At 45.6% G+C, this 288,358-nt stretch overlaps 2 protein-coding genes and 1 pseudogene across 9 annotated transcripts; all 3 read right to left on the bottom strand.

Annotated features, from left to right (window-relative positions):
* Nucleotides 1-34,991: 34,991 nt before the first annotated feature.
* Nucleotides 34,992-79,319, bottom strand: RASSF2 (Ras association domain family member 2). Its single transcript, XM_031656023.1, has 12 exons — nucleotides 79,216-79,319; nucleotides 56,323-56,413; nucleotides 52,934-53,009; nucleotides 50,773-50,924; nucleotides 47,609-47,665; nucleotides 46,180-46,186; nucleotides 45,863-46,096; nucleotides 45,009-45,110; nucleotides 43,651-43,702; nucleotides 43,056-43,177; nucleotides 41,153-41,250; nucleotides 34,992-39,337 (listed from the first exon to the last, which is right to left on the bottom strand). The coding sequence occupies exons 2-12, from the start codon at nucleotides 56,379-56,381 to the stop codon at nucleotides 39,268-39,270; spliced, it is 1,029 nt and encodes a 342-aa protein (XP_031511883.1). The 5' UTR covers nucleotides 56,382-56,413; nucleotides 79,216-79,319; the 3' UTR covers nucleotides 34,992-39,267.
* Nucleotides 79,320-107,245: 27,926 nt separating this feature from the next.
* On the bottom strand, nucleotides 107,246-255,149 carry SLC23A2 (solute carrier family 23 member 2). 8 transcript variants are annotated; one of them, XM_031656582.1, is made up of 18 exons: nucleotides 255,039-255,149; nucleotides 227,148-227,274; nucleotides 186,882-187,141; nucleotides 168,012-168,110; nucleotides 158,735-158,851; nucleotides 155,837-155,994; nucleotides 142,036-142,124; nucleotides 140,970-141,040; nucleotides 139,864-140,045; nucleotides 129,723-129,843; nucleotides 129,078-129,234; nucleotides 125,113-125,260; nucleotides 122,950-123,055; nucleotides 118,051-118,180; nucleotides 117,232-117,369; nucleotides 114,117-114,212; nucleotides 111,791-112,057; nucleotides 107,246-111,385 (listed from the first exon to the last, which is right to left on the bottom strand). In XM_031656582.1, exons 3-17 carry the CDS (start codon nucleotides 186,987-186,989, stop codon nucleotides 111,825-111,827), a joined length of 1,953 nt encoding a protein of 650 aa, XP_031512442.1. In that variant the 5' UTR covers nucleotides 186,990-187,141; nucleotides 227,148-227,274; nucleotides 255,039-255,149; the 3' UTR covers nucleotides 107,246-111,385; nucleotides 111,791-111,824. The 8 variants fall into 8 exon arrangements, with proteins under 8 accessions (XP_031512442.1, XP_017800463.1, XP_009214777.1 ...); XM_017944974.3 differs by having other exon boundaries at nucleotides 107,246-112,057; XM_009216513.4 differs by having other exon boundaries at nucleotides 107,246-112,057; nucleotides 227,148-227,270; nucleotides 255,039-255,134.
* An 11,954-nt stretch (nucleotides 255,150-267,103) lies between these two features.
* On the bottom strand, nucleotides 267,104-268,217 carry LOC110740526 (annotated as a pseudogene).
* Nucleotides 268,218-288,358: the final 20,141 nt, after the last annotated feature.

The following is a 288,358-nucleotide window of genomic DNA, read 5'->3' as shown; positions in this document are numbered from 1 at the left end:
CTGGGAATACAGGCATGAGCCACCGCACCAGGTCGAGGTCACCTCTTTACTCCAAGCTGCTAAGGAACGAAGACTGGGAAGCCAGGGGAGCCGTTCTTGGTCCTGGTCCTGGGAGCGAGAGAGGTCCCTGAGCCACTCCAGAGTGCACAGCTGGGATCTGCTCAGGACAGGGCAGGAGGCTGCATGGGAGCAGAGCAGAGGCTCAGATGGCGGAGGGGGGGTCACAGCACCCCTTTTGGTGGAGAGTTACCCCAACACATGTAGCTCCCACTAAGGAGCACCCCTGCCTCTGTCAGGGGGCTATAGAGGAAATTCCTGGAGCAGGGTCAGGCCCCCAGAGGAACCCAAGTCCCTCTAACTCTAGATTCTACGAGCAGACAAGATGGAGACATTGACTGATTCCGTCTAATGAGTTTAAAAGGAGCAGCCAGACCTTGAGGAGGCTACACAAAGGGAGAGAGGGCCTGAGCAGGGCCGACGCGGTCCCTCTGAGGTTAGTGTCTTGTTGTTGGATGTCCCTGTTGATGCTGATGAGGGTGAGGCAGGGGGGCCCTGGAAGATGGGGCGGCCCTCAGAAAGCAGGTCCGGAAGAACCCCGGACAGGTCTGCTTCATGAGGGCAAGCTCAGGGTCTCAGGGTGTGGTCACTGCCTTGTCCACCCGGGAGCTCCAGGAGCAGACACACGGAAGCCCCCTTTCCTGCTCCAGGTCTTTATTAAATTACATGATCTCACCTGTCCCTGCCCATCCTTTTATGCACTTGACTCTCTTACTGACTTTGCAATGATTTTAATGCAGAGTTTAAAAAGAAAAACAGGCTGGGCATGGTGGCTCATGCCTGTAATCCCAGCACTAAGGGAGGCTGAAGTGGCCAGATCACTAGAGGTCGGGAGTTCAAGACCAGCCTGGCCAACATGGCGAAACCCCATCTCTACCAAAAATACAAAAATTAGCTAGGCATTGTGGCACATGCCTATAATCCCAGCTACTCAGGAGGCTGAGGCAGGAGAATCACTGGAACCCAGGGAGTGGAGGTTGCAGTGAACTGAGATCGTGCCACTGTACTCCTGCCTGGGCAACAGAGTGAGACCCTGTCTCAAAAAACAAAAAACAAAAAACGGAAAAATAGAAAATTAATTAATTAATTAAAATTTAAAAAGAAAAATGAAGACACAAATTAAAATATTTAACAACTGCAGGTGCTAATTATGACTTTCAAAGTTTCAAAAATAGCAGCTAGCATTTACCGAGTGCTTAGTATGTGCCAGGCCCTGTTCTAAGGGTCAACATGTATCTTGCTTAATCCTCACAACAACCCTCTCCCTATCAGGCGGACCCTATTAAAATTATCCCCATTTGCCAGAAGGGGAGACTGAGGTTTGGTGACCTACTCTTACCCACCATATCTTGTTGCCTTCCTAAAATAAATTTTAGTGTTTTTATAATTTCCATCCATAAGGTTGGAAGATCTTTTCTTGCAGCTGAAGTCTTTAACTAAAGATCGTGGCCCTTGTATCGGAGTGGGGAGGAGAAGGCAAGTCCCTCTGCTTCTGCCTCTCCCCACTCTGCACCCAAAGCAAGACCACATGGAGATGGCGTTCCTGGTCCCAGGGGCCCACTGGAAGGTTTGGAAATCCTGGAGTCTGCAATCACGTTTTCTACGTATTGGTCATGACGCCAGTCCTGCTGCCTGCTCAGTCCCCAAGTTGTCCTATTTACCACATCCTTTCAGGAAGAGAACATCTAGGGCACCTTCTCCTCTCAATGAGGCACTGCAGGTTCCTATGAGACCTCAGCCACGCCTGGCTAAGGAGAGGACCCAGCTGCCCCTGCTGAAAAGCGCTCACTGCTGCTCTGGGGGAGGCTCCTTCTCTGGGCGTCTTCCTCAGATGCTGAATGATCAAGTGGGATCTGGGGCTGCCCGGAGTCCCCTCCCCTGACCTTCACCAGTCAGGAGTCTGGGAGGAACGGCTCATTCAGATATGCACCCAGCATGGATTCTCCCTCCACCCACTGACAGAAAAGGCTACTGGAGCCCGAAAATCCTGCAGAGTTTAATTAGCAACCTTCAGAGACAGGCTGTCAGCTCCAGTCCTAGGTAGAGACCCATGGGAAAGGGTGTTAGGTCAACCCAAAGATAGACAACAATGACCACAGCAGTTCTGTCATCATAGCCACGTTTTGGAAACAAGGCGAAGCCCATCAACAGCGGACTAAATGCATAATTTGTGGCATAGACACTCAACGAAACACTCCACAGGAAGAAAAAGGAGTGAACGGCTGCCCCATGCAATAGCACGGATGAGCCCACACACAATGCCGAAGAAGCCAGACACAAGGGCATGCGGTGTATGATTTCTATAGGAGGTTGAATAGCATCTCCCCAAAGCTCACATCCACCTAGAATCTCAGAATGGGACTGTACTTGGAAGTGGGGTCTTTGCAGATGTAACTAAATTAAGATGAGGCCACGCTGGATTAGAGTGTGTCCTGAATCTAATGACTGGGGTTCTTATAACAAGAGGAGAGGACACAGAGAATGAGGCCATGTGATAATGGAGACAGACATTGGAGAATGATTTCACTACAAGTCAAGATACACCCAGGACTGCCAGGAGCCACCAGTAGCTAGGAGGAGGCAAGAAAGGATCCTCCCCTACACCCTTCAGAGGCAGCCAGCCCTGCTGACCCCTTGATTTCAGACTTCCAGACTCCAGAATTCTGACAGCATCAGTTTCTGTCGCTTTAAACCACATGCTTTGTGGCCATATGTTACAGCGGCCCCAGAAAAACAAAATTTCAATAAATGAAATTCAAGAGAAGGCAGATCTAACCCGTAGAGATGGAAGCTCATATACTGGTAGGGGATGTCCTCATCTAGGAAGAGAAACCAGGAAGCCTTCAAGGGTGTTCAAAATGCATCCTGTTCCAAGTGGTAGCTACCTAGTCATAGACACATGGAAAATTTCACTGAATTATACATTTAAAATGTGTGCACTTCCTTGCATGGAAGTGATACTTCCGATAAAAATTTAAAAAGCAAAAAGCAGGTTATTCTGTTGCAACTACAAACTACTTTGCTCTTCTTTCTTGCTTGCTTACTTGCTTGCTTGCTTGCTTACTTTCTCTTTTGTAGAAATGGGATCTCACTATGTTGCCCAAGTGGGTCTCAAACTCCTGGCTTCAAGCAACCTGCCTGCCTCAGCCTCCCAAAGTGCTGGGATTACAGGTGTGAGCCACTGCCCCCAGCCACTCTTTGTTCATCCTTGAAAGAAATCTCCGTGATGCTCAACTTGTTCTTGTCACTCAAAATGCCCGTCCCCTGCCCTCTATCACTACGAGTAGAAACTGAAGATCTCTAGCAGCACTTTTCCAAGATTGGGTTTTCCCCAGGAGCAGAGCCCGAGACAAGGATTTGAATGTAAGGGCTTTGCGTGGGAGCACATGGGGAGGGGAGAAGGGAGATGGGAAGTGTGGGGAGGAGCACTGTGCCACCATGGGGACCCGCTCCAGAGAAAGAACTCAGGCAGAGAGAGGCAGGAGCCTCTGCAGTGGCCTCCAGGCTGAGCTGAGGCCATATGGGCCAGGACCTTTGTCTCTAGATACAGGCCCGGGAAAGGCAAGACCTTTCTTGCCTTTCCAGGCAAGAAAGAGGGCTGGCCTTGAGCTCTGCCCTCTTGTTTGGGGGACCAAAGAACCAGGGATGCAGTACACTGAGAAATTCAAGGGCTTGGACTTTCCTCCCCTTTCTTAGCACACAGCGTCCTTCTCCATATGGACACAGGGAAACCTCACCCCCAAAGGCAGCACAACTGCCAACACCTTTCCATGAGAGCAAAGCAAAGTGACTTCAGCAGAAACATCAGGTGAGGATGAAGATTGTCCAGAGGAAGCTGGCCCCAGGCTCTCCAGGGCTCCATTGTTCTCTGCATGTCTCAGAGCTGTCCAGGGCATGGAGCAGGCAGCTGAAGGAAGCTTTGGCTCCGGGTTTTGTCCTCTCTTCCTGCTGGTGGGAAGAATGGGAGCTGGCAGGAAAGGAAACCGACTGAACAAAGAGACAAAGGAAAATCAGAGGCCCCCTGGAGAGATGTTACAGCTGGCCTCAGAGCTCATTGTGTCAGAGTGGGGTAAACAAGCCATTCCCGGGAATATACCTAAAAACTGCAAGAGACTCCCATGCCCATCACCATCAAACCAGGCGCTAGCTCGAGAATTTGACTTCCCAGATCTCAAAGGGGACTTAAAACTTTGGGTGCAAAAGACAAGATTTTTTTTTCCCATTTGCTTTAAAACTCTTGTTGAAAAGCAAATGTTAAGTCTGGGGACTCATGTGTTAACCAAGAAAGAGGTTTCTTAAGTGCATCAGTCACCATCCAGAGCTGGGAGCAAAACCAAGCTTGCAAGTTGGGGCCGGGAATACGTAGACAAGGACTTGGAAAGGTTTATGCCATGAGCCTACACACGAGAGGGACTCAGGGGCCTTGAGCATCCAGGTATCCAAGCTCTGGTGCCACAGTATTGGGGGCCATTGCTCAGAACTGAAAGCCTTTCAATGGCAAACCACACCACCATTCAGATACCTGAGGCACTCCTCTGGGGCATGGCCGTGACAGAGACTGGCAGGCCCCAGAACACTTTGCTCCTCTCATCAGCTGCGCGTGACTTTGAGAAAGTCACTTATCCTCGTGGTGTCTCTGTTTCCTGATCTATAAGGTAGAGATCGTGACCTGCTTCACCGAGTTGTTGTGAGAATGCCAAGTGCTTAGTGCAGTGCTTAGAACATAGTAAGTGCTCCACAATATGAGTTACTGCAACTGATGCAGTCTGTGTGCTCACAGTCGAATGCCACATGCCCACCCACCATCTACCTTCCTTTCTCTCCTCTAGATTTCCAGGGATGGTTTTTTGGGGGAAAGGAATTGGTACTGATGGTAGTTTTCCATCACGCTCCAAACCAGAAATCTTGAGATCCTATGATATCCACTCAAAAATGCATTATTAATCCAGTTCTCAGCAACCTCCACTCACTACCATCATCTTTCATCTGGATGTCTGCGACAGCCTCCTAACTGATATTCCTGTTTCCATTCACAGGAACAGAAATAATCTATTAAAAATCTAAAATCTGACTCACCCTCTCTCCTTAAAACTTTTTTAAAAACTTCCCATTGTACCTAAATAGAATCCAAACTCTTGTACCGGCTTCAAAAGCCCTGTGCCTTTCTACAAGGTCACTAGACCCCTATTTCCCTGACAAACTCTGTTTCAGCCATGTGGTTTCTCTATCAGTTCCTGAAACACAACAAGTTCCTTCCAGCCTCAGGACCTTTGTCTGTTTCCACTCCCTTCCCTTCGTTATGTGACAAGCTCCTTCTCAAACGTCAGATCTCAGCCTAAGTGTCAGCTCTTCACCAGGCCTCCCCAGGCCATTCTCTCTAAAGTAGGTTCCTTCTGCTGCTGCATCATTATCTGTTTCCACTTTGCCCTTCTCTTCCTGTATCAGTCAGCTATTGCTGTGTAACAAGCCACCTCAAAACTCCATGGTTAAAAACAACAGGCATTTATTATCACTCACTACTGCAGGTTGCCTGGGGTTCAGCTGGGCACCTGTGGTCCTCATGGAAGGGCTGTGGGTCATGGAGGGCATTTCCATTCCACATGTCTCTCATCCTCCTGCTGGAATGAGACTGGGCACATTTTTCTCACAGTAATAGCAGAGGAACAATAGAGCAGGCAGAAAGATGTGAGCTCTCTCAAGGCCTAGGCTCAAAACAGACACAATATCCTTTCGACCACATTTTACGGGCCAAAGCACATCCTTGTGATCAAGCACAAACTCCTTTGAGAAAGTCAAAGGGGAAATGCCCTCCATCCATAGTGAGGCCAGGCAGGCCTGTGTCCACAGGGAGGAGGGATAAAACATGAGGGCAGTCATTCCACTGCCACGATTTGTGATTCATGATGAATATTTTTGTTTCTCCACCCTCCACTAGAATGAGCAAGCAGGAAGCTTGTCTATCTTGTGTACCTTTCCCTGGTATCCACTGCACCTAGAACAGTACCTGACATGTGACAGATGCTCAACAAGTCCCTTTTTATACTTTTGTTTTGCTTTCTTTGTTTGTTTGTTTGAGACAGGGTCTCACTCTTTTACTCAGGCTGGAGTGCAGTGCCGCAAACACGGCTTACTGCATCCTTGAACTCCTGGGCTCAAGCAGTCCTCTTACCTCCTCCTCTCAAACTGCTGGGATTACAGGCATGAGTCAACATGGTCGGGGCCCTTTATTACACATTGAATGAACTCCTAGACTGGAAGCCCATGTGTTACTTCTAGATGACAATTGTACTATAAAGCCATCATGACAACAATTGGCTTTTCAGATATGGCTTTTTAATTTTTTTATTATTATTATTGTTATTATTATTATTATTTTAGCTCTGTTGCCCAAGCTGGAGTGCAGTGGTGTGATCTTGGCTCCCTGCAACCTCTGCCTCCCAAGCTCAAGTGATTCCCGTGCCTCAGTCTCCCAAGTAGCTGGGATTACAGGTACACACCACCACACACAGCTAATTTTTGTATTTTTAGTAGAGATAGGGTTTCACCATGTTGGCCAGGCTGGTCTCAAATTTCTGACCTCAGGTTATCCACCCACCTTGGCCTCCCAAAGTACTGGGATTACAGGCATGAACCAGTGTACCCGGCCTCAGATACGGCTTTTGTTGAATATGGACTCAGATACAAACTTTTGCTTAACAATGGAGTCTTTTATTAATCAACAGGCAACTTCATACCTACTTGTTGGCAATTGTTTGGACATGGTCCTAAGGACTACAACAGCCACCTCCTGATCCAGAGCAGAAGAAAAAGCCCGCGGACATGGCCCTGACTGGGTCAAGGACCATGCAAGGCATTCTCTACCCTGGACACAATAGAACTGATGAAATTCAGAGCAGGATCCAGCTCCAAATTCCCCTCATCCCAAACCTGCTTATTCTTCAAGGGGGTGGGGGCTGCAGAAGGTAGCCAGTGGCCAAGGTGCAAAGGTTGTTGGGGGTCCCTCTTTATACCGCCAAGAAGAATGGGGCAGACAGGAAAGCAGCTGGGAACTGGCTTTGGAGTGAAGAAGCCTGGTTTGGCCAATGAGCACCCATGTAACTTTGGACATGGCTGTTGACCTCTGAAGTCCTTACCAACCCAAAGAGCAGTAGAGTAATCAAAGGAGAGGAGCAGAAGGAAGCCCACACCTGTGCTGAGGCTCACTGGTCCTCATCCAGGTACAGAAGCAGTGTTCTCCAAACTTTTCAGATTGGACACCCACTCAGTGAGCATTCTTAATATGTGCTGATGCTTATTTATAACATTACATACATGTATTTTTAAATATCATTCATTTTAATGGTTCATCTTCTCACCCTCTTGCACTTGTGTTACAGGATTATCTTGATCTATATTTTTTGCAGTCATGCTTAAGCCTCTTAGGATTTTTGTGACAGTTTTAGTCTAAGTAAAACTGAAAAAAATACTGAAAAAGTAATCATTTCTGCCACCTGTATGGTCCCCACTAAGGCACTTCTCTAAATTATTTTAAATGCATTTAGATCAGGGGCAATAGCTCACACCTGCAATCCCAATACTTTGGGACACTGAGGCAGGAGGATCACCTGAGCCCAGGAGTTCAAGGCTGAGCCCAGGAGTTCAAGGCTGGAGTAAACTATGATCACTCCACTGCGCTCCATCCTGAGTGACAGAGAGAGACCCTGTCTCTCAAAATAAAAATAAAAATACATGCATTTAAATTTTTTATTTTTTATTTTTATTTTTCCATAAGTTATTTGGGTATTGGGGTACAAGTGGTGTTTGGTTACATGAGTAAGGCTTTTAGTGGTGATTAGTGAGATTTTGGCGCACCCATCACCTGAGCAGCATACACTGCACCATATTTGTAGTCTTTTATCCCTTGCCCACCTCCCACTCTTCCACCCAAGTCCCCAGAGTGCATCATATTATTCTTTTGCCTTTTTGTCCTCACAGCTTAGCTCCCACACATCAGTGAGAACATACGATGTTTGGTTTTCCATTCCTGAGTCACATCACTCCAATAGTCTCCAATCTCATCCAGGTCACTGCAAATGCTGTTAGTTCATTCCTTCTTATGGCTACGTAGTAGTCCATTGTGTATATATACATATATCACAGTTTCTTTATCCACTCATTGATTAATAGGCATTTGGGTTGGTTCCACGATTTTGCAATTGTGAATTGTGCTGCTTTAAATATAAATATATGTATACAAGTATCTTTTTCTAATAATACAAATTGCTTTTCCTCTGGGTAGATACCCAGTAGTGGGATTGCTGGATCAAAAGGTAGTTCTACTTTTAGCTCTTTAAGGAATCTCCACATTGTTTTCCATAGTGGCTGTACTAGTTTACACTCCCACCAGCAGTGCAGAAGTGTTCCCTGATTGCTGCATCCACACCAACACCTGGTTTTTGATTTTTTGATTATGGCCATTCTTGCAGGAGTAAGGTGGTCTTGCTCTGTGGTTTTGATTTGCATTTCCCTGATCATTAGTGATGCTGAGCATTTTCTCATATGTTTGTTGTCCATTTGTATATCTTCTTTTGAGAACTGTCTATTCAAGTCCTTGGCCCACTCTTTGGTGGGATTGTTTTCTTGTTTGTTTGTTTGTTTGTTTCTTACTGATTTGTTTAAGTTCATTGCAGATTCTGGATATTAGCCCTTTGTCAGATGTAGAGATTGTGAAGGTTTTTCCCACTCTGTGGGTTGTCTGTTTACTCTGCTGACTGTTGTTTTTGCCGTGCAAAAGCTCTTTAGTTTAGTTAGGTCCCAGCTATTTATCTTTGTTTTTATTGCATTTGCTTTTGGGTTCTTGTTCATGAAATACTTGCGCGAACCAGTGTCTAGAAGGAGTTTTCCAATGTTATCTTCTAGAATTTTTATAGTTTCAGGTTTTAGGTTTAAGTCCTTAATCCATCTTGAGTTGATTTTTGTATAAAGTGAGAGATGAGGATCCAGTTTCATTCTCCTACAAGTGGCTTGCCAATTATCCCAGCACCATTTGTTGAAAAGGGTGTCCTTTCCCCACTGCATGTTTTTGTTTGCTTTGTGGACGATCAGTTGGTGTAAGTATTTGGGTTTATTTCTGGGTTCTTTATTCTATTCTATTGGTCTATGTGCCATTTTTATACCAGTACCACGCTGTTTTGATGACTATGGCCTTATAAGTATAGTTTGAAATCAGGTAGTGTGATGCTTCCAGATTTGTTCTTTTTGCTTAGTCTTACTTTGGCTATGCGTGCTCTTTTTTGGTTCCATATGAATTTTAGAATTGTTTTTTCTAATTCTGTGAAGAATGATGGTGGTATTTGATGGGGATTGAGTTAAATTTGTAGATTGCTTTTGGCAGTATGGTCATTTTTACAATAGTGATTCTATCCATCTATGAGCATGGAATGTGTTTCCATTTGTTTGTGTCATCTATGATTTCTCTCAGCAGAGTTTTGTAGTTTTCCTTGTAGAGGTCTTTCGAGTCCTTTGTTAGGTATATTCCTAAGGTTTTTTGTTTGTTTGTTTGTTTGTTTTGTAGCTATTGTAAAAGGGGTCGGGTTCTTGATTTGATTATCTGCTTGTTCGCTGTTGATGTATAGAAGGGCTACTGATTTGTATACATTAATCTTGTATCTGGAAACCTTGCTGAATTATTTTATCAGTTCTAGGAGCTTTCTGGAGGAGTCCTTAGGGTTTTCAAGGTAAACAATCATATCATCAGCAAATAGTGACAGTTTGAGTTCCTCTTTACCAGTTTGGATGCCCTTTATTTCCTTCCTTCCTTCCTTCCTTCCTTCCTTCTTTCCTTTCTTCCTTCCTTCCTTCCTTCTTTCTTTCCTTCTTTCTTTCTTTCTTTCTTTCTTTTTTCCTCTGAGACGGAGTTTTCACTCTTGTTGCCCAGGCTGGAGTGCAGTGGCGCAATCTCAGCTCACTGCAACCTCCGCCTCCTGGGTTCAAGTGATTCTCCTGCCTCAGCCTCCCAAGTAACTGTGATTACAGGGGCCTGCCACCACGCCCAGCTAATTTTTGTATTTTTAGTAGAGACAGGGTTTCACTATGTTGGCCAGGCTGGTCTCAAACTCCTGACCTCAGGTAAATTGACCACCTCAGTCTCCTAAAAGGCTGGGATTACAGGCGTGAGTCACCACGCCCGGCCTGGATGCCCTTTATTTCTTTCCCTTGTCTGACTGCTCTGGCTAGGATTTCCAGTACTGTTGAAGAGAAGTGGTGAGAGTGGGCATCCTTGTCTTGTTCCAGTTCTCAGAGGGAATGCTTTCAACTTTTCCCCATTCAGTATTATGTTGCTTGTGGGTTTGTCATAGATGGCTTTATGACATTAAGGTATGTCCCTTGTATGCCAATTTTCCTGAGAGTTTTAATCATAAAGTGATGCTGGATTTTGTAGAATGCTTTGTCTGCATCTATAGAGATGATCATGTGATTTTTGTTTTTAATTCTGTTTATGTGGTTATCATACGTATTGACTTGCGTATGTTAAACCATTCCTGCATCCCTGGTATGAAACTCACTTGATTAGGGTGTATTATCTTTTTGATATGTTGTTGGATTCAGCTAGCTCATACTTTGTTAAGGATTTTAGCATCTATGTTCATCAAGGATATTGGTCTATAGTTTTCTTTTTTGGTTATGTCCTTTCCTGGTTTTGGTATTAGGGTGATGCTGGCTTTATAGAATGAATTAGGGAGGGTTCCTTCTTTCTCTATCTTGTGGAATCCTTTGAATGTCTGGTAGAATTCTGCCATGAATCCATCTGGTCCTGGACTTTTTGTTGTTGGTAATTTTTTAGTTACCATTTCAATCTTGCTGCGTGTTATTGGTCTGTTCAGAGTATCTAACTCTTCCTGATTTAAGCTAGGAGGGTTGTATTTTTCCAGGAATTTATCCATCTTTTCTAGGTTTTCTAGTTTATGTGCATAAAGGTGTTCATAGTAGCCTTGAATGATCTTTTGTATTTCAGTGGTGTCAGTTGTAATATCTCCTGTTTTGTGTCTTAGTGAGGTTATTTGGATTTTCTCTCTTATTTTCTTGCTTAATCTTGTTAACAGTCTATCAGTTTTATTTATCTTTTCAAAGAACCACTTTTTGTTTCATTTATCTTTTGTATTTTTTGTTTGTTTGTTTCAATTTCATTTAGTTCTGCTCTGATCTTGGTTATTTTCTTTCTTCTGCTGGGTTTGGGTTTGGTTTGTTCTTGTTTCTCTAGCTCCTTGAGTTGTGACCTTAGATTTTCTGTGCTCTGTCAGTCTTTTTTATGTAGGCACTTAGGGCTATGAACTTTCCTCTTAGCACTGCCTTCGCTGTCTCCCAGAGATTTTGATAGGTTGTGTCGTTATTGTCATTCAGTTTGACGAATTTTGAAATTTCCATCTTGATTTAGCTTTTGATCCAATGCTCATTCAGGAGCAGGTTATTTAATTTCCATGTATTTACATAGTTTTGAAGGTTCCTTTTGGAGTTGACGTCCAGTTTTATTCCACTTGTGGTCTGAGAAAATGCTTGATATAATTTCAATTTTCTTAAATATATTGAGGCTCATTTTATGGCCTATGATATGGTCTATCTTGGAGAAAGTTCCATGCACTGTTGAATAGAATGTGTATTCTGCAGTTGTTGCATGAAATGTTCTGTATATGTCTTTTAAGTCCATTTGTTTCAAGGTATAGTTTAAATCCATTGTTTGTTTGTTGACTTTCTCTCTTGATGACCAGTCTAGTGCTTCAGTAGAGTATTGAAGTCCCCCACTGTTGTTATGTTGCTGTCTATTTCATTTCTTAGGTCTATTAGTAATTGTTTTATAAATTTGGGAGCTCCAGTGTTCGGTGCATATGTGTTTAGGATTGTGATATTTTCCTGTTGGACAAGATCTTTTACCATTATGTAATGTCCCTCTTTGTCACTTTTATTTATTTAGTTATTTATAGACGGAGTTTCACTCTGTTGCCCAGGCTGGCGTGCAGTGGCGCAATCTCGGCTCACTGCAAGCTTCACCTCCCGGGTTCACGCCATTCTCCTGCCTCAGCCTCCCGAGTAGCTGGAACTACAGGCGCCCACCACCACGCCCGGCTAATTTTTTGTTTTTTTAGTAGAGACAGGGTTTCACCATGTTAGCCAGGATGGTCTCAATCTCCTGACCTCGTGATCCACCTGCCTCAGCCTCCCAAAGTGCTGGGATTACAGGCGTGAGCCACCATGCCCGTCCTCTTTGTCACTTTTAACCACTGTTGCTTTAAATTTTGTCTTGTCTGATATAAGAATAGCTACCCCTGCTTGCTTTTGGTGTCCATTTGCATGAAATGTCTTTTTCCACCCCTTTACTTTAAGTTTATGTGAGTCCTTATGTGTTAGGTGAGTCTCCTGAAGGCAGCAGACGGTTGGTGAGGTGTTTTGTTTGTTTGTTTGTTTGTTTGTTTTTTGATACAGTCTCACTCTGTCACCCAGGCTGGAGTACAGTGGTGCAATCTTGGCTCACTGCAACCTCTGCCTCCGGGGTTCAAGCAATTCTCGTGTCTCAGCCTCCCAAGTAGCTGGGACTGCAGGTCTGCAGGTGCATGCAACCATGCCTGGCTAATTTTTTTTTTTTTTTTAGTAGAGATAAGGTTTTACCATATTGGTCAGGCTGGTCTTGAATTCCTGACCTCAGGTGATCCACCCACCTCAGCCTCCCAAAGTGCTGGGATTACAGGCATGGGCCACTGCACTGGGCCAGTTGGTGAGTTTTTATCCATTCTGCAGTTCTGTATCTTTTAAGCGGAGCATTCAATGTCGGTATTGAAATGAGAGGGACTGTTGCTTTCATCGTGCCCTTTGTTGCCTGTGTACTTTGGTTTTTGGTTTTGCTTTTTAACTTATATTTCTGTTTTATAGGTCCTATGTGATTTACGCTTTAAACAGGTTCTGTTTTGATGTGTTTCCAGCATTTGTTTCAAGATTTAGAGCTCCTTTTAGCAGTTGTTGTCATGGTGGTTTGGTAATGGCAAATTTTCTCAGCATTTGTTTGTCTGAAAACGATTGTATCTTTCCTTCATATATGATGCTTAGTTTCACTGGATACAAAATTCTTGGCTGGTAATCGTTTTGTTTGAGGAGGCTGAAGATAGGGTCCCAATCCCTTCTAGTCTGTAGAGTTTCTGCTAAGAAATCTGCTGTTAATCTGATAGGTTTTCCTTTATAAGTTACCTGGTGCTTCTGTCTCACAGCTCTTGAGATTCTTTCCTTCCTCTTGACTTTGGATAACCTGATGACAATGTGGCTAGGTAAAGATATTTTAGCGATGAATTTCCCGGGTGTTCTTTGAGCTTCTTGTATTGGGATATCTAGGTCCCTCACAAGGCTGGGGAATTTTTCCTCGATTATTCTCCCAAATATATTTTCCAGGCTTTTAGAGTTCTCTTCTTCCTCAGTACACCGATTATTCTTAGGTTTAGTCGTTTAACATAATCCCAGACTTCTTGGAGGCTTTTTTCTTATTCTTTCTCTTTGTCTTTGTTAGATTGGGTTAATTCAAAGACCTTGTCCTTGAGCTCTGAATTTCTTTCTTCTATTTGTTCAATTCTGTTGCTGAGACTTTACAGAACATTTTGCATTTCTAACAGTGTGTCCAAAGTTTGCTAAATTTTTTATTGTTTTTTCTTTAAGCTACCTATTTCCATGAATATTTCTCCCTCCACTTCTTGTATCATTTTTTGGATTTCCTTGCTTTGGGTCTCACCTTTCTCTGGTCCCTCCCTGATTAGCTTAATAACTAACCTCCTGAATTCTTTTTCAAGTAAATCAGGAGTTTTTTCTTGGTTTGGATCTATTGCTGGTAAACTAGTGTGATTTTCGGGGGTTGTTGAAGAGACTTGTTTTGTCATATTACCAGAGTTGGTTTTCTGGTTCCGTCTCATTTGGGTAGGCGCTGTCAGAGGGAAGGTCTAGGGCTGAAGGCTGTTGTTCAGATTATTTTATCCCACGGGCTGTTCCCTTAATGTAGTTCTCTCTCCCTTTTCCTATGGATGTGGCTTCCTGTGAGCCGAACTGCAGTGATTGTTGTCTCTCTTCTGGGTCTGCCACCCAGTGAGTCTACCCAGCTGTGGGCTGGTACTGGGGGTTGTATACAGAGTCCTGCGATGTGAACTGTCTGTGGGTCTCTAGCCTTGGATACCAGCACCTGTTCCGGTGGAGGTGGAAGTGGCAGAGGGTGCAATGGACTTCCTGAGGGTCCTTAGCTTTGGTGGCTTAATGCTCTATGTTTGTGTTGGTTGGCCTCCTGCCAGGAGGTGGCGCTTTCCAGAAAGCATCAGCTGTAGTAGCATGGAGAGGAACCAGTGTTGGGTGGGTCTCTAGTACTCCCAAGATTATATGCCCTTTGTCTTCCACCCAGGGTAGATAGGGAAGGACCATCTGATAGGGGTGGGGTTAGGCGTGTCTGAGCTCAGACTCTCCTAGGGTGGGTCTTGCTGTGGCTGCTGTCGGGGTTGGAGGTGAGATTCGCAGGTCACTGGAGTTGTGTACCTAGGAGGATTATGGCTGCCTCTGCTGAATCCTGCAGGTTGTCAGGGAAGTGGGGGAAAGCCAGCAGTCACAGGCCTCGCCCAGCTCCCATGCAAACTAAAGGGCCTGTCTCACTCCCACCGTGCCCCCACCAACAGCTCGGAATCTGTTTTCAGGCTGCAGGTGACAGGCTTGAAAACTTGCCCGAGGCTTTACACCTCCCAGCTGGGAGACAAAAGGGCTTTAGTTCTTCCCCTGCCTGTGAAGTCTGCAGGCTGCATTCTGACCAGGTTTCTTGCCCCGTTCAAATTGTTACAAAGTTCAGCTGGGGAATTCCTTCTCCCAGTGGAGTTTTATCCTCTGCTCCTCTAGCCACCCTCCCGATGGATCCCTGTTGTGCCAGGCAGGAATGGGCTGCTTGGGGACCCAGCGAGCTCCCAGGGCCTTTCTGCTACTTCCTGTACCCCTGTCTTTGCTCGGCTCTCTAACTTGACTCATCTCCAGGTAAAGTCAGAAACTTCCCCCGCCAAACAGAACTTCAACTTCTCCACTGGGGGTGTGTGTTCAGGAGAAGTCTCCCTTTCCCACTTCCTCAGTTGGGGTGCTCACAGTATTTGGGGTGTCTCCCAGGCCCTGCAGGAGCACCCTGCTTCCTTCAGAGGGTCTGTGGGTCTTCTTGGGAGTGCTGGTTTGTTCTTGCAGTGGATCTGGAGCTAAAATTCAGTGTAAGCCCCCACATGCTGCTCTGTCCGGAGCTGCAATCTAGTCCTGCCTCCAGTTCCGCCATGATCCCTTCTAAGCTGCACGTAAATGTTTTAAAGATGTTTAATCCCTGCAGCAGTCCCATGAGATGAATACTAATATTATGTCCATTAAGCAGATGAAGAAATGGAGGCGGGCAGAGAGTATCCAGGGTCTCACCGCAGGAGAGACAGGATTGGAACCTGAGAAGTCTGGTTCAAAAGGCATCAAAACACACCAGGAATGTGTCAAAAGCTTTAGGTACCAAACTACTGAGCCCAGGAAAGGTGCCTCGTGATGCGGGGCTGACACACGAACCAAGTAAAGACACCAAGACCAAATGTCACTATTTTTAAGATTTAAAAATGTGAATTATATCAAGATAGAAGTTATAGTCTTTTTCCTCCTCATTTTGGCGCCACTGCTAGGAGAGCAGGGGAGCGGGCGTTGCACCGCGTCTGGACCACGAGGGGGCGCGCGGACACCACCCACCCCGTAGGGCAAGGCTACCTTCCTAGCCGCCTGGCCGCTCGAAGACCCGCAGGGACACGTCTTCTGCAGAGCTGGTCCTCGGGAGCCCTCCAGTCCACCCAAGTCTTTCCTAGCCCCAAATCCTTCCCAGGGGCATCCTCGGGACAGGCAAACCTGCTGCGATATTCAGCTGATATAGGAGGTGGAACCCTCCTATAGTCACAGAGACAGAAAGTGCCCCGAGGGCGTCGCTCCCGTCCTCGCGGAGATGGTCTCTGAATGCCTGTCTGTCTTGATGACTATGGGGACACCTGTCGGGGGTTCTGCTAGACAGAAAGGTGCAGGGCGCCCCTCACGCGTGCAAACTCTAGCTCTCACACCCAGACGTGCTCCCAACATTCCAAAGGCGCCAAAAACGACGTTTGGCTTTTCCACCGCGCCTCCTGACCCGGGCGGTGACTCCGAGGTGGCGCTCTCAGGGTGGGCGCCACGGAGAGGAAAGCCTCTGGCATCCTCATCCTCAGGGCCAGAGGGACTAGGGGTGCCCTCCACCCCGAGTCACCTGCGTCTTGAATTCCGTCCCTCCACGGAGAGGGCAATGCCTAAGCCCACGGAAGTTGGGTCAGGGGCAGCATTGGAAGTCAGAGACTGCAATGCTCACGTAAATGCAAAAGACGGTTCCTTCCTTCAGTGCCAGTAAGAAGGGTGTCTTGAACCTGAGGAATACAGCCTTGAGCAAGACAGAGAGGTCCCTGCTTTCCGGGGAGACAAACAACAAACAGATGAATAAGCACGACACTGTCCTGACGAGCTAAGTGACATCAATGAAACAAGGTAAGATAATAAGAAGAGGCTGGAAAAGGCTTAGCTGTGATTTTGCTTTCTGCAGTTTGAGTTGCCCATGTTCAACCGAGGTTCAAAAATATTAAATGGAAATTTTCAGAAATAAACAATCCTAAGTTTAAATTGCATGCCATTTTGAGCAGCGTGATGAAATCTTGCGCCATCTCTTGCAGTCCTGTCCCTTTGTTCAGCCTGTCCACATTGCACGTGCTCCAGGCCCGTTAGTTACTTAGTAGCCGTCTCAGTTTTTCAGATGATGTCGAGGTGTGGCAGTGTTTGTGTTCAAAGTCACCCTTATTTTACTTAACAATAGCTCCAAAGCACAAGCATAGTGATGCTGGCTATTTGTATATACCAAAGAGAAGTTGCAAGGTGCTTTCTTTAAGGGAAAAAGTGAAAGTTGTGGACTTAATCAGCAACCTGAGCTGAGGTTGCTAAGATCTAGGATAACAAGGAAGCTTCGATTCATGAAATTCTGAAGATGGAAAAAAGAAATATGTGCTAGTTTTGCTGTCACATCTCGGACTGCAAAGTAATGGCCATGGTGCATGATAAGAGCTTAGTTAAGATGGAAAAGGCGTTAATTTTGTGGATAAAAATGTGAAGAGAAATGTGTTCTGATTGATGGCAATAAGGATCAGTATTATCCATGGTCCCAGGTATGCACTGGAGGTGTTGGAATGTATCCTCCGTGGATAAGGGGAGACTATTGTATCCTTGATTGGGGTATTGCTACACGGATGAATACATTTGGCCAAGCTCTCCAAACTGGACACTTAAGATAGGTGTGTTTCATTGTACACACATTTTTCAACAAAAATATTTTCTATATATTAAGAAGAATAGCTGAGAAAGGAAGACATTAACTAGGGTGATCAGGATGGTCTCTTTGCAAAGGGGACATTTGAACTGAGACCTGAAAAGTGAGAATGAACTAGGAGTTAGCCATGCCAGGATCTTGTCTCTTCCTGCCAAGATGCTGCAGGCAGAGGAAACGCTGCATTGGAAGGGCCCATGGTGAGAATGCAATGAGAGCATGGAGAGGCCATTGTGAGCAAAGGGAGCAGGAGGGCAGGTCCGAGAGAGGAGGTTGAGACCGTAGCCAGGGGCTGCAGATGAGGGACTTGAAGTCTGTGTAGGAGGTCTAAGTTCATTCTAAGTGCAATTGGAAGTCACTGGGGGACCACATAGAGGAAAGATACAGGTCCCCAACCCGATCAGCCTTGGGACCACCTCCAGGCAGAGTCTAAAGAAGGATAGCCAGGCACGGTGGCTCACAACTATAATCCCAGCATTTTGGGAGGCTTAGGCAGGCAGATTGCTTGAGCTCAGGAGTTCAAGACCAGCCTGGGCAACATGGTGAAGCCCCATCTCTACAAAAAATACAAAAATTAGCTGGGCGTAGGTACGCCTGTAGTCCCAACTAATCAGGTGGCTGAGGCAGGAGGATAGCCTGAGCCCAGGAGGTTGAGGCTGCAGTGAACTGACGTTCTGCCACTTCACTCCAGCCTATACAACAGAGCAAGACCCTGTCTCAAAAAGGAGAAAAAAATAAATAAATAAACTATAGCCTAAATTCCAAATACCAAATACCAGAGACCAAAATTATCGGCTTTGCTAAGGGAACATCTCAATGTTTGAAACTTCATTGCATTTTTCTTTGTTTGTAGAGACAGGGTCTCACTATGTTGCCCAGGCTGGCCTCAAACTCCCAGGCTCAAGCAATACTCCCACCCCAGGCTCTTGAGTAGCTGGTGCTACAGGCAGGCACCACTGCTCTCAGCTTACTGGGTTGTGTAACAGGTCGTTCTCTGTACTAGTTTGTTGTGGTTACAAAGCCACTAAATGGCTTACGTTTGTATTTATTTTCTATTCCATACTTCTCTTCCCGATGTTTTTCCTCTCAAAACCCCTTCCTTTAAAAAATAAATCTGTTGCAGATGTGGGGAAAAAAAAAAAAAAGAGCCAGAAGGAAAGGGACAAAGCCGAGTGCTATCAGCAGGAAGGGCATTGCCCAGCCACTGGCCTGAATTCTGTGAATATCCCCTCCTCGGGGTCCACAGGATGGGCCTAAGGAGGTCTGGCGTTCCAGGGAACAGACACCTGGTTGGTCCACACAGGGAAAACTAGGGGTTTCTGTAATGTCAGTAGGTGGCTGAAAACTCCTAAGAGTGTCTGCAAAATGCCTTCCCTCATTCTTTCTATCTGGCAGGTGCCTTGGAGTTGACAGCCACGTGCTCAGAGGATAACGAAGCAAACCAACCCAAAGTCAACCCCAAACACCCAATGGTCTGAGCTCCCTAGAGCAGGAAAAGTCAAGTTGAATATCTCAGATGGGGCCATCAGAGAATGGAGATGACCTCATCCACAGTGGGACAAACTGGAGCAAATCACTTGGGTGGAAAGCAAGGAAATAGAGGGGCAATTCAGCAAGTCTCTCAGGCTTCTACAGAGGAGGGTTTGGCCTTCCAGATTCCCAAAGGGCTCCTCTCCTGAGATGAAAACACTCTTTCTTGTCTCTCTCTGCCTGGGATCTTAATTGTTTCCAGTGTCAAATAAAGGACTGAGGAAAGAACCAAAGCTTCCCCAGTTCACTAACTGCTCTGGGATTTACCCAGAATTTTGACAGCATTGAGATTTGGAGTTGGCTTAGAAGAAGAGAAGAGGGGAAGTGGAGGTGCTGAGAGCTGGTCTGGAGTTAGCCCTGCTTCAGCCACATTCACTTCCCTTTGTCTCTCGTGACTGGGCAATGCAGTAGACTTCCCATGTTTGTGTCTTCTTGTGTATTAAACAGGGTTATCTGACTGATTGAGGGCATTTCTTTTTTTTTTCCAACCTCACTTTTTCCAAACTAGTTCAGATCTTCCAGAGTGTGATAGACTGAAAAATATCCCCCAAAAATATCAGGTCCTAATCCCTGGAACCTATGAATATTGTCTTATATGGGAAAAGGGTCTTTGCAAATAGGGTTAAGTCAAGAATCTTGAGAGAGGAAGGTTATTTTTAATTATTAATATTTAGGTGGACCTTAAATAAATTCCAAGAATGTCATCTGGAGTGGAAGAAAACGGTATTTCTTTTTAGAATGTCCAGGAAATTAAAAGATGATGAAATGCCAAAACAAGTTCACAAAAGTGTAGAATAGTTTAAATGCTGATTTAAACTATTGTAATATCCACTTGCCATGCCTGTGCACATATGCCTCTAATAGCCATCAACCTTGTCGCTTGGTCTTCAGGGTTTTTTGGCCACCAGAGCCTGCTCTGCTTGTGTACACTGCAGATGTCTCAGGCAATTAATGCCTCTCCAGCACCCAAGAGCAGCCCTCAACCAATGCCTAATGGAAGTTGGTATATAAATACCCCAGCTCCCTCACCCCTAGGTGGAAAAACTCTGAGGTACCTTCTACATTGGCTCCAAGAGGTCTCCGCTGGGACTGAACTCCAGTTGCCCACCATCAGAACTTATTTAATGACATACCCTCATAAGCTTCCTTCCCCTCCCTATTGGACTTCCCCACTCCACTTCCATTGTTTTCTAGAATCAAGTCCCAAACAAACTACGAGCCCTCAAATCCTGGGTTTTTTTTCGTTTGTTTGTTTTGTTTTGTTTTTTGAGATGGAGTCTCACTCTCTCACCCCAGCTGGAGTGCAATGGCACCATCTCAGCTCACTGCAACCTCTGCCTCCCAGGTTCAAGCGATTCTCCTGCCTCAGCCTCCTGAGTAGCTGGGACTACAGGTGCGCACCACCACTCCTGGCTAATTTTTTGTATTTTTAGTAAAGACGGGGTTTCATCATATTGGCCAGGCTGGTGTCGAACTCCTGACCTTGTGATCTGCCCATCTTGGCCTCCCAAAGTTCTAGGATTACAGGCATGAGTCACCACGTCCGGCCCCATTCCTGGTTTTAATGTCTGCTTCCGAAGGAGCCCAAACTAAGACCCTATTGCATCTCATTTAGTGAGAATGTCAAAAGCATGCATTAAAGGCCCTTCATGAATTTGGACCTGAGTCAAATGGCCCTCCTGGCCCTCTCATATAAGGAGGCAACTGGGGCAGAGTTGGGAAAGCTGACCCAAGTCAGGGTGTAGTTTCAGTGGCTTGAAGGTGATGGACTGCATAGATGTGTGTGAAAATGACCATGCGGGCCTGTGGGACAATTGTGCAGCCAAATGCCTGTAAGACCTTGAGGCAGGCGTGCTCCCCTGCTGGCACTTCAGGAGAGAAGTGCTGCCTCCCCACCTTCCAGGCCCCAGGGACATCCAGGGTGTTCTGCTGAGGTGGAAGGGTTGTGGCCTATTAGACAAGGGCATGCACCTCACCTGCAGTGGCTGGAATGATGGAGATGCAGGAGGAATGAACTTTATCTCAGGGAGGGGGCAAACCCAGGTTCCACAACCAGTACCTGCCCCAAATGTCAAGCCCCAAGCCAAACCCTTGTGATTAAAGAAACCTTCAACAAATCTTGTAAGGCCAGCAGCTTCCCTTCATTTGTTTTTGGATGGGGAAACACATGTGTTTTCTTCTATAATCTTCTAAACATATAGACTTCTAAAGTCTACTTTTTTTTTTTTTTGAGACAGTCTCACTCTGTTGCCCAGGCAGGAGTGCAGTGGCACGATCTTGGCTCTCTATAACCTCTGCCTTTCAAGCGATTCCCCTGCCATAGTCTCCTGAGTAGCTGGGACTATAGGCATGTGTCACTGCACCTGGATAGTGTTTGTATTTTTAGTAGAGATGGGGTTTTGCCATGTTGGCCAGGCTGGTCTCAAACTCCTGACCTCGAGGAATCAGCCTGCCTCAGCCTCCCAAAGTGCTGGGATTACAGGCATGAGCCACCGCGCCCAGCATAAAGTCTTAATAACCTTGAACTATAGAGCACAAGGATACAGGCATGGCCTGGGAGACCAGTTTAACTTTAGTCAGATTGAGTTAACTAGAGTAGGGATAACAAGTGGTGGCCTACAAGCCAATCCAAGTGACACTCTTTTCCTGTCTAGCATAGTGTTTTTAAAACCCAGAGATTCTGATAATTATCTGGGTTTCTGGATTTTCTTGAAAAATCAGGAATTCCTGAATCCTGTGGGGCTTTCACTTCTACAGGGCTGCATTGCCTGAGAAGTCAGAATTTGCAATCCTGCTAGTAGCAGAAAGTCAGTCCAAAAGAGGAAGGTGTGGTTTGCAGGAAAGAGGAAATAAAGATAGGGAGAGAGAGTGTGTGTGTGCTGCACGAACCCCAGGAGATGACGAAGACAGACCCCTGCTGACAACCAGCACCAGGCTGAGAGTCACCCCCAGGAGACAGGTGCTCAAGGACATACAATGGATAGAATGCTGGGGGAGACTGAACGTATGAGAGGTTTAGAGAACTTGGAACAAGTATGAGGCTGAATTCATGAAAAATACATTGAAAACATAAGCAAAGAAAGGACAATTTTTAACTTCAAGGAAAACACAAAGTTGTGCTAAAAATGGAAAAGTAAGCCCAATTCAGTACACATTCGGCTTTCCAGAGCATGTTTATACAGTTATACAACATAAAGGCTGGATGCACGCTAACCAAAAATTATGATTGGCAGGATGGAGACCCAAGAATCAGGGAGGGAGGTAGAGAAAGATAAGGCCCCAGATGAACAAATCAGGAAGAGAAACACCAACATGCTACTTACAGATAAGGTGGCAAGTACCAAAGAATCAGCTAGAAGAACTTAAGGCCATGGGAAGGAAGGGGAGGTAGAGTGTGGAAGGAGCAAGAGACAGCTGGTTTTATTTGACTTTCTTAACCATGTTCATGTCTATCATTGAAGAAAAGACAAACTTTTGAAAAAAGTTAATTGATCACAGGTAAAGCCACCACCCCCAACCCCCATCCTTGCCTCACGATAACCCTTAACAATTATATCCTTCCAATCTTTATATATATAAAGACCATTGGGGTTTAGAGTCATTTAAAGCAAATTTGAATTTTTAAGGGTCCTTAGGGAGATATAAGGCTTGAGATCTGGCCGGGTGCAGTGGCTTATGCCTGTAATCCCAACACTTTGGGAGGCTGAGGCGGGTGGATCATCTGAGGTCAGGAGTTCAAGACCAGCCTGGCCAACATGGTGAAACCCCGTCTCTACTAAAAATACAAAAAATTAGCCAGGCATGGTGGCAGACAACAGTAATCCCAGCTACTCGGGAGGCTGAGGCAGGAGAATCATTTGAACCTGGGAGGTGGACATCTCAGTGAGCTGCGATCACACCATTGCACTCCAGCCTGGGCAACAAGAGTGAAACTCCATCTAAAAAAAAGGGGGGTGGGGGGCTTAAGATCTCTTAGAGTCTATTGAGATCTATCTACCTATGTATTAATATATGTAAGGAATATATATATATATAAAGATTAACTTTTGTGTGTATATGATACATAAATAGTATCATCCTGTATGTATCTTTCACCAACTATCTATTTTCACTTAACATTATATCTTGTCATCCGCTTTTAGCTAGTGAAATTGGTGTGGTGATAGGTCTGTAGGCTTTAATATCCGTCCTCTACAAATTCTGAATACAGAAATTATTACACAGACCCATCTTTATTACCAGGACTTGAATCTCATTTATGTAGTCCATTGAAACTAAAATGTTATCTTTCAATATGTCCCCCCAAGAAAGATAGTATTATGGATCTTGAATTTTCTGGGAGATGCATTTTTGGAGCATCCTCCTTGAGGGTATAAAGCAGTTTAAGTCATTATCCCTCAGCATAATTCATGTATAACATCCCACATGAATTCTTATTCTTTAAGTAGCTACTCTTGGGACTCTTTCCCTCTCTTTTTCAACATGTTGAATGTCACACTGGCCTGAAGAGCAACTTTACTGCTGCCGGAGTAATTTATATTTCATCTCATAAAGCCCCAAATCTGCATTATTTTTTACCTCAATTCAGGGTGAATTTTGGTGATTAAAATGAGAAAAACATGGCTCGTGGTCCTCAAATGGATTTTTGGATCCCAGTTCAAAAGTGGAATAAATTTATTTTAGAAATGTGAGTTCATATTAATTTATAATAGCATCCTCAGGTGATGGGCATGCACATGGGTTGAGGGTAGGGAGTGCTGTGGTGAAGAGTCTGATGATGTTCATCAGGAGTATCAGAGTTAGCCTCACAGTTGAGTATCTTTTTCTTTTTTTAGACGGAGTCTCACTCTGTCACCCAGGCTGGAGTGCAGTGGTGCGATCTCGGCTCACTGCAAGTTCCGCCTCCCGGGTTCACGCCATTCTCCTGACTCAGCCTCCCGAGTAGCTGGGACTACAGGCACCCACCACCACACCCGGCTAATTTTCTGTATTTTTAGTAGAGACGGGGTTTCACCGTGTTAGCCAGGATGGTCTTGATCTCCTGACCTCATGATCCGTCCGCCTTGGCCTCCCGAAGTGCTGGGATTACAGGCGTGAGCCACCACGCCCGGCCACAGTTGAGTATCTTAATAATGTTTTATTATTATTTAGGGTTTAGGGTTTAAGATTGGAGTTATTAGAGTTTAGAGCCCTTGGGATCAAAGTTACATTTGAAAACAAGAAAATCTCAGGGTAATCTCTGTCACTCTTCTTATATCATTTGGATTATTAGGGTGAAGGTATCTGATCATTAAGAAGAGAGATGTAAGGTTCAGGTTCTGGTCAGGGTGTATGTGGTTCTGCTCCAACTTCTTCACAGCGTTTAGAGCTCAGGATCATTGGTTTATGGTAATTAGGCTTTTGGGGTTGTCATTGTCAAGGGGTTCAGGGTCAAGCATCCATTAATTTATCATCATTTGGAATTTGGGGTCTTCTGGTGCAACATCAACAGGATCCCTAAGGCAGGGTTAAAGTCCAAGTATACAAGCAGAGCTCCGCTCTTTGGGTAACAGATGAGTTATTGAGGTATGGGATAATGAGGGTCAGGACAGGTCACTGATGAGGTGTCTGCTCCATTGCCTGTTAGGGTTTAGGATTGTTGAGTCATTAATGTCAAGGGCCTTGGAGTTAGCATTGATGTTGTTGAGGCTGAGAAGGTTGGGCTCATTAGACTTGGGTTCCTTTGAAACTATTTAAGGTCACTTTGGGTTTAGGATAATTTTGGATCAATTAGAATAGTTTAGAATACTTGGGGTATTTTAGGTGCAATTATGATTTCTTGGATCTTTTAGAGTCTTTTGGACTGTTGGGGTGTAGAGTCATTTCAAACACATTTAAATTTTTAAGGGCCCTTAGGGAGGTATAAGGCTTAAGATCTCTTAGAGTCTATTGAGATACTTAGGGTCATTTAGAGTTGTTTGGGTTAGTTTAGGGTCATGTGAGATAATCTGGGGCTTAAGGTTTTAAGCATCATTTAAGAAACTTTAGCATGTTTAGAGTTGTTTAGGATTTAGGATTGTCTGGGATCTCTGAGGGTGTTTTAGAATTTAGGGTAGTTTTAATTGACTTAAGATCCTTTGGGTTTATATAACTTCTAGCTTTGCTATTCCAAGTGTGGCCTGTGGATCAGCAGCATCCACATCCCCTGGGAGTTGGTAGAAAGGCAGTGTCTCAAACTGCGCCCCAGGTCTGCTAAATCTGAGTCAACGTTCTAACAAGATCCTCTCCAGAATCACAAAACTTGCATATTCAAGTTCTGTGGTAGTTTACAGGCATCTGAGGCCACTTCCAGATATTAGGTTTGTAAGGTTGTTAGACACATTACCATAGGGTCATTTAAATGACTGAGCTCTTTAGAGTGCTTAGACTCTAAAAATATCCTGAAATTATTCATTCAGGGTATTTTATGCATTTAGAGTTAGGATTATTTAGGGTTCAAACGTCTTGAAAGTCTTATAGAGATTTTTAAGGTTTAGGTTCTATTTTGATTGCTTAGAGCTTTTTGCAGGTGGTTTATGTTTCTTAGAACCATTTATAGTCATGAAGATTATTTAGCAGTTAAAGTTGTTTTGAGTAATTTATACCTCTTCAGAATCCCTAAGAGTGTCTGAAGTCTTATACCACTTGGGGTAGTTTAGGATCACAAAGGACTTAGGACAATTTGAGGTGATTTCAACAGCTTGGGATCATATAAGGTCATTTTAAGAAGGATTACACTTGTTAGTGAGTTTGGTTCAGGACTTAGAGGCTGTTAGCATTGGCACACTTGGTGTTTGAGGTCTTGGTGTTTATGGTACGTTTGGATATTTATTCGTTCATTACACAAATATTATCAAGGTGTGGTAAATCAAAGAAAATGACCGAGATGGGTCTCAATCATTTTAAGAGGTTTATTTGTCAAGGTTAAGGACACAACCAGGAAAAGAATACAGAAGCTCAGGAAAAATCTGTGGTCCTTTCTTTTTCCAAAGAGCATCTGGAGACCTCAATATTTAAAGGGAAAAAAAGCAACTATTGTGGGAAAAAGGAAGGGACTTTAAAAAAGGGTGGGCAATAAGAAAGGCAAGCAGTAGTATTCTTTTGAGTCTTCTTCTGTCAGCATTCACTGAATACACATTATACATGTGAGAAAGGGGTAGAAGGATAGTCACTTATGTATTCGTCTGGTGCTCAGTGAATCGGCATTTTTACATAAGATAAAACAAACATAGGGCAGAGGAAGCAGTTATGCATTTGTCTCAGGTGAACAGAGAGATGACTTTTCGTTCTGTCCTTTGTCCTGTACATGTGAAGATCAGGGTGAAGTTCAACAGAACTGTTTTAAGGTAAAGATCTTGAGACCCGCAAGGAATTTCCTTGTGGGCACATTGTGAGAGAAGTATGTAGCTCTTTTTATCTTTGTAGCTATCTTTTTCTGAACAAAATGGGAAGCAGGTTTGCATGACCCATTTCCTAACTTGACTTTTCCCTTTGGCTTAGTGAGTTGGGGGTCCTGAGGTTTATTTTCCTTTCACAGTGTCTACCAAGGATCAGGTGCTGCTCTAGGTGGTTGGGATGTCTTCACAGAGCTTAGGTTCTAGTGGAGGAGATACATAAATCAACAAATACATTCAGACTGCAAGAAGCACTTTGAAGAGAGTGGAAGCAGAGGATAGCTGGCAGGAGGGCAGCTGATTTGGATGTTCGGGGAAGGTCTTGCTAGGAAGGAAGAGTTGATCTGAGATCTGAATCAAAAAGGAGGCAAGTATGTGATGGGCTGGGGAGAAGAGTAACCCAAAAAGCCCAAGTGGCAAGTGCAAGTCCCAGAAGCAGGACAGGTCTGGACATGCTTGAAGGGCAGCAAGGCCAGTGTAGCTGGTCCCAAGAAGAGGCCTGAGGTAGACCATGTAGGTCTGAAACTGACCCAGTTGTCCCATAGAGCTGATGTTTATGGTTTCTTTGAATAAACAGAGAAATTGATCCCCCCAGTCTTAAAACCTGAGAAAATGACACTTGTCTTATCTGAGTTCCTTTCTCAGGAAACCAACTATCAGGCCTTCTAGATAGCATCAAGGATCTGACACTCACCAGATCATTGCATCTGGACAATGAGAGGCGAGACCCCCCTTACCCATCATGGTTGCCTAAGTGACCACCTGCTTCTGGTTGACCAACTCCTCTTGCTTATTCCTTGCTAATTCCTGTTTTCCCACACATGGTTACATTTCTTTCCTGCTATATAAACTTCTAATTTTAGTCCCTCAGGGAGATGGATTTGAGACTGATCTTCCATCTTCTCAGCTGCAGCACCTGATTAAAGACTTCTTCCTTGGCAAGGCTCATTGTCTCAGTGATTGGCTTTCTGGGAGGCAAGCAGTAGGACATAGACTGAACCTCTGGTTCAGTAGCAGGTCCAGGTAGGCTAGATAATGACTTGGGATTTTTTTAAAAAAGGTTTACAGTCATTTAGGTCACTGAATATCATTTGGGTTCTTTGTTTTTAAAGTTGGCTCATTCAAGGTTTAGGAACCTCTAGGGATGTCAGGAGCCACCAAAGGTCATTTAGAATATTTTGTGGCTATTTAGGATCTTTTACTATTATTTATGATTTTTGAGGTTCATTTGGGATGATTTAGGGTTATTTTTGTCAAGGATTTGGTTTTAAAGTTTTTAGGTTTACAGTTGGTAGGACCCTGGCTGGTCATGTAGCATTTGCTGTCATTTAGAACTTTTTATTATATCTTGACTTCATTAAGGTTATTTAGGATCTTTTTCAATTATTACAGCATTTAAATTTTTTTCTAGAGTTTATGGTCACTAAAAGTTATTTTGCATCTTTTAGGGTCCTCTGGGATCATCTAGGGTTTATTAATAGCATTAGGAATCTTACTGTCATTTTATTGCTTGTCATTTTAATTGTCTACCACCTTTAAATGTTTTACAGGGGACCATGTTTCATTGTTAAGGATTATTTGGACTCATTTAGGATCTTTTAAGGTTTGTGAAGTGGTCCTCAAATTCAGTGCATACAGGAATCAGGGAGGAGGTTAGTGTATTAGCCTATTTTCATGCTGCTGATGAAGACATAATCGAGACTGGATAATTTACAAAAGAAAGAGGTTTAATTGGACTTACAGTTTTATATGTCTGGGGAAGCCTCACAATCATGGTGGAAGGCAAGGTGGAGCAAGCCAAGTCTTACATGGATGGCAGCAGGCAAAGAGAGCTTGCACAGGGGAGCTCCTCTTTTTAAAACCATCAGATTTCATGAGACATTCAATATCAAGAGAACAGCATGGGAAAGACTTGCCCCCATGATTCAATTACCCACCCTCCACCCCACCTATCATAACAAGTTAGGATTCAAGATGAGATTTGGGTGGGGACACAGCCAAACCATATCAGTTAGTAAGAAAAAGGCAGTGTTAAAATTTCTGCTGCCAACGCCACAGCCCAGAATTGAACCACAATCTCTTGGTGTGGAATACAGACATCAGTGTTCTAAAAAACTCCCTGGGTGATTGCAGTGTTCCCCTTAGGCTCGTTTAGAACAGTGAGTGCACCAGAAACATCAGCATCACCTGAGAACTTTATTAGAGACGCAGATTCTCTGCCCTACTCCATCTGCTGAATCAGGAACTCTGGTGTTGGGGCCTGGCAGTCTGCATTTTAACAGGAACCCTCATTGATTCTGATGCTTCCTAGAGGTCAACCCCACTAGCATGAAGTTTACAGGGCTCTTCAGGGTGGGGGAGTTCTAAGGGCATTTTTTTTAGGGTAGGGGAGTTCTAAGGGCATTTTAAGAACCTCAGAGTCATTTGGGTTATTTTAGGGTTGTTTATTGTCTACTTAGTGTGTGTATCCTGAGAAGGTACCAGTAGGCACCTGAGTGAACAATTTTTAAATTCAGTTTATTTGATAATCATCTGAGTCAGCCCAGAAATTATGCTTACTGCCAATGTCCTGGCCTCTATGGGAATGAAGATCAGAGCAGCTCCTGAGCTCCTAGCTCAGGCCTCAGGTGCATGGGGTGGGCAGGGTGGGCTAGGGGAGTGGGGGGTGTCCCATGTGCCCAGGCAGGGCAAGGCACACATTTATCCAGAAGACACCAAGCAAAGGGCTTGATTTGTGAATCAGGCACTGCATCTGGTACCCAATTCCTAATCAAGAGAACTTCAGAATGTAAAAAACTGAAAGTGGAACTGTCTGACAGCACATTCTGGCTAACTTCAGGTTTCCAGGATTTATGGTGTGTATTTTTCTCTCCTTTTGAAAACTTGTGTGTGTCCAATTTCTGAAAGGAGAATTGAGAGTACAGTTTGAAAGTGCATTTGGTATCCAGGGTGACTGATCCTAAACACAAGGAATTTCCCAATTCCTCACATGGGGTCTCCGTCCTCAGGCTCCTGCGTACTTAAGATGGCATGATTGGTGGCTGGTTTTCTCAAAGGCCCTAGAACTATTGGTGCAATCCTTCCATTTTGTGTGTGTATTACATATGTGTGTGTTTACATTACATATATATACACATGTATATATGTGTGTGTGTATATATATGATATTTCATATACGGGATTGCATTTCCATTGCATCATGGGCCTCTTATTCTTCTAGGAATTCTGAAGTCTAGCGTTTGGAAAAACTGACCCTACCAGGGACACAAAGGCCTGGCTGGCTTTAATCTTCTGGCCATTGTTTTGTTGTTGTGCTTGTTTTGTTTTGCATGTGTTTACACGTTTTTGGATTCTCAATATTTTTGGAGTTACTAAGCAGGAAATTTTAATTTTAAAGCCAATGTAATAGAAGCACTAAGAAAATCTAATGGCACCACCCCAACATTTTTTCATAGGCCTTTACATGTAGGCCTGCAATCATATTAAACATACTATTTTATTTACTTTACATAACAATATTTTCCAGGTTTCTACATAAACTATTATGTAATTTCATTCCGAGTCTCACTCTGTCGCCCAGGCTGGAGTGCAGTGGCACAATCTTGGCTCACGGCAGCCTCCGCCTCCCAGTTCAAGCGATTCTCCTGCTTCAGCCTCCTGAGTAGCTGGGATTGCAGGCACCCACTACCACACCTGGCTAATTTTTGTATTTTTGGTAGAGACGGGGTTTCACCAAGTTGGCCAGGCTGGTCTCAATCTCCTGACCTCAGGTGATCTGTCCGCCTCGGCCTCCCAAAGTGCTAAGATTACAGGTGTGAGCCACCACATCCGGCCTTCTACATAAACTTGATAATTATACTTCCAGTAGCAGAATAATATTCATGCTTATGTTTTTTATTTTACCTATACCATTATCACAAAGAAGGAGGAAAGCAAGGAAAAAAATGTACTTGGCTTTTTATTAGGATTACTCGAATGTATAGATAATTTGGGGGAGATCTGCTAAATTTTCAATCCATAAATGAGATATATCTTTCCATTTTTAAATTTTATTTTTAATCTTTTATTAGATTATACACCTAGAAATACATAGAAATAAATGTTTATATAGTTTCCTTGTTTTAGCAACCTTGCAAAATTCATTTCATATTTCTAATAATTTATCTCTAGATTATTATAACCAACTCGAATTCAACTTTTGTTGGTTTCTTTTAATGGGTCATAGATGTTATAATTTGCTTTTTTGCTTAGTGATTTTTGTGACAACTTGTGTTATAGTCAACATTTGGCTAAGGAATTTTAACGATTGAAGTTGAACACTACATTAAGAAATGGGAAAGATTCCCTTATTCCCCTCGCAGGGCCTGAGACAGAGACTGTGGCTCGCTTCTTCAGTGCCCTGCTGCTCAAACCTCTAGGGGAGCATACAGACGGGCAGCTGTGGGGCTCCGACCCTACCCCAGTGTCTAGGGGGTGAATGCAGCTCCTGAAGCCCCAGTGGGCGTGTGTTACAGGGTGCTCTTTTAGTTTAACCGTCCATAAGCGGCTTGTGTTAACCAACTCAGTTAGACCCTCTACCTTGTCGCAGGGACAGAGGGCTTTCTGTATCCCAGGGTTCTTGCCTTGGTGTACCGGAAGAATCGGATCACACGTGAGCTTGGAGAATGAGTGCAAAGTTTTATTGTGTCGAAGTAGCTTTCAGCAGATGGGGAGCGCCAGAAGGGAGATGATTTTCACCTAGAGTCAGGCCACTCGGTCCCCTGGGCTCTCCTCCAACTGCCCCAGCCAAACTCCATGCCCTTCTGCCAGTTAGTGGCCTGCCGTCATGCCAGTGCCCGCTGATGCTCTCCTCTCCATGTCCAGCCCCCCATGTGTTCCTCCGCTGATGTGCTCCTCTCGACCTTCAGCAGCTTCTGTCCCTGCCTTGCTAGGGTCCCGGGTTTTTATAGGCATAGGATGGGGGCATGGCAGGCCAGGGTGGTCCTGGGAAATGCAACATTTGGACAGGAAAGCAAAAATGCCTGTCCTCACCTAGGTCCGTGGGGGTAGAGCCCTAGCTAGGGACCACGCCCTCCTCTACCCAGCACTTCACTTCCCCACTTCTGTGTCATTTAAAGGGACCACGCTCTTCCCTTCCCTCTTCCCTTCCCAGCACGTCCCTATCAGTTAAGATCTTTCCTTGGGATCATTTTGGAATCAAGGCTCTTTGTAGTCCCAGACATTCAATATTCACAATGTGTGGGAGTTCTAAGTAGTTTGTTCCCAAAATTATACCCTAGACATCGCTGAGGCATAATTACTTTCCATCAGCAAGATATACCCATGCTGTCATATTCCCTCTGTCCTAGTGTTTGGCACCAACTACCCTCTCAGAACCCCTGAGTTGTCCCAGGGAAGGATGTTGTAAGATACCCCAATCTTGGTGCTGTTGACACCATAGATGACTCTGCAGGTGAGGGTAGGTGGCATCAAGGGCAGCTTAGAGGGGCTTAGTGACTATCAGGGGACATTCAAAGTCATGAATTATTGAGTTGTGGAAATTCCTTATGTATTTTGAATGTTAACCCCTTATCAGATACATGGTTTGCAAATATTTTCTTCCATTTTCCAGGTTGTCTTTTCATTTCATTGTTTCCTTCGCTGTGTAGAAGCTTTTTAGTTTGACATAGTCCCACTTGTTTATTCTTGCCTTTTTTTTTTCTTTGAGATAGTGTATCGCTCTGTCACCCAGACTGGAGTGCATGTGATTTCAGCCCACCGCAACCTCAGCCTTCTGGGCTCAAGCGATCCTCCTACCTCAGCCTCCCAAGTAACTGGGACTACAGGTGCATGCCACCATGTCCAGCTAATTTTGGGGAGTATTTTTTGTAGAGATGGGGTTTTGCCGTGTTGCCCAGGCTGATCTCAACTCCTGTGCTCAAGCAATCCACCCACCTTAACCTTCCAAAATGCTAGGATTACAGGCATGAGCCACCACACTTGGCCTAGTTTTGCTTTTGTTGCCTGTGCTTTTGGTGTCATGTCCTAAAAATCAGGCAACAAATGCTCAGTTTCAAGGTAAGTTCTAGGGATCTAATATATAGTGCTGTGACTGTAGTTAACAGTACTGTATTGTTTACTTGTAATTCACTAAGAAAGTAGATCTTTGACATTTTGGGCTGGAAGAAGAAAAAAACAGTAGATCTGAAGTGTCCTGACATTGCACGCGCGCGCACACACACACACACACACAATGGCAACTGTGTGATGATGGATGTGTTAATGTGATGTGGTAATCGTTTCACAATGTATATGTACAACAATCATCAGGTTGTACACCTTGAATATATGTCATTTTAGTCAATTATACCACAATAAAACTGAAAAATAAATACTTTTTAAATGAAAAAATAATATTCATGTTTATGGCTTATGAATTAGTAAGTCCAGGCTTAAAACTCCAATAAGAAAAATGTGTCTTGCTCTAATGCAAGAACAATTAAATCAGGGTTAATTGTTCTGATATATAAAAATCACTGATATATAAAAATCCATATTATATTCTGCATTATGCCAAAACACATGTTTAGATTTCAGTTTTTCCTAAAGTTTAAACCTAACACTTAAATTCCAACTTATGGCTGCTGCTTACAGACTTCTCATCAAAATTATAATAAGCTGCTCTTTGGCCACCTCATAGGGTGATCATATCTATCATCCATCCTGGATCATTTTGAGAGTAAAGGGGGATGCTGTTAATAATTACATACAACCACAGAATAAAGTGGAAGTGTCCCAAGCAAACCAGGACTTACGGTCTCTACCAGTGGGGCTACCTACCATTTGAAAACTTTTAAAGTTAACTTATATACTTATAAAGCATATACTTACAATTTATCACTTAGATAAAGTTAACTTACTTATATAACATAATACTTAAACTGTAAGTCACAATTTCTATTTTGCATTATTTCTTCTTTTCTTCTTTCTGCCCCCATATGATCCACAGAAAATTTTGCATGGTTTTAAACTGAAAATAGTAATGTTAATTTTACTCAAGTTCAATTTTCAGCAGTGTTTTCTTGCATTTAAACATTTCAGCAACCTATTCAAATGTCTTCAAAACTTGACAGAGAAGTCTTGTACTCACAGCAAACTTCATTCAGTAATAACTTCATTACCTAAAATAGATAATACCAAATTACTTCATAAAATCTGTTTCCATAAAACAAGCCAAGAACTGCCAGCACCTTTGGCAGAAGGCTATTAGAATTTTTTTGGTTATTTTAGGCACTGTAACTCCTACAAGGCTTACTGCCTTTGGGGGGGTCGTGGTTGGACCCCATATGAGCCATTTATCTTCAGTCTATATCACCTACATCTACATGATGCACTGTACAAAAGTCTCACTACTGTGGAAGGGTTAACTGCCTGCTCATCTGTTTCCCCCAACTTAAATGCAGCAACTGAAAAGCTCTCTTTGAATTAAAAACTCTAAATATGGGAAATCGAAACCACACTCAAAGGGAACTGTGACTTATCCACACTTTCTTTCTGTCTCTCTCTCTCGCTCCTTCCCCATCTCTCTCTCTCATACTTATATATGCATTGTTTACAGAAGCATCATTAAAAATCTGGTCTTGGTTGTTACCTTCTTCTAGAGGCCAAATTATGATGGTCACTATTTATGCTCCATGGCCGGGTTTCTTAGGAAGACAACTGTCAAATCTCATATTAAACTTTATGAACCAATGAAATTATTTCTCTGTATTAGGGTTCTCCAAAGATGCGTGTGTGTGTGTGTGTGTGTGTGTGTGTAGAGAGAGAGAGAGAGAGGTGCGGATGTGGGGAGACAAAGCTTAAGGAATTGGTTCACATAATTCATCTTGTAACTCAAGTCCAAAGGCAGTCTTGAGGCAGAATTCCTTCTTCTCTGGGATCTCAGTCTTTTTTCTTAAAGCCTTCAACTGATTGGGTGAGGCCCACCCACATTATGGAGGGCAGACTGCTCAAAGTCTACTGATTTGAATATTAATCTCAACTTTAAAAAAACAAATTCACAGTAACACCTAGACGAGTGTTTGACAAAATATCTGGGCTCCATGGCCTAGCCAAGTTGACATATAAAATTAGGTATCATACCTTCCCCATACCTTACGGTGAAACTTGAGTCCTAGTCTGAAAATCTTACACTTGGGGACCCATGGGGGGGATGCTTCCTACAGAAGCAAGCCCAGGTGCCCAACCCCTGCAGGGTGGCTTAGCTATTTTACAGGTGAGAAAACCGAGTCCTAGAGAAAGGATCATTGAGTTGGTCCCAGGGTCCAAGAGCTGGCGGTGGAGCCAGAGCGGAAATCCAGCATCACTGAGTAGAAGTTCCAAGCTCTTTCTTCTGCAGCTCCTGGGTCTCCAGAGTCCTCGTCTGGGAGCTCCTAAGATGACCTTCTCATTTCACTTCTTATTTGGGACATAACAGCCAGGCCCAAGCATGTTCAAACCATAAACTCAGGGAAGAAAATTAACTTATCTGGTGGGTGCTCCTTTCTGTTCCTGTCACCCACCTTGCAACCACCTTCTCACAACACAGAGCTCATGCACCCAGTAGTCACACACAGACCCATCCACGGGGCACATCTCTTTGAAAAGTGCTTTATTTCAGTAAGATCTAAGTCAGGTGCATTAAAACATATCAAAACGTTACAAAAATGTATGGCTCCCTACTGAGGCCTTGTCAGATTATGTTAGAAGAGTAAATGCATCAGTGTATAAGTTCAGAACCAAACGTTGAACCAAGTCATGTACCATCGCTGAAAGGCAAGTTATAATTAAGAAAAGAATACTTCACCAGGCTGAAACAATTCGGAAAACCCTTCAGAAACACGAGCAATTACACACCAGAAACATCAGCCTGGAAACAGGTCTGTGATCTGCAGGGAAGACTCCAAAGGTAAACGGAGGGTTTCCCATCATAGCCTGTGCATCTTGTGCTCAGTTGAATACAGTTAGAACACAAGGGGCCCTTAAACACCCTCCTTGGGATAGGGCAAAGCTTTCTATTACATCTGGAAGAAGGGGTGCCACATTCATTCTTATTTTTACATCTCTAGGAAATCATATCTCATTTCGTCTGAGTGAAGCAAGACTTTGTGCAAAACGATTGAAGTGGAAACGTGAAAATGTGTGCTGCTGTATCAGGGACGCTCATGGTGATCTCCTGTCTCCTATCTCGTTCTCCACGTCATGGTTTGGCCGCTGTAAGACACTGAAATTGCCTTGTTCATGTAGAAATCTCTCTCTTGGCTGGGCTTTGTGGCTCACGCCTGTAATCCCAGCACTTTTGGAGACCTAGGCGGGTGGATCACGAGGTCAGGAGTTCAAGATCAGCCTGGCCAAGATGGTGAAACCCCATCTGTACTAAAACCACACAAAAAAATTAGCTGAGCGTGGTGGCGGCTCCCTGTAATCCCAGCTACTTAGGAGGCTGAGACAGGAGAATCGCTTGAACCCTGGAGGCGGATGTTGCAGTGAGCTGAGATCGCGTTACTGCACTCCAGCCTGGGCAACAGAGCGAGACTCCGTCTCAAAAAAACAAAAGAGAAATCTCTCTCGGCGATGTATTTACGACACCACATTCTCTGTGCTACAGAGCTTTGACATAAAACGTGGTTTTTGGTTGTTTTGTTGTTGGTGGTGGTTTCTTTAAAGAGAATTCCCTTTTCTTAAGAGAGCTTCTTGCTCTTCTGTGGCCAATTTCTCTCTCCACCCTCCTGACACTTTGAAATAACCACTCAACTCCACAGAATTCTCATTGAGACTTTTTTGCATGGAGAACAGATTTCTTTGGCGGGGGGGCATTATATGCCACCAATATTAGGATAAAATGTCTTTACCTAGAGGTTTCTGGGAGAGAGTACTGTTTTCTTTTGGTGAGGGAAGAGAGGATGGTGAAAATATTTTTCCTTGAAGCATCAGCATGTCTCAGATCAAAATCCTGACCCGAGGCCTCAGCATTTTTCTTGCAGATGGGTGGCTAATATCCTGAAATCCTCTTGCTTCAACTCAACTCCAAGTTGAAGTCCATCCAGCCTGGAGACCAATGTGCACATTCTTCACCAACACGTACAGGCAAGACTATCTTTTGTGCTTTTCAGCCTCTCCCCAAGATAACCCCCTTGCCATTTAAGTCATCACCTTCCCTCTCATGTGATCACAGAGAATGTGACCTTGTGCTTAATTCCACCATCCCAGCCAGATGGGCTCAGGTTTTTCCTTCACTTGATCACCTTGTAACATAAGCCCCTGCCGGGGGGGGTGGGGGGGGGGGGGGGGGGGGGGGGGGGGGGGGGGAGCCAGATGCAGCTAAACTGCTTTTCACAAGTTGGGGAAAAAAAAAAAAACCCAACCCAATAAATTGGTCTTTTGTTCTTTACGCAATTTCAGGGTCATTGCACACAATTACGTAAACTCCCACAAATCGGTTGAAAAGTTCAAAACTGCAAGAGCATGTGATACCAGTGAGAAAATCTGCTCCACACTGTGGCAAAGCGTCTCTTTTTCAACTGCTGCTATTTCAAAGAACCTGTCCAAAATTTCTGATCAGGTTCTTAGGATGTGAGAAATGACCTCTAAACAGGGCAGGACAAAATGGAAAAGTGTGGTCTGCATTACGTGGAAGTGTGTTGTGTAAAATGGGATCTCCTCTCACTTCCACCTCCTGACCTCCCATCTTTAAAAAGGTGAGTCTGCCTTAGTATTGCTCCCTTGGAAAGTGATCTGGCCAACTGGACATGTTGCAGTATTTCCACATTTAACACTATCGTAGTGCTAGTGCAAATCAAAGAGAACTCTTAAAAGCCAGAAATCGCTGTCCAACAAGAGCCAGTGGTTAGTAGTTTGCCTTGTGGAAATTCTCCCAAGTCCTCCAGGGAGAATTACTGGGGCCAACTGAGGCTTTGAACATTCAAAATAAGAATTACCAGAAGAGAAGTTCCCCATATCATTTTCTCAAATGCAAGATTCAGGTGTTTGCATTCACAGAACTGTTCTTTCCCAGCTGTAACAAAGGAAGGCTCTCCCGGTGCCCACTCCTTGTCTTCTTACCCCAATTCTGTGCAGTTTGCAGAAGCCCTTCTGGGTTTCCACTCCATGCCCCACAGGACTGGTGCTGCTGTCCCTATGGAGGAAGGAGACTTGCTATAAAACCCCCGGCAAAATGCCAGGGGCAGCGTGCCATCTTTTTGCAGTCTACATTGAGACCACAGCTGTGAGCCTCCTAAGGAAGCCATAGGTATGAATGGGGGGCAGGAGGGTGCCCGGGCCAGAAACATCTCCACCAAAAAGGCCCAACTTTGGGCACCAACCAGGGACTGTCCTTTCCTCAACTGCCCAGCTCTGCAAACCTTCCGTGGAGAGAAGGTGGAGAAGAGACGGGCAGTGTCTCTACCTCAGCTAGACTCAGAGACGCCCACTCTTAGGAGCTGCTGGTGTTGCTTGGTCAATCTCCACAGCCAGGCACCCAGGTCCAAGCATCTGTCTCCCTCCTCAGACTGTATCAGCTGCACTGATGCCCAGCTGTCTGGCAAGCTTCCTGATGGGAGTCCCAGGGCACAGACCGTTCTTGCCCTTTCCCCCTCATTGGGGTTGGCTCTAAAGATCACCTAGGTGGCTGCTCAGAGAAGCTGAGGAGAAGTTCCATCCTCCCCATGCACCTTCACCAGGTGGCCTAAAGAGCTTTCCTGAACCCCACACTCAGCAGCAAGATGAGGCTTCATTCTTGGAATGCATCTCCACACACAAGGTGAGGGCAAGTTGCAAGAACCCAGAGATTAGAAAGAATGAAGTCTTGACTGCAAACATGGCCCCAGCTTCAAGTGCAGGAAGACCCTTGATGACGTGAAGATGGGCTGGGCTCAAGGCACCTGTCATTTCTGCAGGTAGCCTTGACACTTCCCTTCAACCTGGAACTTCCTGGCCACCAGGCCACCAGGCCCTGGACACACTAGCTGGTCAGCACTGTGTGCACACCAGCGAGATCTTTGTTTCTTGAGACCTTTCCTTCCACTCAAGGAAGCGCCGGAGAGATGGGTTGTCAGCTGGGTACAGAGAAACACACAGGATCCTCTCTGTCTCCTAAAGGTAGCCATGGAGGCAGGGATGGAGGCAGAATCCACTCTTCACAGGTTTCCACAGAGAACGTCACATATGTCTTTGTCATTTAAAACAATCAAGGTTTCCAGTGTAAAAATATGTGGGCTTATTGCATCTACCCTATGGATGGTTTATCTTTTTCTTTCCATCAGACTTGCCGCAAGTTATGTGGCTGTTATTTTGTTAATTTCCAAGGCTCTCACATTCACTGATCCTTCTAGACATACAGGGAGAGTTTCTACCAACATATAAACAACCCAAATGGTGAACCTGGAGAACCCTCTTCCCTTTCTAAACACAGGCAGACACGTGGCTGCTCCCTGGCACTTGAGAGGAGAAATCTTTCCTTCAACCTAAATACCACTCAGATCAGTGGCTCCTCTGATTTCCCTGCCCACGAGCTGCACATTCGCCAGGCTCAGGCTCTTGTGCTGGTTGCCTGGAATTTAATTACATGTGAAAGTATCAGGTAGGCACATGGACACGTACCATGCGTGCGCACACATGTACACACACACATTTTGGGTCCTCCTTATAACTAAAATCAAAAGTCCTTGTGAGTGGAAGAAAGGAGGGCAGGGGTCCAGGGATGGGGAGCTGTCTGCTGACTTCTACATCCAGCTCCAGGTAACAAATGATGGCTTGGCCGGAGCTGGGAAGGTTTGTGTCTAGATGTTTCCATGGAAAGAAAGTGCCCAGCTTCCTGGGGGTTTTATGGCAATGGCGGCTCCTGGGGTGCCCGGATCCCCTCGTTCTCGTGGCTCAGATGGTTGCTGGGGTCTCGGCTATCTCCTCCAGCCTCTGCCGAATCATTAACCGGAGCACGGTGTACCTGGAGACAAGAAACAAGCTCAGGTGGAGAGCAGCCAGCAACACACCCCTCCCCAGGACCTTCCCGGCCACCTGGGTAACACCACGGTCACACCAGGTAACAGTGCGGTCAAGCGCCCTGCTCCTTCGCTTCCATTACTGACCCCTCTTTAGCTACTTTGTTGCTTATGTTCATTCCTACAACACGATGAGAGGCAATAAAGAGGCCAAATCCAAATTAGATTATTTTACTATGGGTAGAACATCTGGCCAAAAAAAATCAAAAAGGTAAAAAAAAAAAACAACAGCAATAATAAGCATACTACAAATTCTGTGTGTTTGCTTACTGTGTCCAAGACACTATGCATAGTACTTCATATGCACAGTAGCTCATGAACCCTCACCGAGGCTAGATAATATAAAATTGCTAACAGTTGACCCTCTTGGGGATCCTACAAAAATGGCAACCTTAGAACCTGCGTTTTGCAGAAGAGGCCATAGCAGCTACTAGGCATGGAGGTCCGTGGCTTGGGGGAAGTTCAGTTTTCCCACGACTTCCCTGAGCTGTGGCACTGCAGCTATAGGAGTGGGCACTATTGTGCAGGGATAAATGGACATATTCCTTATGTTCGGGACTTTGTGGTACACAGAAAAATCTGTTTTTAAAGTTTAGGACATAGTTGACTGAGCATGGTGGCTCATGCCTGTAATCCCAACACTTTGAGAGGCCGAGGCAGGTGGATCACTTGAGGTCAGGAGTTCAAAACCAGCCTGGCCAACTTGGCAAAACCCCGTCTCTACTAAAAATGCAAAAAAAAAGTAGCTAGATGTGGTGGTGCGTGCCTGTAATCCCAGCTACTGCGGAGGCTGAGGTGGGAGAATCACTTGAGTCTGGGAGGTGGAAGTTGCAGTGAGCCGAGATCGCGTCACTGCACTGCAGCCTGAGCAACAGAGCAAGACGCCATGACAAAAAAAAAAAAAAAACCCAAAACTTTAGGACATAGTAAGTGTTCAGTGTGTTATCAGACTAGTTATGATCATCGATACAGCAGATCCAGCCGTGGCTTTATTCTCCATTGGCAAAAATGAATCATTTATTCCACCATAGCGATGAAAGGCAGTCTCTTCTATGACTAAACATAGCAAAAAAAATCACAAAATCCTTCCCAGAAAGAAGCTTTATTTTTCAATCCAAATGCAATTTCCAGAAGATAAATGTTACAAAGGGAGAAAACGGGAGAAGGATTTTAGAGGCCAGTAGCTCAGGCTACATCCACTGCTAAGACAGCCTTCCTGAAATCCCTGGAACCTCTGGGTCTTGGTTAGCACTCCTTGCCCTCACCCCTTCAGGCAAGGGGTGGTAACACTAGCCCCAGGGACTGCACTATGCCTTGAGGTTACCCTAGACTCTGCCCAAGTCTTTGTAAATAGTCCCTTCTTCAAACACCCCTCAAAGACCCTCATCGGAGTCTCCTGCTGGGAGCCTGATCATATACTTAAGAAACCAGCGTACAGTCACCTCCCCTATTTCTGAATCTAGACCCCAAAGAAATTTTAAACCAACACCTTCTTTTCAGAGTCTTTCCATAAGAGGGAGGACAAGAGACACTTTGATGTCCCACATCAAAATGAGAAGCTGACACAAGAAGTAGACGAACACACTTAACTATCACGTCCCCACTTGAAATCCAGGTTTGTCAATGGGCAGCCCCCCAAAGAAAGCCCAGAGACCCAGGCCCATGCAGCAGCTCAGCACAGTCCTTGCGAGGACCCAGCAGGGGCCCCTCTGTTGAGGCCCCGGGAGAAGTGCACCCAGCACCCCAGAGGCCACGCTTACTTGCGCATCAGCTTCTTTACTTCACGATCTTCTTCCTCCTGGAGCTTCTGAATGAAGCTTTTAAGTACCGGCATCTCGAACTTTATATACTGGGCCACCTGGGGAGAAAGAAGCAAGTCTGGGTGAATGCCCTTCCCAGCATTACTCCAATTCCTTTCAGGGTTGTCCTCATACAAGGCACAAAGTCTTGGCACAAAGTCTTGGAAAATCTATTTTTTTCAGAAACCCAGGATTTCCTTAAAGGCAGGAGCCAAGCCTCATTCCTCACCAGGCTGGGAAGGAGTCTGCGACAATCACTTCACTTACATGACACCAGCTCAAAACTTTTCATTTTTCATGTCATGCATTCAATTCATGATGAGGTGACGCCAAACACAGAAAAGCACTTTCTCTTGATACAGCGATGCAGAGAAAGAACTGAACCCGTTATGTCTAATAAACCCCTTTGTTCTCCCCTAAGAGAATGGAAGAAATCAGGGTTCAGAATGATGATTTGGGTCTCAAGGTTCAAACAAGCATCCAAATAAGAACTTGCTTTGGAGAGGCTGTGGGTGGCTCTGGGGTGAGTTAAAGTTTAAAAACGGCGCCAGGCATCGTGGTCCATGCCTGTAATCCCAACACTTTGGGAGGCTGAGGCAGGCGGATCACTTGAGGTCAAGAGTTCAAGACCAGCTGGCCGACATGGTGAAACCCCATCTCTACTAAAAATACAAAAATTAGCCAGGCATGGTGATGCACACCTGTGGTCCCAGCTACTCAGGAGTCTGAGGCAGGAAAATTGCTTGAACCACGGAGGTGCCACTGCATTCAAGCCTGGGCAACAGAGCAAGACTCTGTCCCCCCCACAAAAAAAAAAAAGTTAAAAAATGGCTTCCCTTTCCCCACCAGAATCCCCACCCTGCTCTATCAACTCTTCTCCCTGGGAGAAGTGTATTTCTCCACAATTTTAATGTTGAGCTTGTCCATGTGACTGGCTTTGGCCAGTGGAATGTGTGTGGACATGACACACCAAATCTGAGTGCAGGCTTCAAATATGCTTACATGATTTGGCCTGGTTTCTCATGCTCCACCATCTGCCATGAGGAGCACAGCCATGAGCAGTAAGTACTGCCCCAACAGCCTGGGCCTCTGGGTGAGTCACACAATGCAGACTTGAACTCAGCCCACACTTAGAGTAGAGCCATTGCTACTAGACCATAGAATCACGGGGAAAAAGTAAATGTTTGCTGTTGTAAGCTACTAAGATTTGGAGATGTTTGTTACTGTAGCAAAAGCTGACTATTACATGGCTTACTTCTTGTATTATTTTTTTGTGACAGGGTCTTGCTGTATCTATCACCCAGGCTGAAGTGCAGTGGTGCCATCACAGGTCACTGCAGCCTAAACCTCTTGTGCTCAAGTGATCCTCCCACCTCAGCCTCCCAAGTAGTTGGGACCACATGCACACACCACCATGCCCAGTTACTTAAAACTTTTTTTTTTTTGTAGAGACAGAGTCTCACTTTGTTGCCTAGACTGGTCTCAAATCACTGGCCTCAAGCAATCCTCCTGCAGCGACCTCCCAAAGTGTTAGGATTACAGGAGTGAGCCACCGCAACCAGCCAACTGCTAACTTCCTAGCATTGCTAAAAGAGTGTTTGCAGACACTTCCCATCCCTCTGACAGTACCCTAGGAAGGCTCAAGCAATTTAGTCCTTCTATGGAAATCACTTTGTGCCTGGGCATTCCTCCAGCAACTCCCTCAGGGCATACCTTCAACCTGGCTTCAAGAGAACCTGGCACTGAAGAAGTAAAAGGGGGCATGGTCATTGGTCAAAAAAGTCATTCTATACCCCAGTTACAGGTGATCCAAGCAAATCCCCACCCTCCTGAGGACAGACCACCTGACCCAAAGGGAACTCACATCATAGGTGACTTCCTCCACCTGGTCCTTCTCCATTAGGAACACTTTGGAGACCTGCTCACATGGGCCCTGGAGGATTCGGGCAATCAGCGGGTAATCGGTGGCCTTCAGCTTCTGTTTCTCTGCAACCACACACAACCAGGAGCAGCCCTGAGTTTGGCCAGAGGCCTTTCTCACATTAAGTAGTGGTCAATGCAGGGGTCCAAATGGACTAGGCACCTTAGGAGATGCACCATATAAGTCAGGAGACTGATTTATAAATGAACTATTCCATCGGTATTGTGAAAAGCAACCTCCTCCCACTCCCCACCCCTCAACAGTACCACCATGCCTCCAACCCCTTGGAGGAACTGGGTTTATCTGTCTCTTGAGAAAATCTAGTTCCTGTTTTAATAGACAGGTTTAGAATTTGTTTACTGGCCATATAAGGCAATCCCTAGTGGACTCCCACAGCAAGCCCATCAGCCTTGAAGGCAAACAACATTTGGAAGTTTCCGAAACCCAAACAACAAGCAAAGGAGGCAGAGGTATTTTTTTAACTTGCTATTTTGAGTTAATTAGAAGTTTGAAAGTACACTGTGGTCTTCAGACTTACCACCACTCGTATGCACCACGTACAAGGCAAACTCCTCTGCTGAATTCTCAATCTGAAGCAGGAGCAAAAGATACTTGTTGAAAGTATCTATTTAAACATCCCAACTTCGAGGCTTTTCCTCTTCTTTAACAATGCAAAGCTAAGTCGATTTTAGGCTGTTTTGAGGGGAGAGCTATTTATCTACAGCTCTCGGAATTGATGAGAAGATCGAGAAGGTAGATGACTTTATCAATAATATAGTCATGTGCTTAACCACAAGGATGCATTCTGAGAAATGCATCACTAGGCAATTTCATTGTTGTGCAAACATCATAGAGTGTACTTACAGAAACCTAGATGGCATAGCCTACTACACACCTAGGCCATGTGGTATAGCTATTGCTCCTGGACTACAAACCTATACAGCATGTTCCTGTACTCAATGCTGTAGGCACTTGTAACACAGTGGTAAGCATTTGTGGATTTAAACATATCTAAACACAGAAAAGGTACCATAAAAATAGGATTATAATCTCGTGGGACCACTGTCTTATATGTGGTGTGTCATTGACCAAATTGGTCGTTCCACACAACTAGGATGGATAATAGCTATCATCTATCGCAATGTGCTAGGCATAGTTCTACAAATGTTAACGGTTTCATCCCATCTAATGTTCACGACAATACTGTAGCGAAGTCCCGTTATCTTCATTTTATGATGACGAAGCAGAGGCAGGGGCAGGTTAAGTAACTTGCCCAATTCATCCAACTAGCGTGTGCTCAATGGAGATTTGAACCCAGAGCCTGTGTTCTTAGGTTGTTAGGCTACACTGGCTTCCATTAAAAGTAAGAATACCTGGTCTGCAAAAGATCTCTGGTCTCCAAGAGATTGTGGAAAACACAGAGCAAAAGAACTTTAAAAGCACTCCTGCACTATAATTTGCACAAAGTGTCATATTTCAAAGTAGGTTTCCCAACTGTGTCCCAGAAGTCAATCTTCGCACTGAGCCCAAAACCAGTCAGCAGGCCCCAGGGTCCTTCTAAAGTAGACCATAAAGGATTTGAGGGTTGATGCTTCTCAAACTTCGGTAGGCATCCAAATCCCCTGCAGGCTTGTTAGACGATGTCCCTGGCCTACCCCTCAAAATTTCTGATTTAGTGGGTCTGGGGTGGGGCCTGAGAATCTGAATTTCTAATGAGCACCCAGGTGATGCTGATGCTGTGGACTTTGTCTTGGATCACGAGGATCTAAAGAACCCAAGCCCTCTGCTCAGCATCCTGCAAACCACACAACTTCCATAACTCCTTGCACAACCACTCTAGGGGCCTGAGGCACACCTGTGACCCCCATCTGTGGCCAGCCAGCAATGGGAACTTGCCTTAAATTTGTTGAGCAGCAGCTTCAGGACCTGTGGGGTGGTCATGGTGCTGTTGATGCGGACGTTGGTGACAGAGCCATAGGCTGGCGTGAACACAGACGTCTGTCAATAGAAGGATCCAGCTCAGGGTGGGAGTGGGAACGAGGACCCAGTGCTAAAATCCAGGTGCGGTACAGGGCACAGTGACAATGATACTCAAAATGTACTTCCTGAGAGACCCCAGCAGCCTGGCGAGCAGCAGGCTTTGTAGACAAAGCAACCCTCGGGGTTTGCAATAATTCAGTTCATGCTCCACCCTCAAAAAGACCCTTCCGCTGGGACTCCAGCACAAGGCTGTCTCTGACCGCTCTCCCACCGTGCGCTTGCTTCCTGGGGTAGGATTTGAACAAAGCGGGAAGAAAGGAGGGATCAGCAAGCTCGGGTGGGGTGGGCGGTGCACTGACACCCCAGGTCTGAGACCTGCAGCTCTGCTTCAGCTCCGGGAAAAGTCAGACCATACACCAGTTGGGGGCACAGTGTGCGGGAGAGGGTAACACGTGGATTTTCTTGGGAGAGACTGATGAGCTGTGTTTATGGGGTCTTCAAGGCTACAGCAGGGACTGCTTTGTACAGCTCCACTGAATTCACCCACCACCTTAAGGGGGACCCACAGAAGGACTTTGAGCCTTCTGACCTGGGGTCCCTCAGCCCTCAGGAAGCCAGCAGGGCTTGCAGCCCACCCACAACCCAAAGACTAAACAGCAGCAAACACTTGGCTTCCCAGGCACCACACCACCCACCATATGGCTATAGCCCTGAGGTGGCGTCTACCCAGGAAGAGGTCTTCCCCCCTCCCCATCCCCCGTCCACCTTACCTTATGGTTGTAGAAATGGCCGTTGATGGAGAAGCGGTGGCGTCTGATTCGCCGCTGGTCACTAGGCGTCCTCACATTGCCACGGCGACGCACCCCAACATCACTGCGTGTGCGCATCAGCTGTGGGGTGTCCTCCTGCAGGGGCTTCAGGCCCCTGGTGTCTGAGAGAGGAGAGGGAAATGAACTCTGTCTGGACCTGCGACATGGCACATGGTCCCCACTTTGTGCCCAGTGCTACAGCACCCACTGTCTCCAAAAATATATATTTTATACAAATAGTATTTTCTGTGGGGGGAAAAACATAATGCAGAATTTACAGAGAAGCTATACGGTGATAAGTTCAGAGCACAGACTTCCAAGCCAGACTCCCTGGGTTCAAGTCTCAGCTCCACGATTGCCATATATCAGTAACCTCTCTGTGCCTCGGTGTTTTTATATATAAAATAGGGATAATAGTAACACCCACCTCAGAGGGTTTAAATGAGTTAATATGCATAAAGCACTTAGAATAGTGCCTGGCACAGAATAAACGTGACATAAGGGCTAACAAGATACTGCAAACGAACTCTGACACATGCTACACACGGATGAATCTTGATGACATTACGCTAAGTGCAACAAGCCAATTACAAAACAGCAAATATGGAATGATTCCACGTATATGAGGTGCTTAGAGTGTACCTCATATAAGTGTATCTCATATAATTGAGGTACACTCTAAGTATATTCTAGGTACATTCAAAATTACAGAGAGAGCAGAATGGTGGTTGCCAGGGGCTAGAGAGAGAAGGATATAGGGAGTTATTGGAGTTTAATGGGTACAGAGTTTGTTTCACAAGATGGAAAGAGTTTTGGAGATGGATGATGGTGATGGTTGCGCAACATTATGAGTGTACTTAATACCACTGAACCGTACCACTTAAAATGGTTATGATGGTAAATCTTATGCTATGTATGTCTTACCACAATAAAAAAAATTAGAAAAAAGAATGCTTAATAGAACATATATCTAAAAATATATGGGGTTCCCATGGCATATTTCTATCCTTGTATGTGTATAAATATAAAATATTGACATTAATCACAAGTAGGTTAATTTGCTCTTATTAAAATATATTTAATCCATGTAATATAAAAAAGATTTTGCAAACTGACAATATCTATGAAAATTAAAAATGCACATGACCTTAGAAATTCCACTTGAAAGAATTCTACATGCTGACAAATGTGTGACATGAACACAAGTATAAGGCCACTGACTGCAAACTTATTTGTCATAGCAGAGGCTGAAAATGACTTAAATGTCTACCAATAGGGAGTGATCACATAAATTATCCTTTTTCCATACAATGAAATAATGCAGAGCTGTACAAGATCTATCACAGCGAAGTTCTTTACACAATTGGTCCATAGCTGGAAGCAAATTCCACCAGCATGAAACTGATAAAAACTGGGATCTGCACAATGCTTCCACTTGTATAACTAGGGGAAGAAAAGAAACTGCATCCGACCAGGCATGGTGGCTCATGCCTATAATCCCACACTTTGGGAGGCTGAGGCGGGCAGATCACTTGAGGCCAGGAGTTCAAGACCAGCCTGGTCAACACGGCAAAAACCCATCACCACTAAAAATGCAAAAATTAGCTGGGCACGGTGATGCATGTCTTTAATCCCAGCTACTCAGGAGGCTGAGGTGGGAGGATCACTTGAGCATCCCATGGAAGGCAGAGCCAAGATTGCAGCTACATGCACTGCAGTCCTCCTGGGTGAGTTCTCGAGGGAGAAGATGTTCTTTTCCAGCATCTGCAGCAACACAAGCATCCAATTCATCAAGCCCAGGATGGAGAATACCAAGGAGAGAAACCCATGTGCTGCCCGCACTGCTTCTAAGCATGTATGGGTTCTATAGCTTATTTGGAAAACTCTAATAATGGCCATTTGTTTTGCAGGGTAAGATTCCAGTTCAGACTCATTGCTGTTGAAGAAATAACTCATAATTGATTCTGGCATTTAAAAGGAATGGAAAGTAAGAGGTTGGCCACCACAAGGGCAGGGGCAGCTTTGGAAGGGGCACTGACAGTGTTCTCAGGGTTGCAAGGACGGAGTCCTCATCCAAGCTAAAGAAAGGGTTACAAGTAGGCAGTCCAAGCTGAGACCCTGGTTTGCCATCATAACCGGCAAATAACTTCTCAAAACCAAAAAGGACAAAGGGAGCAGCTCATAAAAACATCTAAAATCAACAGAGGATTTGGCTGTAAAGGAGAATCATATTTGACCAATTAGGACCAACCCCATGGTGAGAAGAGCATGGGCTCCCTGGGACCCAGTAGAGAGAAACCTCATGTTCTGGGGAGGATCGTTTTGAGGAAGGACAATTAAGATGGAAAATCTGAAAGAACTTCCTATTGTAATTTAACTCATATACTTCTGAGCCACAGAATGGGCCTGGTCAGAGCTTCTGGGGAATGGTGAACACTTGGGACCCAGAGCAGCCAGTCCCACTCCCTGATTTAAAGCCCTCATTCTTGCTGAAACAGGAACTGGTCTCAGCATCCTTTTTTTCTTTTTCCTTTTTTTTTTTTTTTGGTGGGGCAGGGGGACGGAGTCTTGCTCTGTCACCCAGGCCGGAGTGCAGTGGTGCGATCTTGGCTCACAGCAATCTCTGCCTCCCAGGTTCAAGTGATTGTCCTGCCTCAGCCTCCTAAGTAGCTGAGATTATAGCCGGTTGCCACTGTGCCTGGCTTTTTTTTTTTTTTTTTTTTTTTGGTAGAGACAGGGTTTCACCATGTTGCCCACGCTGGTCTTGAATTCCTGAGCTCGTGATCTGCCCGCCTCAGCCTCCCAAAGTGCTGGGATTATAGGCGTTAGCCACTGTGCCCAGCCTCAGGATCCTTCTTAAGACAGTAGTCTAGGCATTCACTATATTATAGCTGACATCTAAAAGACATCATTTACCATTCCTGAAAATTCTACCAAAGTATTTTGCAGGTTTCAAGAGTCAACCAAGACCAGCTTGAGGCCACAGAGAAGGGAGAAGAAGCAGGCAGAGTGAAGGACCCCTTAGCAGCCCAAACCAAAGGCCACAGGGTCAAACGAAATCTTAAAAATCATCTCACTTAGGGAATAGAATAGTGTGGGGGTCAGGGTCAGGCTGTGAAATGGGCTTGGCCATTGGAAATCAAATACAGAGATAATATAGTATAGTATAACAAATACAGTACAGTGTAACAAATACAGCTGGGCATGGTGGCTCACACCTGTAATCCCAGCACTTTGGGAGGTCAAGGTGGGAGGACTGCCTGAGGCCAGAAGTTTGAGACCAACCTGGGCAACATAGTGAGACACCATTTCTACAAAAAATACGAAAATTATCCAGGTAGGGCCAGGAACGGTGGCTCACGCCTGTGGTCCCAGAACTTTGGGAGGTCAAGGAGGGTGGATAACTTGAGATCACGAGTTCAAGACCAGCCTGGCCAACATGATGAAACCCCCTCTCTACCAAAAAATACAAAAAATGACTGGGTTTGGTGGTGGGCACCTGTAATCCCAGCTACTCAGGGGGCTGAGGCACAAATCACTTGAACCCGAGAGGCAGAGGTTGTAGTGAGCTGAGATCGCACCACTGCACTCCAGCCTGGGCAACAGAAAAAAAAAAAAGGTGATGGGGGGTGCACCTGTAGTCCCAGCTGCTGGGGAGCCTGAGGTGGGAGGATCACTTGAGCCTAGGAGGTTGAGGCTGCAGTGAGCTGTGATTAAGCCACTGTACTCCAGCCTGGGAAACACAGCGAGACCTTGTCTCAAACAAAACAAAACAAAAATGCGGTGATAATGCTGAAAAGCAGAGCATGAAACCAGCAAAGTTAGATGAAACCAAAGAACGTTAACCAGACATCCTAGCGCCTATGGGGTAGGCAACAATTTTCCTCCTTAAATCCCCTTGGAAAGAAACCAGACCGGCCCCAGGGTTTGGCCACATACTAGGTTTCTCTCAATAGTAGAGAAACATAGATTTGGATGTGGAGTTTAGCAAAATGTTCAATGTGACCAACAGAGAGGGCTTGGTTCTCATTTAAACCAGAAAAAAAAAGGTCACTGTGGTTTTGGCTGAGAGGCGAGCACACTCCACCCAGGCTGGGGCCGAAGGCAGTCAGCATCAGCAGGTTTCAGGATGGAGCCAGGCTAGTCACTTGATCCTAAAACTCAAGTCGCAGAAAGACAATGAAGAAGGCACGCCTTGCTAGAGGCATCTGGCGGTGCATTCCGCGGCTTATTCAGCCATGGAGGATAAGGAGGGATGGACTAGGTCTTCCCAGCCCTTCCGGTGGGGACTTGGACTACCCACCATCACACCACACCCTGGCTCCCCGAGTGGTCTGCAGAGAGCAGACCCCTGGCTGATCTCGCTTAGCTGACTCTGACAGAGCCTGACATTCCTTTTCCTCTTCCAGGTTCCCCCAAGATTCAGAGAGCTTTGGTCAGAAGGTTCAAGTCGTAAATGCCTTGGAGCGGGGCCATTCTATGAGGAGTGGTCCTAGTCGGGAGGATGCTGGGGCATGGGGCGCTATGTTAGAAATCTGCAGACTGGGCCTCACTAGCCACTAGCAACTCCACTCAGAGACTCCTGAGTTCTCCCTGAGGGAGGACTCTGTGACTCAGCAGCTCTCCTCCTATGACTCAGCAGCTCCCTCCTGTGACCTCATCGGTGATTGCAGTGACAGGAAGGGGGTCCAATCACAACCATGCCTGCCCCTTGTTCCTCATTCCAAGGCCAAGGCAGGTGGGCAGTAGAGGTGGCAGGAGGAAGAGCCAGGGTCAGGGCTGGCTGGAAGAAGGCAGCATTTATCTGCTTGAGAACACACAGAACCCCCAGGCATCCCGGTCATCTCCCCGCACCATCTCTCCTCACTCACCCCTGAGCCCCCAGGTTACAGCCGGAGTGCCAGGAGGAGGAGGACGGAGGGGGCCGAATGCGCTCATTGTCATCCTGCATCTGCAGGCGAATGGGCCGGCGCAGGCCCCAGGAGATGTTCAGGAGTCCCTCCACGATGAACTCATCTTCTTCCTGCCCACAAAGCAATCAGAGTGGTGAGCCTGGAAAAGCCCCCACAGACGCCAAGACCATGCTGAGGTACAAATGACACATTCTTCATATGTCCTAGCTGGGTGCCCCAGATTCTATTCACAGGATAGGGGTAGCTGCCATGTTCACACCCCAGCTCTGAGATACTTTCTAAGGTAAACTACCCTAGATCCTGAAGCGGACCTCACAGGTCAGCACAAAAGTTGCTGTGAAATTCAAATATATAGGTGCAAATTATAAAAGCATTGTTTTTCTTTTTATCCTAACGACTTTTAAAGAAAGCAGAATACATCTCCTAAAATAAGTGGAGATTAGCCTTGCTAACAGAAGCAAGAACTGGAGTTAGCTACGTCCCATCCCCTACTATGGAAAATGGTGTCTCTGTAGCTATAACATATGTTTAGCAACCCAACCTGGTGGTTGAAGGAAATTTAAAGCAACATTTGCCGAAGTTTATTCTACAGAACACCACCTCCTCTAGCAGATGAACTGTTGTCTTTAAAAGGGTGTCAAGTGATCATGAGCTGGGAGAGGCTGTGCTAATCAGATTTCCAAACAGCAGAACGTCCCAGGTTCTGTAATCAACTAACGGGCTAAATGACAACTCTGCAACAGGTGAATAAATCTTGCAGGAGTCCCCAGTTTATTCTCAAAGGTTGCTGACTAATTAGACGTTAAATGTAAAACCATTCTAAAGGCATTTATATGTTCTATCCCAAAGACTTGGGACTCGCTTATGACTATGAAATCCTTTAATCATGGAGCACTTTTAATCATTTATTCGATAGGACATAACCCAGGAAAGTTATTTAAGAACTAAAATCTTGCATGGCCCAGTTGCTAATGAGTAAAAGCTTGAAGGGCAATCCCGAAAAGAATCAGTTCTCCTCCCTCCAGTCTCAGAAGAACCTTTTTGAAGCCATGTTTTATGGGCTGATCAAGTGGTAGATCTGGGTCATGAGCCACATCTTCAGGACAAGCCCCATAGGTGAAAATGACATCAGCCCAATGAGGCCCAACATCATCCTCAAAGAGGGAGGAAGGAATAAAAGAGGGAAGGAGAGAAATGAAACAATTTTAGGGCACTTAGGAGTCCCAGGGAGGAAGGCTTTATGTAAACACTGGCAATTTACATGGCCTTCCCCTGGTCAAGGTGGGCATCATTACTTTACACAGCTATAGGTCAAAATTTAACCCAAAACAGGATTTTATCTAAGTGGGGTGGTTTGAGGGACAGAATAGGCCACTACATCCCACATACTGTCCCCAAGCAACCTGCCCTAGCAGCTGAAATTCCACCATCTGTTATCTGTTTCTATGGATTAAATCTCCACAGCCTGATAACCTGAAAATGTGTTTCAAAGGGCATTACACATATGGACCTTTTTATCAGTCACGAGTGCTTGGGTATAAAGTACCCTACCAGACTCCTTTATAACTCATCATCTATCTGATAACAGGCTTTAGAGAAACGGATACAGGATGAGGAAGCTCGGTTTCGGGATGGGAACCAGATGAATAACAAAAGCAAACTAGGATGACCAGGTCTGGGGATGGGCCAAGTGCTACCATCGAGAGCTTATGTGCTTTGCCCAGGTCACTGCAGCGACAGGACTTGGGCCCAAATGTTTAAACACAGAGGACTGGGTGGGGTTCCCAAATTACCTAATGAGAGGACGTCTGCTTGGGAGCCACCTGGAAAGGTCATTTCATGAAAGCTCCCTCTGGAGAATCTCCCCCATGAGACTGCGCTAGCCCAGCCACACTTCTACAGGAATGTCTCTGGAACACATCTCTGAAACATTCACCCTTTTTACAACAAAACTGGGCCTGGAGTCTTCTTCCAAAGAACCCCAAGGACCCTCACTAGCATCCTAAACGAGAAGCAGGAGAGGCAGGGATCTCTCAGAACCTCAGGGACCTTCAGATCCAGGACACATGGGGACAAGGTCTGGACTAGCCAATCAGGGCCTTCCCTGGAGACTCCTCACCTCCCGGTGCCGGAGCTGTAAATTCTGGCCTTCATAGTACAAGTTGTAGGTCTTCAGATGCAAGAGAAGTTCATTTCTTAGGGGGAAAATATAAGAGGTAAAACATGATCAGCTGAAGCCACTTATAATGCAGTTGTTCCCTCTTTCTCTCACCTCTCACCTGGCCTTCAGTCACCACACTTTGGTGTTTGTCCACATGTACGTACACACACGTGCACATGCGCACAGAGTTCTGCTGCCACCACCCCATAACCATGTTCCCCCAGGATCAAAGTCAAGAGTGAGCACCACCCCAGAACAATGCTGAATGTAAAGAGCAATTCCAGGACACCAAGGCAGGCCTCGTCTGCTGACAATACTCCCAAACTCAAGCCGAATGAGCAGATGTTAATAAGCCATGGATTCACTGAGGCAAGCACTTCAGAGCCCACAGACAGCCATTCTCCTGCCTGGCTGTGGCCTCTTCTCCCTCAAGCACGCTGTGTGTGAGAAAAGGACAATAATGACAGGCCTTCGTAAGACTCGGAAGCTGGCCAGGCGCGGTGGGCTCACGCCTGTAATTCCAGCACTTTGAGAGGCCAAGACCAGCAGATCACTTGAGGTCAGGAGTTCGAGACCAGCCTGGCCAACATGGTGCAAACTCATCTCTAATAAAAATACAAAAAATCAGCCAGGCATGGTGGTGCATGCCTGTAATCCCAGCTACTCAGGAGGCTGAGGCAGGAGAATCACCTGAACCTCGGAGGCAGAGGTTGCTGTGAGCTGAGATCATGCCACTGCACTCCAGCCTGGGCGACAGAGTGAAACTCTGTCTCAGAAAAAAAATAAAAGACTCAGAAGTTTCCAGGCTGTTCAGAAGCAAAATGGGACAGGTTTGAGCCACACTAACTTATGCTTCATAGACATGACCTTATCATGTGTTTAAAAACTTGTGGCCAGGAGCAGTGGCTCACGCCTGTAATCCCAGCACTTTGGGAGGCTGAGATGGGCTGACTGCCTGAGGTCAGGAATTCGAGACCAGTCTGGCCAACATGGTGAAACCCTGTTTCTACTAAAAATACAAAAAAAGAAGAAAAATTAGCCAGGCATGGTGGCGTGCACCTGTAATCCCAGCTACTCGGGAGGCTGAGGCAGGGGAATTGCTTGAACAAGGGAGGTAGAGGTTGCAGTGAACCGAGATCGTGCACACTGCACTCTAGCCTGGGCAACAGAGTGAGACTCCATCTCAAAAAAAAAAAAAATTGCAAACCCCCATCAGCGTCAGAATGGGTGAATAAAAGGAAGCAATAGCTACACAATGGAAAACTCTCAGCGAAGAGAATGTGAATGAACTACACGCATGTGTGTAACTCATGGGAATTACAGGATCTGTGCTTTTCTTGTGTCTAGCTTCTTTCACAAAAAAGCACAGATCATATTCCATTGATATAAAGTTCAAAATGGAGTGTTAGAATTCAGGATAGTGGTTCACCTTGGGGAGTAGTGACAAGAAGTGGGCATGAGGTGGCTTCTGGGCCCTGGCAATAATTTTTCAGTTCATAAAAATTTAAAAAATAAAAAATAAAAATCCTTAGACACTCCCGCTCTGAAGCCCAGTAATGGACCTCCTTAGCCATCAAGTTTTCCAAGTGGCTGCCCTGAGAGTACACAGCTCTACTGCACGTGGCCAGAGAGGAGATTTCACCCACTTTGTGATCAGGGAAATCCCTCATCAACCCTGAGAATGCACGAGTCAAGTTCCATCTGAAAGTGCGTGTTTTGCACTCCACGTGGGATGAGAGTGGAGAGAGGTGGAGTGGGCCACTGCGTGCTTTTGTCTAGTCTCAAGTAAGGGGTGACAGAGTTCAGTCTCTCTGAACCCAACCATTCAGTGGAGAGATTTTGGACCATGCCAGGAGTTAAAACCCACTGGAAATGCCAAGAAACTCCTGACAAGTTAAACCTAGATAAATGAACGTGGTTCTATGCAAGCTGAAATGAATTCGTGGAAAATGTGATTCCAAATAACCTAAGACGAAAGGCTGTTTGGTACTTTTGAACACACAGATCTGAACCGGGATAGAAAATCACTGGTTGGTAGAAGTCCCTGGGGAAATCTGTCCATAAAGAGGTAAGAATGGTCAGATGTTACAAAACATGTGTCAAGTGTGTCTAAGGGCTTCAAACAATTTGATCTCAGATAAATTAAATATTTCATTAAGAGAGAGAAATTCTAGCTGGGCATGGTGGCTCACGCCTGTAATCCCAGCACTTTGGGAGGCTGAGGCGGGTGGATCACTTGAGGTCAGGAGTTCAAGACCAGCCCGGCCAACATGGTGAAACCCCGTCTCTACTAAAAATTAAAAAATTAGCTGGGTGTGGCGGCGCATGCCTGTAATCCCAGCTACTCAGGAGGCTGAGGCAGGAGAATCACTTGAACTCAGGAGGCAGAGGTTGCCGTGAACTGAGATGACGCCACTGCACTCCAGCCTAGGTGAGGAGGGAGATCCCTTCTAAAAAAAAAAAAAAAAAAAAAGATAAAGAAATCCCTATGCTGGACATGAAAATACGTCTTCGAACTTCCAATTCAAGGGTCTATTTTGGCTCAAGCCCAGTCACATTAGCAAAAAGCCTGAGCTCCAGAGACTTCAGTGCATAGAAAGCAATTAAATTGTCCCCTTCTATTCAGAGGGCACCTGTGCCAAATTCAGCAAGAACCAGAGAAGCCCAGGGACACATTACCCCAGCCAGGACTCCCCAGGAACACCACAGACAGGATGGGGAGCAGTGTCTGAGTCCGTTCTGGCTGCCGGACCATAGACTGGGTGGCTTCTAAACAACAGAAATTCATTTCTTACAGCTCTGGTGGCCAGGAAGTCCAAGGTTAAGGTAGAGTCAGTGTCTGGTGACAGCCCTATCCTCACAGACAGTGCCTTCTCACAGCGTCCTCACACCGTGGAGGAAAAACAAGCTCCCTTGGCCTTCTATAAGGGTACTTAGATCTAATCACATCCCAGAGGCTCCACCTCTTATACCAGCACCTTGGGGTGAAGTTTCCACATAGGAATTTGGGGGAGACACAAACATTCAGAAGATAGCAAACTGCCACCAGCCAACTGCTCCTCCTGGAAGCCTTCCAAGACACATCTTTTGAGCCCTCAAAGGTACTGCGTCTTGACATCCCCTTTACTTCACCTCCAGGCCAGGCTCTGGGGGCATGTTTTTATCTATAGCAGCCGCTCTGATGCTCTCACAAGTCCAAGTTCAGCCGCTTGACTCCTTCCCACACACAGGAGCCCCGCCAGTCTGATACACAGGGGAGTCCCCTGTGCCAGCGGCTGCGGTCCACCCACAACATCCCAGCGTGGGACTGGTCACTGGGGACAAAACTCGCTAGCAAAACGTCTTACTTGGAAATGTATTTATCTTGTCCACACGGGACTAGGGACGTTTGGTGACTGTAGTCCATTCTTCCTTTCTCTTTTCATCGGAAGGAGAGGCCTATATTTGGAAGGAGAAGACAGGTTAAAATCAGGATGTGTCCTTGGGAACTCAGCAGAACCTGGGGTGGGGAGTGGGCACAAAATTGGACGCCATGGCTCTCCATTCCTTCCCACCCAGATCCACAGCTAACACTGACCCAAGGCTGTGAGAGGCAACACTGCTGGCTGCTGCCTTGGCTTACCACAGCCCCTGAGAATAAACATCCAAAGGAAAGACGACAACCCCTGGACAATCCAAGCACGAATGCCCCAGCCACAGAGCACACTGACACCCACGTTGGCTCCAAGGATGACTGATGAGTCCTCCTCTCTGAAGAGACCATCACAACACAGAATAGAGAGTTATCTCAGGGACAGCCCGATTCTACTGAGGTCTACTGAGGATGGGTAAACCACCTAAAAATGCCCAAATATAGCCGAGTGTGAGAAATCACAGTATGTGTCTACAGACACCACTAAAATATGACAATGTGAAAGACAATTTAATTATAACTATACATTACAAAAACACAGGTAACAAAACTATGGGTCCAATTTTGTTTAAAATCTATGTAAGTATAAAATATGCATATACATACACACATTTACATGTATAAATATTTATTCAGATAGGTATATATATATATGTCAGGATTTCTCCACCTTGGCACTATTACCATTTGTTTTGTTTTGTTTTGTTTTTTGACAAGGAGTCTTGCTCTCTTCGCCCAGGCTGGAGTGCAGTAGTGTGATCTCAGCTCAGTGCAACCTCCATCTCCCAGGTTCTGCTGCCTCAGCCTCCCAAGTAGCTGGGACTACGGGTGCCCACCATCACACTTGGCTAATTTTTTGTATTTTTAGTAGAGAGAGGGGTTTCACCATGTTGGCCAGGCTGGTCTCAAACTCCTGACCTCAGGTGATCCACCTGCCATGGCCTCCCAAAGTGCTGGGATTACAGGCATGAGCCACCACACCCAGCAGCACTATTACCATTATTTCTATTTGTAGAGATGGGATGTCACTTTGTCACCTGGGCTGGGAGTGCAGTGGCATGATCATAGCTCACTGCAGCCTCAAATTCCTGGGCTCCATCGATCCCCCTGTCTCAGCCTCCCGAGTAGCTGGGACTACAGGTGTGCCCCACCGCCCCTGGCCTGGGACTGTTCTTTGGCGTGGGACTGTCCTGTGCATCGCAGATGTTTAGCAGCATCTCTGGCTTCTACTCACTAGATGCCCAGCAGCACTACCCCAGTGATGACGACCAAAACTATTGCCAGATACTACTAAGTGCCCTCAGGGGCAAAATCACATTACTCACAACAGCCCAAAGGTGGAAGCCACCCAAGTGTCCACTGATGGATGAGCAGATAAGCAAAATGGGATATATGCATCCAGTGGATCATTATTCAGCCTTAAAAAGGAAGGAAATGCTGGCACATGCTAGAACATGGGTGAACCTTGAAGACATTATAACAGGCCACACCCAAAAAGAAAAATACTGTATGATTCCACTTTTATGAGGTACCTAGAGTAGACAAAATCAGAGACTGATTTTATAGAATAGTGATGCTTCAAAACATAGAACGGTGGTTGCCAGGGGCTGGGAGGAAGGGGAAATGGAGAGTTTCTTAATGGGAACAGAGTGTGCAAGAGGAAGAGAGCTCTGGAGATAGATGGCGGTGATGGTTCTACAACATGTGAAGGTACTTAATGCCACTGAACTGGACACTTTAAAATGGTTAAGATGGTAAACTTTATGTGTATTTTACCACTATATACATATATATGTGTGTGTGTGTACATATATATATACATATTTATTTATTTATTTATTTATTTTTGAGACAGAGACTCACTCTGTCACCCAGGCTGGAGTGCAGTGGCATAATCTCAGCTCACTGCATCCTCGACCTCCCCAGGCTCGAGTGATCCTCCCACCTCAGCCTCCCAAGTAGCTGGGACTAAAGGCATGTGCCACGATGCCCAACTAGTTTCTTGAATTTTAGTAGAGACGGGGTATTGCCATGTTGCCCAGGCTGGTCTTGAACTCCTGGACTCAAACAACCTGCTCACCTCGGCCTCCCAAAGTGCTAGGATTACAGGTGTGAGCCACTGCACCCACTCCACAATATATGTTTTAAGTGGAAGAGGGAGGCATGGGAACCAGTATTACAGTGACACCATGTGAGAAGGATTCAACCTTCTGGAAGAAGGATCCATGACCCAAGGGACACAGACAGCCTCTAGAAGCCGGAAAAGCAAGAAAATGGACTTGTCCTAGAGTCTCCAGAAAAGAACACATCCCTGTTGATACCTTGATGTTAGCCCAGTGAGATTCATGTCAGACTTTTGAACTACAGAACTGTGAGATAATCAGTTAGTGTTGGCCAAGCGTGGTGGCTCCTGCCTATGACTGCAATACTTCATGAAGCCAAGGCAGGAGGAGTTCGAGACCAACCTGGGCAACGGCAGGAGACCCCATCTTTACAAAAAAAAATTTTTAATTAGCTGGATGTGGTGGCACACACCTGTAGTCCTATAGCTACTTGGGAGTCTAAGGTAGGAGGATTGCTTCAGCCCAGGAGCTCAGGGCTGCAGTGAGCTATGATCACACCACTGTACTCCAGCCTGGGCAACAGAGTAAGACCTTGTCTCTTAAAAAAAAAATAATAATAATAAAATAAGGCCAGGCGCAGTGGCTTACACCTGTAATCTCAGCACTTCAGGAAGCCAAGGAGGAAGGATCGCTTGAGTCCAGGAGTTCAAGACCAGCCTGGGCAACATGGTTAGCCAGATGTGGTAGCGTGCACCTCTGGTCCCAGCTACTAGGGAGGCTGAGGCAGGAGGATAAACTGAGCCCAGGAGGTCAAGGCTGCAGTGAGCCACAATCACGCCACTGCACTCTAGCCTGGTCAACAGAGTAAGCCCATCTCAAAATTAATTAATTAAATAATAAAATAAAATAAAAATGAATTAGTGTTCTTTTAAGCCACTAAGTTTTGGTAAATTGTTACTGCAAGTTACCATGGGCTGATTCCATTCAGAAAACTTAGACCTGGCTGGGCGCAATGGCTCACACCTGTAATCCCAGCACTTTGGGAGGCCGAGGAGGGCAGATCATGAGGTCAGGAGATCGAGACCATCCTGGCTAACATGGTAAAACCCCGACTCTACTAAAAATACAAAAAATTAGCCGGGTGTGGTGGTAGGCGCCTGTAGTCCCAGCTACCCAGGAGGTTGAGGCAGGAGAATGGCGTAAACCCGGGAGGCAGAGCTTGCAGTGAGCCGAGATCATGCCACTGCACTCCAGCCTGGGCGACAGAGCAAGACTCCATCTCAAAAAAAAAGAAAACTCGGACCCTACCAGTGTACCCAAAAGTGGTACCCTGAGAACACAATTGGTCTCTCTAAATTTTAAATTTTATGTTTTTTTTTTTTACTTTTCCAAAAAAGAAGAAGAATCTGATCATGAAAACCAGAGTGCACATGTAATGCAGAAAAAGGAAAGTCAAGCTAGTGAGAAAGACTTTTTTTTCTTTTTTTTTTTAGACGGAGTCTAGCTCTGTCACCCAGGCTGGAGTGCAGTGGCACGATCTCAGCTCACTGCAAACTCTGCCTCCCAGGTTCTAGCGATTCTCCTGCCTCAGCCTCCCAAGTGGCTGGGATTACAGGTACGTGACACCAAGCTCAGCTAATTTTTTGTATTTTTGGTGGAGATGGGGTTTCACCATGTTGGCAAGGCTGGTCTCGAACTCCTAACCTCAAGTGATCTGCCCGCCTCAGCCTCCCAAAGTGCTGAGATTACAGGCGTGAGCCACCACACCAGCCAAAGCTTTTCTTTTTTAAGTGACAATTACCCATAACTAGTCAGTGCCCCTTTTTGTAAAAAGGTGCCGCTTCTATACATGTGTAAATTTATACATTCAACAAGCATTTATTGTGTGTCTACAACGTGCCAAGCGTCGTGCTCGCGACGGTGGCTCAGCAGCCAAGGAAACCTGTAATCCCAGCACTGGTACATGGTGCAGGAGGAGCGGGATGTGTGGGGGCAGAGGGCTCTGTCAAGGGAGGGTGAGTGCTATGGTAGCAAACAGGAAGGACACCTACGGATAAGGGTGGTATCCTGGGGGACTCTCTGGAGGAAGAGACCTCTAAACTGAGACCTCAGTGTCGGCAAAGATGAGAGGCAAGTGGGTCCAGGCAGAAAGAGCAGGCAACTCGGAACTGTGCGAGATGGGGTGGCACGAGCAGAACCCCAACCTGGAGAGGAGTCTGGACTTCATCTGGTGGGCAATGCTGGGCCGTGTGTATGTGGAGGATGAAGAATGGCCCCCAGAGACACCTGGGTCCCAACCTGGAGCCTGTAAATATTACCTTATATGGTAACAGGGACTCTGCAGATGTGATTAAATGAAGGATCTTGAAATGAAGAGACTATCCTGGATTATCGGGGGGGCCTTAAATGTAACCACCAGTGTCCTTATAAGAGGGAGGCTCTGCCCCAGCAGAGAGAAGGCGACATGACAACTGCAGCGGAGGGAGAAATCTGAAGACACTGCACTGTGGACAAAGACGGAGAAAGGGGCCATGAACCTTGAAGGCAGCTCACAAGCCGGGAAAGGCAAGGACACGGATTTGCCCCAGAGCCCCTGGTGCGAGTAAAGCCCTACCACCGGCTCAGTTTTGGCCCAGAGAAACTGACTTCAAACTTCTGGACTCCAGAATATGAGTATTACATTTCTGTTGTTTCAAACCACCAAGACCGTAGTCATTTTTCTCGGCAGCAAGAGGAAAACCAGGGGAATTCCGAGGGCAGGGATGCGATCTGATGCGCATTTTAGAAAGGTCACCCACCCAGCGCCTTGCTTTGTGGAGAAATAATCCGGGAGAAGAGCGGCCAGGGGACCAGTTGCCAGGCTGGAGCCCGAGTTGGAAAGACAGACTCTAGAGAGTTCGAAGAGGAAGAGGAAAGTCGTGATGTGGAAAGCACACCCTCTTGTGCTGCCGGTGTGCCGGGTGTGCTGCAGGATGAAACGTGGGGTGACAGGCAGAGTCCTGGTGATACACGGGCTGCTGGCGAGGACGCAATGTAGGCAGAGGTGCCACCTTCACAGTCGCTGATGTGAGGACCGAGACTGAGTTTCAGGCAGGCCCATGGAAACTTCCAGTGCAGATAACCAGAAGTACAGCAGGCCTGGGACACCAGAGAGCAATTCCTGGCACGTGAGGTCAAGGGAGAGGATGAAGTCATCAAGAAAGAACAGAAGGGGCGAAGCGGGCAGGGCTGAGGGCAGGGTTCTGATTAACCCAGTGGATCAGCATGGCCAGAGGAAGGAGTCCCTGGAGAAAGAGGGAAAACAGGATACATGGTACCAAGGAAGCCCAGGAAACCAAGGAAGCCTAGGGGCCTTGAGAAGGAGGCCAAGGTCAGCAGAGCCAGGAGCTGGTGGTTGGAGTCCAAGGAAGGGGAATCCTGAGTAGCCTCTGTTAAACCACACAAAGGTCATGGGGGATCTCAGCCAGGCTGATGGCACAGCCTGGTTGGAGTGGAAATCAGGTGAGCAGCGCCTGCTGTCAGCAGCCCTTCTCACTCTCAACACTGGAGTCTTTCTTCAGCCAGAGGAAATGTTATTCTATCTTTCTTTGATTATTTCCCCTCTTCCTCCCACTCTTGGTTCTTTTTTGAGACAGTGTCTGGTTCTGTCAGCCAGGCTGGGGTACAGTGGAGCCATCATAGCTCACTGCAGCCTCAAACTCCTGGCCTCAAGCGATCCTCCCACCTCAGCCTCCTGAAGGGACTGCAGGCATGAGCCACCACACCCAGATAATTTTTTCTTAATTTTTCTTTTATAGAGATAGGGTCTTGTTATGTTAACCAAGCTGGTCTTGAACTCCTGGCCACAAGTGATTCTCCCACCTCAGCCTCCCAAAGTGCTGGGATTACAGTGAACCACTACACCCGGTCCATTCTTGGTTCTTCTGCGATCTCTTCTCTAGCACTATGCATCCATCCATGCCAGCAGCTACCCTCTATCTCCTTATTTTTCTCAGAATTCTCCAGCTAATCTAATTCGCCAACTGAATTTTCTCCAGGACTCTTTCTTTCTTTGCCTCCAACATAACCTATCATTTGGTCATTTAGTTCTGCATCTATCCTGCTCTTAAGACAATTATTTTTGATACCATGTCTTCTTAAATCCACTGAGAATACCAGTTAGAGAATTTGATTCTTAAACCTATTTGGTTGTGCAGAAAAAAATACAGCAACAAAACAATAAACATAGAGAAATAGACCCAAATATATCTGGGAACATGGATTGTAAGTAGCAGTTCTAAATAGCAGGGGAAAGGTAGCTTAATTTTTAAAAATATCACTAGAGAATTGGCTGGCCTTTGGAAGGGGGAAGACAGGGAAACGAAATCACTACCTTACTCCTTCCACCAAAAGAAATAATTGAATAAAAAAATTAAGCACTAAAAACTAAAATGCTGAAGACATTGATACCAATCTGTGAAAATTTTCGACTTCTGTTTAGAAAAAAGAGTACGCTATACAAAGACAAAAAGGCAAATTAAAAACTGGGGGAAAATATTTACAAAACATATGGTAAAGGGCTAATGTCCTTAATACATAAAGGGCTTTAATAAATCAGTAAGAAAAAGGTCCTATGCTCATGTATAAAATGGGAAAAGGACATGCACAATAGTTCATGGAAAACTCAATACAAGTAATTAATAAATCCGTGAAACGGTGTTCAACTTCCCTCATGTCCCTCCTTTTTACTTACCAGATTGGTACAAATCAGTCTGATGGCCCCAACTGTGGGAATTTTCTAGGGCTCAGCCACTCTCTACCTGTTGGGTGATCTCACGAAAGCCACAGCTATAACTCCGACCTATGGGCTCATGTTGCCCCATCTTTGTCTATGGCCTGACTTCTCCCCACCTTTTTTCTTACTTTTACATTTCTTGGGAAAAGAGTGTTAAGAAAATATTTACGTAGGCTACCCCATAGTTGAACTGAAATTATAGGTAGGTGACTCTAGGACCCAGTTCCTCTTTTGCCCACCTTAGGGCATCTGCAGCTTTCTTCACAAACTTTCCAACCACCCTCACAAAGCACTGGCTCCCTGCAGCCAGCTAAAGAAACTAAGCTACATTCACATCCACCTTAGGGCAAACAGCAGCAGCAGCACTAACAGAGGACCGGAAATTCACAGTTAATTCTGATATTCCTTAAACAGAGCATTGTTCTCACACAAGGAAGGTCAGAGGAAGAAGCTTGGTGGAACAGGAATGTGGACTCAATTGGATTCAACTGGACACTTCCTCTGAGGGTGTCTGCCAGTATCTGTGGCCTTGGAGACAGGGATTCGTTCAGCTGACTGGTTGCAACGCTTCTGCCTCCCCTGTTATTATCCAGAATTTATGGTGCTCTCCTGGGCTCCAAAACGCCTTGTAAGAACCATTTACGATCATCACTTCCCACAGTGCCTTGGGAATACAGACTAATGGTTGTTATGTCTTATAGGAGGGAAACTGAGGCAAGGAGGAATGAGGGACTTCCCACATCAGCCAGCATCTAGGCACAGAACCAAAATACCTCATAGTCTACCACACAGAGAAAGGAGAAGAGGGGCAGAAAGGGGACAAGAAAGAAGAGGCGGAATTTACACAAATCCTTTTTTTTTTTGAGACAGGGTCTCATTCTGTCACCCAGGCTGGAATGCAGTGGCATAATCACAGCTCACTGCAGCCTTGATCTCTTGGGCTCAAGTGATTCTGTCACCTCAGTTTCCTGAGTAGCTGGGACCACAGGTGCACGCCACCATACCTAGCTAATTTTTTATTTTTTGTGGAGATGGAGACTCGCTATGTTGCTCAGGCTGGTTTCAAACTCCTGGCCTCAAGTGATCCTCCTGTTTTGGCTTCCCACAGTGCTGTGATTAAAGGTACGAGCCACCTCTCCTGGCTCAAAAATCATTTTTAATATCGAGCTGGTCTTTGGAAGTCAAAAACATATTTAAATCTACTGAACTTCCTCTATGAACATAGTTACTTACCCCCTCTAGAATTATAAATCAGTACTTCTTTTTAGAAACAACACTTTAGAAAATAAAGCATATATTGAATGTCTACTGACCACAAAGCATGTCTACTAAAATAGCTAGAGATGTGAGCTTGCCTCATTGAGACATGAGCCTCCCAGGTTCCAGTCATGCTGGAACCCTGTTGGGGCTACCAACCAGTCAGTTTTCCCTCTGGCACTGGCTTCATGCTTCAGCAGAATGTTCCAGATTCTCCTCAGCTCCATTAAATGCCTGGGCAATGCATTCTGCTTGTCAGTGGAATTCAGCTGGTTACGTGGAGACCCATTCATGACTTCCTGACTGCCTGAAAGACAACTTGTGGGTAAGACCTTCCCTAAGACCCAAGAGCACGTCTTTACAAAGGGAAGGTCTTAGCAGGACAAAGGGAAGGTCCTCCGGCCGTTTAATATGATGACATCCCAGTCACAGAGAACTTTCTGAGCCTACTTTTTATGCTCTGTGACTGTGCCCATGCACCCCCTCAGACCCAGATTCACATGTTCTAGCCTCAACCCTCATCAAAACTTACCTCCCCCTATAAACGAACCCTGAGGCCCCTGGACAACGTAGGGACAGGCACTCCCACTTCGGCCTGCCCTTCAGCACAGCACGTACCCCACACAGAAGTCACCTGCTGGTGTTTCTGTCCCACCGTGGGCCTGGAGCTTCCTTTCTGGTCCCCAGCCCCCAGCTCTCAGCCTGGGCCTCTCTCCCGCACCTGGGTTACCGTGATTACTGCTTCCAGGAAGGGGATGGGATCAGCAGTCTGTCCAGGGACACTAACCTGCTACCTTAGGCCAGGGGATTCCAAGAAACCGAGCCTGAGAGAAAGCTTTGGCATGTGATTTATTGTGCAGGTGTTTTCAGGAGAAACCGGTAAGGGAGTTGGGGAGGCAGGACGGGGGCAGCGGGAGGAGCTAGGAATGAGGTGGGTTCAGCTGGAGCCCAGCCACAGCTGATCCCTTGGGGAGCTCTGTGGTGTGAAGGGCCCCCAGAGTTGTCCTACTTGGAGGCGGGCAGGTGGCGCTTCTAGACCACTGCGTGTCCATTACTGGCAGAGAGCCAGCCCCTAGGCATTTCCCTGCAAGAGCAATTCTCAGGAAACGTGTGCAGCTAAGACCCAGCACCGTCAACACGCACAGCATGCCACAGATTAAGGGGGCCTGGGTGGTACAGCAGCATCCATTACACCTGCTCCATATCGAGATTGAAGCAACTACTGGGTCTCTCACTGTCCCCCACTCACTCTCCAGTTGGGAGGAAACAGCTGCCCACTCAGGACCAGCCTGGTGCTGGAGCCTAGGCTGCAGGAACAGGGTCAGCATCGCCCAAGCTCTGGACCAGCTGAAGCCTGCAGCAATTGCACGAAGCATCCTTTCCCTGCCTTCCCGCAGACCCCACTCGCAGGTGTTTCCAGCCTCCCACACCAGGCCTCCTCAAGAATAAATGCAGGGCTGGCCAAGCCCTTGAAATTCACAGGCTCAGCTTCCTGAGAGGAGAGCACACACCAAGTCCTCAAGACGCTCTCGGAGGTGGGAGAGGCATCTGGAGCTCCCAACAAAGACAGTAGAATCCCCTCTGCTGTTAGGTCTTGCTTCCTCCAAACACTCCATGGTCAGGATCCCGGAGAATGTGCCACCTTTCCTTGGTCTCAGAGCATCCCCAGGACCCTGGCTCACCCTACATGGTTTCACTTCCAGCCTGGAGACCCAGCACCTCTCATTTATGAATTGGAAAGTCCTCCAAGGGAGGGGCAGCCCTGGCAGGAAAGTCCAGGGTGAGAGAGGGGAAGAGCTCCCTTTGGTGGTCACTTTTGCTTCTTGTTTTCTGAATTGTCTTCCTGGTTGTAGAGCAGGGGCCAGGCCCCAACCACCCCCCTCTCAGCTCCCAGTGGGGGTAAGGGAGGGAGAGCAACAGTTGTTCTATAGGATCCAGGCAGCCCCAGTCTCTGAGACAGGCTTGGGGAGGAGAGGGCTTTCCATGGAGAATTCCCGGGGTGGCAAACCCCACAGAGCCACCACCTGACCAGCAGGAGGGCTGGGCACTTGCCAAAGCCTTGACTGAAACCAAGGATGGGGGGCAGTGGGAAGAGGTGGCTTACAGACACCTGACATCGCAGGGATTCTGACTCTGGGTGCTCATTAAACTCCCAGAGCAGGGGCAGGGAGGGAGAAGAGAAAGGGGTTGCTTTAAAAATCCTGATGTCAGCGAGGGCATGGTGGCTACTGCCTGTAATTGCAGCACTTCGGGAGACTATGGCACAAGGATGGCTTGGGGCCAGGAGTTCAAGATCAACCTGGGCAACATAGTGAGACCCCATCTCTACAAAAAATTAAAAAATAAAAAATTAGCCAGGCACAGTTAATGCCTGTGGTCCTAGCAACTCAGGAGGTGCACCCCTGTAGTCCTAGCTACTCAGGAGGTTGAGGTGGGAGGATCGCTTGAGCACAGGAGTTCGAGGTTGCAGTGGGCTATGATGGTACCACTGCACTCCAGTCTGGGTGATGGAGTGAACCCCTGTCTTTAAAAAATAAAATAAAATAAAATCCTGACATCCAGATTGCAGCCCAGATCAATCACATCAGACTCTAGGGGAGGGGCCCAGGCAGAAGCATTTTCAAAGCCTCCCCAGGTCATGCCAGTGTACATCCAGGGCTGAGCACCACTGTGGAACCTGTAGAGAAAGAACTGTGTAGACTGAGGACATCACCATAAGTATTTCAAAGCAGCCCTTCAAGAAAGGAAGGGGTGGAATTTTCTAAAAACAAACTGAGTTGGGTATTTAGCACCATCTCCCTGCTACTAATATTTCCAAGGAGAAAGGGGACAGTGTAGAGCGTCCCGCAGGGTCCATGTGTGCAGGCACTGAGCTGATGCAAAGGGCTCCTTCTTGCAAGCCAGGGCACCATGTCACAGATGCCGGACCCCAGCCCCAGGCCCCAGGTCTGATGCAAAGGAAACGCTCACTGGGGGCCTATAGCTTCCCCTTTTGGGGCCTGTGCACGCCTCTTCTCTGAGCCCTGCCCCTCCCTCTGAGGACACCCTGGATCTCCTGGGTTGGAGAAGAAAGTTGCTGGACACAGTGCTTTCCACTACAGTGTTAAAGACCAACTGGCCAGGTCTCCTGAGGGAATCTGCTTTGTAACCAAGCAATGGCAGAGGAGATAGTGCTGATCCCTCTGCACTTCAGACCCCTCGTAGTGGGGCAGGAAGCGGTGTGGATGGCAAACAGGAAACCCCAGCCCCATTGCACCACATGAGGAAGGAGACTTGAGCTGCAGGCTGGGGCCCTGCCAAGACCTAGGGATGGTAAGAGATGCCAGATCATGCTTCCCAAACCCAAGCCTGTCCTGGGCATGGGCAAAATGCGGGCTGCCTCAGAAGGAAATGGCACACTCTGCCTTCTGCCTTCCTGCATTATGGAACAGAAGCCCCATCACTGCTTGGACTCTTTTAACCCCTACACCAACCTCATTAAGAAAGAAACTTTATTATCCTCATTTTGCAGCTGAACAGTTGAGGTACAAAGAAGCTATGCCACTTGCCCCAAGACACACAGCTAGGAAGGGGCGGAGCTGAGGCTCAAATCCAGGGCGGTGCAGCTGCCAAGCGGAACCCAACAATAGACTACAACTTCTCTTGAGGCGGTAAGGAAGAAAGTGCTTTCAGCCAAAAATCAGTCAACCCAACTGTATTCTGGAGGAGTGGTTCTCCCACTTGAGTGTGTATTGGAATCCCTCCGAGGGCTTGTTAAAATACAGATTGCAGGTCCCTTTGTCCCAGTTTCTGTTTCAGTAATTCTGGGGTGGGGTCTGAGAAGGTGCAGTCCTAATAAGCACCCGGGGCTGCTGCTGCTGCTGGTAGCTGGCTCTAGGTGCTTTATCTTAGTCCCTCCAAGAACCTCATGGGAAAGGCTTCACTTTAGCCATTTTACAGATGAGAAACAGAAGGTCCCAGAGGTTAGGTGGCTTGTCCCAGGTGGCAGAGCCGACACGAAGCCCAGTGCTCTCCTATGGCTCTCTGGCTGAGCGCTGGATCTGAGAGGCTCACTATGGAGCAGCAGGAGCAGGTTGGCTCCAGTTACCAGCCCACAGCAGGCTGGGGGGTCCTGGGGATGGGAGGTGAGTGAGTGACCAGCCTAGAGGACAAGCTGTGGAAAAAGCAGACGCTGCAGGGGCCAGGGAGAGAGGCCCAGAGCCACAGGTCCAGGACGTGGGTACTTGCAGTCACAGAGCCATCGACTCTCAGTCCCGTATCACACACTGGGTGGGACACTGAGGGGACAATGCACTACCCCTCCCACTCACAGGCCCCACAGACCATCCCCACCCCATTCCCAGAAAAGCCTCGATGCTTGGTAAATGACAGGTACAGGCCCTTCCTGGCAAGCTACCCCACTCCCATCCCCGGACCTGCCCCTGCCTGGCCCACCGACACAGGAGGAACTGAGACGCACCAAGAGCCATGCTGGGGTTTCTTCAAGCAGGTCAGCCTACGAAGCCCCGGCTCTTCCACCACCAACTGCGGCCCAGCCCAGCCCTCCCTGCCCAAGCCTGGGTTCCCAGACGCGACTGCGGGAGATGGGAGGAAGCAGTCCTGGGACTCCTGCCGGAAAGGCCTGCCTCCAGCTCCACACCAGTGGGCAGGTGGCCAGGTGAGTGACCCAGAAGGCCACCACTGGGCCCACCCAGACAATGGCCTCGCAGGCCAGAGGAGCAGCCACATGTTTACAGGGAAGCCCCACCGGCGTCCACAAGTGCCTGACCTTTAGGATGGATGTTGTAGAAGGAAACTCAGAGCCCTTAGCCTCTAATCAGAGAGCCAGGGCGCTGAAGCAGGACAAAAAAGGAAGCATAGAGGAAGCACAGACTCCAGAAAGAAGCAGCTGTGTGTGCGTGGGTGTGAGCATCGCTCCTGGTGTGTGAGTGAGAGTCCAGTGTGTGGATGGAGGGTGTGGTTGGGGGGATGGTGTATTGCTCTGTGTGTGTGTGTGTGTGTGTGTGTGTGTGTGTGTATGGAGCGTATGGTTGGAGGGTGGTGTATTGCTGTGTATGTGTGTATGTGTGTGTCCACATGCATGGTGTGCATGCTTGGTATGTGTAGAACTAGACTCTGGCTCAGAGAAACTAAAGACCTAGAATGCTAACCAGCCAAGACAGCCTCTCGTGGGTTCCAATTCAACCAAGTGACAAATTCCTTGTGGCTGTGAAACCCAAGGGGAGAGTGGGAAGTTGGCGGAGACAACACTGGCCCCAATAAAGCAAATAAGACGAGATACTCCCTGGCCTGCATTTCTCAAAGCCAAGCCAGTTTATAGGGTAGTTTTAATGTCTACCTGGGGAAGAACAAGGTAAGCTTTCCTCCCGTCCAGTAACTACAGGATTTAAGGGAGGCCACCCTGCAGAGAGCGCCCGAGGCCTGTGTCCCCAAGTGCTCCTGCTGGCCTATCTGAGGGTTCTTCTCCCAGCTTTGCAGAGAGAGAGACAGACTGATCCAAGCAGGTAAGGAGGGGCTGGCTCCGGGTCCCCTGTTTCCTACAAGTTCAGATGTCTTTGGTAGCCACACTTCCTGTTTACTGCGTGGTTTCCAAGTCACAGGCCACTCAGACTCATCTCTGACTTCACATCCCCTTCCTCAAGGGAACCCCAGCATTCTTCCTTTTTTGGTGCTATAGGCTGAGACTCTGAGCTCTGTGTGCAGCGATCTTGGGGTTTCCTCTACTCGCCACCTGGGGACAGGACTGAAAACCCAAAAGCTAAGATCGCTGGCCTCCACCCCCAGACCCCAGCAGGTTCCTTGGACTTGAAAAGCAGTGAGTGGGAAGAGCAAAGGAAGTGCTGGGTGTGTCCAGAGCCCTCCGGTGTGGTGGGGGCAGCAGTCACTGCGGCGCATCTGACATCCCCCCTCCTTTAACCTCGAGTTAACGCACCCAGCAACATGTGTGGGGAAATTCCCCGCTCACAGCAAATCTCAAACCCCTCCTAGTGCCAGGAGAAATGGCACATTGGGGGGTTTCCAGACCATTTCCAGGGGAAGTTTGCCACAGTAGCACATTCACACCTTCCTCTGTCTACCCTGGGCACAGCTGACCGGCCCTAAAGGAAAGTCAGCCCCATGTAAAGCAGAACTGCTCCTCCACACGGCCTGCAGAGGCGGCTCTATCAAACCTCTGTACACCCCCACGACTGCCTAAGATTCAAAGGGCAGCTGCCCACTAGGCCGGGCCAGGTGAAGAGACCGTGAGTGCTCTCCCAGGCTCACGCTCTTACCAACTCACTGGAGGAGCCGCGGGCACTTCAGGGAACTCACCTAACAAGGAACTCACAGCATTTGCCTCAGAGCAAATGTCCCAGAGAAAAGCCACCTGACCCACTCCCGTGACCCCTGAATACAGTCATGTGACCTGGTTTCCCAGTTCTGGGTCCCGCAGTTTCCTGAGCTGACCTGCGGGCACACTCTGCCTCACCAGCCCCCCACTCCATGGCACCATGGCCCCGACTGTACACAAAAGAGCCATCCTTGCCCCAAATGTCTGTGTGATCAGCTGTAAGGCCCTACATGGCACTTTAGGAAGGGGCACTGATTATCTGAGGCTACCACCCATCTCCCCAGAGTACCTGAGGCCTCGTGGACCCCACCAAAGCCTCCTGCATCCCATGCCATGCTATGGACAAAACATTCAACAGCCAGCCCTACAGCCGCTGGGATGGGTGTTTAACAGGGCAGGGGTTTGGCACACACAAAGGATGCTTGAAATAGAAAGGCAGAGACCCTCCTTCTCGAGCTTCAAGGAAGCTAGTCTCCACACAACTCCACTTCTACCTGGTTTGAATCTCTCTCTCTCTGCATGGCAGCTGCTCCATCAAAGTCACGGCGAATCATGAGCCCACCCTTCCAAACCCATCACCACACAGAAAACCCTGAGATTCAGCAGCAGGGGGTCTGGGCCCCATGGGCCAGCTGCCAGTAGCCAGCAAGTCACGCTGTGGTCAGCTCCCAAGCCAGTGATGCTGCACACCTGCATCCTGGCCACTTTCGTCCTGTGAGGCTGAGATGGAGGCAGCACCCTGACACTGCCCGGGCCGGGAAGGATAGTCAGGACCACATGACCCAGCTTGAGATGGAATCACCAGGGGCCAAATACCACAACTGTCTGCCAGGGCTTCCCTTTCCTTTCTATTACATAAGTAAAATAAACATTTTTTTGATTTATTTTTAAAATATAGGTCAGGTTCCATGGCTCACACCTGTGATCCCAGCAATTTGGGAGGCCGAGACAGGAGCATCGCTTGCATGCAGGAGTTCAAGACCAGCTTGGGCAACATGGCAAAATCTTGTCTCTACAAAAAATAAAAAATTAGCTGGGTGTGGTGGCATGCACCTGTAGTCCCAGCTACTTGGGAGGCTGAGGTGAGGTGGCAGGATGACTTGAGCCCGGGAGGTGGAGGCTGCAGACAGCCATGACTGTACCAGTGCACTCTAGTAAGGGCAACAGAGTAAGACCCTGTCTCAAAAACAAAAATGAAAAATATATATAGATAAATGAAAAGATTAATATCCACAAAAGGACAAATACTGTTTGATCCCATTTATATGAGGTAGCTAGAAGAGGCAAATTCATAAAGACAGTAAGTAGACTAGAAGCTGCCAGGAGCTGGAAGGAGATAGGAATGAGGGGGTTATTGTTTAATGGGTACGGAGTTTCTGTTTGGAATGACAAAAAAGTTCTGGACATGGATAATGGTGATGGGTTGTACAACATTGTGAATATAGTTAATGCCACTAATTTGAACACTTAGAAATGGTTAAAAGTGTAAATTTTATGGTATGCATATTTTACTACAATAAAAAATAAAAATAAACTATTACATATGAAAAAAGATGAAGATTGAATATCCCAAAACTCCACCACCCAGAGATAATCACTATTAACATTTTACCATACATCCTTCCAGATGCTAATATAAATGGGTGATACAGTTTGTAAAAATAGCACACAGTCTGGTAACCTGCTTCTTAAAAATATATCATATTCTGGTGGCTCACACCTGTAATGCCAGCACTTTGGGAGACCAAGGCAGGTGGATCACCTGAGATCAGGAGTTCAAAACCAGCCTGGCCAACATGGTGAAATCCCATCTCTACTAAAAATACAAAAAATTAGCCGGGCGTGGTGGTGCACCTGTAATCCCAGCTACTCGGGAGGCTGAGGCAGGAGAATTGCTTGAACCTGGGAGGCGGAGATTGCAGTGAGCTGAGATCACACCATTGCACTCCAGCCTGGGCAACAAGAGTGAAACTTCGTCTCAAAAAATATATATATCATATTCTTCCATGTTAATAGCTACACACCTACAGCCTATGTTTTTGTAGCCACATGGTATTCCAAAGTATAGATATGCCATGGTTAACTAATGTATGACTGTTGAGCATTTGGTCTCCATTTGTCACTATGGAGTGTTGTCATTATTATAAATAATGCTGCGAGGGACATCCCCCTATACATACTTTTCTGCATTTATCCAATTACATCCCTGGGGGAAGAATTCCTAGGGGTGGAACTGCTGAGTCAGGGACTTGTTTGGGAGGGTTGTCAACAGAGCATTAAGAGTAAAATTACACCAAGATGTTGAATTCTGTCACAGAAAGTTCTCTTTCTCCACACAGACTTTTCTCCAGACCTCCTTCCAAAAAGAGCCAGGTATTAAACATTTACCAGCACATCACTGGTCATAACCTAGGAATGCAAACCGTGAGCAGACTCCACTCGGGTGTCTATAATGTTGCATAGTGATTCAGAAAGGAAGGGACCGTCCATTCCGTAAGAAACCAGTCCCTCCCCCCCACCTCTCCAGTCCTCCTCTGGAGACACACCATGCTGCAGCCCTGAGGTGAAACTGATATACAAGACAAGCAGGATTATACTGGGTTAATGTCCACTGAATTCCCAGCAGGAAGGACTCTAGGAAGGGCCAGTGCCGGGTGTCTCATGGTGGGTGCCACATATGTAGTCCACACAAAAGGTTTTTTGTCATTAAAGGTTTTTAAAGGTTTTGTTCTTGTATAGACAGAAGGACAAGGCAATGACTCTTCTGAAAGAGGTCAAGGGTTAGAAGGGACACGTGGAATCATTTAATCCCTTGCCTTGGAGATGGGGAAACTGAGAGTCGGAAAGTCTCACAGCATAAATATTTCAATAATCATTAGCCAGACGCAGTGGCTCATGCCTGTAATCACAGCATTTTGGGAGGCTGAGACGGGTGGATCACTTGAGGTCAGGAGTTCAAGACCAGCCCGGCCAACGTGGTGAAACCCTGTATCTACTAAAAATACAAAAATTAGCTGGGCGTGGTGGCATGCACCTGTAGTCCCAGCTACTTGGGAGGCTGAGGCAGGAGAATCGCTTGAACTCAGGATGTAGAGGTTGCAGTGAGCCAAGATCATGCCACTGCATTTCAGCCTGGGCAACAGAGTGAGACTCCATCTCAAAAAAACAATAATAATTATAATCATTAAATGTACCCCAGAAGTATCTCACATGCGGGTGAGGTTCAACCGGTTCAGGGCAGCGCTTGAACATATGCCATGTCTTGGATGCCTAGTACAAATCTTATCCTCCCCTTCCCATGTACAGAATTGGAAATTGAAATCACTGAGGTCACATGCTGACTTAGTCATGGCCAGATGTGTGCTGGGGCCAGCTCCTACTGGCTCTCAGGTGCCAGTGACGCACAACTCTTCCCAACTGAGTGTTCACTGACACCAGGTTGGTAGAGTGAAGTCAGCCCTAGTGGGAATATTTATTTATATCATATAAATTGGAAAGCACCACAAAGCAGGGCTTCCCCCAAAACCCTTACCAAGAGCCAGGTGTTAAATATTTACCAGCACATCACTGGTCACAACCTAGGAATGCACACCATGTGCAGGTGACTTCAGCTTCCTCACCTAACCTAAGAGCAGCCTCTCTCTCCAAGCATTGTAACTCTCTATGTTCCACCATAATACACACTCCCAAATCCATCATAGCCTGCTTCTAGCCGGCAAATGGTTTTCTACACGCTTGCTATGTGCCAGGCTGAGCACATATGATAGCTCATTTGACCCTCACAATATTGCTGTGAGATAGTTATTATAATTTCCATCTTACGGTTGGGGAAACTGAGTCTTTTCTTTTCTTTCTTTTCTTTTTCTTTTTTTTTTTTTTTGAGAGGAAGTTTTGTTCTTGTTGCCGAGGCTGGAGCACAATGGCAAGATCTCAGCTCACTGCAACCCCTGCCTCCCAGGTTCAAGTGATTCTCCTGCCTCAGCCTCCTGAGCAGCTGGAATGACAGGCGCCCGCCACCATGCCCGGCTAATTTTTGTATTTTCAGTAGAGATGAGGTTTCACCATGTTGGTCAGGCTGGTCTTGAACTCCCGACCTCAGGTGATCCACCCTCCTCAGCCTCCCAAAGTACTGGGATTACAGGTGTGAGCCACCGTGCCCGGCCTGAAACTGAAACTTTTAATGACTTTTAACTATAGGTTAAAACCTGTCTTAGATTGGTTTCACCCAAAAGTAGATCGTGAAACAAGAATTCAAGTTCAAGTACAAAGGGAGTGGTAAAGTGAGATGAGGAAGTGAGTGAGCTAACACTATGAGCAGTCGGGATTCAGTCCTGCAAGGGAACTCTTAGAGACAGCACAGAACATGCCCCAAACTTATCCCAACAGAGAGGCGAGGAAGCTGGAGTATTTGCACACCTTCTCCCATCAGTCATTGGTTGAGACCAGTGGAACATGGGCAGGAGGCTGACAGCATCTATTACATTATCCAGTATCCCACAGCTAGGAAATGGTAAGATGCGATTCAAACTCCAAATCCAATACTCTTTTCATGACATTTATAAAAATGAGCATTTCACTGAATGCCAATGACGGTTAAAGCACAATGCTGATGAAGTAAATCTACTTTGCCAAATCACTTTGGGTCGACATGTTCAAAGAAAGCACAGGTATTTCTCTGCCAATTTTCACCAATTGAAGGAATAGGAAAAGCCCTTGGAAGTCACTTTGCCTGTTCCACAGGAATGGATGAGCGGGTCTCTCTCTGGTACCACCACAGCTGCCTTGAGCAGCAGTTCCCCAGCCCCAAGCCGTCACCCCAAACAGCTGCATCAACCTGTAATGACAGGCTTTAGAGTCTGCCATCTCAGAAATGATAAAAAATGACCCACTGGCTGCCCAGCCCAAGTCAGAGGATGTGCCACCCTCCTTCCCTGGTGCTTCCTGTCCCATTCCCAACCCCCACCTCACACGGCCACGTGGTCCACGGGAACCCACAAGAGGCCAAATAAATGAAACCAGCAGGGAGACCTGTGGGGGCTCACTCCACCTTGAGGACATTTATACATTCTTCTGGGCCAGGCACAGTGGCTCACACCTGTAATCCTACAGGTGTAGGCTGTGGAGGCTGAGGCAGGAGGATGGCTTGAGCCCAGGTGTTTGAGACCAGCCTGGGTAACATAGCGAGACTTCATCACTATTAAAGAAATAAAATAAAAACGTAACTGGGTATGGTGACCTATGCCTGGGGTCTCAGCTACTCAAGAGGCTGAGGTGGGAGGATTGTTTGGGCCCGGGAGATTGAGGCTGCAGTAAGCCATTATTGCACCACTGCACTCCAGCCTGCGCAACAGAGACCCCATGTCAAAAAAATAGATAATAAATACAAATAAAAAATAAAAATTCTTCTTGTAGACAGGGAGGTATTGAAATAGGACAGTGTGTCATTGGAGTAAACAACTGAACCACATTGTGAAGAGTATTAGGGAGGTAGCAGGAGGGAATTGCTACTCTCGCTTTATAAACCCAGCTGTGGCAGCTCTCAGCTACTACAGATTGAAGATAGACGCTGAACATCTTGTTCCATTCCAAGCACACTGCTGAGACCTGCTCTGTTTCTCGCTCTGGGGGAGATGAGTCCTGGGACTACTCATGGGGTCACTCAGTCCATCTCCCAGCCTCTCTGTGAGACTCTCTGGCAACCTGACCCTGCCTCTCTGTCCCCACCTCCCACTCAGTAAGGACACTTCCTGCCAAAATATCCTGAAGAGGTCTGAAAGCAATAATCAGGCGCAGGTTCTTTTGTGCTTTGATGACAAGTCCCTTCTCTGGCAAGCAATGTCATCCAGCCCTCTGAGACAGCAGATGCACACCCTGGGCACCTCTCCAGCCAAGTCGCTCAGCCATTCCTAAGCAGCTCACGCATGGAACGCAGACATGAAGCCTGACTCCGGGGCACCAGGAAATAGACCAAGAAGTAAAAGCAAAACCAATAGCAACTGGGATGTCTCAGGTGGGTCAGAGCATCCAAAGGATTGAAAACAAGGCATAGGGTTGTCCACCACACCAACTGACTCCTAAGATGACACAAACTGGCGAGAAGACCTGAACCTCCAAACAGAAGCCATGTAGAGACGCAGAGAGGTAGGCTGTGGAGCACCAGGGACAGAGTGAGGCCACGCTCGGGAAAGTGGGGATGATGCTGGCTGGAGATACAGCAGATGCGGGTACAGCCCCAGTTGGCCAGATGTGGAGGGCACACAGTCCCCTTCCCCTGGAGGAAGGCATGAAAAGGGACTTCAGATCCCTGGTCTCCTCTCAGCCAGGCTTCTCAAAGGGGCCATCATGATTCCAACCCAATTTCAACAGCATAAAAATGAGGGGAGTGGAGCACTTGGGATATGTCTAGGCTGCACCCCAAGGCTTACCATGTGTCTCCCCGATATTCCACCTCTGCTCTTCCATCTGCTGAAGGAGGAGCGGAACTCGCCTTCCAGCCTCCCCAGCAGAGGGACTCCCAAGCTGTACCAGTCCACACTGCAGGTGCCCAGGCAGGCTGTACACTATGCCTCCACCTTCTCCCAGGGGAAGAACTCCCACTCTTTCCAAAACTACCCCCTCTCCAAGCTCAGCCATCATTTGAGGCCCTCTTCTACCCCTGTGAGGCCTGCTGGACTGCCACAGCCCCTAGGCATCAGGCTGACCTGTCCAGAGGAGAAAACGCAGCTGCTGCCCACACCCAATGCCCCCACGCAAGAGTCTCTGATCCCAAATGGCCACCACCCAGGTAGATGCCACACTGTGTCCCTGGGACACTACATTTGAACACGAGTGTTTTGGGTTTTTTGAAAATTGACTCTCCTCAAACAACCCGATACATCTTTGCCATGTGAAATTTCTTTAATTCTTCAGACCACCTGCAGAAAAAGTGCCTAGTAAGTAAATGTGGATGTATTAGTAAAATAAGCCTAGCTGCAGATTCCTCATCCAGATGTTCCTGAAAGAAGGCCCCTGGCTGTGTCTTCCCGGCTGTTTAAAAGAATCATTGTTTCTAATTCTTTCCTCCCATTGTACTGAGATCAACTGTGGCAGGAACTGGGTCCCCCTCCAGGATAAATTGTTGTTTGTCAGCTGATTGGTTCATACATTCATTCATCATTTACAAGGTACTTACTATAACCCCAGCCTGCCCTAGACACAGCCTCTGCTCTCCCGAAAAACACGTTCTAGGCGCCAGGATTCCAGATACCTGGGAAATAGAGTGCACGCAGTGATGAGAGGCCTCGTGCTCGGCTTCTCCTGTCACTGAGGCGCAGAGGTGCTGTGGACAGCCCGGACCCACGCAGCGCCCCAGAGGTGAAACAGAACCCTCAGTCTCCCAGTGAGGCCACTGGCACTCTCAGCTGTCCCCAGAACTCTCCGACTTGAGCTGAATGTAAAGTAAGCGCTGGAAATGCAGAAGTAGCCGGGGCCGCCCACGGCACCTGCCTCACTTGGGGCGAGAGAAGACGCCAGGCTGAGGTCCCCAGCGACCTCAGGCACCAGCTCCGAAGGAGGGCGGGGAGACCGCAAAGGGGAAGTGCCCGGAGGCCAAGGGCCCCCGCTCACCCTGTGCCCTTCTGAAGCTCGCTGCCTCCCCGAGCCGGGGACTAGGACCCGCCTCGGGGAAATCTGCCTAGAAGACGGCGGCGGATTGGGGTCGGGCACTCTCTGGGTCTGTCAGGGCCTCCGGAACCCTGCACCTGCCACGCCGCCCCACCTCGCCAGGAAGTCTCAGAGACCCCGGGGATGGGGTGGGAGCACCTTCCCATTGTGGGCTCGAAAAGAAGTAAGGACACCCCCAGGGGTCCGAGAAGCCTCTTTTCTCGGAGGCTTTCCAAGCTCCAAGCCACAACTTTCTTCAGATGCAAGGCAGGCCGGCTGGGGCTGTGCGCCTACACGGCCCCGCAGGGGCGAGGAGGGGGAGTCGGCGCGCCCCGGGAGCTCCGCGGCTGGGGGAAGAAAGAGGAGACAAGAAGCAGGCGAGGACTAAGGGGCTGACCCAGCCGGGATAGGGACCATCGTGGAAAAACTTTGGCGAGGTGGGGGGACGCGGAAAGAGAGTGGCCCGCGCCCTGCACCTTGCGCCCGGCATCCCGCGCCAGTGCCTAGCTCCCAGTGCCCCGCGCCCCGCGCCTTGCCTGCACCCCGGGCCAGCTGCATCGCGCCCGCGCCGCGGGAACCGTGGAGTTGAAAAGTGGGGTCGCCTCGGCCAGGGCTCAAATCCAGCCAGGCTGGGCAGGGCTCAAATCCAGCCAGGCTGGGCAGGCTGTGGCCGCGCGATTGGGGACCGGGTGCCCCGCCCTCCTCGCTCCCCTCCTCTTTCCTCTCCCTCCCTCCCGCCCCTTGGCCTTTTTCAGCCCCTACCGGGTCTGCTAGTCCGCTGTCCCCTCTTTTCTCTCGATCTTCATATCACTCCACACCCCTTCGCCTTGCCTTCGCCTTTCTTCCTCCCCTTGTCTCCCGCCCCCTCCTCTTCTCCCCTCCCCTCTAGGGGCGGAGCTTCTCCCCTCCCTCCCAGACAATGCTGTGGCTGCGTCCCCTTCCCCGCCAGCTCGTCCAGGCTCCCGCCGCCAGCGATTCTTCCGGGCTGGGGGTGGGGAGGGGGTGGGAGTGCAGGGTTGGGGAGGATGAGCTGGCTCCCCTCACCTCATTGCTGCTGCCCTCTCCAAGAGGGATGGAGACTTGGCCCAAGCTGCTTGGTTCACCCGGCGCTGTGACAGCCACTCCCAGGGAACAAACACGCTGCCCCACCAAGCCCACCTCCAGCGGCCCGGGTTCCCCAGGCAGAGGCTATGGGATTTTTTTTTTTTTTTCTAACACCCCAGCTTATTCCCAAAAGAGTTTGAGCCGGACAGGGGCTAAACAGGCCCCTTCGACTTGGCGGGCCGGCCAGACGTGACAGCAATGCCAAGGAGGCCAAGTTTCTTTGTCCATTTCTCACCTCCTCCTTTTCCATCCCTGGACCTCCTGGCGCCCCCAGCACACAGTAGGCCCTTGAGCAGCCCGGCTGCAGGTTCCCTATCTGTTCAGAGCTCTCCCCCTCACGTGCCTACCCCCAACCCTGCAGTGTCTACTGACCAAAGGGAAAGGGAGCCTCAGGCCAACCCCCAAGGTACAACCAGCCCAGCTCATCCAGCCTGGAAGCCAAGCATTCTTTGCTAAATTCATTGTTTGGATCTTGGAATGTGTCTCCCTTAGAAACAATGTTATAAATGGTGATCTGCTTCCCAGGCCAACCACAAAAGTCTGTTGAACCCAAAATGCAGCTGTAGGGTGGTGCTGAGAACTGTGTCAGCTACCCTGAAAAAGGAGGCCACTGATCAGCTTTATTTGTAGAAAAAAATATGTATATATCTTCTGGTTCTTTCTTCTTGAGCTATAAACACTATAAATTAAATAAGTTAAAGCTCTCCCATTAAGTTTCCCCATCTGGACCCACTACTCTGTTAGTTAAGCTTCTTTCCTTTGCAGGTAATAGAAATAACCTTAGGGGAATGCATTTGCAGATGCAGTAGTTTCTATATAATCTCATCTAATCTCAGTGTCAGAACTGCATGGAGAGCTCAGTATAAGAAGCAAATCCAGAGCCTAAAGGGCTTCCAGTAACAAGAAAGTCTTCCCTGAGGGGTTCTTTCTTCTCCTTCATCACAGACTGGCCCTCCCTGCACCCCAGACACTTGGTGAAGGGTGGCCATGACTTCTATCACTGGGGCTTGGAGCTCTGCTGTTCAGGAAATCAGACAGATGCTGCTAGAATCCCTTATTCTCTAATCTCCCAAAAGAGCAGCTCACCCTCCTGTGACGGTGGGGCTAGGGATGAGCTCAGGTTGTCCAAACTGGGCTGCCAGAAATCCTGAACCTAGGCCCTATTTAAAGCTAAACCCATTACTTTTGTTTTTGTTTTGTTTTGTAATTTTGAGATGGGGTCTCACTCTGTCACCCAGGCTGGAGTGCAGTGGCATGATCATAGCTCACTGCAGCCTCAATCTCCTGGGCTCAAGAGACCCTCCTGCCTCAGCCTCCCGAGTAGCTGGAACTACAGGCATGTGCCACCATGCCCAGCTAATTTTTCTATCTTTTGTAGAGATGGGGTCTCACTATGTTGCCCAGGCTAGTCTTAAACTCCTGGCCTCAAGCAATCCTCCCCCTCAGCCTTCCAAAGTGCTAGGATTACAAGCATAAGCCATCTTGCCAAGCCGTGAACACATTTGTCTCTACTTAGATTCTCCATCTTAGTGAATAAATTGATTGATTGATGGATTCATTCGTGCATGACAACAGAAAACGTGTTTCCATTCATCAATTTCTGCCTACCAAAGCCACAGGAGAGAAAGGAATAGCCCTTCATCCTTCATCCTTCAAGGCAGAATTGAGCAACACATTTGAACAGGGATAATATTTTGCATATATTAAACTAATAATTAAAGTCTACCCTTAAACCATATTTTCTTTTTTTTCCCTTGTTTTCTTTTTTTTTTTTTAGATGCAGTTTTGCTTTTGTTGCCCAGGCTGGAGTGCAATGGCGTGATCTTTGTGCACCACAACCTCCTCCTCCCAGGTTCAAGATTCTCCTGCCTCAGCCTCCTGAGTAGCTGGGATTACAGGCATGTACCACCATGCCCGGCTAATTTTTTGTATTACTTTTAGAGACAGAGTTTCACCATGTTAGCCAGGCTGGCCCGGAACTCCTGACCTTGTGATCCACCCACCTCGGCCTCCTAAAGTGTTGGGATTACAGGCATGAGCCACCGCACCCAACCAGACCATGTTTTCTTATAGGTTTCTACCACCAGAGGACAGACCAAGAGGCTCATGGCCCAGGAAGCAACAGGTGAGCATTGTCTAGAATTGTCTAAAATTCTCCAATAGAAACACAACTTGTGGCTGGGTGTGGTGGCTCATGCCTGTAATCCCAGCACTTTGGGAGGCAGAGACGGACAGATCACAAGGTCAGGAGATGGAGACCATCCTGGCTAACACGGTGAAACCCCGTCTCTACTAAAAATACAAAAAATTAGCCGGGCGTGGTGGCAGGCGCCTGTAGTCCCAGCTACTCGGGAGGCTGAGGCAGGAGAATGGCGTGAACCTGGGAGGCGGAGCTTGCAGTGAGCTGAGATAGCGCTACTGCACTCCAACCTGGGCGACAGAGCGAGACTCCGTCTCAAAACAAAAAAAAAAAATCAGTTCCTCGGGGGTATTCGCCATGTTGCAAGTGTTCAATAACCACAGGCTACCAGCTTGGGACAGCACAGGTTTACAGAACAAGGAGGCCACTGATGAGTTTGGAGTCTCAAAGCTAAGTGCCTTTTTTCCTCAGCAAAACAGTAGTGGGAATGACAAGCATGGCCAGAGAAAGAAAAAGGAGCTTCTACATTTCTTTGTCTCCCCCTATAACAACTGGAGAGGCAGATCTTGCTACTAGATCAGAGTTCTCCTGTGTGGCTTGGGAAAAGGAGGCTGGCTATGCAGAGAACTGAGAGGCCCAAAGCCCACTCCTCAGTTTCCAGTGGATTCTGGGAAAAGGGACGAAGACAGAAAGTCCTGGATGCTGCATCTCCCTGATTTATGACCTTTGACCTTAAAGCAGAGGTATGTGGGTGGGTTAAGTGGAGTTCTGGGGATAGAATCAAGGATTACAGGCCAGATGCAGTGGCTCACGTCTGTAATCCCAACACTTTGGGAGGCCAAGGCAAGAGAATCACCTGAGGTCAGGAGTTCAAGACCAGCCTGGCCAACATGGTGAAACCCCATTTCTAATAAAATTACAAAAATTAGCCGGGCGTGGTGGTGGGCATCTGTAATCCCAGCTACTGAGGAGGCTGAGGTGGGAGAATTGCTTGAACCTGGCAGGCAGAGGTTGCAGTGAGCGGAGATGGCACCATTGCACTCCAGCCTGGGCGACAGGAGCAAAACTCTGTCTAAAAAAAAAAAAAATGAACACACCGACTGCCCACTCGCTTCTCCTCCAACCTAGACAGCTTCATACCGGTCAGCTCAGTGGAGCACCACGACTACACAGAGGGAGGGCGTGGGTTCAGCTTCCTGGGGTCACCCACAATCCCAGTGTGGCGTAGATGTGATGCCAAAGTTCCTACCTGCTCCCAAGGACCAGGGGCTTCAGAAGGAAGCTGAGTTGTGTGAGCCACAGGTGTTTTAACAGGGCCTATCTTAGTTTGAACTCCCTCAAGAGCAGAGCCTGAGACAAGGACTTGGGTGCAGATCATTTACTGAGGAGGACCCAGAAAGCAGGAGGGAGGGAGGGAGGAAGTGGAGAGTGGGGAAGGTGCATTATTGGACAGGTTACTGCTGTGGGCAACTGGGACTTGACTTCTCTGGGAACCGTCTAAGGAACTGTGTAGAACGCACCTCAGAATTATCTCATTAAAGGCCGGGGGTTGGGGCATTCATCTGCTGACTCCTCTCATTCTCCACTAGTTGAGCTCACCTCCTCTTACCTCCTGGTTTGTGAGGACTTATTTGGCCTAAAAGAAACATCTGAGGCAGAAAAACAGGAGTCAGCCGGGCGCGGTGGCTCACGCCTGTAATCCCAGCACTTTGGAAGGCCGAGGCGGGCAGATCACCAGAGGTCAGGCGTTCAAGACCAGCCTGGCCAACATAGTGAAACCCCATTTCTACTAAAAATACAAAAATTAGCCAGGCATGGTGGCGCATGCCTGTAAGCTACTCGGCAGGCTGCGGCAGGAGAATTGCTCGAACCTGGGAGGCGGGGAGTTGCAGTAGCAGTAAGCCGAGATCACACCACTGTACTCCAGTCTGAGCAACAGAACAAAAATCCATCACAAGAGAAAAAAAAGAAAAAAGAGAAACAGTAGCCATTGTCCCTTAAGGTGGAACGAGTTCCTGATCGTGGAGCCGTCCGCCACTGCTCTACTGGGATGAGACATAGGCAGAAGGGATGCGACACAGAACACACAAATCCTCTGCTCTAAGCCCTAGGATGAAGAGGGGCAGGGAGACTAAATCAGGGGCTGCCTAAATCAGGGGCTGGCAGGAGGACATAATGGAGACCCAGAGGGTGCATCAGCGAAGGCAGAGTGAAGATCAGGGAGCAGAGATCTGAAAGAGCCTGGAGCACCCAGACCCTGAACTGCACACGCTGCAGGCGTCAGCAGTAGATGCCAGCCCAGTACTCAGGAATGGGAGCAGCATGTCCAGCATTCTGCTGTCAAGGGAGGGTCCAGAGCAGGCCATCTGCAGTGGGGCCCAGGGAGGACCCAGAGGCCTCCCTGTGATCCTGAGTACCAGCCTCACTTGCCACCATGAGAGTAAGGTACAACTTCTCCCAAAGATGCATCTTAGAAAGAGCTGGGCAGGAAGGAAGAACTCTGAGAGAGTGTTTACATAAGAAGACCAGAGGGACTGTTTAGATTATTGCATAAGACTTCATTTACCAGACTAATATTCAGATATTTTTTCCCTCTGCTATCCAGGAGGTAAGAATTTACAGAGGAAGATCCAATGAGATATAGAGAAATAAGGAAGCCTAAGTGAGGTCTACCCCTGGGCTGCCGCCACCTCTTCACATATCTGGTGCACCAGCATGGCATGCCGGTTGGATATCTGCTTGACAGGCAAAAAAAGACCCTCTTGGGAGAGAATTTGCATTCTAAGGAAAGAAGAAAACAAGTGGTAACAAGGCTTGAGTTGACAGAAGGTTAATGAGATTGTCACTCAACTCTGCTCCCAATCTGGTCCCTTGGACACACAGTAGGGGGCTCCTGGAAGGAAGAAGAGGTTTTAGGTTACAATTGAAGGGGATGTTTTGTAAACGTCCAGGTACTCTGAGACCCAAGAAACTTAACGGGCCAACCCTCCACTGTTCAGCTTCTCTATTTCAAGAGCTTGTTATGTTGACAACACGACCTAGAAAGAGACAGCTTGATTGCCAAAATGGTCACAACTACTGGCTCCCAGCACACATGCTGTTTGCAATATGACTCTGCAGTTCCTCCAATAAGGAAGTAGAGTCTATATCTCCACCTTGAATTTGGGCAGACAGTGTGGCTTGCTTTGGCCAATAGAAGGAGGCAGAAGTCATGTTGTGCCTTTTCAGAGCCTGGGCCTCAAGAAGCCTTGCATTCTCCCACTCTCTCTATTGGAACATTACCTCTACCATTGAACAAGCCTAAGCTAGCTGGCTGGAGGATGAGAGACCACATGGCCCAGAGCCAAGTGGGCCTGGTTATCCCAGCCAAAGCCCCAGGCATGTGAAAGAGCCCAACCAAGATCTGTCAAGTCCCATACCCAAATCCAGAGCTGACCACCAACGCATGAGGGAACCCAGCTGAGTCTAGCCCAAATAGCCAGCTGATAAAAAGCATAAACAAAACAGATGGTTGTCACTTTAAGCCACTAAGGTTTGGCGTAGTTTGTTTTATAGCAATAGTGAACTGTTAAAGAACTTAACAGGATCCTGCAGTCAAGGCTGACATGACCAGGGTATTGAGCAGATACAACTCTGAAGTCCCCTGGATTTGCTAATGAGCTTGCGCGAGTTACCTCTAGGAATTTGTCCCCACTGCCAGCCCTGTGCCCCTGCCCTTGCCCCCCACCACCAAAGCAGCATAAGAGGTATTTTCTTTTTTTTTGAGAGGGAGTCTCACTTTGTCACCTAGGCTGGAGTGCAGTGGCGCGATCTTGGCTCACTGCAAGCTCCACCTCCCGGATTCACACCATTCTCCTGCTTTAGCCTCCCGAGTAGCTGGGACTACAGGTGCCTGCCACCACGCCCGGCTAATTTTTTTTTATATTTTTAGTAGAGACGGGGTTTCACCATGTTACCCAGGATGGTCTTGATCTCCTGACCTCATGATCTGCCCTCCTCGACCTCCCAAAGTGCTGGGATTACAGGCGTGAGCCACCGTGCCCAGCCTATAAGAGGTATTTTCAAATGGTTTAAGTCTGAGTGAGTTGGTGACATTTAGATTTATGGCTTTTAATGTGACTCCATTTGTTCTCGTAAACTTGAGAGACCAAGGGAAATTTGAGTAACAAAGATTTTGTCACTGAACTCTACAAGTTTATCTTTCATGGGGCAGGACTATCTTAATTAAAAGAGTTCATTTTATCCACCACTAAGAAATTTCCATAGCATTTAAAATATTTGTATGACACAGTGTCTGGATCCATCCTTGCAGATGGGAGAGTGGATTGAAGCTCTCGCTCAGCTGATATCTAAGAAGGCTCATGTGCCCATGTCTCGGGCCCCAGACAGGAGACCTGTCTTACTAGGCTTTCCCTCTTCAGTTAAAACATGAACAGGTGCTGGTAAGAGAAAAAACAAAAAGAAAAGGACCTACAGTGCATAATCTAAACTTATTCATTTCCACCTTTTGTCTCTTTTCACAAAAAGTGTTTGATAGACAGCCTCAAGGCTAAACTCTCTCTTGGCCACCTTCCTGCTAAACAAAGTGCTTATAAACAATTTGGTAACTGAACCATGTTTCAAATTAGGTGGGATATGTCATATAATTTTCCTAGGAATCCATTCAAGTTTTTTTAACCCCAGGGTTACATTCCACCAAAGCTCCCCTTCCATTTTTGGAAGGAAATACCAATTACTTGGTGGGAAAAATGTTACCCCATCAATACAAATTGCATACACATTCAAAATTACAGATATTTATATATATATATATATATATATATAACCATGGTGAACTATACAGTCTGTGTTTGGCATAGGAAAGGCCAAACTACCACCACACCCACCACACATACACACAACTCTATTGTTCAGAGCTTTCCAATAAGCCAGAAAGAGACTTCTTGCTAACATTTGAGAAAGACTTTGTCTTGGATAGATGATCATTGGGACCAAGAATTTTCTCATGAATTCAGTAACTTAATGAAAAAAAATTATCTGTAAACAATTACTCCAAGAAAAGTTACAGGCCAGGCGCAGTGACTCACACCTGTCATCCCAGCACCTTGGGAGGCCAAAGCACATAGATCATTTGAGACCAGAAATTTGAGACCAGCCTGGGCAACATGGCAAAAACCTGTCTCTACAAAAAAAAATTTTTTAATTAGCTGGGCATGGTGGCGCTTGCCTGTACCACTTGGGAGGCTGAGGTGGGAGGATCACTTGAGTCCAAGTGGTCAAGGCTGCAGTGAGCCAGATGATGCCACTGCACCTGCACTCCAGTCTGGGCAACAAAGCGAGAGCCTGTCCAAAAAAAAAAAAAAAAAAGAAAGCAAGAAAGCAAGAAAGAAAGCAAGCACGAAAGACTGAAAGAAGAGAAAGAAACGAAAAAAAAAGAGAAATTACAAGTATACCAGAAAAGAATTACAAGACAAGGGAAAGAAGAGAAATATAAGCTACCAGGACTCAGGAAAAAAGTGAAAGAGAAGAATAAAACTATCACAGAAATGAAAGACCCAATGAAGGAGCAAAACGCTATGAAAATTAAGCTAGAAGCCTGGAAAGTACATTTCGGAAAAATGAATGCAGTAACATGGAGAATAACCGTGAATTTTAAGATGAGAAGAAATAATAGCTATGGAACAAATACAGAAGAAAGTCAACATATGAACATTTGAATTGGCATTCAAATATATACATTAAAAAAACTTCCCTAAACTGAAAATGTGAATTTATAGATTGAAAGACAATACTATATTCTGGGAAAATGGATATAGTTTTTTCTAAACTATACCCAATGTATGTTTACACCCAAATGTATGTTCTTTGAGATATGAGAATGGGGATTTTTGTCCTTTTTTGTTTATTGCTGTTTTCCCAATGCTTAAAATAATGCCTGGCATCTAGGAGCCCCCAGTGAACATTCACTAAATGAATTGCTAAAGGAACAGATTAACTAATACCAATATATCCTATTAATATTGCCCTAATTCAAAGATAAAGAGTTTTTGGTTACTCAGTAGAAAGATCAGATCATCCAACAAAAAATAACACCATGTCTTTGCTATTGTGAATAGTCCCATCAGGGCCAAGTGTGGTAGCTCACACTTGTAATATCAGCACTCTGGGAGGCCAAGACTGGAGGATCACTTGAACCCAGGAGTTCGTGACCAGCCTGAGCAACATAGTGAGACCCTGAATCTGCAAAACAATTAAAAAGTTTGAGAAAACAGTGCTGTGATGAACATATACACCATGGAATACTACACAGCCATAAAAAAACAAGATCTTGTCCTTTGCAGCAACACGGATGGAGCTGTAGGCAATTATCCTAAGTGAACTAATATAGTAACAGAAAATCATATACTGCATGTTCTCACTTAAGTGGGAGCTAAACATTGAGTACTGGTGCCTACTTGAGGGTGGAGTGTGGGAGGGAGATGAGGATTGTAAATAGTTCCTATCAGGTACAATGCTTATTATCTGGATAATGAAATAATCTGTATACCAAACCCCTGTGACACTCAATCTACCCATCTAACAAACCTACACGTGCACCCCCGAACTTAAAGCTAAAAAAATCAGATTGACTATAAACATCAGCATAGCAAGATTCAAAGCTAGAATACAATGAAACAATCTTGTGCCACATATGCTTCTATGGTGTCCTCAGAGAAAGAAAACATGATTCAGGAACTTCATATCAACCCAAACTGTAGTCCAAATATAGAACATGCACATATTTTCAAAACTACAAAAATTCAGCTACCTTGAAGAAAATACAAAAAGACCAAGTTTAGTAAACAAATGAGACACAGAAGCAAAAACACCAGTAGTGAGCACTGAATACATTTATGTTTCGGGATTACAATTAAAACAACTATTGGAACTATGGTTGCGAAACAAAACGAATGTTATAAACCATTATAAAGCAGAAACTGTAAAAACCAATGAAGGTAAGAATGTGTTAAGTATCTTGATTTTCTCATTTTTTTTGTAGTTGAAGGCCACGAAAAGATATGTTTAAAGTCTGTAGCCCAGCTATTAGAGATACAAATAAGTGTGAAGTTATACAAGAATCCTCTAGAGAGAGGCTGTTGGCCAGGGGTAGCGTCTGCTTCTTTGGTGGTCTTGGAGCTTGGGCAGTGTTGATGTCATTTAGTGTGTGGGGACCAAAGATAATGAGCAAACTGCAAAATGCTTGACTGTCTTGAACAAAGACGATTTTTCTCATACAAACACTCAGTGTCCCTATGGAGCAGTAAAGCAGTAGAACTAATAATAGCAATAACCAGTCCAAACTGAATGGAGGAGAGAAAAGAGACGATTTGGGAGAAAGGGGTTTTGTCATTACTCTTGGTGAAGTCAGTTGATTGCATCCTAAGAAATGTAGGATTAAATAAATTATATACAAATATGAATGTTCTTTTGTACTATTTGACTTCCTTTTGTTCCATGTGCATATATTAACTCGTCAAAAAAAAAAAATAGTTAAGCCAAGGCAAGAGGATTGCTTAAGGCCAGGACTTTGAGATCAGCCTGGGCAACATAGAGAGACCCCATCTCTACAAAAATTAAAAAAATAAAAAATTAGCCAAACATGGTGGCTTGCACCTGTCATCCCAGCTACTCAAGAGGCTGAGGTAGGAGGCTCACTTGAGCCTGAAAGGTGTACACTTCAGTGAGCTGGAATTGCACCACTGTACTCCAGCCTGGGTGACAGAGTGAGATCCCGGCTTGAAAAAAAGGGTTAAAAGGTAAAGATCCTAGGGGCAGGGAAGAGGGTCAGGGGGAAGGCAGGTAGGGAGAGGTGAGCTGAGGAAGCAAGTCATTTTGATGCTGGAGGGGATGGATCCTGAGAAAGTGTCCTGCATGCTACCTTCTCTCTAGGGTTATATCTAGAAGGATGGGAGTGGACAATAAGACCCTCAGATTTCATACGAGTTTGGGATCTGAAGGTAGAGACCTGCCCCACTTCCCATCAGTCATCTGCTGTAACGTGGTACCCATAGCATAGGGCTGTCCAGGCATCTTTGGCAGCAGAGGGACCTAAGTAGACCCAGAGAGCTTCTAGGGCTGGCAGGATGTTATAGGAGAGCGGCTAACATTTCCCATAACCCTGAGAAGGGCATGGAAGTCAGATGGGAGAAAGTTGGGGACCTGAGGGCACCTCATGGTTGGAACAAGGGGACCATGAGTCTTGCCAGGGACCACATGGAAGCTCAAACATCTTGGGAGTAGCCACGGAGGAAGAATGCTGTGCCCAGAACCATGATAACACCCATGTTCCATCAGCCCACCACCACCGAAACAGACGAGACCCTGGTGAGAAGGTAGGAATGGGTCTGCAGAAAGGAACATTTCAGAATTAAGTGAATTTTAACCTAAAATGACCACATTTCTCAGAAATTGACCAGCATGATTTTTGCTGCCAGCCAAATGGAGGTTCAAAGTAGAGATTAAATTTTTTTTCTTTTTTCTTTTTTTTTTTTTTTGAGACGGAGTCTTGCTCTGTCACCCAGACTGGAGTGCAGTGGCATGATCTCGGCTCATGCAACCTCCACCTTCTGGGTTTAAGCTATTCTCCTGCCTCAGCCTCCTGAGTAGCTGGGACTACAGGCGCCCACCACCATGCTCACCTAATTTTTGTACTTTTAGTAAAGACGGGGTTTCACCGTGTTGGCCAGGATGGTCTCGATCTCCTGACCTTGTGATTCGCCCCCCTCGGCCTCCCAACGTGCTGGGATTACAGGCGTGAGCCACTGCGCCCCACCTAAATTATATATTTTTTAAAAGTTTCAGGTGCTCTGTGTGGAGGTTAAAGGTGGACACCGGGGATGTAACGCAGTCACCACACAGAAGCCCCTAGGAAGACAGGACTCATTGTCTTGAGGGGAGGCCTCTCAAAGGGAGTAACAACTGGGTCAGGTCTTAAGGGTGAGATGGGAATGGACATTTTAGGCAGAGGCAGCAGCACGTTCAAAGCCGTGAGGGAGCCTGGCTCAACCAGAGAACAGCGTGTGGTCCAGTGTGACTGGAACAGAAGGTGGGAGGTGAAAGGCGTTTCATGTTCCACTTATGCAGCCAGGAAACAAAATCAAGACAAGTCAAGTTCCCTGATTCCTGTGGTGTTTCAGGGACACAACTCACCTTCCCCTATGTGTGTACTTGGTCCAAACTGTAGGGCCAGACGGGGAGCCAACGCCACCTCTCATGGTGATGCAGAGCCGGCTGAGAGGAGCCAGCTGGGAGAAGTTTCTTGGAGGACAGACATGCTTCCTGGGCCAAGAAATCTCAGGAAGAAGCCAGGGAGGGGAGGGCTGGAGACAGCACAGCCAGCAAGACTGGTCCATTGACCCGTTCCAGCCTGTCATGAGATGCCTGAGACGCTGACCCTCCGCCCAGAGCTGGCCAAATCTCTGCAGAGGCAAAGCCAACTCCCAGGGCTTTACCACTTTGAGACCTTGACCGCCCATCCTTCCTGCCCCTGGCCCAGCCCACCCTCTTCCATGCACAGAGATGAACATTCAGCATGTTCTCTCCCACACTTGACCTAATCGCTTTGCTATGGAGACTTCCCCGACCCAGCAAGCCGCCCCACGCCTTCCTGCTGTGCTCTGATTGAGAACAGGCCCAAGCTATCCAGGCCTTCCAACAAGCTTAACCTCTTCCTCCCCAGACTCAGGCAACCAGGGAACGTGGGGAGGAGAGCCTTGAAGCAGCTAAGTGACTCAACAGAGAATGTGATTACGATATCCAGTCAATTGGCTCTTGTTCTGAAGGAATGATGACACCGTACCCAGGCAAGCAGGGAGGAGACAGACATAAGATGAGATGGGAGAGGCCACATCATGCCTTGTATCGCAGGCCATGATGAGGAGCTGGGGGTTTGTTCCTATTGCAGTAGGATGCCCTTGAATCACGGATTTATTATAGGAGTTAGACCTTATGTCCTTGTGGGAAAAGCTGGTGAGGTAAAACCTGTAAGGATTACTTGAAGATCAGAAAGATGTCACAGGGGAAATGATGGGAAAAAATCGATGGAAGGCTGTTCTTTGTGTGTAGTGGTAAACCTGGGTCAGCCAGGGCAGGCTACAAAGAAAAGCTTGACACAAAGTGGGAGAAAGCAAACATGAATGGAGACCCAGGAAGCCACAGCAAAATCCATGAGGACAAATTGGAACCTGGCTGTCTTTCATACATCCAGGATGACCTACGGAAGACATCTGTGGGTTGGGCGCAGGTGGCTGACGCCTGTAATCCCAACACTTTGGGAGAGCGAGGCAGAAGGATTGCTTGAGCCCAAATGTTCAAGACCAGCCTGGTCAACACGGAGAAACCCAATCTTTACAAAAAATACAAAAAATTAGCCAGGCATGGTGGTGCGTGCCTGTAGTTCCACCTACTCAGGAGGCTGAGAAGTGAGAAGATTGTTTGAGCCCAAGAGGTCGAGGCTGCAGTGAGCTGTGATTGTGCCACTGCACTCCAGCCTGGACAACAAAGTGAGACCCTGTATCCAAAAAATTTTAAAAATTTAAAAACCCTCAGAGCTGCACATGTAGGAGGTCTAGTGTGAGGAACAGGAGCTATCGGTCTGACTGACCTCAGGCAGATGAGGCCACGGGGATGGGGACAGAGGCAGCTGTAGTGGCATCTAAAGCCTGCACCCATCTTCCAAATGTAACAGCTGCTGCTGCTGTCTGTCTCTTTCCAAATCTTGCACAAGTTACTCCTGTGGCCAACCCTGACCTGGACTCACCAAGGGGAGGGAATTCTGGGAGATATGACTCCAGCTTAACTTGGTTGACACAGTACAAGCTACTGCAGAGTCCAAAACAGAGATGGAGTATAGAATAAATTGAGAGCTTTCTGTAATTCTAGTTTTGTTTAGTGTTACAAACACACTTGTATAAACTTAGCATTGTTTCTGAGTGTGGCATAGGATTTCTTTCTTCCCAATTTTTTTTTTACATTTCTTCCTTTACTTGATAAGTGTGTTTGTCTTCTGTTTTTCTTCTTGAGATCTACACACTTAAACCCTTTAATGACTAGACTGTTAGAAGTGCTTGATCTTAAAAAATTGATCTTTAAAAAAATTACAATGGGATGCCATTGAAATCATTTAAACTAGGAAAAGATGCAATCGAATTTACAATAAAAATGTCACAGTGGCTGCTGTTTATACAATGGAGTGGCAAGGGGCAAAATTAAAACATGCAAACTGGTTAAGAGATTACTATGGAAGTTAAGAAACAAAACTGTGGTCATTTGGACTACAGGGGTATATCAGTCAGCTATTGCCACAATATTGCTGTGTAACAAACGAGCCCCTTAAAACAATGATAATTGGTAGGGAGCAGTTGGGATAGCTCTATTTCCTGCTGCAGCTCTGCCCTGTACGTCTGTCATTCTCCAGGGCCCAGGGGCTAGCCAGCACGTGTTCTCTTGATGATGTCTGAGGTGCAAGACAGCAAGCCCTGCCACACAAGCACATTTCAAGTCTTTGTGACATCTCATTGGCTGTAGTAAGTCAACATGGCCAAGCCCAAGGTCAAGGCATATGGAAGAACATACCACCTCTAGTGGGAGGGGCTGCAAAGTCACATGGCAAAGAATATGGACTCCGGGTGAGTGAAGAACTGAGAAAAGTGATGCCATCTACTACTGGGGTGACAGTGGATGTGCAGAGACAAGGATAGACTCTGGAAGTGGTTGCAAGAAAAACCCACGACATGTGGTGATAAATTGAGTATGGAAAATGACAGAAAAGAAGAAATCACTCTGACAGCCAGGCTTCAAGAGAGGCTGATGGGGCTGGAAGAGAAGCATCTTTGGTGGAGAGGGAAGGCAGTCTTCCAGTTTGAAAGGCATCCCATGGTGGCTTCAGGTGAGCAGAGGGCCCTACATTCTGGAACTTGGAAACAAGGTCCAGGTAAAGGTTTAGAATAGTCACTGGCTTCTCAAAGCCTACAAAGTGCTTTGTGAAGTATTTGCTTGTGGCAATAACTTGTGACACCACAGGAGATCTGCCCTCTTTTCCCCAGCCCCACAACCTGACACAGACCTCTGAAGACACCAGACCCCATGTGATTAAGTTCAAGGGGCATCATGCTGCCGGGTGGGAAGACGATTCTCACTCAGGATCAGAGAGGCTGAAAGGAGATAAACTGCATTTGGGTGGAGAGAGGGTTTTTGCTATTTCATTTTGAGAAAATTATTTTTAGAAGTTTCACAGTAATGTGCAACTTCTTCTTATCTCCACTCTTAGGAGGAGACATCTGTGAAATTCAGTGTAATTGTGGTGTGTGTCATAGTTCCTTCAAATGCAGACACTGAGACACAGACTCGAGTACAAGTTGTAGAGCTGGAAGGTGCATGGTGGGGAAGTGAAGGACCCCCCACATGGGGTGTGTGGAGCAGGTTACCATCGTGGGACACTGGGAGCGCCCAGTCCCACGAGAACTCTGGGAAAGTGTAGAGCATGGTTCTGCTACCCTACTTGAGGGAATAAAGAGCTGACACTGATCCCTTCAATTATGAATTGAAGGCTGCCCTGTGGGCATTATCCCCTGGCAGTTCCTGTGTTGTTCAAAATGTTCCCATGAGCAGTTTCAGTCAGGTGAGTGCTAAGAGGAGGTGGATGGACACTACCAGCATCTCCCATAGTGGGGAAAGAGGTCATCCTGTCCATCACACGGAGAGCATGAAAAGGTACCCTCCACCCTGCAACGTGGCCAGGGCCACAGGTGTTGGGAGGAGGGACGATAGTGATCACTTCCAGAGTTTCTGGGAGCCATGGGTTCTCCCTGGGATGGCCTGATGGATAGGTACCTTAAGAGAGCATTCCAGGGATGCACATGGATTGTTCACCTAGGGTGGGATTGACAGGGGGGTGAAATGTGACTTCAGTTCTGGGGGAAGTGCCCCACTCAAGAATGCAGGTTCTTTGGCTATTCCAGATGAGAGAGGCAGCGTAAGTGGCCCTGAGGTGAGAGAAAAGGTCACCTGGACATCAGTAGCCACATAATTACTGATGTGTGTGTTCCTGCCTCTCCCACTTCTGGGGTACACCTGCCTTCGGTTGAGCAAACTCCCATGATGCCCAAGCCTTAAGCAGAGGAAAAGTAAGATGTACAGATACTTGTCAGTGTTGGAAACTGTCCTCTGCAGTTGCAGGGGAATGCAGGTGGGCCAGGGGGATAGAGAACAGGAATCTGAATGCACAGTCAGACAGGGTCATGGAACACCCTGCCCCCAGACACCATACCATGGCGCCATGCTCTATGGGGCTGGTGTGCCTAGAGTGAGGGGGAGGAAATTAGTGGGTGGGGTGTGGCAGTGGAACTGTACCCAACAGATCCTGATTGGGACTGGAAGCCCCCTACCAAAATGCCTATGCTGGAGAACACCAACGGAAAATTCTAATGAATTCTCAACATCAAGAGAACAATCATAAAACAAATGTTTCATTTTTGAAACATTAAATTTGTGCTTCTGCTACCTTGGATGAGAATACGAACCATGGCCATGGGGAGAGTGGGCAGCCTGAACAGGAAAAAGACCTGAGGTAGGGTCTGCTAGTTGGGGGTGGGAGCTTCCCTTTAAAACCTTTTGTAACTTCCCCCACCTGTAGGATTATGTCCTGAAGGTTCATTACAGCTGATGTCTTAATTTGGCTTCACCCAACAGCAGCCCCTGCATATTATCTATTGCTACAGAACAAATTACCGCAAAAGTTTGCAGCTTAAAACAATAATAAACACTCATACAGTTATTGTGGGTTATGGATTTGGGAGCAGCTCAGCTGAGTGGTTCAGGCTCAAGGGCTCTCACTGGGTTGTCATCAGGATGTCAACTGGAGCTGCAATCATCTGAAGGCTTGACTGGGGCCGGTGAATCCACTTCTAAGATGGCTCAGGCATGTGGCTGTTGTCAGAGGGCCGTGGTTCTGTCCCTTGATAGGCATGCTTGCATGTATCCATGGCATGACTCAAAGGAACAAGGTGGAGATTTGTAAAGTCTTTTATGACCCAGCCTTGGAAGACACACATCATGGCTACTGTAGTCTATTCCTTAGAAGCAGTCACTAAATCTGCCCATACTTAAGGGGAGGGAAATTAGCTCCATCTATTGAAGGGAGGAGTGTCAAAGAATTTATGAATATATTTTGAAATCACCACACCTTGAGATAAGAATTTGGGTGCACATAGTTTATTTGGGAGGTAATCCTAGGAAGCCCCAATAAGGGAGTGGGGAAGTGAAACAGTGGAGGGAGGAAGACCCATCAGTGGTGCGATAATGAGCAGGATCCCCCTGTGGGTAACTGCAGCTCAATCCTGTAGGTCTTCTGAGATACTGCGTGGAACATTCCTCTGAATCATCCTATCAGAGGATAGAAGGCTGGGGCATTTTCCCACTAAGTCCCGCCTTGCATTGTTGAGATTAAGTTCCTGCCTCCCTCATTTCCAGGATATACCTGCCGTCAGTTGAGGAAATTCCCATGATACCCAAATCTTAAGCAGAGGAAAAGCAAGATGTACAGATGCTTGAGGCAGGAAGCTGTCAGTGTGCTGGAAACTGTCCTCCTTTGCAGCTGCAGGGGAATGCAGGGCCAGAGGTATAGAGAACAGGGAGAGAACATCATCTGCTGCGGCCTACAAGGCAGCCCATTAGCCAGCCCTTGCTGGAGGCTCCATTTTCATTACTTACTTCTCTCTGGTTCACACTGTATGCACCAACAAGGCTGAAGCACTTGTTGCTCCCTGCACCAGCTCTGCTGTTTTACGCTTCCTTGACTTTGCTCAGTCAGCTGTCAGACCCCAGCATGAGCAAAAAATTAGAAGAGTTTCTAGAAAGAGTTGAGAACAGCACCAAAAAAAAATTTCTGGAACTAAAAAATTTAGTTTTATCATGAATATTTACATACACACAGTAAAACATAATAGACCTCCATATGCCATCAGCCAGATTTAACAGCCATAAAGATTTTGCCACACATGCTTCATCAACTTCTTGTCTTCTCTAAGTATTTTTTCCCATTAACCTTTAAAACTGTGATAAAATGCACATAAATTTTCCATCTTAACCATTTTTAAGTTGATAGTTCAGTGGTATGAAATACATTCATAATGCTGTCATCACTATCCATTTCTAGAACTCTTTAATATTGTAAAACTGAAACTCTGTCCCCATTAAACAATAACTCTCGGCGGGGTGTGGTGGCTCACGCTTGTAATCCCAGCACTTTGGGAGGTCAAGGTGGGCAGATCACAAGGTCAGGAGTTTGAGACTAGCCTGGCCAACATAGTGAAACTCCATCTCTACTAAAAATACAAAAATTAGCTGGGTGTGCTGGCGGGTGCCTGTAATCCCAGCTACTTGGGAGGCTGAGGCAGGAGAATCACTTGAACCTGGGAGGCGGAGGTTGCAGTGAGCTGAGATCGCACCACCGCACTCCAGCCTGGGAGACAGAGCAAGACTCTGTCTCAAAAAACAAAACAAAACAAAACAAAACAAAAACAACAACAACAAATAACTCTCCATCTCCCCCTTGCTCCCATCCCCTAGCAACCGCCATTCTACTTTCTATGATTTTTACTACTCTAAGTACCTCATATAATTGGAATTATATCATATTTGTCTTTTTGCGACTGGCTTGTTTCACTTAGCGTAATGCCCTCAAGGTACAACGCAGATAAATGTACTATAGGTCAGAATTTCCTCTCTTTTTAAGGTTGAGTGGTTATCCATTGTATATTTATACAACAATTCGCTTATCCATTCATCCACAGGTTGAATGGATTTGCTTATTCATTCAACCCATGAACACTTAGGTTGCTTCCATTTTTTTTAACTTGTGAATAATGCTGTTGTAAACATCAGTGCACAAATATCTTTGGGACCCTGCTTTCAGCTCTTTTGGGTATGTACCCAGAAATGAGATTGCTGAATCATATAGTATTTTTTTTTTTTTTTTTGAGACAGTCTTGCTCTGTCACCCGGGCTGGAGTGCAGTGGCACGATCTCAGCTCACTGCAACCCCCGCCTCCCAGGTTTAAGCGATACTGCTGCTCAGCCTCCTGAGTAGTTGGGATTACAGGTGCCCGCCACCACGCCCAGCTAATTTTTGTATTTTTAGTAGAGATGCGGTTTCACCATGTTGGCCAGGCTGGTCTCGAACTCCTGACCTTGTGATTCACCTGCCTCAGCTTCCCAAATCATATGGTAATTCTATCACTATTGTTTTGAGGAACTACCATACTGTTTTTCATAGTGATATACCATTTTATATTCTCACCAACCGAGCACAAGGATTCCAATGTCTCCACATCCTCGCCAACATTTATTATTAATATTTTCCATTTTTTTTACGGTAGCCATCCTAATGCGCATAAAATGACATCTCATTATTGTTTTGATTTGTAATTCCCCAATTTTGATTTGAGTTTTGTAGTTCCCCAGTTTTGATTTGAGTTTTGATTGTTTTGATTTGTAGTTCCCCAATGACATCTCATTATTGTTTTGATTTGTAGATGTACTGGGGTTGGACATCTTTTCATTGTTTATTGGTCAATTGTATATTGTATTGTATTCTTTGAAGAAATGTCTATTCAAGTCCTTTGCTCATATTTGAATTGCGTTGTTTTTGTTGTTGTTGAGTTACTAGGGGTTTTCTAAATGTTCTGGATAGTAATCCCTTATCAGATATATGATTTGCAAATATTTTCTCCCATTCTGTGGGTTGGCTGTTTACTCTGATGATATTATCTTTTGATGCACAATTAAAAAATTTTTTATATAGCCCAATTTTGTGATGAAGATTTTGCCCTATGCTTTCTTTTACAAGTTTTATAGTTTCAGATCTTACATGTAGTTCTTTGGTCCATAATGAATTAATTTTTGTATATGGTGTTTGCTAAGGGTTCAACTTATTATTTTGCATATGGATATCTAGTTTTTCAGCATCATTTGATGAAAAGATGGTCTTTTCTCCTAATAAATGGTCAAAATAAAAACCATTTGACTGGCCTGGCGTGGTGATTCACGCCTGTAATCTCAGCACTTTGGGAGACTGAGGCGCGTGGATCCCCTTGAGGTCAGGAGTTCCAGACCAGCCTGGCCAACATGGTGAAACCCCATCTATACTAAAAATACAAAAATTAGCTGGGCGTGGTGGTGGGTGCCTGTAATCCCAGCTACTTGGGAGACTGAGGCAGGAGAATAGCTTGAACCTGGGAGGCAGAGGTTGCAGTGAGTCAAGATTATGCCACTGCACTCCAGCCTGGGCGACAGAGCAAGACTCCGTCTCGGGAAAACAAAAACAAAAACAACCATTTGACCATATGTGTGAGGGTTTATTTCTGGGCTCTCTATTCTATAGCATTGGTCTATCTGTCTCTATGACAGCACCACACTGTTTTGATTACTGTAGCTTCGTTCAACTATGTATTTTAAAGCACATTTCGGACACCATGTCATATCACCCCTACATATTTCAATGCACGTCTCTTAAAAATATGCATGTGCTCTCCTCTAACTACAGTTTGACACATGCTTTATCTATCTACCTTTTTTTTTTTTTTCTTTTTGAGACCGAGTCTGCCTCTGTCGCCCAGGCTAGAGTGCAGTGGCATGATCTCGGCTCACTGCAACTTCCACCTCCCAGGTTCAATTAATTATCCTGCCTCAGCCTCCCAAGTAGCTGGGATTACCACGCCTGGCTAATTTTTGTGTTTTTAGTAGAGACGGGGTTTCGCCATGTTGGCCAAGCTAGTCTTGAACTCCTGACCTCAAGTGATCTGCCCGCCTCGGCCTCCCAAAGTGCTGAGATTACAGGCATGAGCCACTGTGCCCAGCCTTTTTTTTTTCCGCTCCGTTTGCAGCAGTGGCGAGATCTCGGCTCACTGCAAGCTCCGCCTCCCAGATTCACGCCATTCTCCTGCCTCAGCCTCCTGAGTAGCTGGGACTACAGGCGCCCACCACCACTCCCGGCTAATTTTTTTGTATTTTTAGTAGAGACGGGGTTTCACCATGTTAGCCAGGATGGTCTCCATCTCCTGACCTCGTGATCCACCCACTTCCGCCTCCCAAAGTGCTGGAATTACAGGCGTGAGGCACCGCACCTGGCCTGGGCCCAGGCTTTTAAAGAGAATTCTTTAAGCACAATTATCAAAATGTAATTTTTTTTATGGCACAGGATCCCGCATACAAATGTAACTTTTAAATTAAAATATTTGGTTGATGAATTAAAGGAAAGGATGGCCAACACAGGAAGCTAACAGACAGTGGAATAACAAGTACTGATTTTTAAAAATAAATAAATAAATAAAACAGCAAACTAAGAATCTTTTCTACTAGACTAAGATATCACTGACATGTCAGAGTAAAAAAAGTTATGGACATGAGAAACATCAAAATGTACTGTACCTTAGAATGAAATACCTCAGAAAAGAACTCTGTCTAAAAACAAATGACTCAGACTGGACATGGTGGCTCATGCTATAATCCCAGCACTTTGGGATGCAAAGGCGGGTGGATTGCCTAAGAACAGGACTTCAAGACGAGCCTGGGGAGCATGGCAAAACCTCGTCTCTATACAACATATTAATATGAAAATTAGCTGGGTGTGGTGGTATATGCCGGTAGTCCCAGCCATTTGGGAGGCTAAGGTAAGAGGATCCCTTGAACCTGGGAGTTCAAGACTGCAGTGAGCTATGATAATGCAACTGCACTCCAGCCTGGGTGACAGAGCAAGACCTGTCTCAAGAAAAGGAAGGAAGGAAGGAAGGAAGGGAGGGAGGGGAGGGGGGGAGGGGGGGGGGGGGGAGGGGGGAGGGAGGAGGGGAGGAGGGGAGGGGGAAGGGGAGGGAAAGGGAGGGGAGAGGGGGAAGGGGGAGGGGAAAATACCCAAAAGACTCAAAACAGAGATATCAAGTTGAGACAGAGTAAAGAAAAGAGGAAACAGTGGTGAGCAATGGACCTTTCAAAACACACAGTGAAATCTAACAGAATAATACTCTGTATAAAATTGCATAGTATAAGCACACAGTAAGAATTTATAGATAGAAGACAGAACACGTGAGAAATTCAAATAATCAGCTCAAATGAAGAGTATTACCTTATCTCTGCAAAATTTAGGAGTTATGCCACACATGATGGCTCACGCCTGTAATCCTAGCACTTTGGGAGGTCAAGGCAGGCGGATTGCTTGAGCCCAGGAGTTTGAGACCAGCCTGGGCAATATGGTGAAACCCCACCTTTACAAAAGATGCAAAAATTAGCGGGATGTGATGGTGCACGCCTGTCGGCCCAGTAACAGGAATGCCGAGGTGGGAGGATCACCTGAGCCTGGGAGGCTGAGGACTATTTGCCAAGATTCAGTATGGATTTGCCTTATTGTAACAGAGACAGATAGATAGATTAGTGGAACAACCAATCACGAATATAAATTCCAGAAGCATAAAATGTAAAATATTAAATGATAAAGATCAAGAATGAAGTATCGGACTACACATAAAACCTAGGGATGGAGAAATTATCTAAACCAAAACAGGAAACCCACTTGCTCTGCGGATCCAGATAGTTAACTAAGCATTTATAAAAGTTTTTTATGTATTATGGATATTCAAATCTGTATCTGTATTGCAAATATTTTTTCCCAAATTTATTTGTGTGTGGACTTTTCTTTAATAATTTCTTGCCAAGAAATAGCAATAGACAAATAAATTTGGGAAATAAATATTTGCAATACAGATGAAGAGTTAAATACCCATAATACACAAATAACTCTTACAAAATAAAAGATAACCTAAAAGACAAATGGCAGATGACTTGTGCAGCAAACCACCATGGCACATTGTTACCTATGTAACAAATCTGCACGTCCTGCACCTGTACCCATGAACTTAAAATCAAAGTTGAAGGAAAAAAAAAGAAAAAGAAAAAGAAAAATGGTAAAGAATATGAATAGAAAATCCATAGAAGGGCAAATTGAAATGGCTGAGAAATAGAAAAGAACTACTTGAACACATTAGCGATCAAGGAAACACAGCTTCAAGGAGATACCACTTAAGGTACCATGAAATATGTTATATTTATTAGACTGACAAAATTTAAAAGATAACAGCATTATTGACAGAGATGAAGGAGTGAGGAATCAGGTAAGGTACTTTCATACTTTCTGGTGGAAATGTAAATTATTATAGTCTTTTGGAAAGCAATCTGGTCACAACATCCCTCAAAATTTAAAATACCCAGCCCGGCGTGGTGGCTCACGCCTATAATCCCAGCACTTTGGGAGGCCGAGGCGGGTGGATCACCTGAGGTCAGGAGTTCAAGACCAGCCTGGCCAATATGGTGAAACCCCGTCTCTTTAAAAATACAAAAATTAGCTAAGCATGGTGGCTTGTACCTGTAATCCCAGCTACTTGGGAGGCTGAGGCAGGAGAATCACTTGAGCCTGGGAGACGGAGGTTGCAGTGAGCTGAGATTACGCCATTGTACTCCAGCCTGGGTGACAGAGCAAGATTCCATAAAAAAAAAAAAAAAATTAAAAATACCCATACTATTTAGCCCAGCAATACTACTCCTGGGAATGTATTTTATCATTTGTTTAAACCTGGATAAAACAATGTTTGTTATAGCTATATGTGATGGCTAAAAACTAGGAATATGGATATCTCTCAACTTTGAATAAGCTATGGTGAATCCACAGCAAAGAATATTGTGAAATCATCATGAAAATTAATTAGAGTGATACTAGCTAAATTGTAGGGATTTCCACAAGATACTGCTCAGTAAACAATGCAAGATGCAGAAAAGTGTGTACGAGAGCAAACAATGACAAAACATGAAGGAATATATATGTGTGTAGTGTATATGTGTGCGTACATGTAGAATAGCTAGCTAGCTGGATGTTGACAAGGCGATGATCATGGAGAAATGTGTGAATGATACCAAGCCTATTGCTCACATGGAGCAAGGCAGGAGGATGGGCAGAAGGAGAGCGGGATGGTAGAGGAGAAGCAAACAGAAGAGATGAAAAAAAAAGCTGTACTAAAAAGGAACCCATGTGCATAAGATCTTGGTTATGTTAAATTGTATCTTGATACATAAAATATTAGATCTGTATCTTCCCATTGGTAGAAATGCCCACACTATATTGTCAAGTGAAAAAAGCAAGTGGCAGTGTAGTATGCTTCTATGTATAAGTGATACAAATTGGGATTTTTAGGCTCACAGTGCCTCAAAGGGGTTGGAAGGTTTGAGCAGCAATGGAGGAAGTCTTCTTGTCGTTTTGCTGGGGGACGTGTCTGGAGACAACATTGGTCCATTTAACGCAAGGGCTGCCCTGGTGTGTGTGTAGGTTGGGGGAGGTGTGGGCGTGGTCACTGTAGACTTCTGGGTACAGCTCAGAGGCAGATGGGTAAATCCCACCATCTGAGTCATTCCTCCAGTCTGAACCTGTGGTTCCAAGTCTGTTTTTTCCCCCAAGGATGGAAGGTTCTGGAAGACTTTGTCTACTAAGCCATGTCATTTGTTAGGCAAAACCTTTCCCATCCTGGACAAAAGGTAGCAAGACATATGAGGTGGCTTCAACACTCTCATATTTATACTGAGATATATTTGGCTGCAAATGTTATTTTAATGTCAAGCACAATCTGAGGAAGTACAAGTTTTCATATTGGTTTCAGAGAAGTACAGAGGATTTCTCATTTCTTGTGATACAGATTGAGGGTCCTCTATTTAAAATGTGTGGGACCAGAAATGTTTTAGATTTTGGATTTTTTTCAGATTTTGGAATATTTGCATTGTACTTACTGGTTAAGCATCCCTAATCTGAAAATCTGAAATCCCAAATCTGATATGCTTGGTCTCAATGGTCTCTCATGCTCATGCTTTGAGCATGTCATCAGCGCTCAAAATGTTTCAGACTTTGGAGCATTTCAGGTTTTGAATTTTTGGATTAGGGATACTCAACCTGTATCAGCAAATACGGGCATGTGTTGACTAACAACAGGGATATGTTTTGAGAAATGTGTTGTTAGGTGGTTTTGTTGAGTGAACATCATAGAGTGTCCTTACACAAACTTAGATAGTATAGCCTATTACACACCTAGGCTACAGACCTACACAGCATGTTACTGTACTGAATACTGCAGGCCAGGGGTCCTCAACCCCTGGGCCGCAGACTGGTACCAGCCCACGGCCTGTTAGGACTAGGCCACATAACAGGTGAGTGGCAGGCAGGGGAGCGTTACTGCCTGAGCTCCGCCCCCTGTCAGATCAGCAGTACATTAGATTCTCATAGAAGCGTGAACCCTATTGTGAACTGCGCATGCGAGGGATCTAGGCTGTGGCTCCTTATGAGAATCTAACTAATGTCTGATGATCTGAAGTGGAGCAGTTTCATCCTGAAACCATCCATCCCCTCACCCCCCAAATCCACGGAAAAAATTGTCTTCCACGAAACTGGTCCCTGTTGCCAAAAAGGCTGGGGACTGCTGCAGTAGGCAATTGTAACACAATGGGAAGTATGTTTCTATTTAATTTTTTTTTTTTTTTTAAGACAGGGTCTTGCTTTGTCACCCAGGCAGGACTGTAGTGGCGGGATCTTGGCTCACTGCAGCCTCAACCTCCCAGACTCAGGTGATCCTCCCACCTCAGCCTCCCGAATAGCTGGGACCACAGGCATGCACCACCATGCCCAGATAATTTTTCAATTTTTTGTAGAGATCAGTTGTTTTTTGCTTTTCCTCACATATCACAGACTTTTGTAAAATATTTTTAAAAACAAACTATGGAGTTAAAGATAACGTTGGGCATGGTTGCTCATGTCTGTAATCTCAGCACTTTGGGAGGCTGAAGTGGGCAGATCACTTGGGCTAAGGAGTTCAAGACCAGCCTGTGCAACATAGAGAAACCCTATCTCTACCGAAAAAAAAAAAAAAAAAAAGCCAGGCATGGTGGCATGTGCCTGTAGTCCCAGCTACCAGGGAGACTGAGGTGAGAGGATCACCAGAGCCCAGGTCAAGGCTGCAGTGAGCTGAGACTGTGCCACTGCACTCCAGCCTAGGCAATGGAGTAAGAACCTATCTCAAAAAAAAAAAAAAAAAGCAAAAAATAAGCCCAGGTATTTTAGTATTACAGTCAGCACGCATAAAATGACTGTGAACTTGCTTAGAAACTTTTATAAAGTTGCTAAGACTCCATTTCTGAACATATCTTGTGGCAATCTTTAACAATCCCAGACCACACTTTGGAACACCAGTGTCATAAACAGGACATATCAGGATTTGTTTGACATTTAATCTGACAATCATTTAACTAATGAGTCTGATTCATTTATAGTTATTGGTACATTTGGGCCTGTTTCTAGATCTCACATCTATATGTCCTCTTTCCAACACCATAGTGACAGGGCCTCCAATTACATTGTGATATTATGGATATTTCTTTTTTCTTTCCTGTGGTCCTGGCTAATTTCCAGTGATCAGGCTTACCAAGATATTTATTGTTCACCTTCCCTTCAGTTATCTCCTACAGCACTTCCTAGGTTTGTTTCTCTTTAAGTAGGGTGTCCAATCTTTTGGCTTCCCTAGGCCACACTGGAATAACTGTCTTGGACCTCACATGAAATACACTAACATCAGCTGATGAGCTCAAAAAAAAAAAAAAAATCGGCCAGGCATGGTAGCTCACGCCTGTAATGCCAGCACCTTGGGAGGCTGAGGCGGGTGGATCACCTGAGGTCAGGAGTTTGAGACCAGCCTGACCAACATGGTGAAACCCCATCTCTACTAAATATAAAAAATTAGTCAGGTGTGGTGGTGCATGCCTGTAATCCCAGCTACTTGGGAGGCTGAGGCAGGAGAATCGCTTGAACCCGGGAGACAGAGGTTGCAGTGAGACAACATTGTGCCATTGCACTCCAGCCTGGGCAGCAAGAGCAAAACTCCATCTCAAGGAAAAAAAAAAAAAAAAGAATCGCAAAAAATCTCAGTGTTTTAAGAAAGTTTACAAATTTGTGTTGGGCAGCTTTCAAAGCCATCCTGGGCAGCATGTGGCCTGCGGCCTGTGGGTTGGACAAGCTTGCTCTAAGTGAAAAAACACATCTAATCACCTCTGGACCCATCATTATACCCCACCAGAGAGCGAGCCTGTGTATGGAATGGAGCTGCTCTCAGTACCCCCAAACTCAGCATTTCCTGACCTAGTCTGAATACTCAGCCTCAAAGTGAGCATGGCTGGTGAGACCCTCTCTTTGGTCACCACTCCCAAAATGTCTTCCACCTCCAGATGTGTTACTGTAATAACAGACTCAGAATTTCGCCCCCAAAGCCCAAAATGGGCGCACTCTCTTTTTGAGGTCTCTGAGACTTTACTTCCTCCTTCCACATCCTCGCAAGAGTCCTGCCCACATCTCTGGTTCTCTGGGAACGAGGACTGATTGTCCCTTTCCTGTAGCTTTCATTGATCAGTCTGCCAGGCACCTGACAATGATAACGCTCATGAACTTGTTGAATTGAATTTCTTATCAGTTGATTTCCTCCCCTAGGTGATGACTTTTAATTAATTACCATCGGCTTTCTGTACCTGAGGCTTCCGTATCCTTGGATTCAACCGAGGATTGAAAATAAAAAGCAATAAAAAATAACACAATAAAAATGTAAATATAGAAACAATACAGTATAACAACTATTACATAGCCTCTATATTGTATTTGATATTATAAGTCATCTAGAGATGATTTAAAGAATACAGGAAGATATGCATAGGTTATATCCAAACACTATACCATTTTATTTTTTTGAGACAGTCTCACTCTGTCATCCAGCCTGGGGTACAGTGGTACGATCATGGCTCACTGCAGCCTCGAGCTCCTGGGCTCAAGCAATCCTCCCACCTCAGCCTCCCAAGTAGCTGGGACCACAAGTGTGCACCACCATGTGTGCCTAAGCATTTTGAGAGACAGGGGAGTCTCACTATGTTGCCAAGGCTGGTCTCGAACTCCTGGGCTCAAGCGATTCTCCCGCCTTGGCCTTTCTTTTTTTTTTTTTTTTTTTTGAGAGGGAGTCTCGCTCTGCTCACTGCAAGCTCCGCCTCCCCAGGTTCACACCATTCTCCTGCCTCAGCCTCCCGAGTAGCTGGGACTACAGGCGCCCGCCACCTCGCCCGGCTAGTTTTTTGTATTTTTTAGTAGAGACCGGGTTTCACCGGGTTAGCCAGGATGGTCTCGATCTCCTGACCTCGTGATCCGCCCGTCTCGGCCTCCCAAAGTGCTGGGATTACAGGCTTGAGCCATCGCACCTGGCCTCCGCCTTGGCCTTTCAAAGTGCTGAGATTACAGGGGTGAGCCGCCGTGCCTGACTTACTATGCCATTTTATATCAGGGATTTGAGTAGCCTCGGATTTTGGTATCTGAGGAAGTCCCAGAACCAATCCCCTATAGATTCTGAGGGACGACTCTTTTCTTGAGTAGCCCAAGAAGGAGGCACGTGGAGAGCAAAACTGTGTCCAGGAGAGCTTTTATTTGTACGGAACAGTTTTAAAAATACAGAATAAAATAGCTTTATCTCTACTATTATTCACAACATCTGGTCCAAATATTACATATTTTTAAAATACTTAAACGTTTAATGAAGCCATGTTAGAAAAACAATATGAAAATTCTTTTTAAAAACTCCATAAAAGAATTACACATCTCAAAAAACAACCCCACCCCAAATACCCTCGATATGCAAAATAAAAATAAAAAAAACAAAACCCCAGAAAGGTATACATAGCCAAAGTCAGTCACAAAAACTCAAGGAAAATATAGGCATCCCCACTGTTTTAAGAACAGTCAGAAATGTATTAAGGTGTCAAATGAAGACTGTTACTAACGAACAGAAAAGGAGAGTCATTTGAACTGTCAGTAAGATGGCAACATGGGGAAGGGTGTCCTAACTGCCTGGAAACACGCACAGCAATGCTAAGGACGTGGGAGGGTAGAGTGACGCTGAAAACACAGTCAACACCAACCAGAAAGGATGGGAATGTCTGTGAGACTGCTGAAAAGAGACCCCAACGCTGGCAAAATCAGGTGGCCCTTCTTGCACTACTCAGGTTCTGACTGCAGGAGGGGCAGAGGGTGGTCGATGTCCTAGTCCCTGTGTCTAAAAAAGTAATGAGGGGACAGAGTACAACAGGCAGCACGTAAGTCCCTGGGCTCTTTTCTAAAGCCAAGGGGAGGCTCCCTGGAGAAGCGAGCTTTGTGAATGCTCAGGCCCGGAGCCGCACACGAACGCGGCGTGCAGCAGGTGTGGCTGGGCGTGCACAGCTGGCGTCCAGCGACAGCCATGCCAGGCCTGTGCCTGTAGCGAGTGTACACCCCATGCATGGCCACCCCCAGGATGCTACTTCTTCTCTGGCCAGATGGGTTCTGGAATGAGGCTTCTGCTGTCGCTCCATATTCACCTTCAATCTGGCCTGGCCGCTCCCATGGCATCCGTATTACTGAAGATGAGACTTGCCAACTTTAAGTTGCTAGTACCAGTATTTCAGCAGGGACATGAATGAAAGAAATAACAACTTAGCTCATGGTCATAAAATATACGTATGGGAAATAAAGTATACACACATACTAGAGATTCATCAATGGAGAAATTCTATCATCACATGACATTGTCATGAAAATTATATCATTCCCTCCCTGGAAAACTGTGACTATTATCCTGGGTAGAAATGTCATTTTGCTATATGGAAATACTGCAATATTCATGCATAAACCAAGTTGTCATCATGAAAGTCAGTATTCTACAGTATAAAGCAAAACCTGTGTGTGAATTTGTTACCATGAAAACGGGAAACCATCAGGACCTATGATGCTTCATTCTGGCTTGCCTTGATCAGTCCCAAGAAACTAAAAGTTAGCATTTGAAATCCTCTTACAGATTCTGAAAGTAAATGTATCAGTGAATCTACATTTAACTCCCTAATGAGAATGAAAATTGCTTACAAAGACTAGAGTCACTTCCCATTATTCTGTGAAGCAGGGGTGGGGGTTCCCCATCCCCCACTGTGAATATGGCATCACCTCCTGTCCGTATTCACACTGTCTACGTTTCATGTTGGGATCACCCACACAAATGCTTTCTTTTAGGGACCAGGCAGGTGACCTGGGAAGGTGGTGAGGAGGTGGTCTCTGTGGAAACTGGAGACTAACTGGCCTGCAAGAACATTCACGTCCAAAATATTTTAGAACACTCTACAGGCAAAACAAAGTATGGGGTGGTAGCTCAAAGCCCCAGCAATGCAGGCCGATGATGTGAATGGGAAGTGTCATGACGCAGACTGCGGATGGCCACCGTGTCCCCCGATATCTCCCCTTCAGGTGTGTGCTTAAACCCAAGAAGCAGATGAATACGTTCTTTTTCTTTCAATTACAAACTTTCATTCTGTAGCATATTTTCCAGCAGGAGAACCACTTCCTAAAATGGTGTGTGGGTGTGTGTGTGTGTGTGTGTGTGTGTGTTACATGTTCGAGTTTATTAGTCATTAGGGGACTCCAATCACTCAAGGCTGTGCACAAAGTACCAGATTCAGCAGGAGTATCCAGTCAGGCTGCCCTCTTTGCTCCCTACCTCCTATCCCCTTAACCCTCCTCGGACAGAATATCGGGTTGGCCCCAGTGGAATAAGAAGAACAGGAAACTCTCATTCCAACAGGAGTTGAAAGTGTAGAGCTTCCTTCCCCGTGTGAAGGCCCACAGAGGGCACCCCACACATTAGCGGAGTTGAAGCCTCCTGATAAAACCCGGCCCAAGGAGGGGCTTCAGAAGGGAGTGGGTTTCTGGATGGCTAGAGCACACACCTTGAGTGTTATACAGTGGAAGACGCCCAGTCAAGCCGAAGAGAAGGTGCCCCTGGATCACCAATGGCTTTCAGGCTTTTATTTGGATATTTGGTCTTTCTGCTCACCTGCAGAGCTAGAAGATTGCAAATCTCTGGGATGTTTAGCAGTTTACCCCATTTTTCAGAGCAGAGAAACTGGAGATATTGAGCAAAATCCAAACAGAAGGAACTGAGAGCAACTCAGTGCAGGAGGGCTGCCAGCCTCAAGGGCGTCCCAAGGCAAGAGGGATGGAAACCATGAGCCAGTGTGCTTCTAATGTATGCATCAAAGACACATTTAAGAAAACGTACAAAATTAGATGTAATTTAGCATCTAAGTTCTTTACTTAATCTGCAGCAAGGTTTTGGCAAAATAATGCAGTGGCTCCAAGGTGTTCTTGCCAGAATAAACCTTGAAGCCCCAAACTTCCAGGAGTGAAGGGGGCTACAGTGACATGGCAATGCCGCGAAGACAGCGCCGCCGCACTGGAGAGCTGAGCCAGCCTGCGGCCGAGGGGGACAGGAATGCACCGTGTGGACACCAGGCTGCCAAGAACCATGCTCTGCCGCTGGTGACAGGAGACAGGCACCCACGCAGCTGACCAAAGCTCGACCAGGCCAACGGCCACTGAAGATGCGGCCACCTCATGAAGCGGGGGCACTGCTTCATATCTCAGGCTTTTTCCTTCTCTGAAAAACTTCAAACCAAACCAACAGGAGTCATTTCTCAGGAAGGATTTAGTGTTATTAATTAGAACTCTCTTAAGTGAGATGGAGCCTGTTGGCTGCTTTTATCATCACCTTTGGCCACGACCCTCACCTGTAAAATCAAGATCTAATGGACATGCAACATGGCAACCCACAGGAAGTCTCCTTAAGCCACGATTGCCAAAAGCGACTTTCAACAGAAGCCCTGGAAAGTGGGACCAGCTGGCCGACAGACCGTTCCACGTGGCGGCTCTGCATGTTACCTGCCCCAGCTTCCCTTCTTCACAAAACAAATTCACGTGTAACTTGACCCATGGTTTCTGGGCTCTGGTCCAGTAGTCAGTTTTGATAAATAGATTAGGCATTACAGTATTTACACTTTCATGGTATCAAGCAATACAAAACACAACCACAACAATGGTTACTGGCCTTCAAAAGCCGTTACAACAAGCTTCCCTGATGGCATCCACAGCTTTACAAATGCTGGTTCTTTTCTTGATGGAGGGAAGAGTGGGGTGGGGGACAAGGAATAGAGATGCAAGGAAAAAGGGTCACATGGAAAACACTGATTTCCAAAATCTGCTATAGTCAATAACATTAAATAGGAATAAAACCTTGTAATTATAGACGCGCGCGACAATAACATCCACATGACGGCAGAGCCAAGACGCCCATCAGCTTGTGTGACTGGTGCCTTGGGTGGCACTCTACACTCATCACACCGGCCAACAGTGATAAATGCCAGAGAGGGTGTCTCGGCCACTGGTGAAGTGAAAAGAGGCCAGTGTGCACATGCTGGCCTGGTCAGGGCCAGGGTGGCCAAGAGAAGGCGCAGCCGAGAATCAGATATTGGCTTCAGGGTCCTTTCCTTTTCCCTCCAATGCCCCAAACAGATGTTCATTCAACATCTGTGCAGGGCTTACCCATGGCCTGACCTGGGCACAGGGCAGCCACGCCACTGTTTTCAGGTCAGCAGCCTCCTCCTCCAGATCAGCGACAACAGAATCATGCTGGGCCAGTCAGTCGTGACAGTGCGAGGATACTGGTGCCCCTTGGTCAGAGGAGGTCTCTGTGGGCACAGACGAGGATCAAATGACAAGGAAGCAGGTCCAGGGGCTTCGGAGAGAGAGAGAGAAAGCCCTTGGACTGGACCCTGGAGGTGGCTTACAGGAAAGCCAGCCCCGGGCAGTGGAAGGGAACTGAAGCAAGGAATTGCTGCAGATTTTAAATGCCCACTCCCAAGGGAGGACTGGAACTTCAAACTTAGTGACCACGGCCAGCAATGGACACTCAAAGGGCAAGGGGTCAAGGGCTTAAATAAGGAGATAGGTGAGACACCGTATCAGGCACTATCACCCCCGCAGAAGAAAAGTGATTCGCAGTCTGTCTTAGCTCTGGGGCGCAGAATGTAAATGTAGATATACAAACATGTATTTTACTTCTTGTTACCCAGCAAGGAACTACAGATACATGCCTCACTGCGGCCGGGCCACAGGGCACAGCAAAGGCTATCCCGTGGCCTGAGAGTCTTCGTCTGAACTCCGGCTGTTGTCGCTCTTCCTGAGGCCTTTCCACGTGTAGCCCACGAAGGTTGGACTGATGGGTAAGTAGCTGAAGCATCTGTATTTTTTTATAATGTTCATGCCAAATGGCAAATTGTACGACTCCATGCCGTCCAGTGATTTGTTCCCTTTGCCCACGCCCTTCTTCCATTTCCGGATTCCTCTTTCCTCTGGAGTACCTGTCACACACATCAAAAGAGAAAACAAAGGAATGCTTCGTTTAGCAGCTCTACTGAGAATGAAACTGTCGTTACACACACACACACACACACACACACACACACACACGGTCCTACAGATCAAACCTGCCCAGGTGACAGCAAAGAACACCTGCGGAGTTCAAGGTGCTCAGCTATCCAGTGCCCAAACCAGAAGTGTAAGAAGCACTAACCCCTCCATGTCCCTCATTCAAGCAATCACCTAATGGTCTTCCGACCTCCCTGTTCTTCTGTGTGACCCATATTCTCAATTATCACTGTTAGAGTCCAGCCCAGGCCATGTTATTGCTTTCCTGGTTCATTCTATTGGTCTCCCAACTGGTTACCTAGTCTTCCGGCTCAGCACCTCCTGCCCTAAGTCTGTTCAAAAACTACCTCTCTAGGCCAGGTGTGGTGGCTCACACCTGTAATCCGAGCACTTTGGGAGGCTGAGGTGAGAGGATCACATGAGGCCAGGAGTTTGGACCAGCCTAGCCAACATGGTGAAACCCCGTCCCTACTCAAAATACAAAAATTAGCTAGGCGTGGTGGTGCACGCCTGTAATCTTAACTACTCAGGAGGCTGAGACAGGAGAATCGCTTGAACCTGAGAGGCAGAGATGCAGTGAGCTGAGATCATGCCATTGCACTCTAGCCTGGACAACAGAGCAAGACTCTGTCTTAAAAACAAAACAAAACAAACAACAACAACAAAACACACAAAAAAACTCTCTAAAATGTAAATCTGAGTAAAAAAAAAACCCTCTTTAAAATGCAAATCTGAGTTTGCAAAACAGGGCTAAGTCTTTCTTGTATCACACAATGCCTTCATCAACCAGTCACTGCACACTCACCCCCCATCCAGACAGACCCACACTTCATGCTGCTTTGCTCTATTTTAGTGTGTCTGGTGCTGTGGGGGACACACAGGTCATGTATCTGTCGTGCTTCCGTGGGGATGAATATCCACCCCACGGAAGTGGACACTCCTGGCCACTCTGCACCCTGACAGATGGGTCAGGGAGAAAGCTCTGAGCACACAGGGCTCAGCAAGGAAGCTCATGATTTTTTTTTATATCTAAGCTCTGCTCTCTCATTAGTATTTCAGAAATAAAGCTGACTTTAATTGCCATCAGCCTGACTATTGCACCCCTCTCTCAACTCCCTCTGGCTTAGGAGAGAAAGAGGGTAGTCGTTATGGACTCTCTTAAATCCAGTGCCTTCCATCTATTCATGTGTGTGATTCCTTCTGCCTTGGTTTCCCCAGCAATCTCTTGATTGAGGTTATGTTTTGGAGATTTTTATTTTTATTTGTTGTTTCAAGCGGAAAATGTCAACAAAACCTTCAAGCCTAAGAATAAGTATCACCCTTCCTTGAAGGCAGGGAAATCTGCCAGTATGTCCATGGCAGCACTTTACAGTGGTCCACAGCAGCCACCTCCAAGGCAGGACCCACATAACATCCTCGTCTGTCACCCCAAGCTCAGCACAGATGTATCCATAAACAGGGATCATGGGTACTGGAGAGGCAGCTGCTTCCAGGCATCTCTTGTCAATGATCTTAGACCCCTGATCTCAGCCTTTGCCCATGGTCTTCTACTGCCTTTTGGTTTTAGTTGGTTGGAAGCCCACCTTAGTAACAACTCATTTAAAGGACAGTCTCCCCAGGTAGAAGTGCTGCAGGCTGTGCCCACCTCTCTCAGATCAGACAAAAGCCACACTGCAGGGCCTCTGGCACAGGCTGTGCAGGGGGGCAGGAACCTGGCCTGTGCCCATCCCACTGCCATCTCACCACACGCAGCAAACTCACCTGCTGTCTCCCAAAAGTCCTTCAGGAGAAACAAAATTAATCAGTTTATTTAGCAAAAAACTGATCCATACACAGAGGCTAGGAGTGCCATCGCAACTGTTTTAGAAAACAGTTATAATTAGTGATGGCTTTGAACTCACTGACTCTTCCCGTTTTCCATTTCTATTTGGCAAAAAAGTAACATATATGTTTTTTTTAAAAAAAAAAGTGTGTTTGATATATACCACATACCTGGGATGGTGTTATCCAGGATAAAAGCCACACAGCCCCCTACAAACATAGCAGTTGTGAGAAGGACGTTCAAGACTTGATCGATTCCTGTTATCCCTAGAAAGAGAACACAGCCATAGAGGTCAGTGCCATGGCAGCGGTGAGCCTGCCCTTGACTTGGGAAGGGGCAATGATGTGGGAAGAACTCCGCCAATCAAAGCAGTAAAGGAAAGTGTAAATTTCTTAGTTGTGCACGTGTAGATGAATTTTTGCTGGTAATGTTTTAAACTACGATGAACACTTTCAACAACAATCCAAAGGTATCTTCATAAGAAGAATTCCCAACAGTGGTGCATAGAAGGTGAATCTAAGAGTGGCGTTCACCCTACAACGAACTGTGAAGCCACAGGGGTGTAGTTGGTGGATTAAAAAAATTCAAAATAAAAAGAAAATGGTAGTCATAAGGCTGAGAAAAAAATTACAAAGTGAATAATAAGATGACAAAAATATTTCTGGTACGTACAATCATACAAGACTTTTCAGTATCCTGGGTTACCAGTTAGTGCTCAGCTGCTTTTAATCAGGAGCAACTGGATTTATAAAGATGTGCTCCCCGTTTTAGCCAGGATGATCTTGATCTCCTGACCTCGTGATCCGCCCGTCTCGGCCTCCCAAAGTGCTGGGATTACAGGCTTGAGCCACCGCGCCCAGCCAAAAAAAAAAAAAACTAGCCGGGCGAGGTGGCGGGCGCCTGTAGTCCCAGCTACTCAGGAGGCTGAGGCAAGAGAATGGCGTGAACGCTCTGTCGCCGAGGCCGGAGCTTGCAGTGAGCTGCAGATCTCGGCTCACTGCAAGCTCCACCTCCCGGGTTCACGCCATTCTCCTGCCTCAGCCTCCCCAGTAGCTGGGACTACAGGTGCGCACCACTGTGCCCGGCTAATTTTTTTTTTATTTTTAGTAGAGACAGGGTTTCACCATGTTAGCCACGATGGTCTCGATCTCCTGACCTCGTGATCTGCCTGCCTCGGCCTCCCAAAGTGCTGGGATTACAGGCGTGAGCCACCGTGCCTGGCCCCGAGTATGACATATTAAATGTAAAAAGCAGCAAGAATCTCGTTTATCCACACAGTTTCCACATTGAAGACAGAATGATCCTCAACAGAAAATCATAGGCACTGGTGAGGATGTGGAGAAACAGGAACCCTCCTACATGGCTAATAGGAGAGTAAAATGGTGCAGCCGCCATGAAAATGTTTGGTGGTTCCTCAAAAGGTTAAAAATAGAATTACCACATGACCCAACAATTATTCCACTCTTAGGTATATACCCAGGAAAAATGAAAACAAATACTCAAATATGGCCCATATTGATTATTTGTGAATTACGTGTTTGTGAAATTGCCTATACACTAAAATTTATTTGTAAACCCAAAATGAATACCCTTGGTGCCTTCATGGGTATACAGAGCCGTGAAAAATCTGAGCCACGCCACACACATTCCTGGCTGATGTCAAACAAGGTGACGCTCTGCCTTGTTCTGGTCTCATCCCGTAAACAAGAGTCCTTTTTGCAGACTATGTAGTGCCATGTCTGTCATACCGTGTGCTTTCCGTTGGTGATCTCACTGTTTAAAATGTCCACCAAGTGGTGTGAAGTGCTCCCTGATGTTCCTACACATTAGGTGGCTGTGGTGTATGTTACAGAAGATCTATCCAGACAGGAGCTGTGGCATTGCTGGCTGTGTTTCCCCAGCAATGGTTCAACATTTGCTAATACTGCCTGTGGCAACTCTACGGAACATAACTTCATGAATAATGATAACTGACTGTACTTGCACATCAATATTCACAATAGCCAAAGGCCAGAGACAACCCAAATGTCCATCAGTGGGTGAATGGATAAACAAATTATGGTATATACACACGGTAGAATATTATCTAGTCATAAAAAAGGAATGAGGCCATGCACAGTGGCTCACGCCTGTAATCCCAACACTTTGGGAGGCCGAGGCAGGTGGATCACTTGAGGTCAGGAGCTCGAGACTAGCCTGGCCAACATGGTAAAACCCCATCTCTACTAAAAATACAAAAATTAGCTGGGTGTGGTGGTGGGTGCCTATTATTCCAGCTGCTTGGGAGGCTGAGGCATGAGAATCGCTTGAACCCAGGAGGTGGAGGTTGCAGTGAGCTGAGATCACGCCCAGGCCTGCACTCCAGCCTGAGCAACAAAGTGAGACTCCATCTCAAAAAAAGGAATGAAGTACTGCTACATGCTACATGGATGAATCTTGAAAACATGCTAAGTGAAGGAAGCCAGACATAAAAAGCCACATATTATGACTATACCTAGAATAGACTGTGAATCCATAGAAAGAGAAAGCATACTGGTGGCTGCCGGGGGATGGGAGCAGGGGGTGATGGGGATTTACTGCTTAATGAGTTTGAGGTTTTATTTTGGGGTGATGAAATGTTTTGGAAACTGGACAGAGGTGATGGCTATACAACACTGTACTAGATGCCACTGAACTGCTTGAAGTAGTTAATTTTGTTATGTGAATTTCACCCACAAAAAATATCTGTATAAACAAACGCTCCTCAATTCCGCACTGGCTAAGATATTACCAGTAGCAATGGCTGTGTCTTGAGATGGTTCCTCCTTTCTACATTCTTCACGACATTGCAGTATTAAAACAAAAGGAGGAGTTAAAAAGGTTAATCTTGAATGCACAAGCCACGTGATTTTGCTCTGAGGATTTAATAGGATGGATATAAAATTGTAGAATAACGTGTTCAAAGTCTATGAAGTTGAGTTTCAAAAAAAATATCTTAATGGAGCATTAGTCTATTAAGATAGACTAATGAAATCAAAAGGATTTAGAGAGAGGTGTTGTCTCAAAGGAGAGGGTCCCAGTGAAAGAGAGACCTCAGAATCCATGACTGTCACGTGTACACGCCAGTGGGAAGCCCACAGGGCTTCCAGGTAACTGCCGAAAAGTGAGCTTCAAGAGAGATCCACAGATGCATCTGCACCACAGTTCCTGGAGGCCCAAAGTCCTCTCCAATGGGCAAAGAGCTGCGTGTGGACTGGTGGCTGTGGTTCCAGCTCCCACTCCAAGATGTAAAGCCCATTTCCTTACCTGTGACCAGAGGGTTCTGTCTTAGGTAACTTGGAAGGACGAGCCCAAAGAAGATCGAAAATCCAAGCACAAAGAGGTTCCGGGAAGAATTTAAATCAATGAACTGCAGGTTAGAGAGGCCAACAGCTGTGATCATTCCTGGAGAAAAACAAACCAGACCACAAGCTCTAGCACCACTGCAGCGCAGATAGCCCACTGCTCAGGGCAGGTGAGGGCAGGCTCCCTGGCACCCCTTCTCTGTCCAGCAAAAACCAATGAGACCAGTGCAGGGACAGCAAGGGGGATGTGTGGGGTCAGACTGAGCAAAATGACCCTCAGCCTAAGCACTATTTAGGCTTATATAGGAGCATAAACACCACATGGCATTTTGTTTGTCAAATAGAAAACTAAGGACATTGGTTCCCTCTCTACACACACATTATGATTAAACAAGGAGACCTACCCAGATATCTGGTGCATGTCTCTGGTTATTACAGCGAAATGGCGCAGAGATCAAATCCAGAGTCCCACTGTAAAAATGGTCAGTTTTAAGTGGCCCATTCAGAGGGATGGTATTTGAGTTAAACTGGCCAGAAATACTAAAGAGATTAAATTTAATCTAAATGTTCACAGCACAATTACATCTTACTGTTGGTTCCATCTTTAATATAACTTCAACTCAGAGAGTGATAAAATTTTTCATTTTTTGAAGGCATATCCTTTGTATTTTAAAACAGAAATTTATCATTACCTTCTTACTGAAGGGAGTCAGCAAAAACACCATGATCCCTATTAAAAATTTGGAAAAGTAAAGCAAAAAGCCAGAGAGGGGAGTCTTACCAAAGAGCGTGCAGAACAGGGCTCCCAGCACAGGATCTGGAAGGGACGCAAAGAGGGCACTGAACTTCCCGATCATGCCCAGGGCGAGCATGAGGGCTGCTCCACACTGTATCACGCGGCGGCTGCCGACCTGCAGGACACACGGGAGACCGGGAAACAGGGACTGATCTCCATGCAAAATCACCAGGAGTCACTAGAGAACACAGACCGGAGATACCCATGGCCTGGCTCGCTACCTTCCCCTCCTCCTCAGCCCACTCTTCTCACCTCCACTATGGGGACCCTGAGGGTCGCCCTCTGCATCTCCACGCCTTGGTGACACTCCCTGCACTCAAGCCCCCGGGCTCTACCGCCCTGGCACAGTCATGGGTTGGGATGGCCCTCTGTGTCTCAAATGCAAAGGCCACAGTTTTCCCTGCCTATCGCCTGGGTTGCCGGCACCATACGTCACCAAGGCGATTTTCCCTGAAGCGCTTCAGCCTCAATGCCAACTTCCCCACACCGGAAATCAGACCAAACCCCCAGACATGTCTGGAACCTCCTCTCCTCATGGCGCCCTTCCTGTGAGAGGTGGAAAAGAGAAGGGGCTACAGGTGAGGACATCTGGAGCCTGACTGCGGGCTCTTCTTCCAGCCCGCGTTTAACTGTATGGTCGGGCAGACCCATATCCTCTAGAGTCTCAGGATCTTCATCTCAGTCATGCACAAGCCTCGTGGTTTTGTTTTGAGGATTAAACAGGACCTTCATAAAACTGCCTGAATGGTAGCTGGCACGCAATAAGCCACCTGAGAGCCGCCCACATGGGCCTGCTGCCTCTGGCCTTTCCTGCACCCACTCCATGCTGCCACAGGGTGATCTTTCTAACACATGGAATTGGGGAGGTTGGTCCCCTGCTTGCATCCTCTGGTACTCACGAAATAAAGTCCACTTCTGAGGCTCTTTCCAAGCAAGCCAGGCAGGCCTTGGCCTGTCTACCTGGACACCCTTTCCTGTGGCCCCCTCCTAGCCAGATCCCAGACGCATCGTTTTAAACATCACCCAAATGCTCCTCTGAAAAGCATCCTGACTCCAGGACTATTCCCCCATTACAGGCTCCCACAGCACCACGTAGGGTGTATCTGCTACTCCTGATCTCTGCCTCCCAGCAGCTTCTGTCTAGCCTGCTGTCACCCGGACAGTGGGAGGTGGCGCTGGCATCGGGCTCAAGAATCCTGCACTGTGGGCCCCTATTCTGTGCTGCCTCTTCCAGGAAAACACCCTAAGAATGTAAAACTGGGTAAAACAGGTTCTAGAGTGTTTGGGGGAGTGTCCACAGGATTTATGTATGACCCCAGTGAGGAGAAGGGGGTTGCTTACATTTTAATTAAATAAAATAAGACGAAATTTTAAATGCAATTCCTCACGCACACTGGCCACATCTAAGTGCCCACCAGGCACACGTGGCTGGTGCAGCTGTGTGTGACATGGTGACCACTGCACAGAACTCTCAAAGGACCAGGGTCAGCCGGTTAAGCCTGATCAGAGCCTGATCTGAGGCTGTGCACATGAGAGACAGCCGCCCAGCTGGACTCAGTCACTGTCCCATTATCCCAACGTGAGACTCCCCACACCACAGAAGGCAGGCAAGCAATGGAAAAGATCACTCAAACTGACAAATCAAGCAAAAGTGACTTGTGCTTGCCTGTTACTATGTAATAAGGAAGGCTTTCATTTACTAACGGCCCCAACTTCAGCAAACATTTTTGAGGAACTATGTAATTATTTGATCAAGCTTGTGACTTGTTAGACTGGGGCAGGTGAATGCAAAGATGAGTAAGTCACAAGCTTGATCAAATAATCTCACTGCTGTGCTGTTCCTGCTGTTGGGGGAGCCCAGCAACAGGGAAGAGAACATCTGAAGAGTAGGGGAGGGTTGTTGGAGATGGTCCTGAGGGGTGAGTAAGAGTTCGCTAGTGGAAGAGCATCCAGCCAGAGGAAAGAGCCTATGCAAAGACTCCCGGCAGGCCAGGCAGGCCTGTTAGGTATGAGGGGCCAAACTGGCCCCAGGGATACCTGAAACTAAATCTGACACGAAAGTGACATCTGGAAGACTGATCTGCCTTTGACGCTGTCAAAAATATATGCAGCAACTAAGCCATTCTTCTGTTTAGTGAATACTGACCAAGTACCTATTATGTTTTACTCTAACTACCAGAGGAGATAGAGCTCTAAAATCTCAGCCCTCATGGTACTTCCCCAGGACCTTTGTGTCCCCTCTCACAGAGTCCATTCCCTGGAATCTCCTTGGCACCTCCCTCCTGAACTGTGGCTCTGCCTCTAGGACCTTGGAAAAATAGATCCTGGGTTTCTGGTCTTCAACGGTGGTGCAAAATGCAGCAAGGAGAAATGACCTTCCTCTGGACACCACCAAAGAGATGACAGTCAGCGAGATACTACTTGCTCTGTTCCTAGAAATAAACTAAGGGCTAAATAGCGATAATGAAAATTAATGATAATGATGGACTTTGCTGGTCCAGGTAGGGAGGCCCTCAGGTACCATCATTCCTTCATGCAATATAGATATTTATGAAGCACCCACTCTGCCAGGCTACTGTTCTAGGCACTTGGGATACATCAGCTCATTAAAAAGTGTTGGCAAGGTAACTTGTCAGAGTAAGCTAGCACCCTTCAAATTTTAATAAAAAGAATGATTTCCCAAACTACTTTGGTGGTCACATTACATGATGATGTGTTTTAAAGGGGTGCAGAAAGAGGAGGCTTGTTAAACCTTCTTCCCCTAAGAGTGCCTTCATCTACAACAATTTTACTCCCACAGTTGTCCCTAGGGATCCTTGAATTAGTTCCAGGACCGCCACTCTCCCCGCCTCAGATACCTACAACCACAGATGCTCAACTCCCTGATATAAAATGGTGTAGTATTTGCATGTAGTCTACATACATCCTCCCATATACTTTATTTTTTCATTTTTTATTTTTTTGAGTCAGAGTTTCACTCTGTCACCCAGGGTGGAGCGCAATGGCACAATCTCGGCTCACTGCAACCTCTGTCTTCTGGGTTCAAGTGATTCTCCTGCCTCAGCTTCCCAAGTGGCTGGGCTTACAGGCACCAGGCACCATGCCTGGCTAATTTTTGTGTTTTTAGTGGAGACAGGGGTTCTATATGTTGGCCAGGCTGGTCTCAAACTCCTGACCTCAGGTGATCTGCCCACCTTGGTCTCCCAAAGTGCTGGGATTACAGGTGTGAGCCACTGCACCCAGCCAACATCCTCCCATATACTTTAAATCATCTCGACATTACTTACAATCCTTAATACAATGTAATTGTTCTGTAAATCGTTGTCAGACTGCATTGTTCAGAGAATAATGACAACAAAAAGTCTGTACATGCTCATGCAGAACAGTACAGAAACAAACAATATTAGTTCAGAAGCAATATTTTTGACTTGAAGTTGGTAGAACCCACAGATACAGAGGGTTGGCTATCTTATTTGGGATTAGTTATATGCCTGCAAGCTCATGGCAGCAAACTGGCTAAAGACTGGCATGGCTTAGGCCCCATTCTGTGCTCATGAGATCATTCCCTCATCTCCCCGTGCTCAGCACTGGCGTCTCACCATGGGCAGCAATAGGACTCCCAGGACGATGCTGGAGCAAGTGCCCCTCAGACAGCCTTTCCTCGCATCCCCCATACCAGGAGCAACAGGCAGATGGGGCCATTGGCACACCTGAGGCTGAGCTCTGGCAGGGTCCTGCCAACTTGGGGAAACCAACAAACAAACCAGGCATGTGCGTGCATGCCCGGCGGCTCCCTGTCACCTGGATTTGCAATCAAGATTAATCAAACTTAGTATCTGATTCTCTTTATCTGATTATAGAATCTTACATGGCAAGGGAGAGTTCTTTCGAAATCCACTCCCTCCTCCCAGTTTGACAGAGGTCAACCAGTTCTAGAAGGTTTCTGGGCTCACCCCAAGTCCTCGGTGAGGGAGACCTGCGAGACGGAGGCCATCGAGGACAGTGAACCAATTTTCATGGTCTTAGTTTCACAACGTACAATGGCCAATGGTGGGTCATCTCTTAATTTAAAACTAGTGACACCTCCCAGTTGAGATCCCATTTCTCCTTTTGCCCAGCCCCCCATGGTCTATTCTCATCACTGCAGTCAAAGCCATCCTTAAAAAAAAAAAAAAAAAAAATCAGACCAAGCTGCTCCCTGCAGCACCCCCTTCCACTTAGGCAGTCTGTGACTGCCTACCTACCTGCCTGCCTGTGTAACCTGGTCCTCAATTACCTGGCAGACCCCACCTGCTCTGACTCCCTGAGCCGCACTGGCCTCCTTGCTGATCTTCTACTCCCAGGATAGGGCTCTGCCCTGGCCACACCCCGGCCTGGAAGGCTCTTCCCCAGGTTATCTGCAGGCTCCCTCCCTCCACTCTTCAGGTCACCTGATCACCCTATTTAACTCCTAATCCCCCTCTCCCCAAGCTTCCTGTCCCATGTTTCCCCCGGTGCTTGTCACTGGCTGACATACTGCATCATTTATGGACTTAGTATGCTGACTGTTGGTTGTCTGTCTTCCCTTGCTAGAATGTAAACTCCACTTTTTAATTCACTGATGTATCCCAAGTGCCTCGAACAGTGGCCTGGCAGAGTCGGTGCTTTATAAATATCTACACTGCGTGATGCAGTGACAGCACGGAGTGCCTCCCTACCTGGACCAGCAAGAGAGGAGAGACTTCCAAACAGGCATTATACACTTAAAGAAAAAAAAAGGAGATGGAGAGAAATAATTTTTTAGAATCAGAGGCCCACTCATTTGGAACTTGCAGTGGCCAGACCGATCAATGAAATGGATGAATGTTTAGAAGCCCAATCATTTAATTAGAAAAATCTGTGTACCTTTGTAATTCCCAAAACTCCAATGTTGGGACTGGATGAAGTAGAGCCATTCCCAGTACCAAATATGCCATCAAGAACACAGGAGAGGCCTTCCACGAAAATTCCCCTAAAATGTAAAGAAATGGAGGAAAGAAAAACATTCATTCAATGGGATAATGCATTCATTCTGAAACAGCCTCTAAACATCTGCAATCCAAAAATGTGGTCCAGAGCCTGCAGCTTCCACATCTCCTGGGAGAGGGATTAAAAATACAATCTCAGACACCACCCCAGACCTGCTGAAGCAGAAAAGAATCCCCTTTTTTTTTTTTTTTTTAAAGAGTATCTCTGTCACCTAGGCTGGAATGCAGTGACGCAACCTCGGCTCACTACAATCTCCACCTCCTGGGTTCAAGAGATTCTCCTGCCTCCCAAGTAGCTGGGATTACAGGTTTGCACCACCACGCCTGGCTAATTTTTGTATTTTTAGTAGAGACGGGGTTTCACCATGTTGGCCAGGCTGGTCTGGAATTCCTGACCTCAGGGTGATCCGCCTGCCTCAGCCTCCCAAAGTGTTGGGATTACAGGCGTGAGCCACCGCGCCCGGCCAGAATCTGCATTTTAATAGAACCCCCAAAGCTCATTCCATTTTGAGAAGTATCCCTCTAAATCACACGTTAGATTCGAGTGTTTTTAAAATCACTGCAAATGAAAGCAAAGGATTTTAGCCAGAAAATAAAGCCATCAAGACAAACATGGGCCATCTATGGAAATAAAACATTGATGTGATCCTTTACTGTTAAAATCCAGTCTCATCAGGAAGGAAATGTTTTATAATTTCACAAATACTGACACTTTTAAACATATTGATATACAGGTATTTAATCATATGCAGCAGCTCCACTAGAGAAAGATGTGGACATTAGGACTGAAAACCCTCTAACAGAGCCAAGGCCCAGTCCATTGATCTCATCACACACAGTCCCTTCTGGGGTGGCAGAGCTGACTGGAGAACAGAAGAGGATTTGGGCTGTTTTCTTTTCTCTGCAGACTCCTCAGGGGCAATTATCTAACAACTCCCAAAAGCTAAAGACCAAATGTTTTGAGATCATAAACCCCATAGTTCATAAACCCTAGATCCCCCAGATTTCATTCATTTCTGCTATCTCTGTCCCTATTTATATAAACTGTAACCAAGCATAGATTACACAGTGCTTACCCTTGGGGACAGTTGGAATGTATCTAATTGACAGACTTGGAGCAGTTACTACTGCCTGCTGCTAAGGTTTCCACTACAGGGGAGAGAAAATGATATCCTTTTGCTTTCTGTCTGTCTGATTGTGGCAGCCAAGATTGGGTGGGGAAACACAGGGGGAAAAAACAGGTAATTTTTGCAACATAGAAATAGCGCTGTATAGCCAAGTATGGTGGTGCACACCTGCAGTCTCAGCTACTCAGGGTGCTGAGGGGGGAGGATTGCTTGAGCCCAGGAGTTCGAGCATGTGGTGCATTATGACTGTGCCTGTGAACAGCCACTGCACTGCAGCCTGGGCAACAGAGTGAGACCCTGGGTCTTTTTTAATTAAAAACAAAAAGAAACAAAAAAAAAAAAACCTGTAAACAGTGAAGAGCTTGTTTTGCTCGCAAGAAAAATTTCAGTTTGTGTAAAAAAAAAAAAAAAGAACAGTTGGAAAAGCAAGATAACAGAAAATCAAAGTAGCACTCGCTCTCTCTGTGTGTGTGTGTGTTATATATATATATACACACGTATATATGTAATACATATATACACACACACACACACACATATATATATACACACATAGAGCTACACTGATTTTACCTATCTGTCTCTCCAAATGACACACACACACACACACACAGAGCAAAGAACAAGTATGGTGCTTGGCGTGTGGTTTTTGAATTTAAGGCTTACAGTGGTTTCGCAGAGAGTGTGTTATTTGATGTCACTGCAGTTAAGGAAGGGTAGGAATTCTGTTCCACGTCATGGACGAGGAAGATGAAAGTGAACAAGGGCAATGATGTGTCAAACAGTCATGAGAGTCCTGCTGCTTGGCTGGGCTGTGCTGAAACTCTTGGTTTTGTCTTCAAGGTAATCTGAACCTAACAACAAAGAAACAAGGTGCTGGGACCAATCAGGAACTCGTCTTCTCAGGAACATACCTGTTTATTGCGTGGATGGGGGGTGGTGGGGCACAGGACAGCCGTGCACAGGCGTAGTAGTCACCAATAGACTCGATGATGCTGGCGACCACCGCGCTGAGCATGCCGATGACACCAGCCGCAGACACGGTGGGCAGTCCCCACTGAACTGTGGGAGGAAAACAACCATGAATGCTCCTAGAGAAGCAGGCCAAAGTGACCAGGACCAGTTAACCAAAGTCCTTCTGAATGCTGCAAGACTCTACAAAATTCACTCAGATTCTCGAGCTGGTGGAAACTGTTCATTTTAAAATCTTAAGCACCAGAGGCCTGGGACAGTTGCTAAGTTAGATGAAGAGGGCCATAATGAAGACTGATCCACACTGTGTCTTTAATTAAAAGAAGACATCGTGACTGGGCGCGGCGGCTCATGCCTGTAATCCCAGCACTCTGGGAGGCCAAGGCAGGCAGATCACGAGGTCAGGAGTTCGAGATCAGCCTGGCCAACATGGTGAAATCCCATCTCTACTAAAAATACAAAAATTAGCCAGGTGAGGTGGCGCGTGCCTGTAATCCCAACTATTAGGGAGGCTGAGGCAGGAGAATCACTTAAACCCAGGAGGCAGAGGTTGCAGTGAGCCAACACTGCGCCACTGCACTCCAGCCTGGGTGATAGAGCAAGACTCCATCTCAAAAAAAAAAAATAAAAACAAAAACAGGAAGAACGCTGGGCTGGAAGAGGCTGTAACTTCTCTTTCCTGCTTCCAAGCCACACTCGGCATCTACTAAATAACAACTGAAAGTGGCCTGCCGTGTTGGGAAATTTGCATGAGGGATTTACAACCCTGCTGCACAGAGCAGGGTACAAAGCAGCAGTGGCCTTCCCCAGGGGAGAGCATCAAGTGAAAACGCAGTGAGAAATCACCAGCTAAATTTAAATCCCAACAGTAAAACATCCATAATGTATGGGTAGTCCTTCTCTACTATAATACCAGAACCTTATTTTAAAATCATAAACCAAGTTATGGCAAATTAAATAGTTTCAGAAAGCAAAGTGAGGCATTTACTTAATCGCTCATTAGGTATGTTTTTCTTTACAAGTATATTTATTTGGACTTGAAAGCCATAGATCTTATTTAATAAAAACAGCATGGGTCTCTTTCAGTGTGAGAATGAATAGATTCCTTTGATAAAGGAGTAGCCCTTCTTTACTTGAAGCATTAGTTATAATACACCCACTGAGGAGAAAGCACAGTGGAAAAAGAACGATGGCTAAAACATGGTCTCTCACGCAGGAACCAACAATGTAGCTGGGGGCACACGACACTCCAAAAGATCTGCGGAGAGGGCCATGGCTCAACTTCAAAAGTGGATGCAAGCTGAGCTGGGTCACAAGGAGCACCAGTGAGGAGGTCAGGAAAAGGCAAAGTGAGGCCCTGGCCAGGGAAGGATCTGAGGAGGAGGTGGGAATGGAGGTGCCCCTCCAGGGATGGGGAGGGTCTGGGGGGTGGGGTTTGAAAGAAGGTGTTCTGGTGGATGCAAAGCTCTCATGCAGAGCATGGGACAGGAGGCAAGTTCGGGAAGGGTTCCAAAAGCCATCTAAGCCATCTCAGGGGTTTGGCCTGTGTTGTAGGTAGCCTAGAGCAACCACTGGATTGGGAAGAGAAAGGATACAAAGTCAGATGTGCAGAATAAGCCTGGAGTGTGGTTAAGGGCAGAACTGCTCCTGCCTCGGGCTGGTTCACCTGTGGGAGCAGCCAGGCGATGCAGAGGCGGCCCTTGGTCAGGGGTACAAAGTACACAGGTTGATGGACGGGGCTCGACACACCCTATGCCACCAGCAAGAGGCCTGCTCAACATATCAGCTCTAGGTTAATTTGGAATGGATTTTCCTTGTTCAGAGGCCTTTGATACCAAGCAACATTTTGCTTTTTCTAAATTATCTTTTATACTGTTATGTTATTGTTGTAGCATTCTGGTTTCAGTTTAGTGTCTTGATTTTGAGGGGGGATTCTTATTTTGATTTTTTTTCCTTTGGATCTATATCTATATATATATTTTTTTCTTAAAGACCCTGTTGACTTCCAGCCTTCTATCTTGAATCTGTTATTTCATATCTCCTTTTACCAAGAAACTTCCATTTAGTTTGTTACTTGACAGCAGGGCTTCTCAACCTCAGCACTGTTGACATTTTGCTCCAGGTATCTATATTACATTAACGATGAGTCCAGATTATGCCTAGTGTACTAAACACTGAAAAGTACGGCTCAGGTATTCGAAAGCCTCTCTCCGGATTGAGACAAAGCACTGGAGAGCACTACATATGTACAGAGTAGTACGACTATATCCCTAGGTGTGGCTTTCTAGCTAGTGGAGCTCTGGTACCGCACCAGCCCTCGGCAGGCCAGGAGCCCTACGTGCTCGCTCATGGCCAGCACAACCTCAGATGCTCTAAGTTTTGCCTTCCTGTGCAGGGCCCCTTGGGTCCTAGTGAACTCCCTCTGGCCCCAGCACCTGTACAGCTGCCTTTCCTGGACAGTCCAGCTTGTGCTCCCACTGGCACCCACCTTGGGAGTTGCCCACACAAGCAGAAGACCACCGTGTAAGTGTTGTGGGTGCTTCTACCTACCCTCCACCCCCGCCTCCCCCCACTCCTTGCCCTGACTGCCTCATCAACTAATTGTAATTTCATTTTATCTCAGACTATAGGTATGTTTATGAACCATGCACATTCTTTCTTGGAGAAAGAACAGGTCTGTATAAGTGCATACTTAAACCATACCATCTGATGAGAAAGTTATTTTAGAAAGATAAATTTTTTTTTTTTTTTTTTTGAGACAGTCTTGCTCTATCTCCCAGGCTGAAGTGCAGTGGTGCGATCTCGACTCACTACAACCTCCACCTCCCAGATTCAAGCGATTCTCCCGCCTCAGCCTCCCAAGTAGCTGGAATTACGGGCACCCGCCATCATGCCTGGCTGATTTTTGTAGAGATGGGGTTTCACCATGTTGGCCAGGCTGGTCTTGAACTCCTGACCTCAGGTGATCCTCCCGCCTCGGCCTCCCAAAGTGCTGGTGTTACAGGCATGAGCCACCGTGTCCCGCCTGAAAGACGAAACTTTTTAAAGCTTTCCTAAGTGTATTAAGAACAAAAAGAACAGCCAACACTCATCATTTAACATGCTCAGAGCAGTCCTCTTTGACCCAACCTTAAAATTCTTGGCTTCTCTCTTTTTCTCCTTGCCATTATAAAAAATGAAAGTAAGATGGTTAAACAGGGAAAGAAGTGGGCTGAACCTGACTAAGCTCAGGCCCCAATTCTAATAAAAACCCAAACGCTGGGACTAGAGTCTTCACAATGGAACCAAGTGGGTAACAACCACTGGGATCACCTAGACGGGGCTAGCTACCAGTCCAGGTGACACCCCAGCTAGGGAATGCATTCACACCCCCAAGAGTTACACAACACTCAGATTAAGATGCAGCTTTTGGCCACTAGTGACTATCAACTTACCTCTACAGCTGTGGCCAAATTTAAAAGATTATGGCTGCCCATTAAGAGATTATATAAATTCCATCGTGCTTGAGCAGGTTGCTTGCTAATCCCCAGGCTGTTCCCACTCACGTCTTTCCACTTTGGCAGCTCTGGGACCAAGCAGCTCTATACTTGCCTATCTAAACAGCTGCCCTCAAATCCTGGCCACCAGAGCCTCAACCTGGCAAGAGACACCTTGTCCCGGATTTCATCCTAGCAGATCCAAAAGAGACAGCTAGCTAATCTGAGAAGGGAGCCAGTCAGTCTCTGTGTGTTGGCTTCTGCTCTCTGGGGACAGGGCCTCCCTTACTTGCTGTCTAATCCTCTCCTGACCAGAATGGCAAGACCCTCAGGACACATTCTGGGACAAAGAAGGCTGTTCTGCCAACTTCCAACCCCTCTCGGTTGGGCCCTCCTGGGCTCCTGACCCCTCTGGCCATCAGAATACTTACATGGGTACGGAACCTTAAACCACGGGGCTACCAGCAGCACGCCCTGCCTGGCATCCGTGCGAGCGTAGAAGCCATACTTCGTGCTGTCGGGAGGGAAGACGTCTGTCACCGTGAAGATGAAGCAGAGCAGCCAGGATACCAGGATGGCCAGGATGATCTGGAGTGGTCAAGGGGAAGCTCTGTCAGGCCAGGAGGGCTCACAGGTGTTGGCAAAAAACACCCCTTCCCGCGGTCTGAACATCACACCCCAGAGCCCACCACAGTCAGCACTCTGCAGACGTATTCTTCCTTGAATGGAATCTCACTGAGAGAGCAGTTTCATTCAGGTGAATTTATCTTACCCCTTCCAAAGTCTGGCTAGTAAAACAAAAATGGACATCGTGCCTGCAGAGGCCACGTGGAGTCGAATCTCACTCAGTCCCAAGGACAGTGTCCCCTTCCTGTGGCACTGCTAAAAGGATGTGCTCTCATTTCACAATCAGAACCTTTAAGTCTATGATGATTTGAGTGGTCATTAGTACCCTGATATCACTGCACAGACATGATCCCCCAAGGGGGGCCTGCTTAAAACCCTCCCTTCCCTTAATCATCTTACGTATTATCCAAAGGCAAAAATATCAGCGGGGGAAGAAGCCAGCTACTCACGGGGAACATTTTGAACAGCTGTAACTTGTATGCAGTCCATCCTTTCTTGGATTTATAAATCGGGAGAGGAAATTTAACATTTCTGGCATATTGAGAAAACAGTAATACTAGGAATATTGTCCTGAGGAGAGAAAGAAAACAAGGTAGGTCAAAGGCTGTTATGTCTCTGTTGTAAAATAACACTCGAAGCTTCTATGGCAAAACTGACATAGTGTTCAATTCATTTACCTAGAAAGCTGCTAGTCCTCTGAACTACTATTTGAGAAACAGTACATCTATTGGAACGTACATCTTTTTGAAACACTACTTTGGGGGAAGATGTTACAACTAACTTGCCTAGCATTTCTTGATACTGAAATGAAATTCTGAGGTAAATGCCTTAGGACAGCTTTTCCTAACTAGAATAAGAGAACCCAAAGAATGTATACATTGATGGGAAAAGCTTACACTATGGAAGGGGAAAGGATGCCAGATACAACATAAACTGTAAGATTCAAACTACGAATTAACTACAAAGCAAACCAAGAAACTACTGCATGTACACACAAACAGGTAAGAAGGACATGATCCAAAATTCTCCCAGGGATTTGCTTTGAGTAGTTACATGATTTGCAACTAGTTTTCCCACTTTTCTGTATTTTCCAATTTACTTACAGCATGCATAAATTACTTTTAAAAGAGCAAAAAGTGAAGCTTCACTGTTTAAGAAAACTAGACACAGTAGAATTCAGTATTAATAACATTCCTGAGAGGCTTTTGTGTGCCAGACACTACACTAATGTCTTTCTGTGCATCATCTCAACCTTATGGGGTGGATTCTATGATCGTCTCCTTTTCACAGAGACAAAGCCAGAGGTCAAGACCACACAGCTAGGGTTGCAGCATTGGGGGGCCAGGAATCTAGCTCTGTGGCTTGAACTGAACTCTTTCCTTTTGGCACCCTGGTCACAGGGCAGGGAGGCTGGGCTGCGAGAAGTCCCTCTCCTTGAGCCTCACGGTCCTGACTGAACTGTACTAAGTGCTACGGGAGGCAGCGACAGGCGCCGACTCCTCCACAGCAGGACCACGGCACTTCCTGACACACCAGTCCGTGACATCGGTCTGGTGTCCCATGGAGCTGGCAGATTTGGGGCCACTTCCCATTCCCCAGGTGGATTTACTCATCATCAAAACAAAACTGGTGCCCAACAATGCGTCTAAGCCTCCACGTGGTCTCGCTCCTTCACTTAAGACCTGAGGTAGAGCTGGCAGGAAGAGTAGGTTCTCAGTCAAAGCTAAGCTTAATTGTTCCTGGGCACAGTTCCAACTGCTGAGATGGCATCATTAGCTCCATCGACAGCCGGTCAAGTGTGACTCCACTGTCACATTCCTAATGAGGTGTGGATGGCATCCCGGCTGGAGAACAGGTGTGTGTTGCTCCACGGGTCTCCCCGCCTACTAAGGCACTTCAGTGAACTGGTGATCCATCGGGAGTCTCCGCCAGTACCAGTTCAAGGTTGAAAACGCACACAGTGCCCACGTGATTTCAATTCCTCCAGGATAGTGAAGTTTAACACAAAAGAATATGGTAACAAGGGATACTAAAACTGGAATATTTTAAACTTAGACCTACATATAATTTTCATGTTAGGAAAAAAAAATGCTACCTATTTGTTTCAGAGTGAATATGAGGAGATCCGAAGATGCCCCAAGTCTGCTATTTTCGTCATCATTATTTCAGGCAACACACCTGCACATTTAAGAGGGGACTGAGACCACACAGAATTTGAGGAGGGACACTCAGATCTCAGGCCCAAATCAGCAACTCAAATTTAGAAAGCAGATTAGGCAGTGGATGAACATGACTATTTCTTTCAGCTCTAAAACCTGTCTACTTTGAGTTTATTTTTAGTCTCAAATACACCTGGGGGCGGGCACCCTGTGACAGAGGCAGCGGCTTCGAGATGCAGACCTGCCCATGTCCACACATCTTAACTGAGCAAAGGGATGAAGCGTTTCAGCCTCAGCTCTCAGGATGGGCTGCTGTCTACTCCACTGGGTGCTTTTCACCTCATGTTTACCTTTGCTAACTTTTACTTTAAAATGTTATGCAAGTAATGCACACTACATTGTAGAAAAAATTTAAAAGACAGGTAAGCAGAAAAAAAAAAAAAACAAAACCCTGAAGATCATCCATAATCCCCCTTGAGTGATAAAACCACATAATATTGTGGTCTATCTGTTCTGAATGGCCTTCATTCCCTGGATATTTGCTAGGTGCTGGAGGAAGACACATTGTCATCTTCCTTGTCCCCAGATATGAACAGGTTATTATCTGAGCCAAACTGGCATCAAGTTTTATGCAGCTTCCTGACCTGCCTCACGACTATTTGCTTTTCCACCTCATCAGACAGAGATTTGCATTAGCACCTTAGTGACTGCTTTAGTATTCTGTTTTATGGACATACCACAGCTTGTTTAACAATTCCCACACTGTATGACATCGGAAGCAACATAAACAGCTTTAATTGAAAAACTGTATCATCATTGCTTCTAATACTCAGTCTTTACACATTGAAGTATATATTTCAACAATTTTTTTTGTAGCAGCAAAAATTTAAGCTACATGCATGAGCATCAATTGAGAAATGGTTGAATAAATTATAGACCATATTAAACACTGTGCAGATTTAGAAAGAAAGACATCAGTGTAAACATGCTGTCTAGGAGAAGTAAACCCAACAAATTACTGGGGTAAAAGCAAATAAAATTATGTTGAAGCTGTATATATGCTAGTTTGTGCTTATTTGCATAAAAATAAAAAATATGTAAGGATAAAAACAAACTTTTTTGCTAGTTAACAATCATGAGATTTTTTTGAGACATAGAGTAGGAGGTGACTATTTTACTTTAGATTTCTGTGCTCAATCACTGTTAAATTTCAAATACCTAGAATGTAACTGAATTGGAGGGGGATGAAAAACAGTGGGCTATAGATAAAAGTATACTGTTTTGAAGTGCCTGGGATTGACAGATGGCGGTTCATTAAACTAATGTCTTCACTTCTGGATAGGTTTGAAATTTTCCATAAGAAAAGTCAATTTTTAAAAAAAGTTTTAAAATGCAGGTCCGCCGGGCGCGGTGGCTCAAGCCTGTAATCCCAGCACTTTGGGAGGCCGAGACGGGCGGATCACGAGGTCAGGAGATCGAGACCATCCTGGCGAACACGGTGAAACCCCGTCTCTACTAAAAAATACAAAAAACTAGCCGGGCGCGGTGGCGGGCGCTTGTAGTCCCAGCTACTCGGGAAGGCTGAGGCAGGAGAATGGCGTAAACCCGGGAGGCGGAGCTTGCAGTGAGCTGAGAACCGGCCACTGCACTCCAGCCTGGGCTACAGAGCGAGACTCCGTCTCAAAAAAAATAAATAAATAAAAATAAAAATAAAATGCAGGTCCTACCAAGGACATACGCACTGTGCCAGAAACAGCAGTCACTGACCGGCCACACTAACCTCCCCTGAGACTCTGTCTCTAAACCCCATCTGTATTGGAGTGACTTAGTTTGTACCACTCATTCACTCTCAATTCCAACAGAATCATGTAGGTAATACACATTTTAATAAATTGGGAGCATAAACCTTTTTCACACATTAATGAGCTAGGTGTAGTTCCTTTTTTGCTAAATGGCTTACTCCTATCACACTCCTCATCCATTACTCCACTGGGATTCTCTCACTTTTTTTTTTTTTTTTTTTTTGAGACAGTCTCGCTCTGTCGCCCAGGCTGGAGTGCAGTGGCCGGATCTCAGCTCACTGCACGCTCTGCCTCCCGGGTTCATGCCATTCTCCTGCCTCAGCCTCCTGAGTAGCTGGGTCTACAGGCGCCCGCCACATCCCCCGGCTAGTTTTTTGGGTTTTTTTTAGTTGAGATGGGGTTTCACCGTGTTAGCCAGGATGGTCTCAATCTCCTGACCTCGTGATCCACCCGTCTCGGCCTCCCAAAGTGCTGGGATTACACGCTGGAGCCACTGCACCCAGCCTCTCTCACTTTTAACCAGTAGAACTCTTTACAAGTTAGGGATGTTAGCCTTTCTTGTGACATTTTTTTTTTTTTTTTTTTTTTTTTTGAGACGGAGTCTCGCTCTGTCGCCCAGGCTGGAGTGCAGTGGCCTGATCTCAGCTCACTGCAAGCTCCGCCTCCCGGGTTCACGCCATTCTCCTGCCTCAGCCTCCCGAGTAGCTGGGACTACAGGCGCCCGCCACCTCGCCCGGCTAGTTTTTTGTATTTTTTAGTAGAGACGGGGTTTCACCGTGTTAGCCAGGATGGTCTCGATCTCCTGACCTCGTGATCCGCCCGTCTCGGCCTCCCAAAGTGCTGGGATTACAGGCTTGAGCCACCGCGCCCGGCCGTCTTGTGACATTTTTATGAGTATTTTCCCAGCTTTTTTTTGAGACAGAGTCTCATTCTGTCGCCCAGGCTGGAGTGCAGTGGCACAATCTCAGCTCACTGCAATCTTCACCTCCTGGGTTCAAGTGCAATCTCAGCTCACTGCAACCTCCACCTCCTGGATTCAAGTGATTCATGTGCCTCAGCTTCCGAGTAGCTGAGATTATAGGTGCCTGCCACTACACCTGGCTCATTTTGTATTTTTAGTAGAGACGGAGTTTCACCATGTTGGCCAGGCTGGTTGAGAACTCCTGAGCTCAAGTGATCTGCCCACCTCAGCCTCCCAAAGCGCTGGGATTACAAGTGTGAGCCACCATACCAGACTTGTTTTTAATTCAGTGCTTTTTGATGTTTTAAATGTGTCAGTAGTGAAATCTTTCTTTCTCTCTCTTTTCAGTATCTGCTTTAAGAAAGATCTTTCCTCCCTTAGGATTAAATACTTATTTAGGTTTTCTTCTAGCACTTTTATGGTTATTTTATATATTTAAGTCTTTAGTTCAACTGAAATATAATTTGATATAAATTAGGAGTCTAACTTTTTCCCAAAAATAGTTTTTCCTACACAATTTGTCCATTCCCTACTGGTTTCAAATATGACCGTCATCTATACTAAATACTTATTTTTCTTTGATTCTGTTCTTCTTACTCTGCTCTACCGATGTCTATCCCTGTCCCAGGACCACCATATTATTTATGAAGCTGTGGAATGTATTTAATTCCTCTACAGGCAAGTCACCATCCCCTCTCCTCTCTGATCTTTTTGGTATGGATCCACATTATTTTACTTTCTTGTTTTATACATTGACTAGCACATCTAGAATAACTTTAAATGATACCAGTGATAATAAACAAGCTTATTTAATTTCCTGATTTGAATATTTCATCATTCAAGTATGAGGCATTTTTATCTTATGCATAAAGATCCTTCTATACAGCCGGGTGTGGTGGCTCACACCTGTAATCCCAGCACTTTGGGAGGCTGAGGTGCGTGAATCACCTGAGGTCAGAAGTTTGAGACCAGCCTGGCCAACATGGTGAAACCCCATCTCTACTAAAAAGACAAACAATTAGCTGGGAGTGGTGGCAGATGTCTGTAATCCCAGCGACTTGGGAGGCTGAGGCAGGAGCATTGCTGGAACCTGGGAAGTGGAGGTTGCGGTAAGCCGAGATTGCCCTATTGCACTCCAGCCTGGGCAACAAGAGTGAAACGCTGTCTCAAAAAAAAAAATTCCTTCTGTTCTCACATTGCTAAGTTTGCAGCAAGGACGTAGGTTGAATTTTACAAATAAAATTTAGGGGAGGGGACTATTACCATAGTTTTTATCAATAAGAGCTTATTAATAAAATCTACCCTGTAGTCCCAGGTACTCTTGGGAGGCTGACGAATAAGAATCGCCTGAACTCAGGAGTCAGAGGCCGCAGTGAGCTGAGATCGTGACACTGCACTCCAGCCTGGGTGATGAAGTGAGACCCTGTCTCAAAATTAAAAAAAATAAAATAAAACCTACCATGCAGCCATGATCGATTTCAACACACTTTAATATTTGACCATCTGTGAATTCTTGAAATGACACATTATGCCTTGTTCTTTCATTGTGTTATCCATAGCAGCATCTTCCCAAACATGCTCTAAGGAATAGTCTACCAAGATATGCTTATAGATGTTGGCATTAAAAAACAAATGAAGGGTGGACAGGCTGGACACTAAGGCCCTTTTCTGAAGGTGAATAGAGTCTTTTGCACATTTGCATTTTAAAGATCGGAAGGAGCCTTACAGTAGAGAATGATGCGGAACTTGAGCATGCTACATTTGAACTCAGGGCTCGTTGCTTAGAATGTGCCGCAATACATCCATCGGCTCAGGATCTGTTTGTTTTTAACACAACCCCAGGAAAGAAAACGATGGTCCATGGCTCTCCTTTTGTATTAGTTCAGTCAGAATTTGCTGCTAAGATTGGCTGGGGAGTTTCCCTCCTTTCACAGAGCTCTGGAACAGTTTAAACGGTGCATATATTCTCTCCTCCTTGAAGACTGAAAGAACTCATTGTCTAACCATCTGGACCCAGGGCTTCTTTTAGGAATCAGAATCCTTCAACAACTATCTTGGTTGCTCTTGTGGTCATGGGTTTACGGGGCTTCCTGAGCCTTCCTTCATTAGCTCACAACCTGCTCACTGAGCGCCAGCTCAGCCATGGGAGGGGCAGGTGCTGGGGGTGCCAAGGTGACCCGCCCAGCACATAGGCCCTGCCCTCACAGAGCTGACAGCCCAAGGCCACAGAAGAGCTCTTAGAAACTGAAAAAACACCAGAGCGTAAATGACAGTCTTGGCAGAAGGAATAAGAGATAAAGCAAAAGATAATTCTCGCGAATAGAGAAAAAAGACAAAGAGATAGAAAACAGGAGAAGAAAGAGGAAGAGTCCAGGAGGCTTCAAGAAGAGGTTACAGAAAGAGACAAGTAAGGGTGGAGTGGAGAAAGGCATCTAAATAATTCAAGATCATGTCCCACCTCTGCATGCCTGGGTGCCCAGAGCAAAGGGGCTCCAGGTATCCAGGCCAAGAGATGCAAACACACCCACCAAGGGCAGCACGTGAGGCTCCACACATTGGAACAGTAAGAAGACCCCAAAGCTTCCAGAATTCTAGCTTGTGTCTAACTGATGTTTCAAAAGGAGGGGACAGAGGAGGACCCCTGGGAGACATGAGGGAGAAGTTGGGGACAGTGAGGAATCAACGGCCGAGGGCGAGGCTCGCAGAGGGTGGCGGCAGTGAAGGCCTGGAAAAGAGAGCAGGTTTAGAACTTGTTCTGGAGGAGGAAGGGCAGGACGGGCTGTGTGAGGGATGAGGGGAAAGGAAGACTCAAGAGCAGATAGACATTTCTGGCTGAAGCAACTGAGAGCACGGTTGTGCCATTTACCGAAAGGAGGAAGGCAGAAGAAACTGGTTTTGGGGGTTGGAAAGGAGTCAAAAGTCTGGGGCTTTTTTCATTTACAGTTGAAGATGTCTTGTGTAACAGCAAGTGGAGAGGACAAGCTGAGGGCTGGCTCTGTAAATCTGGAGTTCACAGGTCTGAACTACAGGTTTCCGCGGAAATATTCACCTTCAAAGAAATGCGATCTCCTCGGGGGAAGTGCATGGAGTTAGAAGGGGCCAGGATCAAGTTTGGAGGCACCCCCATACTTACAGTGAGGAGGAGTCAATTTTGGTTACTTAGGCTTTTCTGAAAACCACTATTTTCTTACTTTTTGTTTTAATTTGGGAGGAGGTAAGTTTAGCTCCCTCTGACGGGATCTGTGGCAGATCTACGTGCACAGGCATCCTCTTATCCTGCTTAGCTTCGCCAGAAGTTTGTCAACATCAGGTTTTTTTCCCCCTCAAGAGACCAGCTTTCAGATTTACCACTTCTATCTGTTTCACATTTTCTGTATCTTTATTAATTCATTCCCCCTGCTTTTACTAGGTTCATTTTTTTGTCCTGTTTTCTTAGCTAGTGAAATTCTTCATGTGCTGTATCTGCTTTAAAGGTTGTGAATTTTCTTGAGAACACCTCTGGCTACTAAGTGTGACTGGTGCTGTTCTTGCCATCATTTCCTAAACTATCAGTAATTAACTGCAAAGTTTCAATTTCCCCTCTGAGAGTGATTTTTAACACTTTTTTTTTTTAAGCTGCTAAGTGCTTTGTGGGTTTTGTTCATCCTTTTGTTATTGGTTTCAAATTTTACTGTACTATACCTACTATTTATCCGTTTTGGCATTAATTACATTTTGCTGAAAGAATATTCTTACACGCCATCTTCCCACCTCTGCTGGTGTGAAGAATGTTTTGACCAACCTTTGGAGAAATGAGAATATTAAGAACAATTTTGGGCCGGGCACAGTGGCTCACGCCTGTAATACCAGCACTTTGGGAGGCCCAGGTGGGCAGATCGCTTGAGGTCAGGAGTTTGAGACCATCCTGGCCAACACGGTGAAACCCTGTGTCTACTAAAAATACAAAAACTAGCTGGGCGTGGTAGTGGGTGCTTGTAATCCCAGCTACTTGGGAGGCTGAGGCAGGAGAATTGTTTAAACTTGGGAGGCAGAGATTGCAGTGAGCCAAGATCACACCATTGCACTCCAGCCTGGGCACTGGAGCAAGACTGCATCTCAAAAAAGGAACAGTTTTGGGAAAGCATGATGATGGGTATTCATGCTCAGGTGTGAGATGTGCCTCCTTCAAACCTTGTTTAAAGAAAAAAACTTGGTATTTTCACACACTTTAATTGTAAAGTGTAGAAAACAATTCTGCTATGGTTCACTTTTATTTGTACATCATGTTCTAATACACAGAACAGGATTGAGTAGGATGGGTTCAGGCCCATTTCCAACACTTGGGTTTTGAAACCCACATTGGCCACTTAACTCACCGTATGACTCTGGGCCAATAACATTACATTGTGGTGCTCAGTGTCCTCTGCTATTAAATGGGATAACACTAGGATGTACCTTATCTGATACTATATACAAGTGTTATATAAAGGACTGATGCGTAGTAAAAGATCAATAAATACCACCTGTTATTAAATTTAACTGCAGAATATTTCACAAAACAAATGAAAAATCCTCTTACGTGATGACTTATTTTGTTTTAGGAATTTTACTGGCTGGTTAAATTCCAGAGTAATGGAACCATATACCCACACATAATCAATTCTTAAACATGCTCTGCAGACACACAGAGAATGTGGACTCTGTGTTACAAAGAGTTCTGTGGCTCTAATCATCAGTAATATTATCAAACTCCCCTGTGACTTCATTAACACAAAATGTTAACTTTACTTAAAGGGCAAGGGACATCTTTAATGGATGTGACATTCTATACAAAAGGACAGGCACTGACTAGCAGGACCCCAGCAGAAACCATGTCCCTCTCCCAACCACCCACCCGTCAGGAGTGCAGAGCTCAGTGTGGCGTGGGGAGAAGAGCCACATCATCAATGCCAACAGACCTTTCCCGCAACTTCTCTGGAAATACTCCAGACTCCTGCCACTCTGAATATTTTTGAGTCTCATGATATAAAAATTTGGCTTCTCGGCCGGGAGCGGTGGCTCACGCCTGTAATCCCAGCACTTTGGGAGGCCAAGGCGGGCAGATCACGAGGTCAGGAGATCGAGAACATCCTGGCTAACATGGTGAAACCTCGTCTCTACTAAAAAAAAAAAAAAAAAAAAAAAAAAAATCAGCCGGGTGTTGTGGCATGTGCCTGTAGTCTCAGCTACTCAGGAGGGCGAGACAGAAGAATCGCTTGAACCCGGGAGGTGGAGGTTGCAGTGAGCCGAGATTGTGCCATTGCACTCCAGTTTGGGTGACAGAGGAAGACTCGGTCTCAAAAAAAAAAAAAAAATGGCTTCTCAGTATGTCACCATGCACATGAGACTTGGCAAGACCTCAAAAGTCAAAAACAAATGGTGCCAACACCTTACCCCATTACCAAAGCTTAAAACCTTACAACCCACACTATTCATACGGCTGCTAAGTCTGTCTCTGTAATACCTCAACTGTATGTCACTTCCCAAACTCTGGGTCAAAAACCCTTTGACTATTCCCTAGCTTGAAGCAAATAAAGTTGAAACTGTCAGACCATTCTTACTATTGGAAAACACTATCTCCTGAAGTCTACGTGAATGTTCCTAAAGGCTGCCCTGCAGTGGTGGGACGAGGAGAGATGTTTCCACTTACAGCATGGCAATGCCCCAGTGCTTCCCGGCTCTCTCCCCCGCTGCCTGGAAACCAGAGAGGCCAATGAGGGCCACCGTGGGTGTAATGGTCAAGGGACCGATGTACTTCAGCAGAGCCCCAGGCAGGCCTAGGAGGCCGATGACTACTTCTATCAGTGAGGACATGATGATGGCCCCCTGGATCTGCAACAAGAGATGGCACAGACATGAGAGTCAGCTGCTTGTACATTGCACGCTCAGAATGTCACCTACAACCACAACTGATAATTCTGCAAGGCAGTAAGTTATTACATCATCTAACTTGGGAGAGACAGCTGGAAAATCCCCCAGGACCTGACAAGAAACTTCAGTGGGCGCTAACTGGGGCCTGCATTCCTGAGGCAGGTGTATTACAGAAATGGGTCCTGGACACACGGCCCACATGCCTTTTCCACTGCTAAATGATGCAGGCAAAAATTTGTAATTCCCATTTAAGAAACACAACATTTAAAGACCAGCCTTAGAGGAACACTACAGCATAGACTCTCAGCTTTAAAGAGTGAGCCCCCAGGACATCGACAAGACAGTGTTGTTGACAGAAATTCTAAAGGGATGTTTTTAGTGTGCAGAATGGCCACATCTGTGCTCATTCTGAACTGATGGCGAATTATCTCACAGCTTTTGGAAAACATTAATACACTGTCAGCCGTACTTCATGTCTGCTTCTGTTCAATTGCACTTTGGCAGACAAATATCTTTAGCTCTTTCAATGAACACAGGCAGACGCTGAGGTCAGGGTGAACAATTCTATCTGTCGATGATGAGCCTCTGTAGCTCTGTCCAGGGAGCTACCAACCTCAGCTAGTTGTGCTGGCGGGTGTGAGTGGACAGGTCTGTGGGTGTGCAGGAGGGAGGAAACCATTCCTTCTGGGTGCCCAAAGCATTTCCATATGCTTGATTCTAGAGTGTTGCTTAACTACATTTACTTTAACGAGAGAAATAAACGTATCAGTAATTGAAAAAGAAAAGAAGGGCTCAGTAAAAGTAACTGCTATTTCCTGGGTCAACCAACATTGAAGCTGAGAAGAAACATGAAGAAGCCAAAGGCAGACAACGCTTGTCTTTTACCTCTCGGATCCGGGGATACCAGATGTGTTCCGTGTGCAACAGCTCTGCCGTTCCATTGACAACTGAAACATCTTGAAAACAAAAACAAAGTTTTTCTTGGAGTGACACTGATGTCTCACATGACATACTCATTTTACCTTTTAAGAAGAATTTTCTGCCTGTTTTTACTGTATCTATGTCAATCCCCATCCCTAAAATTCAACCTCTAACAGTACAGCTTATCTTACTGAAAGGTGGATCCTCAAATGCTAATTTAACCAAATGAATTCATCGACTGAGAGCTCCCCAAATTGTCAAAAGCTAACTGAAGTGGTGATACACGTTACTAGCACCAGCCTCACACAAAAAAAACCAACCTTTGCACACAGCTCACTGAAATGCCCGACAGCAAGGCTGCTGGACTGAGGTTTGAAAAACTTAGATAAAACAGAGGGCCTTTTCCAGTTCCCAGATCAAATCAGTGGTCACAAAGTAACTCCTAGGAGCAAGGAAGGAAATGAAGGCTGGAAAACTTTGCTCCTAGAAGGTCAAAATGTAATTGTATTTTTGAGAGTACAGGTCTGACTCTGATTTTCTCAAATTCCCTATCTTTTCCTGACCTTATCGGGTTCCTTAAGGATCTTTGCAATCACTAAGGAAGGGGAATGAAAGTCATTTGCAGCAAACCACAGTAGCCAGATCCTTAAAAGCAAAGACGTTTCAGAGAAGGGATGCTGACGCAGCAAAGAGAGTGATTACTGGTGGGTCATAAAATCCACTGAAAGAGAGAGGCAGAAAAATAGCACAAATATTTTTCTATTCCGTTCCCATATTTGTCAATTTCATTAACAGAGAAATGAGGTCAATTCTGATCCTTTCTTGCTCTAGGGTTAGGGATGAACAAGTGGATAGAAAGAGAGAGACAGACACGGTCCACAGATGGAGCATTCTAAGCTGTTTGTGGGTTTGTGTGCTTTGTCCCTAATTCCAGAAAGGATTTAGCGCTGCTGAGGGCAGCATGTCCAGGCCTCCCTTTACACCTGCATTAAGGGACCCCAATGACATATGTGGAAATAACTGCAATTACCTGTGGTGTTACATTTCCATTTATCTAAAGACAGGATGGCTCGAGCAGGGGCCAAAAATGCAAAAGCACTGGCCTGAAACAGGGGTAACCTAAAAGAAACGAGACCAAAACCATGATCACGGCATCGGGAACTACCGAGGTAGTTCACTATTTGACAGCTTAACAGTCTTTTCCATAGACATACAGCACATGAGTAAATGCAGGCACACCTAGAAGAAAAAGCCCCAGTCTGCAAAGGTCTCCTGTGCCATACAGCCACAGCCAGTGGCTTCTTCATCCTCCCCATTGCCACTCTCCTCCCACCCAGGCAGCTCCAGGGTGGGCCCCGTGGTCAGTGCCAACATCCCAACACCGGCCCCTGCCATCACCACCTTTCCTCTTGCAGGTGGGGGACTGCAGGCATTTGAGGTTCCCTCTTCCCTGCTGAGCTTATAAACTCCTTTTTAAACATCAGTGTATTTCTGCTTTTTTACCTCCCTCCTCCTCCCTTTAAAATTATTATTGGTTATCATAGGAAAAAATTTCCCTCCGTTGTTTCAATTTGTGAATCAAAAATTGCCCTAATCACCGATTACAGATAAGTCATAATAGTGATCTAGATCTACAGAGCTGTAAGTTACAACGTGATAGCAGACATAATAAATATTCTGCTTAATCATAAAAATACTTAAAGGTATTCGAACATATTTTAAAGGGCCCAGAAAACTTGCAGAATCTCCATTAAATTTGCTGCCCACATCCTCAAACTAAATGCAGAGATCCTCAAATGACATGATTTGATTATATTTTAGATATTTCACATTGACTTCACGAACACTTAAGCTATTCAAAAAGACTACCATTTTTTAATGAAAATGTACAGCATTTCAGCTAAGTCACATTAAAGTGGCTTTATGGGTTAGCATCGGAACTTAATCACTATTTTAAATATAATTTTGAGGGTAAAATATTAAACTGGCTCTTCCTGTTTGCAGGGCTGGGAACTCTCACACATCCAAATCCTGAAAGGCCCCAGGGAGCCTAGTCAGTGGCCTTGCCAGTGACACAGGGACCCAGCATCCTTCCCTTTGAGCAGTCTGGCAGCAAGTCCTACCCACAGTGAAACAGGAACTGGGCTGAGAAATCCAACTGGCTCTGGCTAAAGAACAAGCAGTCTCGCTGCAAGTCCAGAGCCCAGCACACACCATTCTGAGCCAGGGAGGTCAAGACGTCCTTGTTACAGATGCTCTCCTGGCTGTTTAATCATGCAATGACATCAATCCAGAGTATGCAGGGTGCTGGCTTTAAGGCACAGAGGCAGGCTACACCACACAAACCGGATGCATTGCTGATGGCCACTCCCATAGGCATGCCCTTCAATAACCATCCAGTTATAATTACCTGCCAGAGGGGCCCAGAGGATAGCAGAAGTGAAGGACACCCGAAGTGGGAATGTATGTCAAAGGGAAAACACTGTTTGACTTCTAAGTATTCCATAAGCACAAATTTTCAGGACTGTACTGAAAGGACAACATATAATTAGGGATGGATGCTGTATGGAATGGTCCAAATGCCATTTGGTTTACTATGGTTTCCGACTTCAACCAATGCATCCTAGGGCAGTGGAATACAAATGGTGAACTGCGTTTAGAGATTTTATCCTTAGGAATGTGGCCATCACACATCACACTGCATTGGTGATTCACTGGAAATGGCAAAAGGAAAGACTGGATCTGGCTTCCACTCTTCAGTCAGACCTCAGCCTGAACCTGACCTTGGCATCTGACCTGGCCACCTTTCGGGGTGGGCATTTGATGGCTTAACTAGGACTAAAGGTCCCGAGAGCGCTGCTGCAAAGACACTCGCTCATTTGCGAGCTGCTGGGACCCTGGGCTCCCCTGAAATAGATGACGATAGAAAAAGTCTCCCGAGACAATCTGGAAAGGGCTGCTCATGCCAGCATTACGTGTTCATATCTAGCCAGGCAACATCGCCTGACACAAGCTGTTAAGACGCCAGCACTAAGTGTGGGCTCTGTCACTGGCTTGACTGAAACATTCTCGGGGAAAGTTGCAACAAGAGCATATGAACACATTAAACAAACGAGAGCTTCCCTAGATCACAATTAACAAAGCCAATTTTCCAAGAAAACGACTGAAGGTGATAACAGTGACTTTTTTAGGTGCTTGCCCAGTGTGAAGCTGGTCAATTCTCAGCTCTTCTCTCTGCACCCAGAGTACGGCCCCTATGACCACGTAAACCTCAGGCACCCAGGTGGGTCTCCCCAGGCCAAGAAGACTGCCTGCTCTTTTATTTTGTACTAAAGACTGGAAAGGAAATACATTAAACTGTGCTTTTCTTTACACCAGGGGCTGCCAAACCAGCTAGTGGGCCAAATCTGGGGTGCTACCTGTTTTGTAAGTAAAGCTGTACTAGAATAGAGGACAGTCATTTATTTACTCATGGTCAACGGCCACTTTCACGCGGTCATGGTGGAGCTCAGCACATTAACAGAGGCACGCAAGGCCTAGGCTATTTACTGTTGGCCTTCTACAAAAGAAGTTTTTCTGACCTGTCTACAGGGAAAATATATCTTAAATATGTGAAGAGGCAGTGGGTTTCTGCAGCTGGAAATTCTCACAGTTAATAGTGGCCACTAGACATTAGTTTAAAAAACAAAATCCTGAGCAGACCAGCAATTGTGACATGATGAGATCCCATGTCAGGCTCCAGCCTCAGGACAGCAAGAGAACCTAAGCAACTCCCCCACAGTCCTTACATTATTCAAAACCCTGCCAGAGCCCCGCCATGTCCAGCTTGGTGCCCAGGTAACCTAAACCCCACTCCCAGCCTGGTATCTCTCATCAGCTCCTTCATACGAGTTCAGTTTTCATTTGTCATTTAAGGCACAGAGAAAATATCACCTCCTCCAGTAAATATTCCAGGATCTCCTTTGAATCTGTAATGTGTTCCCCTACAACTTAGGGCTTTTTGTCAAGATTTTTGCAAGTCACCTCCCAAGTTACCAGGAAGCTGCTTCAGGGTTCTCTGGGAGTGCTGGTTAAAGGTGGAGATTTCTGCGTCTTGTCCTGGTTAGCCAGATTCAGGGGTGGGTGGCACCAAATCTGCATTTTCAACAATGCCTTCTAGGGGTGGCTGAGACTGACAACCCCTGTGCCAGGTAAAGGGATTTACCATTTTGTCACTTTATAAACGATTCTTGGGTATCTGCTTCACACTAGCACAATTATAAGCAGATACGATGACGGAAAACACTTCCTGAGCCCTTCTGTTTCTGATGCGTGAAGACACTAACCACGGTCACATATGAGGGGCAGTGATGTGATGGTGTGAAATGCTGTGGAACTCTGCAGGTGCAGTTGCTTGAGCGAGTCTTAAAGCACGAGAAGTGCTTCGCCATGTGTGTGAGGGTTTCAGGTATTCCGGGCAGAGAGAGGGGAGGTGCAAAACAAGAGCCACAGGACGGACCCAGGAACCCTCAGAGGACTGCAGATTCTCCACTTGGGCGAAAGCACAGGGAGCTCATAAGGTCAGTGGGGACCAAATGACAGATGCCCTGTGTTCTTCCTGCAGCAAGAGGAAAACGAGTGAAGGACCTGCTCTGAAAGGACCACTGTAGGAGAACTGGGAGAGGTGACCTTAACCCTGAAGCTATTCTCAGTCTTGAAGGAACCAAGCCACTGAGGATATCCCAACAGGCTGTGGCATGGCTCTGTGTGTCGTCTTTGCTTTTTAATTCCCTTTGGCATTCGCTCGAATGACGAGCCAGCCTGAATCAGATCTCCACATGCGCCCAGCCTCTATCTGCTCCCTTCCTTGGGCTGCTGCCATCTGTGCTGGTGCACTTCCCATGAGCTGTCCTGCCCACCTCAACTTTGAGGTAGGCATCCTGATAGTAGGAAGTGGATTGGCTTCACCCACCGTCTTGACCCACCATGTATCCTCAGCACCAATGAATACTTAATGAAATGAAGGGGCTATTTACAAATATTCTCAGAAAGGAATTCTATTAAACTAAAAATAAGAGGTTGTCTTTCTGGCAAGTTGATTTTGACTGCAAATTTGGAAGAGTGGTGATTAGATTAAAAGCGCTCAGAGCTGGGGATGAAATGTGCACGGGTTTTCATGATTCACCCAGATAAGCCTCCAGTCGCCAGGCAGCTTGCAGTCCTCCTATGGTGCCATCAGATAAAGCTTAAAAGCCAATGGTTCCTATGGGAAGCACCATGAAGGTACAAAATGTATCTGCCCAGAACTAAACTGTTAATGAAACTGAATAAAACAAAAACAAAATTCACCAATGCACAGCATATATACTCTGTGCCTGGCTTCTTAATCTATAAGACAACCACCAAAATTGGTACAAAACTTTGCATTGTCAAAGGAACACTCAAGAGTCTAAACTGCAGGAAAATTTTTTGAAAAATAATCCCTAAGAGATGTAACAGGTTTGGCTTTGACGAGCTATAGGTTCATTATTGAATCTATCACTAGGAGTGTGTGTAAAAAGTACTCTTAAAGAAAAGCAAGGCCAGGCATGGTGGCTCATGCCTGTAATCCCAGCACTTTGGGAGGCCAAGGCAGGAGGATCACCTGAGGTCAGGAGTTCGAGACCAGCCTGGCCAACATAGAGAAACCCCATATCTACTAAAAACACAAAAATCAGCCAGGCATGGTGGCAGGTACCTATATCCCAGCCACTTGGGAGGCTGAGGCAGAAGAATCGCTTAAACACGGAAGGTGGAGGTTGCAGTGAGCCTAGATCACGCCACTGCACTCCAGCCTGGGCAACAGAGCGAGACCCCATCTCAAAAAGAAAAGAAAGACACAGTGTGTCAAAGAAAACTTTTTCTTAATTGATGACATGTTCTATCATTTACTGTATCTATCCATCCATCCATCCATCCATCCATCCATCCATCCATCCACTGACCTGCTGGAAAGTAGCCTGCACTGTCCTATCTATTCATGGTGATGGTGATGTGATTGCACACATCGGTATAAGCTCATCTAACTGCACAGCTTAAGGGTGAATTCTACCGCATATCTATTGCCCCTCAATAGAGGTGACATTTTTTTTTTTTTTTTTGAGACGGAGTCTCACGCTGTCGCCTAGGCTGGAGTGCAGTGGCGCGATCTCGGCTCACTGCAAGCTCCGCCTCCTGGGTTCACGCCATTCTCCTGCCTCAGCCTCCTGAGTAGCTGGGACTACAGGCGCCCGCCACCGCGCCCGGCTAATTTTTTGTATTTTTAGTAGAGACAGGGTTTCACTGTGGTCTCGATCTCCTGACCTTGTGATCCGCCCGCCTCGGCCTCCCAAAGTGCTGGGATTACAGGCGTGAGCCACCGCGCCCGGCCTTAGAGGTGACATTTTAAAAAACTCTATCAGTCTATCAAGTGTTTTCAGGGGGTGGGACTTAGTGGGGTGGGGGCAGCAGAGGCAAGGAGATGACGAGATATTCCTTAAAACACCAGAGTCATGCCAAATATTGAAAAAACTCTCCAAATTTAAAACAGGAAAAGAGCTTTCATCCTTATTTGGTGATAAGTACTGTTCACTCCTGTGTAGAGCTGCTTTTGCCAGGGCAGTCACCTGCCTAAAAAGGAATAATGGGGGTTAGAGGAGGGAAGGTGGTGGAAGCAGAAGGCCATGAGGAGAAGGATGAACAATTCAGAGCCTGGGGAAGTGTTTGGGACAAGAAGGACCTGACAGTCGAAAAAGAAAGGTTGTAGAGAACCAAATTCATTAAACTTACATGTAACAAGAGGACTCAATCAGACTCCTAGGCCCTTGAAACATCACAAATACCAGCTAACAGAGCAAGGGGGGAGTAACTGAAGGGAGACCACCCAGAAAAGCTAGAGTTGCAGGGACAAAAGCAAGTAGACCCGCCCTAGAGAACAAGCTCGGCTGAGGCAAGACGGTCTCAAGCCTCAGGAGGGGCTGGATCAAATGCCCTTACAGTTTTCTGATGGCCTCTGACACAGATTCCAGGGTCAGTGGGGCCCACCCTGGCCGGGGACACTGGCAGTGTGGCCAACCCCAAGCCCTGCTGCACTCATCAGGTCTGCGTTGCTCCAAGAGGCTGCCCAGCCCTTGTTCGCTGCACACCCACTACAGTACCTGCCTCCTTCCCTCCCAGTGGAGAAAACTAAGATAAATAGAGTCAGCCACTGAGTGTGGACAGGTACCAGGCATCATCTCACTTGATGCTCGCTAACAATCTTCCTTTTGAGACAGGGTATCGCTCTGTCACTCAGGCTGGAGTGTAGTGGCGCAAATTACAGTTCACTGCAGCCTTGACCTCCTGGACTTAAGCAATCCTCCCACCTCAGCCTCCCGAGTAGCTGGGACCACAGGTGTGCACCACCACACCTGGCTAAATTTTTTTATGTTTCTGTAGAGACAAGGTCTCCTTATGTTGCCCAGGTTGGTCTTGAACTTCGGGGCTCAAATAATCCTCCCACCTAGGCCTCCCAAAGTGCTGGGATTGCAGGCATAAGCCATGGTGTCCCGCTCACTAACAATCTTATGGTTAGTTTACCATTGAGGAAACAGGGCTTGCAGAGACTTATCTGGGGAGAGTTTGTCCAAAGTTGCATGACTACTGAATGATGGAAAGGGAGCCCAGCTGCCTCTGCGTCCAAGGACTCAGTACAGCTGGCAGGGAAGACAGGGCAGAGACCCTCAGCCAAGGTCATCGCCTCTGCATTCTCACTGGTCTACCTTATCTCGGCTCACTGCAACCTCTGTCTCTTGGGTTCAAGCAATTGTTCTTGCCTCAGCCTCCCGAGTATCTGGGATATAGGCACCCGCTACCATGCCCAGCTAATTTCTGTATTTTTAGTAGAGACAGAGTTTCACCATGTTGGCCAGGCTGGTCTCAAACTCCCGACCTCAGGTGATCCACCCGCCTCAGCCTCCCAAAGTGCTGGGATTACAGGCATGAGCCACCGCACCCAGTCCGGTCTCCCTTATTAATGTACAATTTTAAATTCTTTTTTAGTTAAATGAATGGTAAAAATTTTTTATTTGGGCACAAAACCCTATAATGTGCCATTATGTGCCTGCCTGCTTGACATGACAGAATACAAAGGATTTGAGATCACCTACACAGTAATTTTGGCAACAATGTTTACCCTAAATCAATCATGCCTCCAGCCCCATCTTCTGGTTGACAACAAATGAAAGGGATTGTGGGACAAATCAAACAATGTGACAGGGACACAATCAAGACAAAAATCAGACACTCACGAGACACCAGGTCTGGAATCTTTTAAAAAAGATGATGATGTGGGGAGGAAAAAGGTGGAGACAGCAAAGAGACACAACAAACAAAGGCACCACACGAAGGTGACTGGTTTAGAGAGGGAATAACTGGGAAAGGTATTTTACGAACAACTGGGAAGTTAAATACGAACTGCATATGAGATGATGAAACAGAATGATTGTTAATGTTGTTAGGTGTGACAAATGGTCTCCTGCGATACACAAGAGACACCCTCATTGCTAGGAGAGTATGTAGGGGTGAGCCCTCATGCTGTCTGCATCTTTACTTCTTTTTTTTTTTTTTAGACAGGATCTTGCTCTGTCTCCCAGGCTGGAATGCAATGGCTTGATCGTGGCTCAGTGAAGCCTCATCTCCTGGGCTCAAGTGACCCTCCCACCTCAGGCTCTTGAGTAGCTGGGACCACAGGTGCACGCCATCACACCCAGCTAATTATTTTTATTATTTGTAGAGACAAAGTCTCACTATGTTGTCCACCAGGCTGGTCTCAAACTCCTGGGCTCCAGCAATCCTCCCGCCTCAAACTCCCAAAGTGCTGGGATTACAGCCCTGAACCGTCTTGCCCAGCCTGTAACTTTACTTTCAAGTGGCTCAAAAATAAAAAAAAAAAAAAAATTACACTTGTACCCCAACATACATATACAGAAAAAGAAGCGGGGTCTCCCCTGCCCCAATCTAATCACCGCATCCCTCCGTGCTTCTAAGTTTCATAAACAATCATGAGTTTGAAGCCCCCAGATTTAAGACCTTAAAGTCTCCTGGAGCCACCCCTTGTACTCAGTGAGCACATATCATAGACAAGGTTCCATTACAGGCCCCAGGAACCTGACAGGATGGAAGACACAGGAACTCTCTCTCCTTAGGGCAATCTGGTTAGAGGCCAGGTTCCTAAACCAGCTACAATGACTCTCTTGGCCAAACCCTACCGTATCTCAGCACATGAATGTGCTGTGTGCCTACAGCAGGCCTGAGAGTGGCCAGGAGGGGGTCCTCTGAGAGGGACATCCTATCCTTCATTTTGCTGGAGAGGCCAGAGTGATGCCTCTAAGAAGGGCCTGGAGTGAAAGGCTGAGGGTGGCCCCTCAGACACCGTAAGACTCCTTCCACCAGCCTGTGGGCAAGTCAGTGTGGTGACAGCGGGGCAGGGTCTTGGAGGGCCCTAGAGACACCAAAGGTCAGGGGTGGGAACTCTGGGAAGCTCAGAGGTGCCACAAAAGAATGACGGCTGCAGGCTGGTTAGGGGACTCTCGAAATGCTGCCCTCATTTCTCTGGATTTTAAAGGCTTTGTACTAATTCCCAGAACAAAGGTTAACTGGAATTGACATCACAGACCAACCAAAATGAGAACTGTTGAATCCTCGCTCAGGGTAACTCGGTAATGAAGACCTCCTTGATGCAAAGCTCAAGGGATCAAGGTCAAAGAAGAGGAGGGAGGAGGAAAAGCTAGGGAGGAAGAGGGAGAGGGAGAGGGAGAGGGAGAGGGAGAGGGAATGCCATGAGCAAGGGCCACGAGGAAGCCGCCTTTCCCTAAGCAAAGGCTTGGAAAGCACCAAAGCCTCCTAAAGGCCTCGACAACTGGGGCTAAGGCCCACAACCTCCAGTGCAAAAAGACAACGGCCCCTGGAGGAAAAGGAAAACTTTCATGCCAGGGGAGATGTGCGGTGAAGAAGAAGGGTCTGCAGCCCGCACAACTCAGACATGCTTCATGTGGTCTCAGTCAGTCAGCCTTGGGAAATGTGCCCCCATGCTGTGGCATCTACGGTCGGCCTTCTGGGCTTGAGTAAGGTCTGCAAAGACACACATCTGTTTCACCTTCACGGGTTTCCCATCAACTCTGGTCATTTTTATAGAATGAAACAGGTTTCCAGGATAGCATTCCACACAGATCAAGAGCCCATGCGAAACGAGGGGGATGACTTGACCACAGCACCTCATTCCTTCCTGTACTCTAGACGCTTCTGCAGAATAGAGGGCCCGCCCCTGAAGGGCACAGGCCATGATTTGTCCTCAGGCTTCCTTCACCCACAACATCCAGCGCGACAGAAATACCGGGTACTCAGCAAGAGGCAGTCAAATGCACAAAGCTGGATACAGAACTGAAACACAACAGGGGAACGACCGGAGCTGGAGAAGTCTGAGACTGTGTCTTAGAAATCACGAAAGCTGGACATGAAAAATTTTTCCTTCTGCTCTAAGCCTAAGGAAATGAGTGGTGAGCTTCTCCAAAAACAAAAACACAATGCACAAAAGCCCACAGAGGCCATCTGCCATCCTTCCAGCGGTGCTGCTGGGAGGCAGGCCCACACTCCCAGCTGCGTCTGCCTTTCCTCTCCACCTCGCTCCCTGCTCACAGCCTCTCTACCCCAGCTGCTCTATCTATTTCTTCCATCCTTTTCTGAACAGAAAATAAACACAGAAGTCTAAAAGAAATGATAATTCACAGCCTATGATGGATCTATCTAAGCAACTAGCAGAACTAAAAGTCTAAAATACGAGTTCACATTTTTGTATGCAAAAACTCCCAAAAACTATTTTAAGAAACAAAATAATCTACAACAACACAATAGATTCATTAAAATAGGGCAAAATATATCATTCCCAGGACACCTGAGGGAGAAGCCTCCTTTCATTTTCACAAAGGAAACAGGGCTGGAGGGGTCACTTGTCCAAGGTCATAACGCCACATGCTGTAAACATCTCTCTATCCTCAGAAGTGTAGGTTTGATACCCAAGGGGTTAGAATTCCACAAAAGTATCCCAAAATCTGACTTTCACTTGCAATGGCCATGCGTCCAGCTCTGGCAGCATTGATCTTGGTGAGCACCCCTAGAACAGACGCTGTCCTGAGTGAGATCTGGGTGTCCAAGTACCAGAGGGGGCCTCACCCTACTGAGGTCTGGCTGCCAACTTTGCTCTGCTGGATGGGAACAGGGCATATGCTCAAGGAGTAGTTGGCCATTTGGGGATTTCTGCTCTTCCCTCACTAACCCCACAGGAAACCTGACGCGAGGCTGTGAGAGGTGGTACAGCTGACAAGGTAGCCTGGCCTCTTCTGGCCTAGTGCAAAGATGGGAAGAGGACGGGTGGAGGAGTCTGGGTTCCAGCAGGAAGGGATGGAGGGTGGAGAGACATGGGGTGGAGAAAAGAGGAGACACACGAACATGGGGTGCAGCAAACATGCCCCCCATGGTGACTGGCCAGTCAAGGGGGAAAATAGCAGCTTGTCTCATTGCCTCAGTGCCCCTTCGCTGTCTCAGACACACAGCCCCCTGCATAGCAAGCCCCCAAGTGTGCTAAGGACCCACGCAGAAGAAGGTCTGCAAACACGGTCTGAGGCCGTGCAGAGCAGGAGCTCCCACCTGAGCCCACCTGCTGGTCGGAGAGGAAGCAAGGGGTGCAGGCAACACACAGAAGGCTCAGAAGACTCACAGCAAGAGCCCCCTCAGCCTGGAGGGCCCGAGCCGCCCGCAAGGTGCCAGCAGGGGCGCTCCCCTCCCCCATCCCAAAGGCTCTCTCTAAGCCACTCCGCTAGAAAGATTCTTTAATCAGGACACATGAAGCACATTCCATTCCGTGCTGCTTCTCTTTCCAGCTAAGGATTCAAAGCAGGAAGGGACCCCCAGAACGAGAAAGAGTGAGACTGGGGGATGAGTTCAGCCCCAGCACAGTCACCTTCCTACCCCACACCCCTGACGCTTGCCTGGGCCCCGTCACCTTTCTCATGGATGTCACTGATCCCCTGGGATGGTCCTCACCCCCTACACTTGGTTAAGTAACATCCTTCAAGGCACAGCCCCAGAGGGTGTGTCCCCTGCTAACAAGGCCATTGAATGCTCCCTGTGCCTGTTGATAAGTCCCAAGCTCCGGCCTCTGTGTGCTTGGTCAGGGGGATCATGCCAGGCTGTGACTTCCTGCCTTTGCCCCTGCTGGGATGGAAGTTGCTCCCTCAGCCTTCCCGGGCAGAGCCCTTGGAGCCTCCAGGGTCTGTCTCAAACCCCACCTCCTCCAGGACTCACACCAAGTCCCCTAGAGGATGCACTGCATCTCCCTGATGGTGCTGCCATTTGTGCTACAGGCCATGTGCGTCAATGTCACCATTGCTCCCCACGACAGCCAGGTCCCGCACCTGCTACACAGACCAGTCACTGAATATCTGCAGGGCTGAGCCAGTATTCTTTCGTTTTGTCCAGGTTAAGAGGACGAGTACCACCCACACCCTGACAACCACAGAAAACCCCTATCATAAGCCCAACACCCCACCAAAGTCCCCAGCACACCCTCACCTGCCCAGCAGCACACAGTTGCTGACGTGATTAGAGTCAGCACCACCTGATTTATGACTAAGCAAATGGCCACACTGCGGGGAGGATGGAAGCAGGGGTGGAGCTGCCATTCCTTGCACAGCCAGAGGTCATGGGGGACTCACTCTGACTCCTCACAAACACGGCAAGAAAGGCTGCTTTCACCCAGCCTCGTGGACATGGGGCACACGGACACACACCCTCCTCCAGGCCACAGCTCTGCATTTTGGGTCCCTGAGCCATCTCAGTAGGGTGTCAAATGCCCTCTCCTGTTCTCACTCAGCTCAAACTGCTCCCCAGGCCAGCAGGGAGGTGAACCATGCTGACCTGGGTAGTTCGATTTAGGTCTTGTGCCCCAACAGTGGGCAAGATGATGCCCTCCGTGACCAAAAGTATTTACCCCAAGTTCCCCCAGGCCCTCCCTTCTGTGTCCCATTACCAACTATGCCCATCAGGCTCAGCTGCTGGCCAGGCCTGGCCTCTTTGGCATGAGCTGGGGCAGAGCTGCACACGGTGCACACTTCACTGCAATAAAGACAGCTTTCATTCCCTATTCAGGTCAACCAATAATGCTCAACTAGAGACACTGACCAAATTCACAGAGGGATTGTGCCTACAAATCCATGGATAAGTCAGCTGTTTAGAAAAAGAACATCTCTCCAGAGAGCCAGTGCTCCATGGGCAAGGTAAGGATCCTGAGCCAGCCAACAAAAGCTTTGCCGTGCACTCTGGCCTTGAAGCACAGAGCCCTGAACACTGTGCCCAAAGAATGAAAAGAGGGTGCTAGTCAGATTGAGCCCTTCTTGGAAGGCCCAGACCACATCTCCTCCCCCTAGTTGGTCAGTGATATCCCTGTCCTGCCCCCTGGCGGGCTTGAGGAGACCCTCCTCCCGTCAGCCCAGCTTGGTGGTTGTGGACAGACTAGCAAGGGCTGGGATCTGGGAACCCTAAGAGCTTGCCAGCCCCGAAGCCTTTAGTCCACATAGCTTCTTTCCATCAGCAGACCTGCGGCCTGCCCTCCCAGGGTGTGGCCCACCCTGGCAACCAGAACACCGGCACATGGCTCACTGCCCTCCAAGGCTCCCCTATCCCCGTGCCGTGTTAGGGCAACCCCGAGGTCCCGAAGGATTCTAACTCATCAGAATGCAGTCCCTGACTTCAGCTCACACCCACCTCCCACAGCAGGAAGGGCCAGGCCTTACTCAGCCTGTCTCTGACGGAGCAAGAGACAGCTGGCGGTGAACTTAGGACAGTCCTGCCACAGCAGGCTTCACTTCCTGAGCAGTGCCCTGGGGTAAAGAAAGAGGCTGCACTGAGAAGAGGGTAGAAGAGCAGGAAAGGAGAGGAAAAGGCAAGCTTGCAGGAGGAGGTAGGAAGGTAGATAAGGATGTTTCTTCTTCCTGTGCCAGCTTCATGACCATTTAAGTTGGTGGCTGGAAATGCAAAAGTGAACAAGCCAAAGCCCTGGCATCAAGGAGGAAGCACCGTGGGAAAAAGACATAGAAACAAAAAGGACAAACTGGAATAGGGGCCACACTGGAAGGATGAAAACAAGGTGGGAAGTCAGAGAACAACGAAGGGCTCCACAGAGTCGGGAGGGCAGGACAAGCTGGGTCTGGAGGATGAGCTGGTGTGTGCCAGGCGGGTGGGGAGAAGACACACAGGAAGATAGACAGTAGGCCCTCGGGAGTGAGGCCAGGGAAGGCAGGAGACAGGGCTCAGAGGCATGGCTGGAAATGTAGGTGGGGCAGAGAGCAAGGGCAAGCCTAAATGCTGGGTGCAGCCTGGTGTGTAAAAAGGGAGGAGAGCTGCAATGTGGCTCACCCTGAGGAGGGTGTGGAAGTAGAAAGATGGCACTGGGTGTGGGGCACAAAGTGAGTCCAAGAGCAGTGCCCTGGAGGCAGGGAAGTCAACAGGGAGCCTGGTGGGACACTCCGGTCTGAACTCAAGGAATGGGGGCACAGAGGGGTGCTAGGGAGCGAGCATGACTTGCCAAGGGGACAGGGGAAGGAGGGTGAGGCTGAGTTTCCAGCTTGGACCGTTCACCAAGAGAGGGGAAATGATTGGGAGGAACACTGCGGGGGTGGGGACCAATGGCCACTAGGACATTCCCCTGCCTCCATTCCGTCCTTGCAAACAGCCCTAGGCAAACGGCCCAGCTCAACGCCTTCTGGGGACTTTGGCATCCCCCACTAGTACCCCAATCTCACCTGCATCCAAACGTTGTCTGTAGCAAAGTAGTGATTCCCACACAGAAGAAAATGGTCCCAATGAGCTGGCTGGTGGCCCACTGGTCGTACCCCACACACATGGCATCGGCCAACAGGAAGGGCACTGCGATCGTGCCGCTGAAGCATGTCAGGTAGTGCTGTGGGCAGGAAAAGGGTCAGAGGAGAAACAGTAAACCCTTCCTCATTTATTCTTGAGATCATCCTAATTCTTCTCTTTTACTGTCATTAAAAAATAGCCCCCAAAAAGAATCTCCTTGGTTTGTTAGAGCAAGCCATTTTTTTTTTTCCTTCTTTTTCAGCATTTCTCCTTTGTTGTTGAGACAGTTTCATTCCCACTGCCCTGGACGGAGTGCAATGGTGCGATCTTGGCTCACTGTGACCTCCACCTTCCAGGCTCAAGCAATTCTCCTGCTTCAACCTCCCAAGTAGCTGGGATTACAGGCACGCACCACCACGCCCAGCTAATTTTTGTATTTTTTGTAGTGATGGATTTTCACCGTGTTGGCCAGGCTGGTGTCAAACACCTGGGCTCAAGCGATCTGCCTGCCTCTCCCTCCCCAGAGTGCTGGGATTACAGGCGTGAGCCACTGCGCCCAGCTGCATTTCTCCTTTTTATTACATTTTCTTGTCTTACTACACACTGTCATTATTACTTATTACTTGGATGAATCCATACCTCACAAAGGAAACAGTCAATATCAGCCCTGGTGATATTTTAATTATGTAATTCTTATTAGAAATATCTGGGGCTTTTTCCCCAAAATGCTTTTCTGGCATAAATTGCTAAAACCATAAGGCCTTTCTCCTCTAATCTGTTGTCATGAATTGTGATGTGCTGAACTATTCTTACATGTTTGAAACAAACCCTAGTCAGTCATGCTGTATTTTTCTTCTGCAATTTGATCTGTTAATATTTTATATAGAATTCTGCATCTACATTTCTAAGTTAATTAGTCTACTTCTTTAAAAAAGTTCTTACATGTCTGGGGATTAAAGTTACATAAGCGTCATAAGTTACATACGCATGGAGTGTTTTCTGTCTTTTTCTGTGAGCTGGCATTGTTTTTGAAAACAAAGAATTCGTCTGTTCCAGTCAGGGCAGGATTAAGGGCATATGGTAGCCATGGGAATCTTCCAGAAAGAACCCTATCCCACCTTCCTTTGGGACCCCCCCACGCGTGCCCAACGCCACACCTGTAACCCCGGTAGGATAGTCCCAGCACTCACGACTCACTTCCCTCCCTTCCCCCGTTGACCAGTTCTTATTTCTGTTCTGCAAACTTCCTACTTTTCTTCCAGCAGCTTCCCATTCCTGCCCACATTCGCCAAACACGCCACATGCAGCCCAAGAAGCCCAACAGTAAAGGAGTTTCCTGAGGTGAAACATTCCTGTTCAGGATGCCTCAGGGCTGCTCACAAGTTTATGTTCTCTGAACCGTCAGGAAGGGCATGATGCAGGCAGGGTTTCCCACTCCTATCTGACCAGGGAAGACTGCCAGAGACATTTATAGGATAAACATTCCAAAAAGTGTGTTTCCTGAATCTGGTTCAGAATGCTCGGCCCAAAGTAGACTATTTGCCAAGGCCACTCAGCTCCTTTGGCTCTGACTCCTCCCCTACTAAACAGACACCTGCCAGTTGGGGTTACCATGTGCTTTGATACCTGAAAGGGGGTGTGGGAAGGGTGGGGCAACTGGAAATTTGACCAAAGTGCCCAGCTGTTGGCAGGCACAGCCCCATCCCAGGGTGAATAAACCTCTCTGGACAATAAGATGGATTTTCTCAGCACCTGAGATACCTTAAGTTGAATGGACCACACACTTGAGAAGGGAAAAATAGTAAACCAGACCTCAGAACAGAGTCCAACTTAAAACCAAAGCAAATACAGCCCAGGGGTGTACATCTAAGAAAAGACCTTCCCCACATTGTCCCCTTTCTCCAAAACGTCCTGCGTTAATCCTATGAAAGGGAAAAGGGTGCTGAAGACAGAGGAGGGAGGTATCAAAGACGCTGGAGGCCTGCATCAGCTATGTCACCACCCACCTTGTCCCTGAGCCTGGTTGCCCTCCCCTCCCACTGGAAGCTACAGCAGACAAAGCTGCCACTACTGTGGCAAGTTTCCCTTCCTTTAAAAAATAAGACTGAAAACCTACCATTTAGGTCCTGGCCGACATGGCACTTTTCAGGGTAACTCACGTTTCATGGCAGAAGATACCATGATTTTGGGTGGGTTAACTAGGCCAGGGATGGGAGATGAAAATAAATTCCTCTTTTCTCTACTCTTCAACTTTTCTCCTTTCTCTATTCTTCCTTCTTTCTATAACTCTATCTCCTTTGCCTTCCTTTATGTCACTGCTCTTGCGTGCCCCTGAACATCGTCTTTCTTTTCCCTGGTAATCCATTCTACCTGTTCTTTTCTTCCTCCTGCTATGATTCCCATTCATCCCTTTTTTTTTTTTTTTTTTTTGAGACAGGGTCTCACTATGTCAAGCAGGCTGAAGTGGAGTGGTGCAATCACAGCTCACTGCAACTTCAACCTCAAGCGATCCCCCTGCCTCAGCCTCTTGAGTGGCTGGGACTATAGGCACACACCACCACACGTGGCTAATTTTTGTATTTTTTGTAGAGGTGGCCTTTTGCCATGTTACCCAGGCTGGTCTTGAGCTCCTAGGCTCAAGTGATCGGCCCACCTCAGCCTCCAAAACTGCTAGGATTACAGGCATCAGCCACCATGCTGTCCCTACTCATCACTCTTAAAAGAGGAATTTATAAAAGTCTTCAATAAACAAAAATCAAACTTGAACTTTTAAACAATTCCAGATGGTAGACAACGCAAACATCTGCTGGTAGTTACATATCCTACAGGAACCATCTTACCTGCAGCCCCAAAAATATACACAGGTACCAGGGAGGAACATCTTCTATGGTATAAATCATGTCCGATCGCTGGGGGTCCAGACTGCCAGTGCTATCGAGGGTCTCGGCGAGAGAGCTCTGTGAGTGAGAAGGAGAAAGGAAGGTACTCATTAAACCTGAACACCAATGTTAGCTTGGCCACGTGCAGGCCACTATTACAGAAAAACAACTTCATCAAGTGGCTGCCATTTTCCTGCAGTTTTGAGCCTTGGCTGTCGTTGAAGCCAAGTACACTCTTGGGCTCAAGTACACTCGCCCACTGGGATGGTCAATCCTCAGAATTTGGGAGGTCAGTGTCCTTTGTCAACAACTCATCCCCGAGAACACCAAACTTGCTCAGAGCTTCTCCCCAGGCCTGGGGATCCTCCTGCATGGACAGAGATGTTCCCAGGTTGAGACCACAAAACGATACCTTGGCATGAGCAGTCCTTGCGTGAGGCCCCAGATGAAGAAATCTTAGAAAATTTTACGCACTTTCGAAGAGACAGCACACTGATCTGCCCCTCTCAGCCTACTTCATCCCTGCAGGATCTTTGTACTCTGAAGTTCTACACCTTTCTATCCAAACACTATTGCTCTTAGGTGAAAAGAGGAAAATTCAGAAGTATATAAACACAGTGCTTTGAATTCTGTTTAAAAAACAAAACATTAAAAATGTATTGATAGTTTAGCTGACAGGTTTTTTTCTTCTTTTTCCCCTAACACTAGTAAAAAAAATATTTTAAAACATTAAGTGTAGCATGGTTTTCAAGCCAAAATCATCATAAAGACCAGTCACTTTAGGTTAGAGTCCAGCCTCTTCCAATCACCCCCAGCATCAGTTCTGAACTCAGGCAGTATCTGAGCCAAACAGAAAACTCAAGGTAGCCTTGAGTTCCCCAAGAGAACCTCAAAACTGCTCTGGTTTCAAACACCACACAAAGAATCTTTTCTTGGAATTTCTACAGTCATTTCTTGGAATCCAAGACATGTACCTCATTTGAAAAAATTTTTTATAACCTAGCAAACAAAGTGCTTAACAGAAATAAAATGAAAAGATATCCCACATGGGGAAAATGCTGATTCCATGTGTTCCACATGGAGGTAACAGGGGTTTGGGGTTTGGGGTTTGGGGTCCAATACCCTTAAACAAAAGAAGGGACACAGTTCACCCTCACCTTCCACAGCCGGAAGTAAACGTCTGATGGAAGCTGATATCTGATCTAAACCAAATGTAACTGACTATGACCTTTTGGGTAAAACTTTCTCTTCCGTCCTCACAAGGGATACTGGCAAATTTACATTGTGTTGAATTCGTTACGATGGATTATGGATGTCTTTAACAACTTGTTGGAAGAAATGGTAGAAAAAGTACATATGTGTCCGAGGGGTGTGGCATACAGTGATGTACAATAAAGATTAACTCAGCAGGTCTGGGTTGTTCAAACCCTGTACATTTCAAAGGAAGGGTTGGCTCTTGCCTGGCATGTGGGGGATAACCTGAGCTCTTGGGGTTTCTGCCTCTTAAATGTGTCTTTTTAGGCCCAGTGCAGTGGCTCACACCTGTGGTCCCAGCACTCTGGGATGCTAAGGTGTGAGGATCACTTGAGGCCAGGGTTCAAGAACAGCCTGGGCAACATAATGAGGCCCCTTCTCCAGTTTATACGTATTTTTTTTACCTGAAACTTGGCCACACAGTGTCAGCTTGACCTCTGGAGGGGCTGGTGAGTAACTAAAGTTAGCCACACAGGCAGTCAGCCATATCTATACAACAGATCCCCACTTAAAAACCCTGGGCACCAAGGCTTGGGTGAGCTTCCCTGGTTGAATGAGTGTTACCACATATCACTGCTGGGAAAACTGAACACTGCCTCCATGACTCCACTGGGCGAGGATGGCTGCAAGCCTGTGCCTGGTGTCTCCTAGACCCTGACTCTGTGCCTTTTTCCATTTTTTATTTTAATCTGTATCCTTTCTCTGAAAAACAAACAAACAAACGAAAAACAAAAAAACCCTTAACTGTGAGTAAAACAGCTCTGCTGAATTTTCTGAGTCTTCCTCATAAATCTCAGAACCTGATTTGGGACCTTCTGAACTGAGGTCATCATTTGGCTAACACGGTGGAATTACAGAGCTGGGGCTCAAGACACAAAGGTCAGCTCAGCAGCACCGCATTAGCTGCGGCCACACAGGCAGTGCTGCTGCTCACAAAGTAACATGACAAAGTATTTCATAACAAAGAGAAATGTCTGAACACAGAATACATAACACTATCATAGACTAGCACAACCTGTCACACAATAATGTAAGCAACATTTTTCTAACAATTCCAAAACCACGATTGTTAATTATAAGGCAGATGAAAAGACTTTTTGGCCAGGTGCAGTGGCTGACATCTGTAATTCCAGCACCTGCCCAGCCAGGTAGATCACCTGAGGTCAGGAGCTCAAGACTAGCCTAGCCAACATGGTGAAACCCTGTCTCTACTAAAAATACAAAAATTAGCTGGGTGTGGTGGCGCACGCCTGTAATCCCAGCTATTCCGGAGGCTGAGGCAGAAGAATTGCTTGAACCCAGGAGACGGAGGTTGCAGTGAGCCGAGATCACACCACTGCACTCTAGCCTGGGCAACAGAGCGAGATTCCGTCACACACACACACACACACAAAAAGACAAGACTTTTCACATCCAGGCAGAGGTTAAGATGTACACACAGGCACATATATGCACATGCACACATGCAGACTTTTCTTAGTAGTGAGGGTAGCCCTACAACTCAGAAACAAAAGTAGTGTAAAGGTCCACAGCTGGTATTAAAATGATACAGGACGGGGGGGTTGTGCGGTCAAGGGGATCAGACAACACTGTGAGGCAGACGCTGTGCAGCCCCGCCTGATGACAGAAGGACTGGTCTGGCCACTGTGCACTCTGCACACTGTGGTGCCACACTCAGTGATCACTGTGTAAACCATGAGCTATTTCAAATACTGCAAAACCAAAAATCTCTAACAAGGTTTCTGCAAACGATGAGTACATAAATAACTATGTCACTTTAAAAAGACTTTCCATCTTATTCTATGATCTGAAATAATGTAAAGAACAAAAAATTACCTGTGCTTCAAAGACTAGAGTGAACTCAGAATGCTGTTCTCTGCCTGGAGCCTTCTTAACACTTTTAACTACCTTTGCTATCTCCTCCGCGGTTCTTTATCTAATCTAGCACCTTTGGGGTCGACTGTAGTCTCTTTCTCTAGGAAATCATTTCCTCTACAGCAGAGTCAGCACATATTTTTTATAAAGGGCCATACAGTAAATATTTCAATCTTTGGGAGCCATATAGTTCTGTCACTGTAGCATGGATGCAACCTTAGGCAATAGGTAAACAAAGAAATATGGCTGTGTTCCAGCAAAAGTCTACTGAGAAGAACAGATATTAAACCAGATTTGGCTTGCCAATCCCTGCTGTAGCATTTCAAACTGATTATCATAAAGTAGCATGTACTATTCTCTTGTACATTCTCTTTTTTACTATATTAATGTATATTTGTGCTTTCTACTTTTTTCTCTTAATCGGGGCCACAGAAGATCAATTTTGGCCAGGCATGGTGGCTCATGTCTATAATTCCAGCACTTTGGGAGACTGAGGTCAGCAGACTACTTGAGCTCAGGAGTTTGACCTGGGCAACAGACAGAGACCCCGTCTCCAAAAACAAACAAAAATTAGCTGAGTGTGGTGGCACATGCCAGTGGTCAGCTGCTCAGGAGTCTGAGGTAGGAGCATCACTTGAGCCTGAGAGGTTGAGGCTGCAGTGAGCTGTGATCATGCCACTGCACTCCAGGCTAGGCAACAGAGATCTTGTCTCAAAAAAAACAAAACAGGCTGGTGACTCACGTCTGTAATCCCAGCACTTTGGGAGGCCGAGGCAGGCCAATCACTTGAGGTCAGCCTGGCCAACATGGCAAAACCCTGAAACCCTGTCTCTACTGAAAATACAAAAATTAGCTGGGCGTGTTGGCGCACACCTGTAGTCCCAGCTACTCAGGAGACTGAGGCAGGAGAATCGCTTCAACCCAGGAGGTGGAGGCTGCAGTGAGCCGAGATCGCGCCACTGCACTCCAGCCTGGGTGACAGAGTGATACTCTGTCTCAAAAACAAAAACCAAAAAACCCAAAAATATCAATTTCATTATTCTTTTCAACAAGCCAGCTTTTGAGTTCTAGTTAAACATGGTAGATTGACCACATGTATCTTTTCTTCTAAGTCCTAAAAACACAGAAGGAATAAATATGATACACATCTACAAGGACAAAGCAAAGAGGAGATCAAGAAAATGAGATTAACTTTTTTTTTTTTTTTAAATATGGAAAGTGTTTGGATGCTGTGTGACCAATTTGGGAGAGGGAAGGAATGCACAAGCTGGGTACTAATAGAAGGATGCTATGAAGAGGTGGGCTGGCTGACCAGCAGAACCCCAGAAAGTGCTATGCTTGCAAGCACTAGACAGGGTAGCAATGGGGAGAGGACAGGTCTTAACCCTGCAAACTGGTCAGACAGTGTGTTAACTACTGCTGTCCTTCTTCAAGAAACAAACATGTATGGTCTGAAGAATATGAACTGGAAAGCCCTCCAGCTGAGGAATACCACACAGCGATCAAGGAAAACATCAGCAGCAGGATACTCATCTGCTTCCAGAATGCCAGAACCTAGGTCACAGAAACCAGACTTATACCCACAGGAGACTACACTATTCCTTTCTAGAGAAAGTTGATCAGCCCCAAAGACAAGACAGTGACATGTATACATCCCGCAGAGACAACACGGCTTTCCACCTGGTCACTCAAGGGCAGGCCCACAATTAGATAAACTTCATCACACGTAAAGACCTCACGATCCTATCTTTTATTGCCTCCTATCCTGGGACAGTGAAGAAAGACTAAAAAAATGAAGGCAAAGAAACAGAAAATATAATCAATGTAGTATTTTTTAAAAAGCTTAAAATAAAGACTATCTTCAGAAAAATAAAGTTACTTCAATTGTGGGAGACAAAGAATGCTTTTTAAATACTTTAGCCAATAAACAAAACCAAAAAACAATAAAAGAGGTCTCAGAAATTTAGCACAGGATAGTTTTTTAAAACTCAACAGAAGGGTTGGAAGTGAAAGGTAGCTCTCAAAAATAAAAAAAAGACAAATATAAATAAGAGTAAGTGTTAAATGTCAGAACAAGGAAAAAAGAATATAGAAATTAACCAAAGAAATAAGAAAAATAGGCCAGGCACGGTGGCTCAAGCCTGTAATCCCAGCACTTTGGGAGGCCGAGACGGGAGGATCACGAGGTCAGGAGATCGAGACCATCCTGGCTAACACGGTGAAACCCCGTCTCTACTAAAAAAAAACACACACAAAAAAACTAGCCAGGCGAGGTGGCGGGCGCCTGTAGTCCCAGCTACTCGGGAGGCTGAGGCAGGAGAATGGTGTAAACCCGGGAGGCGGAGCTTGCAGTGAGCCGAGATCCGGCCACTGCACTCCGGCCTGGGTGACAGAGTGAGACTCCGTCTCAAAAAAAAAAAAAAAGAAATAAGAAAAATTTAAGAAATAAAGGACATGTTAACAAATTAGAAGGATACTACAGTATTCAATAGATTAATGAAAAAATGCATTTTGAAAACACAATAAAACAATCATTCTTACTAAGGAAGACCTTAAAATTCAAACAGACATTTAAGGAAAACTGGAAATAAACATGAGTTTACATAATTTGGCCAGATGGAAAGGAAGAAAAATACAAAAAATGTGAAAGTATGAGAAGCACAAGGAAGAAATGATAAGCTGAGAAACAGAGTAAGGGTCAGAGACTGGAATGAAAAAACTCGGTGCTAAGAGGAAAAAGAAAAGGTTAAAGAGAACTGATAGCTGGAGGAGGCAGGCAAAGAACAAACAAAACATGCATAACTGCAGCTCCCAAATCAGAAACCAAAAGAATAGACTGGAATTAATATTTAAAGATACAATTCCTGAGATAACAGCAGCCCCGAAGCTAAACATTGAAAGTGTCAGGAAAAACTGGCCCAGAAAAGGATATACACGTGGCTCTTGAGCATGTGTAGAGATGCAGCCTCACTAATGAAAAATCAGGATGAAACTACAGTGACAAACCTAAGCTGAGGGAGATTCTACAAAGTAATCCTGCTTCCTGAGAGCCTTCCGCAATTTTTGGCCGGGTATGGTGGCTCACGCCTGTAATCTCAGCCCTTTGGGAGGCCAAGGTGGATGAATCACCTGAGGTCAGGAGTTTGAGACCAGCCTGGCCAACACGGTAAATCCCCAACTTTACTAAAAATACAAAAAAATTAGCCTGGTGTGATGGTGTGTGCCTCTGGTCCCAGCTACTCAGGAGGCTGAGGTAGGAGAATCGCTTGAACCGGGGAGGCAGAGATTGCAGTGAGCTGAGACTGGGCCACTGCATTCCAGCCTGGGTGACAGAGTGAGACTCTGTTTCAAGGAAAAAACAAAACAAAAACAAACAAACAAACAAAAACCAGTCAGCTGAGGGTCTGGCCTAATGATTAGCATTTTATTTTATTTTATTTATTTATTTCGAGTCAGAGTCTCACTCTGTCACCTGGGCTGGAGAGTAGTGGCGCCATCTTGGCTCACTGCAACCTCTCCCTCCTGGGTTCAGGTGATTCTCCTGCCTCAGCTTCCCAAGTAGCTGCAACCACAGGCGTGCGACACCACTCCCGGCTAATTTTTGTATTTTTAGTAGAGACAGGGTTTTGTCATGTTGGCCAGACCAGTCTTGAACTCCTGACCTCAAGTAATCCAACCATCTCAGCCTCCCAAAGTGCTGTGATTGCAGGTGTGAGCCACCACGCCCAGCCCAACTAGCACTATTTAATATGTGGCAGCTCTTCTCACTGTCCTCTTCATTTCATAAAGTAAGAAAAATGGCCAGGAAAATATGAAGGTACTCCATTTGATCGGTATTCAAGGAAATGCAAATGTATCAATGTTTAGACAATGAAAAAATGTTCATCCAAACCGGAAAATAAACATTTAGCATAAATGTGCTAGAGACATTTTCCCTACAACTGGATCCCTCTCATCAGTAAAAGGTAAAGCTAAGCCCCAAAGTGTTAATGCTCGTTACTATTTATTTCTAAAGACGGTCTCCAGACAGAGAAGGAGGAAGTCTGAAAACACGACAGCCTGGAATCATGGCATACGGGATTATATGTGGCCCCACCAAGTCTGTGAAGAAGCCCTTTGTTACAACATAGGCCGTGTGAAAGCTGCGGCCCGGCGGTGTGGGACATGCCTCAGCTGCAGACCGCAAGCACTGATCCACATGCCAAACACCACTGCACTAACCTCTGGGGAGCAGCTTGGAACCCCGCACTTCTGGAATTTCAATATCTCTGCATGAATCTACTTTAATTAACCTCCATAAAATTTATAATAGCTCCAAGCAGTAGGAAAATAATAACAATATGAGTTGAGAGGCAAAAAAGAAATTTCCATATCCCAGACCGGAATTTTGTTTAAAAGGGCATAAAATTTGGTTATTCTAGACTTTCAATACAATGTATTTGTTCTTAATCACTTTAGTGATTACACTGTGAACTCACCATGCTAATACCCAAGTCAGGTACTATATTTGTATGTGTCAACTTCTGGGTGGTCTGTCATTAGAATACATAGTATACACTGTCTACAGTATAATACAGTGGTTCCAGAATAGAATTTCTCATTACATAAATTGTTTAGTTTCTTCTTATGTAAGTTGAAAATTAGTAAATTTTCATAGTATAAATAAAACCTGTGTTTAAAATCTACAAGTAAAACTCAAATGAAAGTCTTAGAGCTGTGTTACAATTTGGAAATATCAGATTATTTAACTTTTCATGTGTTAGACACCATGGCAGATACAAGGAAAAAAGAAACCGGGATATCTGGACCTACTTTGTTTTATTTTTATTTATGAATTTATTTATTTTGTTTTTTTTAGAGACAGGGTCTTACTCTGTCTTCCCAGGTAGAGTGCAGAGGCATGATCAAAGCTCACTGTAGCCTCAAACTCTTAGGCTCAAACAAACCTCCTGCTCCCTGAGTAGCTGCCACTCTAGGCACACATCATCACATCTGGATAATTATTTCCTTCTTTCTTTCTTTCTTCCTTCCTTCCTTCTTTCTTCCTTCCTTCCTTTCTTTCTTTCTCTTTCTCTCTGTCCTTCTTTCTCTCTCTCTCTCTTTCCTTCTTTTCCTTCTTTCCTTCCTTCCTTCCTTTCCTTCCTTTCCTTTCCTTCCTTCCCTTTCCTTCCTTCCCTTTCCTTCCTTCCCTTTCTTTCCTTTCCTTTCCTTTCCTTCCTTCCTTCCTTTCCTTCCCTTCCTTCCTTTCCTTTCCTTCCTTTCCTTTCCTTCTTTCCTTTCCTTTCCTCCCTCCCTTCCTTCCTTTCTTTCTTTCTATTTTTTTTGTAGAGACAGGATCTTGCCATGTTGCCCAGGCTGGTCTCAAACTCCTGGTCTCAAGCAATCTTCCCGCCTCAGCCTCCCAAAGTGTTGGGACTATAGGTGTGAGCCACTGTGCACAGATTGGAGCCACTTTGGGCAACTCTTTCCTGACCTCTATGGTCACAAAGTCTGACCATTCAAGGAGATGGAATGAGGCACAGAGCAAAACAAAAATAAACAAAAAAAAAAAACCACAAACACAATTCTCCCCACCTTAGTGTGCCATCTCCATTGGTACACAAGGTGCCAAAAGCGCTAAGGTCAAAGCTCAAAGTCATTTTCATAGGCTGCATAAACCACTTGCTGATTTCCCTTATTCTCTTATTTACTGCACATGTATATGTAACAGGCACGATGCTAATAACTTCACATACATATTATTTCATTCAATCCTCACAACAACCCTAAGATAGATGTTGATATTTTTATTCCTATTTTAGAGACAGGGAACTGAGGCCCAGAGAACTTCTATAATTTCCTCATTCTGACTCATATTTGCACTCAGACCTGATGTCAGACCTCGAGCTCTTAACCACTTCCCTCTGGCGTCTTGGCCGAGGCCTTTTTAAATTTCTATTCCCTATGGCTCCTCCTGCTTACCTGATGAAGAGAACACACCCCCTTGGGGATCAGAGACCAAGCCCCAAATGAAGGACATGCAGGTGCCCGCAAGGGATTCGGATCCGGGGCAGCACTTGTGGGAGGGGATGGTGGTAGGAGTGGTGACACGGGGTGAGGGAAGGGGTACCTTTTCTGCAATGCCGTTTTCCGTAGTGTAGATCGCCATGAGCTCGGTGTCCTCATTGTCCTGCTCACCACTGGAGGTGGCGCCTCCATTTATCACCACCTGCAGAGACAATCCACTTAGAGGCTGTTTCAGCGTGAACCACATTTCCCCCCCCAAAAGCCTTTTGTAATTCTCCTGGTGAGTGCATGACCAGTCATGGTTTTGATGGAGAAACATACTCCATGTACCAGATGGGGAGGCTGCCTGAGCAGAAGGCTCAGCCGGGGAAAACAGAAATAAAACCCCAGGACAACCTCAGCAGGGGCACCCCCACATCCTCCAGGGCAAGGGAAGTTTGGCTCAGAGGCCCATGCTGTTTGTGGACAAGGCCCTGGCTGAACAGGTGAGAGTACCCTGAGCTGCCTCAGTTAAGATCCCTGCCCACATAACCACCTGAGGCCGACTTCCTGCCCCTAGAAGGGGAAATGTTCTAGCTGGAGGAACTCAAACTCTGCTGTTCACCGAAGTAAACCAGCCCCCGGGAGAGCACTCCTCACTAAGGGGCTGCACCACCATCCCGGGTTCTGCCAGACAGTAGCAAGAACCATAAAATGTTTTTACTTTTTAGCCAAATGGTTCCACTTCTAGGAATCTATCCTGGAGACCAATATTGAGAACAAAAGTTTTAACCCAAAGAAAGTAATCACTGTTTGTAATAACAAATAACTAATTTTTGTTTTTTAGGTTTTGTTGTCGTTGTTGCTGTTTTGTTTTGTTTTTGAGATGATGTCTCGCTCTGTCACCCAGGGTGAAGTGCAGTGTTGCAGTCTTGGCTCACTGCAACCTCCGCCTCCCAGGTTCAAGCGATTCTCCTGCCTCAGCCTCCCGAGTAGCTGGAATTACAGGCGCCCGCCATGACACCTGGCTAATTTTGATATTATTAGTAGAGACGGGGTTTCACCATGTTGGTTGGGCTGGTCTTGAACTCCTGACCTCAGGTGATCCACCCACCTCAGCCTCCCAAAGTGCTGGGATTATAGGCATGAGCCACCGCACATGGCCCAAATAACTAGTTACAGGCCACTGACACCCAGAATACTACAAGGGAAAAGATTTTTACACAGGGTAACATCAAGGAAAACGCGCATGTAATAAATATTAAGGTAACTGTATATATGGTTGACAGTGCAACTACATTTAAAAACTACAGATTAAAAAAGTATACAAAAAGTTCAAATTCCAGCATTGTGAAATACACTAAAAGCAAGCAGAAGATAAGTGATGGCCTAGGAGAAAATACAGTGCAGCAGATACAAAAAGGGTCAGTATCAATATTCATAAAGAACACCTCAAACCAATAATAAAACCAAACAATCCAATTCAGCCCTGAGAGGTCTAAGGAAAAAAGATGGAGATGAAATGGGCAAGGGCTAGGAATATATCATTCATAGAAGAAAAACATATATACAATAAAACACATGAAAAGCTGTTCTATATCATTTTAAATCATGGAAATAATGATTAAAATTTTATTTTTAGAAAAACAAATTTAGAGAGAAACTTAAACGGAATCAGCTGTTGACCAAGGTATGGGGGAGAGTTACTCTCCTGTGTTCTTGGAGAGAATCTGCTCTTGGTGGAATGGCCTTCATGGAGGGATAATTTGGCAATGGGATTTAAAACAGGTATTTCTGTGGATCCAGCAATTATACTGATAGAAGCTTATCCTCTAGAAATACCCATGCAGGTAATATGTAGGTTCAAGGATGATCACTGCTATAATTTATGAAATATTGAATACTTGGGGACAACACAAATGTTCATCAAAAAGACACGGTTACACTATTATACACTCATTTAGAGGAGATATTCAGCCATTAAAAATAATACAGCACCGGACACGGTGGCTCAGGTCTGTAATCCTGGCACTTTGGAAGGCTGAGGCAGGTGGATCACCTGAGGTCAGGAGTTCGAGACCAGCTGGCCAACACAGTGAAACCCCGTCTCTACTAAAAATACAAAAATAAGCCAGGCATGGTGTTGCACATCTGTAGTCCCAGCTACTCAGGAGGCTGAGGCAGGAGAACTGCTGGAACATGTAAGGCGGGGGTTGCAGTGAGCCCAGATCGCGCCATTGCACTCTAGCCTCGGTGACAGAGCAAGACATCAACTCTAAATAAATAAATAAATAAATAGCTGATGTACTAATTAAAAAAAAAAAGAACTCCAAGAAATACTGTTTTTAAAAAGTCATAATAAGCCTAGAATTATCCCAACTGAGCTAAAAAAGAAAATTGTAATGACCTTACCACTTGTCTAAAAAGGACAGAAAAGGATACCAGAAAATCACAACCAGTACGAAGGGTGCTGCCTTAGGGACAAGAACAGCAATAGCAGACACCTTTCATTTTTTTACTCCCAAACTTTTGTAAGTGTTTGGGATCAGGATGTATTTGTGTTATTTGTATACTGCTTTTTTAAAGCGGATAATTTAAAAAAAAAGACACACTCCAAAATGCTAACAGTGGTTGTCCTTAATTGGTAGGGCCATTTTTGCCAACTTTTTCCCCTTTTTATATTTTGGTAATTTCCTAAAATGAATAAGTACAATTTATTTTGATAACAGGGAAGAAATTTAAGACTAAAATCCTAGCAGCACAGCTTGGATTGAGGAGGTCCAGAAAGATTCCCACTTCATGTGTTTTTGTAGTCCAGGAAATTAGGGCAGTGAAAAATTAGATTTCTCATTCAAGGTCATACAGATTATAACCCAGGTCTGAAGTGGGTTTTTAAGTATGCCAGAGAGGCTGGGCACAGTGGCTCATGCCTGTAATCCCAGCACTTTGGGAGGCCGTGGCAGGCAGATCACCCGAGATCAGGAGTTCGAGACCAGCCTAGCCAACATGGCAAAACCCCATCTGTACTAAAAATACAAAAATTAGCTGGGCGTGGTGATGGGCGCCTGTAATCTCAGCTACTCGAGAGGATGAGGCAGGAGAATCGCTTAAACCCAGGAGGTGGAGTTTGCAATGAGCCGAGATTGTGCCACTGCACTCCAGCCTGGTCAACAGAGCGAGACTCCATCTCGAAAAATAAAAAATAAAATAAAATAAAAATAAAAAATATGCCAAAGATCTCAATTAATTAGTACATACTCATACAGAGCAGAATTCTTTTACATTACTTCAAATAAAGACCTGCTTTTAAAATTATTTCTCAAACATGTTACAGTTTTTTACACAAGCCAACTGAGTTTGTGGAGCTGGTTTGCCTATAAAAACTAGCTGCTGGGAGGATACACATTCCTGGCCAAGTTCAGGTCCACGAGATGAAATTCTTAAGAGAGAACTGTGCTCCAAGTCACATCACAGCAGTGCTCAACCCACTGAGAAGCCAAGAGCAACACGCTCTCAGGATGAACTCTCTTAAAACACGGATTAGTTACTAAATCATCAGAAAAACCCAGATATGACTGAAAGTCCTACTCTAGCCAAACTAACCTTCAACTGCATTTATCTCGGGTTGCTGCAGGGAACAGCAACTTTACCAGTACGGGGTTTCCTTTGCGGGAGATGAAAATGTTTTGGAACAAAATGGAGGAGGCTATACAACACTGTGAGTATGTTAAAATATCACCGAATTGTTCACTTTAATTTCATGTTATGCAAACTTCACCTCGATACATGAAAAAAAAAAATCATCTGTATACATGGCACCAATAAGATAGATTTTGGAATGAGTCAGCAATTCCTACTGCTCCCCTGACACATTCCACTCCCTACTTATACACGCACAAATAAAGTACAGATGATCCCCAACTTACAATTGTTAAACTTAGGATTTTTTGACTTTACAGTGGTGCAAAAGTGGTGCATATTCAGTAGAAACTGTCAAGTACCCATACAACCACAGTATTCAAGAAACTGCAAGAGATATTCAACACTTTACAATAAAATAGGCTTTGTGTTAGATGCTTTTGCCTAACTACAGGCTAATATAAGGGTTCTGAGCACATGTGAGGTAGGTGAGGTTAAGCTATGAAATGCCAGTAGGTTAGGTGTATTAAATGCATTTTAGGAGTGTAACTCTGTCGTAAGTCAAGGAACATCTGTATTATAAAATGCAGACACTCCGAAACCTAGAAAAAAAGCTCACATATTCATTCATTCAACAAGTTGTGGTTGTATCCCAGGCAGTGAGAATGCAGTCCTGCCTCCCTGCAGGAGCTCAGTCCAGACTGAGTGCCCCGCCAAGGAATTCTGCTGTTACACAGGAGGCAGTCAGTAGTCACAATGAAATGCTAAGAACAGGAGTGCCACAATCAGATGCTTGCACTGGACAGCCACTCAGTGCGGCAGGAGAGTGGAAGGGTGGGGTAAAGGAATGACTCTTTGGCACACGAGGAGACAGTAGCAGGGCCAAGGTGTTAACGGCGGTCTGGGAAAGACGGTCAGCTTCAGGAGAGAGCAATGATGTGGACTTCATGCCCCCCGAAGATTGTCTGGATGGGAGCTCTGTGGTGAGTATAGGAGAGAGATACCATCACAGCACAGCAGGGGGCATGGGGATAAAGTGTCCAGGCTCCTGTCTAGGTTTCTCAGCTGGGAAGCTGGGTGGACGGAGGTGCCAGTCTCAAAGAGACTGGTGGAGGTAGGGGTGGAGTGTTTGTAAGCCAATTCAAAATGTGTTTGACCCACAGGAATCATCCGAAAAAGGAAGCTTTACTTTGCCAGGCTAGTCCAGGAAGTTTATTTAACTGTAAATACTACTGACCTAGATAACCTATGGTTTGCACAGGTCCAGCTGTCCCTGGGGACCCCAGAGCCCAGCCTCTCCCTGCTACCCTCCTGTTGCACAGCTGAGACGTAGCTCTTCTCTCCATGCTACCCCTGTCCTCCAAGGAAGCCCGTAATTAGATGGGGACACCAGCTGGAAATGCTCTTCTCTTACTGGTTGGTCTCTGATCTGTTTGCGTGCAGGAGGCTGCCTAAATGATTCTTGCCTAAACGGTTCTTACAGATGAAGAGTTCTACTGGAAGTACTAGTCTATTTTACTAATATTTTTTCCTTTGGCTTATTAAAATAGATATTCTAATGGTCTACTTTTAATGCAAAATTTAATTTTAAAAATCAAACGGTAAAAATCAGTTCTTGAGGACTGAATTTTTTTATGGGAAAAGGATTAAAAATGTTGATGATAGTATCAAAGCTTCCAATTTTGGAACTTGTGAATATTATTTTAACTGGGAAATAAAACATGTCTTGGGAAGCTTTCTAAACTTAATAAAGTCTGGTTTTCTTTTGGGTAACTAATAGATAACAGAAGAATCTTGGCATCATTCACCTCAGGAAATTGATCAAGTTTTTATAAAAATACCAGCAGATTAGTATAACCCTTTTGGGAACAAGATGTCCTTTCTTCTCCAAAACTGTCTTAAACTAAACTCATGGCCTTAAGTTTTGTCTCCTAAACTAATATTGTACAATCACTCAATTAGCTATGAAAGGAGGTTTTCTCTGCCTAACCAGATGATTTTGTTTGTCTCCAATATGCAATTGTATTTGCATTGTACTTATTGAACAATGGACACATTTCCACACTCAAAGTCAAGTCTTACACTTTGACTTTGAGTGTGGAAATGTAACCACTGCTTAATAAATACAATGTCTTTTTTGCTTGTGTTTTATTTCTACTAAACTAAGATAATGGTATTAAAGTATTTATTTCTAAACAGTTCTCCTGAGATGGTCAGAGGTGTAGGAAGCAGGAGTGAAAGAAGTCATTGCCTAGGGGTGTCAGTATCACAGCAGCACCAGGTGAAACTGACAGTTGTATGTGCCCACATTTCTCAAGCAGAAGTGACAGTGCATGTGCTGCTTACTGACACCTGTCAAGCGGAGGGCACTGGCACCTGCGAAACCCCACACCTCCTATGAGAGAGAGTGTTCAGAACTCAATTTCTCACTTATTCAGGATGTGGTCATAATTCATCCACACTGTAACATGTCTGGCCACTAAGAAAACCCCTTTATACTAAGCCAATCACTTTCAGAATAGTAATCGTTCCCCAAATTTCTGCTTTCTATTCTTTTAACAGAAAGGTAACACACACTGTTATCAATACCTCTCCTCAATGCATGCACACACCATTATTTCCTCTTGTATCCAAATCTACTCCACAATTAAAATGTGTTTTGAATACAGAATAAAGATAATAGATTAGTGTTTCCCAGCCTTTACTCCAAGTTCCTTTACTATGAACATGAAGACTTCCCACCTACTTTCAATATTATTAGAAATTTCAAAATTAACCACTATAAAAAATAAGTTCAAGTGAGTATAGTACAACATATTCTAAACACCCAAAGCTTGTCAGTCTTAGATTACATCATCTCTAAAAGATGCGGCAGCAGATAGATCTAACATGACACTAGCGACCTTGCATCTGGCTCGTGCAGCAAAGCCTCTAATTTTGTTTTCACTGCCTCTTCCAACAGGATGGCTCCTGTAACTCCCCAGTGCAGGTGATGCTGCTGCTGGATGGCTCGGCCTCCACCACTTGCCTGACCCAGCCTGGTCTTCCTAGGGCCGCCTTCTCCAGAAGGCTAAGGCTGTGGCAGCCAGAAGCACCCTGGGGATTCCAGCTGCATCTCACCTGTCCCCCAGCAGGGCGACAAGAGGAGGCAGAAGGAGCCTTACCTCTCCCTGTGCCGGCCCACAGCAGAGCTCGGGCGGGTGATGCGTCTGCCAGGGCCCACTCTGAAATACTCTGCAGTGTGTGTTCCTCCCACACCCCAGGCAGGTGGTGCTGGTGGCTGCTACTGTCTGCCTGGCACATATTCATGCCTGGCACTAGGCTGGGCACTTCAAACATCTTCCTGCTAGGTGAGGTTTCTAAGAGATGTCCCTGGGGATTCCGTCCCCAGATGGATTCAAGAACAGATCCGGAGGCCACGCAGCACATGACAGCACTCCACCCGAAGCAGACCGCCCTCTCCCATTCTTTCCAGCTGCTAACACATTACAGATAACAAACCCATGTCTCTACAATGTAAAGAATATGGAAGGGACACAAATCCAACAAGAAAAGGGCTAACATTCCAATAGGAAAATGACTAAGGAAATAAACATGCTTCCTGAACACTGAAAAGATGCTCAACCTTACTCATAAGAAGATATACATTAAAACTGTGATGAGAGGCCAGGTGCGGTGGCTCACACCTGTAATCCCAGCACTTTGGGAGGCCAAGATGGGTGGATCACTTGAGGTCAGGAGTTCGAGACCAGCCTGGCCACCATGGTGAAACCCCATCTCCACTAAAAATATAAAAGTTAGCTGGGCATGGAGGCTCACGCCTGTAATGCTAGCTACTTGGGAGGGTGAGGCAGAATTGCTTGAACCTGGGAGGTGGAGGTTGCAGTGAGCCGAGAACATGACACTGCACTCCAGCCGGGGCAATAGAACGAGACTCCACCAAACTATGAGAAAACTCTTTCTACCTGCTAATCGGGCAAAAGCCCAGTCTGACCATATGTTCTGCTGCCAAGCATGCAAAAAAAACAGGCATTCACACATTGCTGATGAAATTCCTCAACAGAGGGCAATTTGGTGAGTAGCCCCCTCAGCTTACGCACATCCCCTCTGACTCAAAAATCTCACTCTTGGAAATCTATCCCGCAATTACACCTGAGTGAAACAACTTATGTGCAAGGTTATTCAGCGCAATGCTATTTGTAATAGCAAAATATTAGAAACAGTCTAGAGGTCTATCTGCAATAATTAAATAAATTATGGTATATCCATACCATGGATCACTTTGCAGTTATAAAAAACAATGAAGATAATCCTTATACACTGACACAGGTACACAGAACATCATCTGTATATCAGAAAGTGAAACGAGCAAGAACGGAGCTACGGACACAGATCTGTAGATACAGAGACTTCTTTCTACAACAAAAGCTGCTCCCCCTAAACAGAGACAGAGAAAACATCTCCCTATCCTAGGGCTACCAGTAATGACAGGCACAGATCTGGCTGGTGGTGCAGCTGGTTCTCCTTCTATTCCCTCAAATTGCTATCGGATCCAGGGATCTTCTCTGCAATTGTTCTGTATGATGCAGTATCTTTGATCACCAGTATTGCTCTGCAGGAATAAAGGGGCTAGAGAGAAGAATAGACACAATGAAAGAATATAAATGGCCAAGGAATGGTGGCAGAAGTGTTTGGCTTCACTGAAAGTCAAAATTAGAGCAATCAGATACATTAAGGTCAATATAAACTAGGCTGTCATTTATTAGAGCAAAGCGTTAGAAACAATCCAAAGTCCCAATGAAAGTAAAAAAGTTAGATCCATGATTTGCTATATGTCACAATTACAAGTTCGGTTTCTAATAATATTGAGATGCCATGATATCATATAAAGTTAAAGGCTTTATAAAGCAGATTATGTGTTGATGAGAATTTTATAAAAGAACACTCAAACACTTGTTTTAAATCTCTGGAAAGAAATACATCAAGGCTGGGCACAGTGGCTCACGCCTGTAATCTCAGCACTTGGGGAGACCATCACTTGAGCTCAGGAATTCGACACCAGCCTAGGCAACATGGCAAAACCCCATTTCTACTAAAAACAACAACAACAACAACAACTAGCGAGTGTGGTGGTACATGCCTGTAGTCCCAGCTACCCAAGAGGCTGACATGGGAGGATCACTTGAGCCCAGGTGGTCAAGACCGCAGCAAGCTACGATCACGCCACTGCACTCCAGCCTGGGTGACAGAGTGAGACCCTATCTCAAACAACAATCATAACCAAAAAACAAAAAAAAAGAAATACACCAAAATATCAGCAAAATATTTTCTGTTACTAGCAAAATAAGAGAAAGTGTCGTTTTTCTGGCTAGTGAGATTTTAAATTATTTGTTTTCCTCATTTTACCATTCTGTATTTTCTGCAGTGAACTTATTTCTCTTGTAAATGAAGAAAGTTACACAAATAATGAAAAAGGGACAGAAAATGAACATATGAGAACTATAAAAAAGAGGCAGTAGAAGAACATATCAGAGTTCTTGCTTCTTCCATTTCACCCCAACAATGTATTTTGACCCGTAAAACCTAGGGAGAACTATGGATGCTTAAAAACATCCATTTTTAAGGGCAATTTAAGGGGGTGGGGAATGTGACAACTGAGTGATTACTGCCTCGAAACCTCCAATATCATACCTTCCTCCTCAAGTACTTTATCAAATCCTAGCAGGAATGAACTTTTTCCCCAATAGAATTATGGGCTTAGATTATGGTAATGAAATCAATCTGAAATATTTTATCTCTAATCATTAAAACCAAGAAGCCTGCCTACCTAGCTTAGGCAAATAAAAGTTAGTAGGGGTGGGGATTCGGAATTTAGAAGTGGGGATTCACCTAGAAGAAAGGAAATCTGAAGTATTCCTAGAAATGCAAAAGGTGCAGGCAGAAATAGCAAGACCCCATCTTGAAGGGAAGGAGGCAGAGAAGGAGGGAGGAGGGGTGGATAAGGAAAAGAATATCTTACCATGCACAAAAATCTTCACTTGCATCCCATTGTTTTGATGTTTTCATTTCAAAGCATACATTGGCATATTCCTTTTCTAACACTTTTTCCCCCCAACTTACAAATTTTAAAAGAGAAAAGGATGCTTATCTTGGTTGTTCCACTTCAAGCTGTTAAGGGCATCCCCTGCCTAAATCATGGCCATTATGCAGTATATTAAAACTCTCATCTTACAGAAACAGGAGAATTAAACCAATTCCCTGGGCCGACTCCAGGAAACAGTCTCTCTTCATCCTTAGGCCCTTCTCGGAATCATAGTCAATCCCAAAATCTATTATTCTTACAGAAAGAACATTTTCCCATACAACTATTATTACCATCCAACTGAGACTTTTCATTTTAAGAGCTAAGTACTCCAAATTCTCTATTTAGGGATGTACAAAAAGGAACTTCACAGCACCCGGTACTAAAGTCACAAGAACAAGGACATGTTCTGGGCTTCCTTACTTGGTTTTTAGAATAAAAGTATTTGCACCAAAAAACCTTTTGCCTTCTTTTTACTACTGAAAATGGGCATATTCAAATCTGTCATCATATAGTCAGGGGTTTAGAGGAACCGAAGCAGCCATTAAATGGTTTCTTCACTGTACCTCCCTACATCTTTCTGCCAAGGTCACTTGTCTTAAAAGAAGGGACAGGAAGGAAGAAGGAAGGGAAGGGAAACAGAAAAGGAAATAAAGGAGCATGGGTCCCTGGTCCTGGTGGCTGCCTTCCTCCCCTCTGCTCCGGGGCATCCTCGCATCCCCCAAACCTTGCACAGCGCAACTCTGAGCCGCACCACCACTCTGTCCCGCTCACCTCCTGCCTGCTAGGCACACCCATCAGGACACAGCCCCACAGGCCCCAGGTCTCCTCCTGAAGCTCCTTCCAGGAGTCTCTTCCAGGACAGCACCTCACCCCTTCTTTTCAAAGCTCTTGGCCACACCTCCAGCCAACCCTTCCTCCACTGTGGCTCCTCCCCGCCCTCCCTCCAGAGTCAGAATTTCTCCTGACATACTTTTCAACGCCTGGATCGGGTGTTTCTTTCTGAAGGGACTTGCTCCCACCCTCATCCAGCCCAAAAGCACAGAGACCAGGTCTGCTCCAGAGCCTGGGGGCTTCTCCCACCTCCACAGGGCAAGCACCGAGGACACAGCCGTTGTCAGCACACCTGTCCTAGGGCCACCAGCTCCTGCCTGGCCTCCTGTTTTTCCTCTTTAGCCTACTCCCCACTAGGCAGAGCATGTCACATCTCTGCTCAAAGGCTTCCAAAGGTTTTTCTCAGGCCAACATCCTGGTCAGGCCCACAAGGCCTATAGAATCTCTGGTCAATGCTCACCCTGGTGGAGCAACACCAGCACCCCCCTGCCATGGGTCCTTTGCCCTTGAAGCCCACACACAGACTTCCCATAACTCCTGGAGGACTTTACTCAAAGGCCGCCTTCTTGGTGCAGCCTTTCCTGGCTTCCTGAATTTTCAGCATCCATACCACTCCCTTACTTTTTTTCCCCAGTGTTTGTCAATATCTAACATCTATACATTTGACTTATTTCTATTGTGGCTTGCCTGTCTTCTACACCAGAATGGAAGCCCTGTGGCTGGGCGAAGTGGTTCCCGCCTGTAATCCCAGCACTTTGGGAGGCTGAAGCAGAAGGATTGCTTGAGTTCAGGAGTTTGAGATCAGCAACATAGTAAGACCCTGTCTCTACAAAAAAAAAATAAAATAAAAATCAGCTGAGCACAGTGGCATGTGCCATATTCCAGCCACTCAGGAGGCTGAGGTGGGAGGAAGGCTTAAACCCAGGAGGCTGAGGCTGCAGTGAGCCATGATGATGCCACTGCACTTCAGCCTGGGTGATAGAGCAAAACCCTGCCTTTAAAAAAAAAAAAAAAGATGGAAACTCAGGGATTTTTGTCTTGTCTATTCATTGCTGTTCTCTAGAGTCAGACCTGTGAGTGGCACCCAGTTCCTACTTTTAAAAGGACAAATTAATGAATGGTTTGCAGGTTATGTATGATCACTGTCTGACCTCACATTCTATTGCTATTTCCCTCCCTGATTTATTTTTCTTCATAGAATTAGTGGCCAGCTGCCACAAGACTGATGTATTTACTTGTTTCTTTACTGCTTTTCTCCTCCCACCATCACTAGGAGGCCAATTCCAGGACAGAGCCTCACACGAAGCAGGTGCCCAATAATCATCTGCTGAATGGAAGAATTCCTTTCCTCCACACTTTCCAGGTCAGGTCACTATCGGCTCACACCTGGACTGCGTAAGCACCCTAACTTGCCTTCCTATCTCCAGACCCTTCCTGCCCCAGCACCCACCACAGGAACTTCCTACCCCAAAACGAGCGAATTTAAGATGACCTCTCCTCAGCATCACCGCCGCTCATCTCCACCTCCACTGTACTCTGCACTAAACATGCGCCCCGAGCAGGACACTGCCACGCCCACCCTAAGCTGAGAGGCCCTCAGTCTCCCTCCTCTTGACCTGCTATACCTAGACATTTTTTAGGAGTTCCATGTTATCTCCCCTGGGAACCTTCATCTGACTGGCAAGGCCTACCCCACAATATGGCTTGGAAAGGGTCTCACATGGACACTATCACAGCACCCATGTGGAATTCAAACCCTAACACTGATGGTATGCTGGCTGTCTTGCCATATGTCCCCCACTGGGCTGTAAGCAGCTGGTTACCAGACACGTTAAATCAATGGAGGAACATGAGGCTGTGGGCTCTTCCCATTACATGTTCTGAAGAACACACATCCAGGGAAGATGAGAAGTGGTCGGTTCTTATGAACACCCACGAGTATTTCTCCCATTCTCTGTTAAGACTGAACCTCATAAAGTTACTCCTCAGTCCATGCCGCTAATATCTCCAGACAGAATAATCTACTCTTGATACCCAAATATTCTCACAAAGGCTGTTAAAGAAGCTTAAGGAAGCTTAAACGCTTTCCCTGACTCTGAATGACGACGCACTGAAACAACAGGCTGTGTGTGTCACAGCCGTGCCTGTGGTAACAGGAAGCTTGGGCTGTTAACTGGGCTTCCAGGTTTAGGTGGTCCAAGAACTGCTGAGCAAACACACAGCCTTTTTCTGGCCGTGCTTCCTGCCTGTACTTTGGGATCAATGTCCCTAGGGTATGATCGTTCATCAGGACTTTGTTTGCTTTTTTTTTTTTTTTCTGGTTCCTATGTCTTGCCATGGGCATTCACCTCTATTTAAGCATTTCCTAGCTGACTTTAAAACACAAGAATTTGCCTAACTAGAGTCCTGTGGGATAAGAAGAAGATCTTTTGCTATGTTCCCCCTATTTGATATCAACTCTGACCACATGACCTAATTTCCATGGGTCCTGGGGCTTGGCATGTCTCTTGTTCTTACTTTGACCTAGAGGACATTCTACTTCTAAGTATGAATTTGTTCTTTTTCTTTGTAAAATGTTTGTGTGGGTGTTTTGTTTATTTTGTTTAAAGATCTGGGAAGCGCCCAGGCGCGGTGGCTCACGCCTGTAATCCCAGCACTTTGGGAGGCCGAGGTGGGCGGATCACGAGGTCAGGAGATTGAGACCATCCTGGCTAACACGGTGAAACCCCATCTCTACTAAAAATACAAAAAAATTAGCCAGGCATGGTGGCGGGCGCCTGTAGTCCCAGCTACTCGGGAAGCTGAAGCAGGAGAATGGCATGAACCTGGGAGGTAGAACTTGGAGTGAGCCAAGATCGCGCCACTGCACTTCAGCGTGGGCGACAGAGCGAGACTCCGTCTCAAAAAAAAAAAAAAAAAGATATGGGAAGCACTCCACTCATCCAACACAGGATGCCTAAGAGAATCTCTAAAGATGAGATCCTTATCAGCCACACACCCCCGCCTCCCTTTCCAGGAGACACCCTACAAGCCTGGTTCTCAGGAACAGCCAGATTTGGTTACTGGTGCTCAACCTCGCTGCACTCCAGCACACCTTTCTCTAGATGCCTTAACAGCTGACAGCCTAAAGCCCAGCTTTGGATTCTAAGGCAAACGAGGAAATAAGAGCCAACGTTTCAGCCTCGCAAGGCCCTAACCAGCAAGCAGAGATGGGCTAACCACTAGCCACGTGTGGCTATGGAGTGCTTGATGAGTGCAACCAACAAAGTGAATTTCAGGTTTCATTTAACAGTATTTAATTTAAATGTAAACAGTCACATGTGACTAGCAGCCATGATGTTGGACAGCACAGATCCAGACAAAAAGATAAAAACCCAAAGTTGTCATGCTGGCTATTCTTCAATATTTACATTTACAAAGGCCAGGATGAAACAAGGCACTAGCAGGCGGCAATGTCCTGGCATGATCCTCCCAGTCACTCACCTGTGGGTATCTCCAACAGTGAGACCCTCAACCCTATCTTCCTCCGCCAGCTTTGCCTGGCAGCAGCACCCTCTCACGCGGATCAGTCACCACCCACATGAGCCGTCACAATGAGTCTTTACAGCTCTCCTGATCTCTGTGTGCACCAAGTCCCACACCCCCAGTGCCTGCAGGCTCTAGGAGCACCACAGTTCAAATCCACAACTTCTCAAGTAAAACCCACCATCTTCCATCTTCCCGAACCTCCAAACTTAAGAGTTTTCCCTAGACTTCATATTTTCTCCAAAGCTACCATACACCCAATCGGGTTCTTATGTATAAAATCTTGATGGGAATCCAAAACATCTCCATCTTTGGCCCTCAAAACCTCCTATCATCTCTTCTATCAGCCTCACCTCTGTTCTTACTATTCCCACGCCTTTGGTATCTCCTAGACCCACCAATTCTTCCTGTCCTACTCCACTGCCCCTGCCTCCAACCAGCGGCCCCCACACTAATCCCATCCATCAGGCAGTGGGAAGCCACCCACTGTAACTGAGCCCCCTGACCTTTCTCCTGTCAATGGGCAAATCATTCAAAATGCTCTTCTACTTTAAAAGTTGACTTAGGGTAGCAATTTCACTAGTGATTCAATACGGGCAGTACTGTGTTCCTGTTCTTATTTTATATATATTTTGGGGACAGAGTCTTGCTCTGTCAGCAAGGATGGCATGCAATGATACAACTGCTGACTCACTGCAGCCTCGAACCTCTGGGCTCAGGTAATCCTCCCACCTCAGTCTTCCGAGTAGGTAGGACTATAGGCACGCACCACTGCGTCCAGCTAATCTTTAAATTTTTTGTATGAATGAGGGTCTCGCTATGTTGCCACGGCTGGTCTGGAACTCCTGGCCACAAGTGATCCTCATGCCTTGGCCTCCCAGAGTGCTGAGACTACAGGCCTAAGCATCCACACCCAGACTATAACGTATTTTCTAACAAAACTATCCACAACCCAAAACTCCATCCCACGAACTATTCTTTGTGAACATTCTTTGATGAAGTTTTGTTTCCGTGTTTTCCTTCTTTTATGTAATTGACTTCAGCTTGAGCTTTAGGAATTCAGACTAAGGCCCACCTTGGCATCCCTGATGCCAAATCATCCTGGGAGCTCAAGTTTGGACTCTGTCACCTCTATCCTTGGCATCTCTCTCCTCCCAGCAGCTCCATCCCATGATTCCAACTCTGTTCCTACTCTTTGTAGTTCAATTTAGCATAACTTTAAAACTATTTTCTTCCCCCTTTTAAGGCTTCCTTTTATAGCCCTAGACTGGGATAAAAATTCCATAACATCCTTAATTAAATGGCTCTACTGTTAAATCAACTTTATAATTAACATCATATTTACACCCAACTATGGCTTACGTCCACATTCCCAGCTCCCATGTTCTCACAAGGACTCCTACTTAGGTTGGATCTGGAAATTAATGCTTTGAGCAGTATTCCTTCCCAACCCTGCCCTAAAAAATGTACAGGGATAGAGGGAAAAACCTCAAAATAGGCAAGCTTAAAAAGAAAAACATTTCCATACACAAGAAACATGTATGGGCTAGGCACGGTGGCTCACGCCTGTAATCCCAACACTTTGGGAGGCTGAGGCAGGTGTGTCACTTGACCTCAGGAGTTCCAGACTAGTCTGGCAACATGCAGAAATGCCACCTCTACCAAAAAAACAAAAAATTAGCCAGGCCCAGTAGCACACACCTGCAGTCCTAACTACTCAGGAGGCTGAGGTGGGAGGATCACCTGAGCCAAGGAGGTCAAGACTGCAGTGAGCTGTGATCGCTCCACTACACTCCAGCCTGGGAAACAGAATGAGACCCTGTGTGAAAAGAAAAAGAAAAAGAAAGAAAAAGAGAAAAAAACACTCATGGAAAAAAATGGGGCTGACATTGGGACCTGCTGGGCTGAGCCTGGAAGCCCTAAGCCAGGCAGCCTCGGCTCCAGCAGGGGAAGAAGGTGGGGGCTGAACCAGGACAGGCAGGCTTCCCCCACTCTTCCATGCCATGGTTGGCAACCCTGGGGGAGACAATGAGGGCTCCACCCTAGGGTCTGCCTCTGGACTGGATCCATAATGAGAAGACACAAACCCCACAGGAGCACAGAGAAAGAGATGAAATTCCCAGAAGATTCCAGATGGAAAGAGAACTAGGGAGGGACTTCATAAGTATATGAGGGTTCCCAATGATTTAAATGAAGTCACATTTAAAAGAAACGCATATATACGAGAAATTAAGGGCCAAAAATAGGCAGAAGTTAACCAAATAAAAATTTTAGAAGAAGTATAATATTGCAACAAAAATTCAACACAAATACATGACTGTATACAAAAAAATAAGTAAACTGGAAAATACTGAAGGATTCATCCAGAAGGCAGTACTGGAAGAGGATACCTAAATCATTAGAGAAAGCAGCTAAAAAGAAATGAGGACAGGCTGGAAGGTTGGTGTGTATCATTCACAGAAGTCCGTGTAATAGTGGAGGGCAAACTACAATTATTTCCAGCTGTACAAAGACTAAGATGGTGACCAGACTATCGGTGTATCTTAAATGAAAAGCAAACTAAAAGGGAAGAAAAAGAACACAAGAAACAACAAGGAATGAGGAAGCTGACCACATACAATGATGAATTCAACTGCTAACGATAAAATACTACAAGCTTAACCTAGAATAAGTAAATCTTAAATTCTGGACCATAATGACAAGACAGGTGGTTGAGAGATGCTCAAGTTCTTGTCGCCAAAGCGAAGGGAAGTGACAGTGAATCATCTCCTGGGCTGTAAGACAAAATAAAGCCACAAAAGAGACGAGGCAACCCCCATGCATGAAACCTTCCCATTCACTCTTCAAGTTGATCTCATTTAATCTTGAACAACTGACTGATGCCTCTTCCCCTAGAAAACCTGTGTCAACCCTAAGCCTTCAACAGCGAAGAAAATCCAGTTTCAAAATTTTTCATTATAGGAAAAAAGAAAATAGTAATGCCAGTTGTAAAATTAAACACCTCTCTAAGAATACAATTAAAAGAAATAAACAAAGAAATACAGTGTGGATGAAAGTAGTCAATCAATGTACCTAAAGATGCCATGTTCGGCCAGGCATGGTGGCTCATGCCTATAATCCTAGCACTTTGGGAGGCCGAGGCAGGTGGATCATCTGAGATCAGGAGTTCAAGACCAGCCTGGCCAACGTGGCAAAACCCCATCTCTACTAAAAATACAACCATTAGCCAGGCGTGGTGGCACGTGCCTGTAGTCCCAGTTGGGAGTCCCAGCCTGTAGTCCCACTTGGGAGGCTGAGGCAGGAGAATCACTTGAACCCGAGAGGTGGAGGCTGCAGTGAACTGAGATGGCGCCACTGCACTCCAGCCTGGATGACAGAGCAAGACTTTGTCTCCAAAAAAAAAAAAAAAAAAAATGCCATGTTCAAGCCAGGGTTGGTAGCATGCATCCATAATCTCAGCTACTCGACAGTCTGAGTCAGATGGCTTGAGCCCTGGAATTCAAAGCTGCATTATGATTGCACCACTGCCCTCCAGTGTAGGCAAGAGTGAGACTCAGTCTCCAAGACAGGAGGATTGCTTGAGCTCAAGCTCTTAAGTTCAAGACCAGTCTGGGCAACATAGGGAGACCTTGTCTCTACAAAAGTAATAAAAAATATTAGCTGAGCATGGTGGCAGGCATCTGTGGTCCCAGCTACTTGGGAGGCTGTGGTAGGAGGACTGCCTGAGCCCAGGAGGCCTGAGCCTTAATTGTGCCACTGCACTCCAACCTGGGCAACACAGTGAGATCCAGTCTTAAAAAATAATCCTGACACCTCTGTAGATCCATCTTCCCTCAAATGTCTTACTGTTGATTCCTTTTATCATCAGGCCATGGGGCATGCCAATAGTTTCAGACACAACATTGATAACAATAACTAATCTTGACACCAGGCGTGGTGGCTCATGCTTATAATCCCAGTGCTTTAGGAGGCTGAGGCAAGAGGATCGCTTGAGCCCAGAAGTTCAAGACCAGCCTACGCAACACAGCGAGACCCCATCTCCACAAAAAGTATAAAAAATTAGTCAGCTGTAGTAGACTACAGGCTGCACACAACTATAGTCCCAGCTACTTGGGAGACTGAGATGGGAAGATAGTTTAAGCCTGGGAAGTCAAGGCTGCAGTGAGCTTTAAGGGTGCCACTGCACTCCAGCCTGGGCAACAGAGCGAGACCTTGCCTCAAAAAAAGAGAAAACAAAAAAAAACAAAAAAAAACAAAACAAAAAAAATCCTAGAATACTATTCTTGCCATTAACCACATCTCCAATATTAAGAGGAAAACATCTTGAGGCAAGATCTCTCTAAAGAGCATTTTTCTGTTTTTAAAACAACACATTATAGTTAACTTTATACAAATCATCATCCTATATCTGGGAAAAAATGTTCTTACTGAATATAAATGAATGTGTATAGTCCACCTTATCTGACTGCTATCACTTATTCGGATAAAACCATCTCCATGCTGGACACTGCTACTGTAATACATATGGACAGTGGGGTTCCAAGCAGTAAGTCATTCATCCTCCCAGCTTGCAATATGAGTGTGATGTTGGGTTGCACATTATTTCCTAAGAGTACATTTTTGAAGATAAAATTAAGCCTTCAACATCCTCCAGGACACAGGTAGCAATGGGCTAGATTTAAAACATTAACAGCAATGCATGCTTCCTTCCTGGAGTTAATCCCAGCAGATGACTCCAGGCTGAGAGCACAGCTAAAACCCAAGAGTTAGCCCAAAGACTATCTCACATACAAAGTATTTGGTTTGCAAATGCCTTAACCTTCACTGAAAACATAAGCATTAAAGCCAATCCTATGTCGATTCCATATGGAAACTACTTTCAAGAGATTTAAGAAAGACAGGGAATACGATTACCGGAAGAGTGAAGAAAGCAGGGTGCTTTGCCTCGTCTTCGTATTTGCCTTCCGTTGAACTTCCAGCCTCCATTGATTTGGATGTGGTATTCTTACCAATACCCATCATTAAGAGAAGTGAGTAGTTTGCACAGCTGTTGGAGAGCAGCTGGAAGTGAAGGCTTATTTAAGCAAGAAGCCCAGGATCAGCCGGGTCTTCTAGTGCCTGGAGCCCCCGATTCTCAGGCAGAGATGAGGTCCACAAACGGCATCTCTTAGCACCTAGAAAAGAAGAGCACAGCCAAATCACCCCAAAGCATGAAAACAACACAGGCCATGCCGTCACTGAGTTTCTTGCACAGAAAAAAAGTCATACTACACATTATCCCCAAGCAGCCAAAAAATACTTTATCTAAATACGGTTTTCAGGTACCCACTCCTTCTTCATTTATAGTCACCCACAGATTCTGAATTGCCCACTAGAGATGGGGACCACTAAACCAAATTATCAAAAATATCACAATACTAGGGAGAAAAAAATAGCTAAGGTACTTCTTTGATATGCATATGGTTTATATCTCATAACCCAGCATTACCTAATAGAACTTTCTGCAATGAGGGAGATGTTATATATCTGTCCTGTCCAACAGTCATGTGGCTAATGAGAACCTGAAATGTGCTTAGTGCAAATGAGTAAGTGAATTTTAATTGTATCTAATTTTAATTGAAATTTAAGATAGCTACTTGTAGTCTGTGGCTACTATACCGGACAATGCAGATACAGCCAATTAACCATGATTAGACGGGCATTAAAATAATTCTAAATTCCCTACATGTGCCCAATTAAAAGCAGGGTAAGATACTCAAAAGCAGTAAAAAGAAGAGGTTGCTGGGTGCAGTGGCTCATGCCTGTACTCCCAGCACTTTGAGAGGCTAAAATTTTGGGAGGTAGGTGGATCACTTCAGGTCAGGAGTTTGAGACCAGCCTGGCCAACATAGTGAAACCCCGTCTCTACTAAAAAAAAAATTAGCCAGGAGTGGTGGTGCATGCCTGTAATCCCAGCTACGAGAGGCTGAGGCAGAAGAATCACTTGAACCTGGGAGGTGGAAGTTGCAGTAAGCTGAGATCGCACCACTGCACTCCAGCCTGGGCGACACAGTAAGTGAGAATCAGTCTCAAAAGGAAAAAAAAAAGGAGAGGGCACAGAGGATCCCTCCAAGGAATGGCATACATACAAGGAAACATGCCTAGCTATACTTGATTTTTTTTTTTTTTTTTTTTTTTTTGAGACGGAGTCTCGCTCTGTCGCCCAAGCTGGAGTGCAGTGACCGGATCTCAGCTCACTGCAAGCTCCGCCTCCTGGGTTTACGCCATTCTCCTGCCTCAGCCTTCCGAGTAGCTGGGACTACAGGCGCCCGCCACCTTGCCTGGCTAGTTTTTTTTTTTTTTGTATTTTTTTAGTAGAGATGGGGTTTCACCGTGTTAACCAGGATGGCCTCGATCTCCTGACCTCGTGATCCGCCCGTCTCGGCCTCCAAAAGTGCTGGGATTACAGGCTTGAGCCACCGCGCCCGGCCTATACCTGAATTTTTATAAAGAAAAAAATAATGCAAACAGGTAGGGGTGGGAAGGGCAGAGCGTATCCTCTGGTACTCCAATTAGGGTGGCATCAGAACTTACCACCAATTATCCTCCCACCAGGAATAAAGAATTCAACCAAGCTGTCCTGCAAACGTGAGGACAGGCCTGCAAGTAGTTTGGAAATACAAGTACAGAACTTGCTGTTCCAGGAACTCTTCATAGGATACTTCGTTCAATAAATACTTTGGATGAGCCAGGGGAAAAATGAAATGTAAAGAAATAAAAAAGAGAAAGAATTACACAAATTTTAGAGTTCAGCAATCAGAAGGCCAAACAGGAAAACAAAAGAAACCACTGCCAGAACATGAAGTTCCATCAGTGAAATATAGAGAGCTAGGAACACACATCAAATTCTTCCGGGGTGGTCGTTCTCGTTTGCATATTCATGCACATTTTGCATTTTCATTCGCATGCTATCCATATTCATTTAAAGCAGTGGTTCTCAATCCAAAGTAATTTTGCCCTGCAGGGGCCATCTGGCAATGTCTGGGGATGTCTTCGGCCATTACAACTGGGGGAGAGCTATTAACATCTAGTACGTAGAAGCCAGGGGTGCCGCTGAACATCCTACAATGCACAGGACAGATCCCACACCAAGACTGCAGGAGGGCTGAGATTGTGAAATCTTCGTTTAAAGACACTTCCCTTCTCCCGAGGATGGCATCCCAGATGTGCCATGTTGATTCTAAGGACAAGATCAGGTCCTCCAAGGGATACACTTGGCAGTTAGAGGAGCAGGAACATGCATATAGCGAAGCCCACACAGAAGCACGTCTGTGGGACTTACTCCAGCTTGGTCATTATAAAAAGAATTTTCTGGCCAGGTGTGGTGGCTCACGCCTGTAATCCCAGCACTTTGGGGGGTCAAGGTGGGCGGATCACCTGAGGTAGGAAGTTCAAGACCAGCCTGGCCAGCATGGTGAAACCCCGCCGCTACTAAAAATATAAAAGTTGGCTGGGCATGGTGGTGGGTGCCTGTAAGCCCAGCTACTCAGCAAAATGAGGCAGGAGTATCGCTTGAACCTGGGAGGTAGAGGTTGCAGTGAGCTGAGATTGCGCCATTACACTCCAGCCTAGGCAACACAGCGAGACTCCGTTTAAAAAAAAAAAAAAAAATCTTGAAACTTCTTGTCATAAAAAAACCAAAAACATACAAATACAAGCAGCTTACTGACAAAGGAAAGATAGTATTAACATCAGACTTCTTATCATTAACAGTAAAAACTGGAGGAAAAAGTGATGTTTACAGCATCCAGAAATGAATGAAAAGCCTAAAATGCCACATCTGGACCACCTCAGGGGTCCCACCACTCTGCCACAGCCCCCACCACATACAGGTCCTAACTCATCCATCACAACTCTGCTGTTTAATAAGGATATGAAACTCTACTGCAGGGATCACTACGACACTACAAAGTTTGATAGTCCTTAATACATAAAATCTATGCAGGCCGGGCGTGGTGGCTCATGCCTGTAATCCCAGCACTTTGGGAGGCTGAGGCGGGCAGATCATGAGGTCAGGAGATTGAGACCATCCTGTCTAACATGGTGAAACCCCATCTCTACTAAAAACACAAAAAATTAGCCAGGCATGGTGGCGGGCACCTGTAGTCCCAGCTACTGGGGAGGCTGACGCAGGAGAATGGTGTGAACCCAGGAGGCGGAGCTTGCAGTGAGCCAAGATTGTGCCACTGCACTCCAGCCTGGGTGACAGAGCGAGACTCCGTCTCAAAAATATATATATATTTTTATATAAATAAATATATATAAACATACATAGACATATATTTATATATAAATAAATATATAAACATATATAGACATATATTTAGATATAAATATATAAACATAGACATATTTATATATAAATATATGTATTTTTATATATAAATATATACGTATATAAAATCTGTGCAAGTGGGTAATTTTTCAGATATGTTGCTATGCATTGATTCATGAGTTTTTCATGTCTGCCGGCAACCACAGAGCCTCTTTTGTGGTTTATCCCCTTATGTCTTTTGCCTATTTTCTATAACGTTTACAGATCTTTATTTTAAGGATATTAATCCTTTAAATCTTTGTTGTATTTGATGCAAACATTTTATCCCCACTTTTTGTTTCTGAATTTGGGGGATGACCTTTTGAGCTGCCAGAGTTGTCATCAGTTTGTGTAGCCAAATCCATCAGCCTTTTACACTGTGATTTAGCCACTGCCACCCATCATCTTCCCAAAATCTGCAAAAAACCCAGAGTGAAAATAAACACACCTAAAAATAAAATCTGCCTGAAGGAGCCACAGTGGACCTCTACCTTGAGACCACCAGAAGTTTATTTTTTCAGAAGATAAAAGAGGATAGTGAAATACTGGTAGATTTTTACACGGCCACATGCCATATAGTCATATTCAAGGGACCAATAAGCTCTTTGTCCCACATCTAGCAAGTCAGCAGAGCTTTCAAATCACCCTTATCTATATCAACTTTAGGGAAAATGATGGGACTTTTTTTCTTAAAGAGATGGGGTCTCATTACGTTGCCCAGGTTGGTCTCAAAATCCTGGCCTCAAGCGATCATCCTGCCTCAGCCTCCCACATAGCTGGGACTACAGGTGCAAGCCACCATGCCTGGCTAAGGAAACTGATGTGATTATTTAAAGCAGAATGAATTTACTCTCCTAGGTTAAGTTCATCTTGGTGTTCCAGACATGAACATCCATTGCAGCAGCAAACCCCTCACCACCATCCCCAGCACTAGGAACAAACAGAGACAGTTCCATCCCGAGAAGAATACCTTCCAGCAAGTAACTCTGTGCTCCATTTACTCCACCACGCACTTAATTGAACCTCACAAGCTACAGTAGAGGAACCACCAGTGCTCTTCACCCACCTCTTCCAGAGTAGTGCCTGGAGTATCCTGAAGCCTTAGACCTGAAAGAGCACAGGAGAGGATGAGGCTCAGAAAGCGCAGAGCAGTGATGTTCTGAGAAAGGCGTCAGGGAAGAGGACTGCAGGGTTCAGGAAGAGGGGAGCACCTTTCATCAGGAGCAGTACATGGAGGAAGAAGGAAGAAGGGGTGAATGCTGAACAAAGAAATGTGTCCTTGGACACTGCCATAAAAAGCCCAAAAGGACAGAGTATTCCACACCCCAGTGCACAAGGATGATGCAGACACTCTCAAGGTCAGAAAGTATGCGACAACCCGAGATCAGAGGGTTTATTCACACAGGATGAGCATGGTGTGCATAAATGCCAAGGTCCAGCGGCAAAATGCAACAGATAAAAGGGGAGAGGTGAGGGAAGAGTGGAGTTTAACATCTGTATTAAAACAAGAAGCAAAATCTCCCCAGGAATCTGACACTGGGGAAACTGTGCCAACCCATGGTCCCTCATTGCCCCTTTTCCTACCCCTTGCCAAAGAGAGAAAGAGAATGAGCAAATCCACTCACTGTCTTGGCCTTAATACACGACAATGGGGAAGGAGGAGCGGAGCGATGGAAGATCATGATGGCGACAATGGCAGTAATAACTGCAGTTTTCCAGTTGCTAAGTGTCCGTGTGTGCCAGGCACGTCTCTGACCTCTTATTAAATAAATGGCAGTTATTTCTGGCCAGTAAGCATAATATTACTTGGTTTGCACACAAACTCTACAAAAGTAGAAATTGAGCTTCAGAGAAGTAAAATAACTTGCCAAAGGATACACTGCTATAAGCAGTAGAACAGGATTCAAACTTGAATCAGTAATTTGAACCTGCCATTACACTGTTTATACAAGCAAGACATAAAACTGTCCTTTAAATGCTCAGCTTACAGCTGTTCTCCCTGGACAAACACAGCCCAGGCCAGCTGGCCTATACACACTGCCTCTGTGGGACTTGCTGGTGATTTTACCCTCCTTGTGATTTCTGAGGGGGCATTGGGGCGCAGGAATCACCTTCAAGCTCCTTTTCCAGGGCTGATACCCACCCTCCTTGGACTAGGAACTCTCTAATATATGCACTTCTATTCACCTGCACAGCTGCTCCCTAGCACACATCACCATGGTCTCTCATCAACATCACAACAGCCACTTAACTTGTGTTCTCATTGCTGTTGTGAACAACAGCAAAGAAGAACATGTGACTGAGATCACCTGGCCCCTAAGACGAAAGACATTCATAGAAAGGTTTGCCCATGCCTGACAACAATAGGATAAAGGAATCCTGCTCACCATGGCAAAAATAACATTAAATACTTAAGAATAAATTTAATTTAAAAAAAATTTTTTTGAGATAGGATCTCACTTTGTTGCCCAAGCTGGAGTGCAGTGGCGCAATCAGAGTTCACTGCAGCCGTGATTTCCCAGGCTCAGGTGATCCTCCCACCTCAGCCTCCTGAGTAGCTAGGACCACAGGCATGTGCCACCACACCTGGCTAGTTTTTGTAGAGATGAGGTTTCACAATGTTGCCCAGGGTGGGCTTGAGCATCTGAGCTCAAGCAATCTCCTGCCTCAGCCTCCCAAAGTGGAGGGATTACAGGCATGAGCCACTGCACCTGGCCCTCATTCCATCTATTTTTTTTTTTTTTTTTTTTGAGATGGAGTTTCACTCTTGTTCCCCAGACTGGAGTGCAATGGCATGATCTCGGCTCACTGCAACCTCCACCTCCCGGGTTCAAGCAATTCTCCTGCCTCAGCCTCTCAGGTAGCTAGGATTACAGGCATGCGCCACCATGCTTGGCTAATTTTGTATTTTTAGATGTTGGCCAGTCAGGCTCGTCTCGAACTTCCGACCTCAGGTGATCCGCCCGCCTTGGCCTCTCAAAGTGCTGGGATTACAGGCGTGAGCCACCACACCCAGCCCCTCATTCCATCTTGACGGCTCTAAACACTTGTCCAAATGGTAAGCAGCATGATGCTTCAACAGAAAATTACCATGCTCTTTGATGGCTTACTAATTTAGAGTGACACCCAAATTCCTTCACAAGAGGTGACTATGGGGCCTATCCGAGTCCCCTTTCCCAGTCCCTCGTGGATCCTACTGTGATTACTCACAGACCTCTTCTATCTCTCAGGACCCTGCTCATGCCATCCCTCCAAAATAAGCCCCCTTCATCTCACCCCTTCTCACTGGGGTGACTCCCATCAATCCTTCCTCCGATCACCACCTCATCATGGTGTCGGAGGACCATGTGGAGGGCCGAGTGTGATGGCTCACATCTGTAATCTCAACACTTTGGGAGACCCAGGCAGAAGGACGGCTTGAGGCCAGGACTTTGAGACCAACCTGGGCAAGAGAGCAAGACCCCATCTGTACAAAAAAAAATTAAGGTAAAATTTAAAAAGATGATTGTAACAAAGCAAGATCATGTCTGTCTGTCTGCCTAGCCAGACAGCTGTGGGAAACAGAAAGGAACAGTATCACAGCCCCACCATCTTACCTCCACCCCTGATGCTGAACTTGGCGTATATATTAAAGGTTCTCCAAAGTTTGTGGATTGATAAATGATTTTTTTTAAGGCATGTGGTATAATGTCACAGTGGTTTTGTTTAATAATCTTACTACATCAAACCTATCTGTGACACAACAGACGTCAGGAACAAGTCGGGGGTGTCAACGTCACCACCATCGATGGACACCGACCAAGAAAGATGAGGGAAGTATTAGAAAAGTCCAAATTATAACTATATCAAAAGATATGAAAAATCTCAGAGAATCTACAATTAAATAGCGAGTTACAAAACCCATGAGCAAGCCTCTTTCAATGTGATTGAATCAAACATTTCCCAAAGGCCAGCAACAAGCATCTGTATCAGAAGCTGGCTAGCCACTACCTGGCCTGTTTCTGTTAAGGTCCCTGCTAAAAATGGTTTTTACATGTTTAAAGGATTGTGAACAACAGCAAAGAGGAACAGGTGACTGAGATCACCTGGCCCCTAAGACCAAAGACATTTATAGAAAGGTTTGCCCATGTCTGACAACAATAGGATAAAAGAATCCTGCTCACCATGGCAAAAATAATGTTAAATACTTAAGAATAAGTTTAATAAAAATATGTATGACCTTTATGAAGAAAACAATAAAATATTACTGAGGGACATAAAAAGGATTTGAATAACCAAAGAAACAGAGGATACTCTTCAATAGGAAAGGTACTGTAAGAATATTCATTTTCCAATTAACATAATCTACACAGATTTAATAAAAATCCATTCATACTCCCCCCAACGGATCAGAGGAGCTTGCTAAAAATTCCTCTAGAAGAATAAGCAAGGACCAGGCATGGTGGCTCATGCCTCTAATCCCAACAGTTTTGGGAGGTGGAGGCAGGTGGATCATCTGAGCTCTGGAGTTCGAGACCAGCCTGGGTAACCTGGCAAAATCCTGTCTCTATCAAAAATACAAAAAAATTAGCCAGGTATGGTGGCGTGCACCTGTGGTCTCCGCTACTTGGGAGGCTGAGGTGGATCACTTCAGCCTAGGAGGCAGAGTTTGCAGTGAGCCAAGATCATGCCTCTGCACTACAGCCTGGGTGGCAGAGTGAGACCCCATCTCAAAATAATAACAATAATAGTAAGCAAGGATGGCCACAAGTATTTGAAAAACAGGAGGAGTGTGGTCAGTGAGATAAGAACCCTAATGTAAAGCTGTAATAAACAGAAGTTCAACAAGTATGAAAACAAAGAAAGTATCAGTCATCAAAACAAAAAAACCAAAACTGATGAACATATGATACAGCAGCACTTCAAATCATCAAACTATGGATTTTTCAATATACATGCCAAGACAATTGGTTACTAACAAGTAATAAAATTCAGAAAAAGTAAGACCTAAGGTCTACATTTTAACATTGTTAAGAAAGCACAGAAATATTTATTGACATGGAAAGATGTTCACCCTGTTATATACGTGCTATTTTTTAACTTGCCTTTTTACACAACACAGGGTGAACATCTTTCCATGAAGTGAAACAAGCCAGTCACAGAAGGACAAATACTGCATGATTCCACTTACGTGAGGCATCTAAAATAGTCAAATGCAGAAGCAGAGTAGGATGGTGGATGCCAGGGACTTGGGGGAGGGGTCAATGGAGAACTGACATTCAACAGGTTAAAAGTTTTAGGTTGCCAGGCACGGTGGCTCACGCCTGTAATCCCAGCACTTTGGGAGGCCAAGGCAGGAAGATCTCCTGAGGTCGACAGTTCAAGACCAGCTTGACCAACATGGTGAAAACCCTTCTCTACCAAAAATACAAAAACTAGCTCAGCGTGGTGGTGCACACCTGTAAGCTCAATTACTTAGGAGGCTGAGGCACAAGAATCACTTGAACCCAGGAGGTGGAGGCTGCAGTAAGCCGAAATCGCACCACTACACTCCAGCCTGCGCGACAGAGCAAGACTCTGTCTCAAAAAAAATACCAAACAGTTTCAGTTACACAACATGAGCAAATTGTAGGCATCTGCTGGACCACACCGTGCCTATAATTAACAATACTTCGGTCAGGCACGGTGGCTCACACACGCCTATAATCTTAGTACTTGGGGAGGCTAAGAGTGGGAGGATTGCTGGAGGCCAAGAGTTCAAGATCAGCCTGGGTAACATAGTAAGATTCCATCTCTTAAAAAATGAAATTATTTAAATTAGCCAGAAAACAAAAAAAAATACCACATTGTGCACTTAAAAAGTTGTTGGCTGGGCGCGGAAGCTCATGCCTGTAATCCTAGCACTTTGGGAAGCCGAGGTGGGCAGATCACCTGAGGTCAGGAGTTCGAGACCAGCCTGGCCAACATGGTAAAACCCCATCTCTACTAAAAATATAAAAAATAGCCAGGCGTGGTGGAGTATGCCTGTAATCCCAGCTACTCAGGAGGCTGAGGGAGGAGACACACTTGAACCCAGGAGGCAGAGGTTGCAGTGAGCCAAGATCACACCACTGCACTCCAGTCTGGGTGACAGGGCGAGACTCTGTCTCAAAAAAAAAAAAAAAAAAAGAAGTTGTTAATAAGGTAGATCTCGTGTTAAATGTTCTTATCACAATAAAAATAAAAAAAATAAAAAGAATGGTAGAAGATACTAGTTTTGAGTGAAAAAAGTTCTTTTGTAAGTGAAAAGAATTAAAGGCAATATATATAATGAAACAGATGCTATGTACAGCATTAACCCACTGTGCATGTGTAAAGTATGTGGCCATGTATACACACACCAAAATGTTAACCAAAATGTTGAGTGATAGAAACACAAATGACTTATTTTCCTCTTTTTAGTCCTCTATATTTTCTAAACTAACTTAACAACAAAAGATGGGCCCAAATTTCTCCCCTAAGAGCCTCAAGGTGTCCACATTAGCACCAGTTCCTCCTTACTCCTCAGAATCAAGTCCAGGGGAAAGGCTGGTTCCCCTTACAGCATCTACCCCCTTTACAATGTAATGCAAGCAAATCAATTCAGTCCTTTCTGTTGTGAGCTCAGGATACAGCAGTGTGGAATAATGTCCTCATGTTTAAAGTTCTAAAATAACTGGGTTTCAGAAGAGAGTGGAGAAAAGCCAAGGTTCTACAAATTATACTTGGCATCTAGATTTTTTTAAAGCTCCCTGTAGCCAAAGTTAAAAATCACTACCTTAGAGGAAGGAGATCACTACAGTCTCAAAAAAAAAAAAAAAGGCACCTGGAAATAAATGTACACCTGACAGAGAAAAAAAATCACCAATCTGGAAAATTCTGTTACGAGGAAGTAGAAAAGTAAAATAAAATATTTAGATGTGTAATAAATCTTTCAATTCCCTAAGGACTGAATAACTAACTCTCCAGCCACCAACAATCATGCACAAATGCAGAATAACAGCAGCTTTTAATCAGTACTTGTTTCATCAGCTATTCAGCCTGTAACGAATTCTTCTGAGCTTCATTTTAACTGACCATTTCTCCCTGTCGAGGAAACAGAGTCACCCCTCTCACTGTGACTTAGCAGGGCCACCTGAAGGAGAAATGTGATGGCACTGTCCAGAAGTTTTCAGGGCTGAGCTATTCCTGGAGTTAAATACCAAAACCTTCTGTGTTTCTCGAAAGAACCACCAAATCCTAAGAAAAACCTGTCCTTTCATCATCAGTATCTAGCAGAGTCAGCAGGTAACATACAAAGCCTCCAATGGCTGAATGAGTTCATCACTAAGAGTCTTCCCAAAGAGCAGAAACCCCCTACGTAAAATTCATCTTTAAGGTTGAGCACAGTGACTCATGCCTATAAACCCAACACTTTGGGAGGCCTAGCTGGGAGGAGTGCTTGAGGCCAAGAGTTCGGGACCAGCCTGAGCAACACAGTGAGACTCTGACTCTACAAAAAATAAAAAATAAAATTCATCTTTATATTCCCAGCTCTTAGCACAGAATAGGCAGATGCTCTTTACAAGGAAGTACGGCGGGGTGGGGGGGCGGGGGCGGCGCGGGGAGAAGACAGATGCTCCAAAAATGCTAATGAAATTTACATTTACTCCACGTAAACGGCACTGAATAAATACTACATCAGAAATATAAATCCATGGCAAATCCATCATTTGCTCTAGACATAAAAACCTACAGTTCCCCAAAAGGATATGAGAGAGAGGAATAGCCAGAATAAGAATCACTGGCTCGTGTGCTTAAGACTCACTTGGGAAGCTTATTTAAAATGCAGACGTCTGGGCCAGGCACAGCGAATCACACCTGCAATCCTAGCACTTTGGGAGGCTGAGGCAGGCGGATCACTTAAGCCCAGGAGTTCAAGACCAGCCTGGGCAACCTGACGAAACCCCATTTCTATCAAAAAAATAGAAAAATTAGCCAGGCATGGTGGTATCTGCCTGTAGTCCCAGCTATTTAGGAGACTGAGGTGGGAGGATGGCTTGAGTCTAGGATGTAGAGGTTGCAGTGAGTTGAGACTGCATGACTGCACTCCAGCCCAGGCAACAGAGCAAGATTCTGTATCCAAAAAAAAAAAAAAAACCACGACAGATTTATTTGACACAAATGCAAGTAAGACAAAAATCCTCGACACTGTTTTATTTATAACAGTCCCAAACTGGAAACATCCAAAGAGCCATCAAGAGGTGGACGGGTAAGCAAACCATGGTGGGTCCATCAAAAGGCATACTAGTCAGCAACAAACCGGAGAGCGTCTGCTGACGTGCCTGACAGCACAGGGGAGTCGCACAGATGTTTCGTTAAAGCAGCCAGACACAAGACATGCAGTCTGATTCTCAAAAGACAAAACCATTCTACAGGAAGCAGAGAGAGGTTACCTAGGGCAGGAACGGAGGAAGGGGCTCCCCAGGGAAAGGATGGAACCTTTGGAGTGATAGAAATCTGCTGTTTTGACTGATTCTGGTGGCTCCATTTGGATGTATATCCACTTACTCTATGTAAACATTATCGCAATAAAATTGACTTTAGAAGACTAATCAAAAACCCCTGTAATCCCGCCAATTTTAAAAATGTCCCCTTCTCAAATTCTAATCCTGTAGACCTACCTTGGGGGCTTGTGAACCTGTATGTTTGTTTGTTGGGATGGAGTCTCGCTCCATCGCCCAGGCTGGAGTGCAGTGGCGCAATGTCAGCTCACTGCAACCTCCACCTCCCGGGTTCAAACAATTCTCTGCCTCAGCCTCCCAAGCAGCTGGGATTACATACATGCACCACCACACCCAGCTAATTTTTGTATTTTTAGTACAGACAGGGTTTCACCATCTTGGCCAGACTGGTCTTTAACTCCTGACCTCGTGATCCACCCGCCTCGGCCTCCCAAAGTGCTGGGATTACAGGCGTGAGCCACCGCACCCGGCCAGGAACCTATATTTTTAACAAATGCACAAATATTCTCATGCTAGAGGTCCTCAGATCACCCACACCTTGGGATAGGCAATTTCGGCTGGGAGAGAGCTATTGTCACCACTTCTTTAAACCGATCCAGACGGGAAGAATATGACTAAGAAGGAGTGCCCTCTGGGATAAGGACACTCAAAACCTCAACCTGCCAAGTGCTACTTTGGTTCTCACCAAGACGCAAGAGCTTTCAGGGTCGGCTAGGTTCAATGATGAAGCACATTTCAAAAGCCAATCCATGGCTCTCAGCTTAAATCCCATAAGGGGATTATAGTCAAACTGTGGCTGCCCCATTAAGTTCTGTTAAATGCTAACATTTGACCCAAATGCTTTTAATTCAAGTCAAAAAAGATTGTTGGAACATATACCCTCAACTTGTAGGTGTGGTGAGGGCTGGTTTTGAATGAAACGCTCTGAATTCTCAAAAAAAAAAACAAAAAAACAAAACAAAACAAAAAAAACTTCAACTTGTATATGATCAACTTCCTTTGAATGAAATGACTTAACTGGTTACCTAATACACAGAGTCCAACTTCAGGGAGTTTGCAATTCTGATGCTGATCCTAGCTATAATTATTCCATTTAAAGCTCTAAGCAGCAACGAAGGAACTTGTAAACAGTGGTAATTATTTGATCTTGTGATGACAACTATGCTCACAGCGTGTGACTGAATTAAAAAAAAAAAAATCATCCTGCAGTCTTCTCCAAAACACTGCAGGAACTCTTGATCTCTCTTTATTTTTTTTTTGAGACAGAGTCTGGCTCTGGCACTCAGGTTGGAGTGCAGTCAAGCAATCACAGCTCACTGAAACCTGCCACACCTCAGCCTCCTGAGTAGCTGTGACCACAGGCATGCACCACCATGCCCAGCTAATGTTTGTATTTTTTGTAGAGACAGGGTCTACTTGTTGCCCAGGCTAGTCTCGAACTCCTGAGCTCAAGCAATCCACCCGCCTCAGCCTCCCAAAGTGCTGGAATCACAGGCATGAGCCACCATGCCAAGCCAGCGCTCATTTTTCAAACTGCAAGTCAGTACCTACTAGTGGGTCATGAAATTAAATTAGTGCATCTTGACCAGAATTCTTAAAACAATGGCATTTGACAGAACAAAAAACTTCAGAGCAAATCTCAAAAGACAGGGGTAACCGAGAGTGTCAAGGCAAAATGCTTCATGCTGTGGGTCAGGGGAAAAGAGTCTGGAAGTCACTGATGTAAAAGCTCTGCACACTGACATGAAAGGCATGTTCCAAGTGCCCGACTTACATCAGATTATTTACTGACCTTAAACTAACATGCCCATAGAAATATTGTGCCAAAGTGAGAAAGCGGTGCAAGATGATGGCACTGATGACAAAATATCACCATATTCCCCCGCCACAGTGATGGAGAGAGTACCCAGAATCGCAGCAGGAGGGTGGCCTTATAATTAATTACGATCATCTACCAGAGCCCTAAACCAAACTACCTCCAATGACTGCAATGGAAGGAATCTCCTTTGCACCCTAATGTGCCATCTCAGCCTTCTGTCACTGTCTCGGTTTGTGGACTTAATTCTTTTAAGAGTTGGAAATGTTTTAAAGGAAGTCAGATAAAACCTGGATTTCTGAGAGGGAACCTAGGTACCACTGCCAAGTTCCACCTCAGAAACCAGTTTCCATCTGTAGCAAGCACCAGGAGTAATGATCCCTTAGAGGCCACTCCCAGCGTCCCAAGAGGGGCCCTGACAGCAGCAACCCTGCTCCGACGGTAGGGAAAAAAAGGGTCCCTGGGCAAACACTGTACTAGTTAGGAATAATCTAAAAATGGGTTCTCAGGTCCTCACCAGTGGGCCAGAGAGGATGCAATGCCACTGGATAAACGTGGGAAATTTTCCTGAAACATCCGTGGGGTGAGTTAGGTGGGGAGGTCATTCCTAACTGACAGCAAATAGTTCATGGTGCATAAAGTAAAATGCACAACTGACAGAATGAAACAAGATGTTAAAGAATGGGCTCTGCCTGCAGAAGATCCCTTCAGTCTGGCCCAAAGACTTGGTTGCAGAAGCACTGGTATAGACAAGCCCTAGTCCCAAATGCAATGCTAAATCCTAAAAAAGCTCCTGAATCCAACCTGAGACACATCATTTTGCTGACATCGAATTATGCATGAGCCATGAGAGATGACGGTCATGGTATCTAGGTGACACCATGGTATCTAGGTGACACTCACTTGACTGCCTGTTCAGAAGAGCGATGGAGTCTGAGAAAGTAAAATGTCAGAGTGGTGGATGCTTTGTTTGTTTGAGGGTTTATGATACAAAGTCATCCGCAATCCTTCTTTTTCTAACCTAATGCGATAGCAAACAGATGCTACAGGGCCTGCTGTGCCTGGTATCTTGCAGCAGCAGTTTTCTTTCCAAAACTTTATTTAAATAAAATAATAACAAGACCATCTTAAGCCTCCTCATCCTGGCCATTTCTCCTGGGTGCCAGGTGCTGCTGACACTGACCTCCAGAGTTCCCAGGTCTGGGCTCAAGATGCCTCCTCCTCCAAGGAGCACTCCTGGGTCAGCTGTCCTGTGTTTCCATGGTTCCCAGCTTCCTGTATACTCCCCACCAGAATGAGATGGCAGCAGGGACACAGTGTCCAATGCATAAAAGGCATTCAAATACTTGGAGAATCCCTGACTCGTTCAGGGAAATCTTGTGGCTGGGACACGAAAGGGGAAAGGGAGGGGCAGTATAGCAAAAAGTGCAGCCTGCATGACAAAATTAAAATATGAATGTACATTTTAGCAAACTAAAGCAGAACAAAGATGAGTTTTATTGCATTTATTTCTACTACGTGATTTAACACACCACTTTTTGCACACATGGTGCTTTTTATTTAAACACTATTTAAAATGTATTAATCATCAATCATCACAGGAGCCACTGAAAAGCTAATTTTATATGGAATTTTTACAACAAGATAAAAACATATGCATAATGAACTATCAAGTCCCAGACACAAACATAGTTTCACTTAGCCCTTACAAAAATTCTGGAAGGGGTTGTTATTCTCTCCATTTCACAGATGAGAAACTGGGGCACAGAGAGGCTGATTTACCTCTGCACAAAAGCTCAGGGCCAATGTTGTGGGTCCAACAACCATTCTGAGAAGACAAACACTGCTTGTGTTACCTTCCACACTAAGAGAACAAGGCTCTGAAGAAAACGCCCAAAGACCAGAATAGGCCTGAGAAGGTAATATCTAAAGGTCATTCTGAAGGAAGCCGAGCAAAACTTGTGAGTTACTTTCAGGGAATAGAAAAAATGCTTTCTTCTCTTCCAGGTCTCCAGATGCCTTTTGTCATTTGATGCTCCCCCCGGCTTGCCCAATACAAAAACCTTGGGGGCTTGGGCATCTTCAAGGAGATGGCTCTGCCCTGCTGATTCAGTCCCACTGTGTCTGGGATCCCTGCTCCATCCTCTTTCCAGCACAGCCCCTGAAGAGGAAGCCTCAGCAGGACACTTGGTCACCTCCAGCTACTGTTGCCAGAGCTGCCCCTGCTGGAAGAAGGCAGGCTCGGGTGCTGGGAGAAGCATCTCAAATAACTCAACGGACTCACCAGACCTCTCTCTGATCTGCTCTTCAGACCACATCATTCCCCAAGGGCCAAAGCCAAATTTCCTTCTTCCACCTGAAGAGAAAGGTCCAGTTCCACTTTGCCTCTATTTCCTAACTACCCAATTACGCCTGCTCAGTTTTGCTGAACGTTGGCCCATCTATTCAGTCCTCTCAACACCACCAGCTTTCCTGGTCTCATCTGGAAGACATTCCATTTGCAAATCTTTTGCATATCGTTTCTCCCCACCACACTCCACCCCTGCTCCCCACTAGTCCAGTATACCAAGAGTTCCTCTTCCCTGGAGACTCTCCCAAGATAAGGAAAAGGGAGCTCTGATGGATTCACCTGCTCTGATGGATTACCTAATGGCTGAAGAGTGGGTATGCCTAAACTGCACTGCAATTATCTGGGGCTGGGACACTAATTCTTCCCCAGGATAACACCACAAACATGGTGATCAAAATTATTGCAAAGCTTTTCCCTGATCTTCAATAAATGGGAGGCTTTAAACATTCCATGCCTATATGCTATACATTCTTTTTCCTGCAAAGGAGTGTGTTCTTCCTAAGCAATTCATTAAAAATACATCCATTAAATACAGAGACTGCAATCACTTAAAATGGTATGCTACAGATGTCTTGCTTTTTTCTGGTGTCTGAACCTGACATTTTTTAATAACCCAAAGGCCTTAAAAAAATTAAAAATATTATCTGCACTCAGCTATAAGAGATTCTAGCTCTCCATGAAGTTTGTTTCACTTATATTCTTTTTTGGTTGTATACTTACTTTTCATCAAACGCCTGAAACTCCATATAGAAGGAAAATAAAGGCTGGGCACAGTGGCTCACACCTGTAATCCCTGTACTTTGGAAGGCCAAGGCAGATGGATTACCTGAGGTCAGGAGTTCGAGACCAGCCTGACCAACATGGCGAAACCCCATCTCTACTAAAAATACAAAAAAAGTAGTCATGGTGGCGGACACCTGTAATCCCAGCTATTTGGGAGGCTGAGGTGGGAGAGTTGCTTGAACCTGGGAGGCGGAGATTGCAGTGAGCCAAGATCGTGCCATTGCACTCTGGCCTGGGTGACAGAGCAAGACTCGGTCTCAAAAAAAAAAAAAAAAGAAAAGAAAAGAAAACATAAAAGAACACAAGAACACACAGCAGAGCTTTGGCAATCCTGGCACTGGATTGGACCCTGAAAATAAATAATTTACTTATATAGTTTTTATTTTATTTGCTCTGAAAGGTAAATAAGTACCTGAAAAACACAGAAATTTTACTTGCTGCAGGTAAGTTTTTATTGTTATTCTCTCTCACATACCTAAGTAAAGGCACTGCCTTCTAAGAATTGCATAAATGTTAATGTTCCGTTTTTTATATTTAAATTATATCTGACAGCACTAAGAAACCCTTTGGAGATTTTCTAGTAATGCAGCTGTGCAAAATTGGGGACTTCTCATCCACCTACACAGGCACAGTTAGTACACACACACACACACACACACACACACACACACAGAAACAGACATACATGCAGAAAATCAGAAACATCACCAGAGATACACTCAGATACTCACACGGAAACAGATACACACAGACCCGAATGCACACAGACACAAACAGATATTAATCAATCTGTGTATCCTCATAACTCATTCCCCAAAGCAGAACCACCAAATGGCCTTACCTTCAAAGTGAAACTCCACCCTTCCACAGAAATGGCCTCTAATCAGTGCCTCACCCACCACTTCTGTGCTGGTGTCTGGACAATCCTGCGACTGTCCTGGTACTCAGCATGAGATGCTCTCAGGTGCTGAAGGAATTTCAGCTTTTATAACCCACACAGGCTGGCCAAAATTGTATAACCGCACCACCTCATCAGAAATGCTATTTGTGTTACACAACAGCCACCACCCGGCTACAAACGTTACTGCATGCCTCTGTTACGGTCTCCTTAACATCAATCTGTACAGCCAGTTTCTCCATGGCAGGCCGGATAGTCTATTGTAGAAACCAAGCAGCTGCTGAGAAGATATGTCTCAAACCTGCACTAACAAGGAAAATTAAAACCTATCTTATATTATAAACCCTGCAGTTCAGATGAGTAAGTCCACCCAGGCTGCTTCCAGCTCAGTGAAAAGAGGGGTTAATTTTACTCCCTGGTAAGTTTCCATTTCCCCAATCAGGGTCCAAAGACAATTGTTTTCAGAGCTCAGAAAAATTCAGATCTCAAGGTAGGAGCTCATCATTAAAGGAAAAGCCAACAAATAACTGTCACATTGGAGAGCTGACTGCTGGGGTCCAGTTCAACATGGCATTCAGCATGCAGGTCCCCACTGATTCCTACCAAACAGTGGACGTACCCATGCAGACAAAAGTGGCGAAGGCACACTGACAGTCTAACATCAGGACTAGGAAAGAAATCACACCTGTGGCCAGACTTTGCCCTTCCCAGTCCTGACTCCAGGCCAGGGCCTGCCAGGAACCTGGGCAGTGGGCACCCTCTGCCCTGTGGAATATGCAAATACCTGCCTCCATCTCCCTAACACCACACTGCCCTTCCCAAATCCAGAAAGGGAACTCGAGGCTCATATGACAAACAGCCAGGCAGAAGGGGCATCGACCATCAGCAAGGGACATCTTAGAAATGGGAGTGCCTGAGATAAAGACAGAAAAAGAACCAGGACAATTCCTGGAGAAAAGCAGCTGTAAGTATTCCTCATTCACGGAAACTTTGAGGAGCTCAGCATGGGGTAAGAGGATAACACCACCTAACCAGAAGTGATGCCTTAGTAGAAACTGGGGAGAAGGTTGGGAGCAAGGCGCTTCAACTGCTTAGGGCAGGAGACCCACCACTACAAATGCCCAGAACACAGGTCGGCACATGACACATCCAGCCCATCAGCTCAACACGTCCAGAGGAGCCGAGAACTGTATTCAGGACATGCTGTGAAGACTAACATCAGAGAAGATTTGTTGCAGGAGCCAAAAGAAAATTAAAACAAAAACACACAAAAAAAACCCACAGTTGGACTAAAGGAGGAAAAACATTTTTTAAGTTAGTATTTTTTTTAAAAAGGAAACAAGATCGACAATTATATGGAGAAAATGAATCAAGAACAAGAAGCTGAAGTAGGGAAGAACTGTAGGGAAATGAAGAGTTAGCATTAACTCAAGAGCAAGCGAGAGAAATGGCGTCACAAAAGACTGAAACGGGAGGTGGGTGACAGACCTGAGAAACTCTGAGAGCCAAGGAAAAGTACAGAAAGGCTAAGGCTATTCCGAGACAGAGCTGGGCAGGAAAAAGCAAAGAGCAAGGCCAAACTGTGACTCATCAGTGTCTTTCAAGCAGACTTAGAAACAAAAGGGGTAATGAAGCCAGTTGTGCTGTACGATTCCATTTACACAAAATGTCCAGAGTAGGCAAATCCAGAGAGACAGAAAGTTCATCAATGGTTGCCTAGGGCTGGGGTGGGAATGGGAGTGACTATTCATGGGTTTTAGGATTTTTTGCAGGATGAAAAAAAGTGCTAAAATTGTATTGTGGTGATGGCTGTACAGCTTTGTGAATAACTGTATACTAAAAACCACTGAATTGTATATTTTAAGATGATGACTATCATGGTGTGTAATACACCTCAATAAAACTTTTTTAAAAAAAACAAATGAGGTTGGGTATGGTGGCTCACACCTGTAATCCCAGCACTTTGGGAGGCTGAGGCAGGCGTGATCACCTAAGGTCAGGAGTTTGAGACCAACCTGGCCAACATAGTGAAACCCCATCTCTACTAAAAATACAAAAGTTAGCTGGGTGTGATGGCACGTGCCTGTAATCCCAGCTACTTGAGAGGCTGAGGGCAGGAGAATCGCTTGAACCTGGGGGGCAGAGGTTGCAGTGAGCAAAGATTGCGCCACCGCACTCCAGCCTGGGTGACAGAGCAGAACTCTGATTCAAAAAAAAAAAAGGAACAAATGGAGCAGACTTAAAGAACCTAATATAAAAGATACAGACTAAAAAATTATTCTGAGATTAAGAAAAATCTGAGCAAAGGGACTACAAGGGCATTCTAGGTTCATGCAATATCATATACTTGGACACATCCTAGCAAAATAATTTAACCACAGGATGAAAGAATCATAGACACATCCAGGGAGAAGGAGAAAATGTTTGGTTTGCTTAAATGTTAGCTTGAATTAAGCTTAGCTCCTGCGTTGTCCACAGCAGTATTAAATGTCAGAAGAGAGTAACACAAACACAAACTGAGGGAAAGGTCTTACCAAGGAATTTTACACCCAGATAAGGTGCCCTTCATGTGTGAAAGCCAAACAAGACAGTTTTAGATGTGCATGAGCTCAAAGGAAAAGAAGGGAAAGAAAGCCTGAAGCTGTATCCAACCAGGTTGGAATATAGAAGTGAAATTCACAGAGGCCACTAACTAGTATACAAGGCTGCTAAGCACGGACGCTAAAACCATCAAGGTAGGGACAAAGCTAAATAATGAGTGTAAATCTGGTTATAAAACTTAATGCATAAGCCAAACTGCTCTCTAAATATATGCTATATAAGAAGTGTAATTAAATAGGCCGGGCACAGTGGCTCAAGCCTGTAATCCCAGCACTTTGGGAGGCCAAGGCGGGCGGATCACAAGGTCAGGAGTTCGAGACCAGCCTGATTAACATGGCAAAACCCAATCTCTACTAAAAATACAAAAATTAGCTGGGAGTGGTGGCATGTACCTGTAATCCCAGCTACTCAGGAGGCTGCGGCAGGACAATCACTTGAACCTGGGAGGCAAAGGTTGCAGTGAGCCAAGATTGCACCACTGCACTCTAACCTGGGTGACAGAACGAGACTCAAAAAAAAAAGCCAGGTGTGGAGGCTCATGCCTGTAATCCCAGCACTTTGGGAGGCCAAGGCGGGCGAATCACAAGGTCAAGAGATCAAGACCACCCTGGCCAACATGGTGAAACCCCATCTCTACTAAAAATACAAAAATTAGCTGGGAGTGGTGGTACACGCCTGTAATCTCAGCAACTCGGGAGGCTGAGGCAGGAGAATCACTTGAACCCAGGAAGTGGAGGTTGCAGTGAGCTGAGATAGCGCCACTGCACTCCAGCCTGGCAACAGAGACTCCATCTCAAAAATAATAACAATAAAATTAAATTAAATAAAAAAAGAAATGTAATTTAAATAAAGCAGACAGAAAAGATTACATTAATAAAGACTGAAAACAGACAGTAAGAAGATGCTAAAGCCCTTCTCCCAAAGAGAAAGAATCATAGATAGGCCTTAACTATGACAATTAGAGAAATGAGGTTTTTTTTGTTTTTCACTCAAAATCAGTATTAGAATTTGAAACAGAACACAGACTAAAACACAGCTAGACCTATAAATGAGTTAAACCCATTTAATTAAAAATACTCAGATTGCATCAAAAAATAAATGCCAGCCAGATGCAGTGGCTCACGCCTGTAATCCTAGTACTTTGGGAGGCTGAGGTGGGCAGATCACTTGGGGTCAGGAGTTCAAGACCAGCCTGGCCAACATGAAGAAACCCCATCTCTACTAAAAATACAAAAATTAGCTGGGTGTGGTGGCGCACACCTGTAGTCTTAGCTACTTGGGAGGCTGAGACAGGAGACTCGCTTAAACCCAAGGGGTGGAGGTTGCAGTGAGCTGAGATTATGCCACTGCACTCCAGCCTGGGTGACAGACAGAGACTCTGTCTCAAAAAAATAATAAATAAAAATAAAATAAATGCCAAGTTAGACCTTAAAGTGAAAAAAAGTAACACTAATGCTGCCTTATTATTTTTTAAATGTCAGACACAGTGGAATTCATGCCAAAAAGTATTAAGCAGGAAAAAGGAGGTCATTTTACATTGCTAAAGGATAAAATTCACAAGAATGTGATGTCAGTCTTTACATTCTGAACATTCTTTCACTGAAATAAAGCCCATAATGGCTAGAAATAGAGAAGAAATGACCAACACTTCATAAACATCCCTCTCTCCAAGAAGATAGGGGTAGGGAAGATATACAAGCATAGGCCCCATGTCCATATTAATTTTATTTTGTATCGATTACAGAATCTGACCAATAAAATGAATAAGGCTAATATAATAGATATCAAACTTTGCACCCCACAGAAAATAGCTTCCTTTTCAATGGCTAAAGAGCATTTACGAAAAGTGACCATCTATCATGCCACAAGCAAAATTTCAAACCCCACAAAAAAAAGGAACATTTCAGCTGGGCGCAACGGCTCATGCCTGTAATCTCAGCACTTTAGGAGGCCAAGGCAGGTGGATCACCTGAGGTCAGGAGTTTGAGACTAGCCTAGCCAACACGGTGAAACCCCATCTCTACTAAAAATACAAACAGTCAGGCGTGGTGGGGAGCGCCTGTAATACCAGATACTCGAGAAGCTGAGGCAGGAGACTTTCTTGAACCTGGGAGGCGGAGGTTGTAGTGAGTTGAGATGATGCCACTGCACTCCTGCCTAGGCGACAGAGTTAGACTCGGTCTCCAAAAAAAAAAAAGGAACGTTCCTATTCCTATTTCTCATTGCCTGATCATAACGCCAGAAAGAAATAAAAATAATCAAGAAAGTTTTTAACAACTTCCACTTTAAATCTTTTTCCTAAATAACCATTGAGTCAAAGGAGACATTGAAAACTATAAAAATATCTCTACATTAAAGAAGAAAAAATAAGTAACAAAATGTACTAAGAAGGAAAAAAGAAATTAAAGAGAAGAGAGGGAAATTAGCTAGAAAATAAGCAACAAAACTGATAAATTTGATAAACACATCCAAAAGTGTTCTTAAGCCTCCAGAGGTCGAGGAGAGCAAAGACCTTCCCCTTAAACAGGCACAGGCCTAGGTGGTTTTGCAGGCAAGTATTTCCACAGCATCAATATCCACAATATCAAGGCATAGTCACACTCCATGCTACTCGGAGAGCTGCAAAGCACTGGAAAAAGATGAGAAGCTTATCAAAATCCAGTATAACCCTGATCCAAAAGTTGACAATGCACAAGGAAAAGAGAAAAGTTGGTATTTTTATAACTCACATCAACAGATAGGAAGAAGAACTATAAGGTCAAAAGAAACCAAAAAGGCAGGCCAGGTACAGTGGCTCACGCCTATAATCCCAGCACTTTGGGAGGCTGAGGTGGGTGGATCACCTGAGGTCAGGAGTTTGACACCAGCCTGGCCAACATGGTGAAACCTCGTCTCTACTAAAAATACAAAAAAAAGTTAGCTGGGCCTGGTGGCACACGCCTGTAATCCCAACTACTCAGGAGGCTGAGGCAGGAGAATTGCTTGAACCTAGAAGGTGGAGGTTGCACTTGAGCCAAGATTGCGCCACTGCACTCCAGCCTGGGTGACAGAGCGATACTCCGTCTTAAAAAAGAAAAAAACAGAAAGAAACCAAAAAGGCATAAAACTCAATGTCAATTTTTGAATAAAACTCTTAGCACATTAGACATAGAAGAAAAAAGTCCTCGAAAAGAACCCCAATCTCATACCAAAGGCAATAAGATACATAACTCGAACAACACCCTGAAGGGTGCCCTTTAAAGACAAAAATAGGAGTCTGGTGGGTGGCATTATAGAAGACTGTTCTAGAAGTTCTAACCAGGACGATAAGAAAAAGATTTTGGGCCGGGCACGGTGGCTCACGCCTGTAATCCCAGCACTTTGGGAGGCCGAGAAGGGCGGATCACAAGGTCAGGAGTTCGAGACCAGCCTGGCCAATATGGTGAAACCCTGTCTCCACCAAAAATACAAAAGTTAGCCAGGTGTGGTGGTGTGCGCCTGTAGTCCCAGCTACTCGGAAGGCTGAGGCAGAAGAATGCACTCCAACCTGGGCGACAGAGGGATATTCTGTCTCAAAAAAAAAAAAAAAAGAAAAAAGAAAAAAGAAAAAGATTTTGTTTGGGCACAGTGGCTCGGGTCTGTAATCTCATTGTTTTGGGAGGCCAGAAGGATCACTTCAGGCCAGTTCAAGACCAGCCAGGGCAACATAACAAGACCTAGTCTCTATTTAAAAAAAAAAATTTTTTTTTTAATTAGCTGGACATGGTGGTGCACGCCTGTGGTCCTAGCTACTAAGAAGGCTGAGGTAGGAGGACTGGCTTGACTGCAGGAGTTTGAGGCTGCAGTGAACAATGACTGCATCTCTGCAATCCAGCCTGGGCCACAGACTAAGACCCTATTTCTAAAATGAAGAAAAAAATTTTTGAACATTCAAATAATGGAGAAGGGAAAGCAAAAGAATTATTTATAGGTAATGTGTCTGTCTACCCAGAAAATGAGTAAACACACACACACACACACACACACACACCCTAGAATAAGATACTTCAGAAAGATAGTAAGTTATAAAATGAATATACAAAAAATTCCCATACATGAGCACCAACTCCTGATTCCCCTCTCTTTAAAGTACTGTATAGGTTGTGTGCAATGGCTCATGCCTGTAATCCTTGGGAGGCCAAGGTAGGAGTAACACTTGAGTTCAGGGGCTCGAGACCAGCCTGGGAAACATACTAAAGCCCTGTCTCTACAAAAAATACAAAAAAATTAGCCGGTTATGGTGGGGTGTGCCTTTAGTCCCAGCTTCTTGAAGGGTTGAGGTAGGAAGATCGCTTGAGCTCCAATTGGAGGTCAAGGCTGTAGTGAGCGGAGATGGTGCCACTGCACTCCAGCCTGGGTAACAATGTGAGACTCTGTCTCAAAAATAATTTTCTTAAAAAAAGTACTGTATATATACATGTGCAATTGCGCTTTAAAAAAAAAAAAAATGGCTATGCACCAAGCAGTTTATGATGGTAATCTCTAGAATATAGGGGTTACAGGTGTTTCTTGTTGTGTTTATCTACATTCTTAAAATTTTAGTAATGCCCCTTTCCTTATATTAGGAGGAAAAATTAGCAATAGCTCAATTCTTAGTATGTATGTATGGTTAGTAAACTCAGGACAGAAAATAGGGCAAAACAACTAAAATGCTAAACATGGACAAATACAAGAAAAAAACTTCTAAGTCTTCAGAAATAATTTTGCATTTGAAAATATCTAATCTGATTAACATAATCTCTGATTTGTTTTCCTTTTATCAATAAAATCTAAAATGTTTTTCTTTTAATTCCACATTTGGTAATCATCATTTTTGTCTTTCCAGATAATGTTAGATATTGACATTTCCGTGCCCCTGCTGTTGTTGTAAAACTGAGTAAAACAACCAAAGAGATTCAAGATTATCAGCTGGACAAAACCCACTTTGATTCTGTAATAAAACAAGGGGGCAGATGCTAGAAATGCTAAAAGCAAATGCATTAACAGCACCCTCTAGTGTTATAAAATCTAACTGGCACTTGGTAGAAGTAGAAAATCTAAATGTAGTATTTTTAAAAACCTCTTTTGGAAAATTTCAAACATACAGAAAAGTAGACCAAATGAAAACACATTTTCATTTCATATTCAATTTGTTTCCAATTTCTGACTGTTCTTATTATTGTAGCAACTTTAAATTTCATTAAGAGGTATCAGAGGCAACCAAGTGTCTCCATGGGCCCTTCTCTGCCATTGGATTAGTAATTCAACTAATAAAATCCTTGGTTTTAAGTTGGGGCACACAACCAACTGAATTAATTAAGGCAACATTTCCCAGCCTCCCTTGCAGCTAGATGCAGCCAACCTTAGCCAACGGATATGGGTGAAAGTAAGCATGACCTCCCCTATCCCATCCCTCTTCTTACTGGCTGCAGGAACCACCTTGGACTATGTAAAAGAATCAACACTCTAAGAAGCCAAGCATGGTGGCTTATGCCTATATTCCCAGTGTTTTGGGGGGCTTGAGTCAGGAGGATCACTTGAGGATAGGAGTTTGAAACCATCCTGGACAATATAGCAAGACCCCCATCTGTGCAAAAAAAAAAAAATTTTTTTTTTTGTTTAATTACCTGGGCATGGTGAGGTGTGCCTGTTATCCCAGCAACTCAGTAGGGTGAGGCAGGAGGATGGCTTGAACCTAGGAGTTCAACGTTCAGTGAACTATGATCACGACACTGCACTCAAGCCTGGATGACAGAGCAAGACACTATCTCTAAAAGTTAATTTTAAAAATAAAAATCAATACTCCAGAAATTTTAAAGCAGGGGACAGATTATGTGAGGAAAACACTTCGATTGTGTCATCCCAGCATGTTACAGCAGCTAAAACTATACCCCCCACCAAAAAAAAAAAACCAACAGGCCTGGTGCAGTAGCTCACGCCTGTAATCCCAGCACTTCGGGAGGCCAAGGCGGGCAGATCACCTGAGGTCAGGAGTTCAAGATCAGCCTATTTCTACTAAAAATACAAAAATTAGCCAAGCATGGTGGTGGGCGCCTATAATCCCAGCTACTCGGGAGGCTGAGGCAGGAGAATCCCTTGAAACCAGAAGGCAGAAGTTGCAGTGAGCCGAGATCATGCCATTGCACTCCAGCCTAGGCAACAGAGCGAGACACTATCTCAAAAAAAAAAAAAAGAATAAAGAAACCTGACATTCAGGCTGGGTACAGTGGCTCACGCCCTTAATCCCAGCACTTGGGGAGGGTGAGATGGGTAGACCACTTGAAGCCAGAAGTTCGAGACCAGCATGGGCAACACAGTGAAACCACCTCTCCACTAAAAATATAAACATTAGCCAAGCGTGGTGATGTACACCTGTAATCTCAGCTACTTGGGAGGCTGAGGCACGATAATCGCTGGAACCCAGGAGGCAGAGGTTGCAGCCAGCTGAGATCGTGCCACTGCACTCCAGCCTGGGCGGCAGAAAGAGACTCTGTCTCAATAAAAAAAAAAAAAAAAAAAGAAACCTGACATTCAGGCCGGGTGCGGTGGCTCACGCCTGTAATCCCAGCACTTTGGGAGGCCATAGCAGATGGATCACTTGAGGTCAGGAGTTCCAGACCAGCCTCCAGCAGGGTGAAACCCCATCTCTACTAAAAATACAAAAATTAGCTGGGCATGGTGGCGTGTGCCTGTAATCTCAGCTACTACGGAGGCTGAGGCAGGAGAATCTCTTGAACCTGGGAGGCAGAGGTTGCAGTGAGCCAATATCAGGCCATTGTACTCCAGCCTGAGCAACAGAGTGAGACTCCATCTCAAACAAAAAAAAAAGAAACCTGACATTCAAGAAAAAAAAAATTGTATATTATGTCCATTCTAAGAATAAGAATTCGGACATTAAAAAAAACACACACACAAAATCTGCAAAGAGCACTAGTAAGACATCACATTTGGAACAAGCCTAGTTTCCAAATTTTTCAAAGGAAATACAAGATCAGTACATATTCTTAACCTGGGGAGTATGGTGGGGGAATAGAGGGTTGAAGTTATTTTTCTTCAGACGAACCAAATAGCAGGTTCATGGTAAAAGCTAAGCATCTGGGTGAAATGAATAAATTCATTGTTCACCTTGACTATCGAAAACTTATTAAATTGGCTTCTCTGGCAGACACTTAAAGCCTGGCCACTCAACCATAATCTCAAGGCATGATTCAGAATGTGTGCTGACAAGCACATACCACAATTCCAGCAATGAAGCAAAAACACTTCATCCAACTCTCAAAGCAAATCCACTGTGAAGACTGCCTGCACCCTTCCAGCTCAAGACTCACATTACAGTGTATCCTAGTTAGCAGGCCGCAGTAGAAGGGTTAGTGGTGAAGCATCACTGCACTGGCATCTGTACCCCTCACTGGACACCATGCATGGTGCTGTATATGTAGGAAAGTCATTAACCAGTGAGCCGAAAATGCCTCTGTAAAATAAGATTGCTGCCCTACTCCTGTAGTTTCTGCACTTCTGTTTTCAGTAGTGGAACGAGTATCCTCAAACTAAATCTTATTCAAAGCCTGGAGGGGAGGGGGAGAAATCACACCAGTAGGTGGATTAAAATGGAGGTTTAACATTAAAATGGAAGTTTAACATTCTTCACTATAAAGTTTTAATACACATTTTCCAGAAATAAAATAGTCCAACTAGTAAATGAAAAATTCCATGTATTTCTCAGCAAGAAAATACATTTATCTAATTTTCTAGCAGTAGCTGCAAATATTTACTTTTTTTTTTTTTTTTTGGAAACCGGGTTATGAGACTGGCTGATTTTTGTATTTTTGGTAGAGACAAGGTTTCACCATGATGCCAAGGCTGGTCTCAAACTCCTGGGCTCAAGAAATCCACCTGCGTTAGCCTCCCATATTGCTGGGATTATAAGTGTGAGCCACCATGCCTGGCCGAGTGGCTGCAAATGTTATGCTGTACTATACTATCTCTTCACTATTTGGTTACCCTAACACAATGCTCTGATTCTGAATTAAAGAGAAAGAAAAAAAGATCATCCAAGAGCAAGAAGGGCAAAATTCAATTACTTTAAATAACTTTAAAATATAATCTGATTTTTAAATTTCATTCTTTGGATTAAAAAGCTGTATGAAAGGGCCAGGCGTGATGGCTCACACCTGTAATCCCAGCACTTTGGGAGGCCAAGGCGGGCAGATCACCTGAGATCCGGAGTTCAAGACCAGCCTGACCAACACGGAGAAACCCCATCTCTACTAAAAATACAAAAAAAAAAAAAAAAAAAATAGCACATTCCTGTAATCCCAGCTACTCAGGAGGCTGAGGCAGAAGAATCACCTGAACCCAGGAGGCAGAGGTTGTGGTGAGCCAAGATTGTGCCATTGCACTCTAGCCTGGGCGACAAGAGCGAAACTCTGTCTCAAAAAAAAAAAAAAAAAAAAAAAAAACCATGGTGTATGACATACCTATTAAAATGGTTAGAACAAAAAAAGACAAGTTACTGGAACCCTCATACTCTTGAGTGGGTATGCAAAATGGTACAACTATTTTGGAAAACCATTCGGTCATTTCTTATCAAGTTAAACATACATTTTCATAAGATCCAGCAATACTACTCCTGGGTATCTATGGCTGAATGAAACCTTATGTTCAGACAAGAACATGTACATAAATGTTAATAATGGTTTTATTTTTTATTTTTATTTATTTTGAGACAATGTCTCACTCTGCTACCCAGGCTGGAGTGCCATCACTGTCACTGAGTACAATCATGGCTCACTACAGCCTCAACCCGTCTCGGGCTCAAGTGATTCCTCCCACCTCAGCCTCCCAAGTAGGTGGGACTACAGGTGTGCACTACCACACCTGGCTAATTTTTGCAATTTTTGTAGAGACCAGGTTTCATCATGTTGCCCAGGCTGTTGCCTGGGCTCAAGCGAACCTCCTACCTTGGCCTCTGGCTCACTGGGATTACAGGCATGAGCCACCATATCAGCTATTTTTATTTTTAGACACAGGGTCTCACTCTGTCACATAGGCAGGATTACAGTGACAGGCTCATAGCTCATTGCAGCGTCAAACTCCTGACCTCAAGCAATCCACCCGCCTCAGCCTCCTAAGTAGAGAGAACTACAGATGTGTACTGCCATACTCAGCTAATTTTTTTTTTATTGTCATTGTTTTTGTAGAGATGAGGTCTTGCTATGTTGCCCAGGCTGGTCTCAAACTCCTGAGCTCAAGTGATCCTCCCACCTCAGCCTCCCAAAGTGCTGGGATTATAACTGTGAGCTACCATACCTGACCTCTAGTGGCTTTATTTATACTAGCCAAAACCTGGAAACAACATTCACCTTGAACTAGTAAACATCAACTAGTGAATATCCACAAACCACATAGCATATCTCTATTAAAACACAATTATCATTTCACATTCATCAGATAAGTCTAGAATAAGAGTTTAGTAATATGAAGTATTGGCAAAACTGTGAATAAACAGGAATTTCTCTATCATGTTGCCAGAGAAGAAAGTTGGTTCAAATACTTGGGAGAACCACTGGTAATATTTAGTTGGTTGAAAACGTGTATGCACTCTGATCCAGCAAGGCCAGTTAGCATACTCCACCCTTGAGAAACCCACCCAGGTGAGGACAGTCATTCTGTTCATTATGCTATGTCAAGAGGAGAATATTTAAGTAAGTTATGCTACATTTAATCAATGAAATAAAATACTGTAGTTAAAATAAACGAACTCTAGCTACTTGTACCAACATTTGGGAACATTTTCCAGAGTGATTAAGTAGGTGGTAGTACACACACATGCACACACACGAGATCTACTATTTAAGGTTTTAAATCACGCAAGCATTATTATATGTTGGTTTGTGAATATATAAGCGTGTAATACAAAAGTAAAGATATGGACTGTAAAGGTACCTCTGGGAAGAAGAGAAAGAGGGAGATGAGGCTAGCGGAGAGGACAAATCAGGTATCTGAAATGTTTCAATTTCCTTAAAAAGCAAAAACAAAATACCTGAAGCAAAAATGATAACATGTTTAGATTTATCAGATCTCGGTATCCAGCAGGTACGTTTCATTCTTTTGTTTTCTTTATATTTGAAATGTCACAATTAAAAACAAACATTTAACCAAAGACTATCTTTAAAAGGATATACAATCTGAACACACAAAAACTGGTAAAAGTGGCTGCCTCCAGGGATGGAAATGGGACCAGGACCAGACAGGAAGGAGGCTTATTCTCTGATTATACATCCTTTCTTTTTTGAGACAGAGTCTCGCTTTGTCCCCCAGGCTGGAGTGAGGTGGCAAGATCTCGACTCACTGCAACCTCCACCTCCCAGGTTCAAGCAATTCTCCCTACAAGTGCGTGTCACCACTCCCAGCTAATTTTTTATATTTTTAGTAGACGGGGTTTCACCTTGTGAGCCAGGATGGTCTCGATCTTCTGACCTCGTGATCCGCCCGTCTTGGCCTCCCAAAGAGCTGGGATTACAGGTGTGAGCCACGACGCTTGATCTATTTTTTTAATTACAAATAAGTTTGACGCCCTCTTTACCTCCAGCCCCCAGAGTGGGTCCTATTTAAAGCAAGCTTGTCCAGTCCTTGGCCTAGGACAGCTGTGAATGCAGTCCAACACAAATTCATAACTTTCTTAAAACATTTGAGATTTTTTGCGATTTTTTTAAGCTCATCAGCTATCATTAGTGATAGTGTATTTTATGTGTGGCCCAGGGAAGCCAAATGATTGGACACCTTTGATCTAAAGTATTTTTATTTCACATAAGGACAGGCCACTGAGGACACGATTGAGATTCCAGCCCTGACTGTGCCATTGATGAGTTCTATCATCTTGGGAGGGGATTTAATTTTGGGGATGATTTGACCCCCTCCAAGTGTCATATCACTTCTAAAATACTGTCTTTTATGAAAACATAAACATATCCCCCTCAGCCAGAGATTCTCTACGCCACAGGGAGCGAAAAGCAGTTCTCATGTAACCTTGATAGGAAAACTTGTAGAATTTGTTCGGACAGTTCCACACAGACCATCTCCAGTGATTGCCTCATAGCCTCTGTGGGTAGAGATGTATGCAGACAGTTGCCCTTATGCAAGGCAGCATGAGGTGAGAGGAGGGCAGGAAGTTGGGGGAGTGCTTATCTGATCACTTGTTTTCTTAATGAACTAAGAAGCAGAGGTCATAGCTGAGAGTAGAAATGCTGGGTATCTGATTGGACAGAAGTGGCTATGGAAGAAGAAAAATGACGAGAAAAATGATATTATTAAAAAAAAAAAAAATCAAAGTCCAGCTGAGCCCAGAACTCATAATGTGAAATAGAGAAAGTCACCTTGTTGTCTGGTTTCTCTCCAGCAGAGTTCAACCAGCCCAAAACAAAACAGAATAGTAGGACCAGGGCCTGAGGGAACTTGACAAGTTCTGGAGGCAGCTCAGAGAGGGAGGAGACCATTTAGTAAGATGGCAGCCACGTGATTTCCTGTGGCGTCCACAGCAGGTAAAAAGGACTGGGGAGGCGAGAGGAAGCTAGAGAGCACCACAGAGCTGGAGCACAGGACCAGTGAAGGGGAGAAATGAGAGCTAGGTAGGACAGGGTGTGTAGACACACTCCCAGCTCAGGATCCCAAAGTGCTGTCTGGGAGATGACTGGGCCCGGGAGAGCTGATATAAACTGGAAATAAAACTCCCTGCAAAAGGTAAAGGGACAGTGAGATCTCATGACCAGATGAGCCAACGACTGAGAGATGATGCTAGAAGACACAGTGGAAAGAAATGTGGCAGGCCAGAAGCCAACATTCAAGGGGCATAAAGAAAGGTCAAGAAGTTGCTAGATGGCCTGGCGCAGTGGTTCACACCTGTAATCCCAGCACTTTGGGAGGACAAGGCAGGTGGATTATCTGAGGTCAGGAGTTCGAGATCAGCCTGGCCAACATGGTGCAATCCCATCTCTACTAAAAATACAAAATTAGCCAGGCGTGGTGGCGCACACCTGTAATCCCAGCTACTCGGTGGGGGCTGAGGCAGGAGAATCGCTTAGAACCAGGGAGGCGGAGGTTGCAAGTGAGCCGAGATCACACCCCTGCACTCCAACCTGGGTGACAGAGCAAGACTCCGTCTCAAAAAAAGTTGCCAGATGATGGCAAAGAGGAAAAAGGCTTCAAAACTAACAAAAGTAGTTGAATTAAGGCTGGAGGACACAGCCTGCTTGCTATTCCCTCTACCTGGAAATACTGCAACACCTGGAGAATCTAAATATCAATTCCTCAGCAAATCCTTTCCACACCCCTCAAAATCCAAACCACTCACTGCACTCTTTGCTATTCTCCCAAAGCAAGGACACAATTCATGCCAAATGTTCTTCGTTATCCAAAGCTATGCTTTTCTCAGGTTCATGAAGCCAGGGATCCACGTTTTCTGGGTCTATCCAGTTCCTAAATGGTGGAAGATAAGTGGAGGGTATATACCTAACAATGTATCCAGCAAGCCACCAGGTCAGGAAAACAGGTGCTCTGGCACGCTGGCTTCAGGACCCCTTAGTCACAGCCACACACACTTAAAAGTAGTCTGTATGGCTCTAAGAATTCCTAAGGCTGCCATAACTCCTTTACTATGATTCTCTGTTGCCAGCAGGAATAGGACCATATGTAAGCTTTATTATTAAAAAATGTAAAAAAAATCTGGCCAGGTGCAGTGGCTCACACCTATATAATTCCAGCACTTTGGGAGGCCAAGGTAGGTGGATCACTTGAGGCCAGGAGTTCAAGACCAACCTGGCCAATATGGTGAAATCCCATCTCTACTAAAAATACAAAAATTAGCCAGGCATGATGGCACATACCTGTAGCCCCAGCTACTCCTGAGGCTGAGGCACCAGAATCACTTGAACCCAGGAGGTGGAGGTTGCAGTGAGCCGAGATAGTGCCACTGCACTCCAGCCTGGGTGACACAGTAAGACTCTGTCTCAAAAAAAAAGCAAAAAATCAAAAAGGCAAAAATAAAATGTACCATTTATAATTTACACAACAAATTATAAATTTACTAAATAATTTTTAACCTTCCTTTAGCACGCAAGCACTTTGGATATACTGCTAGTGGAGTAATAATTGCCCTAACTTTTTTATTTTTTTTGAGATAGGGTCTCACTCTGTCGCTCAAGCTGGAGTGCAGTGGTACGATCATGACTCACTGCAGCCTTGACCTCCCTGGGCTCAGGTGATCCTCCCGCCTCAGCCTCCCAAGTAGCTGGGATTGCAGGCACGCGCTAACTTTTCTACTTTTTGTAGAGATGGGGTCTCACCATGTTACCCTGGCTGGTCTTGGAACTCCTGGGCTCAAGCAATTCGACCACATCAGCCTCCCAAAGTGCTGGGATTATAGGCGTGAGTCACTTCACCCAGCCATAACATTTTTAGATGGTAATTTAACATCACCAAAGGCTCTAAAAATACACATAGCCTTTGACCTAACAATTTCACTCTTAAGAAATTTATCCTAGCAAAATAATTAAAACAGGCTTAAATTTTTCATTTTGTGAGTGTTCATTAAAATAATGCTTAGAGTAATCCAAAACCAGATGGGAAAATATTAATGCCTAAAATAAAGGACTGGTTGGTACAACTGTGGGCACATTCTTACATGAGCATATTTCAGAGATTAAAACATGGGTGACTGACATGGCAACGTATGGAGTGCATTATTAAACTGAGAAAAAGGCAGGTTTACAAAACAAACCTGATAATCCCATTTCAGTGTATGCACACATGCAGAAAACAAAGGGACACCAAAAAATTAGCCAGGTGTGGTAGCACATTCCTGTAGTCCCAGCTACTCAGGAGGCTGAGGCAGGAGGATCCCCTGCACCAGGGAGGTAGAGTTGCAGTGAGCCGAGATCACACCACTGCACCCCAGCCTGGGTGACAAGAGCAAGATTCTGTCTCAAAAAAAAAAAGAAGACAAGAAAAAAAAAGGAAGGAAGAGAAGAGTAGAAGAGAAGGGAAAAGAAGAGAAAAAAAGAAAGGAAAATACTAAAATAGTAAATGATTATCTCCAGATGATGGGATTGTATGTGGTTTTTTCCCCTTATTTTTCTACAGTGTACATATGTCACTTTCATAATTCTTAAAAGCTTGAGCCATTATCTAAGGACAACACTGAAATAAATATACGGGTAAGACAAACTAGAAGAGAAATTCTGGCAGTCAACAGCAGTGCTGAGAAAAATTGATATAGTCAGTGTGCTCCTGGAGAGAGTGCTGGGAGGGTTAGAGTAACCAGGAGGCTAAATTTCTCATTCCTAAGGGCGTGCTGATGGCACCTGAGTAACTTACAAAACCAAAGGTGTGGTCAAAAGGTAAGCGGTCTTCACATTCGGTAAACCTACCGTGTTCAGGGATTCCTGATTTTCCTTAAATCCTTTTTATTCTTGGATCTCAACTCTTCCAAGGGCTGTTTTTATCTAATATTAGTTATCATACTTCTTCATATTTCCTAGATCTTCTTTATTTGAAAAAGAAATGAGACTCATTCATTGCAACCAAACTTTGTCAAAATTACAAACTGGTTGGACCCAATGGCTCACATTTGTAATCCCAGTACTTTGGGAGGCCAAGGCAGGCATATCACTTGAGCCCAGAAGTTTGAGATCAGCCTGGGTAACATAGCAAAACCCCGTCTCTACAAAAAATTAGCCAGGTGTGGTGGTGCGTGCTTGTAGTCCCAGCTACCAGGGAAGCTGAAGAGGAAGCATCACCCTCGGCTGGGCACGGTGGCTCAGGCCTGTAATCCCAGCACTTTGGGAGGCCAAGGCAGGCAGATCACTTGAGGTCAGGAGTTGCAGACCAGTATGGCCAACATAGAAAAACACTGTCTCTATTAAGAATACAAAAATTAGCTGGGCGTGGTGGCATGCGCCTGTAATTCCAGCTACTCAGGAGGCTGGGGCAGGAGAATTGCTTGAACCCGGGAGGCAGAGGTTAAAGTGACCCAAGACTGCCACTGCACTACACCCTGGGTGACTGAGTGAGACTCCATCTCAATGAGCTATAATCATACCACCACACTCCAGCCTGGATAACAGAGGGAGAGAGACCCTGTCTCAAAAAGAAATCAAAAAAAGAATTATAAGCTATAGAACATATTTGTGATTCTTGGGTAAAAAAGAAAAATATACCTATAGACTGAGGTAGGGGGCGGCAGGGGAGATCAATTTACTTGTTGAACTGGTTCATATGCATTTTCCAGGCAACTGAAAATCTAAATTTGAAAGGAAAAAGGTGAGGAAGGGGAAGCTTTAGTAGCATCGTTCAAGTGTGAGTATGTATTACTAGTCCCTGAAATAGAGGGGGCTTACATTATGAAATACTGAAAACTCCAAGAGCTTGGAAGTTGAAAACATATTGCTCAGTGGTAAATAAAGCAATGTGGTAACTGTGCTATCCAATGTGCGAGCCACCAGCCCCAGGTGGCTACTGAGCACCTCAAACATGTTGGTCCAACTGGTGTGTGCTATGAATGTAACATATACAATAGACTTTAAAGGGTTGCCATGAAAATAAAAAAGAATGTAACTATCTCATTAATATTTTATATTGATTGTGTTGAATTATTTTTAATATATCAGCTTGTAAAATATATTACTAAAATTAATTGTTCTTGTTTTCCTTTAACGTAGCTACCTCAAAATTACATATGTGACTTCCATTATAATAGTATTAGGTACTGCTAGTCTAAAAAATGTGGATATCAGGGAAAGAGAAAACGCTATTTCAGAGCACACAACCAGGGTAATCATGATAAGACCACATCCTATGAATGTGTAAACTTTTGATAGTTTGATTTTACACACACACACACACACACACACACAAACACACACAGAGACATGGCCATCTTTATCCAAACATCAAAGCCAACCCTATCATTAATATCCTACACAGTCAGCTGGGTAGATGACATGATGGGGAGCAGGTGTCATAACCTAATTTTCCACACACAGAACTGAGACGAGGGAAGGAGGCAGATATAAAAGAGACCAAAGCAGAAATCCAGAAGCAGAAATCTTGTGCTAACGAGAAGCGCGAGACAAAAGGTCAGAAGGGCTGGAGGCAGGGGCTCTTCGAGGGAAGCCCAGAACCAGTACAAGAAATCTAAATAAAACACAGGGCCCATCCAAAGGTAAACACTACTCAAATCCAGAAAGGCTTTATTGCTATTGATCTGAAAGTTCCAGTTTACGGCAAACCTAAAACAAAACAATATGTGTATTTAAAAAGCATTATCGTTAGAAGTCACGAGACAAATTTATTGATGTTTTTTCTTTAATACCATACAGAAAAATCAGCAAACAACTTAGACAATTTATAAACAGCTGGTCTTAATCCAACACTAACATGTTGATTTTTCAAAATAACCAGTTGAAAAGGCCAGACTTGTTCTAATTTGCTTGGAATCTCTTTCATAGTAACTGTTACACAACTGTTCCATCTTCCTTCCTTACCTTCTTATGTAAGCTCTGTAATCACCATCAGTGTTTACATAGGTTTGTGAAACCATCCAATTTCTCCAGTAAATATTTAATTATCTTGTTGCTACTGATCAAACCATAAGCAACGCAGCATTTTTATACAACATGTCTGGTAATGAGAAAGTGAGACACTGACGTCAACAGCACAAAGACTCTAAACCAAAAACACCAGGATTTCCCGATACAAGGCTTCTTGGAAATCAGGCACCAATAAAATAGAAAATTCTCTTCACTGCTCAAAACTTTTGATCCAGTTTATATCTGAGTCCTGCAGCATCTGTGGTGGTTCTAGCAAATGCTAAAATACCCTTCGACCAGAACCAGGTACCCAGTCTGCAGGCTTCAGGCACCAAGCAAAGTGGGTGTTCTCAGCTATAAAAGCCAGGCACTAAACGGTCATCTGTATGATATTAACGACGAAAATGAAAGGTATGAGCAAACCTCCTCTTTTCTCAGTTTAGTAAGAGCGTAACATTTCAGGATCTGTACTGATCATCTCAAGGCAAATGGAATGACACCAACCATCCAACTAGATCCCTGACTGCCTTGGTGGGCTGGGGCAAGGAGATGGAGACACATTATGCTGAGGCTCTTTCCCACCTGATGGTACAGCCCGGACACCTAGCAAATAAGAGAAAACACATACAACCATCAAACTGGGCAGGAGAGCTCAGGGACACTGGAACTCCAGGCTGGAACTTGTCAGAAATGACCTTTACAAAATGAGATTAGGGTCAGTCTTGAAAGATGGCAGGAATCCCAAGACGGATGCCACCAGGGAGGTCCAGAGGTAGGTGGCAAATGATGGGCTTTTGGGCGCTGAACACAACAGCCTAACCCCAGCACCTGGAAGTCAGAGGGCAGGGAAGCAAAGGAAAAAAAACCTTTGTGGAGTCAAAGTAGCCTTGAAAGGCGAACATCAACAGAGAACGGCTTCATGCAGCATGAGTTTCTGGGCAGGCAAGGAGAGCAGTCGTCCACCACAGGATGATGGGGATCAAAATGGAGATCAATAAGCTACTGTGTTAATCCAAGGAAAAGGACCTTGGCAACTGTGACGGTAAAGTGCCAATGAGAAAAAAGGATGAACTAAGGGAATGATTTCAAAGAAAGACCTGGAATTAAAGGTGACCTCTAAGAAAAGAGCCAGGTGTCCTCTTCCTTCAGAAATAAGTAAATAGGCTTGACAAGGTAAATCATTTAAAATGTCGGGATGTATATTTTTCTTTTCTTTTTTTTTTTTTATTTTTTTATTTTTTGAGACTGAGTCCGGCTCTGTCATCCAGGCTGGAGTGTAGTGGCACGATCTTGGCTCACTGCAACCTCTGCCTCCCGAGTTCATGCAATTCTCCTGCCTCAGTCTCCAGAGTAGCTGGCAATACAGGTGTGTGCCACCATGCCTGGCTAATTTTTGTATTTTTAGTAGAGATGGGGTTTCACCAGCCATGTTGGCCAGGCTGGTCTTGAACTCCTGACCTCATGATCTGCCCACCTTGGCCTCCCAAAGTGCTGGGATTACAGGTGTGAACCACCATGCCCAGCTTTGTTTTGTTTTTAGTAGTAAGTAGAGACTTCTTTATTAGAAGTGTTTTTTTGTTTTCTTGTTGTTGTTTTGTTTTGAGACAGAGTTTCCCTCTTGTTACCCAGGCTGGAGTACAATGGCACGATCTCAGCTCACTGCAACCTCTCGCCTCCCAGGTTCAAGTAATTCTCCTACCTCAGCCTCCCAAGTAACTGGGATTACAGGAATGCGCCACCACGCCCGGCTAATTTTTTGTACTTTAGACAGGGTTTCTCCGTGTTGTACAGGCTGGTCTCGAACTCCGGACCTCAGGTGATCTGCCCACCTCAGCTTCCCAAAGTGCTGGGATTACAGATGTGAGCCACTACGCCCAGCCTTTATTAGAAGTCTTAAAAATTTTTTTAAAAGGAGTGATCCCCTCTAAGTATTTGTAAAAGCTCTTATAAGTGTACACAGAAAGTAAATTTTACTGCACATAAAACTTTTTAAAACAACACTGACATAACATTTTACATCCACCATACTGAATAAATTTAGTTTTAACAAGTCAATGTATCTGACAGCATCCTTTTTTTTTTTTTTTTCTTGAGGCAGGGTCTCACTCTGCCACCCCGGCTAGAATGCGCTGGCACAATCAGAGCTCATTAAATCCTTGAACTCCTGGGCTCAAGTGATCCTCCTGTTTCAGTCTCCAGAGTAGCTGGGACTATAGGCGGGCACCACCACACCCAGAAGCAGAGTATCTGAGAGAATGTGTCAGCAGATGTGAAATACTTGCGGCTTTTCTGCAGGATAATTTATCAATATATATCAAATTTTTAACAGGTCATGCACTGTGCCCATCACTATTACTGCTAAGATGTTTTCCCCAAGAAGAAATCTGATTGCAGTATTGCTTATAATAGCAAAAAATTAAAAATAATCAAAATGTTCATCAAGCTTTGAGGATAAGGGAAACAGCAGGAGGAGGAAAAAAAGAATGCGCCTTAGTAATGTACATGTGGTTAGTCTCATTAATTAAACTGCAGAGAATGCTTGAAAAGGGGCGAGGAAACAATTCTTAAATCTCTTTCTACTCCAGGGTCCTCATGTATAAATCTCATGGAGGGCCCCAAGAGCAGGAGGTACTCAACAAATTTTTGCTGTTAATAAAGTCAAAAGCATGAAAGAAAACTGAAAATATTTACCTCCTACTTTGTAATTAATATAAGTGGCAAGACTGTGCCTGTTTATTTTCTAGTTTAATCTACTTACGTGGAATTTGGCCTAAAGAAGTCCATTACCTTATCATTAACATTAACATAACAATTCATTATTCCAAAGGCTGTGCATTTAGACTGTTCTCGACAGGTAAAAAACGTACAAAGGTAAGGTCAAGTACAAAAAGGTTCTAATGCTACAGAGCTGCCAGCCCAATTCTACCATGAAGCATAACTAGCCAGGCATGGTGGCTCACGCCTATATCCCCAGCACTTTGAGGGGCAGAGGCAGGAGGATCACTTGAGCCCAGGAGTTAGAAACCAGCCTAGATAACATAGTGAGACCCCATCTCTACAAAAAAAAAAAAAAAAAAAAAAAAAAAAATTTAAATTAGCCAGGCACTGTGGCTCACGTCTGTAGTCCCAGCTACTTGGGAAGCTGAGGTAGAAGGATGACATAAGCCCAGCAGGCCAAGGATGCCACGACCTGCGATCGTGCCACTGCACTCCAGCCTGGGTGACACAGCAAGACCCTGTTTCAGAAAAAGTAAGAAAAGAAAAGGAAACACAACCGGAGATTGTGTTTTACACGCACCTAAGTGATGTGGCGTAGACCTGTCCATATGCTTTCCATTACAAGTCGCTGAGTTACATTTGCTTATGCGCCAAGGTCCAAGTTCAAAGCCGTATGAGAAGTCCCCGTTAGTGGAGTCAAGACCTAGCTGGAGAAAAGCAAATGGTAAACTTAAAGTAATAACGAACCTAGCAGGAGGCACTCTGCATGAATGGAGTCTATTTTTCACCCAGTCATGTTCAAGCCTCGGATGTGCTCTATTACTACTTCTTCATTTTTATGGACTGCCTCCAAGACCCCAGCCTGTCCCTAGGCAGGGTCACAAACTGCACCTTCAGTTCTTTAAAAATCCACTCTCCAGCCGAGCGCGGTGGCTCACGCCTGTACTCTCAGCACTTTGGGAGGCCGAGGCAGGTGGATCACGAGGTCAGGAGATCGAGACCATCCTGGCTAACACAGTGAAACCCCGTCTCTACTAAAAATACAAAAAATTAGCCGGGCGTGGTGGCAGGTGCCTATAGTCCCAGCTACGCGGGAGGCTGAGACAGGAGAATGGCGTGAAACCGGGAGGCAGAGCTTGCAGTGAGCCAAGATGGTGCCACTGCACTCCAGCCTGGGCGACAGAGCAACACTCTGTCTTTAAAAAAAAAAAAAAAAAAAAAATCCACTCTCCATTTCTACAAAGTATTTTGAAAGATAGTATTTTAGAACGCCTATAAAAAAACAATTTTCAGCCAGGCACAGTGGCTCACACCTGTAACCCCAGCACTTTGGTAGGCCAAAGCAGGCAGGTTGCTTAAGCCCAGGCGTTCAAGACCAGCCTGAGCAATAGGGTGGTCTCTACAAAACACACACACACACACACACACACACACATATTAGCCAGGTATGGTGTCGTGCACCTGTAATCCCAGCTACTCAGGAGAGTGAAAGGTAGAGGATCACCTGAGCCCAGGAGGTTGAGGTTGCAGTGAGCTGTGATTGTGCAACTGCACTCCAGCTTGGCTGACAGAGTGAGACTCTGTTTCAAATAAATAAACAAATAAATAAATAGGAATTTGGGGCCAGGCACGGTTGTTCACAACTATAGGGAGGCTGGGATGGGAGGATCACTTGAGGCCAGGAGTTCAAGACCAGCCTGGGCAACATAGTGAAACCTCATCTCTAAACCAAAAAACAAACAAACAAAAAAAATTTTGTCGCGGTGGCACACACCTGTAGTCGCAGCTACTCAGGAGGCTGAGGCAGGAGGATTCTTTGAGCCCAGGAGGTAAAGGCTGCAGTGAGCTGTGACTGTGCCACTGCAGTCCTACTTGGGCAACAGAGCAACACCCCATCTCAAAACAAAAGCAAAAAAACTGATTTGCTATCAGTTGGGATTTCTTCATTGATAATTTTTAAACTCCATATTCCCCAGCACAGGGCCTTTGATTTAACAAAAAAAAAAAAAAAATTAAGTCACCTTCTTTTAAAGCCTCTTAAAAATGGATTAGCACATGGGGAGGGTGCTTCTCAAAAAGCCGGTCACATTCTATTTCTTAAACGGGATACCAGCAAGTACACAGATGTTCCTTTTACCATTGATTAAATGGCTATGTTTTATCCACTCTTGCATCTGTGCAATGTTCCACAATAAAGGGAACCCAGAGCCTGACTCAGTGGCTGTCTTGGGAACAGTCATCACAGCCCCAGCCATGAGCCTGGCCCTCCCTTGTGAAGAAAAAGGCAATCAACAGTTTAGCCAGATTTTCACTTGAAAATCCTTATGTTGAGACATCAGCTTTTACCATTTGTTCTTGGACAAGTTAGCATCAACAATCGCCAATGGCCCCAAGTTAAATAGCACACAAATGCTATCGAACTGGTCCCAGTCCAGTCTTCAATGAACCACTAATGAGTCTATTTCTTTTTTTTTAATTTGGAAACTAAACACTGGTCTTTTGCTGTTTAGGAAAAAATACTCACTTTAAATTATTAGAATCTGAATGAAGAAACTGATGTCTTTCCCTTTCTAAAACATTTTGCATGCAAGGAAAACAAAAAGTAATTTATTTCTCGAAATAAAATCTCCATTCCATAAATCTATCTTAAGCTATGTGGGGTTTTTTGCGGGGTTTTTTTGGGGTTTTTTGTTGTTGCTCTTTTAAATGAGACAGAGTCTCGATCTATCACCTAGGCTGGAGGGCAGGGGCGCAATCTTGGCTCACTGCAACCTCCACTCTCGGGTTCAAGAGATTCTCTTGCCTCAGCCTCCAGAATAGCTGGGATTACAGGTACCCGCCATCACGCCTGGCTAATTTTTTGTATTTTTAGTAGAGACACGGTTTCACCATGTTGGCCAGGCTGGTCTTGAACCCAACTCAGGTGATCTACCCACCTCGGCCTCCCAAAGTGCTGGGATTACAGGCACGAGCCACTATGCCAAGCCTTAAGCTATGTTTACCAGAAATTTGCAATGTCAGAAGGGAGGCACAAAGGTGACATCCATCAATGTCTAGTCAAGAGGAATAATGAAAAAACATGAAAAAAAAACAAAAGAGATACTTTAAAAGAATGGCTTACTTTCAGTTAAACTGTAATAACAAATACAGTTCCTTGAAAAATACAGGTTGTACAATATGTGTGGTTATGATTTCACTTTTATTAAAAAGATAATTACATAGTATGCATTTGTGTACACAGAACAGGGCTGGCAAGGATACAGATCAAACTGCTTTGAAGTGGTGGGGTGGACATAAAAAAAGATCGTGTGACTTTCTCAATTTACTAAATACGAGTCTGACAAGCTAGAATTATTTTTCAACATGTGTATGCTTCTTTTGCAAATCCTTTTAAAAACTATTAATTAAAAACGGCTCCATGAGGGCAAAGTGCAAATTAACAGAATGTCATTTTTAGCTACAAATCATTGGAAAATTCTGAATGGAGAAGCGAAAGTACTATGACTCCTTAAAGACATGTTTTTGGAGAGTATTTTTCTAAGCTGAGTGGCAAGATGGCTGGAAGGACTCGACTTACTACTGCACAGAACAAGTATTGAGACCAAACCACAGAACTGGGTCAGAGGTTCTAATACTGGGAACATGTAAATAGATTTTTGAGAAAGGAATCTCTGAGGAAGGAGCTAAGCAGAAGGAATCACAATACAAACAAAAACAAGACTGAGCTATCAGTGAGCATCCTTGAACTTCTGGCAGAGCTCTCCACTGAAAGCACCTCCCATTCGCAGGCTCCACCACACTCTGTTCTTTGCATGCAAGGCTACAGGGCTGAGATCAAAGCCCAAGTGCTGTGGCAGGTCAGAGGAAACATCACTTGGGACACATTGACGGCCACATGACTTTCCCCCATCAAGGCCCGCTGAACTCTCAAGAATCTGTTCACAGTGCTTCTGTTGCTTCTTAATGAGGATGTGCAAAAGTACATACTACATGCTGTGGTTTCCAGACACTGACTTCATATAGTAAACATTCAACAAAAAACTGGGGAGGAAATAATACAGGACTGCCATCTGTGTATCTTACTATGTTATTTAACATCTACCACTGACTCACCATCATTTCCTTAAAAAGGGATGTTAACTCTTCAAAAGCAGGAAGGAGAGAATGCCAGGGCCAGTATCAAAACAGGCCAGAACCTTTGAGCAGCCAAATCATTATATCAATTCAGTAGATGCCAAAAAGGCTGACAAAACACTTCCTCCTGATTTAAAAAGCAAAAACCAAATATCTTCAATGCAAATTAAAAGATACTTCCTGAATATGACAAATATCTTCTGAAAACAAGGGCAAATTCAAAACACATTTTGTTTTTTAAGTTTATTTTTAACTCCTTATACTATCATTCCCAATGTTTGTATTTTTTTCAAGGACTTACAAAAGCAGCACATGTATGCACTTGAAAATCTTGATGAAACAGGCAATTTTAGGGGGAAAACTATTTTTTCAGTGTTTTTGTTTTTGTTTTTGAGATGGAGTCTCACTCTGTCGCCCAGGCTGGAGTGCAGCGGCATGATCTCAGCTCACTGCAACCTCCGCCTCCAGGGCTCAAGTGATTCTCCTGCCTCAGCCTCCCAAGTAGCTGGGATTACAGGTGCCCACCACCACACCTGGCTAATTTTTGTATTTTTTGTAAAGATGTGGTTTCATCATGCTGATCAGGCTAGTCTCCAACTCCTGACCTCAAGTGATCCACCCGCCTCAGTCTCCCAAAGTGCTGGATTACAGGTGTGAGCCACCATGCCGGGCCAAAAACTATTTTTTTGAAAACCTGAACAAGTAACAATAAATGGAGAAAATTACAAAAGCAAATTACTCTTCTCCAAAAGGTGCTAGGCCCAGACAAATTCTTAGTTATTTCCCAGCCTTCCTCGTAAGAAATGGGAAATGAAAAAGCTTCCCAATTCTTTCTGGGAAAGCAGACCAACTGACAAAGCACAAGGGAAGAAAACTATGTATTTCTTCATTGGTGCAGTGGTAAGAAAAAAAGAAAATGAAAGAATACGATGTTAACCTCACTTGCCATTCCAAGATTTTTTTTTTTTTGAGACAGTTTCACTCTGTTGCCCAGGCTGGAATGCAGTGGTGCCATCTCGGCTCACTGCAAACTCCACCTCCCAGGCTCAAGCCAATCTCCTGCCTCAGTCTCCCAAGTAGCTGGGATTACGTGCATGCACCACCATACCGACTAATGTTTGTATTTTTAGTAGTGACAAGGCTTCACCATGTTGGCCAGGCTGATCTCAAACTCCTGACCTCAGGTGATCTGCCCATGTTGGCCTTCCAAAATGCTGGGATTACAGGCGTGAGCCACCGTGCCCGGCCAGGGAGGGACTTTCTAGCACAAAAGTAATAGGGCATGGTGGCAGGCACCTGTAATCCCAGCTACTCGGGAGGCTGAGGCAAGAGAATCGCTTGAACTCAGGAGGCAGAGGTTGCAGTGAGCCGAGATCACGCCATTGCACTCCAGCCTAGGGGACAAGAGCAAGACTTCATCCCAAAAAGAAAAGAAAGTCCCTCCCCATTCCAAAATCAGAGAAATATTCACCATCATTTTCAGCTAGATGTTTTTGGTCAAAATAATTTAAAAATGTTTAATATCCACCTCCTTTAAAATGTACATCCAGGCTGGGTGTGGTGGCTCATGCCTGTAACCCCAGCACTTTAGGAGGCCGAGGCAGGTGGATCATGAGGTCAAGATATCGAGACTATCCTGGCCAACATGGTGAAACCCTGTCTCTACTAAAAATACAAAAAGTAGCCAGGCGGGGTGGCGCATGCCTGCCTGTAGTCCCAGCTACTCGGGAGGCTGAGGCAGGAGAATCGCTTGAACCAGGGGGGCGGAGGTTTCAGTGAGCCGAGATCACACCACCGCACTTCAGCCTGGGCGGCTTAGCGAAGCTCCATCTCAAAAAAAATAACAAAAATGCATATCCAATAAAATCATTGTTCTAGAAAAATAACTAGATGAATATAATTGTATACACTTCAATTGTACGACAAGTAGAATCCACTATGTAAGGACTACATGAATAAATTATGATAGTAAAACACTGTATGATAAAATACTACAGGGCCATTCTGCAGTACTCTATCATGACACACGGAAATAGTTATGATCTATTACAAAGTGGGGTGAAAAAAGGCAGAACATCTCTCTCTTTATGAACATGACTTCTTCAGCAAGACAGGCATTCTGGGACACTTACTACAATATTAACTGGATTCTCCCAGGGTTTCAGATGCAGGTGGTGTCCTATTTCTTTTTGCTTTTCTACTTTACCCATTATTAATGAACACGTATTATATTTTTATTTATTTTTTTAATAAAGACAAGATCTCAGGCTGGGTGCAGTGGCTCATGCTTGTAATCCCAGCACTTTGGGAGGTTGAGGTGGGTGGATCACGAAGTTAGGAGTTCAACACCAGCCTGGCCAACAAAGTGAAACCCTCCCACCCCCGACCCTACTACAAAACTACAAAAATTAGCTGGGCATGGTGGCATGCACCTGTAGTCCCAGCTACTGGGAAGACTGAGGCAGGAGAATCACTTGAAATGGGGAGACAGAGGCTGCAGTGAGCTAAGACTGCACCACTGCACTCCAGCCTGGGGAGAGAGCGAGACTCTGTCTCAAAAAAAGAGAGAGCGAGACGAGATCTCATCATGCTGCCCAGGCTGGTCTCGAACTCCTGAGCTCATGTGATCCTCCTGCCTCAGGTTCCCTAAGTGCTAGGATTACAGGTGTGAGCTACCACACCTGGCCTATTTGTGATTTTTTAAAAGCTCAAAATTCATAAATATATATGCAAGACAAGTCACTAAAAATAGTTTTGCTCGATGCCTAAGTTGTACTTATCATCAAAAAACTAAAGATACTGGCAGTGGCTCACACTGTATAATCTCAGCACTTTAGGAGGCTGAGGCAAGAGGATCGCTTGAGCCAAGAAGTTCAAGACCAGCCTGGGCAACATAACAAGGGTCTCTACAAAAACAAACAAAAAAATTAAAGACACCTTTCCTTACTTACTCCCATATTATAAATGGGATAATAAACTTCTGATTCAAGAAAAATAGAGGCTTTGTCCATCCTCCTAATTACATGAAGATCTAAGGAGTAATGCCCCAATTTACATTCCTGGCAAAATGACAAACTTAAAAAAACACTCCCATGGCAACTATCGGTGCTAATAAGTCAAGCTCGGTTAACATAAATGGTTCTATTTTTCCCTTCATAAACTGTGCCTTTGCGTGTGAACAAGCATTGTTGACCTTCAACTAAGCTGAAAAGCCTATTTTATGTCTGTCAGCCCCAAAACTTTCTAAACCTCTGCAAAATGTCTAGGAGTGATCACGATTAGATAATAACCAGATTAAAGTAACTAGAGGTCAGAATTGTGAACTCAAAACGAGGACGACCTAGAAATGGCTAAGCCTGGGCAGGCTGCTTCTCCCCAGCACCCTGCCGAAAGACAGTGCTCAATGAAGGGGGTGGAAAGAATGAATACAAGGTGCTTAGAAATCCTGCAACCCGGCTCACCACTGGCAATGGAAGGCACAGAGGGGAAACAGAGTCTTACACCCAGTTGGAGGCAGCCCCAGAACCAGAACCCATACTGGTCTCATTTCTCCTAGGGATGGTTAAAGGGAAAATGCCAGGATATGCACACAAGGCATGTGTAGTACCTATTCTGAGCTGTGCTGAGCCAGATGCTATGAAGCTACACACATTAAGCCCCCCTCCACAACCTCAAGGAGCCAACAAGACTAGCAAGCCCCTAAAACCTAGCTAGGACAAGTGCTTCCCGAGAGCTGGAATACAAACAGATGCCGATTTTTAAACAAGAAGCCTACAGGATAAAATTAGAAAGAGTTATTTAAGGCTATTATCTAAGTATAATGCAAAAGTCTCCAATTTAATACTACTGGAGCAAAACTAAGAAATTACTGCAAAGGGCTGGGCGCGGGGGCTCACATCTGTAATCTCAGTACTTTGGGAGGCTGAGGCGGGCGGATCACGAGGTCAGGAGTTTGAGACCAGCCTGGCCAACATGGCAAAATCCCGTCTCTACTAAAAACACAAAAATTAGCTGAGCTTGGTGGCGTGTACCTGTAATCCCAGCTACTCAGGAGGCTGAGGCAGGAGAATCGCTTGAACCCGAGAGGCAGAGGTTACGGTGAACCGAGATCACACCACTGCACTCCAGCCTGGGCAACAGAGCAAGACTCCAACTCAAAAAAAAAAAAAAAAAAGAAAGAAATTAACACAAAAGAGCACCATCAACCCAAAGGACATTATGTGTACCCAAAGGGTCTAAACAGCAAAAGCGCCCAAACTTAAGGTTCACATTTACTGCGACAATGGGGCCAGCATGGTGGCTCATACCTATAATCCCAAAACTTTGGGAAGCCCTGGCAGGAGGATGACTTTAGACCAAGAGTTCAAGACCAGCCTAGACAACATAGAAAGACCCTGCCTCTACAAAAAAGATGTCTAAATATATGAAAAAAAATTAAAATATAGAGACAATAATATTGGAAAATCTTCAATTCCAAATTTTACTTCTCTTTTAAATTCAAAGGTGGCAGCTGATTGTTCCAAGCGTTATTTTAGTAGACAAGCAAATAAGAAATCTATAAAATACTTTAAACAAAATCATGTTCTGACAGATTTTTATTCATCTTTAAGAAAAATGTGTCCTTTGAAACTTTAAAGTTTGAAAAATGAGACTTCTAATTTGAAAATTACATCAAGAAAAAGATCTGCAAATAAGACTTACTTCTCCAATACATCACAAAATTACCAGGCAAATGGGGAAAATATGTATAATATTTATCAAAGTGTTCATGTCCTTGATATAAAAAGAACTGCTATAAATCACCAGGAAAGAGAGATAGATACAAGACTGGAAAAACTGACAAAAAATACAGGAAGCCAAACAAAATATAAATGACCAAAAGAATCATTAAAAAGTGCTCAAACTCACTAGGTATCAAAGAAAAGCAAAATAAACATGGTGATTCCATTCTTCACTCAAATTGGCATAAAAAAGAAAAAATGTTTTATTATGGCAATACTTCCCAGTGTGTTAACCTGAATGCAGGAGGTCTCTGGCATGTATGTTACTTATGTGTTAAAGCCTTAGAAATGCAAACGATATCCCTTCCAACAACTTAGTCTAAAGAAATACTCAGGAAAATGCACATAGATTTAGGTACAATGCTTTTCACCACTGTATTATGTCTACCACAGCAGAAAATGGCTCATAAGCTAAATACCTAATAGAAGGATGTGTCAAATAAAACATGATGTATTCAGCACAAATGAGCTGTGAATAACCATGTTTTAAAGGACTATTTAGTTACATGTCTAAGATACATTGCTTAGTAAAAAACAGGCTTAAATACCCTCCGTATAATCTCTACTTTGAAAAAAAATAGTTATAGATATTGTATATCTGCACATTTTACTTTCTTTTTTTCTTTTTTTTTCTTTTTTTGAGATAGGGTCTTACTCTGTGGCCCAGGCTAGAGTGCAATGGCGCAATCCTGGCTCACTGCAACGTCCGCCACCCGGTTCAAGTGATTCTCCTGTCTGAGTTTCCCAAATAGCTGGGATTACAGGTAGCTGCCACCACGCCCACTTAATTTTTGTATTTTTAGTAGAGATGGGGTTTCACCATGTTGGCCAGGCTGGTCTCGAACTCCTGACCTCAGGTGAACCGCCCACCTCAGCCTCCCAAAGTGCTGGGATTACAAGTGTGAGCCACTGCGTCCAGCCACATTTTACTTTCAAATATAACCAGATAAAAGAATATTCAATGAGTAAAATAAGCTACTTTATATATAAGCATTCCACCACAATCCTAGTATTCCTTAATCTCTCTAAGACAGGACACCAGTCCAGATATTTTTCCACTAATTCTGACCTTAATTCTGACCAATAGCTTCATATACATCAACAGTAATTCTAACCAATAGATTTAGTGGTCTCTATATGACAATTCCTAAAATAGCTGTGAATTTCCCACATATTCTTCTCAATCCATTTCCTACTGCAAAAAGGCAGACACGAAAATTCCTGAGAAATGACAGATGATCTCCAAACATTCAGCTCTGTCTTTGCTCTCTACATAGACCAGGGACAATCCTACACACCCACAGGCAAGTCAACAACATAATCATTCAATTTCTCAAGAGAACTGCATCACAGGTCATATTACATTAAGAGAAGGTGCACAAACAGACCTAATACATTTGTCATCAAATTGACACATAAGGACCTGTAAGTTAGCAACATGCACATTTCCATCCCATTCAGTCGACTATGAAAAGGCTTTAAAAGCAGTATAAATATCTGAATTTTAGTTTACTTATAGCAATGGTGCTCAGCTCTGGCTGTACCCTGGAATCACCTGGAAGTGCTCGGGCTGAATTTCTCATCAACGGCATCCCGGTCTCATGGATGTGTCCAGCATCCGTAGTTTTTTAAAGTTTCCCAGGTGATTGCAATTTGCTGTCAAGGTTGAGGACCACTGACGTGAAGCATATTTTTCAAACAACAGATAATGAATGGTCCATGAGAGAGAGTACTCAAATCAGTGGCTGGGGTTGGCAATTTCTTTCCTTCTTTCCTTCTTCTTTCCTTCCATGTCCTTCCATTTCCTTCTCCTTCCTTCCTTCCATTTCCTTCTCCTTCCTTCCCTCCATTTCCTTCTCCTTCCTTCCTTCCATTTCTTTCTCCTTCCTTCCTTCCATTTCCTTCTCCTTCCTTCCTTTTCTCTCTTTCTTTTTCTTTCAGATGGAATCTCGCTCTGTTGCCCAGGCTGGAGTGCAGTGGCGAGATCTGGGCTCACCGCAATCTCCACCTCCCGGATTCAAGCGATTCTCCTGTCTCAGCCTCCTGAGGAGCTGGGACCAGAGGCGCATGCCACCATGTCTGGCTAATTTTTTGTATTTTTAGTAGAGACAGGGTTTCACCGTGATAGCCAGGATGGTCTCAATCTCCTGACCTCACCTCAGCCTCCCAAAGCGCTGGGATTACAGGCATGAGCCACTGCACCCGGCCTCTTTCTTTTTTGAGACGCAGTCTTGCTCTGTCACCCAGGCTGGAGTGCAGTGGCATAATCTCAGCTCACTGCAGCCTTCACCTCCTGGGTTCAAGCCATTCTCTTGCCTCAGTCTCCCCAGTAGCTGGGATTACAGGCGTACATCACCACGCCCAGTTAATTTTTGTATTTTTGGTAGAGACGGGGTTTCACCATGTTGGCCAGGCTGGTCTCCAACTCCTGACCTCATGATCTGCCCACCTCGGCCTCCCAAAGTGCTGGGATTATAGGCATGAGCCACCGTGCCTGACCGATGGCAATTTCTGAATTTGAAAAAATGGAATGAAGTAGACTAGACTAGGCTGGAAGAAATTATCATAATGTACTGCTCCTCATGCAGATAAATATTATCTCAAGAAATTTTTCAGTTAAAAATATGTAATTCTTGGCAATACTACGCAAACTGATCTTCAGATTCAATGCAATCACTCTCAAAATCCCATCTGTCTTTTTGGCAAAAATTGACAAGCCGATCCTAAAATTCTTATGGAAATACACAGGACCCAGAATAGTCAAAACAATCTTGAGAAACAACAAAATTGGAGGACTCCCACTACCCCATTTCAAAAGTAATATGAAGCTATATTAATTAAGACAGTGGGGTATAAGTACATACAAAGATACTAGGATAAGAGTAGCCATGTAGATTAAGAGAATACAATTGAGGATTCACAAATAAACCTAAACGTGATTTTCAAAAAAGGTTATCAGGACAATGTAATGGGAGGTAGAGTCATCCTTTAAACAAATGGTGATGAGACAACTGAAAGTTCAAATGTGTGGCCGGGCTCGGTGGCTCATGCCTATAATCCCAATACTTTGGGAGGCTGAGGCAGGCAGATCACCTGAGGTCGAGAATTTGAGACCAGCCCGATCAGCATGGAGAAATCCTGTCTCTACTAAAAATACAAAATTATCCAGGCATGGTAGCACATACCTATAATCCCAGCTACTCAGGAGGCTGAGGCAGGAGAATCGCTTGAACCCAGGAGGCAGAGGTTGCAGTGAGTCAAAATCACGCCACTGCACTCCAGCCTGGGCAGCAAGAGTGAAACTCAGTCTCAAAAAAAAAGAAAAAGTCCACATGTAAAAGAATGAAGGTGGACCCCTAACTCAAACATATACAAAAATTAACTTAAAATGGATCAGAGATCCAACTTTAAGAGCTAAAACTGTAAAATTCTTAGAAGAAAACGGAGAGGGGGTAAATCTTTATGACCTTGGGTTAGACAGTGGTTTCTAAGATATGACACCAAAATCACAAGCAAGAAAAGAAAAACAGATACATAGAGACTTTAACAAAATTTAAAACTTTTTTAACTGCAAAAGAAACAAGCAAGGCTGGGTGCGGTGGCTCACGCCTGTAATCCCAGCACTTTGGGAAGCCAAAGTGGGCAGATCACCTGAGGTCAGGAGTTCAAGACCAGACTGACCAACAAGGAGAAACCCTATCTCTACTAAAAACACAAATTAGCCAGGCATGGTGGTGCATGCCTGTGATTCCAGCTATTCAGGAGGCTAAAGCAGGAGAATCGCTTGAACTCAGGAGGTGGAGAGTGCAGTGAGCCGAGATCACGCCATTGCACTCCAGCCTGGGCAACAAGAGTGAAACTGCATCTCACGAAGAAAAAAAAAAAAAAGACACAGCAAGGAAGTGAAAAAGAATCTTACAGAATGGGGAAAAAATATTTGCAAATTACATACCAGATAAAGGAGTCGTGAAGAATATATTAAGAACGCTTACAACTCAACAATATAAAGACAAGTAACCTAATAAAATGGGCAAAGAAAGCTGGATGACCCGGCACATACCTCTAGTCCAGCTACTCAGGAGCCTGAGGCAGGAGGATCTCTTGGAATCTGAGGCTACAGTGAGCTATGATCTTATTAACAAGCCACTGCACTTCAGACTGGGCAACATAGCAAGACCTGGCCTCAAACATAAACAAAAAGACAAACAAAAAAACGAGCCAAGAATTTGAATAGACATCTCTGCAAAGGTAGCATACAAATGGCCAATAAACACATGAAAAGGTGTTCAACATCATTAGTCACTAGGGAAATGCAAACCAAAACCACTGCACACCCATTAGGATGGCTATAATCAAAAAGAGCAGCAATAACAATTGTCAGCAAGGACACGGAGAAATTGGAACCCTCATATAATTCTGAAGAACCTACTTTGGAAAACCATTTGGCAGCTCCTCAAAATGTGAAACATAGAATTACCATATGATCCAGTAATTCCACTTCTATGTATCTACCAAGAAAAGTAAAAAGATGATCACACAAAAACTTGTATTCAGATGTTCATAACAGCATTATTTATAACAGCCAAATGTGAAAATAACCCAAATCTCCATCAACTAATTAATGGATAAACAAAATGTGGTATACATCCATACAATGGAATATTATTCAGCAATAAAGTGAAAGTGCTGACACACACTGTAACATGGATAAACCTTGAAAACATTAAGCTAAGTGAAAAAGTCTATCACAAAAAAATACTTTTTTTTTTTTTTTTGAGACAGGGTCTCGCTCTGTTGCCCAGGCTGGAGTGCAATAGCACAGTCTCGCTCACTGCAATCTCCGCCACTCGGGTTCAAGCGATACCCCCACCTCAGTGTGCCTAGTAGCTGGGACTACAGGCACACGCCACCATGCCCAGCTAATTTTTGTATTCTTAGTAGATACGGGGTTTCACCATGTTGGTCAGGCTGGACTTCAACTCCTGAGCTCAGGTGATCTGCCCACCTTGGCTTCCCAAAGTGCTGGGATTACAGGCGTGAGCCACCGTTCCTGGCCCAAACCACATATTGTATGATACCATTTATATGTCCAGAAGAGCACAGCTATAGAAATAGACTGTGGATTAGTGTCGCTAGGGGCTGGGTGAAAAGGGGAGAAGGGAGAGTAACCACAAAAAGCCAGATGGTAGTGGTTATGAAACTCAGTGAACATGCTACCAACTACTGAAGCCTATTCTTTAAACAAGTGAATTTTATGTAAATTATCTCAATGAAGCTTTCTTACGTGTTATTCTGGACATAGGGAGTCCCTCTCCTGCCATGCCCACAGAATCTCGTCTGGTTCAATCCACCTCAGCCTCCCAAAGTGCTGGGATTACAGGCATGAGTCACCGCGCCTGGCCTCGAAACTTTTGTCTGAGATACATACACACACACACACATACACAGATGAATATAAATAGAGAGAAGTGGGTCAGTCAAAACAAAAAGTCTGGAAAATACATTTTAGCAGTTGACAGTATTCAAGAAATAAAACAGTAAGTGTGAGATCTCAGAGTCAAAAAGAGAAATTGAAAAAAAGCTGAAGTCACTTTAAAGCATCATTGTAAGCATGGAACTAAATAGCAGAAAAAGTAAAGCTGACCCTGGTATCTACTTTGGTAAGTCAAGTAATACGCTTCCCTCCTCCATCCACCTCTCAGGGCTCAGAGGAGCTTCCTACTCCCACTAAATTCAGGCCCCTTCTGGTGAAGTCTACTGCAGATCACGTGGGGAGCTCCACAGGGAAGGGTGCACCATCACTGGAAATGGGGACTGCAGGGCTGCAGGTGGGCAGCCTGGACATGCAGGCCCCAAACTCACACTAGGGGTCCAGAAGCAAGCACAAAAAGAACTCAAACAGAAGCCAAGCGTCAACTGGAGGAAAGAAAGGAGAAGGAACAAAATCGATATTGCTAACTTATTCAGTTTATCTTTGAGTGGATGAAAGAATAAAGGAAGAGGAACAAGAACCCATCAAACTTCTCAGAGGGAGACAACATTTTCAAAGACTGCAGGTCAGGATCTCTGACACAGAAGATGCGAGCAGCTGCACAATCCAACAGCCTGGGCTACAGCAGAAGCCCTGGGGACAAACCTGAAGAAAGATCACTCGCGAAACTCCTCGCGTCAAGAAATCTGAGGTCATCTTCAAATCAGCAGGGAAACAAAAATTTAGAGAATTATCACTATCAGGGAGAGACTACCAAGAATATCTGTGAGGATTCCAGGGTCAATGTCAAGATGCTGAGCTTTGTTTGCTAAAAAACAAAACACTATGTGGCTGGGCGCGGTGGCTCACGCCTATAATCCCAGCACTTTGGGAGGCCGAGGCGGGCGGATTACGAGGTCAGGAGATCGAGACCATCCTGGCTAACACGGTGAAACCCCGTCTCTACTAAAAATACAAAAACTTAGCCGGGCGTGGTGGTGGGCGCCTGTAGTCCCAGCTACTCAGGAGGCTGAGGCAGGAGAATGGCATGAACCCGGGAGGCGGAGCTTGCAGTGAGCCAAGATCGCACCACTGCACTCCAGCCTGGGCGACAGAGTGAGATTCCATCTCAAAAAAACACACACACACAAAAAAAAAACAAAAAACAAAAAAACACTATGTATGAGACTGTAATTAGGATACTTCTTGAATACCACTAAAGACTATTTACAATATTGCATTTGAGTCAAAAGTGAAAATAAGAACTATGACAGTTAAACCTATTCTGCAAGTACTCTACAACGCATTAAAAAAAAAAAAAAAAAAACAGTTGGCCTTGCGTGATGGCTCATGCCTGTAATCCCAGCAATTTGGGAGGCCAAGGCAGATGGACCACTTAAGGTCAGGAGTTCAAAACAAGCCTGGCCAACATGGCGAAACCCTGTATCCACTAAAAATACAAAAATTAGCCGGGCGCCGTGGTGGGCGCCTGTAATCCCAGCTACTCAGGAGGCTGAGGCAGGAGAACCACTTGAACCCCGGAGGTGGAGGTTGCAGTGAGCCAAGATCACACCATTGCACTCCAGCTTGGGCAACAAGAGCAAAACTCCATCTCAAAAACAAACAAACAAACAAACAAAACAAAAAGTAGCTGGCTGTGCGTGGTGGCTCATGCCTGTAAATCCCAGCACTTTGGGAAACAGAGGGGGGGGCCATTCACCTGAGGTCAGGAGTTCGAGATCAGCCTGGCCAATATGGTGAAACTCGGTCTCTCTTAAAAATTTAAAAATTGGCTGGACGTGGTGGCACATGTCTGTAATCCCAGCACTTTGGGAGGCCGAGGTGTGTGGATCACAAGGTCAGGAGTTCGACACCAGCCTGGCCAATGTGGTGAAACCCCGTCTCTACTAAAAATACAAAAATTAGCTGGGCGTGGTGGCGGGTGCCTGTAGTCCCAGCTACTCAGGAGGCTGAGGCAGGAGAATCACTTGAACCTGGGATGCGGAGGTTGCAGTGAATGGAAATCATGCCACTGCACTCCAGCTTGGGCAACAGAGCGAGACTCCGTCTCAAAAAAGAAAAGAAAAGAAAAGAAAAACAAATAGCTAACTATCGGAAGGGGGAAAAAAAGACAAAATGATCATTTGCAACCACAAGTTAAGTATTCCTTGTATAAAGTGCTTGGGACCAGAAGTGTTTCAAATTTTGTATCTTTTCTGATTTTGGAATATTTGCATATATATATACTGAGATATCCTGAGAACGGGACCCAAGTCTAAACACAAAATTCATTTATGTTTAATATACACCTTATACACATAGCCTGAAGGTAATTCTACTCAATATTTTAAATAATTTTGTGTATAATGGCTACGTGCAATGGCTCACACCTGTAATCCTGGCACTTTGGAAGGCCAAAGCAGGAAGATTACTTGAGCCTAGGAGATCAAGGCTGCAGTGAGCCATGATCTTGCTACTGCACTACAGCCTGAGTGACAGAGCAAGATCTCTTAAAAAAAAAAAAAAAAATTGCATATGAAATAAAGTTTTGACTGCAACCCATGACATGAGGTCAGGTATGGAATTTTCCACTTGTGGCATCCTGTCAGTGCTCAAAAGTTTCCAATTTTAGACTTGGGGATTAGAAATGCTCAACATGTATTATGATTGCCTATCTAAGAAACTCAAGAGAATCTACTGAAAAATAAGAACAACGGAGTTTGGTTAAGTAGTATAGCAGACACGGTGCTACTACATTTTCCTCACGGACACACCAAAGGACTCCACTTCCCAGCCCCCTTGCACCTAAAATAGAGCCAACAGACCTCGGAAGAAATCATACTACTTCCAAGCTTGGCCCATGAAAAAAACTTCCACGCACAAAATTACATGGCAAACTTACAGGTCACATCTTCTTGCCAGTTGTGACAAAAATGGAAGGAGCCTAGATCCCCAAGTCACCACTTAAAAAAGAGCCATCTAAAAAAAATGTGGGCAAGAAATAAATGTTTTCTTTGTCAGGCCACAGTTTTTGACTAGCATTACCTACCCTGACTAATACAGGTGGTCGGTTATAAAACATACAGACTGGCTAGGTGCAGTGGCTCATCCCTGTAATCCCAGTGCTTTGGGAGGCCAAGGCAGAGGATCACTTGAGACTGGGAGCTGGAGACCAGCCTGGGCAACACAGCAAGATTCCATCTCTATCTCATTTTTTATTTAATTTTTTTTGAGACAGAGTCTCACTCAGTGGCCTGGGCTGAAATGCAGTGGCGTGATCTGGACCCACTGCAACCTCCATTTCCTGGGTTCAACTGATTCTCATGCCTCAGCCTCCCGAGTAGCAGGGACTATAGGCATGCACCACCACACCCGGCTAATTTTTTTTTTTTTTTTTTTTTTTTAGTAGACAGGGCGTTTTTCCCCATGTTGGCCAGGCTGGTCTTGAACTCCTGGCCTCAGGTGATCCGCCCACCTCAGCCTCCCAAAGTGCTGGGATTACAGGCGTGAGCCACTGCCCCTGGCCTCCATCTCTTATCTTGTTAAAAACAAGGCTGGGCACAGTGGCTCATGCCTGTAATTTCCAGCACTGTGGGAAGCCAAGGCAGGTGGATCACCAGAGGTCAAGAGTTCAAGCCCAGCCTGACCCACATGGTGAAACCCTGTCTCTACTAAAAACACAAAATTGGCCAGGCGTGGTGGCACATGCCTATAATTCCACTTGGGAGGCTAAGGCAAGAGAATCACTTGAACCTGGGAGATGGAGGTTGCTGTGAGCCGAGATCACACCACTGACTCCAGCCTGGGCAACAAGAGCAAAACTCTGTCTCGGAAAAAAAAAAAACAAAAAACCCCACAACATACAAACTGCAAGCAGTATACTTGCTTTATACCTGCTCTATAGCAGTTGGGAAGGAGGCGTGAGGGGAGATAATCACATTCTAAATACCAAATATTTTCTTTGTTTTTGAGTAGGGTGTCTCCCTCTGTTGCCCAAGCTGGAGTGCAGTGGCACCTTGAACTCCTGCAGCCTTGAACTCCTGGGCTCGAGTTCTCTTCCCATATCAGCCTCCCTAGTCAGTGGGACCACAGGTATGCACACCACCACACTAGGCTACTTTAAAAATTTTTGCAGAGATGGGGTCTCACTATGACGCCCGAACTGGTCTTAACCTCCTGACCTCAAGCAATCTTCCCATGTCAGCTTTGCAAAGTACTGGAATTACAGGTGTAAGCCACATGTCCAGTCCAGCAAATACTTTAAAATATAGAATAAGTAATCAGTCGGGCAGGGTGGCTCATGCCTGTAATCCCAGCACTTTGGGAGGCCAAGGCAGGTGGATCACAAGGTCAGAAGTTCAAGACCAGCCTGACCAATATGGTGAAACCCCATCTCTACCAAAAATACAAAAATTAGCTGGGTGTAGTGGTGCACACCTGTAATCCCAGCTACTCAGGAGGCTGAGGCAGGAGAATTGTTTGAATCCGGGAGGTGCAGGTTGCAGTGAGCTGAGATCACGCCACTGCACCCCAGCCTGGGCAACAGAGAGAGACTCTGTCTCACAAAAGAAAATAATAATAATAAGTAATCTATAGACCATATATTAGGAAAAATCTAGAGACACTGACTTGCTCTGTTCATACACAAAATAAGTCAATATTATAAAGATGACAAGTCTCCCTAAATTAACTTATACATTTAATGCAATTTCCCATTAAAAGTATTTTGACAGCCTGGCCAACATCGTGAAACTCTGTCTCTACTAAGAATACAAAAATTAGCTGGGTATGGTGGTACATGCCTGTAATCCCAGCTACTCGGGAGGCTGAGACAGGAGAATCGCTTGAAGCTGGGAGACAGAGGTTGCAGTGAGCCAAGATCGCACCACTGCACTCCAGCCTGGGCGACAGAGTGAGATTCCATCTCGAGGTGGAGAGAGTATTTTGAAACCCTAAATTGAAAAACACTGGAGTAAAAACTGAGCATAGGCACTACGAGATAACAAAGCCTACTATAAAGTGATTATAATGAGCAAAATAGTAAGATCATGGCAAAAGAACAGATAAACTGAGTAAAACAACAGATCCAAGGAGTCAGCATATGATTAAGGTGTTATTTTTTAAGTTAATAAGGATGAATTAATAAATAGTACCTAAAAAATATAAACTAGAGGGAACAAATAATCCTCACTTCATACAATACTCCAAAACAAGTATCACACTAATTATAGCCAATTTTTTTTAAAGACCTAAGAGAAAATATGAGTGAATACCTATAAAACCTTGAGATAACAAAGCCATGGGAAATAAAAAAAGATTGACAGATTTATTATTTTTTTTTTTTTTGGGACGGAGTTTCGCTCTTGTTGCCCAGGCTGGAGTGCAATGAGGCAATCTTGGCTCACACTTAACCTCCGCCTCTCCAGTTCAAGTGATTCTCTCCCTCCAGCCTCCCAAGTAGCTGGGATTACAGGCATGCGCTACCATGCCTGGCTAATTTTCTATTTTTAGTAGAGATGGGGTTTCTCCGCGTTGGTCAGTCTGGTCTCAAACTCCCGATCTCAGGTGATCCGCCCGCCTCAGCCTCCCAAGGCGCTGGGATTACAGGAGTGAGCCACCGCATACGGCCGACAGACTTAAATTCAAGGCATAGAAAAAAATATTTGCAAAGTAGAAAAAAAAAAATGCAAATCTTAACACAGGTTGAGTATTCCTAATTCAAAAGTCCAAAATTTGAAAGGCTCCAAAATTCAGTACTTTCTGAGTGCCAACAAGACACTCAAAAGAAAATGCTTTCGGCGGTGGCCGGTGGCTCAAGCCTGTAATCCCAGCACTTTGGGAGGCAGGCAGGCGGATCGCAGTCAGGAGATGAGACCATCCTGGCTAACAAGCGAAACCCGTCTCTACTAAAATACAAAAACAGCGGGTGAGGTGGCTGAGCGCCTGTAGTCCCGCTTCTTTCGGGAGGCTGAGGCAGGAGAATGCGTAAACCCGGGCGGAGCTTGCAGTGACTGAGATCCGGCCACTGCACTCAGCTGGGTGACAGGCGAGACTGACCTCAAAAAAAAAAAAAGAAAATGCTCACTGAAGCATTCTGAATTTCAGATTAACAAATCAGGAATGCTCAACTGGTAAGTATAATGCAAATATGCCAAAATAAAAAAAAAATTTAAAAACCCAAATCCAAAACACTTTCTAGTCATAAGCACTTCAGAGAAGGGATACCCAACCTGTACATGTTTCTCAAGCAGGTAAAGATCAAAAACAACATAAATAGTAGCATCAACTTTACTCAAAGAATATGGAAGAAAAATGTTTTATATTAAAACAAGCACTGATGTTTCTGAAACAGAATGAGAAATTCACATTAATTTTAGATAAAACAGAAACGACTTAAAAGAAGTGTCATGCTTGTTATATTCCAAACACTTTTAAATATGCATACATTCCCCCATATCATGCATCTGCGGAAAAATTTGTGAAGCAATGTCTATAAATACAAATATCAAAGAAGCTCTTGATAACAAATATATGAACTTGGGCTAGGCACAGTGGCTCATGGCTGTAACCCCAGAACTTTAGGAGGCTTGAACTCAAGAGTTCGAGACCATCCTGGGCAACACAGGAGACCCCCACCTCTAAAAACATGGTGAAACCCTGTCTCTAGAAAAAATACAATTAGTCGGGTGTAGTGGTGCATGCCTGTAGTCCCAGCTACTCAAGAGGCTGAAGTGGGAGAATCTCCTGAGCCCGGGGAGCAGAAGCTGCCAGTGAGCAGAGATCTCACCACTGCACTCCAGCCTGGGTGACAGAGTGAGACCCTGTCTCAAAAAATATATAGATACAGATACACGAATTCAATAGAAAATTCTCAGCACTGATCACATATACCTTACTGTGAAGCAAGGATCACCAAATGTTTTCTATGAAGGGTCTATAAAGGGCCAGAGTTACATCGTCTCTTGAGTGAGCTTGGCTGTGTTGCAATTAAACCTTATTTACAAAACCAGATGCTGGTGATTCCTCCACCAGCAGCATCCCTGTCACCTGAGAACTTGTGAGAAATGCACATTTTCGGGGCCCACCCTAGATCTTCAGAATGAGATCCATGTTTGGCGACGAAGGTGTTGTAGTTAGCCCCCAGCTAGGTGATTTGCCTTTGGAGACAGCAAATGATTTTAGCCAGCCCTGGAGAGGAGTCAATAAAGCTAAACCAAATTTGAGGCTGAAATCCCATCTAAAGGAGAATGTATAAGAAATTGTGTTGGCCAGGTACGCTGGCTCACGCCTGTAATCTCAGCACTTTGGGAGGCTGAGGCAGGTGGATCACAAGGTCAGGAGTTCGAGACCAGCCTGGACAATATGGTGAAACCCCATCTCTACCAAAAATATGAAAATTAGTCAGGCATACCTACTCAGGAGGCTGAGGCAGAAGAACTGCTTGAACCTGCGAGGCGAAGGTTGCAGTGAGCTGAGATCGCACCACTGCACTCCAGCCAGGGCAACAGAGTGAGACTCCGTCTCAAAAAAAAAAATACAAAAATTAGCCGGGTGTGGTTGCAGGTGACTGTAATCCCAACTACTTGGGAGGCTGAGGCAGGAGAATCACTTGAACCCAGGAGGTGGAGCCTGCAGTGAGCTGTGATCGCACCATTGCACTCCAGCCTGGGCAACAAGAGCAAAACTCCGTCTCAAAAAAATTAAAAAAAGAAATTGTGTTTCCTCCATGAAGACCAAGGACATAGCAGTGCTTTTGGTCTGAAGCAGGGTGGAGAAGACCCTCAGTCACAAAGCCAAGAACTCTGAGGTGTGGTCCAGAATGAAAAAGCCTATTCAAATTTAATTAAATGGAGCTGGGGGTATGTATATACATTCACTTGAACAAAACAAAGCCAGTGGTGGGGGCAAAATGTGTGAGCGTTGAGGTGGTGGGTAGAAGATTCCTACAGGAACAAACGGGAATTGACAGAAGGAATCCAAGCTAGGGTACATAAAGGCAAACACTGTAGCCAGGAATGAACCACAGGCAAACAAGGCAGGAGCGAGAGAGAGGAGATGATCCTGTTCCAACTCAGCCTCAGCCTCCTCCCAGTGCACCCTTTACTCCACCCCAAAATTTTCTAAAATGCACATCTGAACAAGTCACTCCCCTTCTGGAAATCTCCCCGTGGCTTTCCAGACAAGGATTCACCCGTAATATAGTGTCAAAGGACCTCTCCACCTGACCCCCATCACATCCTTCCAACTGTCCTAACTCAGTTACCCTCTCCCAGTCACATGCCTCTCCCGTTTCGCCCTTCGCTCACACTGATCCCTCAATCTGGAATGTCATTCCCACCTTCTCTAGCCTAACCCTACTTTCTATCCCAAGTCCCCAAAAGTCATCCTGGAACACAGAAGCACAGCATGATTTGAGTCTAACTTCGAGCTTGGCAACTGACCGGCCTAGGGTCAAATCCTGACTCTACTTAGCAGCGCTAAGACCCTAGGTAAGGAGCTGCCCTCCTGCCACACCTCAGCATCCTCAGCTGAAGGATGAAAAGCGATTAATTCCCATCCCACAGGGCTGCAGAGACTGATCGCGTGAAAGAACACAGAAGTGCTGGGCAGAGCTCCCTGGCACTCAACTGACACTGGCTTCTCTGCCCTCTTCCACACTAACAGGAACTTAGAAACCCTGAGTTTCAGATGAGAGCTGGGAATAGTGTTCTACAGTAGTTTAATGGAACAGAATTCAAGACTCAGGAATTAACTTACAGAAGGTACCCAAGCCTTCATCAATAAATGAAGGACCAGAAGCCACCTTGCCTGCCAGTTGCTAGGACTAGCAATAATAACTTCAAGTGCCCAATACATAATCGATACCTATGGGCACTATCACTGTTTCCTTGGTCCTATCACATGCGGCTCTCTTGTCTTTCTAGGGTCCCTTCTATTCCTTGGAGAAGGTCCAACAGAGAAGTGACCCTTATCAAACTGCACTTCCATTCAACTTAGAAGATGGAAGGATTCAACTCTGTAAGAGTTACACACAGACATGGATGACCTCCACCAGGTGCTCAGTGAGATGGTGCCTTTGGGAAGGAAGCCTGAGCCATCAGCTGCTTTGGGCAAAACTCATGAGTGAGCCAGGCGCGGTGGCTCACGCCTGTAATCTCAGCGCTTTGGGAGGTCGAGGTGGGCGGATCACAAGGTCAGGAGTTCGAGATCAGCTGGCCAACATGGTGAAATTCTATCTCTACTAAAAATACAAAAATTAGCCGGGTGTGGTGGTATGCACCCGTAATCCCAGCTACTTGGGAGGCTGAGGCAGGAGAATCGCTTGAACCCATGAGGCGGAGGTTGCGGTGAGCCAAGATGGCACCACTGCACTCCAGCCTGGGCAACAGAGCAAGATTCTGTCTCAAAAAAAAAAAAACAAAACAAAACTCATGAGTGAAGATTTTCCTGATCACTCACCAGAGAAAGCCACTCTCCTTTAAGGATGGAATTTCCATAGAGGGCCTTAGAGACACCTAGATCTGAGGTCACGGACTTAGCTGAGGTCACCTGAGGTCAAAGTTGAAAACTGGGACAAAGGACAATGAGAAGCTCCCAAGATTTAGATTTCCATTGAAGATGACCTCCCCCAAAAATCTCCACCCTTGCTTTTCTGCTGCATTTGGGTATGTCGGGTTGGCATTACAACTTAATATGGCCTAAACTGTCTCCTCCAGCATCTCAGTTAATGGCCACTTTCTTTCTAGGTACTAAGACCAGAACCTCGGCGGACTCCTCAATTTTCTTTCTGGTTCATTAGCAAATCTCAACCTCACCTTGAAATCCCACTAGTCTCCCCTCAGCCCTGCACTGGCCATCTGGCTGGTCTCCTTGCTGTCCTGCCTTCAATCTCTCTCACACAGCAGTGCCTAGAGTGTGCTTGCCAAAAACTAGATCAGTCCACCTCCCTTCTTTACTCCAAAACCCTCCAATGGCTCCTACCACCCTCAAGGTAAAATGTACAGGGCTTACAGTGGTCCGCATGGCCTTATATGATCTGACCCCCATGGTTTCTCTGACCTCCAGACCAAATTCTCCCCTCCTCCTGCCTCAGGGCCTTTGCATCTGCTGTTTCCTCCCCTCAGAATGATCTTTCTCCCAGATCTCCACATGCCTCACTCCCTTCATATCTTTAGTCAAAGATGACTCAAGCCCTCTGCTATGAACTCAACTGTATCCCCCACCACCACTGAAAGAATTCATTATGTTGAAGCCCTACCCCCACAATGTGGCTGCATTTAGAGATAGAAGCTTTAGGAGGTAACCGAGTTTAAATGAGTTCTTAAGGATGGGGCCCTGATCCAATAGGAAAACCTTATTTTTTTAAACAAAGTCTAGCTTTGTCACCCAGGCTGGTGTGCAGTGGCGCAATCATGGCTCACTGCAGCCTCAACCTCCTGGGCTCAAGCAATCCTCCCACCTTAGCCTCCTGAGTAGTTGGGACTGCAGGCACACACCACCACGTCCAGCGAATTTTTTTTTTTTTGTAGAGACAGAATCTCACTATGTTGCCCAGACTGGTCTCAAGTGATCCTCCTGCCTCAGCCTCCCGAAGTGCTGGGATTACAGGTGTGACCAACAGTGCTTGAACAGAAAGAGATAAATGGCACCAAGAAAAGGCTATGTGAGGACTCGTCAAGAAGACGGCCACCTACAAGCCAGGAAGAAAGCCCTCACCAGAAACTAAATAGGCCAGAACCTCGACCTTGGACTTCCCAGACTCCAGAATTGTAAGAAATAAATTTCCGTTGTTTAAGCCACCCACACTGTGCTATTTTTGTTATGGCAGTGTTAGCAGACTAATATACCTTCCTCCCTGTCTACCCTTCCCAAAATATCAACTCCCATCCCCATACTTACCCCAAGCCTTGCCAGATTCCTCTTCACAGCACCAGCTCTCATTGTCCAGCTCCCTACAGTGTGGGCTCTATGTGGGCTGGGAATCTCCCTGCAGCATCCCAAGCACCAAGAATATTACCCAGCACAGATTAGGCACTCAAACAATGTAATAAATGTATGAAAGGCCTATGAAAGGTGAAGCTGAAAGCAGACCTCAATTACAGGAGAGCCAACAACCTAGAACCTGTGACAAAATAACAGGTTCAAAATAGCAAAGCCAGAGAGAAAATGAGAAGAACAGCATAGCGCACAAAGGGCTCGTTTCAACCCAGAGGCTGCAACGCACAGCTTAACCTGGAGGAGGATGGTTCCCTACCGAAAGAATAAAAGGAAGCCCAGAGAACAACTGGAGGAACAGCAGGGCATGAAAATGAATTAATGAGGTTACCGGGCACTCAGAACCAATAGACTGGTGTGTGAGAGTTTTATGGGCAAGGCCAGGAAACAGGTCAGGAAGGACTGTAAGATGTTTAAATTTAAAAAGCCTAAGAGGATTAAATATAAATACGTTTTTAAAAAGCTTCAATGTACATGTACAAAGCACCATATAATTTCAAATTATTACTGCTGACCTTTTTTTTTTTTTTTTTTTAAGGAGACAGTCTCACTCTGTCGCCTGGGCTGGAGTGCAGTGGCACGATCTCGACTAACTGCAAACTCCACCTCCCAGGTTCAAGCGATTCTCCTGCCTCAGCCTCATGTACCACCGTGCCCGGCTAATTTTTGTATTTTTAGTAGAGACGAGGTTTCACCATGGTGGCCAGGCTGGTCTCGAACTCCTAAGCTCAAGTGATCTGCCTGCCTCAGTCTCCCAAAGTGCTGGAATTCCAGGCATGAGCCTCCAGGCATGAGCCACCACGCCCAGCCCCAGCCTACTGCTTTTAATTACCTTAACCAAAATGGGAAAATTCCTCAAGCTACCAGTGGTACCAGAAAATAGGTCTCCAAACAGATCCCTGGTTTGTCTTTAGAGACACTGAAGATGACAACAGTAGGCAATTAGGGATTTCAGACACCCCACAAACTAGACCTTAGGCTCTGCGAGAGCAAAAGACACAGTTTATTCAACAACGATTTGTTCAACAGCACCTGGTCACCAAGTGGATGGATAGATGGGCAGACACAGATGGACAGACTACTCAATGGATGGCTACATGTGCTTGCCTGCCCCTGGGACACATGACTCATTTCTGCAATGCTACATAGACTAGAGTTTGCTCCATAAATGAGATAGATAGTATGGCATGAAACCTAGCGAAACCATCTACATTTTTCTAGCCAGGTACTGGTTTTTTTTAAGCTGGCCACCACACTCAGCTATTTTTTTTTTTTTTTAATATAGAAACAGGAGTCTTGCTATGTTGCCTAGGCTGGTCTTGAACTCCTGGCCTCAAACAATCCTCCCACCTCAGCCTCCCAAAGTGCTGGGATTACAGGTGTGAACCACAACACCCGGCCCAGGTACCTTAATAGGCATTTTTTAAACATGTCAACAGATGTTTAAACGTAATTGACTTAATTGACCGTACCACAGTCAGAGAATACAACTGCCAGGCAACCATCAAAAAAACTGTCAACATAAAAAGTTCCTGAAATCCCTATTTTCTTAAAAAATCACCTTCCACTCTAAGCAAAGAAACCAAAAGAGAAATGCCTTGGTATTAAAAGAAAGAAGCTGGTTGCCATTTTGGCAAAAGAAATAGCCTAGAAAGCAGATAGCTCATGCTTAGCATGTCACATGGAACAGGTTGGACACACCCGCTGCCTCCCTTTAACTAGCAGGTGTGCCATGAGAGCTTACACTGGGCACACCCACCGGTGCCCAAAAGCTATTAAATTAGGGAATGAATGAAAAGAGAACAGTAGTAATACATTCATAAGTGACCCTGATAGAGCCAACCATAACCCAGCACAGAATTCTGATTTTTTTAGCTGAAAGGGTCCTTTATAAATCTCATCAGGTTCAAACACCTTCAGGAGAGGCAGGCAACGTGACCTGCATCGGTTAAAAGGCAGGTGCAGACAACCAGAAATGGTGAGGCCCAAACCCAACAGCATTCAAATACAAAAACATAAAATAAAAATGCTCCAGCCACCCCGATTCCAGCCTTTTGCTTCAGAGAGGAGGAAGCCGGCTGAGGGAGGTCACATGGCCAATTAGTGACAGCTCAAACCAGACTGCCTCCGGACTCCCGGTCCCATGTCCTCGCACATCCCGGGGCCTTCTCTGCGCGCAGATGACCCAATTGTCAGCAGGGACTGCATCTTCCCCCGCCCGTCTCCCAGCTCTGCAAGAATAGAAGTAGCACCTACCACAAATGCTGCAGACCCAGAAAGCCCTTATGGGTGACTTTCTTCCACCTGCAGTTGCCCTCATGTACCCTTTGCCCTGACAATCCATAATTTCCCATCAGTCACGCTTAAACCCCCAGCCTGCAGGCCGACATCCTATCAGCCACCCATCCAAGGGGGGGCATCTAGGACCAGACGAAGGAGAAAATCCTGCTCCTTAAAGTAGTCACACTTGAAATGTCATTTTTTTCCCCCTAAAGGTGGCAAGGAGGAGGACTCGCGACCCCCGGGGAACAGGCCAGAAAGACCCCGAGGTCGGAGGAGCTGCTTCTAAAATTACTTCGCGCAGTCTTTGTAGAAGGGAAGAAAGCAAGAATGTAAAAGGCACCCTCTTGCCGCCCCTCCTGATGCCCCTGGGTGAGGAGCAGGGCGATACCCGTGCGCACCACCTGGGGAGGGGCGAGGGAAGCGACCCCAGGACGCGCGGACGCAGAGCCCGGGAAGAGGCGGCGGCAGCCAGTGGGGTTCTGGGGGCGCCCCATTTGCCTCCCCGCTGCGCGGCCTGAGGGCCCGGGCGCGCTGTGGCTCCCGCGGCAGGCAGGGGTGGGTACCCCGGGGGCCCGGCCCGGCCGGCGGGGCGGCAGGAACTGAGGGCCGCCGGGCATCTTGGGCCCCGGGTCCAGGCTGGCCGGCGGGCGCGGGGTCCCGGGAGACGGGTCGGGGTGGGGGCGCGCAGGCCGCGCCACTTGGGGCCGGTGGGTGACAGCGCGCGGGGGCCGGCCTCGTGGGCGCAACGAGCCTCGCAGCCCGGCCAGCGGAGTCGGCCCGCAGGCCGGGCAGAGCAACGGCAGCTCACCTGGCTGCAGCTCGCGTGGCTCCCGTCCTGCCGCCGCGCCTCGGCGCCGCAGTGCCTGCTGCCGCCGCCGCCTCCGGTCCCCGCGACAGCCGCCTGCAAAATGGCGCCGTGGAGGGGCGGGTCGGGGGCGGGGAGCAGCGGAGCCGCCCGGCCCCGCGCCGGTCTGGGGCCCACCTCCCTCCCCGCCCCCGACCCCCAGCCTCGGGCCTCCCCCCCGGGAGGGACTGTCCCCTGGCACCCGGCAGCGCTCCCCGGAACATCTCGGACCTCGCACCCAGCCGTCCCCTTCCCGTTCCTTTCATTTCCCTCCCTTGCGCGGAAACAACGCCCCCCTTCGCGACCCTTCCCATCAGTCACACCTGCTCCGGGGGGACCCACGTGGCAAGCAGAGCGCTGGTCCCTGAGTGTCCTGGTCCAGGTCCCCCCTTTTTACACCGCCTGTCACCGAGCCCTGTCATTGCTCGAGCATGATAATCAGGCAGTTTGTGGTGCATTCGGCTTAGTGGGTTGGATGTTTTAAAACAATTTCACCGCTTCTCCACTTAAGTAGCCAGGTATTTTAACTTAACTGGAGAAGACGTTCTCCTTACCTCATGCAGAGATGGTAATACAGACCAGGGCTTTTCAGACTTGAATTCCCTGGGAGTAGTGTTAGGCTAGGGGCGGGTTCACATTCAGTGGCTCTAGGGTGCAGCCCGAAAGTCTGCACTTCTAAATTGTCCCCAGGTGATGCCCCCGGGTGAGGTTCTCGGACCGCTAAGCAGAAAGGCCAAGTCTAAATCCCTGGCCCTCGGTCTTCAGAGCTGGGCAGCTTCACTTTGAGGACTTCATTAAAATGCACATGGCTGGGCCCCACCCCCAGAGTTGCTGAGGCTGGAGGTCTGGCCTGAGGCTCCAGAATCTGCATTTCTGGCAAGTTCCCAGGTGATCCTGTTGCTGCTGGTCTGAGGACCACATGTATGGAGCCACTGATGAAATCTGAATACATTTTTTTTTTAAGTTCTAATAATTTGTACTTTCTTAACACCTTCCATCTTGAAACCACTGTCATGGTTGCTTTACCAACTGAATTATAATTTACCAGTTCCCGGGCAACTCTTGAGAAACAGAATTGCAGACGGTGTCTGACCTCATATGGAGAGAAATTGATTTTATAATCAGAATTATTTATGTGTTTTACACAGTTTTGGAAACTGACATCACACATGTCAATGCAGTTGGGGAAGCAGCAACTAAAGGAATTTTATGAAATAGGCAAGTGTGGTCTGTGTCTTGACAATAATGTGTCTTCCCATTTATTTATCTAATAACTGCATTTTTATTTTCTTATATTTAATTTTTTAGAGACAAAGTCTCACTCTGTCACCCAGGCTGGAGTGCAATGGCACAATCAAGGCTGCAGCATCAACCTTCCAGGTTCAAGGGATTCCCCCAATCTTGGCCTCCTAAGTAGCTGGGATGACAGGAGCACACCACCGGGTCCGGCTAATTTTTATTTTTTGTAGAGAAGGGGGTCTTGCTATGTTGCCCAGGCTGGTCTCGAACTCCTGGACTCCTGGACTCAGGCAATCCTGCCACCTCAGCCTTCCAAAATGTTGAGATTACAGGCATGAGCCACCGCGCCTGGCCTAATAACAGTATTTTTTTTTTTTTTTAAATATAAGAGTTGGCTTGATTCTGTGAAGGAAAAATAAATCTCAGGACCCCAAAACCACTAAGCCAAAGGGAAAAGTCAAGCTGGGAATTCTGAAGGGCAAACCTGCCTCCCATTCTGGTTTTTGGGTTGTTTGTTTGTTTGTTTGTTTTTTGAGACAGAGTTTCGCTCTTGTTGCCCAGGCTGGAGTGCAATGGCGTGATCCTGGCTCACCGCAACCTCTGCCTCCTGGGTTCAGCCTAAGTCTCCTGACTTAGCCTCCCGAGTAGCTGGGATTACAGGCATGCGCCACCACGCCCAGCTAATTTTGTGTATTTAGTAGAGACGGGCTTCTCCATGTTGGTCAGGCTGGTCTCGAACTCCCAACCTCTGGTGATCCACCCGCCTCAGCCTCCCAAAGTGCTGGGATTACAGGCATGAGACACCGCACCCAGCCTCCATTCTATTCCTAAATAAGATGGCTACAAAGGTAGAAAAGCTACATACCTCCCTTATAATCTGTCCACAAGGAGATTCCTTGTGGAAAAAGGACAGACAGAACTCAAAGTCATCCCTCTGCTCACGTGAGACAAATGTTTATCTGATTGCTTTCTTTGATTCCATGGAAGGCTAATCAGAAACTCAAAAGAATGCAACCATTTGTCCTTTGTCTATCGATGACCTAGTAGCCCGCTCTCCACCTTTCCCACCTTTCTGGATGGAAACAATGTACATTTTACATATATTGATTGATGTCTCATGTCTCCCTAAAATGCATAAAACCAAGTTGTGCCCCGACCACCTTGGACACATGTCGTCAGGACCTCCTGAGGCTGTGTCACAGGCGCGCATCCTTAACCTTGGAAAAATGAACTTTCTAAATCGACTGAGACCTGTCTCAGATATTTGAAGTTCACAATTCCTACTGGGATTCACTAAGTAGGGAAAAAAAAGTGTTGGATTGCAAAATTCGATATACACTGGAATGTCGAATGTTTTGATCCCCATGGAAGATGGAGAAAATAAAAAACAAAGATGCGGCCGGGCGCGGTGGCTCAAGCCTGTAATCCCAGCACTTTGGGAGGCCAAGGCGGGCGGATCATGAGGTCAGGAGATCGAGACCATCCTGGCTAACACGGTGAAACCCCGTCTCTACTAAAAATACAAAAAAAAAAAAACTAGCCGGGCGTGGTGGCAGGCACCTGTAATCCCAGCTACTCGGGAAGCTGAGGCAGGAGAATGGCGTGAACCCGGGAAACGGAGCTTGCAGTGAGCCGAGATCGCGCCACTGCACTCCAGCCTGGGCGACAGAGCAAGACTCTCTCAAAAAAAAAAAAAAAAAAACAAAGATGCTGTGACCAGCACCCAGAGAAAAACTCACGCACTGCCCCGTAACCATCATTCTACACCAGTGAGAGCATACAGCGTACTCCAGCCAACCTTTTTTTTTTTTTAAATACGATGTGTTCTGCTTAGTAAGGAATGTGGAGTCTTCTGATTAGAAGGGAAGGGAAGTTCCAGGGTCAAGACCCCCTGAGCTTTTAAGTCTATCCCCTCCCCATTGTTATTCCATGAACTGTGGAATCTTCAGTGTCTCCCTCTCCCTCTCTCGGCATTTACCATTTTTCTCTATCCTGAAAAACCTTCCATTGTCCCAGTCTCCCCAGCCATCCTGCTTCCCTTCCTCTCCCCAACCTCCCCCGCCGTCACCCCTCAGGCACTGTCCCTCCCTGTTTTATCAGTTGTCATCTGTGACCTTCTAATTGCCAAAACCAATTACAGGTTTACAGTCCTTTTCTTCTTTGATGGCTCTGTAACAGTCCATTGACTTCTCACTTGAAACTCTATTCTTGTGATAATACCACTGTTTCTCGCTAACTATCCATACACCCTCCCTTCCCTCTCAGTGATGTGAGTTTCTCAGACTCCAGTCTAGAAATGTTAGTTTTCCCTCATATCTTCTTTCTCCCCTGCCCTCTCCTCTCACCGCCTCTGAAGGTCAGCCATCTCCTCGTGGTTCCCAAACCTCTCTCTAGACAAGACAGACATCTTTCTGAACTTGTAAACACATTTCCAGTTGTCCCTCGAACAACCTGCCCTGAATATTCTCCAGGAATTGCAAATAATCTCCACTATTGACACATTATTCTCTCCCATAAACTGGTTTCTTATCTGAGTTCTCTCATTTTGCTACCAGAAACTTCGAACTGGTCTTTGAGTCCTTGCCCCCCAAGCCTACGTGTTCACTCTGTCACCTATGGTCAAGCTGGGAAGTATTTGTGAAATTCTCTTCTCATCCAACACAGGTACTGACCCTCACTGGCTCTTTCTAGGACTGTTAACCGTCGAAAAAGTTTCTCTCTGGCCTGTTGGACTCAAGACGAATCTCCTGAAACTATCCTTGTTATCATCCCAGAGCACAGAACTGATAATCTCACACCCTTTCTGAAAATCCTTCAGGGTCTCCCAGTCAAAAGGATAATTGGAGACCAGGCACAGTAGTTCGAGCCTGTAATCCCAGCATTTTGGGAGACCAAGGCAAGAGGATTGCCTTTGCCAGGAGTTTGAGACCACACTAGGCAACATGGGGAGACCCCATCTCTGAATAAATAAATAAATAAATAAATAAATAAATGTTTAATAACTAAATAAAGAAAGAATAAACCTTTCCCAGTGTAGCATTCAAGGCCCTTAATCTGTATTCTCAGGCTTCTTTTTCTTCTTTTTTTTTTTTTTTTTTTTTTTTGGAGATTTTACTGCTGACAAACTGGCTTTGGTATCAGCAGATAGTTCTGACTTCTGTCTTTCAAGATGTTACAAGGATTAAATGTATATAAAGTGCTTATTCAGTGCATGAATATGTAGGTGTTCGATGTCATTATTTTTATATAATTATTTTTACCATTATCAATTTTAAAAATACATCAAAATTTTCCTGTTCAGTTCCTTTTCCTTTTATTTTCCATTCATCTTCCTTTCTATTACAGCTCATATAAACAAGGTTTTTTTCCTCCTCCTTTAACTTCTCTAAACTAAATCAGCAGAATATATCAAGAAGCTTTCATGACCTGGTTAATTTGATTGAAATTTCAGTCATTTCCAGGCTGTGTTATTTTTGAGAGGTAATTGTAGCTTGGGGCTATTCCATCTTCATACAGTACTTTTCAATGTTATTTTCAACATCTCTCTGGAGTCTAGACCTGGGGCAAACTTTTTCTGGAAAGAGCTAGATAATAAATGTTTTTGGTTTTGTGGGCCAAGAGGTAAAATTGATGACATTAAATAGGTACGGTACTTATATAATGATAGGGGCCGGGCGTGGTGGCTCATGCCTATAATCCCAACACTTTGGGAGGCCGAGGTGGGTGGATCACCTGAGGTCAGGAGTTCAAGACCAGCCTGACCAGGGCTGGGCGCGGTGGCTCAAGCCTGTAATCCCAGCACTTTGGGAGGCCGAGACGGGCGGATCACGAGGTCAGGAGATCGAGACCATCCTGGCTAACATGGTGAAACCCCGACTCTACTGAAAAAAAAAAACAACAAAAAACAAAAAACTAGCCAGGCGAGGTGGCGGGCGCCTGTAGTCCCAGCTACTAGGGAGGCTGAGGCAGGAGAATGGCGTAAACCCGGGAGGCAGAGCTTGCAGTGAGCTGAGATCTGGCCACTGCACTCCAGCCTGGGCGACAGAGTGAGACTCTGTCTCAAAAAAAAAAAAAAAAAAACAAAGACTAGCCTGACCAACATGGTGAACCCCGTCTGTACTAAAAATACAAAATTAGCTGGGCATGGTGGTTAATGCCTGTAGTCCCAGCTACTTGGGAGACTGAGGCAGGAGAATCAGTTGAACCCGGAAGGAGGAGGTTGCAGTGAGCTGAGATCGGGCCATTGCACTCCAGCCTGGACAACAAGAGTGAAACTCTGTCTCAAAAAAAAAGAAAAGTGACAGTACTTACATAGTGATAGAAAACAAATTTCCACAGATTTCTTATTGATGAAATTCAAAATATAATAATAATTGAGCATAATAGTTTTATAATACTGGTCTACTAATGAAAATAATAGAATTTGGGGGGTGGGGAAAATAAGATTTTGCTTAATTGGGGTTCAAAGTTAGTCTTTCCTGTCATCAGATTGATGGCAAATGTTCATCTGTAAAAGCCATTTTTATTTATTTATTTATTTATTTATTTATTATTTATTTATTTATATATTTTGAGATGGAGTCTTGCTCTGTTGCCCAGGCTGGAGTGCAGTGGTGCAATCTCGGCTCAAGCAATTCTCCTGCCTCAGCCTCCCAAATAGCTGGGATTAGAAATGTTTGCCACCACCCCCCACTAATTTTTGTATTTTTAGTAGAGACAGAGTTTCACCATGTTGGCCAGGCTGGTCTCAAACTCCTGGCCTCAAGTGATCCACCTGCCTTGGCCTCCCAAAGTGCTGGGATTATAGGAGTGAACCACCGCTCCTGGCCTGCACCATCTCTTGATGTCAGCAGAATTCACACCTTCTAAATCTGTCTCATACTAAGACATAACAGATCTGGGGCTGCATGGCAGCCTGAAATGACGTGTGTGTGTGCGTGTGTGTGCGTGTGTGTGCGTGTGTGTGTGTGTGCATGTTCAATGATGCGCATTGAAGCACTGTTTCAAGTAGCAATACAAAAACAAAAAACCTAAAAACAACCCAAACATCCATCAATCAGGGAATAGCTGAATGATCTGTGAGATAGGCACGTATACCATGTAGCCGCCTCCCCACTTCGCCCCCAGGCTTGCTTTTATTTATTTATTTTTTTTGAAATATAATTCATGTACCATAATACTCCATTTTAAGGTATACATTTTAGAGTATATCATTTAAAGTAAACAATTGTGGCCAGGCCTGGTGGCTCACACCTATCATCCTAGCACTCTGGGAGGCCAATGCAGGTGAATCACTTGAGGTCAGGAGTTGGAGACCAGCTTGGTCAACATAGTGAAACCCTGTCTCTGCTAAAACTACAAAAATTAGCTGGGCTTGGTGACACACACGTGTAGTCCCAGCTACTTGGGAGGCTGAGGCAGGAGAATCACTTGAACTCGGGAGGCTGAAGTTGCAGTGAGCTGAAATCACACCACTGCACACCAACCTGGGCAACAGAGCAAGACTCAGTGTCAAAAACAAACAAACAAAAAAAGTAAACAATTGTAAAGTATACAATTCGGTGGTTTTCAGTATGTTCACAAAGCTGTACAACCATTACCACTAATTTTAGAACATTTTTATCACTCCCAAAAGAAACTCCGTATCTATTAGCAGTCATTTCCTATTTCTCCTCTTCCCCCAGCCTCTGGCAACCACTAATCTTCACTCTTTCTATGGATTTGACTATTCTGAACATTTAGTATAAATGGAATTATATAATAATACGTGGTCTTTTGTGACTGGCTTCTTTAACTTAACACATTTTTAAGCTTCAACTACGTTGTAGCATGCTTCAATATTTCATTTCTTTTTTCATTGTGATAAAATATATGTATAATAAAATTTACTTTTTTTTTTTTTTTTTGAGACAGAGTTTTGCTCTTGTTGCCCAGGCTAGAGTGCAATGCATGATCTTGGCTCACCGCAACCTCTGCCTCCTGGGTTCAGGCGATTCTCCCGCCTCAGCCTCCTGAGTAGCTGGGATTACAGGCATGTGCCACCATGCCCGGCTAATTTTTGTATTTTTAGTAGAGACGGGGTTTCACCATGTTGGTCAGGCTGGTCTCGAACTCCTGACCTCAGGTGATCCACCCGCTTTAGCCTCCCAAAGTTCTGGGATTACAGGTGTGAGCCACCATGCCTGGCCAAAATTTACCTTTTTAACCACTTTTAAGTGTACAACTCAGTGGCATTAAGTGCCACTCCAGCCTGGGCAACAGAGTGAGACCTTGTCTCCCCCGCAAACCCCCACCCCTTAAAAAGAAGAGAGCATTTAAATGCACACACCCTGAACTCAGAACATCAGTTCTGGAATCTGTCTGACACAAAGGCACACTGGTGGGCACGGATCTATGCACAAGGGGTTCAAAGAAGCATGGTTTGCTTCTGCCTCCTCCACCCCAGTTCACTCTGCAGCCCCAGCAGATCTGAAGCCCAGCCAATGGAAGTAACCTCTTACCCTCGAATGACCCCAAATTCCTTACCTAACCATTCTCCCCTACCCCCAGCAAATAACCTTGCTTCCTGATTTTTGGCAACTGGTCATAAGAGGGGCATTTCCTCATCCCCCACCTCCCCTTATCCACAACCCCACTTTCCCATGAGGGACCCCTCTTCCTAGCCTTAAGTACTGAAGACCCCTCCTTTGGGTGTCCTCTATATTTCAATGCTGACCTCCCTTTCTTTTTTTTCCTTAGAGATGGGAGTCTCACTATGTTGCCCAGGCTGGTCTCAAACTCCTGGGCTCAAGTGACCCTCCCGCCTCAGCCTCCCAAAGTGCTGGGATTACAGACATGTGTCATCATGCTCAGCCCTACCACCCTTGTCTTTGGAAAGTTTACATCCTCCCAGTTCGTGCAATCATCTCCCCTTCTCAGCTCAGCTTCTCAAAAAAGCCACGTGCAGTCTTTGTTTCCTCCTCCTGACTTCCTTCCTCTCTTTACCCCCAGGCAATCTGGGCTGCATTCCCGTATTCCTCTGAAACTGCCCAGGTAAATTAGCCATGCCCTCGAAATTGCACAATCCGGGGAATCTTTTCCATATGCATCTTACTGAATTTTCTGGAGGCATTTGGCACAGCTGTGTTCTCTCAGGATAATCTCTCTTCTTTTGACTTTGTGACTGCATTTCCTACTGGTTCTTCTACTTCTCTGACTGTATTTTTTTTCTTTCTTCTCAGATTCTTCTTCCTCTTGCTCCCTTCAAAAAAGGTGTTGGGGACAAGGAGAGTATGGCTATGCCCATTTCTGTTTTTCCTGCAAAAGCTCTTCAAGGCCATCACCATTTCTACTGCCTGGATCTCCTTAATGTCCTCTGGATCACTCTTGCTCAAAAAGTCCCACCTTGGCCTCTCCTGAAACCCCCACTGAGTCCCTAGGCTGGTGCAAGTACATTCCCTCCGTGCATCACAGCGTTTAGAATGAAATGTATGCAAATGAGTTGTTTTTCTGTTGCTCTCCCTCACTAGTTGTCAGTGCATCCAGGGCAGAGGTCCTGGTTTATTTAATTCTGTATGCCAGCTCCTCATGTGGTGCCTACCACACAGTCAGTACTCAGTTCGGTTAGTACTGAAGTACTACTCAGTTAGTACCCAATGACTTCACTTGTTCCACCAAACCAACAGGGGCTGCCCACTGATGAGAGGTGAAATGTGAAGGGAAAGAACTCAGATTAACCCCCAGGGTCCTGGAGAATTGGAAATTGAATTAGTCAGAGTTCTCCAGAGAAACAGAACCAACAGGATATACAGAGGCATATATGAGAGATATGGAAGAGGGGATTTATTGCAGGAATTAGCTCACGTGATTCTAAAGGCCAAGAAGTCCCACCGTATGCCGTCTGCAAGCTGGGGAACCTGGAAAGTTGGTGGCGTCCTTCAGCCTGAGTCTGAAGACCTGAGTACCTGGAGCTCTGATGTCCAAGGGCAGGAGAAGATGGATGGCCCCGCTCCAGAAGAGGGTGCAGATGTGCCTTCACCCTGCCTTTTTGTTCTGTCTGGCCCCGCAGTGGATTGGATGATGCCTGCTCACATGGGTGAAGGCAGAACTTTTCTGTCTACTGATTTAAATGCTTATCTCTTCTGCAAACACCGTCCCAGTCAGACCCAGAAATAATGTTTTACCAGCTATCTGGGCATCTCTTAGCCCAGACAGGTTGATATATATAATTAACCATCAGATAAGCCAAGTGGAAAACATAGGTTACAGGCAAAACACAGAAGGCTCCAATGCCAGGGTACAGAAACGGGGCTTTTGGGCTGGGCACTGTGGCTCAGACATGTAATCCAGCACTTTGGAAGGCTGAGGTGGACAGATGGCTTGAGCCCAGGAGTCTAAGACCAGCCTGGGCAACGTGAAACTCCGTGTCTACATAAAATACAAAATTAGCTGGGTGCAGTGGCTCACACCTGTAATCCCAGCACTTTGGGAGGCCAAAGCGGGCAGATCACCTGAGGTCAGGAGTTCAAGACCAGCCTGACCAACATGGTGAAACCCCGTCTCTACTAAAAATACAAAAATTCCAGCTACTCAGGAGGCTGAGGCAGGAGAATCACTTGAACTCAGGAGGCGGAGGTCTCAGTGAACCGAGATGGTGCCATTGCACTCCAGCCTGGGCAACAACAGCAAAACTCCATCTCAAAAAAAAAAAAAAAATTAGCCAGTCATGGTGGTGCAGCCCTGTAGTTTCAGCTACCGGGGAGGCTGAGGATTATTTGAACCCGGGAGGTGGTGGTTGCAGCGAGCCTAGCAGGCTGGGAGATAGAACAAGACCTTGTCTCAAAATAAAGAAACCGGGCTTTTTTTCAATAAGGGAATCATTTGAACCTGACCCTCATGGACACATTTAGCCTTTGAGGGGGAAATAAGGAAAAAGAACAAAACTCCATCAGTAGTTATGTAAAATAGAAAAGAGGTTGAATGGGAGCAGCAGGTAAAATGAAAAGAAAAAGAAACGAAGTTCAAACAGGAAGTGGACAACAGCAAATTTTTTTTGTTTTGTTTTGTTTTTGAAGAAAAGAGGCAAACTAATCTAACCCACTGGAATTTGGGATGCTGTCACCCTCTAGGGGCATAGTGACTAAACAGAGACACAAGGGTCTTCTGAAGAGCTGGCCATGTGTGATGTCTTGATATGGGTGCTAGGCACACAGGCATATTCAATTTGTGAGATTTCATTAACCTGCACACTTAAGTTTTTCTGTATGTATACTACAAAAGTTTTTTTTTTTTTTTTTTTTTTGAGATGGAGTTTCCCTCTTGTTGCCCAGGCTAAAGTGCAAAGGCACAGTCTTGGCTCACTGCAACCTCCACCTCCCAGATTCAAGCGTTTCTCCTGCCTCAGCCTCCCTAGTAGCTGGGATTACAGGCGCCCACACATGGACGGGTTTTCTCCATGTTGGCCAGGCTGGTCTCAAACTCCTCACCTCAGGTGACCCGCCCATCTCGGCCTCCCAAAGTGCTGGGATTATAGATGTGAGTCATTGCGGCTGGGCTTGTTCCCTGTTTCAAACAGCTTGGTCTCTCTCTGAGGTGGGGCCTGGGGCACAAGAACAGGCTCAGGGACTTGAATGGGTCACAGGTGTTGTCTCCAGGAATGTGTGCCTTAGAAAAGAGGGATGTGTCTGGACTGCAGGATGTGAAGGTTTAAATTTGAATATTTCTTTGATCCTAGAATAAATGGGTTATACAACTCACGCAGCCTTGGAGAGAAAAGGCACGGGGTCCCTGCCCTGCCTTTGCCTTGCTCAGTGACCTTGGGGAAATCATATAACCAAACTACACATAGGTTTCCTAGTATGTAAACTTGAGACAATTTCGTCTACCCTATCCACTGCCTAGGTTGGTATGAGGATTAAATGAGGTAATTGATGTGAATGTGCTTCCTGCAGATTTTTTTTATAGCCCTTTACAAACACCATATAAGAAGCCTAATCTAGCTGTATAACTGAGCCCACAATTGGTTTTTGAGCCATAATATCAAACATTCAGTCTTTCCCTAGGTGATATTTTTCCATTCTGTTTTTGATAAGGTCTCTAGTTTGCAAGATCACTTGGAATTTAGGTCCTTTGTGCCCAGATGGTTGGCTGCACCACTCACTCACCTCCTATAAGTTAGTACAGCCACTCTTCATTGGTCATGTGCTACCTGGCAGGCACTGAGCTAGAACCACTGACAAAATGATGGATAAGAAACTTACTGGGCAGGGCGCGGTGGCTCACACCTGTAATCCCAGCACTTTGGAAAGCTGAGGCGGGTGGATCACCTGAGGTCGTGAGTTTGAGACCAGTCTGATCAACATGGAGAAACTCTGTCTCTACTAAAAATACAAAATTAGCCGGGCGTGGTGGCACATGCCTGTAATCCCAGTTACTTGGGAGGCTGAGGCAGGAGAATCGCTTGAACTCAGGAGATGGAGGTTGCAGTGAGCCAAGATTGCACCATTGTACTACAGCCTGGGCAACAAAAGTGAAAATCTGTCACAAAAGAAACAAACAAATGAACACAAAGAAACTTATTGGCCAGGCACAGTGGCTCACGCCTGTAATATCAGCACTTTGGGAGGCTTGAGGCAGGCGGATCACTTGAGGTCAGGAGTTCGAGACCAGCATGGTCAACATGGTAAAACCCTGTTTCTACTAAAAATACAAAAATTAGCCGGACATAGTGGCGGGCGCCTGTAGTCCCAGCTACTTGGGAGGCTGAGGCAGGAGAATTGCTTCAACCTAGGAGGTGGAGGTTGCAGTGAGCCGAGATCACGCCACTGCACTCCAGCCTGGGCGACAGAGCAAGAATCCATCTCAAAAAAAAAAAAACACAGACTTACTAGGTCTGCCCCCAGTGAGCCTGCATGCTGGTAGGTATGGGAAGATCGAAGAAGGACTGGGCGAGGTGTCTCAAAAAAGTTATTTGAGACAATGTCATCAGCATTGGACAGTCAGAGAATAGATCATCTCACTTGCCCATCCTTCAAATGGCCCCACCGAGAGCATAGGTTTTAAACTGGCCATTAAACGTGCTCATGACCTTATCAACCTCAGCCACATTTATCTGGATGGAGGCATAGTCTTTGATGCTGATGATGCAGTTGCTGGTGGAGCATTTCATACACGTCCACAAACTCACTAGCATTATTCTGCATGTTGAGGCCACAGCTGTTGCCACCACAACGCATATGAGCAGAGAAAGCACATAATTATTTTTTGTTTATTTCTTGGCTGCCATCTCATGTCTTAGAACACAAGTCCACCGAGTACCAGGAGCCCCACCAGGTGTTGCTTATGCAGTGAGTTATCTTCTGTCTTCCCATACCTACCAGCATCTGGGCTCTTATATGCTTCCTCTCAGCCTCCCAAAATGTTGGGATTACAGGCGTGAGCCACTGTGCCTGGCCTCAAATAACTGTTGACTGGAGAGAATATTGAATGTGGACTATTTGTCATAAATAAATAGTGAAAACCTAAAAACAATAATTATTATTACTATGTTAGTGATAAATTTAAAAAGAACAAGAAGAACAGGCTTTGATCAAAGTTGGGAGGCAACTTAGGTAAGATGATAAAGGATGAAGAAGGTGAGATTATTGCTGAGACTCATCCAAGCCAATTATGCAAAGACCTGGGAGAAGAACATTTCAGGAAGTGCAATAGCAAGAGCAAAGGTCCTGAGGCAGGAAAGAACTTGCCATGTTCGAGGAATGGAAAAGCAGTCAGTGTGATTGGAACATGGAAGACAGGAGCGAGAATGGGATGAGATGAGATTACAGAAGAGGCAGGCCGGGCACGGTGGCTCAAGCCTGTAATCCCAGCACTTTGGGAGGCCGAGACGGGCGGATCACGAGGTCAGGAGATCGAGACCATCCTGGCTAACACAGTGAAACCCCATCTCTACTAAAAAAATACAAAAAACTAGCCAGGCGTGGTGGCGGCGCCTGTAGTCCCAGCTACTTGGGAGGCTGAGGCAGGAGACTGGCGTGAACCCGGGAAGCAGAGCTCACAGTGAGCTGAGATCCGGCCACTGCACTCCAGCCTGGGCAACAGAGCGAGACTCCATCTCAAAAAAAAAAAAAAAAAAAAAGAGATTACAGAAGAGGTAATGAAAAGGCCAGGAAAAGCAAGTCTCCTAAATATGATAGGGAGTGGGTAAAGGGTGTGAGCAGGGGTTTATGTTTTGCTGTCATTCCTGTTACAGGGTCTCACTTTATCGCCCATTCTGCAGTGCGGTGGTGTGATCACGGCTTGCCGCAGCCTCGAACTCCTGGGCTCAAGCAATTCTCCCACCTCAGCCTCCCTAGTAGTAGGGACTACAGGTCCATGCCACCACATCTGGCTTAATTTTTAATTTTTGTCCAGATGAAGTGTCCCGGATTCTGCTGAAAGCAAAATACAGAACAACAACAACAAAATAGAAAGAAAGAGGCCAGGCATGGCGGCTCACATCTGTAATCTCAGGACTTTGGGAGGCTGAGGCAGGCGGATCATGAGGTCAAGAGATGGAGACCATCCTGGCCAACATGGTGAAACCCCGTCTCCACTAAAAATACAAAAATTAGCTGGGTGTAGTGGTGCACCCCTGTAGTCCCAGCTACTTGGGAGGCTGAGGTAGGAGAATCACTTGAACCTGGGAGGCGGAGGTTGCAGTGAGCCAAGATCGCACCACTGCAATCCAGTCTGGTGACAGAGTGAGACTCTGTCTCAAAAACAAACAAACAAACAAACAAAAAAATCAACAAAAACAGAAAGAAAAAGAGCAAGGTAAAACAAAACAAAAAATTAAAACTTTTTTTTTTTTTTTTTTTTTTAAGATATAAGGACATGGCATCTCCCTGTGTTGCCCAGGCTAGTCTCAAACTCTTGGACTCAAGTGATTTACCTGCCTGGGCCTCCCAAAGTGCTGTGCTGAGGTTATAGGTGTGAGCCACCCACCATGCCTGACCTATTTAGGTTTTGAGAAGATCTCTTTTGCTGGGGAGGGAGAATGGATTGAAGGGGACAAGTGTAAAGCAAATAGAACAGGAATTACAGGAGTTCAGGTGGAAGACAGTGGTTTGGCCTGGGGTAAGAGCAGTGGAGGTGGAAATAAGCAACAAATTCAAGATATACCTTTTTTTTTTTTTTTTTTTTTTTTTTTTTTGAGACTGAGTCCTGCTCTGCCGCCCAGGCTGGAGTGCAGTAGCATGATCTCGGCCCACTGCAAGCTCTGCCTCCCGGGTTCACCCATTCTCCTGCCTCAGCCTCCTGAGTAGCTGGGACTACAGGCACCACGCCCAGCTAATTTTTTGTATTTTGAGTAGAGATGGGGTTTCCCCGTGTTAGTCAGGATGGTCTCGATCTCCTGACCTTGCGAGCTGCCTGCCTCGGCGTCCCGAAGTGCTGGGATTACAGGCGTGAGCCACCATGCCTGGCCATTTTTTTTTTATTTTTTTATTTTATTTTTATTTTTTGAGACAGAGTCTCACCCTGTCGCCCAGGCTGGAGTGCAGTGGCGTGATCTCGGCTCACTGCAAGCTCCACCTCCTGGGTTCACGCCGTTCTCCTGCCTCAGCCTCCCAAGTAGCTGGGACTATAGGTGCGTGCCACCACACCCGGCTAATTTTTTATTTTTAGTCGAGACGGGATTTCACCGTGTTGACCAGGCTGGTCTTGAATTCCTGACCTCAGGTGATCCACCGGCCCCAGCCTCCCAAAGTGCTGGGATTACAGGCATGAGCCCCCACGCCCAGCCTCAAGATATACTTTAAAGACACGCCGGGTGTGGTGGCTCATGCCTATAATCCCAGCACTTTGGGAGGCCAAGGTGGGCAGATCACCTGAGGTCAGGAGTTCGAGACCAGCCTGGCCAGCACAGTGAAACCCTGTCTCTACTAAAAACACAAAAATTAGCCAGGCATGGTGGCACATGCCTATAGTCCCAGCTATTTGGGAGGCTGAGGCGGGCGAATCACTTGAACCCAGGAGGCAGCGGTTGCAGTGAGTTGACATCACACCACTGCACTCCAGCCTGGGTGACAGACCGAGACCCTGTCTCAAGAAAAGTAAAAATAAAAAAAGATAATACTGACAGTGCTTGCTAATAGGCTACACGTGGAAGATGAAAGAAAAAGAGCAATCAGGATAGCTTCATGGTTTGGAGTTGAGCGGCCAGGTAGATGAGGGGCCATTTTACAGACCAGGGGCATGAAGGGAGATGCAGCTGTGATGGGGGACAGCCTAGAAGACTTCCATGTGTGACAACCCCAGAGGGATCATTGGGTAGGAAGTTCAGTATCTGCATCCAGATTCATTCACACAGGCACAGGGAGGAGACTGGGCTAGGGTTATGGTTATATACAAGGGAGTCATCAACAGTATGTGATAATTAAAGCCAAGAGATTCAAAAGGATCATCTAGGGAGAGCGTGCAGATGGAGAGCACTAAAAGCTCAGGAAGGAGCGCCTGGGAACTCCTTCAGCAAAGGAGACTGGGAGTAAGCGGAGAGAGAATAGTGCGTGGAGAGAACACCAGATGCTGGAGGACACCATCTTCATCATTGACGGGGACACTTCACCAATAACACATGCCACAGAAATTAGTACTCACCCAGATAAAGGGAGTAAAGAGGAAAATGATGGTGCAAAACTGGGTTCATGGCAGGGCAAGGTAGCTCACACCTGTCTTCTCAGCACTTTGGGAGGCTGAGGCAGAAGGATTGCTTGAGTCCAGGACCTTGAGATTAGTCTGGGCAACATAGGAAGACCCCGTCTGCTTCTCTTTAAAAAAAAAAAAAAAATTGTTTTGTTTTATCTTGCTCTTTTTATTTTTTAATTTTGTTCCGTATTTTGCTCTCTCAGCAGAACCAGGGAGAGCCCATCTCAACAAAAATTTAAAAATTAGGCCAGGCGCAGTGGCTCATGCCTGTAATCTCAGCACTTTGGAAGGCCGAAGCGGATGGATCACTTGAGGTCAGGAGTTCAAGACCAGGCTGGTCAACATGGTGAGACACTGTCTCTACTAAAAATACAAAAATCAGCCAGGTGTGGTGGCACATGCCTGTAATCCCAGCTACTTGGGAAGCTGAGGCAGGAGAATCTCTTGAACCCGGAAGGTAGAGGTTGCAGTGAGCCAAGACCGCATGACTGCATTCCAGCCTGGGAAACAAAGTGAGACTCTGTCCCCCTCAAAAAAAAAAAAAAAAAAAAAAAAAGATTGGGTGCTGTGGCTCATGTCTGTAATCCCAGCACTTTGGAAGGCTGAGACAGGTGGATCACCTGAGGTCGGGAGTTCGAGACCAGCCTGACCAGCAGGGCGAAACCCTGTCTCTACTAAAAATACAAAATTAGCCGGGCGTGGTGCTGCATGCCTGTAATCCTACATACTCGGAGACTGAGGCAGGAGAATTGCTTGAACCCAGGAGGCAGAGGCTGCAGTGAGTCAAGATTGCACCATTGCACTCCAGCCTGGGTAACAAGAGTGAGACTTCGTCTCAAAAAAAAAATAATAATAAAATAAAATTCCCCAGAAGCAGATCTGAGATAAAGGTTTGTTGTGAGTGATATATAAAGAAAAGGCTCCCAAGAGAAACTGGTAAGGGAGTGTCTTTCTTGCTGCCTTGGATGGTCTTGAACTCCGGAACTCAAGAGATCCTCCTGCCTCCCAGAGTGCTAGGATTACAGGTGCATGCTGCCACGCCTGCCCTGGTAAGGGAATTTCTCAGCAGTAAGGAAAGTAGAATAGGAAAGGAGAAGGAGCTAAAAGGAGGGTGATGGGCTGGGTGTGGTGGGTCACACCTGCGATCCCAACACATTGAGAGACCAAGGCAAGTGGATCACTTGAGCCCAGGAGTTCAACACTGCAGTGAGCCATGATTGCACCACTGCACTCCAGTCCGAGTGACAGAGTGAGACCTTGTCTTAAAAAAGAAAACAAGAGAGATGGGTAATTTTAGGTAAGGTCTCAGCCTTAGCCTGATCTGCATGGAGTTCTGGAGAACAAATTGTATCTCCAAGTTTGTTCCTACTCAAGGCAAGGGAGCTGGGCCTCATATCACAGCACTAGTCAGACAAGACAAGTAAGACAGTAAGACAGTCAGCTCCTAGCCTCTCTGTGTTTTTAGGCAGAGCAGTTCAAGTAGCCTGAGGACGATTCTTCAAAGAGAATATAGATGTAAGCCTTTGGAAACAAAAGCTCAGAGAATCCAGGGTGGTGATCCACAGAAATCGTCATGGGACCTTTTGGCATGTGGAGGGTGCACCTGGAGTGTCCACTAATGCTCCATGTAGGCATTTAAAAGGTTTCTTAGGGGCCAGGCTCGGTGGCTCATGCCTGTAATCCCAGTACTTTGGGAGGCCGAGGCTGATGGATCACCTGAGGTCAGCAGTTCGAGACCAGCCTGGCCAACATGGCAAAACCCCGTCTCTACTAAAAAAAAAAAAAATATATATATATATATATATATATAAATTAGCCAGGCATGCTAGTGGATGTCTATAATCCCAGCTACTCAGAAGACTGAGGCAGGAGAATTGCTCGAACCCAAGAGGTGGAGGTTGCAGCGAGCCAAGATCGCACCATGGAGGGTGGAGAGGTGTGGGAAGAGACAGACGGAAAGAAGACTCCTGAAAAGGTTAAACAAAAGTATGGGTGGGAAGTGATGAATTAATTCTGTGGCAGTGGGGACAGACAGGACGAGCCAGACTGGAAAAAAAAACGCAGCTACACGAGCTTGGAAAAGTTACTTAGCCTCTCTGGGCATCAAATTATTCACCTGTAAAATGGGTCAATTACAATAATAGTGAAAAAATAATAATAGTAAGGCCGAGTGCGGTGGCTCATGCCTGTAATCCCAGCAGTTTGAGAGGACGAGGCGGGTGGATCACCTGAGATCAGGAGTTCGAGACCAGCCTGGCCAACGTGGCAAACCCTGTCCCTACTAAAAATACAAAACTTAGCTGGGTGTGGTGGCATGCACCAGGAGTCCATCCCAGCTTCTTGAAAGGCTGAGGCCGGAGAATCGCTTGAATCAGGGAGGTTCCAGTGAGCCAAGATCGCGCCACTGTACTCCAGCCTGGGTAATGGAGGGAGACTCAGTCTCAAAAAATAAAAAATATTTATAAAAAAAAATGATAGTGGTAGTGACATTTATTGAGTACTTTACTGTGATCCAGCTACAGACTGTTCCAAAGGCTTTGCAACTGTTATTTTTGCTTAATCCTCGAAACAACCTATGAGGTAGGCACGTTTATTGCCCCTATGTGACAAAGGGAGACAGTGAGTCTCAGGGAGGTTAATAATTTGCCTCGGTGCAGTGGCTCATGCCTGTAATCCCAGTACTTTGGGAGACCCAGGCAGGCAGATCACTTGAGCCCAGGAGTTCAATACCAGGCTGGGCAACATAGCAAGACCGTGTCTCTACAAAAATTACAAAACAAATTAGCTGGGCGTGGTGGTGAATGCTTGTAGTCCCAGCTACTCGGGGGGATGAGGGTTGCTTGAGCCCAGGAGGTCGAGGCTGCAGTGAGCCATGTTCAAGACACTGCACTCCAGCCTGGATGACAGAGTGAGACCCTGTCTCAAAATAAAGAAATCAATAAACAACTTGCTTGAGGTCCCACAGGTAGTCCTTTCCTCAAAAGATTGTGGAAAACACTAAATGGCAGCCATAAATAATAATTATTGGCTGGGTGCAGTGGCTCACACCTATAATCCTTGCACTTTGGGAGGCCAAGGCAGGAGGATCCCTTGAGTCCCGGAGTTTGAGACCACCATAAGAATTATAGTAAGACCCCCATCTCTGTTGATCTGGAACTATTTTCACTAAGCTTTGAAATTTCCCATCAACCTGAATCTCCATCAACACGCACTAATCCTGCTGACTTTGTTCTCATTCTCGCCGCCCTTGTACTCCCCTCCCCTCCACACTCTGCTTCCCTCCACAAATCCCTGACTTCTACCACTCCTCAGTCTCCTCTAAGCTCTTTCTCAAAGCTACCCTCTAAGGCCAGCACCGTGGCTCACCCCTGTAATCCCAGCACTTTGGGAGGCCAAGGCAGGCGGATCACTTGAGGTCAGGAGCTCAAGACCACCCTGGCTAATATGGTGAAACTCTGTTTCTACTAAAAATACAAAAATTAGCAGGGCATGGTGGCGCATGCTGTAGTCCCAGCTACTTGGGATACTGAGGAAGGAGAATCGCTTGAGCCCGGGAGGCCAAGGTTTCAGTGAGCCAAGATTGCGCCACTGCACTCCAGCCTGGGCGACAGAGCAAGACTCCGTCTCAGGATAAAAAAAAAAGAGAGAGAGAAAGAAAAAAACAAAAACAAACAAAAAAAAACCCTCTACTCCTTTGATTCAACCATAGCAATAATTTCCCCAGTTTATTAACAGATACTATTTACTGATGCCATCAATGTTGGCAGAGTGCTTACTTCCAGTTGGAGACCGTGCTAAGCCCGGTGGTACCTGAAGTCCTTGCTCTTTAGGGGGCTGCCATTAAAATAGAGTCAGGGACAAGTCAACAAATACAAAAGAGAGATCATTGCAAATTGTGACTTAGGAATTAAATGGAGCAGGATGGCAGTGAGTAGAGGTGGGTGCCATGTTTGGTGAAGCATCAGGGAAGCCCTCTCTAAGGCGGCACCTTGGCCCTGGGACCAAGAAGAGGCAGGTGTGCAAAGACCTTGAAACGGAGTAGAGGGAAGCGTGAGTCAGAAAGCCCTAGGGAGGAAGCGCAAGGTTCCCAGCCCTGTGCCATGTGCTTTACATAAAACTTTTCCTTTTCCTGCTAGTAAATCCTGTCCTTTCCGTGAGTTAATACTCCCTTTCAATCTTGGCTCCTCTCTTCTTCCTGTAGGTGGGGCACCACGGTAGCTGCCCAGAGCCCGGGAGGTCAGCCATAACCCAGCTCCAAAGGTGCAATAGCCACCCTTTTTTCAGTGTTACTATACTCAAACATAGAGCATGAGTGTTACTACACTTAAACATAAAGCATGAAGGCCTTAGGCCAACAAGAAGTTGTGGCCAGTGGATCAAAGCCCAGGAACAGTCTTCAATACTATTAATACTTCATTTTATTGTTGAGGCTCAATTTGTGCATCTGGATGAATTTCTATCCCTGTATAGACCCATGAGACCACCACGGTGTTCAACATACAGCGTTTCCGTCACTCGAGAAATTTTCCTCATGCCTCTTCCCAGTTAGTACCTTCCTGAGAGATGGTCATTTTTTTTTTTACATTTTTCACCAGTTTTGTATTTGTTTGTTTGTTTTGAGACAGAGTCTCACTCCGTCACCCGTGGGCAGATCACAAGGTCAAGAGTTCAAGACGAGCCTGGCCAACATGGTGAAACCCCGTCTCTACTAAAAATACAAACATTAACCAGGGCCGGGTGCGGTGGTTCACGCCTATAATCCCAACACTTTGGGAGGCCGAGGTGGGTGGATCACGAGGTCAGGAGATTGAGACCATCCTGGCCAACATGGTGAAACCCCGTCTCTACTAAAAAATACAAAAATTACCTGGGTGTGGTGGTGCATGCACCTTTAGTCCCAGCTACTCAGGAGGGCAAGGCACGAGAACCTCTTGAACCAGGAGGCGGAGGTTGCAGTGAGCCAAGATCATGCCATTGCACTCCAACCTGAGCAACAGAGCCAGATTCTGTCTCAAAAAATAAAATTAAATTAAAAAAAGAACAAAGACATTCTCCTATGCAACCGTAGTATCACACATAGGAAATTTATCATTGTTAAATTAGCACTGGTCTCTAATATTCAGTCTACGTTCAAATTTCTCCAATTGTCCCAATAATATCCTTTGTAGATTTGTTTTCTTTTGTTCTCTTTTCTTTTCTTTTTTTTTTGAAACGGAGTCTCACTTTGTCGCCCAGGCTGGAGTGCAGTGGCACGATCTCGGCTCACTGCAAGCTCCACCTCCTGGGTTCATGCCATTCTCCTGCCTCAGACTCCCAAGTAGCTGGGACTACAGGTGCCCGCCACCACGCCCGGCTAATTTTTTGTATTTTTAGTAGAGACAGAGTTTCACCGTGTTAGCCAGGACGGTCTCGATCTCCTGACCTCGTGATCCGCCCGCCTCGGCCTCCCAAAGTGCTGGAATTACAGGTATGATTCACTGCGCCCGGCCGATTTGTTTTCTTTTTGGTCCTGAGTCCAATCAAGGATCGCCTATTGCATTTAGTTGCTATGTCTCTTTAATATCTTTAATCTGGCCAGTTACCTTACCTCTTTTTTTTTTTTCTTCTTTGAGACAGGGTCTTGCTCTGTTGCCCCGGTTGGAGTTCAGTGGTGTGATTTTGGCTCACTGCCACCTCTGCCTGGCTCAAGTGATTCTCCTACCTCAGCCTGCCAAGTAGCTGGAACCACAAGCACACGTGCCACCATGCCTAGTAATTTTGTGTTTTTTGTAGCGATGAGGTTTTGCCATATTGCCCAGGCTGGTCTGGAACTCATGAGGTCAGCCCGCCTTGGCCTCTCGAAGTGCTGGGGTTACAGGCATGAGCCAACATGCCAGGCCACCTCTTTTTGATGTTGATGTGTCTGAAAACTCCAGGTAACTTATTTTGCAGAATGTCCTTCAATTTGGGTTTTTTAATGTTTACTCATCATGATCTAGATTAAATATTTATGACAGGAATCAAGGATGTGATGTCATATCCTTCCCAATGAATCATATCAGGAAAAATTATCGTTGTTTTGTTTCATTGTTGTTATTATTTTAGAGACAGGGTCTCTCTCTGTCACTCAGGCTAGGGTGCAGTGGCACAGTCACAACTCACTGCAATGTGTATGTTGTTTGTTTGTTTGTCTTATTTATTTATTTGTTTATTTTTTTTTGAGACAGAGTCTCACTCTGTCGCCCAGGCTGGAGTGCAGTGACGTGATCTTGGCTCACTGCAACCTCCACTTCCCAGATTCAAGCGATTCTCCTGCCTCAGCCTCCGAGTAGCTGGGATCACTGGCGCCCATCACCACGCCCAGCTAATTTTTTGTATTTTTAGTAGAGACCAGATTTCTCCATGTTGTACAGGCCGGTCTCGAACTCCTGGCCTCAGGTGATCCACCTGCCTCGGCCTCCCAAAGTGCTGGGACTATAGCCAGGAGCCACCGCGCCAGGTCCATTTTAACCATTTTTAAGTGTACAGTTCTGTGGTGTTAAGAACATTCACATTGTGATGCAACCATCACCACCATCCATCTCCAGAACATGATCATCTTCCCCAACTGAAATTCTACCCATTACACATTAACTCCACATTTTCTCTCCCCACCAGTCCCTGGCAACCCCCTTCTACTGTCTCTATGAATTTGATGACTCCAGGCACCTTATACAAGTGGAATCGTATAATATTTGTCTTTTCGTAACTGGATTATTTCACTTAGCACAATGTCCTCAAGCTTCATCTGTATTGGAGCATGTTGCTTGCCTTTTAAGGCTGAATAATATTCCACTGTATGCATATATCACATTTCATCAGTGTATCCATTGATGGACACTTGGGTTGCTGTCACCCCTTGGCTATGCTGCTATGAATGTGGGTGTACACATATCTCTGAAAGACCTTGTTTTCACTTTTTTGGGGCATGTACCCAGAAGTGGAATTGCTGACTCATATGACAGTTCTATATTTAGATTTTTGAGGAATTGCCATACCATTTTCTGCAGCAGCTGCACCATTTTATGTTCCCATCAGCAATGCACAAGGGGTTCAACTTCTTCCCATTCTTGCCAACACTTATTTTTCTATTTTCTATAATAGCTAGCCTAGTGTGTGTGAAGTGGCATCTCATTGTGGTTTTGATTTGAATTTCCCTAATGATTAGTAACGATGACCATCTTCTTATTTGTTGTCCATTTCTATATCTTCTTTTTTTTTTTTTTTTTTTGAGACAGGGTCTCGCTTTGTCTCCCAGGCTGGAGTGTAGTGGTTTGATCTCGGCTCACTGCAACCTCCGCCTCCAGGGTTCAAGCAATTCTCCCACCTCAGCCTCCCTGGTAGCTGGGACTACAGGCATGCACCACCATGCCCAGGTAATTTTTGTATTTTTAGTAGAGATGGTTTCAAACCATCAGGGTTTCACCATGTTGGGCAGGCTGGTTTCAAACTCCTGATCTCAAGTGATCTGCCCGCCTTGGCCTCCCAGAGTGTTGGGATTATAGGCGTGAGCCACCGTGCCCAGTCATTTTTATATCTTCTTTAAAGAAACATTGGCCAGGCACAGTGCCTCACACCTGTAATCCCAGCACTTTGGGAGGCTGAGGCAGGCAGATTGCTTGAGCCCAGGAGGTTCGAGACTATCCTGGGTAACATGGTGAAACTTCGTCTCTAAAATACAAAAATTAGCTGGGTATAGTGTGTACCTGTAGTCCCAGCTACTAGGGAAGCTGAGATGGGAGGAGTGGTTGAGCCCAGGAGATGGAGGCTGCAGCAGGCTGTGATTACACCACTGCACTCCAGTCTAGATGACAGCATGAGACCTTGTCTCGGGAAAAAAAAAAAAAGAATAAAGAAACATCTATTCAAGGCTTTGCTTTTTTTTTTTTTTTTTTTTTGAGACCGGCCTTGTTGTGTTGCCCAGGCTGGCCTCGAACTCCTGGGCTCAAGCAAGCAATCCTCAGCCTCCTAAGTAGGTGGGACTACAGGCGCTTACCACCATGCCTGGCTTCTTTGTCTACTTTTGAATTGGATTGTTTGTTTGGTTGTTGAATCATAGAATGTCTTTATATATACTGGATATTAATATTTTATCAAATACATGTTTTACAACTATTTTCTTCCATTCTGTGAATTGTCTTTTCACTGTCTTGTTTCTTACTGTGTGGTTTTAAAAATTTTTTTAGGCCGGGCACAGTGGGATACACCTGTAATCCCAGAATTTTGGGAGGCCGAGGAGTGCAAATCACAAGGTCAGGAGTTCAAAGGAAACCAGCCTGGACAGCATGGTGAGCCCTCGTCTCTACTAAAATACAAAAATTGGCTAGGTATAGTGGTGAGGCCTGTAAGGCTACTCAGGAGATGAAGCCAGGAGAATTGCTTAGACTCGGGAGGCTGAAGCAGTGAGCGAGATCATTCTCCTGCCTCCAGCTCCAGGTAATGAGTAGGACTCATCTCGACTAAAAAAGCCCGAGGCCGCGGTGGCTCCCATGCCTCTAATCCCAGCACTTTGGGAGGCCGAAGTAGGCGGATCACAATTCAGAAGATCCAGACCACCCGGCTAGCAGTGAAACCCCCATCTCTACTAAAATGCAAAATTAGCGGGCATGTGGTGGCAGAGCCTGAATCCCAGCTACTGGGAGCTGGGGCAGGAGAATGAAAAGTGCTGGGCAGGTAGAGGTTGCGATGTGAAGCCAGAATCAAGCCACTGCACTCCAGCCACAAACAGGCCAGACTTTGTCTCAAACAAACAAACAAACAAACAAAAAAAGATTTGCAGACCAGGATCTCCTGTATTTGCCCAGGCTGGAGTGCAGTGGTGTGATCCTGGCTCCACCTGGCTTTCTCACGGCTGAACTCCTGGGCTCAAGCGATCCTTCCACCTCTAGTTGTTTTCTTTTCTTTTCTTTCTTTCTTTTTTTTTTTTAACATGAAGTCTTGCTCTGTCACCTAGGCTGAAGTGCAATGGCATGATCACGGCTCCCTGCAGCCTTGACCTCCTGGGCTCAAGCAATCTTCCTGCTTTACCCTCTGGAGTAGTTGGCACTACAGCCATGTGCTACCATGTCTGGCATATATATATATATATATGTAATATTTTTTAGTTTTTGTAGAGATGAGGGTTTGACTAGGCTGGTCTGGAACCCCTGGGCTCAAGTGATCCTCCCACCTCAGCCTCCCAAAGTGCTGGGATTACAAGTGTGAACCACCATGACCAGCCTCACTCTCTATTTTTTTTTTCTGAGGCACAGCCTCAAGAATTCCTAAGAACATGCGCCTTCTGGCTCCACTCTCTTCATAGTGTTTTTTGATGTACAAAACTTTTTAATTTTCATGAGGTCAAATTTATCTCTTTTTCTTTCGTTACCTATACTTTTAGAGTCATATCTATGAAATTATTGCCAAATCTAATGTCATAAAGATTTTTTTCTAAGTGTTTCATAGTTTTAACTGTTATGTTTAGGCCTTTGATCCATTCTGGGTAATATTTTTATATATGGTGTTAGGTAAGGATGCAACTTCTTTCTTTTGCATGTGGATATCCAGTTTTCCCAGCACTATTTGTTGAAGAAACTGTCTTTTCTACATTAAAAGGTGGCTCCTTTGTTGAAAATCAATTGATCATAAATACAAGGGTTTATTTTGGGTTCTCCATTATCTTCTGTTGGTCTATATGTCTGTCCTTATGCCAGTATCACATTGCTTTCATTACTGTGGCTTTGTAGTAAGTTGTGAAATCAGGAGGTATGAGTCCTTCAACTTTGCTCTTCTTTTTCAATGTTGTTTTGACTATTTGAGGAATGCAGGTACTTTTTAAATAGAACTCCTAGGGGTACCAAGGAAAGGATGATTTATAACAGTTACTGTTTACATACTTGAGGAAGAATGTTGTGGCTGTGTTTGGCCCATCTCATGGGTCTGGTGACCCTACTGTCTTGTCTGTACTAAGAAATATTAATAGAATGCATGGTCTGATAAAGGTAAAAGCATTACATTACATAGTTATATGCTATACATATTTAACTTATTAAAACATACAAAATAGGCCAGGTACGATGGTTCACGCCTGTAATCTCAGCACCTTGGGAGGCTCAGGTGGGCGGATCACTTGAGGTCAGGAGTTTGAGACCAGCCTGGCCAACATGGCAAAACCCCATCTCTACTAAAAATACAAAAAGTGGCCGGGCGTGGTGGTACTCGCCTGTAATCCCAGCTACTGGGGAGGTTGAGGCAGGAGAATTGCTTGAACCTGGGAGGTGGAGGTTGCAGTGAGCCGAGATTACACCACTGCACTCCAGCCTGGGCAATAGAGCAAGACTCTGTCTCGGAAGAAAAAAAAAAGAGAGAGAGAGAAGAAAAAACAAACCTACAAAATAGCACGGAATCAGAGATCTGAGATATCTGGTCTCTGTACACACACATAACTTCAGTTTATCTGAACACTTCTGTTTGTTTCTGTTCTCTGCTCTCCTGACCCACCTCCTACCTTCGTTTTCCTGCATTCAGATGCTACATGCGAGTCACTTTTATCTCTTTTTATTTTTTCCCCTGAAGACCACTTTTTAAAACGATATGCTGCAATTGTACTGATTAAAAACGAGGGGCCGGGTGCGATGGCTCACACCTGTAATCCTAATACTTTGGGAGGCCAAGGCGGGCAGATCACCTGAGGTCAGGAGTTCGAGACCAGTCAGACCAGCCAGACGAGCATGGCGAAATCCCGTCTCTACTAAAAATACAAAATTAGCTGGACATGGTGGCAGGCACCTGTAGTCCCAGCTACTCTGGAGGCTGAGGCAGGAGAATCACTTGAACCTGGGAGGTAGAGGTTGCAGTGAGCTGAGATTGCGCCATTACACTCCAGCCTGGGCAACAAGAGCAAAACTCCGTCTCAAAAACAAACAAACAAACAAACAAAAAACACAAGGAATACATTCACCTGGTTCCAAATTCAAAGGTAAAAAAGCCCAGGATGAAAGTCTCTGTAGCATCCCTGCCTCCCTCCTGCCAATTTCCCCTCTCCAGCAACAACCATTCTTACTGCTTTCTTGTATTGTCTTCTCAATACATATATTTATACACATACATTCTTGAGCTGGATGCAGTTCAATAATTAATTTCAGCAACTTAGAAGGCTGAGGAGGGAGGACCACTTGAGCCCAGGGGTTCAAGGCTGCAGTGCAGGAGTCCACACCACTGCACCCCAGCCTAAGTGACAGAGCGAGACCCCAGCTCTAAAAACAAAACAAAACAAAAACATTCGGTTGCATAGCCAAGGAAAAAGAACTTCCTGACACAGCAATAGGGCAGTACATGCTGTGGCTGCTCTCCCGGCACCTTTGCAGTGTGCTCCTACAGATTTTCTCCTGCCGGCAGGTATGCACCTGCCCCTGCACCCAGGGATTGATGGGAACTAGGAAGACCCTCAGCAGCCTTGTGGCAGGCAGTGTGTGGGGGTGGAGGTTGAGATGACTCCCATCCTGGAGTGCCTGCATCCAAGCTCTCAGGTGGTGGCATCTTAACACCCCTGCTCCCCTGCCCACCCCTCTGGCGAAATAACTCTGGGAAGCCAATTCTACGCTAGTGCCCAACGCTTCTCCACCGGATTCACCTTCAGTTGCTTTCAGTAGTTATTTGTTGGATCGCCCACCTGTTGGTGGCCGCCTTCCCTTCCCTGTCTCACTTCTCCACTCCTTTCCTGCTGTTTAGCCAGCTCACTTCCCAAATTAAGTACTTGCACTCGAATCCTTGTCTGAGTTTGCTTTGAGAGAAACCCAAAGAGAAGCCCATGTATGCACTGTTCTATATGTTGCTTGGTTCACTTAACGCGGTACCGGTCTCCCTATCCCGACGCAAGGCCATCATTCTGTTTTTTTTTTTCTTTTAAGGACAGAGGTCTCCCTTTGTCACCTGAGCTGGGTGCAGTTGCGCAATCAAGTCACGCACGGCCTCAGCCTTCAGGTTCAAAGCGATCCTCTTTCCTCAGCTTCCTGAGTAGCTGGGACCATAGGCGCACGCCACCTTGCCCAACTACTTTCTTTATTTTTTGTCGAGATGGAGTTTCTCCAAGTTGCCCAGGCTGGTCTCAAACTCCTGGGCTCAGAGTGATCCCGCCATGGCCTCCCAAAGTGCTGGGATTACAGACCATAAAGCCTCATTCTTTTTTTTTTGGGGCGGAGTCACAAGCTTCTATCACCAGGCTGGAGTGTGGTGGCCCGGATCTCACCTCACTGCAAGCTCAAGCCTCGAGTTCCATGCATTCTCCTGCCTCAGCCTCCCGAATAGCTGGGACTACAGAAGTGGCCACGCCACCCTGCATGACTAGTTTTTTGTATTTTTAGTAGGAGGCGGGGGTTTCACCGTGTGGTAAGCCAGGGATGGTCCTGCGATCCTCACGGCCTCGTGATCCACCGTCTCACGGCCTCCCAAAGTGCTGGGATTACAGGCTTGAGCCACCGCGCCCGGCGCCTCATTCTTTTTAAGGGCAGCACAGTATCCCCTTCCGTGGATGTGGGTAAGAGCTGGGCTCTGGAACCAGATGGCCTGCAAGTCATTCTTCATACCTAACACAGGACCAGCCATCCCTTCCGCCCAGGCCTGCTCCCTCCACCTCTTCTACTTTCATCATTCCCCCAGGCGCCTCTTCCCGAAATCTGGGAGGCTTGCCTAACTCGTTCCCATACTCTTGCGTGTAGTCTGTAAATTACCTCATCTACAGACTGGCATTCCCAGTTGCGTCTGTCTTACCTACAGTTTACTTGTCCTTTGCTCTTTTTTCCCTTCCCTCCCTCCTTCCTTCCTATTATCACTACCACAGTCCCAGGTTAGAAGAACAAAAGTTTGAGTAGTCTCTTTTCAGTTTTTTAATTTCTCAAAGTTAAAACGCCTTTAAACGGTAGCTATCAGGATTTAAAAGTTAGGAGATTTCACATTGGAATCTGGACTTTATGCTTCTCTTGAAAAATCAATGCTGTTTCATGATAGTCTCAATTAAAAAAAAGAAAAAAAAATTAGGCTGGGCGCGTTAGCTCATGCCTGTAATCCCTGCACTTTGGGAGGCCAAGGTGGGCAGGTCAGCTGAGGTCGGATCACCTGAAGTCAGGAGTTTGAGACCAGCCCACAGATAGCATGGTAGAAACCAATTTTACTAAAATACAAAATTGGCTAGGTGGTGCCATTAAGCCTATAATCCCAGCTGTTCAGGAGGGCTTGAGGCAGGAGAATCACTTGAACCCAGGAGGCAGGAGTTTCCAGTAAGGCGAGGTTGCACCACTGCACTTCAGCCTACCAGGAGCAAGAGTGAAACTCCATCTCAAAAAAAAAAAAAAAGGAAAAGAAAAAGAAAAAAATCATCAGTCCCAGCAATGCCTCTGTTCTGGCATGACCACAGTCACAATCCCCTGGGCCAGAGCTAAGGATCCCCTGGCCCCATGGGGTGGGGGCATCTCTTAGCCATTCACCACTCCCCACAAACAGGCCTCCTCACTTATTTATGGGACCTCTCTGGCCCAGCAGGTGACTCGATGTGAAACGCCTGGTTCAGGTCCTTATTAACGCAAACTTGAAGTATTTATTTATTTATTTATTTGAGACAGACTCTGTCCCCCAGGCTGGAGTGCAGTGGCATGATCTTGGCTCACTACAGCCTCTGCCTGCCAGGTTCAAGCAATTCTTCTGTCTCAGTCTCCCGAGTAGCTGGGACTATAGGCACCTGTCACCATGCCCGGCTAATTTTTGTGTTTTGTTTTATTTTATTTTATTTTTTTGAGACGGAGACTCACTCTGTCACCCAGACTGGAGTGCAGCAGCACAATCTTGGCTCACTGCAACCTCCGCCTCCTGGGTTCAAATGATTCTTGTGCCTCAGCCTCCTGAGTAGCTAGGACTACAGGTGCTCACCACCACACCCGGCTGATTTTGTTTTGTATTTTTAGTAGAGATGGGATTTCACCATGTTGGCCAGGCTGGTCTTGAACTCCTGACCTTAAGTAATCTGCCCACCTCGGCCTCCCAAAGTGCTCGGATTACAGGTGTGAGCCACTGTGCCTGACCCAATTTTTGTATTTTTAATAGAGACAGGGTTTCTCCATGTTGGCCAGGATGGTCTTGAACTCCTGACCTCAGGTGATCCTCCCACCTTGACCTCCCAAAGTGCTGGGAATACAAGTGTGAGCCAACAAGCTCAGTCAAGCTTGAAGTAGTTCTATTACCTAAAATGAAAATGCAGATCCTAATTCTAGCACTTTGGGAGGTTGAGGCAGGAGGATGACTTGAGCCCGGAAGTTCAAGGCTACAGTGAGCTATGGTGGCACCACTGCACTTCAGGCTGGGCCACAGAGCAAGACCGTATCTTTTTTTTTTTTTTTTTTTTTTTCTGGAGATGGAATTTCACTCTTGTTGCCCAGGCTGGAGTGCAATGGCACGATCTCAGCTCATTGCAACCTCCACCTCCCGGGTTCAAGTGATTATCCTGCCTCAGTCTCCCAAGTAGCTGGGATTACAGGCATGCACCACCACACCTGGGTGACCCTATCTCTTAAAAACAACAGCAACATCAGCAACAACAAAACCCAGATTCTGATTCAGTAGATCTCGGTGGGGCATGAGATTCTGCATTTCTCACAAGTTTCCAGGTGATGCTGGTGTTGCTGGTCTACAGACCACACCTTGAGGAGCAGGGTGAGTCAGTCTCCTTCCTCCCCCGTCCATTTTGCACATCACTTGGGATTTATTTTTTATTTTTTATTTTTTGAGGCGGAGTCTTCACTCTGTCGCCCAGGCTGGAGTGCAGTGGCGCGATCTCGGCTCACTGCAAGCTCCGCCTCCCGGGTCCGCGCCATTCTCCTGCCTCAGCCTCCCAAGTAGCTGGGTCTACAGGCGCCCGCCACTGCGCCCGGCTAATTTTTTGTGTTTTAGTAGAGACGGGGTTTCACCGTGTTAGCCAGGATGGTCTCGATCTCCTGACCTCGTGATCCGCCCGCCTCGGCCTCCCAAAGTGCAGGGATTACAGGCGTGAGCCACCGCGCCCGGCCGGGGGATTTATTTTTCTAGTACATTATGTTTATAGAATTCCAGTGGTTGTTGAATATCCATGGCAGTTACTGTTTACTATTTGTTATTTTTAAACCACATGATCTTTTGGCTTCCCAAACGGTGTTACTGCTCGGATCCCTGTGCACAGTGTACAAGTCAGATCTAATAGGTGCTAACTGAAGTCAAAGAGGAGGCCCTGGAAAATATCACTCTGAAATCCACCCGCCGACTCCCTGATCCCCAGGTCCCTGTGTCCAAACTACAGGAATTTGAAACTGTGGAACTCAGCTAAAAATCAGAGATCTCATTCTCGTATTCCAAGGCCTTCGGAGTTAAGTAACTTGCTCAAGATTACACAGCTGCAAAACCCTGGATTTCCCAAACCCTTTGCATTTTTGTCCTAAGGCTATAGTCACAGCATTTCCTACCAAAGCCCAGCCCAGATCCCCCACTTTCTGATTTTTCTTGCCTTATTCACACCTGAGAGTAAACACCTCTCTGCCAGTTAAAACTGTATTTTCAAACAGGCTTAGGCTCTGTGGCTCACACCTGCAATCCCAGCACTTTTGGGGGCTGAAAGAGTTCAAGACCGGCTTGGGCAACAAATCAAGACCCCTGTCTCTTAAAAATAAAAAAATTGGGCCGAGCACAGTCATTCACACCTGTAATCCCAACACGTTGGGAGGCCAAGGCACATGGATCACCTGAGATCAGGAGTTTGAGACCAGCCTGGTCAACATGGAGAAACCCCATCTCCACTAAAAATAGAAAAATTAGCCAGGCATGGTGGCGCATACCTGTAATCTCAGCTACGCGGGAGGCTGAGGCAGGAGAATCACTTGAGCCTGGAAGGTGGAGGCTGCAATGAGCTGAGATCACACCACTGCACTCCAGCCTGGGTGATAGAGTGAGACTCTGTCTCAGAAAAGAAAAAGAAAAAGAAAAAGATTAACTGAGCATGGTGGTGTGTGCCTGTAGTCAAAGCTATTCAGGAGGCTGAGGCAGGAGGCTGTAGTAAGCTATGATCGTGCCACTGCACTGCTGCCTGGGTGACAGAGCAAGACTCCGTCTCAAAATAAATACACAAAAAACAACAAAACAGGGTTTATAAGTAGTAAGAAAAGGCAGTTGGTGTCTCTTCCCCCTCTTCTGCCCTCCAATTCTCTCCAAAATGGTGCATTTATCTTAGACAAGGTGACAGGTGGGGGACAGGGAACGGAGGAGTGACACAAAATGGTGCATTTGGTAAAACACTGAAGATGAGGTTACTCCGGGATACAACTGGCAAAAGGTTGAAGACCAGGTTACTCCGGGATAAAGTTCTCCCTCCTTGACCACCTGGTCTCCAGGTCTGCATCTCGTGGTCACAGTCTCTGCCAGGTAAGCTTTTACCTTATCTCTCTGCCTGTTCCAGGGAAGCCTCCTTCCTGCCAAGTTGGTGCTCACCTTCACCTGAATTCACCCTTGTTTTCCTGCCTACCATGGGGCCACAGGGGCCCTTGTTCACCCCATCTCCTATATGCTCAGAATGTCCTTGTTTAATGAGGTTTTTTGTTTTGTTTTGTTTTGTTTTGTTTGAGACAGGGTCTCATTCTGTTGCCCAGGCTGGAGTGCAGTGGCACTATCTTGGCTCACTGCAACCTCTGCCTCCCAGGCTCAAGTGATTTTCCTGCCTCAGCCTCCCAAATAGCTGGGATTACAGGCATGTGCCACCACACCCAGCTAATTTTTATATTTTTGGTGGAGACGGGGTTCCAGGCTGGTCTGGAACTCCTGACCTCAGGTGATCTACCTGCCTCAGCCTCCCAAGGTGCTGGGATTGCAGGTGTGAGCCACCTCGCCCAGCTGGTTTAAAATTTTTATTTTATTTAGAGATAGGATATTACTCTGCTGCCCAGGCTAGAGTGCAGTGGCACAATCATAGCTCACTGTAAACTTGAACTCTTGGGTTCAAGCAGTCCTCCCATCTCAGCCTCCCCAGCAGTCAGGACTATGGCATCCGCCACCATACTTGGCTAATTTTTGTATTTTTGCAGAATCAGGGGTCTCATTATACTGTCCAGGCTAGTCTTGAACTCTTGGCCTCAAGTGATTCTCCTGCCTTAGCCTGTCAGGGATCTGGGATTACAGGCATGAGCCATGCCCGGCCATATTCAATGGTTTTTATTTTGTTTTGTTTTGTTTGTTTCTCTGTTACCCAGACTGGAGCACAGTGGTGAGATCATGGCTCACTGCAGCCTCGACCTCCTGGGCTCAAGCAATCCTCCTGCCTCAGCCTCCCAAGTAGCTAGGATCACAGGCATGCACCATCACTTCCAGATTATTTTTTT

Source organism: Papio anubis, chromosome 16 (genome assembly GCF_008728515.1).
Source record: "Papio anubis isolate 15944 chromosome 16, Panubis1.0, whole genome shotgun sequence".
Lineage (NCBI taxonomy): Eukaryota > Metazoa > Chordata > Mammalia > Primates > Cercopithecidae > Papio > Papio anubis.
The sequence above is the reverse complement of the archived record's forward strand: the minus strand, read 5'-3'. Positions and strand labels throughout refer to the sequence as shown.

What these genes read in the sequence shown, in the direction of transcription:
- RASSF2 (XM_031656023.1), bottom strand. Translation starts at nt 56,381, where the DNA reads ATGGACTACAGTCACCAAACGTCCCTAGTCCCGTGTGGACAAGATAAA. An exon ending in TGTAACCTGGGGGCTCAGGG is followed by an intron (nt 47,666 to 50,772) that starts GTGAGTGAGGAG and finishes GTGTTGCTGCAG; the next exon opens with ATGCTGGAAAAGAACATCTT. An exon ending in GTAAAGAAGCTGATGCGCAA is followed by an intron (nt 39,338 to 41,152) that starts GTAAGCGTGGCC and finishes TCTTGTCTCCAG; the next exon opens with GTACACCGTGCTCCGGTTAA.
- SLC23A2 (XM_017944974.3), bottom strand. Translation starts at nt 186,989, where the DNA reads ATGATGGGTATTGGTAAGAATACCACATCCAAATCAATGGAGGCTGGA. An exon ending in GTATATTTTTGGGGCTGCAG is followed by an intron (nt 155,995 to 158,734) that starts GTAAGATGGTTC and finishes TCCTGCCCACAG; the next exon opens with CACTACCTGACATGCTTCAG. An exon ending in GGTATCCCCGGATCCGAGAG is followed by an intron (nt 140,046 to 140,969) that starts GTAAAAGACAAG and finishes CTCTTGTTGCAG; the next exon opens with ATCCAGGGGGCCATCATCAT.